The 239625-nt window shown below is 43.5% G+C and overlaps 2 protein-coding genes and 1 long non-coding RNA gene across 3 annotated transcripts; 2 read left to right on the forward strand and 1 right to left on the reverse strand.

Moving 5' to 3' along the window:
- Nucleotides 1-30170: 30170 nt before the first annotated feature.
- Nucleotides 30171-39700, forward strand: LOC133376076 (uncharacterized). The gene is made up of 3 exons (XR_009760399.1): nucleotides 30171-30255; nucleotides 36757-36803; nucleotides 38447-39700. It is a non-coding gene; the product is annotated as an uncharacterized LOC133376076 (long non-coding RNA).
- A 69033-nt stretch (nucleotides 39701-108733) lies between these two features.
- Nucleotides 108734-187463, forward strand: EFR3A (EFR3 homolog A). The gene is given in 28 exon segments (XM_061611837.1): nucleotides 108734-108764; nucleotides 114104-114157; nucleotides 114160-114179; nucleotides 119468-119595; nucleotides 123580-123696; nucleotides 123698-123728; nucleotides 127649-127710; nucleotides 127712-127762; nucleotides 133952-133989; nucleotides 133992-134061; nucleotides 140151-140288; nucleotides 142852-142930; nucleotides 145116-145251; nucleotides 149750-149827; nucleotides 149830-149910; nucleotides 155558-155662; nucleotides 155961-155970; nucleotides 162096-162147; nucleotides 163870-164042; nucleotides 164806-164838; nucleotides 164840-164879; nucleotides 167105-167190; nucleotides 167755-167816; nucleotides 171405-171493; nucleotides 173907-173955; nucleotides 178308-178411; nucleotides 179775-179824; nucleotides 187358-187463. Coding segments are annotated over 28 exon segments (2073 nt in total).
- A 3737-nt stretch (nucleotides 187464-191200) lies between these two features.
- Nucleotides 191201-231687, reverse strand: OC90 (otoconin 90). The gene is made up of 15 exons (XM_061611850.1): nucleotides 231678-231687; nucleotides 223748-223807; nucleotides 222089-222263; nucleotides 221506-221618; nucleotides 217356-217484; nucleotides 211253-211309; nucleotides 208197-208247; nucleotides 206803-206853; nucleotides 205755-205805; nucleotides 200722-200882; nucleotides 197716-197788; nucleotides 196384-196476; nucleotides 194657-194831; nucleotides 193046-193152; nucleotides 191201-191666 (listed from the first exon to the last, which is right to left on the reverse strand). Exons 1-15 carry the CDS (start codon nucleotides 231685-231687, stop codon nucleotides 191353-191355), a joined length of 1620 nt encoding a protein of 539 aa, XP_061467834.1. The 3' UTR covers nucleotides 191201-191352.
- Between the last annotated feature and the right edge of the window lie 7938 nt (nucleotides 231688-239625).

The raw sequence follows: 239625 nt of genomic DNA on the forward strand, positions 1-239625 counted from the left end.
ACTCCCCTTTTTATCCCAACAACAAGTCTGTGAGGTAGGTTAGGCTGAGAGACAGTGACTGGCCCAAGGTCACCCAGTGAGCTTCATGGCTGAGTGGAGATTCAAACCCTGGTCTCCTGGGTCATAGTCCAACACCTGAACCATTACACCACACTGGCTAGCCACACTTGAAAGCCTTGTTATTATCCCATTCACTCACTAGATCAAGAAGGCCTCATGGATTAGTCTGTGCTCTGGAAGATGACATCATTGCTCCTACTCTTTCTTAAAAAAAGAAAAGAAAAGAAACATGCCAGTGCAATGCTTCTCTCCCATTTCTGTTCCATTATATCACTGTGGTGTAGTGGTTAAGGTGTTGGAGTATGACCTGGGAGACCAGGGTTCGAATCCCCACATAGCCATGAAGTTCAGTGTGTGACCTTGTTATAAACAATACGCCCCAGTCCCTTTTAGGGATTCTGGTAGCTTGGATCCGCTCCCAATACTCACCCAATAGAGCTCAAGAACGAACGAATTTCATATAACTTTGCCACATTCATTGGTTTGGGAATGGCATGTTTAAGTCCATGTAAAATCATTCTTTTATATCTAGTAATCTCAGGGGCTCCTACTCCTGGAGTCTGAATCCACCTACGAGGGTCCACAGTTGGTAAAACATGTACCGGGGCTAAACCAGGTGCATTGCCACCTTGTCTCTGCTCCTCCAATGCAAGAGCCGTAGCTTGGGAAAGTACTAATGACTTTTCTTCTGTACTGAGAAGGGTATTCATCAATGTCTGAATATCAGCCCAAGTAGGGTGGTGGCTAGCAAAAATAGTCTCCCATAATTGGCAATGTTTATCTTGGTCTTCTCTCAGGCCTGGCGTCTGATTTTTCCAATTATATAAATCAGAGGTGGTAAAGGGCACATGTACATAAGCAACTTGTCCCTGGCCATCTAACATCTCTCGCATTGGTGCCATAAGTTGAGAGGCATCGGCCAAAATATCTTCTGGTGCAAGATTATTTCTGCCTGCATCTCTACTTATTGGAGTGGAACTATATGTGTGTCCACTCCGCAAGGTATGTCTATCCATTCCTTGATTTTCCCTCCTAACTTCCTCAATCATCTGGAGACGTGGGTCAATCATTTGGGGCGAGGCTCCTAAATTCTGGCTTTGTTGCACAGAATAAGCATAACGATCCAAAATATCATATTCTTGTCTTATCCGCCTTAAAGATTGACTCAAATCCTGGAACGTCACTGCAGTTCCAGATGAAGTCCCAGCAATAGGTGATTGACTTAAATCTTGTGCCATTGCTGCACTTCCAGAAGGGGTTCCAAAATTAGTGGATACGTTGGGGGCTGTACTTGAGCTAGTGGCACAGCCTGAACTGATGATTGAATCTGAGCTTGGATAGGTGGCACAATTTGGGCTGGTGGCAATTGGACTGCCTGTGGTGGCTGAATTCCCTATGGTGGCACTGGTAATACTGGTGGTGCTGGCAAAGGAATGGCCGGAGGTGGGGCCGTAGGCGAAACCAACCATTCTTCTTCTTCTGCCTGAAGAACTGGGGGTGTTATTTCCAATTTCTTTCCCTTATTAATTTGGCATTGAGCCAAAGCCATTTCCAGCGCACACTCTGACGGTGGGTCTAGGCAGATGATTCTCCACCCCCTAGCATACCACCACGATGTTAACTCATCTGGCAGCATGTCAAAAAGGGTGGCTTCCAACTGCCGAGCCTTTGTAATGTTAAACATTCCTCCCAGTGGCCAATCAATACCCAACTCCACCCATGCTTCATTACAAAACATTGACAACTGTTCTTCATTCGGGACCGGCCCTCCAGAAGAAACAACATTTTTCTTAAACTCAGAGAAATTTTGCAAAATACATTCAAGGGGGGTCATTTTCCAATCACCCTTTTTCTTGTGACTCTTTCTAAGCCCTTTCTTAACTTCCCTCTGTCCCGTCCTCTCTGCCTTTTCCTGTTTTGATGCACCCTGCCCCATGTTCCCGTCCAGTCCTATCTGCCCTTTGCAGATGACGTACGACTTTTTGGGGGTAGCCTCTCCGTCTAACCTGGGGGGTGTCTGAGACAAAACAACAGGCAGATGACTTACAACACACGCTTCCCTCTGTTCGTGGCTCAGCCTCTCGCGAGGATGTGAGAAACGCAGTAATTAGAGGCCCACACTCGCTTCAGGGTAAACCTCTGAGGATAAGCCCTGTCTCATGCACACACTTTCACACACCACTCTCTTCACACTTAGGCCCAGTGGGCTCTTACCCCTTTTGAAGAGACGTTGGAACGTTGAAACCCCCTGCTCTTCTCCAATCCTCTCCAACCTTGTTTCGATTTAAAAGGGAGTCATCATGGCAATACCTCGTCGCCCCAATCCGCTCCCACAGGCTTGGGCACGCTGAAGGTAGCCTGGAGCGCTCTTCCCAACCCCCTGTAGGGACCACGTCCAAGGCAAAGAGGAATGCCAACAAGATGAGTCCCGGCGGAGTCGCCAAATTGTTATAAACAATACGCCCCAGTCCCTTTTAGGGTCCTAGTAGCTGAGGATTCGCTCCCAAATACTCACCCAATAGAGTTCAAGAACGAATGAAACAAGATGGAGGATAGAGTATAATTATTTCTAACACGTGCACGTGGAGAAGGGCCAAGCCAGTTCTGACAAACTCTGCTGTGCTGGCCTTTTTTTAAGCTTTATTTTACTAATTATTCATGCATCAATTTCATCACATCTACATCATAACTACATCATTAACCCATGCCCATTTCCTCCTGGTAACCATATTAGGAGATTGTTTTTCACACTTGTTATGTTCATATTGACCTTGTACATGTGCAACATAGTTTGCAACATAGTCTGGGCACAGGTGCATTTGCAACTAAAAGCCTGTGAGAATACAATTATCTATTTTGCAGACACAGCTTTAAACAAACAATGATTCTACAATTCAGCAAATTAGCATTTCTCTTTACACACACACAAGTAAATTAACTGTCAGCATTATAGCACAAGCAATGTGACTCTCAATACATTTCTACTATGAATTCAAAACAGCAAAATAGGCCTAATACTTCTTTTTACTTTGACTATGCAAAGAAAGCTTAATTGAACAAAATATGTTATTAATTTAAACAGTCAAACAAACAGAATTTAGTGTCACAACCTTGGGCCAGTCACTGCCTCTCAGCCTCATGAAAACCCTATTCATAGGGTCACCATAAGTCGGAATCGACTTGAAGGCAGTACATTTACATTTTATATCACTGGAGCTAGGTGGTGGCACACAGGATGACTACCTACCAGTAACAGCTGGTGGCTCCATGTCAGTGGGGCAGTGGAATCCACTCCAGGGTTTAGTCTGAACTTTCAAGGAGTTATCCAAGGTGCTTCACCAATACCAATTTCCTTGCAATGCCATTTGCCCATAGCAACTTGACATCGTACACGGATACATTTGCACAAATCTAAAATATATGATATAGATGCACAATATTCTAGATTTTATTTATTTATTTATTTATTTGATTTATATCTCACCCTTCCTCCAGGCAGAAGCCCAGGGTGGCAAGATTTCAGATCATATGGTCCTGATCATTCTTTTTTTCCAGCTCATAGGGTAAATAATGCTTGTAATTTCTGATGGATTATCTGTTAGCAAACAAGCAATTGTTTACAAGGGATTCACTCATGGATAATCATGTGGATCAAGGGCTTCAGGAATTTTAAGTGGATTCTTTGCATTTAAAGAACATAAATGAGCAAGATCTGCTACATTTGACCCAAAAAATACACCAAATTTTGATGTTGAATAGTCACTGAGTATTCTCTGAATATTCACTCACTTTGTGATATCTGTAACTGATTATTGTATTTGATTTCTATATTTGATGGTGGACAGTATTTGATATCTGACATGCAATGGTGTGATGTACATTCCACAGCTGGCATGCAACTGTATTTGGAATGCTTCTCTAGAACTGCAATCCAGTGAAAATTCTTCAGCATTTTAGTTAAATTTTCTCCTAATATACACCTTTTTGTATGCAATTTTGCCTAATACACCCATTTTTCAAAGCCCCTTAACATAATACATTTTATGTTATTTTCACTAATATATACATTTTGTACATATTACTTAGATTGAGAACTTCATTGCAAAATTTGGAGAACTGTCACTTTTGAAGGGTGGCAGTGTTTTGGTTTATGCATTTTTTGGAATGTGTGAATGACGTAGATTCACCTTTAAATATGAAATTAACTGAATTTCTTTCCCTCAGTCCCTATCTGCAACTATGTGTTGAACTATTCTGCTTTTACAAAGGAATCTCAACTGCATCTGTGGTGGGGAAAGGGGTAGTTCTGAGTTCTTTCTGCTGGTAGAATAGTGCCACACCCACAGTGATGGCTGGATCCTGGAGGATTGCACCAGCTGCAGGGGTAAGTAAGTCCATCACTGAATTTCAAGATCTAGAGACCTAACCAGCAAATATATTAAGGTATTTCTGAGAAGTGAGCCATTGAAACTGGCAACAGCCAGTGTATGGGTTTAAAATTTACCTGCATCAATGTTGCATTTTTGTAAACAGAATTTTACAGCTGTTATTTCAGCCACAATAAATACACCACTTCATACTGACATTGATACCCTTCGTAGGAACCGAGTGAAATAAATCCATAGCAATTACAGCCAAATCTACCACCAAAGCTATTTTAGTTCAAGTAACTGAATCTGAGTGGACTGAATCTGAGTGGACTGACCCCAGTGACATGAGTGGGGCAAAAACTGGCTTAAATACAAATTCTTTGCCTTGATTCTTTCATGGATCAGGCTATCAGAAAACAAGAGTTTTAGATTTCCAAGCTCAATAAAATAAACATACAGAAACCAGCTTCTCCCCACTAAAAAGAAAAAAAGAGAGAAAGCAAACAAAATTCATGGGACTCCTTTATTTTATTATTTATTTGTTTGTTTGGGTATATTTGCATATCGCTTAATATTAAGGCTGTCTCTCAGTTTACAATGAAAGTGAAAAACTGTATGTAACAGAATACAAAGTGACAGCACAATGCAATACAAAACAATAAAATACCCCCCCCCAAAGCAAAGCTTAGCAGCACCCTTTGAAAACATCTTAAGAATCAGGGATCCCTTCCCTCTCACCAGAGCCCATCCTGACACACAACATATAGTGCTCGCCCCACTGACACATGTACATCACACCCAAGTTCTGTTTTATATCTACAGAAAGCATACAATACCTACTTCTCATTCAATATCGTCCATCCCATTCTACAACTACACTTCCACCAACACACAAACACACCATCTACCCAATCACTCCAACATCCCCCTCTCAATAGCCAAAATAACACCACCAATCGCTCCTTCCACTCTACTAATAATGTACTGCGACAACACCAGAAGACAAACCATTCACTGACAGAGCCATGCAAAAATATCAAAACAAATTGCCACCACATGAATGTGCTCTTTGTTCCTGATAGCAGTTGGCTCTCACACAGGTTGCTGTCTGCCACCCAAGAGTCTCATGCAAGGATGAGTGGAACTGCACACACAGCCCTTCTTGGCGTTCCTTCCTTTCACCAAGGAGTGCCCTCAGACAATTCAACCCACACAAGGGCACTACTCTCTCTCTCTCTCTCTCTCTCTCTCTCTCTCTCTCCCTCCCTCCCTCCCTCCCTCCCTCTCTCTCTCTCTCTCTCTCTCTCTCTCTCTCAGGGGCACCCTCGTGGCAACCTCAAGCCTCCTTTGGGGTTTCACCTCAGCAGTGCTGGTTTTGTAGTTCTCTGGCTGGGTGAAAGCAATTGCAACACAGACACAGACTGAGATAAGGTCTCTACTTAAAAGGCTTGTTGAAAGAGGAAGGTCTTCAGCAGGCACCAAAAAGGTAACAGAGATATAAGGGGTAAGATGATTTTCAGGTCCCAAGCTGTATAGGGCTTTGTATACCAAAACCAGAACCTTGAACTTGGCAAGGTAGCTAATGGGAAGCGAATGCCAAGAACAAACATTCACAAAACATCTGGAAGGCACCAGATTGGAAATGCTGAACAATAACAAACAAGGTACAAAATGATTGTGTTCATCCCATTCATACCTGTTCAATGCTCAATGCTCTGCTGCAGGAGTATGGCCCTCCAGATGTTGTTGGACTCCAATTCCCATCAGCCCCATCCACCATGGCCAATGGTTAGGGATTATAGGAGTTGTAATTAAGCAACCTCTGGAGGGTCACAGATTCCCCATTCCTGCTCTACAACATTTTCAATAATTCAGAAGGGAAATTCCTGTTAGTTTCTGATTCTCTTTAGAGTGGGAGGCGGAAAGAAATCTAAGTCCCTTTGTGGTTTTTAAAAGTGGACTGTGAGCTCACCTATTTATATCCTACCAATCTGAGGGGTACAAAATAATGCAGTGAAACTTGTAAATTTCCTTCAAACATCATAAATTGGATGAGATGGGAGAAGACTGATAAATTACTGGGAACTGTAATTCAATATTGGAGGTTCTAATGAGCTAATCAATCAATCAAGGTTTTGCCCCTTTGGTTCGTGACATCATCTCTACCCTTTCTATTGAATTATGGCTATGTTATAACTCTCCCCTTATAAATTACCTTTCAACTGAATATCCTCCCTTATTAGAGCTGTACCCGAATTGAGGGATTGTTCGTGTTTCCAGTAGAAATCCTCCTTTTTTTCATGGGATTTTAGTCCTTTTAAATGCAGGCTTGAACTATTACTCATTCAAGTGCAGAATGGAGACAATATTGGCACCTTTTCCTTGTATTTTCAAATTTGACTAACAGCGACTGCTCTGGTTGGTTTCACAAAGCTGTTGTGTCTGTGTCTGAAGATATATCTATATAGATACAGATATATAAAATCCACTGTCTAGGTCAGTCTTTAAATTACAGCTTCTCTTGTCAGCCCCAGCCAGCATGGCCAATGGTCAGGGATGATGCTTACCAGGTTGGGTAAGGCTGGGATAGTTTGTTGATCTTGAGCTGATTGGTGAACACTAACAAGAGAGTCACACAGCAATATATCATGTAGTAGTTCACCCAGTGACCCTGTTGCCATTGTCATTTTGGGAGTTATAGCATGAGATGTCCCCCTTTAGGATGCACACCTTAACGTGGTGAGGGGGTTTGAAGGTGTTGAAGAAGCTGAGAGCAATTCCGTCAGGAGTCTAGACCAAGAGGCTAGACTCCTAGCAGGAGTACCCAAGGTGGAATGGTCAAAGCTGAGACACCAGACTAAGAGGCATCCAGACTCAGAGGAAGGCAATGGTAAACCACCTCTGAATACCTCTTACCACGAAAACCCTATGAACAGAGTATCCAAAATGCAACACGAGATAGTGCTGGAAGATGAGACCCCCAAGGTCAGAAGGCACTCACCGAGTAACTGGGGAAGAACAACGGACAAGTACGAGTAGCACTGTGGCTAATGACGCAGCTGGGTCAAAGCTGAAAGGAAGCCCAGAGGCTGATATGCACAGATGCAAAAGGAGAGTCCGGAGTTGTACGACGTACACAATAGCAACATGGAATATGAGAAGCATGAACCAGGAAAAGTTAGAAACTGTCAAGCAAGAAATGGAACGTATCAACATTACAATACTTGGCGTGATTTAATATGGACGGGAATGGGACATTTTCAATCAGACAACTACAAAATATTTTATGCAGGAAATGAGAAATTAAGAAGAAACAGGGTTGCTTTAATAGTGAGAAGTGATGTAGCAAAAGCAATTAGGAGCTACAACGCAATGTCTGAGCAAGAGATATCAATGAGTTTAAATAGGAAACCTATTAACGTAACAATCATCCAAGTCTATGCTCCAACAGCAAATGCAGAAGAAGAGGCCTTGGAGAGATTTTACGCAGAAGTACAGGAAGAAATTAATCACACACCAAAACAAGATGTGCTGATAATCATGGGGGACTGGAATGCAAAAGTAGGGAACAGAGAAGAACTAGGAATTGTGGGAAGATGGGGCTTAGGAGACAGAAATGAATCAGGAGAAAGACTTACTGAATTCTGTGAAGCCAATCATTTGTTTCTTGCGAACACACTTTTTGAGCAACCAAAAAGATGACTGTACATGTGGACATCATCAAATGGTCAATATAGGAATCAAATTGATTATATAATTGGTAACAGAAGATGGAGAAGTCCCATACTTTCTGCGAAAACAAGACCAGGAGCAGATTCATGAACTGGTTGTATCAAAAATCATAATAAAGCTAAAGAAGAACAACAAAGCAATCATCATGCCCAAATACAATTTAAATAACATCCCAGAAGAATATAAAGATCAAATAAGGAACAGATTTGAGTCTTTAAACTTAGTTGACAGAGAGCCAGAAGAACTATGGACTGAAGTCAGGAACATTATCAGGGAAGAATGCAAAAAGACAATACCTCTAGTTAAAAAGAGAGAAAGACCTCAATGGATGACTGAAGAAAAAAGAGAGAAAGACCTCAATGGATGACTGAAGAAATGGGGACACACACACTGACTGAGATGAAATAAAAGGAAGATGGAAGCAATACACTGAAGAACTCTATAAAAGAGATTCCAGGATGACAGATTCATTCTTGGCAGAACCATATGATGAAGAACCAGAAATTTTAGAATGTGAAGTGAAAGCTGCTCTTAAAATACTTGGAAGAAACAAATCACCAGGAACAGAAGCATACCAACAGAGTTGCTAGAAGCTACTGAGACTGAATCTGTCCAAATTTTGACAAAAATTTCAAGAAATATGGAAAACTAAACAATGGCCCACAGACTGGAAGCATTCAATATACATCCCAATTACAAAGAACGGGGATCCCAGGGAATGCAGTAATTATCGAACTATTGCCTTAATATCCCATGTAAGTAAAGTAATGCTCAAGATTGTACAACAAAGGCTCTTACCATATATGGAGCGAGAAATGCCAGATGTCCAAGCTGGATTTAGAAAGGGAAGAGGCACCAGAAATCATATCGCAAACCTACGTTAGATAATGGAACGGAGCAAGGAATTTCAGAAGGAAATCACCCTATGCTTTATAGATTACAGCAAAGCCTTTGACTGTACAGATTGTGAAAAACTATGGAATGCTTTAAAAGAAATGGGGGTGCCACAGCATCTGATTGTCCTGATGCGCAACCTATACTGTGGATAAGAGGCTACTGTAAGGACAGAATATGGAGAAACCGATTGGTTCCCCATTGGAAAGGGTGTGAGACAGGGGTGTATTTTATCACCCTATTTATTTAATCTGTATGCAGAACATATCAGAAAGTGGGATTGGACCAAGATGAAGGAGGTGTGAAAATTGGAGGGTGAAATATCAATAATCTAAGGTATGCAGACGATACCATACTACTAGTAGAAATCAGTAATGATTTGGAACGAATGCTGATGAAAGTTAAAGAGGAAAGCACAAAAGCAGGACTACAGCTGAACGTCAAGAAAACTAAAGTAACGACAGCAGAAGATTTATGCAACTTTACAGTTGACAATGAGGACATTGAACTTGTCAAGGATTATCAATACCTTGGCACAGTCATTAACCAAAATGGAGACAATAGTCAAGAAATCAGAAGAAGACTAGGACTGGGGAGGGCAGCTGTGAGAGAACTTAGAAATCCTCAAATGCAAAGATGTATCACTGCACACTAAAGTCAGGATCATTCAGATCATGGTATTCCCAATCTCTGTGTATGGATGTGAAAGTTGGACAGTGAAAAAAGCAGATAAGAGAAAAATCAGCTCATTTGAAATGTGATGTTGGAGGAGAGCTTTGTGGATACCATGGACTGCGAAAAAGAGAAATAATTGGGTGTTAGAACAAATTAAACCAGAACTATCACTAGAAGCCAAAATGATGAAACTGAGGTTATCATACTTTGGACAAATCATGAGAAGACCTGATTCACTAGAAAAGACAATAATGCTGGGAAAAACAGAAGGGAGTAGAAAAAGAGGAAGGCCAAACAAGAGATGGATTGATTCCATAAAGGAAGCCACAGACCTGAACTTACAAGATCTGAACAGGGTGGTTTACAACAGATGCTCTTGGAGGTCACTGATTCATAAGGCCACCATAAGTCGTAATCGACTTGAAGGCACATAACAACAACAAGCATAAGATGTGTTTTAAGAAGAGGAGGGGCAACACAGGGGAAAGGGAGGAGGTGAAGAGAGATAGGGAGAGAAGATATATTGGGATACTTTAAAACAGAGGTCCACAACCTCTTTCAGCTCAATGGGCACATCTGGATTTTTGAGCAAGTGAAGTGGGCACCGCCCCCACTGCTCACTTCTCTGGATCAGCTCTCCTCTGAGAGACAGAAAGTTAGAAAGTTCTCAGAAGACATCTGAAACAGTATAACAAGTATGCCTACCTAATATTAATAGGAAGGGAATTCTGATCGCACATTTCATAGCAGCAAGCCCAGGTTTGGTGTAAAAATGGCCTCAAGAGAGACCTGAAACTTCCCAGCCCCCTGACAAACATGCCTTTAGACCCCTGAAACAGACTTTCACAAACATTTGCTGCCCTGGACTCCTGCTGGGAGGAAGGGCGGGATATAAATTAAATAATAAAGAAATAAAAGAAATAAACATGTATTTTTGCCTGCACACTGTATGTTTTATGGACAAGCTTAAAAAAATGAAATCTTGGGTATACACCTAGAATTGTAATGTGTGAATGGTGCTCATGTAAACTTGTGCTCTCATGCCACAAGTCCCCTTCTTGAAACCAGAAAGACCAAACGACCATAAGGAAAACATGATTGACAGAGTGAGGGGAAGCAACCTCCTGAGTAGATCCTCCGTGCCCAGGAAACTGTATCTGCCTTGCTTGTCTGTTGCAACAGAACAATACCATGAATTGTTTTCTTTGTGGGCTAGGGATGATTAATTAAACTTGTCTGAGAGAGTTTAATTCCTCTTGAGCTTTGCTTCTATTTTTAGCATCAGTAATTTTGGAACTGCCACTTATTCAGATTCAGCAAACACCTTCTGGTGAGGCTCCTTAGCTCCAAAATGAGAAGACGGATTTACAGCACACAGAGTCTGCAACCATGTTTTTGAGCAAAATAACTTAACCGACACATATAACTCCCACAGATGGCAAGATGGATGGAAAGATTAGCAATTAGCCACTAATCGTGATAGATCAGGGATGGGGAATCTGTGACCTTCTAGAGGTTGTTGGGTCCAACAACCTCTAGAAGGCCACAGACCCCCTGTCCTTTCTGTAGACGGAATGTTCATATCACTGGATACGGCATTGAACTGGACACCTTTCGGTGGAGACAATTCACACACATAAGAAGGGACCTGCTGCATCAGACCAAAGATCTGTCTAATCTGCCTCCTGCTCCCACCATGGTCAATGCCCCCAGGAGGTCCACAAGCAGACATGAAGGCAACAGACATCCCCTGCTATTGTCACCTAGTAGGGATGAGCTAAGCAGCTACCTCCATCCTGTTTCAGTCTCGCTGGCATACCATCATAGGTCCATTTCATCCTGTTTCATTCTATTTCATGGCCTGGCATCCCATTGCATGCATTTTTTGTGGACATCTTTTGTAGAAGAAAAATGCATTGCAAAATCTGGAGTAATGTGCAATCCAACTGGGGGCTGTGTCCCAATCTGCAAGCAAGTTTGGGAGTGAAAAGCAGATGGCATGAATTCCTTCCTTAACCTTACCCCCTAGTAACTGGCATTCAGGGGCATACCGCCTAGGATGATGGAGACACCATATAGGCTTCGTAGCAAACAGTCAATGTTAGACCTGTCCTACATGCATTTGCCCAATGCCAATGAATGTCATCAGCACATCTTATGGCAGCAGATTCCATAAATGGAGTATGTGCTACACAAAGAAGAACTTCCTTTGATCTGTCCTGAATCTATCTGTCTGTCCTGAATCTACTGCCAATCTACTTCATTGGATGTCCCTCAGCTCTAGTATTATTATGAGGGACAAAACATTTACCCACTTTGCAAGGCCTGAGTGCAACAGCTCTCTCTCCCCACATACTGCCTCTGACAGCAGAGGTCAGCATTCAGACATTCAGAAGATCACTTGCATGAACAGAAAGCCCTATACAGCTTGGGACCAGGGTACCTGAAAGATCATCTTACCCCTTATATACCCAGTCAATACCGCAATCTACAGGTGAGGGCCTCCTGCAGATACCATCTTATCAGGAGGTCCATTCTGCACAACATAGGAAGTGGAACTTTAGTGTGGCACCTGCCCTTTGGAATTCCCTCCCTTTAGATATTACACAGGCACCATCTCTTTTATCTTTTCGGCGCCTACTGAAGACCTTCCTCTTTCAACAAGCCTTTTAAGTAGAGACCTTATCCCAGTATGTGTCTGTGTTGGAACTGCTTTTTAATATGTTTTTAAACCTTTTTCAAAATGTTTTTAAAGCTTTTTTTAAAAAAAAATGTTTTTAAAGATGTTTTCTTTTAATATGTTTTTAAGGATGCTTGTTTTTAGTATATCTTAAAGTCTCTTTTTATGATGTTTTAAAGTGTTTTAGTGCTTTTGTTTGTGCCCTCAGCTCTACTGAGAGGAAGGGCAGGATATAAATCTAATAAATAAATAGTAAAATAAGAAAGACACACAGGGGTGATCTGTCCACCATTTCCCCCCATCCATTAAATGATTGCATTGGGAATGCTGGGTGGGGAACCTTCCTAGTGCTCCAGATTCAGCTAAAATCACTGTGTGTGACAGCAGTATTTCCCACCACCATCCAGTTGATGGCTGATCAGTGGAGACTGGTGGCTCTGATGTCAGTGGGGCAGTGAATCTGCTCTGCGTTTCAGACTGAAAGTATGGACAGTTCCTTGCATGTTCAGACTAAAACCTGGAGTGGATTCACTGCCCCACTGACATCAGCGCCACCAGCCTCTACTGTGGCTGATTAGCTGGGTGGCAGGGCAAGTGGGCAGGGCTTCTTGGGGTTTGGTGAGCTGCAAGGGAGAATGGCTGATTTCCAGAAGGCCATGGGTTGCCCATCATGAAAACCACACCATGATCTTCAGAAAGCAGAAACTGAAGCTTTTAATGGCATGGAGATGTCACCTACTAATTTTGGCTGACCAAGTTGCTGGCAACCCTGTGTTAAAAATAAAAACACGAATGTCTTCTGGTCCCACTTTGTAGCATACCTTTCTCTGGAATAAATGCTATATTTTAAAAAAACACCATAACATGTTTCATCATCGTCTCATCATTTTAAAAGGACCTACTTCCTTTGAGAGATGAATTATGATATGTTGTTCTGAGCAAAAGCTAACCCGTGCTGCCTATTGTAAATTAAGTCAGCATCGTCCTACTGATTTTCTAATTCACCCCTTAGGAAAAGCGACCAGGCATTTTAGTTACTGATTTTTAACAGCAGCTGCAGACTGAACTGAAACCTTCAGGGATTTGTCTGTAATGATCTGCAAATCTTTGTCCTGGCACATCTGCTTGATGGGTGGTTTCTTCACTCTGGCATACTCCCTCCCTCCCTTAATTTAGTGCTTCTGCAGTCATTCTGTGTTCATCTGCGCTTAAGTCTTTCTGGCATCTATTAGTGCTCTTTCATGGCAGACGTTTAAATCCTGCTGGGAAAGGCCATTGGTCTTCATCATAATTTGGCACCATCTAAATAAGAAGTCCAGGAGCACCTTTTCCCATCTGAGCATTCAAGTCTGAGATCATCAGGAGCAGGGGATGTCTCAAATCATTTTGTTGCCCTTGATGAAGATGCATATTTGTTACCATCACTATCACCTCCTTTTTAACAAGGCGGGGTGCTTTCCCTCCAGAATTGTTGTGATTGCACTCCCTTTCCCCCTGTTCCATAACAAATGAATGGACATTTATGCTATGGATCAACAGTTAGGAACCCATAGGAGATGCATGGGGTGTCGCTGATCACCAGACCTCCAGTAGGTCACGTCACTGCTGCTTACCGGGAGGGAGAGGGATGAGGCCAGTATGGTGCAAACATACTGGGGAAGCCAATCTGATGCTCCTGCTGGTACAATTTGCACCACATCAACCTCGCTGCCATCTTGTCCCTCCCACTGTACCTCTTGGCAAGCAGCAGTGATGCAATTGATCAGAGGTCAAGTGAGTGGCAACCCTCCACCATGCCATCTACTACGAATAGGAACTGAGAAAGCTACCTTACATCAAAGCATTGGTCCATGTAGATCAGTAATGTCTACACTGACTGGCAGTGGTTCTCCAGGATTTCAGACAGGAGACATTTCCAGCCCTACCTGGAGATACCAAGGATTAAATTTGGGACCTTCTGCATGCAAGGCAGTGAGCTACTGCCCTTCCCCTTGTAAGGGGGCTAGCTCAGGACACATGGTTACAAAGAACAAGATGGTGATTCCCTCACTGATTGTACAAAAGTCAACCAGACTGGCGGCTGAACCTTATTTTGATGTTGGCAATGGGACAGCAACCTTCATGGTACCTGAGGACAACAAGCTATCTTAGGGGGCACAGGGAAGGCCATGTAGCCCTATCCACACCTCACCCCATTAGGGCTGCCAGGTTCAGGGCCTGAGACTGATCCTGTATCTTTAGGAGAAGAGAAAGTCAGCCACGTGCAGGTGTTCTTGCAACCCTGTAATGGGAAAAACCACAAGGTGGAATTCTCCCTTCCCCCTGCACAACTTTTAAAGATAGAGAAGACGTCTTGGAGGCCGGGCCTGTATTAATCTGTAGTAGCACAACCCAGACATAGGCTTTTCCACCTCAGGCTTTTGTGTGTGGTTAAAGTGACAGTTACAAAAATGGAGGATGTATCAGAAGAGTTGTGCTCAAAATGTAATGGAATGCCATATTTGTTCCTTGTCTTTGTGATAGGAGGGTATGCACAGGAAGGCATGGATCATTCATGGGACAGAGCAGCCATTCCCAAACAAGAGCCCTGCAGATGTTTTGGACTCCAACTCCCATCATCTCTGACCATTCCCCATGATGGCTATTGCTGATGGGAGATGGAGTCCAGTGTCATCTTGTGAAGACCAGGTTGGGCAAAGCTGGGATAGGGATTCTCTCTCTCTCTCTCTCTCACACACACACACACACTCACACACACACACACACACACACACACTCTCACTCACACACTCACACTCACACACTCACACACACACACACACTCACTCACACACACACACACTCACTCTCTCACTCTCTCTCTCTCTCTCTCTCTCTCTCTCTCTCTCACACACACACACACACACACAGGATGAATATTCCCTTGTGTACCACAGTCTGGCTCCAAGTCCCAGCCAGATTCAAGTTATTTATAGAAAGGAGTTCTGACTCAGCAATTTACAGTTTTTGCCCAGGAGGCATGAGTCAGCAAACTTTGCCTCTTCAGTGTATGTGAATGAGAGGTTTCTCTTCCAAAGTTCTTCCAAGTAGTTTCAGCCTGACATCCTTAATCGTTTCTCTCTAAGTGATGGACCATGACTGTTACTTTGACCCAGAGGAAAACAGGGAGGATTTGCCTAAAATGCTTCTCAGTCTCCCTGCTGTGAGTGTAATCGCTCGATGAATTTTGCTGCAGCTCTGGCAACTCTGTAATAAACTGAACAGATATTTTTTTAAGGTTGGTTCATTCCAAACAAAAGATAAATTTGTGCTGAAGTGAATGTTATGCAACTAAAATTGGGTGAGATGTCGATGCCTGGTGAGGTGGAAAATCCACAAGACCATTGCTCCTTGAAATAAATTAATGTACTGCTGTCTGCAGCAAAATGTTCGATGTCATAAACCTGGTAATTCAAAGCCACTTATGTGACTATTGAAATCAATCAACATGAGATCATGTCCTCCATGGATCAGCTGAGAAGTGCTGAACCTCTTTTTTATTCTATATTATCAGGATTAGCAGTAGAGGGAAAAACTCAAAAACCTGACCCTTCCAGAAACAGTAGGTTCACCATTCCTCTCTTGGGATTATTGAATTCCTTGTGCCAAAATTAACTTTACCTGTCCTCACTCAGTGCTTTCCCTATCACTATCAGGTCCTGCCGCATCCTGGCTGTATATGAGTTCCACTGAGTACCTGATGTTCAACAGATCTTTGGATTCTTCTATAGTGTTGACAATGTGGAGAACCTGGCAAATTCCAGGAGCTTCTGCAATGAAGGTGGGTCTCTAGTGAGTGGTGTAGTTTATTGATTGGGAGCTAGTGAAAGCTAGGAAGTTTTTCTTCTTTTAAATTCAAATTTAAAAGGTTTAGGCAGCCAATTGTGTGCCAAATTTGTTTTCAGATACCAGATTCCTTATACACATATCCCATGGATATTTCTCAAGGTGTTTTCTTCATTTTATTTATCATGTATTAATTAAATTTATATCCCACCCTTCCTTCCAGAAGAAGTCCAGGGAGACAATGAAAGAATGCCTGTCCAATTTTTATCATATTTTTAAGGATGTCCTAACTTTCCTTATTGATTGTGCAATTTCTGGCTATCATGTGCCCCTGAAGCCAACACATTGCCAATACACTGGAGAAACCAAACAGGTACCTTCCAGTGCAGGACTAAGGAACTTGTGGCCTTCCAGATGTTCTTGGCCTGTAGCTCCTACCATCCCATGATGGCTGGGGCTGATCGGAGTTGGAGTCCAACAACATCTGGAGGGCCACAAGTTTTCCATATCTGACCTGTGCTAGACTATTAAACTAGGATTCCACCTTAAAGGAGAAGCCTTTACAGGAGCCTTCCCTAACCTGGCACACACACCCCAGATGTTTTTGGACTACAGCTCCAACCATCCCTGAACACTGTTCATGCTGGGTGGGGCTGGAGTTGAACAGCATCGGGAGACAGGGCGTGGCTGTTTTACAGCTTGAGCAAAAGGTCTGCCATTTTCCATGCTCCTTTATATACTTTCCTGCAATCAAGACCAGCACCTGCATGACCCTCACAGCAACCCAATTATCTTAGCTCCCAGAGATGGATTTTTATTGTAAGTTTCCTTCATAAGACAGGATTCTTGTGACCTTTTCAACTTCTAGAGACCTTCACATAACCCAAGATTCTAACAGTTATGAACCGTGATACATGTTATGACTGTGTAGCAGTTTTAAAGTTTGCAATATGCCACTTTGGTGTAATGGAACAGCACCAAGTCTTTGCTACATCTTTTTGGCAGGAAACAGAAGAAGAAGGAGATGCACAAGGCACTATCCCACTGAACACATAGTTGAACTAGAATCCCTCTTTGCTTCCAAGTGGGTCAAAAATACCACAGTGAAATTCCTTGTGATATTCTGCTGGTCCTTCTCTTCCTCTCCTCACCTCCTTCCTTCCCAACAGCTTACAGTGCAGCTAAATTTAGTTGCACTAAATTTCTTTCACCATCAAGACTTTCAACAGCTGGGCGAGAGAGAGGAGAGAGAGAGAGAGAGAGAGAGAGAGAGAAACCTCTCTTTGATTAGGAGGGTCAGAAATGAAGAGGAAGAGATAAGTATAGAGGATGTCTCAGTGGAGCTTATTCAATCATTTGTTAGTTAATGAACAAAAATTGTTAGAAGAAAAGAGCAATCAGAAACTCACAGAGAAAGTGGGGGAAGAGTAACTGGTGGGGTAGCCCAATGAAAGAAGTAAACATAAAAAAGAGAGAAAAGTCTAGCAAATACATTTAAGTTGTTGTCCTATTCACCAGCCTTCCCCATCTTAGTTGCTGCCAGATGTTTTGAACTACAACTCCCATCAGCCACTGCTGCTATACATGTTGGGGAAGGCTGCTATACACACCTACCTGGGAGTAAGCATCCTATAATTCAATGAAATTTGCTTCTGAGTAGACATAAATAAGATTGCACTGCTAGGGTTGAACCAACTTGTAAGGGCAACAGAACTGAAACACATCATCAAGGACACATCATTGCCACCTTGAGGACAGGATATAAATTCAACAAATAAATAATGAAAGTATTTCTAACCTGAGTTTTAGCTGCAAGCAGGGCCCTGTACCCTAGGGTTGCCAGGTTCAAGGCCTAAGACTGATCCTGTATCTTTAGGAGAAGAGAAAGTCAGCCAAGTGCAGGTGTTCTTGCAACCCTGTAATGGGAAAAACCACAAGGTGGAATTCTCCCTTCCCCCTGCACACCTTTTAAAGATACAGAAGACCTCTTGGTTGCCAGGGAAGGGAGAATTCCACCTTGTGGTTTTTCCCATTACAGGGTTGCAAGAACACCGGCACTTGGCTGACTTTCTCTTCTCCTAAAGATACAGGATCAGTCTCAGGCCATGGACCTGGCAACCCTAGTCTGAAATGAAACCAAGTTAGGTAAGCCTTGAATACAGACCGAGTGAGTGAGTGAGTGAGTGAGTGAGTGAGTGAGTGAGTGAGTGTGAGTGTGAGTGTGAGTGTGAGAGTGAGTGAGTGTGAGTGAGAGTGAGTGTGAGTGAGAGTGAGTGAGAGTGAGTGAGAGTGAGTGAGAGTGAGTGAGTGTGAGTGAGTGAGTGAGTGTGAGTGAGTGAGTGAGAGAGATTGCCAGGCTCAGCCGCCAAGAGGTCTTCTCTATCTTTAAAAGGTGTGCAGGGGGAAGGGAGAATTCCACCTTGTGGTTTTTCCCATTATAGGGTTGCAAGAACACTTGTACATGGCTGACTTTCTCTTCTCCTAAAGATATAGGATCAGTCTTAGGCCCTGAGCCTGGCAACCCTACTCTACCCACCCATCCAATGTCTCTAACAGTTTACATTCAGCCTAAAGCCACAGCTGAAAACAATATACAAAACCAAACACCACCAATAATTACTATTTAACAAAAAGAACATAAGACCAAAATAAGTCACAAATCAGAATGACTGAAATCACAGTTGCTAAATGGCATCCTTAAACAAACAGTCTTCAGCTGGTATCTGAAATAATACAAAGAAGGGATAGCTGAATTTCCAGTGGGGAGATATTTCATACCTTGGGTGCCATTATCAGAACTATCCTGTCCCTCTCAGTGGTGCAATTAAGTAATTTAAGGCTGCATAGTGTCATGAGCCCCATGGAACGGTCTTGGAGCGATAATGACAGTGAGGAGGAGACAGACTAGGACTTGGGGAAAGGCCCTAGTGACATGCATTCAGACGCAGTTGAGCTCAAAGGTTTCAGTGTCACTGGCACTGTCAGCTCTGCCCCCATAGATCCAGTTACCACTGATGAGATGCTGCCCAATCAGGAAGCTGCCTCTTCACCTTGCCTTTACCCCCTTCCTCGTTCACCCCACAGCTGCTACTGCGCACTCCTCCTCCTGAGGAGGAAGATCTTGCTGAAGTGTCTCCGCCACCCTCGCCTCAGACATGTAGGCTGTGGCGCTGGCAGGCTTAAAGGGTTCCCACTGTCCCACTGAGGAGGAGCGTGTGCATGCACCTTTTTCCCAATGTGCTTGTGCACCTTTCTCATGCAAGTAGAAGGAACCGCCCATCCTTACTTAAGGCTGGTACGGGGGTGTGCCTAACTGCTGTGACAATGTCTTAAAGCAGGGTAGTTGTGCCTAGCTATACCTAGTAGAGATGCTGAATCCTGTGTAATCTGTAAGCTGATTCATGAAGTGCTCTGACCTGAAATGTTCAATTAAACCTACTAAAGAAAGCCACACCTTCACACCTGCATCTGACTTCAACGGGTTTGGGCAGGACACATACACACCATATACTTAAGCTATATACCTCCCAAAAAATCCTGTGAACTATAGTTTACCCCTCACAGAGCTACCATTCCCAGCACCCTTAACAAACTACATTTCCCAGGATTCAAGGGGGGGACATGTTTTAAATGTGCTTTAAAGGTATGGCATGTACACAGCCTTAATGCTTTTACAGAGACCACGTCTTTAAACAGTCAAGTGTATAACTTCATTTATTTTAAAATGTGATAAACCAGCCCTAATGCATTTGGAGGCCCTTCTGCTGATTCTGCTGAGTGGGGCTCTGGACCTCTGCCCCAAAGTCCTGTTATTACAGCACCAATTGTTCTTCATCCCTGCCATCCACACCTTAAATCAGGGGAGGGAACCTTTTTTCAGCCTGAGGGTCACATTCCCTCTTGAGGCATGGGACATCCCTGTGTCTCTGGGATTACCACCTCCTGATTTCCAAGTGAATCAGGAAATCCCCAGGAAGTCTGCCTCAGCCTGGGTCAGATATGCCTTCTGAACCACAAGCCCTCTGAACCGCAAACAGGTTCAGAGGAGGGCAACAGGGATGATCAGGGGCCTGGAAACAAAGCCCAGTGAGGAGAGACTGAAAGGACTGGGCATGTTTATCCTTGAGAAGAGAAGACTGAGGGGAGATATGATAGCACTTTTCAAGTACTTTAAGGTTGTCACACAGAAAAGGGCCGGGATCTATTCTTGATCATCCCAGAGTGCAGGACACGGAATAATGGGCTCAAGTTTCAGGAAGCCAGCTTTTGACTGGGCATCAGGAAAAACTTCCTAACTGTTAGAGTCATACGACAATGGAACCAAGTACATAGAGAGTGGGCTGTCCGACACTGGAGGCCTTCAAGAGGCAGCTGGACAGCCATCTGTCGGGAATGATTTGATTCGGATTCCTGTACTGAGCAGGGGACTGGACTTGATGGCCTTATAGGCCCCTTCCAACTCTACTATTCTATGATTCTAAGCCCCACCACCTTTTCCCCACAGGCGACCACTAGCATAATCTGTCTGTAAAACTGATATAGGTATAGGTACAGAATAGGACCTCAGTATGGTAGCACTCTTAATCAAGCTGACCATGGGATATTGAATCAAACAAATGAACTTTATTACATACAAGATGTTAAATGTGATAGTAAATTAATAAGTTATTATTGTCCCTATCCTACCTACCTATCCTACCCAACTAATCCCAATGAAATCCTCCCCCCAAACCCACAGCCCTTCTAACTAGATATTCTCTTCTTGATCCCTAATACTATCTAACTCTGTCAAACCCAAATAGCTTTTCTCTTCAAAAGTTCCCTCGGAATTCTCACTCACAAATCACCTTCTACCTGTCAGTCATACCACATCTGCACCTAACATTTTATTAACACTTTCTTACTGGAACACAATTTCAGAACAGTTTTAAACATATAAATCTGATTTTGTTACAAGGCACCTTCCAAGGGTCACATGCTAATGATGAGCAGGGCAGAGGCACAAGCGGGCAGAGCAATGGATGTGTACAGGTGACTCTTATCTTTCCACAGTGGTCTACTTTCCAGCCATACAAAAGCCAGAGGTTTCCACATATACCCCTCTCTCTCCATCCTCTGTCCAGGTAAGCAAGCAGCAATATCACAGTTCAAGGACACATTCCAACCAGGTGAAAGCACTCAAGAATGGTGCACAGCAGCATCTGTGGGGTAGGTGGGGTGGGGAGAGGGAGTGGAAAGACAGCCCAGGGAGAGTCCTAAGGGCCATATAGAGAGGCCTGGAGGGCCACATTGGGCACCCATGTCTGAAGTTCCCTTAAATAGAAGCAATTGGAAATGGAAATGGACTGCCTTCAAGTCGATCCCAACTTATGGAGACCCTATGAATAGGGATTTCATGGTAAGCGGTATTCAGAGGGGGGTTACCATTGCCTCCCTCTGAGGCTAGTCCTCCCCAGCTGGCTAGGGCCTGCTCAGCTTGCCACAACTGCACAAGCCAGCCCCTTCCTTGTCCGCAACTGCCAGCTGGGGGGCAACTGGGCTCCTTGGGACTCTGCAGCTTGCCCATGGCTGCATAGGTGGCAGGGCACGTAACCCCTGAGCCACTCCCTGTGGGGGTGATCTTTAGCTGGCCCTTGACACCCAGGAGAGCCGAGTGGGGATTTGAACTCACAGATTCTAGACTCCCAGCCAAGTTCTCCTCCCCACTGTGCTGTAGAGGCCTTAAATAGAAGCAAAACACATAGCAGCATTACTCCAAGATAATGATAGAAGGATCTGTCCATTTCAGTTTTCCCAGTTTCTTATTCTTTGCCATCTTAAATTCAGTTCTTCACATTTCTGCAGCAATTTGTAACTTTAAAAAGAATTCTCATGAAAAGTCTTCAGCATTTCAGTGGAAAGTTCTCCTAATATATTTTTGCACGCTCTTTTGAGTAGTGTACATGAAATTTCTTCTAATGCATTTTTGTACATTATTTTCACTAATGTATTCATTTTTATGCACATTTCCCCCTAATAATGCATTTTTGTAAACATTGGTTGGAGAATTGCAACACAAAAAATGTACAAGTGCACATTTTGAAGAAGGGCTGTGTTTCGGTTCTCATATTGTTTGGAAAGTACAAAATAGATAGGTTCAGCTATAAATGCAGAGCTTGGAAAAGTTACTTTTTTGAACTACAACTCCCATCAGCCCAATTCAGTGGCCATGCTGGCTGGGGCTGATGGGAGTTGTAGTTCAAAAAAGTAACTTTTCCAAGCTCTGTAAAATGCGAAGTGAAACTAATTTCTCCCCCATCCCTATTCTGAGGAGGGGTGCAGGCATGTTCATAGGATCAGAAATGTCCATTCAAGTACCCTGGTCTAAAAGGGTTTAGGGCATTCAAGACTAAAACTAGCAGTTTGAACTGGGAGCAAATATAGTTGATACAACAAAAGTGTCACATGATCACAAAAATGGGCTTCAGTCAATAGCCTGGTTGCTGCATTTTACACCAATTAAAGTTCCCCTTCCAATACAAGCTCAACATAGAGTGAGTTACAGTAGTCTAGCCCAGAGGTGATCTTGCATAATGTGGCAAGGCCCTCCTTTCTTAGGAAAGATGCACCAGTTGAAGCTCCTGTTCATGGCTGCCACCTGCCAAACAAAGTGAGAAAGAAGGATTTAGCAACTTTTTTGGAAAAAATAATGGATGGCTGTCCTTAATATAAATGTTAAATGTGCATTAGCAGCAGAAATTAAATTTAGGATTACTTTAAGTTGTATTTAGCTCGGCCATAGAGGGTGGTAAGGGTTGATTAGAACTTGCCCACTGCAATTAATGAGACATTTTAGAGAATTTAAATCAAGATATATGTGAAAGTTTCATCTACCTGAAGGACATGTTTTTAAGATGGAAGCTTACTATTAGTTGTAATTTATTCATGAGACAAATCCATAAGATTGATCTGCCTTAAAGTTGTTATAAGACAAAGCTCCCATCTTCCCTGATCATTGGCTGGGGCTGATGGGAGTTGCAGTCCAATAACATTTGGAGAGCATCATGCTGGCTATCCCTGCCCCAGAGGTGAGGAAGCATTTTTAGCTGGAGAGCTGAATCCTCCTGCCAGTCACCTGATATTGGGGCAACGCTTTTCAGGTTGATACAAGCCCAGTCACATTTAAATTTCAGTCATTCTGATTTGTTGCTTGTGTTGGTCTCTCTCTTCTCATTAGATAGTAATCTAACATTTGATACATCTCCAGAGCCTGGAAAAGTTACTTTTTTGAACTACAACTCCTATCAGCCCAATCCAATGGCCATGCTGGCTGGAGCTGATGGGAGTTGTAGTTCAAAAAAGCAACTTTTCCAAGCTCTGATCTAGCCTATGTTACCCTTACATTTGATATCTGTATCGTTACAAGAAAATGTTTAGGAAACACTCTTTCAATGGCTTTGATCCGTAATAATTGATAACATTTTTTAAAATAAGGCCAACTAATCTGCTGGAGATGAGGGGAGAGTGCGGCAAATTTCATGCAAAGCTGTTGTTTCTGATAAAAGATAAAGGCATACTGGGGGTGAGGGATTCAACCTCTGAAATGCATCACACGTTATGAGCTTTCTTATGACCCATTGCCCATCCTGATGTGTGTTTTGAAACCAAAGCTGGAAAATTACAATTCAGAGGAGTGGGGGTTGGTTATTAGATTCTCTCTTTTTTTGCATAACTCTAGCTGCTAATAAAAAAGGGCCTCTGCTACAGAAACAGAGAAATGGTGATTAGAATCTGAATATAGCAAAAATGGAGAAAATCAGCTAATAATATTCGAGAAAGAGGCGTCAAGTATAAGAGAGCTGGGGCTTTTCTGTACATTATTAGTATGATGTTCAATGATGGGGAAGGGCCACAGTTCAGTGGTAGAGCATCTTCCTGGCATGCAGAAGATGCCAGGTCCATCCCCTGGCATCTCCAGGGAGAATATTTGGGAGAGATCCCCCCCTGTCCGAAACCTTGGAGTGTCGCTGCCAGTCAAAGTAGACAATATTGAGCTCGATAAACCAGTGGGTCTGACTCAGTATAATTGCTTTTAAATATATTTTTAAAGATGTCTTGTTTTATTGTGTTTTAAAATCGTTTAATTTAAAATGTTTTGGAGTGCTTTTGGTGTTTTTGTTTGCTCCCCTAGGCTCCTTCTGGGAGGAAGGGTGGGATGTCCGAATAATTGGATGTTAGAACAAATTAAACCAGAACTGTCACTAGAAGCTAAAATGATGAAACTGAGGTTATCATACTTTGGACACATCATGGGAAGACATGATTCACTAGAAAAGACAATCATGCTGGGAAAAATAGAAAGGAGTAGAAAAAGAGGAAGGCCAAACAAGAGATGGGTTGATTCCATAAAGGAAGCCACAGATCTGAACTTACAAGATCTGAACAGGGTGGTTCATGACAGATGCTCTTGGAGGTCACTGATTCATAGGTCGCCATAAGTCATAATTGACATGAAGGCACACAACAACAACAAAAGTAAGTAAGTAAGGCAGGTTTCTATGTTCCTATAATATAACAGCTCGTTCCCCCAATTTAATATGATTTGAGATTTTCTGCTATTTCCTTTGCCATATGTCTCCACCCTCTTGAAGAAACTATGATCAGTTCATAGAAACGTAGGAACATTATACTGAATCAAACTGTTTGTCCACCTAGGTCAGTCTTGTCTACACTGACTGGCAGCAGTGACTCCCAGGGTTCAGACAGGGTTCTGTCCCAGCCCTACCTGAAAATGCCAAGGACTGAACCCGGGGTCTTCTGCATGCAGACCAGATGCTGCAACACTGAGCGATGGCTCTCCTCCTCCTGAGCAATACAAGCTGCATACATTCATATCCCAGCTCAGGGAATTATGACCTTTGGTGGCATCACTGCTTTTATGATGATCTATGCATATTCTTGGATAGAGAGATATAATTATGAAGGAATGTCAGAAAATATGGATGAATATTGCTGGCATATAAATGGAAAGGCAAGCTAGATTGGGAGGTGAGTCAGCCTCAGAAGGATTTGTGAACTAAGAAAAATGAGGAACCAAGAATAGCTCACTTGCAGACAAAACAGTTGAAAACCTGGGATGTAGCTACCTTGCCATGCTTTCCAAATATGAGGAGACATGTCAAACTTGAGGATGCTCCTAGAATAGATTCTGTCAGCTCTTGCAGCCTCCTAGAAAATTCCCCTCACAGAGTTACAGTTAGGGCCGGTTCTAAAGGGCAGCCAGGCTGGGCACTGGCCCGAGGGCCCTGGAGCTACATGAGCCCCTGAGGGCCCCCTGAGGGCCCCTCTGCTCCCCTTCCGCGATCCATGCCCCCCACTTAGCTGTCAGCCGGCTTTTTAGCATTGCCCTTAATGAAGATGGCGGCTGCAGCTTCCCTAAGGTACTGAAGCTGCTGTCACCATCTTAGTTGATGGCAGAGATGTGCGCGCGTCGCATGCACATGTGCCATCAACAAAGATGGCGGCGGAGCTTCATTCCCCTTAGGGAAACTGCAGCCACCATTTTCATTAAGGGCAATGGTAAAGACTAGACAGGTAGGGGGGCCATGGGGGTGCATGGGGGGCTGAGCGTATGCACGTGCACACACCCACACACCAGGGGGCCAGGGCAAGCTGATGCCTAAGGGCCCCCGCATGCCTGGAGCCAGCCCAGGTTACAGTCCCCAGAAGAGGGGCTGACTGTTAAACCACTCTGGCCGCTAGAGCTCTGTCAGGGGAATAGGAGTCTCCTGACAACTCTCAGCACCCTTCACAAACTACACTTCCGAGGATTCCTTGGGAGAAGCCGTGACTGTCTAAAGCAGCCTTTCCCAACCAGTGTGCCTCCAGATGTTGTTGGACCACAACTCCCATCAGCCTCAGCCAGCATTACCAATGGTCAGGAAGGTGGGAGTTGTGGTCCAACAACATCTGGAGGCACACTGGTTGGGAAAGGCTGGTCTAAAGTGAAATAAAGGTCTGGCATGGGTGTGGCCACCTGATTAGCCAAGCCAAACAGTTATGAGTCTGGCTTTTAGAACTCTGACAGTTGGTTCTTACTGAGCATGCCTGTGCTTATCATTGACTCCAGTGTTAAATTTCTTAAATTAATTAAAATCAGCCAGGTATTTTTTTTAACTTTTAAACTGCAGAAGATGAAGGTCAAAATATGGGGCAAGGTCAGTAACAGGATTACAAGTGTCTGTGAACATGGCTGATTTTTAATTAATTTCAACAAATTATGAGGCCACTGACAGAAAAAAGTCCAACAGAGGTCTGGATTTCTCCCCCTCGTTTTACACTTTGAACTCTCAGTTCTCTCTGAGTGTTTTGTGCATCGTCATGAAAACTTAAGAGAGTTGTTAAACAAGCATTTCTGAGTTCAGGACTATAAGTTTTATAAGGCTTTGTTTTGAAATGAGCTTATGGGAAGCAACAGAATGGCATGGGGGTATTTTCAATTAACAATGTGGAATGCAAAAAATCCATGCTGGCTATAGTATACAGCCACTCTCAGGGCTGTATAAAAAATAGGCATTGGGAATATTTTGCTGGGGGAAATGGAGATGTGAGAACAAGGCAGGACAGAATATGACAAGTCAGAGGCAGCACCAAGTAGTCCAGCTGAGTTTCTGACTCTAGAAAATGTATATCTCACCTGAGAACACCTGCAGAGGAGTATTTTTACCGGTGCTTCTAAAATGGGGTGGGTGGGAATGGAGAGAGCAAAACTTCACAGTAGGAACGTAACTGATGTGAGCAGTTATAGATTGGAGAAGGACTAAGAAAAAAGAGAAAAGGCCAATAAATATCCCCAGTTTCAAAAAAAAGGTAGGCTGTGATGAAATCAGTCCATATATTGTTTTTTAAAAGGTTTGAGGGGGAAATGGACACAGTCCTCCAGATTATGGAGCTGCAGGTGGATGAGAATTCACCAGGAAAAAAGGAAGATACATTGTATTTTTAAAAACATCCCAGTGTGATCTGTTGTATTGGACTGGCATCAAATTCGGCATTTAATACACTATCCATTATGAATAGGGAATGGCAGAACCCACTGATGAATGGAAACCATTGAAAGTTAAGTATCTGTTCCTACAAAGAGACTTTCCATCTGTTTGGTTTCCCTGCAGGTAGGATGCATAGATTTCCCTGAAGTAACCCAAAGGTAGAGATAGGCTGAACCACCAGGTCCAGAAACATTTTAATGGAGCCATAGTTTGCTCTGTTCTGCCATCATCCTACTGAAATGTCCAGCTTAATTTCTGGAGTCATGTGGATTCTGGAACTCTGTAGCAACTCTGCAGTCTGAAAGTAGACCCCAGGATGATAACTGGTTCTTGCCATGCATCCCCAGAAACCTCTCGAACACTAGAAGATAAATGGCATCACTGATCTGGAAGCATGCTGGAAGCTTTTTTGTACAGCTAGGAACATGCTGTTAACATGCCAACTGGGCACAGGAAATTCTGTGCAGGTATGCACATCAGTGTCTAGCAGCATTCTCAGGACTTGCTGGAAACTGCTGATGGATTCTAGTAAGCCCTCTTTCCATTGTCATTCCAGCCCCAGTTAGAACTCATAGATCTGGTGAAGGTTCTACTTGGAATAGAATTGGGTGATCCCAGCAGGCAGGGGCTGAGTTTGGTATTGTGTGGGAGTTGTCAAAAGAAAGAGTTAAGAGAAGGAGTCTAGAAAGCTTAGCATTTGATGGATTCTGGCTCCTGTACTGAGTCAACCTTGGCTAAGCTAAGCTAATGGCAGTGTCTTAACCACTGTCTCTCAGCTGGTACACTCAGTGGTAGAGCATCTGGTTTGCACACAGAAGGTGCCATGTTCAATCCCCAGCATCTCCAAGTAGGGCTGGGAGTGTCCCTGTCTGAAACCCTGGAGAGCTCTGTTAGGCCCCCACCCATGGTTACTACCTTGGCACGGTCCCACCTAAGGGTCCTGGTCTCTTAATGGTTCTGTCACCGGCTCTAGCAAAGATCTCTCACGATCCCCCTGCTAGGCAGCACCACCAGACACTCCCTGTAAACAATATTGCCTTGAGACTGTGCCTTGGTCTCCTCCTGGCTTATTGCTACTTTGTGTCTGGGTGCACTTACAGGCCTCAACCCCCCCTGTATCTTTGTGCCTATAAAGATTACAGCCCTGGGTTGCTCTGGATACCTGATGATGTTACACTATCTCTTCATCGCTGACACCATTGATACTGTTTCCCAACCTTGGTATATGCCCTGCCCACCCTTCTGGTCTGTGAAAGCCCAGCTAAGGATCAGGCGTTTTGGTAAACCAAGAAATATTTATTTATATACACAGGGAATAACAAGATTACTTAAAGATTTAGTCAACAAGCGTGTGGTTTCATAAGATGTGTTACTCTTTGTTTCTTAGTCATCAATATCCTGTCTCACTACCCGCCTAATCCAATCCACCCTACAACCCTCTCCAAAACCAACCAAATGAACCCACAGAACGAACCCCCTCTGTGCTGTCATCCTCTCATTTATACCTTCAGACCCTCAAACACTCAGCCAATCATCATACAACATTCTCCAACATTCCAACCCATGTACTCCCCCTCACTAAGTCTACTTACCACATATACTCTAATAAACCCGCACTTACCATATTCACAGTATTATATATACTAGGACATCACAAGCTGCTGCCAGTCAGTGTAGACAATACTGAGCTAGATGGACCCATGGTCTGATTCTGTATAAGACAGCTGTCTCTGCTCCTACACTTGAAAATCAGGTGATTTTTACAAATATTTCTTTAGTCCCTAATAGTATCTGCTCCAAAGGAAAAGACATCTCCAAAATATGTCCTCCTGACCTGCCCATCACTCAAGTCACTGAAAAAAATGAAGAAATGTTCATTCCAATGTCTTAATAAATCCATGCTTTGGTTCTTGAAAGAAAAGTGCTCCATGTTTGTTATCTGGCTACTCATATAACGTCCTCACAAAGAAATTAGTCCAAGCTTGGTATTAGTATATTCTAGTTTGCTGAAGATTTTGCCGTAGTTAAATATGATGCACACAACTTTGAGAAATTTCTGTGGTGTTATAAAACCTCTTTCTGGTTTCCCTCAAAATCCTACAAGCTTTTGTAGGAGAGACCTCCACAATTCCTATGTGTGAAATCCAGTGACTTCTTATCTTCCAGTGAAGCGTCTCATCAAAATGTTTTGGGATTCCCTTGAAGCACTTCAGATGTTTGCCTGAGGTGGGCAACATTTAGCTTCAGGCATTTTTCAAATGGCAACTCAATAGACTGAATCTCAAAAAGAGAACCAGCTTCTACTCCAAAACCTTTAGAGCTAACTCAAAGAAATACATCCAACTTAATGCAAAGTAAAAAAGCAAAGCCAGAAAGAACAAGAGATATGAAGCAAAGGGAACAAGCCAAATAAAAAGAAAAAGAAAATAAATCAGCTTCAAACATATCTGGTGGATTATATTTGAGAAATTCAGGCTTTGTTCCAGCAAATCTAAACACCCCTAAACAGGTTTTCTTCACTGAAAGACCCAGCTTTATCAATTTTCCACGGCAAGGTACAGCCACATAGAAGTATCGGGAAAAATAAATAAGGGGACACAAATGGGAAAAGCACATATGTGGGGGCTAGCTTTCTTCAACATGTTAAATTTCTTCTCACAAGTCTAAAAACAATAAATCTTCATAAAGATATAAAGATAGGAAATCTGTCTATCTGCCCCCCAGGGACTATCCCCATGCTGCAGCTGTATTGCTAAGGGGCAATGGTTGCCAGGCCCGGCCTCCAAGAGGTCTTCTGTATCTTTAAAAGTTGTGCAGGGGGGAGGGAGAATTCCACCTTGTGGTTTTTCTCATTACAATGTTGCAAGAACACCTGCATTTGGCTGATTTTCTCTTCTCCTAAAGATACAGGATCAGTCTCAGGCCATGAACCTGGCAACCCTACTAGAGACGGATGTGTGAGTGTGCGTGGAAATGTGCTTACTGTACAAAGGTAACATTTACAATAGATACTCCACTCGTTTTTGCTGATGGCCCCATCCTCCACTAGAACAGTGGCCTTGGAAGGTTGTCCAGAAGGGAATGTGGTCCTCAGGTTGAAAAAGGTTTCCTAAAACTGTTTAGGGGCTCTCTGGCAGATAGATAAGTGTGGAGTATGTTCTCTTAAGGCAGAAAGTGTGTTTTTAAAAACAACAACAGTGTATTATGTGGTCTGTGCCTACAGCAAAATTTGCATTTGAGAACAACAGGACTTGAGCAGTTATGTAGTCTGGAAGGTTTCCCAGTCTTTTAAGAATCTGGGAATTTAAATCAGTCTCGCTTGCTATTACTCTCAGAAAATAGGTTAGATTCCTTGCAGAACTCAATTTCCTAAGTTCTGCTTCAGTGCAAAACACTGTAGGTGGGTTCTTGTTAAATGAAGCCTCTGCATCACCTTTGCTTGAACCATCTTTATAACTAAGAGTGATGTTTTGCAGCGCTTGCAAAGGAAGTCATGCTTCACATATTATTGCTACTTGGGCTGTTAATAACACAGGAAGCTGCCCTATGTGGGAGTCAGAACACTGGTCCATCCAGTCCAATATTGCCTACTCTCTTAAGGTCACATCCACATCTCATATTTAAAGCACATGGCTTCCCTCAAAGAATCTTGGGAATTGTAGTTTACCCCTTGCAGAGTTACAGTTCCCAGGACCCTTAACAAAGGATAGGATCACATGGCTAGTCTCAGGCAGCCTTGGGCAGGGGTTCCTTTCTGTTTCCCAGAGTACCTGGTTTGAGACACATATACCTTGGTAACTTGCAGAGTTAAACAAGCTGTACAATTAGCTAAGCAATGTCCACTGTCTTGCTGAGCAATGTGTATAATTAGGGGGAAGGGGGATAAGGTTTGCATAATTTTGTCTTAACTTGCATAATAGGCCCCATTAGCATCACATAGGATTTGAAGTTTCTTGGCAGAGAATTAGGGCTTTCGTTGTCACGAAGTACCAAGGGTGTCAGATGCGACATTTAAAAAACTGATAGAGTTTATACATATGCTGGGCAGAAGCCCAGACTAATGTGCAATTTCCCATTGAAATTGCTCCCCCTCCCCATAACAACAACAAAATGAACATTAACCCCCCCACACATTTGCTGATCTTTTGACTCCAGGGGGAGACAACAGATAGTAGGCTGCCTGAACAGTTGACAAAAGATGGCTTCAGGAAACAATGGAAGTGGACAATTTTGCTTGCCAAAGCATACAGAGAATGTGTTTAACAGTTAAACTCCTTTGTTTTTAATTTAGGCACAAAATAACTCTCAACAGTGCAGTAATCTGAAGTTGGCATTGGCATCAGACTACAGCCTGCTGAGCTGTTCTGCCAGCAGTCCTTCTCCAGAAATGGAAGGTTTCTGCCATAGCAACTCATCCAGCAATCAGGCATATCAGGGCTAAGCTCTGACCTCTCGGCTTTCACCTTTGTGAAATCTCAGTCAACTTCAACCACATGTAAAGACAGCCAGTGGCGGGGAAGGAAGAGGGGCTGCTCATTCTCAACTAGGGATGAGCAAACCAGCCATATCCACCCTGCCATCCTCTGTCCAGTTCCAAAACAGTGTTGGACAGACCAGAATACTTTCCCAGATATCCAGACCAAGAGGGCAGTCCTGTACTCACTTTTCTGCGATATATATAAAGTATATAAACCCCAATTCTCCAATCTGGACAGAAGCTTTTAGGGTAGTTTTCATCAACCTGGTGCTGTCCAGATGTTTTGGCCATGCTGGCTGGAGCTGATGGGAATTGTAGCCCAAAACATCTGGACATCACCAGGTTGGTGAAGGATTATCTAGAGACTAGAGCATAGGTGAGCAACCTGTGGCTCTGGAGCCACTAGGAATGTCAGAAATCATCAGTTTCCATTGCAACCTGTGTTCATCGCATGCAGCACTGTTTCTGTTCTGCTGTGGTTTGGCTTCCAACAAAAACTCTGTTTAGTGCAAATAGGGACAGAGTCATCAACTGCATATCATTTCCAAAGTGAAAACAACAACAGTGAATAGCAATCATTTTCTCTGGATTGATTTCCATTTGGACATGGGATGAATAAGCAAGCACTGGCAATTTCTACTCCTGTTTCTGTTTTCATTGGAATTCTCTGACATGGGCTCCATTACCTCCTGAACTTGCCACAGTCTTCCATCCCATCATAAGTCCGTCCTTTCTGTTCATGTAATTATCTCTCTCTCTCTCTCTCTGTCACATAGAAATTGCCAGATTAGCACAGAAGCCTTCAGCATGGCTAGTAGCTATGATGAATTAATGAAGGGCTTAGCCAGTCACCTCTGGGAATCCTCTCTGTCCATACAGATCTGGACATGGGATGCAAAAGACTGTATGCATAATTATATTTCACTAATGAGGAAGCATGTGTGTATTCTTGAACTTATTAACATGACAATGCTGTATTTTTCTTTTCATTTTCTTCACAAGATATTTTTTCCTCTTGCCTGTTGATGCACATATATGTTGTCTCACCCTTTCAAAACTTGTATTTCACGGTGTATTTTCTTTCAAAGAAAGGAAGCATCAAATTATCCTTCAGTTTGATGGAGCTTATGATGTTCTTTGAAGCAGAGGCCAGCAACCCAAGGCCCACAGGCCACAAGTGGCCTATATCCTCCCCCTGTGTGATCTACTGTCAGAGTCAATATGCCTCTGAATACCACTTACTGGGAATCACAAGTGGGAAGAATAATGTTGTGCTCAGGTCCTGCTTGTAGGCTTCTCATAGGTTTGTGGTCAGCCACTCTGAGAATACAACGCTGGACTAGATGGGTCTTTGGCCTGATCCAGCAGGGCTCTTCTTCCTTTTTTATTATTTTTTATTAAACAAAGACATTTCTGCATCATTCAAAAATACAAGCAGACGTTAAACAATATAAAAACATGCCAATTAATATCAATTAATTCATCAGTTCACATAACAGTCTATAATTATCCCAGATAAATATATAATTCCTTATTATAATGACAGTGTCACTGACTAATATTTTAATGAATTAATAAGCTTAATTATACTTGGAGGTCGCTGATTCATAGGGTCGCCATAAGTCATAATTGACTTGAAGGTACATAACAACAACATACTTTATAAATTATACACATAATCCATGTTTATAATTTATAGCAGCAGATACTTTAAACCTAAGTATCTTATGCCTCCTTTTAATATATGCTATGATAGGTACCCATTTTTCCATTTCTTCCTTAATAAGTTTGTAAAGTCACAGCAGTGCAGTCAGTTTTATAGCCTCAAATGATCCCAAATTTTCCTTATTAAATGTACTTTATTTGGGCCTCTCTCTCTCATTTCCATGTTTCTGCAAACAGTATCCTAGCAATCATCATTATATATATAATCTGAGACTGATGTTCACTAATACGCCAAAAAAGAAACCTTGCGGTTTAAAAACGTGCCTATAGCCAACCGATATTTCTATCAAACTTTAAAAAGCAGGGAAATTGGGCAGCTATAGTGAATGCATCAGGAGAGCAAGAGACCTGAACTCCTCTCTGAGATATTGTACTGCCCTACAAATGTGTCAAAATGCAAAGTCAATTTGGATTGGTCTTTCACAATCCAATCCACTTCCAGTGTAGCTTGGAAGAATTTGGTAACATGTGCCTCTGAACATACGGTGAGTGGTAGCAACAGCTGCTATCTCCAAAGACGGAGAATTATATTTTTGCATGTTTGTTGGTATTCTTCTTACTTCGATTCTTTCCTATGTTACTACTGTTTCTACAGAGAATCTAACCTAGAAAATTATATTTCTCTCATTATTCATCCTAGAAATCTTATTTTTATTAATTTCAAAGCCTTTTCATTGGTCAATGCCATATGATGGTGAAGACAGCCTTTTGTGTTTCAAACTGGAGGCTATGTTCTATTTCTATTCTGGGTGCACTAACAGTTGAATCTGAAAATGCAGTGTGATGTAAAATCAGACTGATTACAATATGTTACTACTTAAGCACTAAATCTAACTGTTAGAAAAAATAAACTTGGCCTGCCCAAGATGCATGTTTTCCGCCTGCTATGCTTAAACTACTCCACTTAAGGAAAGGTGGGCATGGTCACATAGAGCACACCTAGAATTTTGCTAGAATATATTTCACCTCCCACTGTTTTATCTTGTGCAAACTGAGACACTCCTCATGTCCATTGGAAACAATTATGCACAATAGTCAGTGCCATTATTCCTCAATTGTTTTTGGAGGTTTTTTTAGTATTGCAAAGTGTTGCTGTACTTCACATATTCACAGAAACAGAAGCAAAAGAAAATTTACTATAGGAAACTTCACAAACATTTCAAAGTAAATCAAACATATTTAAAATGACTATCTGAACTAGTCTTAATATGGTTCCTCCCTGCTAAAACAAGATCAGCACAGCACATGTCTTCTTTCTATTACAGTATTTGGGCTAATTGCAGGTGTTGCCACCACTCACCATATGCTCAGAGGCACATTACCCAATTCTTCCAAGCTACACAGGAAGTGGATTGGACTGTGAAAGACCAACCCAGATTGTGGAAGGAGGTGCAGGTGGAAGAAGGGGATTGGAAAGGGAGTGGGAGGGGCAAAGGAAGAGGAGGGAAGGGGCAAAAAGGATGTGATGGGAGGGAGGAGGAGGAGGAGGAGGGGGGAGGGCAGGTTTGATCATTTGTATGCTTTTGAGTTCAATGGGATTTACTCCTGTGCAATCATGTTTAAGATAAGTAAAATTGACCATGGTGGAAGAGGAGGGGGAGGGAGGGGTAAAGAAGGGGAGGGAAGGTGAAAGAGGGAGGGGATAGAAGGGAGGAGGAGGAGGGGAGGGCAGGTTTGATTATTTGCATGCTTTTTGAGTTCAGTTGGATTTACTATTGTGCAATCATAATTAAGATAGGTGAAACTGACTTGAGGGAGGGGCAGGAAGGGGAGGAAGGGGGAGGGGAAGATGTTGGGTGGGTGGGCACTGGGCAGAGGGAAAGCTCATTTCCTTTCCAAAAGGAAAACATTGTGAACAGTATCATTGTTTTTCAGGGTTTCCCCCACCTTTTTATTCTACAGCAGGCACATATAGCCTCCCACCCAAATTTAAACCAAAGCTGTCCCTGGCCGCATCCACACCAGACCTTTATTTCACTTTAGTCAGGTCTAAATAAAGGTCTGGTGTGGATGTGGCCCCCTGATTAGGCAAGCCCAGCAGCTGTAAGTCTGGTTTTTAGAACACTGACAGCTGGTTCTTACTGAGCATGCCCAGGCTTACCATTGACTTCAATGCTAAATTTCTTAAATTAATTAAAAATCAGCTAGATATTTTTAACTTTTAAAGTGCAGAGGTTGAAGGTCAGAGTATGGGGCAAGGTCAGTAATAGGATTACAGGTACTCTATGAATATGGCTGATTTTTAATTAATTTCCACAAATTAGGAGAACAAAAAAGTCCACAAGGGGTCTGTTTTTTCTTTCTCTCTTTACACTTTGAACTCTCGATTCTCTCTGACTTTTGTGTATCACCATGAAAACATAGAAGGTTGTTAAGCAAGCATTTCTGAGTTCAGGACTATAAGGTTTGTAAGGTTTTGTTTTGAAATGAGCTTATGGGAAGCATCAGAATGGCATGGGGGGTATTTTCAATTTAACATTGCGGAATGCGAAAAATCCATGCTGGCTATACTATACAGCCACTCTCATGGCTGTATAATTTTCTAGCACTTTCTTTTCCTTTGCACATAATTTAGGAGGAACAACAAATGGTCTGCAACTATGTGGATGTTAAACATGACTTCTATCATTCTTCAAAAACTCCATGCTTTACTACAGTCTCACTACATATGCAAAAACTCTCCTTTGGACCCCTGACATACCCAACACTTCCTGTCTCCTGTTTTTCTTATCAGTTTGCTTTTCCAGGGGGCCCATTACTACTTGGTTATCATCTTTATGCTGTTTGCTTTACGTAACATTGAAATTGAGAAGTTGGACCCTTTTTGAAATATAAGCTGCCACACATCTTCAGGAATCTTCATATTCAACTGTTTGTTCCTTTTTAGTATATATTGATGTGGTTTTTTATCATTGGGTACAATTTTGATAAAAGTCTGGGGTGTCCCAGTTTCTAATAGTCTTTCAAATTCAGACTTTTCTCTGCAAATCTCTTGATCTTTAATCAGTTGATGAAGAAATGTTCTTATCTGAGTCAGCTGAAAAGCAGGTAGAGCTCTTTTTAATTTGGTTCTTACCAGAGCTTGGAAAAGTTACTTTTTTGAACTACAACTCCCATCAGCCGAATCCAGTGGCCATGCAGGCTGGGGCTAATGGGAGTTGTAGTTTAAAAAAGTAACTTTTCCAAGCTCTGGTTCTTACATGTTCTACTGTTTGCATCTCTTGCCAAATCTAGAAAGATTTCAAAATTCATATCCTTCCAGATCTTAACATTTCTTAACTTGCCTTTCAGATTAAACCTTTCATTGTCAATTAACGAGGCCAGAGGGGAAGCTTAAGGTGAGAGTGGCTGTTTGTAGCAATCTCATGTTTCCAGATAGATATCTATTATGTATAAACAAAATTCTTTTACTTCTTACTTATCCACAATAGATTTCTAATCTTAGTTTTAACTGAATATTCTTCCATTTGTCTATTGTGGCTCTTCCTCATATTATTCCACTGCACCAGCAGGGCTCCCTGTGTCCTAATGTACTTTGCTGCCGGTAGAGAAAGAAGAGTATTAGAGAGAAAAAGCACTGTCACCACAAACAGCGAAGAGCTGGCAGGCAGGTGTCTGTGTGTCCCCAGACGCCCAGCCAACCCCACCACTGTAAAAAAACAAGACAAGCAGTCATTGGGGCTGATGGGTGCTACAGTCCAACAACTTCTGGAGAATGCAAGGTTGGGGAAGGCTGCTGTACAGTTTCTGAATCCATCAAAAAATATAGAGAGAGAAAACCAGTGAAGTTTCACAATTATTTTCACAGAATGGAGAAGGGTGTCCAATAGTTCTTTCATTTGAGCAACAGTCCAGAACCTCAAAACAGCTGCAAGGTCTGGCAGCCTTTTGATGAAGGGAAAATGTAACTGACCATCAGTTGTGCAATAGCAAGTTGGCCAGCTCTTTGAAAGGGGAATGGGTGTGTATTCGTCTTAGGATGCTAACTTACATGTACACTAATTATTTAGAAAACCCTCTCCTTGTAGTAATAGCAGTAATAAAATATCCGTCTTTGGAGATAAACCTCCTGTACATGAAGAGTCACTTTTTGGTAGAGGTAAAAATATCCACTGAAAGAATAGGGAAGGCCTCACTCCTCCCTCACAGCTGTCCCTAACATCCCTCTTGAAAGACCCCCATTTTACATCTCATTGTGTTGCTCCATATAAAGCAGCCTTTCCTTTAATGTACTTTGCCAAGGAATCTGAGCAAAGGAATAATGAATCACCTATGCCAAAATGGCAATGTGTCCTGCTCTGGGTGAAGTGATAGCAATGCTGTCACCATTATTCACATGTGTCAAAGTGCTAAGCAACATTTCTTGCACGTCCCACTATTTATAGTCCTTTGTTCACACGTTTTGCCTCCAAGAGCCCAAGGTGGCAGCGGCTGCATTTTCTAAAAGCTGCTAATAAATGAGATGCATCCCCTTGTGGTTTTTGTTTTACTGAGTGCATCAGCAAATCCCTTTATTACCCTGCTATAGTTCAGGAGGGGCTGTTTGAAATACATTGATTATCACCATGCTGCATCCCTGAATAATTTGAACAAATATAGTGGTGTGAGTTTGGGCAGCTTCATCACTGTGAGTGAGTGGGCACAGACAGAAGAGCAAGTACCATTTCCTGGAAACTGCAGGAGGGGAGAGCGCTCATGCTCAGGCCCTCTTTGTGGGCTTCCCATAGGCATCTGATTGGCCACTGGGAGAACAGGATGCCGGATTAGATGGGCCATTGGCCTGATTTAGCAGACTCTTCTTATGTTCTGTGGATGGTTTACTGAATGGGCAATTCACCTGCAAGAGTGTGAATGTGATGAAGGGTACATGAGAGAGGGAAAGGGGCTACTCTTGAGTCTAGACAGTGACAAGTGGGACCCACAACAAAGTTATGTTCACCTTCAAACAGGTGTGTTCAGTTCCAGTTCTGTTCTATTTCAGGATACACTGTCTCATCCCCGTTAGTCTTCCATTGTTCTTTTCCAACTGACATTCGACATTCCTTGGCTACTCAACATTCATTCTTTATTAGACTGTTGGTTTGGCGATCTTGGTCTCTGTGATTCTGGGGCCAGAGATCCTTAGCTAAGTAGCATATCTGGATGCAGGTATGGCCATCCACAGCTGAGTCTGATCTGGCCTTTACACTGACTCTGAGGGGCAAAGCTAGAATCACATTTGGTGCCGCAGAAAAGAGAGGAGCCAGTAGCAGGAAGTGTTGGAGGATTGGGATGAAAAGCATGGGAAGTGCATAAGCAATGCTATTTAATGACTCAAACACCATCTCAAGGTGAAGACCTGCTAACCCTGTGGAACAACAGCTATGTGTTACCCAAGGCTTCCAAGGCAAGACTTCAGCACCACAAACAGCTTCTTTGCTAAGCTTCTCTACATTCTCTAGATGCTTTAACAGAAAGATAATTAGTAGTTAAGATGAACAACCAACAGATGTTTTAATAAAAGTCTAATTACTTGTTATGACTGATTACAGAGTCCAGCATGCAAATGAGTTGTGCTAATCTCTTTTTATTATCACCGCCACGGATTTTCATCTATAACACCTGTGCATAATTTACAGGGAGCTCTCTATAACCCCCAAGTTTCATTTCAGTGTTATCTGTGTATTATTTATAACTCCTTTAGGAGGAACATGTACAACAACAACATCAGTAACAACAGCTCTGAAGTGTGGCTTATATTTGTTTGAAATCAGAATGAGAAAGCAAAAGAACTGGGGTGTGAATTATCAATATGGGATGTTACCCATCACAGGATCAAAGTCACCATGGGTGTCATGGCCGTGATGTCTCTCCAGAATCACTAACTATTAGGGCTCCCGATTTATATGCAATCCTCATCAGAGGCCCTTCCCCATGGGCCTCCTCCAAAGGAAGTATGGAAAGTAGCAACACCAGAATGGGCTTTTTCAGTGGTGGTTCTCCACTTGTGTGCCAGGCTAAGGCATCCCTGCTTGCCCAAGCTTTTGGTTGCTAATTGGAATCATACCCTACTATAATTCTGGCATCTTTATGGTGCTCATCCTTCAGTTGGGTGGGGTAGGATTTGTCCTCTTTTATCGTATTTCTGAGTGAGCGTTTAGGAATGTATTTAGGAATGCTGTTTATTGCATTCTGTTGTCTGCATTTGGTTTCTAACTGTTTTTTATGTGGTTTTGTAGTTTGTGGACTGGTAAGTTGAGAGATCTTTTTGTAAAAAGCGGCAAATAAATGTCACAAGTAAGTAAATAATATGCAAATACAGCATCTCTGAGCGTCAGCCCCATCACTCTCAGGCACCATGGAGCTTACACTGGGAATACTGGGAGTCAGGCACTATCTCCAATCAGGAACTGATTGGAGTGAAAGACTACAAGACTTCAAGCACCAGGCAGGAACTCTGAGCAGAACATTTCCAGCTAAGTAGCCAAATGATCAGGAAAAGCCAATAATCTCCCACTTGTTTCTTTAGGTGTTTAATACTGACCATCCCATCTTTACATTCCATGTACATTATATACCAGAGTACCTGGAAAGAAAAGATTCCACAGTTCAGGGTTGGCATCAGTGCTTGGCACCCGTGGACCATTGTTGAGGCACCATTGTCCAATAGTATCCACCCCTGACCCCATACCTGATGCTGACCATGGAATACTCGGTTCCAGGGAGAATGGCAAAATAGATAGGCAAGGTGCCTCTTTTTCAGTTAAATATGAATCCACCCATATGCATCCCTGAATAATGGAAATGTCTGCAGATGCAATAATTAAAATTACTTCCAGGAGGGAAAATATAGATTTCTACATACTGAAGATGAAAATGAGCTTCAGATTATCATATTCAGCTAATTGTACTCGGACCAAAGGATTGGAGCTTATTCCATTATGAAAATGCATCAAGGAGCAACACTTAAAAGAAATCGGCTAACTACAGAAAGCAAATGTCGGGTGAATGGATAGAAAGGGTGTTTGGTTTCTCTGCAGTTTTAGTGTAAAATTAATCCCCTTTCCTGCATGGAACTGAGGCAGGGGTGTCAAACGTAAGGGCCATTGACCCTTAGGCACCTTCAGATGTCTCTGGTTTGCAGCACTTTATGGAGGAGACTTAGACATCCAGCCATGTGGAACCATACAAGCTCTGTAAGTCCTTATGTGCTTCTGTCCTACTGGGTGCACCTCTGTTGATTTTGCAGCGAGAGAGCCTCACGTGGATAAGAAATCCACACTGAGCACTGTCTGTTTCTTCCAGGAACAGCACCGCTTAGAAGCACACTAATCTGCTTCTTGATGTATTGACTAAGATCAACATTCTGTAGAGTCAGAATCCATTTGTGCAGGGCTGGTGCAAGGCATTTTGCTGCCTGATGCACAGGCCAAGATGGTGCCTTCCCTCAAATCCTACATGCGAAAGCTGACCAGACTGGTAGCCGAATCTTACTTCAACCCTTGCAATAGGGCATTGTCTTCCACTGCACCCAAGGGCAGCAGGAACATGGAAAGCTGCCTTATGTTAAGTCAGACCCCTGGTCCATTGAAGTCAGTGTTGTCTACACTGGCTGTCCACTGTCAGAAGCAGTATACCTCTGAATACCACTTGCTGGGATCAGCAAATGGGGAGAATGCTGTTGCACTCTGGTTCTGCTTGCGGGATTCCCATGGGCATTCTCTTGGTCACTATGAGGACAGAATGCTGGACTACATGGGCCATCTAGCAAGACTCTTCTTATGATCGTGTGCCCTTATGACTGCCATCAATATTCCAGGATTTCAGGGAAGAGTCTCTCCCAGACCTACCTGGAGATGCCGGGGATTGAATTTGCATGCAAAATAGTTGCTCTACCACTGAACTACAGCCCTTCCCCCAAAGCTTAGAGGGCACAGAGCACACAGGTCTGTCCTCTGGCACCTTGCTGCTTCTACACACACGCACACACACACACAGAGCTTTACTGCCTAAAGCAACTGCCTTATGGTAGTGTTGGCCCTACATTTTTGTTTGTTTCCAGCTGTTATCTGTTATCACACTGGAGCTTTGTAGATTCAATGATGTGATGCTAAAAGAAGAGCCACCACACTAAAAAAGAAAACCTTTGCAGCAAGAGAAGGTTAAAGGCTCCCCCTCAGTGTTCCAGGAACTGCAGTTTAATGTCTCTATTTATGTTTCAGATCATCTCTCTCTCCCCTCCCCAGGTATAAGCTTCTCAGCAAATATTCGATTTGGCTGTAATTTAGAAAAGAGAGGTATCTGTTGGCCTCATGAGAGAGGGAAAAAGAAAGATCAGCTGGTGAAGAGACAAAGAAGCCACTGAGAGTGCTAAACCACAGCAATCCAGCCCTGAAAATAAGATGTCCTGCAGGGCTCAGGGTATTTAGATCCAGAACAACACAGGAAACTGAGCAGTAAACTGAGAAACCGGCTATACAATTGATGCCAGACAGTTCTATACATACCCATCTGATTATCCCAGGCACAGGAGAAATTTTGGAGTTGTTCAGAAGGCACTTAGATATTACCTTGACCAGGAGGCGGGGTCCATACATTAAGGCAGCCCTCGCAATTCTGATGCCTTACTGGTGTTGTTGGACTACAACTCCCATCATCCCTGATGCTTGGCCTTGCTGGCTGGGGTGGATGGGAGTTGTAGTCCAACAACACCTGGAGGTCGCTGCATTGGGAAAGGCTTCACTTCAGCAAAGCATGTTGCAATGAGCGGAAAAAAGATCCCGCATTGCTAAGGCAATGCTTCTCCTTCCTCTTCCTAGGCTATGAAGCCAGAGTGGTGCTTAAAAGGGTGGTCAAGAATAAAGACAGAGGAAACATTCAGTTGAGGATGCACGTAAAGGCAAACTTACGAATCTGCACTTTTTGAAACACAGCCGTCCTTGATTTTGCAGTGCGGTTCTCTAGGCAGGTAATGTGTCCCAAAATGCATATACTAAAGTGTGCACAGAAATGCATATATTCGTGAAAATAACATAGAAAATGTGTTTTATTGGGGAAAAGTGCTTTGCAAAAAAATATGTAAATTAGGCAAAATTGCATAGAATAATGTGCCCATGAGGAGAAATTGATGAATTTTCATGAGGACTTCAAAAAAATAAATAAATCACAAACTGATGTGGACATGTGGAGGAATGAATACAAGATTGGGGGAAAATGAGAGGATCCAAAATTGACAGATTCACCCATCATAGGAACATACTGTAGGAAGCTGCATTATACTCAGCCAGACCGTTGGTCCATCCAGCTCAGTACTGTCTACACTGACTCTTCAAGTACATGAAAGGTTGTCACATAGAGGAGGGCTGGGATCTCAGTCGTCCCAGAGTGCAGGACACAGAATAATGGGCTCAAGTTTCAGGAAGCCAGATTTCGACTGGACATCAGGAAAACCTTCCTAACTGTTAGAGCCATATGACAATGGAACCAATGACCTAGAGAGGTAGTGGGCTCTCCGACACTGGAGGCATTCAAGACACAGCTGGACAGCCATCTGTCGGGAAAGCCATCATTAAGAGCCTAGCAAGGGGAGCCAGCTCCACAATCCAGAGGGAGCCCCAGCTGAGAAACCATTTCTGTCCCAGTGATAAAGTGTCAAGGCTAGTTATTTATTATATTATATTATTTATTTATTTATTTATTAAATTTATATCCTACCCTTCATAGAATCATAGAATTGTAGAGTTGGAAGGAGCCTATAAGGCCATCAAGTCCACTCCCCTGCTCAATGCAGGCATCCAAATCAAAGCATTCCCGACAGATGGCTGTCCAGCGGCCTCTTGAATGCCTCCAGTGTCGGACAGCCCACTACCTCCCTAGGTAATTGGTTCCATTGTCGTATGGCTCTAACGGTTAGGAAGTTTTTCCTGATGTTCAAGGAGAAATCTGGCTACATGTGACTTGAGCCCATTATTCCGTGTCCTGCTTTCTGGGACGATCAAGAAGAGATCCTGGTTCTCCTCTGCATGGCAATTTTTCAAGTACTTGAAGAGTGCTGTCATATCTCCCCACAGTCTTCTCTTCTCCAGGCTAACCTTGCCCAGTTCTTTCAGTCTCTCCTCACAGGGCTTTGTTTCCAGTCCTCTGATCATCCTCATTGCCTTCCTTTGACCTCGTTCCAGTTTGTCTGCATCCTTCTTAAAGTGTGGTGTCCAGAACTGGACACACTACTCAAGATGAGGCCTAACCAGTGCCAAATACAAGGGAACCAATACTTCACGCAATTTGGAAACTATACTTCTGTTAATGCAGCCTAAAATAGCATTTGCCTTTTTTGCAACCACATCACACTGTTGAGTCCCAGAGCTTGGAAAAGTTACTTTTTTGAACTACATCTCCCATCAGCCCCAGCCAGCACCATGTTGGCTGGGGCTGATGGGAGTTGTAGTTCAAAAAAGTAACTTTTCCAAGCTCTGCAGTGTTGACTCATATTCAGCTTGTGATCAACAACAATCCCAAGATCCTTCTCACATGTCGTATTGCTGAGCCAAGTATCCCCCATCTTATAACTGTGCCTTTGGCTATTTTTCCTAGATGTAGAACTTTGCACTTATCCGTGTTAAATTTCATTCTGTTGTTTTCAGTCCAATGCTCCAGTCTATCAAGATCCCTTTGAATTTTGTTTCTGTCTTCCAAGGTATTAGCTATCCCTCCCAATTTTGTATCATCTACAAATTTGGTAAGCATCCACTGTACCTCCTCATCCAAGTCATAAATAAAAATGTTGAAGAGCACTGGGTCCAGGACCAAGCCTGTAGTACCCCACTCGTTATCTTCCCCCAGTTTGAGAAGAAACTATTAATAAGCAATCTTAGAGTACAATTCTGTAGCCAACTGTGGATCCACCTGATAGTTGTTCCATCCAGCCCACATTTAGCTAGCTTGATAATCAGAATATCATGGGGCACTTTGTCAAAAGCTTTGCTGAAGCTGTCCACAGTATTCCCACAGTATGCCAGGGAGGTTACCCAATCAAAAAATGAGATAAAATTAGTCTGGCAGGATTTGTTCTTGATAAATTCATGTTGGCTTCTAGTAATCACTACATTGTTTTCAATTTGCTTACAGACTGACCGCTTTATAATCTGCTCCAGAAATTTCCCAGGGATCAATGTCTGGCTGGCTGGTTTGTAGTTCCCAGGTTCCTCCTTTTTGCCCTTTTTGAAGATAGGGACAATATTAGCCCTCATCCAGTCATCCGGCACTTCACCTTCTCCACAGTTTTGCAAAGGTAATAGACAGCGGTTCTGAGAGTTCTTCAGCCAGTTCCTTCGATACTCTAGGATGCAGTTTATTGGGCCCTGCCAATTTGAACTCATTCAAAGCGATTAGGTTTCCTTGACCGTTTGTCTATCAATCTCAAGCTCCAATCCTGCCCCTTCAACTTCAGGTTTCTTAGGACAGTCATAGACCCTCTTTTGACTGAGCCAAAGTAGGAATTGAGCACTTCTGCCATTTCTTTGTCATCTGTTAACATTTTGCCATCCTCACTGAGTAGCTGTACCACCATTTCTTTTCTCTGTCTTTTACTGTGGACATACCTGAAGAATTTTTTTTGTTGCTTTGGGCATCTCTCGCTAAGCTCAGTTAATTCTCAACTTTAGCCTTACTAATGCCATCCCTGCAATTCCATGCTACCTGTCTGTACTCTTCCTTTGTGGTCTGGCCTTCTTTCCACTTCCTGTATGTGCCCTTTTTTGTTTTCAGGTCATCTCTAAACTTTTTGGGAAACCACATTGGTTTCTTCTGCTGTCTTCCCCCTTTTTTCCTTGATGTAATTGTTTCCATTGTGCCTTTAGAATTTCCTCTTTTAGAAACTCCCACCCATCTTGGACTCCTTTTCTCATTAGGGTCACTCACCATGGAACTTTACTTACCATTGTTCTGAGTTTATTAAAATCAACTTTCCTGAAGTCCAGGGTACGCGGACAGCTACTCTCAGCCTTTGCTTCCTTTAAAATCAAGAACTCTAGTATAGTGTGGTCGCTTTCCCCCAGAGTTCCTGTAACTGTCATTGCATCCACCAAGTCATATATTTTGGTTATAAAAGTCAAAGATAGGTGATCCTCTAGTTGCTTCCTCCACTTTCTGGAGAGAAAGTTATCTCCAACACAAGTCAGAAATTTCTTGGCGGGGCCGTGTTTGGCAGAATTTGTCTCCCAACAGATATTAGGTTAATTGAAGTCCCCTATTACTATTACCTCATGCGTCCTCGAAACATTGGCAATTTGCTTTGCAAAAGTTTCAACCTCGTCTTCTCCTTGATTGGGTGGTCAATAGTAGACTCAAACTACCATGTTCCTTTTATTCCTTGCCCCTTTAATTTTAATCCAGATACTCTCGGTGGAGCTAGCAAGCGCATCTTCCTGTATTTCTGTGCAGGGATATATATTTTTTAACATATAGTGCAACTCTGCCTCCCTTTCTATTCCTTCTGCTCTTTTTTAACAAGTTATATCCTTCAGTCACTGCATTCCAGTCATGGGAGTCATCCTACCAAGTTTCACTTAAACCTATCAAATAGTATTTACTCTCTTGTATTAAGAATTCAAGTTCATCCTGTTTGTTTCCCATACACTGGACATTTGTATACAGACATTGAAGACCATGTGATTTACAGCCTGGCTTCCTTCCTACATTTTTATGAAGACTGTTACTGGGCCCAATTAGAATCATTCCCTCCATTCCTCTTACTGTGCAGAAGCCTTTGTTATTCGTTATTGCCAAGTCTACATCTCCCACCCCTTTAGGATTCAGTTTAAAGCTCTCCTGATGAATTTCTCAATGCTGTGGCCAAACACATTCTTCCCAGTCCTTGTGAGATGCAACCCATCACTTGCCAGCAGACCATCTTCCAGGAAGTGTAGCCCGTGGTCCCAGAATCCAAATATCTGATGTCAGCATCACCTTCATAGCCAGTCATTCACTCGGAGTGAATTTTTCTTTCCCTTTCTACTCCTCTTCTAAGTACTGGAAGGATGGATGAGAAAACTATCTGGGTCCCCAAGTCCTTGAGTTTCCTTCCCAGAGCTTCAAATTCTGCCATGATTTCTTCGTAGCTCTGCTGGGCAGTATCATTTGTTCCCACATGGATAAGAAGAAAGGAATATCTGTCAGTGGGCTGGGGCTGATGGGAGCTGTGGTTTAAAAAAGTAACTTTTTCAAGCTCTGGGGCTTTATGAGTGATGGCAACCCTTCCATCACATCTCTAATCTATCCTCCAGGGAGGCAGCATACCTGGCAAGTCCATGGATCTTCCCTGCATACTTGGGTTTCAGTCCCATGCAGTAGGAGTCTCCTACCACTACTACTCTTCTCTTCTTGTCGTGGAGCGCAGTTTCATTGCCTCTGCTTGACTGAGCTTCAACCTCTCGCTCACTGTCATGTGGGGTCTCCTGTAATTCTTCCCCTGCACACTGTCCTCTAGTCTCATCCTCAAGAAGTTCCATAATTCCACTGCTGAAGGGTGTCGTCTTTTCGCTCTATTGCTCCTGTCACCCTTTCCCACAGTTTCCTCTACTTCATTGTTGATCCCCACAAGTCTCCTCTTCTGCTTCAACATGCTGTTCTTCTTCCACCTCCCGTAGTTCTCTTTGCTGTTGTTGTTCCAGCATTCTATCTAAGAACTCTTCATTTTCTCTTATACACTTCAAGGTGGCCACCTGCCGTTCCAGGCCCCTCACTTTTTCTTCCAACAGTGCCACCAGCTTGCACTTGTTGCACATGTACAGCATATTGATCTCAGGCAAGAAAGCAAGCATTGCACACACCTTGCGGGTCGCCACCACTGGAGTGTCCTTCCCATCTGTAGTCTCTACTGCCTTTTGGTTCTTTCCTTCTACTTGTGTTGGAATGCCCTGTGCTTTGTCCTGTCCTCCTTCAGGGTAAATAGGAGAGTCCCACTGGTATGTGGTGCATCATACAAGGACACAGTTGTTTTAGGGGCCTCCCCCTTGACCTCCCCCATCAAACTCCTCTGCCAAACTCCTGTTAGTTCTCCCTGTTCGCTCACTCTCTGAGAACTTGTATATCCTCTGGACCAGCTGAAACAGCTCTCTCTGGTCTGCTCAGTTAGGAGTCAGGAAATAGAATGAAAAGTCCCAGCACACACAGCTGCTCCTAGTTGCACTCAGCAGCTATCAGGCCACACCCTTCAGGCAGCAGCTATCAGGCCATGCCCCTTCCAATCAAGCTGCTATGGAGTCCTTCAGAGCACACAATCAGAGCACATGGCTTCAGATCCCTCTTTGTCTTTGTCTGTCTCTTTCACCCTACACCTCCTCTACCAAACTCCTGTTCGCTCACTCTGTTCGCTCGCTCTTTGAGAGCTGGCTCGCTTGTATCTCCTCTGGACCCGCTGACACAGCTCCCTCTGGTCTGCTCAGTTAGGAGTCAGGAAACAGAATGAAGGAGCCCAGGGCAGCAAACAATAACACTAATACCATTCTAAAACATCTTAAAAGCAAAAGGCTTTAAAACATATTAAAACAAAGCATCTTTAAAAACTCATTAAAACAAAGCATCTTTAAAAACATCTTTTTTTAAAAAAAAAGCTTTAAAAATATCAAAAGAAGGTAATTCCAACACAGATGCAGTCTGGATAAGGTCTCCACTTAAAAGGCTTGTTGAAAGAGGAAGGTTAAGAAGCCAAAAGATCAGAGGATAGCAACATCCATTTATTTAATTAAAACATCAGCGCAGACTGATAAGAGCCACAGTCAGGACACTATGTGCTAGCTAGGAGCCAAATGCTGTAACTTAGAAGACAGATTCTAGGGAGTGGTAAGCCTGTAGAAACCTCGTTTTCCACTGTAGCTGTGGAGCTTGAGAGCCACGCAAACAAGAAAAACTAGACTTATTCCTAGACATTGGCAAAAGAACAATATGACAGTGCATCTTAGAGGATACAGAGTGGGTGGTGTGGAACATAGCTGCACTTCCCCCCCAAATATCAACTGCTGCTCTCCACTTCCCTGTATCTGCTTCCTGAAGGGGACACCTCACTCTGCCTAATAGTGGGGCCAGCTTTACCTCTCATTACTGCTTGCATTCATTTCATAATGAACGGAAATTTCACCAAATGGGCCACATTTTGTTGAATGTTCCTTTTTCTTTTTCACAAAATGAATGTACCCTCTCAGACTCGGGGAGGCCTCTTACCTATCCCACCCACCCTAAGCTGGTCCGGATAAGAGACTTGGAATGGAAGGATCTGTCCATTTTGGCTGTCTCCTTTTTTCATTTTTCCAGTCTGAAATTCTGTTTTCCACATTTCTGCAGCAATTTGCAAAGAAATAAAATAAAATAAATAAAACCTCATGAAAACATTTCAGGATTTTAGCACAAATGTCTCATAGAAAACACATTTTTGTATGCAGTTTTCCCTAATATAATTAATGCTCTTTTCATTAATCTATTTATTTTTATGCACACTTTCCCCTGGTATATGCATTTTTGTAAACACTGATTGGAGAACAGCATTGCAAAATTCACATAATTGTGAATTTCACAGGATGGGTATGTTTTGGTTATCGTATTGTTTTGGAAAGTGTGGATTAGGTATGGCTGCATTCAGACATGGGATTTATTGCATTAGTTTTACTGATTATAACAGCAGCACTTCTATTCCGATTTCTAACATGCCTTTCACACTGCAGTACTTGTTGCCTTATGGAGCGGTAGCTGTGGGGCCAATATACCACGTCATGCTAAATTTCATTCACACCAATAGGCATGGTGTGACACAACAATGAATGTCATTGGACATAACGCTACTCCCCCACTCTTTCTGCACATGCATACTTCTGTTCCCCCATGAAAACGGCAGGAAAGACCTGTATGCTGGTATACCCAGAGCTTGGAAGTAGTTACAAGCAGAGCTTGGAAAAGTTACTTTTTTAAGCTACAACTCCTATCAGCCTCAGCCAGCATGGCCACTGGATTGGGCTGATGGGAGTTGTAGTTCAAAAAAGTAACTTCCCAAGCTCTGGTTACAAGTAATGTGTTACTTGTAATTCATTACTTTTTTGAGGAACGAGTGGACAATTCCTTTACATTTTGATTGTAATAGAACTAGGAGTAATTTTATTACTTTTGTGGAGTAATCGTAATGTTTCCAGCATTACTTTGGAGTATTACGTGTGTGGGGGAAGCAGGGGAAGTCTTCTGCTCCTCTGATTTGTGGATGAAAATCATGTGCCTCAAACTGGGCTTCTGTGCAGCGTCGCTCTTCCCTCATGCTCTGTGGGTGGGTAGGAGGCAATGAAGGAGGAGGTGGAGAGTGAGACAGGATGGAGTGGAGAAAACAATTGTTTAAAAAAATGGATGGTGGTGGTGAAGAATGGAGTGGAGGGAAAAATGAGCCAGAGGGCAAAAACATGGATAAAGGAGAAGGAGGCAGCAGCAGAATGGAGATAAAGAACTGTAGAGGTGAAAGATAATGATGATGATGATGAAGTGTGTGTGTGTGTGTGTGTGTGTGTGTGTGTGTGAATACTGTGTTTGCACTTGGCACACAACGTGGCCTCCACCACCCTCTCTGGCTACTGTGCTGCATTTGCAATATTTTAACTTTTTTGCTTCTCAGGGGAGAATGTTTGCTTGAGTGAGTGTCCCTTAGTCGGTGGCAGGGCAGGGTCCAGGAGGTGGTTAAGTGAAAGAGATTATGCTTGCTGGATGACTGGGGTGGTGGTGGTTGCACTTGATTTGATGTGCAAAGATCTGAGTAGTGGCCTCTGCTTCCCTCCCCACCTCCTTACCAGTGGAGATACCACTATTGCTATGTTATGGATAAAAAGAATTATTCTACTACCTCTGTATGTGTGTGTTTATTTTTAATGTTGTTTTAGACTACTTAGATGTGCAGCAGCCAAGGCCAGCACCTTGTAGGCGTTTTTTTTTAAAAAAATAACTGAAATGTAATTGTAGTGATTACTTCTGAGAAAAAGTAAAGTAATCAGTTACTTTCAGAGCAATTGTAATTGTAATGGTAATTACTACTTTTTGGGGCCATGTAATCTTCCAAGCTTTGGGTATACTGCCCCAAATTTTGTCACTTTATTCCCACAATTTTCTGGTTTAAGGGGGTTGCAAATGGATTTTTTTTCTGGAAACAACATGGAAATGAGCACTAAATGTCCACTATGTTCCACAAGATTTCCAGAAGTGGCTTTTATGCTGCGTGAAAGATCAAATAAAATGCGGAAATTATCAGGTGAGGAAATGCCAAGAAAATTGAATAAACTGCTATCTGAACGCAGTGAGAACTGAATCAAATTTCTCCCCATCCCTACAAGAGACAGAGGCTGGCAGAGCTCAAATACAGAAGACATCTCTTGGCACGGCATCTGGGGGAGGGGAGTCTAACATTGCCCCTTTCCCCTGACTTTCCGTTCCCCTTCATTACACACAGAACACTAGTTCTATCCTGGCTATATCATAACGACCATAACACAGCAGCGTGTGGGAAGGTCTTAACTCTGCTGTACCGAGCTAAGTAGTAAACCGTCTCCATTGGAAAAGAGAACACCATTAGCCTGATAAAATATTTAGCCTCCGATAAAAGGGCTCCATTAGCAGATCCCAACTTCCTTTGTTATGAGCTGCCTGGGAAGGCATGTGTGTGATTTATTTTGTGGGTTTCAGAGAGAGAGAGAGAGAGAGAGAGAGAGAGAGGTGGCTCTTGTCACATAACCTGCAGTGAGCTGTTTCCAAAGCCCACTTCTGTGTCAGATGAGAGCAGCTGAGAATCACTGACTCGTCTCGAGGACCGAGAAGTGTCTGGGAAGCCAATGCAGTCACTGGATGATGAGTTTTTTCAGTGGAGGGAAGCTTTGACAGAAACGCTAGGCGGGGCTCCCCCCTAGAGGCCATTGAAATGAATAGGAAGTGGCTTGCCAGCAATGTGTAGCGGACTGTGTCCTGATTTAAATGCAGGAAGTAAATGGAAGAACTTGGATGAAGCTGCCTTATACTGAGGCAGACCTGTAGTCCATCTGTGATGGCTGTCTAGCATGGCCTTCTCCAAACAGGCGCCCTCTAGACGTGTTGGACTACAACTCCCATCAGCCCCAGTCAACATGGCTGTAGTCCAAACCATCAGGGGGGCACTTTTAAGTTGAGACCTATCCCAGTCTACTTCTATGTTAGAATTGCTTTTAATATGTTTTCTTTAATATGATTTTAACCCTTTTCTTTTTTAAAAAAGATCTTTTTAAAGCTTTTTTTAAAATGTTTTTAATGTTGTTTTCTTTTAATGTATTTTAAGGTCCAAATGTGGTGTTGGAGAAGAGCTTTGCGGATTCCATGGACTGCGAAAAAGACAAATAACCAGAACTATCACTAGAAGCTAAAATGATGAAACTGAGGTTATCATACTTTGGATACATCATGAGAAGACATGATTCACTAGCAATAATGCTGGGAAAAACAGAAAGGAGTAGAAAAAGAGGAAGACCAAACAAGAGATGGATTGATTCCATAAAGGAAGCCACAGACCTGAACTTACAGGATCTGAACAGGGTGGTCCATGACAGATGCTCTTGGAGGTCACTGATTCACAGGATCGCCATAAGCCGTAGTCGACTTGAAGGCACATAACAACAACAATGATGTTTTAAAGTGTTTTTAGCATTTCTGTTTGCTGCCCTGGGCTCCTGCTGGGAGGAAGGGCGGGATAAATAAATAAAGGTGGGGGTGGCTGCTCTAGAAGGTCTTTTCCACCACTTCCCTCTGAGAGCCTTTTAATGATAGGTGCTGGGATCTGACCTGCATGGAAAGCAGGCACTCTACCCTGAGCTGTGCCCCCCTTTCCCATCATGAACATATAATCCTGAGTCAAACCATAGATCCAACTAGCCCATGATTGCCTACTCTTATCGGTAGCAGGTCTCTGAGGTCCCAGGAGTGAGTCTTTTGTAGCTCTGCTACGTGGCACCCTTCAGAGATGCCAGGGGTCCACCCTGGGAACTGATACAAGCCCCAGATACACCGTACCGCTCTGTTCTTGGCCTTCCCAAGACAGGTGCTGCATTCCTGAGGACCAGAACCCTGCGGGAAAATAATTAGCTCCTTATAGTGTAAATGATGATCCCCTTGTCTCGCCCCCATCTTCCTACCCCCACCTTCTTATTAACAGCCAGTGTTCTAGGGCAGTGTTTCCCAAAGTGTGGTACGTGTACCCCTGGTGGTACGCAAAAGGGTTTCAAGGGGTACGCGGCTGAATTTTTTTTGGTACTTTATCATTGGGTTTTAGTGGCAAAAAATGTGTGTGTGTGTTCTTTTAAGAGAAAATACAGTTCTTGTGATTTCTCCAGTTTCTCACACAATCATGTGAGGGAAGATCAATATAATAACAGTGGTTTATCCCGATGTTATTCAACGCGTAGTCTCTTTTGCTCTCAATGCATTCCTTGTCTTTTCGTGCACCCCTCCAGTTTCTCATAAGATTCAGACTCCTTTGCAATGACTTTGGCCACCAAAAAACACTTCTACAAACAGACAGATGGCGCCACAAAGATATTTATGCGTATGCTCGACTACAAAAATGTTCACACCGGGAAGCGGGGAAGTGGAGTTTTTTTTCTCTATCTTCAACCCTGCAGCGGCCATCTCGCCAGCCACTTCCCTCTTGGGGAATCTCCCGCTCTTCGGCTCCAGAGCGGTTTTTTAGTATATGAATTATTTCTATATTTTTGAATATATATTTTTGTTATGTAAATATTATTTCTATTATTAAAATGTTTATTACTTACTTTGTATAAATTTTTTTTACAAACATTTCATATAAAATTATAGGAATTACAAATGTGTTATAATACCTTACCCTCTCCCACTTATTTTTGTGAAAGTTGGGTACGCCGGTAAAATCAATGTCTCAAAAGGGGTACGCGCATGTTGAAAATTTGGGAAGCACTGTTCTAGGGAATAAGGCCTTATTCCCGCACATCTTCTTCCAGTCTCCTTGGCTCCGCTGCTCCTTAAGCGCACCTGCCTTGAGCTTCCTACCTTCAAAGGCCTTGAAACACAGAGTCCTCCTTCCTACCCCTGGCCTTGCACACAGTTTCTCTATGAGTTTCTGGGGTGGATGATATGTATAAACCCCCTCCATTATTAACAATCACTGCTTTTTCTTAATCCCAGCTGTATGTGTGTTTGCGTGTGCGCACGCATGCATGCATGCACACACCCATGAGATGCACACTGATATGTGAAAGCCCTTTGTTTAATGGCACTCTCTTTTTGATTATGACACACACAGCAAACTCTACTTTGGGCAGCAGGGCACAGCAGCACTACAGAGCTCCTGACTGAGAACTTCATAGTGCAGCTGATACCAGCAGGGTTTGCTGTCAGTACTGATCATCTTTAAGGCTCCTGGTTGTTCCTTTGCAGCTGTATCTTTACCTACCCCACATCTGACATCACATGTGCCATCAGGTGTGGGGCAGATGGGTGTGCTTGGGGCAAAATGGCCCCATGGTCTAATTTAGGACCCCTTCCAGGCATAGTTTAGGCTGTGGCCCAGATGTTCCATACTACTTGCCAGATCTTAAATTTCAAATACTCTTAATAAAATCCAATTAAAGAATTAGTGGCCCAGATCAAATGATGGGTAGCATGGAAACCAGTTTCACCTTTCTTGTGGCTTTGCTGACAGCAATACACCAGAAAATGGTTTACCTATTTTGTTTTTTATTTATGCAGCATAATGATTGGTGCCTTGCTTTGCAATCTGTGGATCTGCAAGGGAACTAACAAGAAAGGTTAAAACTGTAGTACACAAGACAAATTAAATCTCTACCAATACCAATAAAACACAGTTTTTTAAAAAATCAATAATCAATAGACGCATAGTGGAAATTTCTTAATAAAATCAATAGAGTAGGTCCCAATGGAAATGGACTGCCTTCAAGTCAATCCAGACCTATGGTGACCCTATGAATAGGGTCTTCATGGTAAGCGGTATTCAGAGGGGGTTTACCATTGCCTCCCTCTGAGGCTAGTCCTCCCCAGCTGACTAGGGCCTGCTCAGCTTGCCACAGCTGCACAGGCCAGCCCCTTCCTTGTCCGCAACTGCCGGCTGGGGGGCAACTGGGCTCCTTGGGATTATGCAGCTTGCCCACGGCTGCACAGGTGGCAGGGCACGTAACCCTGAGCCACTCACTGTGTGGGTGATCTTTAGCTGGCCCTTGACACCCAGGAGACACAAGCGGGGATTTGAACTCACAGACCCAAAAGCTGCACAAAAGGCAGCCACCATTATCAGGGGCCAAAAGTCCAATAAGAAAGGAAGAAGATGGCCTGGAAACTTTGGTCCCTTTCTCAAAAAGGCTTTGCTCCATGTCACATCCACCATACTTCAGATGTTGGGGGGCACATGGAACAGCGTCTGCGAGGAGGCCTCTTTCAGCTTTTTGCCTTAGATTCTTTTGCAGAACGATGTCCAGCTGGCGGTTTCATTCATAAAAGGGCTCCTCTGCAGTGGAAATACACTGTGATAATTTAATAAGCCTAAAGTGAAAATTGTCCAGCAATGCTAGCAGCTACCATGAACATCAAATAATAGACATATTGATGAATAAAAGGGGTAGAGGAGAAAGGGAAGGATCCAATTTGAAATGGAATCCCACAGAGTGTCTTCTGCGTACGAGGCAAGCCATCTCTGAGATTATATAATGGCTGCAAATTTAGCATGAACCCTATTCATGGTTGAGAGTCTATTGATGGGGGCAGAGTCTTTCACAATCCATCAGCTCTTGAGGACAGAGTGGTTCTGTTTATCTTCCGACTGCAGACACAAGCCCTCCGGCGCGATTACCGCTGTTAGCATTGTGTTGCAAACCATGGAAAAACTGAACTTGGTATCATGCTGTTAAAGGTGGACCTTTAACCTTTAGTCGCTGTAGCTTTCCATGCTCTATTTATTTTCCAGAAGTCTCCATGTGCAATCAGCTCAAATGTGCCATGCAGTAATAAATCCAGCAGTTTCGTTTTGACTTTGAGTGGGCTACTCAGAATTTCAGCTGTCATTACTGGCTTTCACATTTCCTGTAGCTGTCCCTGCCTTGAACTTTCCTAGAGATGATCACCTTGAATTATCAGGCACAGCAGGGCTTGAATAAGAACCCTGAAGTTCCCTGTTGCTCCCTGTGTCATTGTGGGCAATGCCCAAAGGAAAGAACTCTAGACAGTACAAGCCAGGGTGCAAACTATAGCAGACCTGGAGAAGAGATCCTGTTTCATGAAAACCTTCAGTGGTTTTATGCTGTGAAGCATACACTTGAATAATCATGGTCGGGATGCGGAAGGGAAAGGGAGGATTTCAAGAGGCCATCTTTGCACACTACCCTAACAAGTGATCAGCTCCTGAGGACTTGTCCTGGGTCCTGATAGCTCTTGCTCTTAGTGCCTTTGCCCATGGACTATATTCTTATCCAGCTTTGGGGCATTGTGTGTCCTCTTCTGCATTCATTATCTGGGGTCTAGATCACAGACTAGACTCTGCCTGCCCTGTTCATCTCATCACATATGTTTTAATCTTTTTAGTCTACTGCTGTTTTAACTATTTAAAAATATTTTAATTACTTGTTTTAACTGTTTTATTGATCATTTTAATGTTTTAAAGGTTATGTATAATCAAACACTATATTATTATTATTATTATTAACAACAACAACAACAGCAATAACTGTGCCTGCTTCCCATGGGCTCTTCTGCTTTTTCAGGACATGAAATATGCAGCAATTAGGATTGACTAGCCTTGCGCAGGTCATGAACATATAGAAAAGCAGAAATTTGACTGAAATGCTGCACAGCATATAGAAGATGATGGCTTGAGGAGGAAAGCAAATGATGCGGAAATGTTTCACTGGTGGGGAGGGGGGAATGACAAATGGTGCATTTATCATAACGATACTATTTACAACAGGTGGTGCAGTACCTGGTTCTCCTGTATATGTCCTTCCTATAATTCTTTCCAAGTACGGCAGCTGGAAAGAAGTCCTCTCTTGGAATGAAAAAGAAATTTCTGAATTTGTTCCTAAGACCTCGCCCTCTGTCCATACTAAAGTGTCCGAGAAGAGCCATCAAGTGAGAACGTTACAGACCAGAGTTGTCAGGAAGTGCCTGACAATTGACAGCCTGCCAACAGCTTCATGTTGTGAACCAATCCAGAGGTGCCATAGACAAGCTATTGCACAGTGACTGCACTGTGAACACATTCAGCTCTGGCCTAGAAAGACATTAGTGTTTTTCAAAGTCTGGGGAAGAGGAGAGAGGGAGAAAGAGTCCTGATTCAAATGCCCTCTTTCCTGCCAGGTTTCTCATTACAGTCTGAAGAAAACCTAAAGAACAAATTTTCACCAGAGAGTCCTCTCTGTGTTGTTTCCTTAAACCAGGAATAGGTAACCTTATGCAGCATTATACAAGCCACATTCCCTGGTGGGAAACCTTGTGGGGGCCAGGGGAGTGTGGTAAAAAATGGTTGTGGCCAGACACATGCTATTCTCCATCCTCCCTCACAGACTAAAAACAGAGGGCTCTGCCTATTAGATTCTCTCCTCCCATAAGAAGCAGTCCTGAACAAAAACAGTTTTAGAGCCTTCCTAAACACTGCCAAGGAGGGAACTAATGGGGTATCTCCAGAGAGGGAGATTCTTAGCAGTGGAGCCACTGCAAGAAAGGCCTTGTACCTTCCAGCCTGAGTTACCTTCCTGACGGCACAGGATGTTGTTGCTGAAGGCAAGCGAAGCTAATTGAGGATGAGGGAGCATGTACGTGCAATGCGCACAAAGAGAAGAACATTTTCACAACAAGCGCAAAGCCACTTCAACACAGGCATTTTTGACAGTAGTTAAAAAAACATTTTGGGGGGAGAACTGAATATTTTTGGCTCAGCCTAGTTGATCTGTCAGCATGTGACACAGCCAGATCACATTAGACACAGCTGGTTGTGTGCTTTGTGCATAGAGGGGCGGGCACAGATCAGACAATTGCCAATTGGCACCTCTGTTCCTGATCCTTATAGACAACCAATTTCATTATGCATATCAAGGCTTCTTTTCAGCATGTTTGACTGAGTCTATTTTTAGTCTGTGGTGTGATCTCAGATCAGATGTTTCATGCTTAATTCATCTTGGCTATCCATGGAGGAATCATGCTCCAAATCTTTTGGAAACTTAAATATAGTGTCTTGGAATAAAGAAAAAAAACATGGGTTTTATTTTGTCACACTTTACTGAGAACAGACATTAACATAATGCTTTTCTTCCACGTTTATTTCTGATTTCTGCTTACTATTTTTTAATCAGTTACCAATCCATAAGAGGACCCATCTTATCCCATGAAAGTTTGAGTTTATTCAGGAGCAATCAAGGGTTTTGCACCCATTGCCATGTGCCCACTTTATTCTAAATAGGAGGCCACATACCCCTACATTATACATCAGAGACCTGTAACTTTTGACCCTCCAGATGTTGTTGGATTACAACTCCTGTCATCACTGATCATTGGCCATGCTGCCCAGCGCTGATGGCGGTTGAAGTCAAATAACTGGTGGAGGGCACCACATCAGCTACCCAAAATTATAGGCCCTTGACTAGCAGCAGCTCTCCGGCAGAGACCTTTCAAAACACTTGGTACCTGACCTTTTCAAACTAGAGATGTCAGTGACAGATCCTGGGACCGCCAATCTCTGCAGACTAACATGAACAGATAATCCATGCAGAATGCAGTGAGAGGTCCTGAAAGTACAGAACACCACTATCCTAGGCTGCATACACATCACACATTTAAAGCACAATTAAAGCTCATGACTTCCCCCAAAGAATCTTGGGAATTGTAGTTTAAGGGTACTGGGAACTGTAGCTCTGTGAGGGGTAAACTAAAGTTCCTGAGATTCTTTAGGGGAATTCAAGTGGTTTAAATGTATGGTGTGTATGCAGCCGTAGCCATATCTACTCAGATGTAAGTCCTATTGATTTCAATGGAGCTTACTCCCAGGGAGGTGAGGCTAGGATTGCAGTCTACGTTTAGAAGAGGATAACAGGTTTGAAAATTTTGGGAAATGCCATTCTACACCTCACAAAGCATGTCATTCACACATTTACATCGATTTTGCTCTTCTCCATTAAAAGGTTTTATACCTTTTGTTTTTGCTTTTAAAAACTACACCTGAAGATGTTCATTTTCTTTTAAAAAAACACCATCAATAATTGTGCCTTATTATTTCCAGTTTGAGCTTGTTCACTGAAATCATTCTGCGGGGATTGTTTCTTTCTTTACCTTCCAAGCTGACTATCACACCTTGGAGAGTATTTCAAAAGGTAACTCTGTAAAAATGGTAGTGTTGAACTGATTTTTAAAAGTCATGTTAATATCAGTGCTGCCACCCTATTAGCAGTGATTTGCCCATGTGGCATTTTATCTCTCACTTTAGGGAATTTCAGAAATGATATAGGATAATGAGTCACCATCATGACTCAAAATTCAGACAGGGGAGGCTACGCATTCTCTGCAGGGCTAGGCCTAACTGGGGAAAATATCAAGCACACATTGCTCATTTCCTAATTTTGCAAACACCTCATTAATAAGAATTTTAAAAGAGCCATTTCAAAGTGGGTGCTTGCATCACACAAACAAATTCTCATGCCATCTTATTTTCACCCAATGTTCTGTTTAGGGTTGCCAGGTCAGAACCATCCAAAAACCTGAGAAAATGGGGGCAGACCCTAGTGACGTCAGGGGGCGGGCCCTAGTGACATCAGGGGCGGGCCCTAGTGACATCAGGGGGCGGGCCCTAGTGATATAATTAAACATGATACATTGTATCAACCACAGTTGCTTGGAGCATACCATTCAAAAAAAATTCTCTGGAGATTAAAATAGAAATCTTACCTAAAATAGGGTGTTCCTAGGTCCATCTGCAGTGACAAGGTCATTCTCACAAGCTTAGGGTGATGCAAAATGGAAATGGACTGCCTTCAAGTTGATCCCAGATAGGGTCTTCATGGTAAGCAGTACTCAGACAGAGGTGGTTTACTATTGCCTTCCTCTGAGTCTGAGAGGCAGTGACTGGCCCAAGGTCACCCAGGGAGCTTCATGGCTGTGTGGGGATTCAAACCCTGGTCTGCCAGGTCACAGTTCAACGCCTTTAGGGAACATTTAATCTAGCTTACTTGCTTCTGGGAAGAAGGGTTTACGTGCCCTCAGGCCAGGCCATTATTGGAAGAAAGGAGCTTAGTGTTGCAGAGACGTTAGATGGGAGCACAGATAGATGCCCCTGAAGGCAGCAACTGTAAGCATGCTTATTAAGGAACTAAGCCCCATAGAACTCAATAGGACTTACTTCTGTGTAGATATGGTTGCAGCCATGTTAAGGACAAGGGAGGGCATTCTAGGCAAAACAGACAAATAATTGGGTGTCAGAACAAATTAAACCAGAACTATCACTAGAAGCTAAAATGATGAAACTGAGGTTATCATACTTTGGACACATCATGAGAAGACATGATTCACTAGAAAATACAATAATGCTGCGAAAAACAGAAGGGAATAGAAAAAGAGGAAGGCCAAACAAGAGATGGATTGATTCCATACAGGAAGCCACACACCTGAACTTACAAGATCTGAACAGGGTGGTTCACGACAGATGCTCTTGGAGGTCACTGATTCATAGGGTCGCTATAAGTTATAATCGACTTGAAGGCACATAACAACAACAACAAACCTCCCTGATAGACTGTGGGAATGCTGTGGACACAATATATTTCAACTTTAGCAAAGCTTTTGACAAAATGCCACATGATATTCTGATTAGCAAGCTAGCTGAATGTGGACTGGATGGAACAGCTATTGGGTGGATCCACAGTTGGCTACACAATCATATTCAGAGTGCTAATCAATGGTTTCTTCTCAACCTGGGGGGGGGTAACTAGCGGGCTACTATAGGGCTTTGTCTTGGACCCAGTGCTCTTCAACATTTTTATTAATGACTTGGATGAGGAGGGGCAGGGAATGCTTATCAAACTTGTAGATGATGCAAAATTTGGAGGAATACCTAATTCCCTGGAAGACAGAAACAAAATTCAAAGGGATCTTAATAGGCTGGAGCATTGGGCTAAAAACAGCAGAATGAAATTTAACAGGGATAAGTGTAAAGTTCTACACCTAGGAAAAAGAAACCAAATGCAGTTATTAAGATGGGGGATACTTGGTTCAGCAATACTACATGCAAGAAGGATCTTGGGATTGTTGTTGATCACAAACTGAATATGAGCCAACAGTGTGATGTGGCTGCAAAAAAGGCAAATGCTATTTGAAGCTGCATTAACATTTGGAGGCAATATGCCTCTGAAGGCCAGTTGCGCTTATTTATTTTATTTATCTATTAAACTGATATCCCGCCCTTCCTCCCTGAAGGGTCCTGCTTGCAGGCTTCCTATTACGGTTGGGGTGAGGAACTAGATGTTCTTATGTCCTTAAGGGAACCTGAAAACTACTGAAAGATACCAGGAGAACAGATGGGCCCAACTCCTGCTGTGCAGCTCCCAGCACGGGCGAATGAAGCAGGGTGGCCAAGGCAAACTAAGACTCCGAGCCCTGGCCTGAGGCAGGATTGGACCAGATGCGAGGATCAGCTTCATTTACCCAGGAATGTTGGATGCAGACCCATGGGTGCTCTCTAGCCCAGTGCTGTCTGCACTGGCAGCGGCTCTCAGGGCTTCAGGCAGGGGTGTCTCTCAGCCCTACCTGGAGATGCCGCTGAGGACTGAACCTGGGCCCTTCTGCATGTGCAACAGTTTCCCTAAAAATAAAGTAAGATTCTAGTCCTTATGGTTCTGAATGAAGGGTGATTTAAACAGGGAGCTGCTTTATACTGAGTTAGGCCATTGGTCCATCTGGTTCAGCATCAGCACTGTCTACAGCGACTGGCAGCGACTGTCCATGTTCTCTACCACTGAGTTACGGCCATCTTCCCTTGATTTAAAAGGGGGGGACGGGCTCTGGCCTGCAGGTCCCCCAATATCACCTGCTCCACAGGCTCTTCTCAGGCGGGAGGGTGTTCAGCACTGGGCAGTCTCTGCTTGAGGAGAATTTTGAAAGTGCACATTGGGCAAGCTGGCAGCTGACCCAAGGCATCTCCTCAGTCCACTGACCCACAGACAAAGCCAGCTGGGGCCTCAGGTTGATTTGGCTGCTGGTGGTCAATGGCTCTTGACAGACAAAAAGAGGCTTCCTACTCTGCTGCGGGGGGCTTTGCACGCACACTGAGAGGTTTAACTTCCAGAGTCTTGAGTGGAGGCAACTCAATGCTGAAAAAAGACTAGAAACTTGTTAGCAGAGTTAGGTTTGGGATCAAGAGCAGACCCAGCGCTGATGTGTGTGTGTGTGTGTGTGTGTATGTGTGTGTGTGTGTGTGTGAGAGAGAGAGAGAGAGAGTGAGTGAGAGAGAGAGACTTTCCCTGTGAAGTAGCAGACTTTTACACTGCAGCAATAACTGAGGATTCAGACTTAGTAAAATAAGGAACAGCTTGCTTCATTGAAGGAAATACACAATAGATAGGAAAGGGATTCTAGTTCTAGTAAACTACCTGCATTGGAGGTTCATGGACCTGACAAGGCCTTTGCCCTCATGCTGCAGGTGAGAGAGACAAAGCAAAGACATCTCTTCTCTTCAAGAGACAGAGAAGAAGCAGGAAGGAGAGAGTTGGAAGGTGTGGTCGGCATTCCTAAGAGGTATCAGTTTTCAGGAAGGAAGATGAGCATATGACCAAAGGAAAGGCACAGCCTAGCAACCTGGAGGTCTCCTCTCTGTCTCCCTCCAGACATGGAAACACCCAAATCGAGTTGCATTTCCACAATTCCAACACAAGTGATGCTTAAAATGGAAACTGTGATTTATCAGGGACAGGGATTAGGAAACAGACATTGTTCCTGGGACACCTGGCCTGGTTTTCCCTGCCTTCCATCTGCAAGATTCTTTCTTTATTTTAAGACCCACTCTGCACCCACCTGTTCCCAGGGCTGCCAGCTTTCTTTGGGTGGCAGCCAGAAATTCCAGACGTAGAACTTTCATTGTCACAGAAATGAGGGGACGGGCCTGTTCACCTGCTGAAGTTCCATACACACACAAACCCAGCTGGAAAAATCACATGGCAACCTCATCCTGCTATACATTTTGCTTATTTAAACATTTGGTTTTCAACAATCCAAGGAGCAGTGGCAGACATGGAACCACCAGCTTTCCACAATCAGAAAAGGAAGAGGGGGGGCGCAGGGTGTGAGAGTGTGTGTGTGTGTGTGATGGAATTTCCTCCCCCAAGGTGTGGTGATGGCCAGAGACTGCTGAGCCCCATCTCTCAGCCCCCCCCCTCTCTCTCTCTCAGGCCTCTCTCTCTCTCTCTGGCCTCTCAGGCCTCTCTCTCTCTCTCAGGCCTCTCTTCTCTCAGGCCTCTCTTCTCTCAGGCCTCTCTCTCTCTCTCTCTCTCTCTCAGCCCCCCCTCTCTCAGGCCTCTCTCTCTCTCTCTCTCTCTCTCAGGCCTCTCTCTCTCTCTCTCTCTCTCTCTCTGCAATCAGCCGCAGTCCAACCTGCTCCAGCTCCTGCCACCCAGCAGCCTTCTGCTTCCAAACGAGATTCCAAACTGCTCTATCGGCCGCGATGCAAACCGCAGCCAGAAACGCCCATCACGGCCGCTCCTCCCACCCAGCAGCCATGCGTGTCAATCACGCATGCGTGCCTGAGGGGGACGTCCAAAAGCCGGAGATCAGCCTCTTCACACCAAATATGGCTGGAGGCCGGAGACGGCCCACTTTTGCTGGAGACTCCGGCAGAAAACCGGAGACCTGGCAACCATAGTTCTGTTGCAAAGTTGTATTTCATTCCAGTTTTTACTCAGGGCCCAAACAGATGGGAAGTTGAATTTGTGAATGCCTTTAATGTGTCTGTTTATGCCTCTAACAATGGCAGCCACAAGGAATGGGGAGAAGAAGCAGGATCAAAACGAGAGAATGCAAGGAGAGAGGGTTCATTCTTTACGTATGAACATAAGAAAGATTTTAAGAAAGATATAGACAAGTTAGAGCGGGTTCAGAAGAGGGCGACAAGGATGATAGCCGGTATGGAGAACAAGTCTTATGAGGAAAGGTTGAAGGAACTTGGCATGTTCAGTATGGTGAAGAGAAGGCTGAGGGGTGACATGATTGCACTCTTTAAGTACCTGAAGGGCTGTCACATAGAGGAGGGTACAGATTTGTTCTCTGCTGCCCCAGAGGGTAGGACTAGGTCTAATGGTTTTAAGTTGCAGGAGCGTAGATTCAGATTGGACATTAGAAGGAACTTCTTGACAGTAAGGGCAGTTCGGCAATGGAACCGACTGCCTAGGGAGGTGGTGGGATCCCCTTCGCTGGATGTCTTCAAGCGGAGGCTGGACAGCTATCTGCGTGAGATGCTCTAGCTGTGGATTTCCTGCTGTGAGCAGGGGGTTGGACTCGATGGCCTACAAGGCCCCTTCCAACTCTTATGATTCTATGATTCTAAGAACATAAGAGCCTGCTGGATCAGGCCAGTGGCCCATCTAGTCCAGCATCCTGTTCTCACAGTGGCCAACCAGGTGCCTGAGGGAAGCCCGCAAGCAGGACCTAAGTGCAAGAACACTCTCCCCCCCTGAGGCTTCCGGCAACTGGTTTTCAGAAGCATGCTGCCTCTGACTAGGGTGGCAGAGCACAGCCATCATAGCTAGTAGCCATTGATAGCCCTGTCCTCCATGAATTTGTCTGATCTTCTTTTAAAGCCGTCCAAGCTGGTGGCCATTACTGCGTCTTGTGGGAGCAAATTCCATAGTTTAACTATGCGCTGAGTAAAGAAGTACTTCCTTTTGTCTGTCTTGAATCTTCCAACATTCAGCTTCTTTGAATGTCCACGAGTTCTAGAATTGTGGGAGAGGAAGAAAAACTTTTCTCTATCCACTTTCTCAATGCCATGCATAATTTTATACACTTCTATCATGTCTCCTCTGACCCGCCTTTTCTCTAAACTAAAAAGCCCCCAATGCTGCAACCTTTCCTCATAAGGGAGTCGCTCCATCCCCTTGATCATTCTGGTTGCTCTCTTCTGAACCTTTTCCAACTCTATAATATCCTTTTTGAGATGAGGTGACCAGAATTGTATAGAGTATTCCAAATGCGGCCGCACCATAGATTTATACAACGGCATTATGATATCGGCTGTTTTATTTTCAATACCTTTCCTAATTATCCCTAGCATGGAATTTGCCTTTTTCACAGCTGCCGCACACTGGGTCGACATTTTCATCGTGCTGTCCACTACAACCCCGAGGTCTCCCTCCTGGTTGGTCACCGCCAGTTCAGACCCCATGAGCGTATATGTGAAATTCAGATGTTTTGCTCCAATATGCATAATTTTACACTTGTTTATATTGAATTGCATTTGCCATTTTTCTGCCCATTCACTCAGTTTGGAGAGATCTTTTTGGAGCTCTTCGCAATCCCTTTTTGTTTTAACAACCCTGAACAATTTAGTATCGTCAGCAAACTTGGCCACTTCACTGCTTTCATTTGCACCTGCAAAAATGTGAGTGTCAGACACAGTAGTGTAGTGGCAAATTCAGAAGTGCAGGGTTCTTCATGTTAGTCACAGCCACCCCTGACACACTTTTTTTTTTTGCTGCATGGTTGAGAATGAGATCCTTGTGAATGCCTTCTTCCACAATAATAGGCATCCCTAGGAGCCAATATGTATAAAAGAGCAGACTCACCACCTTTCACTCAGATTGGCTCCAATCTGCAGGAAAGGACAACATGTTAGAAGCCTCTTCTCAGTGTCCACCACACTCCCATTTCATGTTGATTGACTTGTTGGATGAGGGAGGCATAGAGACCCTTCTCCTAAAAAAGTAAAGGGTCTAAGACCTCCCAAGACTCCAGGCGACTACACCCCTGGTCGGAGATACTGAGCAGTATTCACTGCTAGTCCTACTCAGAGTAGACCTACTGAAGTTAATAGACATGATTATCTCAGGTTCATTAATTTTAGTGGGTCCACTCTGAATAGGCCTTAGCTGAATTCACCAATAGGCAAAAAACCCTGCAGTTGAAGAACGTACCTAGCCAACAGATATTTCTATTAAACTTGAAAAAGCAGGGAAATTGGGCAGCTATAGTGAATGCACCAGGGGAGCAGGAGACCTGACCTCCTCTCTGAGATATTGGATTGCCCTACAAATTTGTCAAAATGCAAAACACAATTTGGGTTAGTCTTTCACAGTCCAATCCACTTCCTGTGTAGCTTGGAAAAATTGGGTAACATGCTCCTCTGAGCATATGGTGAACATATAGGTATGTTCTTAAACCGCAAGCTGTGTTTTTTTTGCATATTAGTGAATTTCTCTGCTTTTTAATTAGGGAGGTAAGAAATGGGATCCTGTGCAAGTTTGCTGAGAATAGATTGAACATTTACATGTTTATTGAGTTCAGTGGGATTTATTCCCATGCAATCATGCTTAGGATAAGTAAACCTGACCATGAGGAGGGAGGAGAAGAGGGAGGGAAGGCTGGAGTGGGCAAGGGAGGAGGAAGAGGGGAGAGAAGGAGGAAGGGAGGAGGAAGGGAGAGGAGAGGGGAAGGAAGGGAAAGACAGGTCTGATCCTTTGCATGCTTATTGAGTTAAATGGGATTTATTCCCATGCACTCATGCTTAAGATAGGTAAAACTGACCATGGAGGAGGGGGAGGGGAGGGGATTGGAAGGCGGGGGAGAAGGGGATTGGAAGGGGATGGGGAAGAAGGGGCAAAGGAAGGGGGAGAGAAGGGGCAAAGGGGAGGTGATGGGAGGGAGTAGGGCAGCTTTGATCATTTGCATGCTTTTTGAGTTCAATGGGATTTATTCCTGTGTAATCATGCTTAGACTATCCTAACTGACCTGGCAAAAGGGCAGGGAGGGGGGGAGGAGGAGAGGAGATTGAGTGGGTGGGCACTGGGCAGAGGGGAGGCCCCTTTCCTTTCTGAAAGGAAAACACTAAACAGTATCATTCTTTTTCAGTGTTTTCCCCACCTTTTTATTCTACAGCAGGCACATTTATTCTCCCACCTAAATTTAAACCAAAGCTGTCACTGACCACATCCACAATAGACCTTTATTCCACTTTATACAGTCATGGCTTCCCCCAAAGAATCCTGGAAAGTCTAGTTTGTGAAGGGTCCTGAGAGTTGCTAGGAGACTCCCTATTATCCTCACAGAGCTACAATCCTCAGAAGAGGGGGTGAGTGTTAAACCAGTCTGGCCACTGAAACTCTGTCAGTGGAATAGGAGTCTCCTCTCAGCACCCTTCACAAACTACACTTCCCAGGATTTTTCAGGGGAAGCCATGACTGTCTCAAGTGAAATTAAGCTGCTATCAGCACTTCCTGAAAATGACTGAAAATATTTCTGCTCTGACAAGCTTTTCCAGCTGCCATGGGCATCACTTTATTGTTTCATCTTCATCTTCTTTTTTGTGTTGTTTTAAACTGTTTCTAAGCTGTTTTTATTATATTTTCACACCAACTTGGGAATATGTGGAATAAATAAATAATAATAATAATAATAATAATAATAATAATTACTCATCCTGGGTGCCCTCTCTAGCATTGTGGAGCCCTGTTTGTGCCTCGGTTCACCAGTGAATTAAGGGCAATGAAATAGGCTGGACGACAGCTAGCATGCAAGTGGTGAAAAACGTGCTGTGAGGCTCATCGGGCACAAGTAAAACATCATAACCGTGCCTACTGTGTGGTGGTGAGGGTGGCAAAGAAGGCCCACTTTTCTCCCTCCATTGCATCCCCAAGTAGCCTTCCAGTGGAGCTGTTCTGTACTGTCAGGGGTCTGTTGATATCAGCTCTAGAAAACAGACTTTTAGACTCTTCAGAGGCCCACTATGAATTGCTTGCAAGGCACTTCAGGGTAAAGTTGCTTGCCTCTGTAGCAATATTGATGCCCCATCCACATGTACTGTAGTCCCCAGTGAGCTGTCCAGTGCAATGTCTGCTGCAACTTTTGGGGATTGGTCTCAGTTGATGTGGCCTGATGACATAGACAAGGTGATTGCAATGATGCAGCCAGTAATGTACCCTCTCAACCCTTGCCCTTCTTGGTTTATTAAAGCTTGCCAAGGGGAATGAATGAGTGATCCAGGGTGTGGTCAACGCATCATTGTGGGAGGGAGTGGTTCCAGCCACCCTGAAAGAGGTGGTGATCCGACCACTCCTGAAAAAGCCCACCCTGGACCCATTGATTTGTGCAACTACCGCCTGGTCACAAATACCCCCTTTTTAGGGAAGGTGATTGAGAAGGTTGTGGTGCAGCAATTGCAAATACTCTTGGATGAAACAGATTATTTTGACCCATTCCAATCTGACCCACTCAGTGGTGGGCTGGATGAGGGCCAATAAACTGAGTCTGAATCCTAGCAAGACGGAGGCACTGTGTGTTGGTGGTTCCCAAGTTCGTATAATTGGTCAGTTGCCTGCTTTCAAAGGGGGTATTCTCCCTCTGAAAGAGCAGGTCTGTAGTCTGGGGGTGCTCCTGGATCCATCTTTGTTGCTAGATGCCCAGATGACCTCAGTGGATAGGAGTACCTTTTAACAGCTGCGGCTGGTAAGATAGCTACGCCCCTTTCTGGACCGGGATAGCCGGAACATTGTTGTTCATGTACTGTTTAGTTTTTTTAGTTTTAATTTATTTATACCCCGCCTTTCGGCCAAAGCTCCTCAAGGTGGCTTACAAAGAAAAATAAACACAAGTATAAAAATACAATAAAAACAATACAATTTACAAAAATTAAATTAAATAACAAATAACATTATCATTATAGGCACCGCCAGGAAAGAGGAGGTGGTATTAGCGGGAGCAGCAGCTCCCGAGAGGCATAAGGGCGACAGGCATTTGTTACAGTGAAGCTGTTTGCTGCTTCAACGTTGTCTTCCTCCCCATGTCCTCGGGCTCATTCAGCTGCTGCTCCCTCGGCTCCTGCTGCTGCTGCTGATAGTTTATGTCGGAGGGCGGCTGCGGGAGCTCGGGCTCGGGAACCTGGGCCTTGCCTGGAGCAGGAGGAGGAGAAGAACATGGCAGCGGCTGTTGTTGAGCAGGAGGCCCCACACTGGGAGGCCCCACGCAAGAGGCCCCAAGCCAGGCTGTTTTGGGGCAGGAGGCACCAGGCTGTTGTTGAGCAGGAGGCCCCGCGCCGAGAAGCAGCGACAAGGACCTGGGCCTTGCCTGGAGCAGGAGGAGGAGGAGGGCGCGGCGGCTGTTGTTGGAGGAGGAAGTGGTGGTGAGGAGCTCTCTTTCTCTCCCCCATACACCATATCCTTATTGTCACAATAATCATGAATGTCAGTTAATCTCTATCTTTTGCCTTTGGTCTCATGTCACCTGCTTAATTGACTCTAAAAGGAAGGCTGTGCATTCTCCTCTTTAATCAAGCAGGCCCAGGTAACTCAGTGGAGGTTTCCTTAAGAAAACTTGCCAGATACCCTTTCTTTCCAGAAGTCCTTCATTGGGGTTTTAGTAATTGTTTCTTATTGCAGAACAAAATATCCTCATAGCAGAGCTATTTATAAGACTGCCAGATCAAAGTTTGAAGGTTAACACCCATGATGCTGGAAGTTAATTCCCACTGACATCAATGGGTCTCATTTCCAAGACAGGATCAGACCCAAGAGGCACTTCATTACTTTTGAGCTGTAACTGCAACGCTTCCAGAGTTACTTTGGGGCATTACTTGGGGAGGGGGAGCAGGGGCTTCTGCCGCTGCTGCTGGTGACAGTTTATTTCAGGGGGCAGCTGCGGGAGCACTGCCACCTGGTTGGCCACTGTGAGAACAGGATGCTGGACTAGATGGGCCACTGGCCTGATCCAGCAGGCTCTTCTTATGTTCTTATGTTCTTATGAGCACTGGTGACCTCCAGGCTGGATGACTGTAATGCTGTAATTGAATCTGTTTCTTAGATATTTTAAAGTGCTTTTAGTGTTTTTGTTTGCCACCCTGAGCTCCTACTGGGAGGAAGGGCAGGATGTAAATAAATAAATAAAATGCCATCCTAAGAATTGCAAATATGATCAATTTCAATTTTTTTGTGGGTGGGGGGGAGGGGTGTAAGGATATGTCAATTTTGGTTCTCTCCGTTTCTCACTCTTCTAATCTTGTATGTGGTTCTCCACATTTGTGAAGCAATTTGCTATTTTTTAAAAAACAAAATCCTCATGAAAATTCTTCATCGTTTTAGTGTGAATTTCTCCTAATGAATACATTTCTATATGCAGTTTTGACTAATGTACACATTTTTGCAAGCAACTTTTCCAAAAAAAATGCATTTTTGTATGTTATTTTCACCAATATATTCATTTTGTGCACAGTTACCTCTAATATATGCCTTTTTGTAAACACTGCTGGGTTGGAGGACTGCATCGCAACATTCGGATATGTGTGAAGGTTGAAGGATGGCTGAGTTTCAGTTCTCATATTGTTTTGGAAAGTGCAAATCTGATAAATTTGGCTTTAAATGCCAACTGAATCAAATTCCTCCTCCATCCCTAGTGAGGGGAGAGGAGAAGAAATGCTTCAGCCAAAGATATCAAATGAGCAATTGCAGGAAATTATGAGTTAAATGAAGACATTTCAATAATTTCTCTGCACCAAGAAAACTCCAGAGAACCTTTGGAGCAGGCAGTGATCAAAGCTAAAAAGAGAGCGTTTTAAGAAAACTTTATAACAGATGGATAAAAGATGGTATGAAATGGTAATAGGTGCCATGAAATTATATAGAAGGGAACAGAAACACCAAGCCACATAGAATGTGTGTGGAGAATCTTACTGTACCGTGCATACATGGGTATGCAATTATCCTTTGGCCTCAAGCAGAACGGCAACTTCCTGGTAGCGGACAAAATCAGTCCTGAGAAAGGCCTTTGTAGTCACACTGAGGTTCCACCTGTATTACACATTTAAAGCAGCATCACGCCACTATAAACAGTAATGGCTTCCTCCAAAGGAATCCTGGGAGCTGTAGTTTGTTAAGGGGCTGAGAGGCAGTAATGTAGTGGCAAATTTAGATGTGCAGAGTCCCTTCAGGCTATACCCCCTCTCATCTCCTCTTACTATCTCTTTCTCTCTCACACACACACCATGGATTTGCTGGTGTTTGGGGGGAAACCATGACTCTTTAAAGTGGTATAATCCTGCTTTAAATGTATAGTGCAAATGAGGCCGAGTGTGTGCTGCTGCTCAGTGGTGACTGATACTTACTGGTCTGCTCACTGGTGGGGCGGAAGGCTGGGAGACCAACAGTGGATGAAGCCAGAGCCAATTACAGGTAAAGCCACCCGCTGTTTGGTTATAAGTAAGATGATAATCAGGTGAGGGCTGGCTAAGGGCATGTTGAGGTTGGTAGGGCTGTTCCCCATCACCCTTACATACCAGCCTCTGCTGGTGGTGGTCCTGTCAATATTCTTGGTAGTAGGTATGCAGCAAAGAGACAATATTTTCAAACGTTCAGGAGGACAAAATCACAAATAGAACCTATCCTTTCAACAGTAGTGGTCTCTCTTCAGGCCTCCTCCATACACAGGATAAATGACTGGGGAGTTGGCGTGCACTTCAGTGTCATGCATGCCTGTTGGCCCACCTCCTTAACCTGTGCATGTCCAGTGCACTGCAGCTCCTGCAATGGGGGGGAGTGATGCACCTATGTACATAAGCACCTTTCTGTAGACAATGTCTTCAGGGCCAGCTCCAAAGGGTGGCCAGGTCGAGGGCCCTGTGGCCCACAGGAGCTCCTGAAGGGCCCCTCGTTATGGTGGGGGAGTAGTGCTCCCCTTCTGCCGCAGATTGTAGAGAGGGAGCTGCCCACCTGCTCACCAGCCTGCCTGCTTGCTCACCCCCCTGCCCACAAGCCTGCTCGCTCACCCCCCTGTCTGCCCGCTCCCTTGCTCACCCTCCGCCCCCTCTGGCTCCCTCGCTTGCCCTTCCCACCACCAGCTCCCTCACTTGCCCTCCCCACTGCCGGCTCCCTCACTCACCTTCCCTGCCGCCCGCTCACCCTCCCCCCACTTGCTCACTTGCTCACCCTCTCCCTCCACTCCCTCGCTCTCCCCCTGCCCATCTGCTCACTCACTCACCATCCCACCCGCTTGCTCACTTGCCCGCCTGACCTCCCACTCTTCCACCCGCCTGGTAGGTATAGGTAGGTGGTGCGTGCGTGCAGGTGCCAGGGCCCAGGGCAGGCTGGTGCCCAAACGCCCTGGCATGCCTGCGACGGCCCTGAATGTGCTGAATGTCCATGTATCAAGGGCCGGGGGCTTTTCCCACACATTTGGCCTATGCACAGAAGAGGTCTGAAGGCTAGAACAGGAGTCTGAAGATTAGAAGACAGCCAATGTTGTTATGAACATGAAACTAGTCCAATCTGTGTTTTAATTGTGTGGGTGCGTTCCCCCCCCCTTTTGAACACTTTTTATAGTTTTGTTTTGTATTTTCATTGTTGTAATTGTTTGAGCTGTCCAGACAACCTGTATTATGGGGCAGGAAATACTACTTTGGACTGTGGATGAGGGAATCACATGACCTAACTGCTCCCTGCATGTAGAAAACTAGCATGAAAAGGAAATGGCAAGGCGAAAATCCTTCTCTCTGATATGCTATGCTGTGTTTCTTTGTTTATAGTATTTTATACCACTTTTTGACCATACTGTTCTCACAGTGCTTTCAAGAATAATAAAACAATGACAATCACAATTTTTAAAAACCCAGAAATTACTTTAAATTCTACAGTGAACAATCGCCCAAAGACACCACGACAGCAAATCGCAGATATCTGTTTGTTTGTTGTAAACACAATTTCAGCGCACTCCAAAATGGTTGGATAAGATCAAAACAGAAAAGGCACAGCACAATAGGTCTTTACTCTTCTCCAAAAGGGAAAGGGGGAATGGGCCAACCTGACTTCAAGGAGGCAGGAATTCCATAATGTGGACACCACCATAAAAAAAAACCTCCTGGAGGAATGGCTCAAGACATATTGCTGCCTGGGGTTCGGCAACAAATGATGCCCAAGTCAAGGTTGAGAGCCAGTGTGGTATACTGGTTAGAGTGTTGGACTAGGACATAAGCGTCCCGAGTTCAAATTGCCACTCAGCCATGAAGCTCACTGGGTGATCGTGGGCCATTCATGGTCTCTCAGCCTAACCTACCTCACAGGATTGTTTAGGGGACTAGATCGGGAGTGGGGAACCTCAAGCCTGAAAGCAGTCCTCCAGACCTCTCTGTGTGGCCCTTGTAACTCTCCCCAGGCTACATCCTTCACTGGCCCTGCTTTGCACCTTCAATAGTGTGTCTTTGACCTCTGATAATGCTTCTTGCTTGCATGGATGGAAGCCAGAGGTGGGGTGTATGAGCAAGTGTAGAAATTAGGCAGTTGCACAAAGGTAAAATGTGCTCTGTCTGCCTTTTTTCCTCTGGCCCTCCACACCACTCAGAAGCAGAGCTTGTCAAAGTTACTTTTTTGAACTACAACTCCCATCAGCCTAATCCAGTGGCCATGCTGGCTGGGGCTGATGGGAGTTGTAGTTCAAAAAAGTAACTTTGCCAAGCTGTGCTCAGAAGGTTGCCCAGAAGAGAATGAAGATCTTGGGTCTGAAGAAGGTTCCCCGCAGCTGGGCTAGATGACCTTTGAAGCCCCTTCTAGCTCTGTGCTTCTTTCATTCTTCCATGTCTAATTTGAATGGCTTTGTCTGGTTCAGGTCTCTAGTGCCTCCACGCTGAACACAATTGCTTGGGAACAAGCCCTGCCACTGATTTTCCTTCCTTCTCATATTTTTATGCTAGGTTCTTCTTCCCGCACCTGTGTCATTCAGCCTGCATTTCCACCCTCCCCCACCAAATGTCGTCTGTTATTTTCTACTCTTGTTGGAATGAGCGAGATGAAATTTGCACCTTTCAACATTACCAACTGTGTCAGACCATCTGTTTAGAAAATTAGAAGAGGAATGTTCTATCTCTCTTAATGGGCTGAAATGGCACTATTTTGCTTTGGGAGTTTTCTTTGCAGGCTCTGTTTTCCATTCTGCCCCGCTGATGACTCTCATGCTTTTTTTCCCTCTCTAGTGCAGCAATTTAAATGCCATTACCATCGGCGCATTGCTGAGCATCGCTCACTGGCTGCTTCATGTAGAGTGCTCTTCAAATGTGTTTGATACTTGGCTTTCTGCTTTTGACCACTTCCCAGTTTAAGCAATATCCCGAGCATGACGATTTTGGTGTTTAAGCTATCAATAAATTAGTAAAAATAAAGTGCTGCCACTTTTCCGGCGCAGGGAGGGGGATGTGCAGTGTTGATTATTTCTACAGTGCGATTAATGTATGTAGCTCAGTGGAAGTGCATAGGTTCAGTTCTCAGCATCTCAAGGTAGAGGTGGGAGAGAACTCCATGTGAAATCCAGTAGAGTTGCTGTCAGTCAGTGTAAACAATACTGAACCAGGTAGACCAATGGTTTGATTCAGTACAAGGCAGCTCTCTACATTCCTAACGTAAGGTATGGTATGGTATGGTATAGCTTCAGCTAGGGGGCAGTATATAAATGCAATAAATAAATATGGTCCTAGCTCTGCTGAGTTTCATGAGACAAAGGCCACATCTGCACTATACATTTAAAGTAGTATCACACCATAAACAGTGATTGTTTATCACTACAAATTGTAGTTTGTTAAGGGTGCTGAGAGTCAGGGCCGGCGCCAGACATGCTGGGGCCCTGGCACGCATGTGTGCACGCACACATACACATATGCGTGTGCCCAGGACTAACCCCAGACATGCTGGAGCCCTTGGGCAAAAGCCTGCCCCAGGCCCCAGCAATCCCCTTCCACAATTCGCGCACTGCGAGAACTTCGGGGCTCCGCCATTCACTTGCTTAACTTATCTTTTTCTAGAGTTGCGCACGCAGCGGTGCCCTTAAGAAAGATGGCGGCTGAGGGTTCCCCAAGAAGCTGAAGCCTCTGCCGCCATCTTGGTTCATGGCAGGAATGTGAGCGCGCAGCATGCATGTGTGCCATCAGTCAAGATGATGGCAGAGGCTTCAGCCCCTTAGGAAAACCTCAGCCACCATCTTTCTTAAGGGCACCGCTGCGTGTGCAACCGCAGAAAAAGGTAAGTTAAGCAAGGGAATGGCGGAGCCCTGAAGCTCTCGCCATGCGATCCATGGCAGCGATCCTGCCATGAATCGTGGAAGGGGAGCAGAGGGGGGCCCTCAGGGGCTCCTGTAGCCTCAGGGGCCTTCGGGCCAGTGCCCCACCTGGCCGCCCCTTGGATCCAGCCCTGCTGAGAGTTCTTAGGAGACCCCTATTCCCCTCACAGAGCTACAATTCCCAAAGTTCCCTGGGAAGAGGGACTGATTGTTAATCCATTCTAGACATTGTAGCTCTGTGAGGGGAATAGTGGTCTCCTCACAGCACCTCCATTCTTTGAGGGAAACCATGGTTATTCAAAGTGGTATAATAATGCTTTAAATGAAAGACGGTGATGTGCCCAAGGAAACAGGACCTTGCCCTCAAAAAGACTGCAGTATAATTGTGGGGGTAACATGGGTTAGGGATGCAGGAGCGACAGCGGCATGATGTGCATTATTGCAGAGCTTGGAAAAGTTACTTTTTTGAACTACAATTCCATGCTAGGGATAATTAGGAAAGGTATTGAAAATAAAACAGCCGATATCATAATGCCGTTGTATAAATCTATGGTGCGGCCGCATTTGGAATACTGTATACAATTCTGGTCGCCTCATCTCAAAAAGGATATTATAGAGTTGGAAAAGGTTCAGAAGAGGGCAACCAGAATGATCAAGGGGATGGAGTGACTCCCTTACGAGGAAAGGTTGCAGCATTTGGGGCTTTTTAGTTTAGAGAAAAGGCGGGTCAGAGGAGACATGATAGAAGTGTATAAAATTATCATGGCATTGAGAAGGTGGATAGAGAAAAGTTTTTCTCCCTCTCTCATAATACTAGAACTTGTGGACATTCAAAGAAGCTGAATGTTGGAAGATTCAGGACAGAGAAAAAGAAGTACTTCTTTCCTCAGCGCATAGTTAAACTATGGAATTTGCTCCCACAAGATGCAGTAATGGCCACCAGCTTGGATGGCTTTAAAAGAAGATTAGACAAATTCATGGAGGACAGGGCTATCAGTGGCTACTAGCCATGATGGCTGTGCTCTGCCACCCTAGTCAGAGGCAGCATGCTTCTGAAAACCAGTTGCCGGAAGCCTCAGGAGGGGAGAGTGTTCTTTCTTGCACTTGGGTCCTGCTTGTGGGCTTCCCCCAGGCACCTGGTTGGCCACTGTGAGAACAGGATGCTGGACTAGATGGGCCACTGGCCTGATCCAGCAGGCTCTTCTTATGTTCTTATGTTCTTTTCCTCTCACACAGGAATGCCATTTCTAAAATGTTGCTTGGTATGAGGAGGGCCGGGATCTCTTCTTGATCTTCCCAGAGTGCAGGACATGGAATAATGGGCCCAAGTTGCAGGAAGCCAGATTTTGATTGGACATCAGGAAAAACTTCCTAACTGTTAGAGCCATACGACAATGAAATCAATTACCTAGAGAAGTAGCGGGCTTTCCGACACTGGAGGCCTTCAAGAGGCAGCCGGGCAGCCATCTGTCAGGAATGCTTTGATCTGGATTCCTGCATTGAGCAAGGAGTTAGACTTGATGGCCTTATAGGCCCCTTCCAACTCTACTATTCTATAATTCTGGTAATGCATTCCCTCCTTATATTCTTACCACTACCCACCTCATAAGATCACAGCCTTAGTAGCAGACTGGAGTGGGTGAATATTTTCCCTCTCCGGAATGAATTATTAATGGTTGATATTAGCAAGCAGCACAGAAACTGAAGGTTATGTAAACCCAAATTTTTCACATCAGTCCTAAGCCCTGTTCCTAGAATGGCCTCATGCATATTAATTTACTGCATAACAGACCCAAAATGTTAAAATCAAATTAAGCACTGCGATCCTTAATAGCCTATAGACCATTTTCTTAATAAAAAAGGTCCCCATTTAAACAATGCATTCTTCTGAGTTGACAATTAGTACTATATGTTCACTCCAGACCACTGAAGTAATTTGAACCATAAATCAAACGAAGCTCCCCCTTACCGTAGAGCTGAGCTGCAAGAGCCAAAATAAGTTGCTCTTTTATGTTGCGTTTTGATGGAAACAGAATTCCTCTGCTATAATCTTAAAGAAAATTTCTATAAAATGATGTACCGTTGGTACATGACTCCAGAAAAGTTGTCAAAAATGTATAGTAATGTTTCTAATGTTTGTTGGAAATGTAAACAACAAGAAGGATCATTTTATCATATGTGGTGGCTGTGTAAAAAGGCAAAATCATTTTGGGCACAGATAGGTAGGATGATGCAAAAAATTCTAAAGATAAATATTCAGTCAAAACCAGAATTTTTTTTATTGGGTTTTATGGATAAACAAATAGAAAAGAAATATGGAAGAATAATATTATATATGATTACGGCAGCAAGATTATTATATGCACAAAAGTGGAAAATGGAATCAACACCAACAACGGAAGAATGGCTATTGAAATTAATGGACTTAGTAGAGATGGATAAATTGACATGTCTACTTAGAGAAAAATCAACAGACACATTTCTTAAGGAATGGAAGCCTCTCTTAGACTTTTTGTTGAAAGATCAAAATAAAATGATGATATTGGGATTTGACGATTAACTAAGATAGCCTATGGAGAAAAGTGATCCTGTATGTATATATTAAGGGACAGGTTTGATGTATATTATATACTTATAGCTGATCTGCGACAAATCGGAAGTCAACTATTTTATTTTTTTTATTTTTTTTATTTTGTTGTATTATTAGGTTTTTGTTGTTTGACTTTGTTTTGTTTGTTTTTTGAAAAATTTGAATAAAAATTATTTAAAAAAAAGAAAAGAAACAGAATTCCTCTGCTAATTTGTTTGCACAAAGGATGTGTTCTAATATGATATTTGTGTGGAAATGTGTGCACTGAAGAATTCCCAGGTCTACTTACACATAGTAGTGCCAGAATCACCAATGTGGTACCTGCGGGTGCCAGCGTGCCCACCTAGTATTTCCTAGGACGCCCTTGAAACATCTCAACAAATATCCTTACAAAAATCACAGTACAGGAAAGACATTTGTTCTTCCTGCTTAGTTCCTGTTTTTGCCAGATGCTAAAAGCTCTCCTGTTATTACAGGCTTTCTCATAATGCTGTAGGAACACGGGAAGCTGCCTTAGTCAGACTACCTCAATACTGTCTACACTGACAAGTCTCCAGGATTTCAGGCAGGGTTCTCTTCCAGCCCTACCTGTTCAATTTTAGAGATTGAACCAAGGACCATCTGCATGCAAAGCAGATGCTCTGCTACTGAGCCATGGCCCTTCCTCCTAGTGTTTATTTGAAGTCCTCTTTCTTGTACTTGGAACCTGTTGCTATGGGTGCTGCCTTCTGGAGCAACAGAGAGTGCTGCATTGCTCACGTTCTGCCTGGCAGCTTCCCATAGTTATCTGGCTGGCCGCTGTGAGAAGAGAATGCTGGAGTAGATAAACTTTGCCAACCTAGCACCTTTCCAATGTTATTGGACTACAACTCCCATCAGCCCCACCTAGCACAGTGCAGGTTGGTGAAGGCTGAGATGGGTGTTTTGTCTCACCCAGTAGGGCCCTTCTAACGTTCTTATAAATGGAAATGGACTGCCTTCAAGTCGATCCTGACTTATGGTGACCCTATGAATAGGGATTTCATGGCAACCGGTATTCAGAGGGGGTTTACCATTGCCTCTCTGAGGCTAGTCCTCCCCAGCTGGCTAGGGCCTGCTCAGCTTGCCACAGCTTCACAAGCCAGCCCCTTCCTTGTCCGCAACTGCCAGCTGGGGGGCAACTGGGCTCCTTGGGACTATGCAGCTTGCCCACGGCTCCACAGGTGGCAGGGCACGTAACCCCTGAGCCACTCACTGTGGGGTGATCTTTAGCTGGCCCTTGACACCCAGGAGACACGAGCTGGAATTTGAACTCACAGACCCAAAAGCTGCACAAAAGGCAGCCACCATTATCAGGGGCCAAAAGTCCAATAAGAAAGGAAGAAGATGGCCTGGAAACATTGGTCCCATTCTCAAAAAGGCTTGTCCCCACTGAAAATGGACATGGCCTGCCTTCAAGTCAATCCCGACTTATGGCAACTCTATGAATAGGGATTTCATTGTAAGCGATGTTCAGAGGGGGTTTCCCGTTGCCTCCCTCTGAGGCTAGTCCTCCCCAGCTGGCTAGGGCCTGCTCAGCTTGCCACAGCTGCAAAAGCCAGCCCCTTTCTTGTCCGCAACTGCCAGCAGGGGGGCAACTGGGCTCCTTGGGACTATGCAGCTTGCCCAAGGCTGCACAGGTGGCAGGGCATGTAACCCCTGAGCTACTCACTGTGGGGGTGATCTTTAGCTTGTCCTTTACACCCAGGAGACATGAGTGGGGATTTGACCTAACAGGCTCTGAACTCCCAGGCAGGCTCCTCACTGTGCTATAACCAGCTATGACGTTCTTATAACAGGATGCAAATGTCCATCATTGACATAGCTGCTTATGTTTGTTGTATATGGACAGTCAAGTTACCTGCCTTCTGAAATCACAACAGTACAGAGGAAACGCTCCCATTAGCAAAAAGCAATATTGTTGTTGTTGTTATGTGCCTTCAAGTCACTTATGACTTACGGTGACCCTATGAATCAGCGACCCACAATAGCATCTGTCATGAACCACCCTGTTCAGATCTTGTAAGTTCAAGTCTGTGGCTTCTTTTATGGAATCAACCCATCTCTTGTTTGCCCTTCCTCTTTTTCTACTCCCTTCCGTTTTTCCCAGCAGTATGGTATTTTCTAGTGAATCCTGTCTTCTCATTATGCATCCAAAGTACGATAACCTCAGTTTCATCATTTTAGCTTCTAGTGATAGTTGTGGTTTAATTTGTTCTAATGCCCAGTTATTTGTCTTTTTTGCGGTCCATGGTATCCACACACCACATTTCAAATGAGTTGATTTTTCTCTTGGTAAACCATCTCTGAATACCTCTTACCATGAAAACCATATGAACAGAGTATCCAAAATGCAAAAAGCAATACATTCATTATTTTCCGAGGATTTTAATCTGTTCTCACAGAACCTCAAGTTGAGACAGGAAATGGAAGAGAGAATAATTAGCTTCTATTTTGGGGCAGTTATTTTAATCAAGAAGTCTGACATTCTGTTTTCACTGACTGGAAGCCGAAAGGGATTGCTTCAGGTGGAGTTAAATTAAATACGCTGCAGTCTGACGACGCATGGCTCTGTAAAAAGAGAATTGGAAGCCTAAATATGCCAACATTTCTTATAGGGAGGTAAGGAAACAAAAGGGGGCCATAGGATTTGCTTCCTTTGCAGCACGGATGGGGAACCTGACGCCAAATACTGTTGGCCTCTGACTTGCATCAGCCCCAGCGGGCATGAATAACGGTCAGGGGATAGGGTGGAAGGATCTGTCAATTTCAGTTCTCTCACTTGCTCATTTTTCCAGTCTTAAATTCAGTTCTTCACACCTCTACAATAACTTCTGATTTAAAAAAAAAATCCTCATGAAAATTCTTCTGCATTTTAGTGCATACACTAAACATTTTAACATACACATTTTTTGCAAACAATTTCTCTGAATATAAAGCATTTTTGCATATTTCTTCCACTAGTATATTCATTTTTATGCTCACTTTCCCCAATATATGCATTTTTTGTAACCAGCGTTTGGCTGGAGAACTGCACTGCCAGTTTGGATGAGTGTGATTTTTGAAGATGGTTAGCAGTCTTCTTCCATCAGCTAGCAAAGATTGTTTTATTCTGCCCCTGGAGGGCAGATACTTTTTCACTGTTTTGTCCACCTTCATTGTATTTTGCTTGAGAATGTGATTTTATGATACTGTAATTTTAATTGTTTGAAGCCAGCCTGAGCGATGCATATGCAATTGAGAGGTTGGGCAGAAATTCTCAGACAGCAGGATCCCAAACCTTTTTTCCCCCTGTGGACCACTTTAAAATTGCTGAATTTCTTGGTGGACCAATTAATGGTTTTTCTGCCAGTTGTAGCAATTGTAATGTATTGTACTAAATGCTGTAAGATTTTTAATTGTATTTATATTGCTTCTTCTTTTTTCTTATATCTTATTGTATTAAGGCTGCATTCTATAGAATTTAAACTGTAATACAATAAAATACAATATAGGAAATAAAATATATTTCTATTTTAACTTTTAAGCACCTGCTGAAAACCTTTCTGTTCCACCAGGCTTATGCAGGCAATTAAGCAGAATTATTTCGCTTCTAATATTCTTTCGGAATGTGAGAGGTTTGAAAGACGTTGCTTTAAATGCAAACTGCATCAAATGTCTCCCCCAGTGAGGGATGATGGGGGTGATTGTGCAATAACACATAGCTGAGCGACAGGTTCCATATACCTGTTTTATGGTCAACATGGCAGATATTTTATGCTTAACTGGAGGAACACTGTTAGTTCCCCCCATCCAATGTCTCAGAAGCCTGACTGGCCTCAGCCTGAAGTTGGACATTTATTGGTGCCCATTCCATGCAATGGAATATTCTTCGAGCAGAGATTTGGCAGCCATCCTTGCTGCTAACCTTCAGATTTTTCTTATACCAACAGGCCTATTCAATTACTTATTTTTTTTTAAGGTGGGCCGGTCATTTTTGTTATTATTTTATATTGTTTATGGTATTATTATTAGTATTAGTACTGAATTTATACCCTGCCCTACCTTCCAAAGGAGCCCAGGGTAGCAAACACTTCAACAAAACAATTTTTTTTAAAAAAGCTTTCTAAAAAATGTTAAACATTCTAAAAACCAACCCTTTGGAATTCCCTCCTCTTCAATATTAGACAGGCGTCATCTCTGTTATCTTTCCAGTGCCTATTGAAGTCCTTCTTTCTTCCTGAGCTAGCCGGGGTGGTCTCAGGGCTGATGTTGGAGTCCCCTCGGCTTGTGGTGCTGGGGGACTTCAACATCCATGCCGAGGCCGCCCTGTCGGGAGTGGCTCAGAACTTCATGGCCTCCATGACAACCATGGGTCTGTCCCAAGTAGTATCTGGCCCCACTCATGTTGCAGGCCACACCCTGGACCTTGTTTTCTGTGTGGAGGGGGATGATGGTGATCTTGGTGTGGAGGTACTTTCTGTGGTTCCTTTGTCATGGACAGATCACTACCTGGTGGGGTTTAGACTCACTGGGACTCGAAACCTCTGCAGCGGTGGGGGACCGATTAGGATGGTCTGCCCCAGGAAGCTGATGTATCCGGATGGTTTCCTGATGGCTCTTGGGGATTTTCATGCCACCTCGGCAGGTGATTCTGTCAAAGCTGTGGTTGACCTCTGGAATGGGGAAATGGCCAGGGCAGTGGACACGATCGCTTCTGAGCATCCCCTCTCACAAAATGGAGCCAAACCAGCCCCTTGGTTTACCAAGGAGCTGGTGGTGAAGAAACGAATGAGACGGAGACTAGAGCGACGTTGGCAAAAGACTTGGAGCGAGTCTGACCGAACACGGGCTAGAGCCTATTTCAAGGCCTATTCCGTGGCAGTGAGGGCAGCAAAGAAATCATTCTTTTCTGCCACCATTGCATCTGTGGGGAGCCGTCAAGTGGAGCTGTTTCGAGTGGTCAGGGGTCTTTTACATTCTAGCCCCCGAGAGGGTAATATAGACCACTCAACAGCCCACTGTCAAGAGTTTGCACAGCACTTTGCAAATAAAGTCACTCAGATTCGTTTCGACTTAGACGCTGTAATTGATACAGTCTCAGGGGATGTAACTTTGGCTCCTGTCTGTCCAATAATGATGGATTCTTTTCCATTTGTACAGCCCGAGGATGTGGACAAGATCCTTGGAGAGGTGAGAGCCACCACATGTCTGCTAGACCCTTGCCCTTCCTGGCTTATAAAAAGTGCCAGAGAGGGACTGGCTGAGTGGGTGAAGGGAGTGGTTAATGCCTCCTTACACCAAGGCAGAGTCCCAGGTTGCCTAAAAGAGGCAGTTGTAGGGCCTTTGTTAAAAAAGCCCTCCCTTCATAATGGATAATTACCGGCCAGTGTCCAATATTCCATTTTTGGGTAAGGTAATAGAGTGTGTGGTGGCCTCCCAGCTCCAGGGATTCTTGGATGAAACAGATTATCTGGATCCATTTCAGTCTGGTTTCAGGCCTGGTTATGGGACAGAGACGGCTTTGGTCGCCTTGGTGGACGACCTATGCAGAGAACTGGACAGGGGGAGTGTGTCCCTGCTGGTTCTGCTGGACCTCTCAGCGGCTTTCGATACCATCGACCATGGTATTCTTCTGGGCCGCCTTGCTGAGATGGGACTTGGGGGCACTGTTTTGCAGTGGCTCCATTCCTTCCTGGAGGGATGAACCCAGAAAGTGGTGCTGGGGGATTCCTGTTCGATCCCTTGGCCGTTGGCCTGTGGGGTCCCTCAGGGCTCAGTTTTGTCCCCTATGCTATTTAACATCTACATGAAACCGCTGGGAGAGGTTGTCCAGGGGTTTGGACAACTGGGTTGTCCAGTATGCTGATGACATCCAACTCTATTTCTCCTTTCCACCTAATTCCAAGGAAGCTGTCTCAGTTTTAAACCAATGTCTGGCATCAGTGGTGGACTGGATGAGGGTGAACAAATGGAAGCTTAATCCAAACAAGACAGAGGTGCTCCTGGTCAGTCGTAAGGCGAATCAGGGAATAGGGATACAGCCTGTGCTGGATGGGGTTACACTCCCCCTGAAGTCACAGGTTCGCAGTTTGGGTGTGCTCCTGGACTCAGCATTAAATTTGGAGTCCCAGGTTTCTGCGGTGGCCAGGAGTGCTTTTGCACAGTTAAGATTAGTGTGCCAACTGCGCCCATTCCTTGAGCCGTCTGATCTGGCCACGGTGACACATGCCTTAGTTACATCCCATTTAGATTACTGTAATGCGCTCTACGTGGGGCTGCCTCTGAAGACTGTTCGGAAACTTCAGTTGGTACAACGTGCTGCAGCCAGAATGTTAACTGGGGCTGGTTACAGGGACCATACTACCCCCCTGTTAAAAAAGCTCCACTGGTTGCCAGTCTGTTTCCGGACACAATTCAAAGTGCTGGTGATGACCTATAAAGCCCTATATGGCTTAGGTCCAGGCTATTTATCAGACCGTATCTCCCTGTATGAGCCTGCCCGGGCCCTGAGATCCTCAGGAGAGGCCCTTCTCTCAATACCCACACTTCTCAAGTACGACTAGTGGGGACATGTGAGAGGGCCATCTCGGTGGCTGCCCCTAGGCTTTGGAATTCCCTTCCTAGGGAGGTAAGAATGACCCCCTCCTTGCAGTCCTTCCACCGACAAGCAAAGACCTTCCTATTCCAACAAGCCTTTGGAATTGAAGGCTAAGGATAGGGAGTGAAGGGTGCTGCATTGCTAATGTCTATTATATCATTTTTAAACTAGTTTGAACTTTTTTAGCTATATGTGTGTATGGTTTTAATATTGGAAATAGTTTAATCTTATTTTAATGTAGACTCTGTATGTTTTTAATTATATGTATTTTTTATCTGGAAGTCACCATGAGTTCCAGTTTTCAGGAAATGGTGGGGTATAAATAAAGACAACAACAACAATAATAAGCCTTTGAACTAGAGACTTTATCCCAGTCTGTGTCTGTGTTGGAATCCTTTTTTAATATGTTTTTAAAGCTTTTTATGTTTTTAGATATGTTTTGTTTTCATATGTTTTTAAGGGTGTTTTGTTGTTACGCATTTTAAAGTCTGTCTTTATGATGTTTTAGAGTGTTTTTAGTGGTTTTGTTTGCTGACCAGGGCTCCTATTGGGAGGGTGGGATATAAATAAATAAATAAAATAAAAACAGTTACAAACATTTTCATCCACTGATATCCAGGTTGCCAGAACAGTCTGCGTGAGCAGTCAAATATCTGGATAATGTTTATGTTGTGAGCTGCCTTGATGTTTTATGTGAGTGAGTGGCATACAATGGAGGCTGGTCCATTAGGGCAAGTAGGGTGCTGTCCCACCATAGAATCATAGAATAGTAGAGTTGGAAGGGGCCTATAAGGCCATCAAGTCCAACACTCTGCTCAATGCAGGAATCCAAATCAAAGCATTTCCGACAGATGGCTGTCCAGCTGCCTCTTGAACGCCTCCAGTGTTGGAGAGCCCACTACCTCCCTAGGTAATTGGTTCCATTGTCGTATGGCTCTAACAGTTAGGAGTTTTTCCTGATGTCCAGTCGAAATCTGGCTTCCTGCAACTTGAGCCCATTATTCCGTGTCCTGCACTGTGGGATGATTGAGAAGAGATCCCTTGGCAGCCTCCATCTGCCTGCTTTCTAACTTACAAACAGTCCTGGGGATGCACTGTCTGTCAACTTCCTCTTCCTCAGTCTCAGTTTGCCCCTTGAACTCAGCAGGGAAGGAGGATGGAAAGGAACCCAGAAGTAGTCAGCTCTGCTTGTCACTGGCTCTGGTTCCACCTAATGTTAGACTCCCGCCCTTCCTGTCCCAATGGGCACCAGCTATCACTGGTGGTATATAAATACTTCTATAACTAGAATAGAATAGAAATACTGCTCTACTGTCCAGTGCTGATCCTGTTCAAGATCATGAAGCTTCACTGTTGCAAAACCCCATAGTACAACAAACAATTCAACATTTCTATAGTGCAGGACCAAATAGTCTGCTTGCTAGGGCAGACAGAAGGCTGATCAAAATCTGCTGACAAAATTCTGGATGGTGTGCAGCACAACCATTCCAAATGTTTAACAAGAACAAGCAATAATACATTTCCTTCCTAAATTCAAAATGAAGAAAATCTGCAAGAGTATTTGTGTGTGCGTATGTGTGAAAGGATATAAGAAATATTAAAAAAAGCCTTGATGGATCACGCTAAAGGCCCATCCAGTCCACCATCCTGTTCTCACAGTGGCCAACCAGATGCTGATGGGAAGCCCACAAGCAGGACTTGAATGCAACTACGTTCTCTCCAACTGTGATTCCCAGGTACTGGTATTCAGAGAGGCATACTAGGTCATGTTCAGAGTGTCAGCATTTTACAGGAGGGATTCAAGTTCATATCATAAATTTAGGTTTGCATAGTTGAAGTACTCTGTAGCCCTGGCACACACAAAAAATCCACTTAAAAACAAAACAACAACAAAATGGTCTTTTGTGGTTAGGAAAGCAACGAGGAAATACACCGGAAAGTGTGGGGATAAATTAATGATTAATGTGAAAATGTGTAACCTTCACACAAGCAAATCAGGATGACTGTTCATTGTCATACAACCTCACCACAAACAAATTAGAATGGATGCTCAGTAAAGATCAGACATAGTCTAATCTCTAAATAAGCTTAGTTCAAGCAAATGAGGATAAATGCTCAATAAATAGGTTGTCTAGAGGAGCCCCTAGAGGTAGCCTATAGCCATCATAAGAATGTAAGAACATAAAAAGAACCTGCTGGACCAGGCTAGGGACCCATCTAGTTCAGTATTCTGTTCACACAGTGGCTAACCAGATGCCGATGGGAAGCTCATTAAGCAGGACCTGAATGCAAGAACACTCTCCCCTCCTGCAGTTTCCAGCATCTGGTATTCAGATGCATACTGCCTCCACCTATGGAGGCAGAAGAGAGCCATTATGACTAGTAGCCACTGTTAGCCTCACCCTCCATTAATTTGTCTAATCCTCTTTTAAAGCCATCCAAGTTGGTGGCCATCACTGCCTTTTGTGGGAGAGAATCCCATAGTTTAACTATACACTGTGTGAAGAAATACTTTGTTTTCTCTGTCCTGAATCTTCCAACATTCATCTGCATTGGATGTCCACGTGTTATGAGAAAGGGGAATTAGCTATGCCCCCCAATTTTGTATCATCTGCAAATCTGATAAGCATGCTCTGTACCTCCTCATCCAAGTCGTTAATAAAAATGTTGAAGAGCACTGGGCCCAGGACCGAGCCCTGTGGTACCCCACTCGTTACTTCCGCCCAGTTTGAAAAGGAACCATTGATAAGCACTCTTTGAGTATGATTCTGGAGCCAACTGTGGATCCTCCTGATAGTTGTTCCATCCAGCCCACATTTAGCTAGCTTGCTAATCAAAATGTCATGGGGCACTTTGTCAAAAGCTTTGCTAAAGTCAAGATATATTATGTCCACAGCATTCCCACAGTCTACAAGGGAGGTTACCCGATCAAAAAACAAGATAAGATTAGTTTGGCAGGATTTGTTCTTCATAAATCCATGTTGGCTCCTAGTAATCACTGCATTGTTTTCAAGGTGCTTACAGAATGACTGCTTTATAATCTGCTCCAGAGTTTTTCCAGGGATTGATGTTAGGTTGACTGGTCTGTAGTTCCCCGGTTCCTCCTTCTTGCCCTTTTTGAAGACAGGGACAACATTAGCTCTCCTCCAGTCATCCGGCACTTCACCAGTCCTCCATCATTTCACAAAGATTTTATACACTTCCTGGAAAGTATCATGAAGGAAGAGGCCACACAGAGGATCTAAACAATAACAAGAACTTTACTATAACTAATTATATACAGAGGACAAGGCCCACAGCATGGTGCTGCTTGTAAGGCAGCCCTGGAACTGAAACTGCCACAGCCTGAGGCTGACTCAGCAGTTCCTGGTATGCCAAGCCTGGAGGGCCAATACACTACACTTCCATCACAATACCTCTGACTTGTCTTTTCTCTAAACTAAAACCTCAAAATGCTGCAACCTTTCCTCATAGGAGAGTTGTTCCATCCCCTTGATCATTCTGGTTGCCCTTTTCTGAACCTTTTCCAGCTCTACAATATCCTTTTTGAGATGAGACGACTAGAACTGTACACAAATACAATCACACCATAGATTTGTATAATGGCATTACTATATCTGCAGTTCTAGATCTCATTCTTGGTCAGTTACAGCCAGTTCAGACCCCATGAGTGTATATGTGAAATTAAGATTTTTTGCTCCAATATGCATACAGTAACTTTACACTGAAGTGTACATTGTTTACATTGAATTTCATTTGCCTTTTTACTGCCCATTCACTCAGTTTAGAAAGGCCCTTTTGGAGCTTTCTTCAATCCCTTTTTGTTTTAAGAAGCTTGAACCATTTAGTATCATCAGCAAACTTGTCTACCTCACTGCTCACCGCTAACTCTAGATCATTTATGAACAAGTTAAAAAGCATAGGTCCCAATACCATTTGTTGGGGGACTCCACTTCGCTAGATCTTTGTGTTGTGGCATAGCTTATATGCATTCACACTAGTGATTGGCAAGAAATTAGATTTCACATTTCAAGCTGAATCTATCAAATCTATCAAATTTGCACTTTCCAAAACAAAACGAGAACCAAGCACAGCCACCCTTCAAAATTTGCATATATTTGAATTTTGCAATGCACTTCACCAACCAATGTTTACAAAAAGGCTTATGGTAGGGAAAACTGTGCATAAAAATAAATATATGAAGGAAAATAACATACAAAATACATTATATGACGAGAAATGGCTTGCAAAAATGTGTACATTAGTCAAAACTGCCTGCAAAAATGCTGGAGAATTTTCATGAGGATTTTTTTTTTAATCACAAATTGCTAAAGAAATATGAAGAACTGAATTTAAGATTGGGGAAATGAGAAACTGAGAGAACGGAAATTGACAGTTCTTCCCATCCCTAATTCAGACTTTAATACCAAGTCAACCTCTAGTGCTCCCTCATAAAACAGACTTATGTGCACTGCAGCACTAATAGTTTAGCTAGTGTTTAATGTCTTTGCATCCTGCAATTCTGGAAGCAACAACCTATGAAGATTTTAAAGAATAGCTAGCAACCCTGCTAATTAGGAATGAAGGGAATGCACTCTGCTTGTGCTCAGACTTACTTGAGTTACTGTGTTGTGACTGTTTCCTGGCGCAAATGGAGGCCTTCCAAACCTGAAGCTGAATGGTGGAAGATTCAGGAAAAACAGCAGTACTTCTTTACTTGCTCTTACAAGTTGGGAGCGGTGTTGGACATCAACTTGGATGGCTTTAAAAGGGAATTAGGCAGATTCATGAAAACAGTATGCTTCTGAATACCAGTTGGTGGTAACTGCAAGAGGCAAAAGCGCTCTTGTGCATAGGTTCTTCTTGCAGGCTTTCCATAGGCAGCTGGTTGGCCACTGTGGGAACAGGATGCTGGACTAGATGGGCCTGATCCAGCAGGGCTCTTCTTATGCTCTTCTTATGCATAGGCTTAGAGGGCCTTTTTAAAATTTCTAAATATGCGCTAAGACTGAACTAAGATTGTCAACCAGACAGAATTTTCCACAAAGACACCCATGTGTATTGTCATAAAGCATTCATGCACACTAGCATGTTACATATGAGAGAAGTGGTTGCATTTTTAGTGTGGCATTGAATCTTTTCACCAAAGCAGCAACCACCACCACCCTGTAAAGTAATTCAGCCCTGAAAGGTAATCTTAAGGTCATCCACATGATCTTTGTGCCTGAAAGGAAATTTGAACCCAGGACCTCCTGGTCGTAGCCTGATGCTGTAGTACCACTCCGCTTTCACAGAAGGGTAGAGCTTTTTGCTCAGAGAACAGCTGTGGCTTTCTCATTTTGTTTATTAAGCCCTGCACTGTCATAATTATCTCTCAGATTTTCTGGGGGTTTGCCTCTCCTTTCTGTGGTCTGGAGAGGAGAGCAGGGTGTCCACCAGAGATAGCATATCCAGGTGAAAAACAGGACAGGGCGCCTGCTGTAAACTGCCCAGAGAGCAGTTTACAAATAAATAAATAAATTTATTTAAATAAATAAATAGATTTATTTATAAATAAATAAATAACTGGGAATTTCAGCAGCTGTAGCTAGCTGAGCAAGTTACGCCTGCTGAATCCTCCTCTTGTGTACAGCTGTTAAAGGCACAAGAACCCTGTTCTCTTTTGCATCCAGCCACCCTGCTCAGAGCATATGCAGAGGACAGTCTCTTGAAATGTCCCCCCCTTCCCCACCAGAGCCAAGCTTCCTACAAGTGCAGTGTGTGTGTTTATAGTTTTCAGAAAGATTTGACAGCCCCCTGGTACTTCTCATTTTGCAACCTGCAGCTAGGAAGAAGGTGGGAAATCTTTGTCAATCAGCTTATAGCTGCTAATCTGTCATCCTTCCACATGGCATGCACACAACCTGTTTTCCCAGTTCTCTGCAGCGAAACAAAGCTCTCATCAATGCATCTGGAAGAGGAGTGGCAGAGCAGAAATGCATTGGGTGGCATGAACTTTCTTTGTTCTCCCTCTTCCCCTTTCCCCAGATCAGGAGCGCTGGAAGCTGCTTTGTACGAAGTCAGCCCATTGGTCCATCCATCTCAGTATTATCTACTCTAACTGGCAGCAGCTCTCCGGGGTTTCAGGCTGGACACTCCCAGGCCTACCTGGAGATGCTGGGGACTGAATCATGGACCTTCTGCATGCAAAGCAGGTGGCTCTGCCACGCAGCTGCATCCCTTTCCCATCAGTTATGTTCAATATTATGTATACTGACACACACACACACAAAAGGGAGGGTTGTACTCAGGTCCTGTTCGTGGGTTTTTCCATGGGCAACTGGTTGGTCACTGTGAGAACAGGATGTTGCACTAGATGGGCTATTGACCTGATCCAGCATCACCATTCTTATGTTGTATCCAACATCATGGCCAGCTTATATCCATTCATTCAAATGGGTCTGCTCTGAGTAGAACTTATTTGAATGCAACCCAATGTGGACAAACGTATGAGGCTGTTTTGATTTTTTGGAATGACGTATGCACACGTATACCATCAAATCTAGATTCCCAATTCCTCGAGTCAATTGCTCTTCCTGGGGAACTCTGGATCTTATAGCTCTGTGAGGGGAATAGAGGTCTCCCCACAACTCTGAGCACCCTTAACAACCTACAGTTCCCGGGGGAACTTTGGGGGAAGCCATGATGGTTTAAAGTGGTATGATGCTGCTTCATATGTATAGTGCAGATGGGGTCTAAGACTGTCACTGTTTTGGGGGTGGGATTCAGTCACATACTGAAAAAATTAGATTGTGTAGTTTATAGTTGATTGGGAGCTCTTATGGAACAAAAACACTACCTCAAGATATCACACATTTTATTTGCAATAGGAAAATGTACTGGAAAGTGTGCAATAGCACTTGCTTTGATGCAGTTTCATCTAACCTCCTTGCAAACAAAGTGGGATGAATGCTCATTGAATAGCCAAGATCATCTAACCTTCCTGCAAACAAATCGCTCAATAAACAGGTCATCTGGAAGCGCCCTAACCTAGTATGAAGAAATAAGCTATCAATAGTGCACTTATAAGTGCATGGATCTGACCCAGGTTTCCATCTAGCCCAGCCAGATGGCTCTCTTTAGTGGTTTGCCCCCTCCCCAGCAACTGATAGTCAGACATACTGCTCTGAAACATGGAACCTCCTTTTGGCTATCATGCCTTGGCCTCCATGATTTTGTTTAATCACCTTTTAAAAATCCATCTAAAGTTAGGATGAGGGACCTGTGGCCCTCCAGATGTTGCTTGACTACAACTCCCATCATCCTTTACCTTTGGCCATGCTGGCTGGGGGTGATGGTAGTTGGAATCCAACAATGTCTGGAGGGCACAGCGTTGCCTCCTTCTGATCTGTGCAATCAAAAATTTCCCATCCTGGCTGTAAACCCACTGTTACTCATTACATTGTGTGGCAGCACATACTGTAATTGCCCTTTTGTGTGATGATGGCTTGATTATTATCCTGAAACTACTGCCAATCAACTTTACTGTATTTCTAGTACCATGAAACAGAGATAAAAAAAATCACATGTCCCAGCTTCTGAATCTTTTAGCTGTTGTTGTTTTTTTAGCTGGGAAGATGCTTTTTCAACCCATTCATCCTTATTGCTGCGCTTTCCTGTGTCATTTCTAGCTGTATAATCTTTTTCAAGAAGATGTATACTGGCTTTATGAAGCACGGAAGCAGATACATTTTTAAAATTAATCAGAATTATAGTTTAACGATTAACTCTGTATGTTCCTGGCAGTTGTAGAGTTTGACAGCAGAAGATGCACTTTGTATATTAGGATGTAGTGTGTGTGAAATGGAATCGTGTCATGATTCTTTTCTATGATCATAATTTTGCCAAAGGATCTTCCAGGCGGGTTACTATTTTCAGGTGGGATTCAACCACATACTGGCAAATTCAGGTTGTGCAATTATAATTGATTGGGAAGTCTTATGCAACGAACCCACTTCCCTAGAAGATTGGACTTTTTGCAATAAGGAAAGTGACAGAGAAGTACATTGGAAAGTGTGGGATAATCTCTCTACAGACAAATCAGAGTGAACGCTCATTAAATATCCAGTGCTGTCTCATTTCCCTGGAAATGAATCAGTATGAATGCTCAATAAACAGGTAATCTCTAAGGACCCTAATTTCAGAGGGGGTTGACTCAGATTGCGAGTTGCTGTTTTTTAAAAGATTCAACCAAAACAAGACACATGGGAAGAAATAGAAAGTTATGTGTACATATAAATAAAACCCAATACAATATATTTTTAAATGTTTAGCATTTGCATAGTTTTGCAGGGGATGCAATCTGTTTCTGAGTTCATACACGTAGCCTCTATACCAACGTCCATGGAAAATATTATTGCGATATTGCACACCTGGAATAATGCTGTTGAGTGCAAGAGGCTCATGCTGAGATCAAAGGACAACCCCCACGCTGAACATACACTGTATTACATTATTCACCTCTCTAGCTTCTTATTGGATATTCTAGCAGTGGTTCTGCAAGGGGTCAGCCAGAGATCTTCCCCTGTTCTGCCGCCTTTACCTGGAATTGCCACGAGTTGAACCTGGGAGCACTTTAGGAAGGATGTAGACTAGGAATCGAAATGTGACCCTTCTGATGTTACTGGACTCCAGTTCCTGTAAGCCCCAGACAGCACCCCCCAATGCTCAGGGCGATGGGAGTGGTATTCAAATAATATCTGGAGTCCCACGGATTTCTCTATCCGTGATCTAGACAAATCTGAGTGAATTCGGAGGACGGCATCAAAGACAGTCACATGTAAGGACCACAACTCCTGTTGGAAAAGGTTGAAGAAACAAAGCTTGTTTAGCTAGCCTGGAAAAGAGAGGGCCAAAAATGCTGTCACATAGCACAGGGCAAAGATTTGTTCTCTGCTGCCCCGGATGGCAGTTCTAGGTCTAATGGATTTATGTTAAACAAACGTTAGAAATGTATATCATTATGCTTGTGGAAAAAAGGGACAGAGAGACGTTTTTCTCGCGCAGGACACTGGGACATCCAATGACGGTGAATGTTGGATGATTCAGGACAGATAAGAGAAAGTGCTTCTTCACACATAGTGCATAGTTAAACTATGAAATTTGCTCCCGCAAGACACAGTGCTGGTCACCAACCTGGATGGCTTTAAAAGAGGATTGAACAAATTCATGGAGGAGGGTAAGACTGTTGATGGCTATTAGCCACAATGGCTATGTTCTACTTCTATTGTCGGAGGCAGTATGCTTCTGAATGCCAGTTGCTGGAAACCACAGAAGGGGAGAGTGCTCTTGTGCTTGAGTCCTGTTGGGGGGCTTCCCATAGGCAACTGGCTGGTCAGCAGGGCTCTTATGTTCTTACGTTACAGGAGGGTAGATTTTGGTAGATTGTTAGGAGAACATTCTTAATAGCAAGAGCAGCTTGGAAATGGAACCAGTTATCTGAGGAAATGGGGTGAGCTCTCTACTGCTGGAGGTCTTCAAACAGAAGCTGGTAGTCATCCATCTGTTTGGGATGCCCTAGTTCTAGAACAAGCAGGGATTTGGACTGGATAGAACTACAATTCCCAGCATGGATTAACAATCAATCCCTCTTCCCAGGGAACTCTGGGAATTGTAGCTCTTTGACAGGAATAGGGGTCTCCTAACAACTCTCAGCACCCTTAACAGCCTGAAGTTCCCAGGATTCTTTCAGGGAAGCCATGTCTATTTAAATTGGTATCATACTGCTTTAAATGTATAGTGCGGATGTGGCCTTAGTCTAATTCTGAGCCATGAATGCCCTTTCATATTTTTCATCAAGAGAAGCACTACTACAAAGTTAGCTTAACTTCTGTCCCTGGAAAACTGGTAGAAAGTATTATTAAAGCTAGATTAACTAAGCACATAGAAGAACAAGCCTTGCTGAAGCAGAGCCAGCATGGCTTCTGCAAGGGAAAGTCCTGTCTCAGTAACCTATTAGAATTCTTTGAGAGTGTCAACAAGCATATAGATAGAGGTGATCCAGTGGACATAGTGTACTTAGACGTTGTATAAATCTATGGTGCGGCCGCATTTGGAATACTGTGTACAGTTCTGGTCGCCTCATCTCAAAAAGGATATTCTAGAGTTGGAAAAGGTTCAGAAGAGGGCAACCAGAATGATCAAGGGGATGGAGCAACTCCCTTACGAGGAAAGGTTGCACCATCTGGTGCTTTTTAGTTTAGAGAAAAGGCGGGTCAGAGGAGACATGATAGAAGTGTATAAAATTATGCATGGCATTGAGAAAGTGGATAGAGAAAAGTTCTTCTCCCTCTCTCATAATACTAGAACTCGTGGACATTCAAAGAAGCTGAATGTTGGAAGATTCAGGACAGACAAAAGGAAGTACTTCTTTACTCAGCGCATAGTTAAACTATGGAATTTGCTCCCACAAGATGCAGTAATGGCCACCAGCTTGGATGGCTTTAAAAGAAGATTAGACAAATTCATGGAGGACAGGGCTATCAATGGCTACTAGCTGTGATGGCAGTGCTCTGCCACCCTAGTCAGAGGCAGCATGCTTCTGAAAACCAGTTGCTGGAAGCCTCAGGAGGGGAGAGTGTTCTTGCACTCGGGTCCTGCTTGCGGGCTTCCCCCAGGCACCTGGTTGGCCACTGTGAGAACAGGATGCTGGACTAGATGGGCCACTGGCCTGATCCAGCAGGCTCTCCTTATGTTCTTATGCTGCTGTTTGAGCACCTGTGAGATGTGCAGAGTTTGTGCAAAGAAGTTACTGCGATGAAGATGAGTACTCAAACCCTTGGGAATGTGCCACTAAATGTTAATGTTGCATCCATGTGCTGACACCCCTCTAATGATTCTGCCCAAATGAGGAAAACAGTTGCTGTTCACTGAATGCTGTGGGTGGCTTTGAACTTGACATTTTCTATGAGGATATAAATACCCAAAGCACAAAATAGGCACCACATCAGTTGTGAAAGGCATGTGCAGGGAATGGTGACAATTCTCTGTCAATACACATAAGCAAGTGCCTGATTCCAGGTTGCCCCTTCTGCAGTAAAACATCTATTTATACACATACCCTCTATTCTCGCTTGATGAGAGTGTGTGTGTGTGTAGATAGACAGATAGACAGACAGACAGACAGACAGACAGATGATAGACAGACAGACAGACAGACAGACAGACAGACAGACAGACCAGATTTGGGTTTGTATACAAAGCAGTGCTAAGGCATTTGTTCCTTTACTGCAGGGATTTCTGCTTGTGCAACGGAACATCACTGTCCTATGCCCATGCACCCCCTAAATCTGTTCTGGGGTCCCCCCAACCCTCCAGAGCAGATCTGGGGAAGGTGTAGGTTGTGCCCAGGAATATATCTCTGCCCCAACTTAAAGGTACAGCTGCGTAGCTAACATTAACACCTAGTTTGGCGCTCTCTCTGACACACCCAACAGTCTCCTTGTAAGCTGGGCATTGCTCAGAAAGATGGTTAGCAGTGGGCAGGCTGCCTTGCAGACAAGCGTGTCTGCCATCATTGATAACCTCACTGAGGAATGCTTGGTAAGTTTCCAGCTGTTCCCGGAGTTCCTATGAACCAGCGCTAGCCTGCCAGATAAGTTTCCGCCTTCCTATGAAAAGTGTCTTTTCATGAAAGAAACTTAATTTCTCTCAGAGACGAGAGAGCTTTTACCAGTATTGCAACTATTTACCTGAAATAATTTGATGATGTGTAGGAAGAGTAAAGTCACAGGAGAAAGGCTGCAATTAAATAAAGACAGAGGCCACAATAGCTAGAACAAGCCATTTTGTTATTTCCAAAAATGTCTGGGAAACTTCTACAAAGTGCCCATTGGCAAACCTATCCAAAACGGTGAACCGCCTCTTCTTCTAAACACGATTGCTTAATTACTCTTGCTCGGGGAGGAGAAATGGATTGTGATGCAGGGTTCCTGCACAAGGAAGAAAAATATAAGCGAAGGGAGTTCCAACAAATAGAACTTTATAATTGCACCATCTTTTGAAAGCAGAAGAGTCAATGAATTCCTGCTGAGGGCCCCGCTGCCAAAGTTGGTGATGAAGACTTCCGCATGGCTGATTTCCCAGCTGTGCTGAACATGAAATCTTTGTCATGTAAACCTTTTTGAGAAACTAGCTTAGTTATTAACAAATAATGACCTCCTTCACCCATCTTTTAAATCAAGGTTGCCAACCTTTTTGGGTGACTGGGCACATTTGGAATTTTGAGAAAATGCCATGGGAAGATAGTGACAAATTAGCTGCTGTGGGGTGTGTGGGACAATATAAAATGGTTGCTATGAGGTGTGACAGAACACAAAATGGCTACTACAAGCATGTAGCATAACACAAACTGGCTGCCACACCTTAAACAGCAGAGAAAGAGACAGGACCACATAAAGTGTACACCTGCCTCCGCATCAGCAGCCCCATCAGTTGGGGGAAAGGCACCTACATCATCCACTGCTGTGCTCACAAGAGAGAAGCTGTTTGCACTTTCCCTCTGTTCATAGCAGGAGGAGGGTTGACACCCAGTCCTGGCATCCAATGGAATTTGGACATGTTTAAGTGGGCATGTTGAATGCAGGTGAGACTGAAACAGTGCAAACAGAAACTGAACAGGAAGAGCACAACAGTCTCTCGTGCATTGTGGATTTTTGAGGGGATATTTACCAAGACTTTTGTGCATGCTATAGTAAGCACACTGGTGCCTACGGACACCCCATCAGCAACCCCTGCCTTACACATTGGTAGCTCTCCAGGACACAGTTTGAAACTACTGCACAATAAAAAAGGGGATCTGACTCAGGATGAAAGGTGCAGGAAGGGGGATAACTCAGTGGTAGAACATCTGCTTTGCATGCAGATGTTCCAAGGTTCAGTTCCCAGCACCTCCAGGTCGGTCTGGGAGAGACTCCCTGTCTGAAACCCTGGAGAGCCATTGCCGGTCAATGTAGACAATACTAAGGTAAATGAAGCAGTAGGCTCAACTTAGTATACGGCAGCTTCCTACATTCCTAATGTTGCAACCCACTCACCCATTGGACCGAGGAAGTAGTCATATGAATCAAACAAGTTTTCAGAAACTCCATTACTGAGAATGCCTGTGAGAATTTGGTATAGCGAGGACAAAAAACCCGCTTCCTTCATTTTCTCCATAACATGTCCTCACAAAAATATTTAGGCATTCTGTGGATCAAACACAATGGCAGAGTAAAAGCATTAGATTATATATTTTTTAAAAAAGCATGTGACAAGCCTCAAAACATACTCCCAGTGTGTAATATTAATAGCAAGTGTTATGACACTGTCGCCATGACTACCAGTGCAAGTTTAGTTTTAGGATTTCATCATGAAATCTAAGCAGAAAAGGCCCGAAAAATAGGCACTTTGCTTATAAACAAATATTTAGCGATCATTCAGTAGTGCAATATGGTGAATGTTAACAAGTAAAACTTCAGCAGACAAAATTTGTTCTCAAAAAGGTCTCTTGTCTTAAAAGAAATGCCTCACAACTTCCCCTTCAGGTGTCTGGTGGGCCTGAAAAAACTCATCTCTCCCCCACCCCACTCCCTCCAGGACAGAAATAATAATGGGACAATCTCCACTACAAACTTGGCATCACTTTTATGCCTATTTAAGGCCTAGTGCATATTGAATGATTCCATGTTGAAAGAACTATAGCTAGAAAGTTGTTAGTGTTCACACAGGCCCGGGATGAGGAATATTTTTCAGCCTCAGGGCTGTATTCCCTTCTAGGCAATGTTCCGGGGGCCTCATTCCTGTGGTGAGCAGGGCCAAAGGCAAACGTTGGCAGGACAATGGGTACAATTATTGCCTAACTACAGTGGGCTACATTGCAGTCTCACAAAAGTCAATGGTTCTTCTATTCATGCACCTACGGTTGCCAGGTTCTTGGCCTGAGACTGATCCCGTATCTTTAGGAGAAGAGAAGGTCAGCCAAGTGCAGGTGTTCTTGCAACTCTGTAATGGGAAAAACCACAAGGTGGAATTCTCCCTTCCCCGGGCACAACTTTTAAAGATGCAGACTCTTGGTTGCCAGGCCCGGCCTCCAAGAGGTCTTTTGGGAGCTGTTAGCTATAGGGCGGTTTAGAAATGCAACTAAATAATAATAAATAAATTTGTCTGGCATCTCTCATGGCTATATAATAATATAAAACCTCCCTCTCGAAAAACAAATACATATTGGGTGATGTCCAACAATACCACCAAAAGGATCTTTCCCCCTCTCCTCTTCCCATGCACTACTGTGCCCCCCTAATTTGTTCTGATTGTTCAGACGGTATGGATTGTGTGGGGAGAGGAAAGGGAGGGGAAGTTCCACTGTGCAATCAGAAATGCTTACACTTATGAATCTATTTCGTTGGATACCTCACATTGTTTTCATAACCTTCTGATATAATGATTTCCGTGACTGGCTAATATTTCTTGGGCTACACCAAGCTTCCACCAAGAATAGTTACCTTTTCTGGATGGGGTTGAACTCCCTCTGAAGGAACAGGTATGCATTCTGGGAGTACTCTTTGACCCCTCGTTGTCACTGGTGGCTCAAGTGGCCTCATGGCTAGGAGTGCTTTTTACCAGCTTTGGGTCGTGAATCAGCTACAGCCATCCATGGACTGAGATAGCTTGGCTACAGTGGTCCATGCCTTGGTAACCTTGTGATTAGGTTATTTGAATGTGTTCTATAGGGGGCCGCCATTACGTTTGGTCCAGCACCTGCAGCTAGTGAAAAATGTGGTGACACAGCTTGTGGCCAGGGTTGCCGTCCTTCAAGATTCTTCAACACCTGTGCTGAGGGAACTGCACTGCCTGCCAAAATGCTACTGGATCAAATTTAAGGTTCTTTTGCGATTGATTGATTGATTGATTGATTGATTGATTGATTGATTGATTGATTGATTGATTGATTGATTGATTGATTGATTGATATCCTGCCCTTCCTCCCAGCAGGAGCCCAGGGCGGCAAGTTAGTGTATAAAGTTAGTGTTAGTATATAAAACCCTAAATGGCTTGGGACCAGGATATCACAGACCTTGCCCTTATGCTATATATCTGCCCGTTCATTGCAGTCATCTACAGGGGCACTCCATGCACCAGAGGTTTGTTTCATGGTGGCTCAAACTAGGTCCTTTGGTTCAGTGGGGCACCTGCTTTGTGGAACACAAAGCGCATTGAAGCTATACAGGTTCTGACATTGTGCACCTGTTGCCGGATGCTAAAAGCTTTCCCATTATTACAGTAAGCTGCCTTCTACCATTGATCAGACCATTGATCCATCTAGCTTAATACTAGCTACACTGACTGGCAGCAGCCCTCCAGGATTTCAGTCAGGAGTCTGCCTCGGCCCTGCCTGGAGATATTGACCCTGGGACCTTCTGCATGCAAAGCTGATGCTCTGTCGCTGAGCTACAACTCTTTCCCCAGATAAGTTCACCTGCAGGCAGTATTGGATTTCTGGTTTTATTTGTTGTATTTTCACTGTTATTGAATGCCACTATATTTTGTAATAGAGAGCCAGTGTGGTGGAGTGGTTAAGGTGCTGGACTATGACCTGGGAGACCAGGGTTTGAATCCCCACATAGCCATAGAATAGAATCATAGAATCATAGAGTTGGAAGGGGCCTTGTAGGCCATCGAGTCCAACCCCCTGCTCACAGCAGGAAATCCACAGCTAGAGCATCTCCCGCAGATAGCTGTCCAGCCTCTGCTTGAAGACATCCAGCGAAGGGGATCCCACCACCTCCCTAGGCAGTCGGTTCCATTGCCGAACTGCCCTTACTGTCAAGAAGTTCCTTCTAATGTCCAATCTGAATCTACGCTCCTGCAACTTAAAACCATTAGACCTAGTCCTACCCTCTGGGGCAGCAGAGAACAAATCTGTACCCTCCTCTATGTGACAGCCCTTCAGGTACTTAAAGAGTGCAATCATGTCGCCCCTCAGCCTTCTCTTCACCAGACTGAACATGCCAAGTTCCTTCAACCTTTCCTCATAAGACTTGTTCTCCATACCGGCTATCATCCTCATCGCCCTCTTCTGAACCCGCTCTAACTTGTCTATATCCTTCTTAAAATGAGGCGCCCAGAACTGAACGCAGTATTCCAGATAAAGCCTGACTAATGCAGAATATAGTGGGGCTATTAATTCCCTCGACCTGGAAACTAGAGCTCTGTTTATGCAGCCCAAAACCGCATTTGCCTTTTTTGCCGCAGCATCACATTGCTGGGTCATGTTCAACTTGCGATCCACTACAATTCCAAGGTACTGCTGAGCCGGGTATTTCCCATCCTGTACCCGTGCATTTTGTTTTTGTGGCCTAAATGCAGAATCTTGCATTTGTCTTTATTGAATTTCATTTTATTAATTTCAGCCCAATTTTCTAGTCTATCCAGGTCCCTTTGGATTTTATTCCTGTCTTCCATTGTGTTAGCTATCCCTCCCAGTTTTGTATCATTGGCAAACTTCATAAGGCTTCCCTCCACCCCATCATCTAAGTCATTGATAAAAATGTTGAAGAGTATCGGCCCCAGGACAGAACCCTGTGGCACTCCACTCAAAACCTCCAGTCCGTGAAGCTCACTGGGTGACCTTGGGGCCAGTCACTGCCTCTCAGCCTAAGAGGGAGGCAATGGTAAACCCCCTTTGAATACCACTTACCATGAAAACCCTATTCATAGGGTCGCCATAAGTCGGAATCGACTTGAAGGCAGTCCATTTCATTTCATATTTTGTAATATTTTAGCATTTGTTTTACATTTTCCATATAAATGAATAGCATTAGGCTCTTAAATCCAATTCTGGAAGGCTGAGCACCACATGGTGCTGGGTAAAGCCAAAAGAGAACCATGTTAGAGCTGGCAGCAAGTAGCAGTAGTTAGCAATGTCTCTGCACCAAGGGAGGGTTTTCTGATAAGTGTATTTCCAGGTAGCAGCTCATGATCAGGACCCTGGAGAGTTCCCATGGGTAGCAGAAATTGTTCCATCACTCGTTGAAGCCCACTGAGCATTTTTAAGAGGTGAAAGCAGTAGACAACCTTGACCCCATAGCTATTATGGGCTGGCCGAAGTCTTCATGGTTTCCACTCTGGATTTATTCTGTAGCTTTCATGTGTATGATCTAAACTTGGAGATTACAGAGATGAGGGGTTTTAGATGACTGGTGTGTTGGAATGGTCTGTTTAGACTTATTGCTTTAAATATGCAATAATATCAATATTTCATTTAAAATTATCAATCTTAATATAATTATTTTTTTTGAGAGGAAAAAATGGATCAGTAAAAGCAGCGGTTAGCAGACAAAAAATGAATTTGAATCAATACCAGCGTGTTAGGTTGACGGAATGCTTTCAAACCACCACCGGCCAGCACATCCTATCTATCTATCTATCTATCTATCTATCTATCTATCTATCTATCTATCTATCTATCTATCTATCTATCTATCTATCTATCTATCTATCTATCTATCTATCTATCTATCTATCTATCTATCTATCTATCTATTTATTGCATTTATATACCGTTCCATAGCCAAAGTTCTCTGGGCAGATTACAACAATTAAACCTATCCCTTGCTGCTAGCTACTTAAAAGAAATGGGTTGTACAGGGCCATAACAGAAATTTGCACAAAATTTCCATATGCTTACGCCAGGATTTTCTGGGCTCAGTATACTGTATGTATGGATTGGACCCTCTATAAGTTAATTGATGGGTGTCTGCAGTCTTGATGGCTTTTAACGTGCCCAGCTGACATCTAAGCAAAGGGGGGATTCGTGGTTTTTTTTAAAAGGGGGGAATAGGTAGGAGATCCAGGGGGCAGTGCAAAAGACCTGGAGCTCCCCCACTAGACCCCCCCCCAACAGCACCATTGGTTAGGTGACTCTCTACTTTGTTTGCTGTCTCTGTGGTTGGGCTGTGGGTAGGGGATACAAGTTCTCTGGGGCAAAGTCTGCCCAGGCTCCTATGTCACAGGAATAGGGTTTCAGGTTGGCAGCAGACTGGGTCACAGCACCTAACGGCTCTATACAAATAGGAAATGTCATGCCAATTTCTAAGGCAACATGACTGCCCAACCGGTGCTATTTTAGTTCAGTTTTTGTCTGTGTTTACACGTGTTGAAAAGGTTGCTCTTCTCAACTGTCTGGCCTTCCAATATAGCTTTAGATCTAAAAGTCAAACTGATACCACCTTAACCTGTGCATAATTGTTTTAAAGTGCTAAGAATAATCTTGCTGACCTCTTTCTTTTCCCTCTGCCTCCATGCGACCTACCATTAGCTACTGATTGTTAATGATAATGGTTACAGAGGAAAGAACCTACTTTTCAATGCTGATTTGAAAGAACTTGCTATTAGCAAAACTTTAATTCTGTGTGTGATCTAAGCAAACTTGTGACTGTCTCAGTTGTTCTCCTGCTAAACTGAGAGCTGTGCCAGGTGTAACTATCAGTGATGTGTAGGGTTGCCAGGTTCGTGGCCTGAGACTGATCCTGTATCTTTAGGAGAAGAGAAAGTCAGCCAAGTGCAGGTGTTCTTGCAACGCTGTAATGGGAAAAACCACAAGGTAGAATTCTCCCTTCCCCCTGCACAACTTTTAAAAATACAGAAGACCTCTTGGTTGCCAGGCCCGGCCTCCAAGAAGTCTTCTGTATCTTTAAAAGTTGTGCAGGGGGAAGGGAGAATTCCACCTTGTGGTTTTCCCCATTACCGGGTTGCAAGAACACCTGCACTTGGCTGACTTTCTCTTCTCCTAAAGATACAGGATCAGTCTCAGGCCATGAACCTGGCAACCCTAGTGATGTGGGTTTCCCATCTCTCTCTCTCTCTCTCTCTCTCTCCATATTAGATCATTTGCACAGGGCAATTTGCATGACAAATCATTTTCTGAGATTTATTTCATTTAACATGCTTACTTCTATATTTAATATGAAAAAAATGGAAATGGACTGCCTTCAAGTCCATCCCGACTTATGGCAACCCTATGAATAGGGCTTTCATGGTAAGCGCTATTCAGAGGTGGTTTACTGTTGCCTTGCTCTGAGGCTCTGTATTTAAGAATATAAGAAAAGCCTGCTAGATCAGGCCAGTGGCCCATCTAGTCCAGCATCCTGTTCACAGTGGCCAACCAGATGCCCATGGGAAGCCCACAAGCAGGACCTGAGTGCAACAGCACTCTCTCCTCTTATGGCTTCCAGCAACTGGTTTTTAGAAGCATACTGCCTCTAACTATCGAGACAGAGCACAGCCATCATGGCTAGTAGCCACTGATAACCTTATCCTCCATGCATTTGTCTAATCTTCTTTTTAAGCCATCCAAGTTGGTGGCCATCACTGCCTCTTGTGGGAGCAATTTCCATAGTTTAACTATACCACCACATGAAGAAGCCCCATAGCACTGGTAACTGTAAGGGGGTGGGGACAAGGGGGACATCTAAAGCACCTCCTATCAGGAATGAGATGAGCATTTTTGTTTTTCCTTGGACCCTCTGACATCTGGCTGGGATCATAGGATTCTGCCATATATGTACAGGGTGAAATTGGTGATGGCTTCAGATTGATCCATTCAGTGAATCATGTGAATCTGTCATTGTGGCATTCCAGCTCACAATGTTAGTTCTTGAGATGAGGAACGAAGCTTTGAATACCATATGTAAATTATATATTGTGGTGAGGCAGAGGTAGGCTTTTTCAGTGCTGGCAACAGTGTTATGGAATGCATTTCCTGCTGAATAAGAGAAGCCCTGTCCATATTGGCAGTCCGTTAGCTTTTGAAGATGCACCTGTTAAACAAGGCATTCCCTTGATGTCTTGACTTGAGCGTCCTGTTTTGATTGCTGTGTTGTTTTAAAGAGATTGTTTTATTGCATATTTTAATTCCTGATGTTTATATTTTAATGTTTTAATGGAGTTGTTTTATTGTGTATTTTAGTTCTGGATGATTGTATCTTAACGCTTGCGTAAGTAGAGGTTTTTTTACTTGCAAACCACTTAGAAGCCTATTTCAGCACCAATGGGAATATGAATATAAATAAATAATAATAATAAACTACTAACAAAAATTATCTGACAGCACAATCCTAAGCATGCCAACTCAAAAGAACGCCCTATTGAATTCAGTGGGCTTAGGATTGCATCCTAAGTGGTAGTATTGATTTATATTTATTTATTGCATTTATATCCCACATTTTTCTCCAAGGAGCTCAAGATGGCATACATGGTTCTCCCCATGCTTATTTAATCCCCACAAAAACCCTGTGAGGTAGGTTAGGCTAAGAGGCAGTGACTGACCCAAGGTCACCCAGTGAGCTTCTTGGCCGAGTGGGTATTTGAACTCTGGTCTCCCAGGTCCTAGCCCAACACTCTAACCACTGTACCATACTGGCTCTGTAGCCAAAATGACTGTAGCCTTATCTACACATAAGAGGGAGGCTAAGGGCAGGCTAAGGGAAACTCACAGCTCAGCAGGCTAAGGGAAACTCACGGCTTGCAGAGGTATAACAACATAAGTTGGTGGCCATCGCTATTTCCTGTGGGAGCACTTTGAATTGGGCTTGGAACCACACCAGAAACCTGTACTGTTGGTGAAACACTGGTGTAATATGCTCCTAACACTCGGTCTAGGTTGTGTCCCGCTTCCGGAGTCACACTCCCAGTTACAAAAAATGAGCACTGTATTTGCAGATTCCAGAGCACCAACTAGACTTTAACTATTTTTTTCTTGAACCCTTCTCTCTCCCTCCCTTTTTCATCTACTTTTTAACAGATAAGGCTTTGGATTTCTTGCCAATTAAGCTTCATGCATAGTATTTGCAGCTGGTCTCGAAGTCATGGTTCACAATGGTGAATGTGTTGGTCAGTTAATGCAGTGCATGTCTGATTTATAGAATGATAAAGTTAAGCTTGCTATTCACAAATATTTGCACTGACAGTTGTCAGTGGATGAAAGACTTTTTTAGTTGATTAAGCATCAGTTTCTTACCAATTCACTGATTGATTAATTGACTGATTGACTGTGTGTGAACCATCTTGCAAATTATCACAGTCTCAGTACAGGAATGGAGGAGTGTGAAAAGCTATCTCTCCATTAAAAAAAAAAAAGAGGAAGGAAATGCCATCCCTATTCTTTTCTTTTTCACTTGTCAAATGCATTGGAACTAAAAAGCCCTCAAAATATAAATTAGCTATTTACCTGGAGCCCAAGGATAAAAAATGGGCCTTGTCACCTTAAACAACCCAACCTTGATTAAATCAGTTAAACCATGGACAGGGTAGCCAACATGGTGCCTTCTGGTTATTTTTGAACTCTGTCTCCCATCATCATGGCCATTGGCTATACAGACTGGGGCTGATAGGAACAGCCAAGAACAACCAGAGAGTCATGTTGGCTACCTCGGAGTTAAAGCATGTAAGGCTGCCATTTTGTATCTGCATTCTGCTATGTAGTGTGCCCTATACAGAGGACAAGAAATGGACCAGTATAATAAACAGTTACCAGCGCAATCCTAGATTCGTCTTCCCAAAAGTAAGTCCCACTGAATTCAGTAGGACTTATTCCCAGGAAAATGTGTGTAGGATCACAATGAAGGTGTTTATGAATTAGCTGTGCATATCAAAGGCATAAAACCCCATGCTTAAAAAAGAAAAAGCACCCAGACCCAAAAAGACAAGCAGGGTTAGAAGCTATCCTGTGTGGATATAACTGTTCTGTGTGGAACTTGATTTAGGCTGCAATCCAGCGCACACTTACCTGTGAGTAAGTCCCACTGAATCTAATGGAGCTTACTTCTGAGTAGACATGTATTGGATTGCAGCCTTAATTATTTGCAACCAGCCATACAGGAGAAGACTGTCAGTGGCTACAAGTAATGATGGCTGTTAGTCTTACTGTGCTAACAATATTGTGTAGGACCGAGACTGGGGCCCTCCAGATGTTGCTGGACCCCAAACATCATCAGCCAAAGCCAAAATGGGCAAGAGCCGGGGATAATGGGTTGTGTAGTCCAACAACATCTGGAGGGCCACGCAGGTTCCTTATCCCTGGTGTAGCATTAGGTACGATGGTAGGTGTAAACAGTTACCCGGGATTAACAACACTGTGTTTATTTGAGGGACAATGAAAACCAATTCAGAGTAAACTGAAGTCTGCGATGAATGCAGTTAGGACTAATCTTCTCCTAAGCCTATTGTCACCATCAAATTCCCTCTACCCACATCTGTCTTCCAACTGTCACCCAGAAATGGCTTGCTGGATGGGGCAGAGCTGCTAAGCTACCTTCCCTGCAGGTAGGTCTCTGTTGCTTACCGGGAGGGAGAGAGATGCAGTGGCAGGGAGGTTGGCACAGTGGAAGCATTTCTAGTAAAATATTCTTTTTGTACTGCAATCGATCCCAGCCATCTTGCTTTAAGTATCAACACTGTATGTATGGCAGGTGGCCTTAGCTTGGGAGAAACTGCCTTGCAGACCAAATTGGAACATAGGAAGCTGCCTTACACTGAGCCAGACCATCAATCGATCTAGGACAGTGTTGTCTACACCAGACTTTCCTAACCTTTGGGTCCACAGATTTTGCTAGGCTACAACACCCATCAGCCCCAGTGAGCACAGCCAATGGTCAGGAATGTTAGGAACTGTAGTCCAGCAACATCTGGGGACTCAAAGTTTGGGAAAGGCTGGTCTACACCACTCTGCTTCAACCTTGGGTCCCCAGATGTTACTGGACTACTACTCCCATCATCTCTGTCCACTGGTTAAGCTGGCAGTGGATGATGGGAGTTGTAGTCTGTGACGTCCTTCCCCGGCACCACCTGTGAAGCTCTCACTTTGCGGCTACCAGCAGACAGGAACGTCAGGTTTATTCTTACCCTTTACAACCCTAGCACCGATCTCAAAAGATCCCACTGCTAGGCAGAACCACCCAACACTCTGTAACCCTTTTAGCCAATAGACTGTGCCTAGTCTGTGCCTGGCTATTCCGATACCTTGTGTCAATGGGTATAGGTAATCTGTAAACCCCCCTGCAGCCCCTTGACTCTGAAGCATACAGCCCTGGGTTTCTCTGTGGGACTGGATACACTTTCCTCCGATCCGCCGCTGCCACCATTTGATACAACTGTTCAGCCTTGGTTACTTGCCATCCCCCCTGGTTTGTGTTTCCCAGCTGAAGGAATCAGGCTTTTGTTTAACCAAGAAATATTTATTTAGTATTAGAAATAACAAGATTACTTAAGGAATGTTTCACAAGCATATGGTTTCATCTATATTCTGTTATGTACTTGACTTCTTACTAGTGCCTCAGAACTCCGACTCACTCTCAATAACAACACCAAACCTCCAACATCCACCTCTCTCCAACATCCACCTCACAATTCACCACCCAGATTCAACTGTCTTTCTTCCATTTATACTCCCAGCCATTCAAACGCTCAGCCAATTATCCAGCATTCTACTGCTCATGTACTCCCCCTCCTCTTTCACTCCACTTACCATATGTCTTCTATATAACCAGCTCTTACCATATTTACAATATAAGCAGGAACATCACATAGTCCAACAACATCTGGGGACCCAAGGTTGAAGCAGAGTGGTGTAGACCAGCCTTTCCCAAACTTTGAGTCCCCAGATGTTGCTGGATTACTACTCCCATCATCTCTGTCCACTGGTTAAGCTGGCAGTGGATGATGGGAGTTGTAGTCCAACAACATCTGGGGACCCACGGTTGAAAACACTTGCCTACACTGTCTGGCAGCAGCTCTCCAGGTCTCTCTGAGCCTTACCTGAAGATGCCAAGGATTGAACTTGAGACTTTCCGGATGCAAAGCAGATGCTCTACCACTGAGCTATGGCCCTTCCCCGAAATGCCTGCTGCTTTGCACTTTTATGGTGCAATATTATTCAGTTATGTTAGGAGCGCTAGTAGTTTTACTCTTAGATTTCTGAAATGCCATTCAAAACAGTGACAGAGGTAGAAGCAAGAGCAGGCATGGGCATTTTGGAGCGTACTGTCTTTAGCCTCTGGCAAAATTCAGCACAGAGATGCATGCTCTTCCAAACACAGCCTGCTTCTGTGGATGTTGCCACAATTGGAGCAGCCTGAGATTCCATATAGGAAACAGCATTTTTTTAAAAAGCAAGCAGACTGACTTTTGAGATAATGGACATATTACGCCAAACATGACATTAGTAAGTGTGACCTGCATTCTTATTCCATTAACCTCTGGAGGTGAGCTTAAATGCCTGTTAAATAAATCTTGATCAGACCTGCTATTCAGTTGGGTATAAATCCCAATAATGTTTGGCATGCCTTAAGTGCCACTGTAAGCAATTCAACTGGAGTTTTTAACTGTGCATATTACTAATAATTATGTAATGAATGAAATATTAAATTTGTACTTCTGTTGTGTTCGATCCTTTTTTCACATGAGAACAAAACAGAAATGCCAGTCAAAATATTCTTAGTCAAAATTTATACTTGCCTGAAAGCTTTACAATGCCAGAGTGTCATTTAAGTGTCCTTTATATGACTCCCCCCATTCCATATATGTGCTGTGACTTGGGGCTGAAATTGGTGATCTTTGCAAACTGTTGGTGAGTAGTTCTGTGGGATATGTGAGTTTAAGTGAAAAAGGTAGTTCTTCACACAGAGCACAGTTAAACTATGGAATTCGCTCCCACAGGAGACAGTGATTCCCACCAACTTGGATGGCTTTAAAAGAGGATTAGATAAATTCGTGGAGGAAAAGGCAATCGGTGGCTACTAGCCACGATGGCTGTGTTCTGCCTCATTGTTGGAGCCGGTATACCTCTGAATATCAGTGGGTGGGAAGAGAATGCCTTCAGGTTTTTATTTATGTATGTATGTATAAAATCAACTCATTTGAAATGTGGTGTTGGAGCTTTGCGGATACCATGGACTGCGAAAAAGACGTTACAACAAACTAAACCAGAACTGTCACTAGAAGCTAAAATGATGAAACTGAGGTTATCATACTTTGGACACACAATGAGAAGACATGATTCACTAGAAAAGACAATAATGCTGGGAAAAATAGAAGGGAGTAGAAAAAAAGGAAGGCCAAACAAGAGATGGATTGATTCCATAAAGTGAGCCACAGACCTGAACTTACAAGATCTGAACAGGGTGGTTCACGACAGATGGTATTGGTGGTCACTGATTCATAGGGTGGCTGTAAGTCGTAGTCGGCTTGAAGGCACATAACAACAACAACATTTGATTTATATCCCGTCCTTCCTCCCAGCAGGTTCTGCTTGTGGGCTTCTCATGGGTATCTAGTTGGCTAATGTGAGAACTGAGAGTTGGACTAGATGAGTCTTTGGCAAGGCTATTTTATGTTCTTAGGTGTTTGGTAGCACAGGCAGAGAAAATGTAATGTCTTTGGGTCCTATGTATTTGATGGAAGTACTCTCCCAATATGCACGTGCCAGTGGTGGGACCAGAACAGTGGACAGCTCCTTGAAAGTTCAGATTAAAACCTGGAGTAGATTCCACTGCCCTGCTGAAATAGAGGTACTAGCCACCCCTGGGCCAGAGGCAAAAATGGGAGGAACAAATCACTCAAGCACTCCCTCCCTCCCTCCCTCCCTCCCTCCCTCTCTCTCTCACACACACACACACCTCTCCACCAACCAGCCATACAAATAAGAGCTATTATCACAGGTCAAGGACACATTTCGGCTAGGCAAATGCACCTGAGGAGGATGTGGAACAGACGCAGTGAGAGGCATGTCCTGAGAAGGGACATGGCCTGGACAGAGTCAATGGCCATGGTAAAGAGGCCTGGGGGGTTGCCTTTGGCCCCAGAGTCTGAGTTTCCTCATCACTGGTCTAGTGGCGTCCGCACCACCCTGGCCTGTGCTCTGAGCTCTCCCTCTTTCCTCCTTTCCCACACTTTCTGCAAGTACGGGGAACAGGTTGCACGGCTTAGCTCACATTCTACCAATTTTGCTCTAAAGCACTATGCATATTGATGGCTCGGTTTAAATAATCATCCTCATCTTTAAGTCGAAGGATGGTCCAGAGAGTTCCCTCAAAAGCTCACTGTTCAAGAAACTACGAAATCTGGGATTTACTCCCGGTGTTCTTCTTGCTCTTGGATATGTAAAAGCAAAAACTACAGAAAATCTAGGATATAGAATTATAAAATCATTTGAGTCTAGCTGCTCTGCATCCCGAGTTCGGGGACAAAGGGAGAGCATTGGTGCCCATGTGTTCTTTGACAAATCTGAATATCCCTAAATTCAGAAGAGATTTCACTGCAGCTAGGTCCAGTGTTCTGTTGTCTGCCCTCCTGGATAGTAGGTATATTGGGGTACCCATCATGAATGGGTTTGCCCATGTGGAATGGGACAAATGGAAACTGTGGGTCATGTTTTATTGAAATGTTCTTTTTATAAGGATCTTCATTATTATTTTATTACTCCAGTTTTACAGCATTTTCTGGGTAAATCCAATGATATTTACTTAGCGCATTTATTGGCACATAAGAATCCATGGGTTACTGCAAAAGCGGCTAGTTTCTGTGCTGCTGCCACTGTGTGCCAGAAATCGATGACAAATGATATTATGTAGAAATACATCAAGGTATAATCTTGGAGTTGGGTTGGTTAAATACACAGATTCGTAGCTATGTATACTGATTGTATTCTTCTATTCAGTGCTGATTTCATGCATTTTATACAGTTTTGATTTTCATTAGTGATCTGTATGTGTTGGTCTGTGACCAAAATAAACTTTTACCTTACCTCCTTCTGGCTCGCTTCATTATGCGTTCATTTCCCACCACCCCCAGACCCAGATGGAAGGAAAACAGATTTTTTTCAAGCTTTTCCCAAGGAACTATGTAAAAATTAAATGCAAGGGTAACTCACCCTTAGCCCTCCTCCTCTCTCAAGCCAACACACCATTGCAAAGTGTCAAGGTGATGAATATTGGCATCAAGATGGGCTTGCTGGAAAGAGGAGAAGCTTTACTGGCCTGAATGCGCTCTACGTGGGGTTACCCTTGAAGACGGTCTGGAAACTCCAGCTGGTACAAAATGCGGCGGCACGCTTAATAAAGCAGACCCGTCGCCGGGACCATATTACCCCAGTGCTGATTGAGTTGCACTGGTTGCCAGTTGTATACCGGGCCCAATTCAAGGTGTTGGTATTAACCTTTAAAACCCTATACGGTTCTGGCCCAGTTTATCTGAAGGAATGCCTCCAGTATCACCAAATATGCCGCCGAACGAGATCAGCCTCACAAGACCTTCTCTCGGTCCCACTGGTGAAAACAGCTAGGCTGGTGCGGACCAGGGAGATGGCTTTTTCGATCATGGCCCCCACCCTCTGGAACTTGCTTCCCTTTGATCTTCGGCATGCCCCCTCCCTGATGACCTTTCGCCGCGCCTTAAAAACCTGGCTTTTCAGGCAGGCCTATGGGATCTCTGGGGTGGGTTAGATTTTATACTGTATCAGTGTAGGATGGTTTTTTAGATGATATGATATTAATACTGTGATTGTTATGAATATGTTGATATTGTATTTTATATTGTGTACGCCGCCCAGAGTGTCCGTTAAGTCGGACAGATGGGCGACTAATAAATAAAATTTTATTATTATTATTATTATTATTATGAACACTCTTGAGCATGCTCAGCAGCCCTGAATACTCCTGAGCATGCTCAGAAGCACCATGTCCTGCCAGAGTGCATGGGAGTTGTAGTTTCTGTGCCTCCTGGTTAAATGAACTGGCTTAAGATTCCTGTTAAAGAGACATGTTTTTGTAAGTGTATATTCCCTTTTGTGGGGAATGGGCCTCTCCCATGACTATTGCATTTTTGGTTTAAGGCAAGGGATCTTGTGACCTTCTAGTTGTTGTTGGACTGTTAACTCCCATCAGCCCCAGCCAGCAGGGCCAATGATCAAGGGTGATTTGAGTTGTAGTCCAACAACATATGGAGAGCCACAGGTTCCCTGTCTGTGGTCTAAGTGATATTTTGGAAAGGATGAAATGAAGCCATCTTGCAAGTTAGGAAGTGAGGGTTGAGCTTCTCAGATGGCTGACTGTGATATCATTTAAAACTGTTGTGTTGCCTTCCTTGTTTTATATATATCTTCATACTCCAAAGTAAATTCTTGCCTTTTCTTTCTAAATATACAAAGCATTTCTAGCTGAGTGAGTCATTTGGTCACAGGGAAGTGGGATGCTAATTACCACAATGATAAAAATAGATGATTTTTGAAATAAAATGAAATAAACATTACAGTAGTTAAAGAAGAAAGCATTCCATCTGTTAAATCTATGCATTTTCTCATGTTAATGCAGAATGAGTTTTTGCATCGAAGGATTCAGACATCATTATAGATGGCAGTGATTGCTATGCTTCCGCTCTAGGGCACGTTGAGATTTTTCTAGTGGATGGGCATTGCGGCAGCCCTTGTAATATTCTTCTGCTTGAGCTGGTCAGCTTGATATAACCTTGCTTAGAGCTCTGGCAGTCTTTATTAGACCATCATGTATAGCTTATGAAATCTCATTGTTTCATTAACTGCAGCGATGATCATTTTCTCTCAGTCTGAATTCTTTTCATTATCAGCTTAATCTAAGGCCAGCTGCTACATTTAAAAAGAAAGTCTCAGATTTGGGGGGTGGGGTGGATCAGTCAGGTATCCAGGATCAGGTGCTCTTTAGACATTCTCCAAGCTTCATTGGCAAGGGGGGGGGAGCAGCTCCTATGTGGCTGGGTGAGCATCTAAATGATCCAATCCTGTGAGTGGGTGGGGCTAGAACTGTAGCTGCACGGGACATCTGCACGTCTGGCCATCTCAGGGGTATTCTGTGCTCCTTTGGATTAATCATGGGTAGGGAGGGGGAGACTATCCAACAAAATTGTAGTGGATCCCTGCTGAATTTGTTAGTCCGCTATCCCTTTGGAGCTCCACCAATGTCTTGCAGTGGGCCACGGCTGTAATCGGCATAGATTTTGCAGCCGTTACTGCAATCGGCAATTTCCCCCCCGAAATCCTCCCCCTATTTTACAATTTTTTTCATAATTAAGATGTTGTGTCAACCATAGGATTTCCATTTGCCCATTATATATTACGGGAAAAATGTTATTATGCAATAAAATGCAAACAAAATTGGCTATATATGTCTTCAATGTTAATTGTCAAATCATCCTGCAATTCATTCACGGCAGCTACCTAAAAATTATGCAATGTTTTTCCCACCGCCAAAAAACCAGGTGGAACACTGTGATCATTCGCGTAAACAACCTAAAAATTACTCAATGGTTTTCTCTGCTGCCAAAAAACTACTTGGAATGCTGTCATTTACATAAGTATCTACAAAAACAATTACGTAATTTTTGCGACCCGAAAAAAACCAACCTGTGGATCAAATCACCCAAAAACACGCGCAGCAGCTTGAATCGGCAAGCGCCAGAGAAAGCAAAACCAAGAAAAGGACAGACCAGTAAAGAAAGGATGGACTATCAAAATGCATGTAGATTGGCACCATGCAGCGATCCCCATCCCTAATCATGGGGGAGAAATTAAATTAAGTTTGCATTTAAAGGGGAGCTTATATAATTCACACTTTCCAAAACAATACGCGAAACAAAACAGAGCCATCCTTCCGACTTTGCACTTCTCCAAAGTTTGCAATGCAGTTTTCCAGCTACGTATTGTGTACAAAAATGCATTTACTAGACTAGGGTAAAGTGTCTGTTAAAATGCGTATATTAGTGAAAATAAATGCATTGTACTAAGGAAGATTGCTTTGAAAAAGTGTGTTTATTAGGCAAAATTGCCTAATAAAACATGTATGTATTAGGAGAAATTTGCACAAAAATGCTGATGAATTTTCATGAGGACTTTTTAAAAAAATGCATACTGATGTGGAAGTGTAAATATGAATTTAAGAACAGAAAATGTGAAACTGAGAGAAACCAAACTTGACAGATTTGCCCATCGCTGCTCAGGAGTAGGACCAAGGGGGAAAAAATATTTTTTTTGGAAGGGACAGCATTTCATCACTTTTTAGTCCATACAAAATCCTTATGACTGCTTTCTGGTTCTTGCAAATTCATTTCTTTTCATTGCTCATCTGTCCTTTTGGATCATGTTTTTGCAGGCATTTGCTGCTGCTGTGCTGCTTTGCATCCTTCCTACAAACGTCTAGTGGATAACATTTCCCTGAAGACCCAACAGTAAATACAGGAACATCAAGCAGTGACGAGCAGCTCAGCAACTCACTGTTCAGAAGGTTGCTTGTTCTAGTACTGGTTCTGATTGGCTCCATTCAGATGTCATGCTGAGCCTATGATTTAGTAAGATGTGAACATGCCTGTCCTCCTCCTAGAGTTGCATGCCCCCCCTTCTCCTATGTGGCCGAGAGGAGATGTTTGGAAGCTTTTGCCTCTTCAACTGTGATTAACGTTAACTTTTAAACAAGCCAACTTCAAATCATGGTTTCTGGTGCAGGCTTGTTTGAACTAGCCATAGCTGATGTTAGCCATAAGTCTGGATTCAGACAATAAAGTCAGTTGTTCCTAAAACTTAAAAGGAGAAGTGAACATTTCTATAATTGTTCTTCTGGCCACGCAGATGGTGGAAAGAAGGGGCCCATGAACGCAAGAATAGGTTGGGTTCATTCAAGTCTCACTAAAACCTAATTTAGCACAAGCGATAGCCGGTATGGTGGCCTAGTTTAGTGTGATGTCTGAAAGCAGCTGATAGCTTCTTGATTCAAAGTTCTGATGTTCATGATGAGTTAGCTACATTTATTCACAGAAGTGCCAAGTGCTAGGCAGTGCAATCCTATACACGTCTACTCAAACATGAGTTCCATTGTGTTCAGTGGGACTTATTCCCATACTAGCTTGTAAAGCAGGGCTAGCTGGTACAGGGCCCACCTGATGCTGCTAGACTCCCTACTCTCCTCAATATCACCCAGCGTGGCCAACGGTTGGGCATGATAGGAGTTGTAGTACAAGGACATTGTGGGGGACGGGCACCATGTTGGCTACCTCTAGTATATAGGGTTACTGCTTTAATCACTTTATTTTATTAATTTAACAAAATATAGATACTACTTGATTGTAATAAAGTCTCTAAAAATTTAAATTATCAATAAAAACAAAACAGGTAATTAAAAACATTTCAACAATAATTAAAATTAACAGTGAGCTAAAAAGAGATTAAAACACATCAGCATCTACATGCCTGGATAGAATATTTTAAGCAGGCACTGAAAAGAGTACAGTGGCAATGCCTATCAGATGTCAAGTGGCAAAGAGTTCCTAAGTGTAGGTGCTGCCGCACTAAAAGGCTGGTTTTTTACAAGGGCAGAGTGAGTATTAAGTGGCACTTGTAACAGTGCCAAATCCGTAGACTGAAGCAGTTGAGTGGGCACATATGGGGTAAGGCAATTATTAAAATGTATATCCTGTCCTCCTCCCTACGGAGCCCAGGGCACCTTTACAGGAAGGGCATCAAAATGGTAGACCTCCAGTTTGTTCCTAGAGAATTGAATGAATACATGTGTTCATTATGGGCAACTGGACTTAAGACAATGAGTTTATTTCAGAGATCCAGAATTTTCTCAATCAGTTAAGTAAAAATCAAACACCTTTTGCTTGATTAAAACAGTGGCCCCCAATTCATCAGGCAATATATTTTGAAAAGATTTTTGTTATAGTTTTTATTGTTAATTTTATGAAATAAACAGGCATTACAAACAAGTATAGTATACAGAAACTGCAATTTAGAGTTGTCATAGAGACATCTCCTTTAAGTCAAAACATATCTCCAAAATGACTGTTACTCTGTATCTTTGCTCCCAGACTTACACATGACACAAAAGATTCTATATGACAGCCTTACATTATCATTAAACCTCTGGCCAACCTGCAATGGCAATTTAGGTGTTCTGAAAACACCAGTCGTCACAGCCTGGCAAACCAACAATTAATAGTTTATGTACTGAACAGAAGTTTAGTTTAGTTTTATTAAATTTCTTTAAAAGCCTATTTCTTTTTTAAAAAAAGGAATCAAGGCATCTTACAGCAGTCTAAACAAGACATCCTCTTCTGGTCACTGTAGCTCAGTGAGGGAAATGGGGTATCTCCTAACAACTCTCAGCACCCTTCACAAACTACACTTCCCAGGATTCTGTGGGGGATGCTATGACTGTCTAAAGTGAAATAAAGATCTGGTGTGGATGTGGCCAGGGACAGCTTTGGTTTAAATTTGGGTGGGAGGCTACATGTGCCAGCTGTAAGAATAAAAAAGTGGGGGAAACTCTGAAAAATGATGATACTGTTCACAGTGTTTTCCTTTTGGAAAGGAAAGGGGCTTCCCCTCTTCCCGGTGCCCACCTAACCAATATCCTCCTCTCCCTGCCCCCCTCCTTCCCCTCCCTGCTCCTTCTCCAAATCAGTTTCAATTATGCTAAGCATGATTGCATGGGAGTAAATCCTATTGAACTCAATTAAGCATGCAAATAATCAAACCTGCTTTTTCTCTCCCCTCCCTCTCCTCTCTCCCGCTCCCCTTCCTTTCCCTCCCCCTCTCCTGTTCCCCTCCCCCTCTTCTCTACCTCCTCCCCCACCATTCCCCCTTCCCTCCCCATCTCCCCCCTCCCTCCCTCTCCCTTCTCCTCCTCTGTCGTCAGTTTCACCTATCCTAAGCATAATTTCTGGGAAGTAAATCCCATTAAACTCAATAAGCATGCAAATGATCAATCCATTCTCAGCAAACTTGCACAGGATCCCATTTCTTACCTCCCGAATTAAAAAGCAGAGAAATTCACTAATAGGCAAAAAACCTTGCTGTTTAAGAACATACCTATAGGCAACAGATATTTCTATCAAATTTTAAAAAGCAGGCAAATTGAGCAGTTATAGCTGAACACACCAGGGAAGCAAGAGACCTGACCTCCTCTCTGAGATATTATACTGCCCTACAAATTTGTAAAAATGCATTTTTCTGTTTTTTTCCCTATTAGTGAATAATAAACTAAAATAGGCATAAAAGCAACCATTCTCTTTACCCTGGCCTTTGATACCTGAGATGTATATTTTTAGGACTCACCTTCTTTTGTGGCTTTAGGTTGTTTTAAATTTATTTTTAATGCTTTTTTTTTTGCATTTGTTGTAACCCACCGTGGAATCTTTGGGTAAGAGTGAGTAATAAATGATGATAATGATAATAATCCCATCCCATCACATGTCTGGGAATATAGGAGTGTCTTGACCTGATGCCCCAAAGATGAGTGCCAGGTGGGCCAGAAAGGGCTGTGGCTCAGTGATGAAGCACCTGCTTTGCAATGTGAACATCCCATGTTCAGTCCTAGGCATCTCCGGGTAGGGCTGGGGGAAAAACAACTCCTGAGAGACCCAGTGTGGTGTAGTGGTTAGAGTGTTGGACTACAACCTAGGAGATCAGAGTTCGAATCCCCACACAGCCATGAAGCTCACTGGGTGACCTTGGGCTAGTCACTGCCTCTCAGCCTTAGAGGAAGGCAATGGTAAAACCACCTCTGAATACCACTTACCATGAAAACCGTATTTGTAGGGTCTCCATAAGTCGGGATCAACTGGAAGGCAGTTCATTTCAATTTTTTTTGCCTGAAACCCTGAAGAGCCACTGCCAGCATTCACAATACTGAGTTAGATAGATCAGTAGTCTAGCTCACTATAAGGCAGCTTTCCACATTCCCATATCCCTTCCTCTGGTATAACATGCAGTTTGGCCTTTTCTGCCAAATCAGTGTTGTTCACAAAGCGTTTACCCATCCTAAGTTGTATCTGTTGTTGCAAATCCTATCTCAAGCTTTAATGGTGGGTGGGTGGGTGCCTTGAGATTACTGAAATATTCAGGGCAATACTGCCTTTGAACACAGAAGTCCCATTTGATTGTTATGGGTAATAGTCGATCCTGACTTATGGCGACCTTATGAACAGGGTGTTCATGGTAAGCGGTATTCAGAGGTGGGTTACCATTGCCTTCCTCTGAGGCTGAGAGGCAGTGACTGGCCCAAGGTCAGTGAGCTTCATCCAGCCCTACCTGGAGGTGTCAAGGATTGAACCTGGGACTTTCTGCATGCAAAGCAGTTGCTCTACCACTGAGCTATGGCAGCAGTTCCAAACAAGGTGCAGTCCTTCAAAGTGCGCAGCACTGCAAGTTATTATCCTCTGGAATTAAAATTTACAGCATTGTCTCCATCTAATGGATCAACGACCTTCTGGTGCATTTAAATTTAGTCCTGTGGGACACTGTAATTCTAATTACTTTTCTCCTTGTCTTCCCAATAGCTCATTCAATATATATATATATTTTAAAAATCATCTGAAAGTATGTTGATGATTTGCATACCTTGCCTTTGGCACAATTTTAATTTTGCCCTGTGGGAATTTCAAGGGTTTTTGTTTTGTTTTTAATTAGTACTTCATTTTACTTGAATTCTTAATTCTTGATTAAAGAATTCAAAATGCTCTGCTAAATGCATTTGCAAAAAAAAACCCCAAAAGAAAACAATTCAAAGATCAGATTCTTTGTAAAATACTTATTTATGTCCAAAAAGTTCAGGGTTGTGTGTACTTGCCCTGCTCTCACATTTTCCCTCAAAGCAACCCTGTGAGGTAGCTTATGTGGAAAGGTAGCAACTGCCCAAGGTCACCTAATAAGCTTCACGGTTGAGTGAGGTGTGTTCGTGCAATCTGAAGCTGGCTCTCCATACTGTTGGTCAGACACACTGGTTCTCTAGTAGATGTTTGGTGGAGTGAAGAAGAATAAGAGAGAGTCAGAGAATTTTCCAATCCACGGTCCTGTTTCTCTCCCCACCACCTTTCATACAATGTCTGAAATGAGCTCTAGAAAACAGGCATGCAGTTTATTTATTTATTTATTTGATTTATATCCTGCCCTTTCTCCCAGTAGGAGCCCAGGACGGCAAACAAAAGCACTAAAAGCACTGTAAAACATTGTAAAAACAGACTTCAAAATATATTAAAACACAACAACCATTAAAAACATATTAAAACAAAACATCTTTAAAAAACATTTCAAAAAAAGCTTTAAAAACATTTTTAAAAAAGAAGGCGTATAAATATATTAAAAAGCAATTCCAGCACAGATGCAGACTAAGATAAGGTCTCTACTTAAAAGGCTTGTTGAATGAGGAAGGTCTTCAGTTGCCATTGTCTATGGTATTTATTTATTTTCTTGCCTGATGTTGTATCCTGCTTTTCTTCCGTCACGGAGCATACTCATGGTTCACAGGAGGTCACCCATCCAGGTGCTGACCAGACCCAGACCTGCTAAGCTTCAGCAGAGTGGTGGCCTCACGTGCCCTCAGGCCATACTCCCTGGGACACTATTTCCACTATAATATTGGGCGATAGTAACAGAAGTGTACATCATGTGAGTAATGACTGTTAACGGGGGGTGGGGGGCATAGCGGGGCAACTTGACTGGTAATTCTTTATACAATTAGGATGGGCTCGTCAAAGCTGACATGGAGAAGCTGACTGTCTATGCTGTTTCTGCACCTGAAAAGTCAGATCGAATAGGTGCTTACTTAGCAGAGCTACTGAGCCGGGATGTTGTCAGACACCATTATGGGTAAGCTTTTTAAGTTGTTAATGCTGATGTTATCTCAGAACCAATGTTCTTCCATGGTGTTGTTTTTAAAAAAAAATCTGCAGAGCATAAAGGGGAGAACCTGTGATGTTTGACCACATTCACACCATACATTTATTCCACTTTTATTCCACTTTAAACCGTCATGGCTTCCCCTCGGAAGTGTAGTTTGTACAGGGTGTTGAGGGTTGGTCAGAGACTCCTCAGAGCTTGGAAAAGTTACTTTTTTGAACTACATCTCCCATCAGCCCCAGCCAGCGCCATGCTGGCTGGGGCTGATGGGAGTTGTAGTTCAAAAAAGTAACTTTTCCAAGCTCTGCTTCTGCTCACAGAGCTACAGTTCCTAGAATTTCCTGGGAAGAGAGATTGATTGTTAAATTGCAGTTCTGTGAGGAGAATAGGGGCTCGTTCACATGGCAACAGTGTGAGTTCGGTGCTATTCGCGTGCGTTAAATTCGCAGGGTTCACATGACGTTTTAGCCAAGGGGAAGGCAAATCGCTGCTTTCTCCTTTAAATCCAAATCAAACAAATCCAGTTTGAATGCGAAAAGGAAAGGAAAAACCGCCTCCACTTTGCTGCTCTCCTCCATGTTGGTGCTTTAGTTTGAATTTTTTGTAGTAGGCGGGCTCTGTTATGCCCACTCCGTCTCTCTTCTCCCCCCAAAAAAGTTGCTCTCTCCTTCTTACTTACTTACATGCACACAAACAGAGATTTCTCTCTGTAGCTGGCTGGAGAGAGCTCCTTCTCCTTAAAGAGACAGTTAAGGTTGAGGGATGTTAAGGTGGGGGGGGAAAGAAGGGTGGTAATGACTGGAGGGGTTTGGAGCAAGGTTGTCCTTTCTCAAGAGACCTGGTAAAGAACTGGGGAGGGGGGAAGAACTGCAACTGGCAAAGAAATTACTGAAAAAGGAGCCATGCCTGCTTTCCTGTCTTGCTGCTACCACATTTGCAAGGCAGCAGCACGGAGGTGGTGAAAGATGCAGAGGGGAAGCAACGGCAATTGCACGTTACTGTTTAAGTTTTGTAATCCTGCTCCAGGCATTCTCCTTATAGCCTGGGGAGGATAAAGTGGTAGACTGCAAACTGAAGGAAAATGACTTTAAATCAAGCTGAAATATAAATAAATGGCTTCAAACAGACTCTAATCAAGGCAAGAGATAACAGAGGGCTTGAAGTTGAAGCTTCAAGGAGCTGCGTAAGCAAACGGAAGATAAAGATGCCATCCAATACAGACTTACCTGGGAGTAAGTTCCATTGAACCAAATGGACTTACTTCTGAGTAGAGATGTTTTGGATTGCAGCTTTAGATATGAAAAGAAAAGAAAAAACCATGGAGAGAAAGAACATTTTTGAAGACACAGCCGGTGTGTATGTGTGAGCACGCATGCAGCAAGATCCCTCTTCCTTACGCAAGTAGCAATGGATGGGGGTAAATGGGGCAGTTGGGGGAAGGAGGTGAATTATGGGAGGGAGAGAGGGACCAGGTAGTCATTTGAGGCTCCAGCCTGTGCACGTATGCAGGGGACTAAATCCCACTGGACATGGCGGCAATGTAACAGAAGGCTCATGCATATGCACACACTCTCCCACTAAAACTTGGATTGCATAGGTACCTAATAAAAAGGGGGGTTGTTATAAATGTCAGGAGGAAATGAAAAGGACAAAAAAGTTTTTCCTGTCAATTGCACCCTCCCACGCTCTCCCGGCTTCTGCGTGCAATTGACAGGAAACAACCCCCCTCCCCTTCTCCATTAGCAATACTCGGGAGGGAGTAAACATGTAAATTTGGGGGCGGGGGCACAAGGAAAGAGCGATGCTAAACTTTTACAGAGGAACGCCAACTATGTGAATGGAAAACAGAGGGATTGAAGGGATTGGAAGGCAAGTAGTGTAAACCCTGCAAATCTATTGTGATGGAAAATGCTGCATCTTTAATCCGAAGTTCAGCTCCTGTGTGTACCAGGCCTAGGAGTCACCAAACAACTCTCAGTGCCCTGCACAAACTACCCTTCCCAGGATTCTTTGGGGGAAGGCATGACTGTGGAGTAATAGTAGAATAAATGTGTAGTGTGAATGTTGCCTTTGTTGGGGGAACAGCTGTTCGTGACTTAGGTTGAACATTAGCTAAAACTAGTGGAAACTAGCCACAAGAACTAACCTGATGTCCTAGGTCTTTTCTAGGAGGAACCATAAAATAAATAGTAGAACAATAAAATAATAATAAAATTGAATGTTATATTAATATGCCTGCTGGAAGAAGAAAATTGTAGTCATATGCCTAAAGTTCAACAAGAAGGTTGCTGGGTAATCTCAGTCGGGAGGGGGTTCCACAGGCTTGGGCCCACAATGCTGAATGCATGGCTTCTAGGTGTGACTAGTTGTGCATCTGAGCCATGGGGCAACGTCAACAGAGACTCCCCTTCCCCCAAGATCTCGGTGATCAATCCGGGATATAAGGGAACAGGCAGTCCTTAAAATATCCTGGACCCAAATTGTTAAGAGCCATGAAAATTGATACAAGAACCTTGAACATTTCAGATTGAATTTAGTTTGTTGTCCATTCGCTCTCTTTATAACCATGCAACAAGTTGCTCTGCTGGCGCATATGCACCACAATAACCTCACTGCCCCTCCCTCTCCCTACAATATGACCAAACGGAGGTCAGGTGAGCGGCAGCAACCCCCCCCATGCCATCTGCTCCTATCACTAGTTTTAGGGTAAGTTTTCTCTGATCCAGTTAATTATATTTTATATTATTTTTATTTATTAAATTTATATCTTGCCCTTCCTGCCAGAAAGAACCCAGGAACTCATTATTACAGGTGAGGATATAAAGAACATTGGGATCTACTGGTAGATCTCTGGATGATTTATAGTAGATTGGCAAGGATTTCTAACTCACAACTAACTTTAACGACAGTAACAACAAAATGACTCCTCTACCCACAAATACTTATTATTTATTTGATGAGCTTACATATATACAGAGAGCCAGTGTGGTGTAGTGGCTAACGTGCTGGACTACAACCTGGGAGACCAGGGTTCAAATCCCCACAGAGCCATGAAGCTCACTGGGTGACCTTGGGCCAGTCACTGCCTCTCAGCCTCATGAAAACCCTATTCAGAGGGTCGACATAAGTCGGAATCGACTTGACGGCAGTACACACACACATATATATATACCTCTGTTTGCCAAGAGTGACCTCAAAGTGGTTTACATAAAGATAAGTAAATCATATCATTACAAATCATAGAACAAATTAGAAAGCAAATCACAATTAATGTAATAAAATATCAACAATATCAATAAAATAAAACAATATACAAACTGTAATCAGAGCTTGGAAAAGTTACTTTTTTTGAACTACAACTCCCATCAGCCCCAGCCAGCATGGCCACTGGATTGGGTTGATGGGAGTTGTAGTTCAAAAAAGTAACTTTTCCAAGCTCTGACTGTAATACATCAGCAATATCAGTAATAAAAGCACAAAATCAGTGCTGTAAGCAAAACAAACACATAGCTTTACAGCCACCAAAAGCTAGGCAAATCAGGTAAATTTCCATCAGACTGTGAACTTCCAACAACAACATGGCCCCCCATGCCTCCAGTGGGAGGGTCTACCAAAGCTGAGGCACTACTACCATGCTAGAGCCATTTGGTTCCTTTCCTCTGCCTCCTCTCCATATTCATCCTGTCTACCTAGATTGGCATTCTATTAATGTCCTCTCTATCTTCTGTTCCAGTTGCTCACTGGAGTATGTACTTAATGCTACTACTACTGCTATTAGTAAATAACAATGTTTATATCTCACTTTTCCTCCAAGGAGGCTCTGGCTAGTTGGGTAAGAAATCCAAAGTAGATCCTGCAAGCCTGAAGTCTGCCCACCCCTGCAATATAGCATATTTGTTTTCCTGAGGGCACACTGGCTGACTTCTGTGGATCTTTGCTTGTCTGTTGTCTCAGATGTGTTTTAATTGCGATGGACGCTTTGGACCAGCTTCTGATGGCTTGCCATTCTCAGAGCATTAAACCATTTATTGAAAGTTTCCTTTACATGGTGGCTAAGCTGCTGGAGTCGGGAACCGAAGCTGCAAGTTCTAGGAACCAATTCAGTGAGTAAACCAACGTTCTGCTGAGTAGCTACTGCAGGAGTGGCATGACCATTTTCAGTTCCTCCTTGTATTACTCTAACAAAGGGGGAAGTCTCTCCACAATTTTGATACCCTTGTCAGTCAGGTGATCTTAAATACGACGACTGAACAAAGGCAAGAAAAGGTGGTGAGTATAACACTTGCATTATACATATCGTCGTATCTCCCAGTGGCAGCTGGTGGCTCCATGTCAGTGGGGCAGCTGAAGCACCTTGGGCAACTCCTTGAAAGTTCAGTTTAAAACCCGGAACTGACTCCACTGCCCCACTGACATGGAACCACAACTGCCACCGGTATCTCCCTCACTCTAGCAAGTTTTGAAAATGAATGTATTTTAAGTTTGATTTATGGTCTTCCTCATTCTCCTCGAGTGATGTGATGGTGTAATTTTAAAATCTTTACAAGTCTTTTCCATAGCAACCCAGGAGATTCTAAAGCCATGAAGTATAGGGTGGAAGGAAAGAGCTGTTCTGAGATACTTAAATTATTTTTTAAATCCTATCTTTTCAAGTGGATTAGTTTTCAAATTGGCCACACCTTTGATGCATTTTCTTTAATGCACCTTTGACTTCTGTAGAAGGATCATTCACTGGGAATAAAGTAGCAGATTTTGTATTTCTGAAAATCTGCGTAGAGATTATTTTCTTCCTGAGCGTAGAATCTTGCCCGATATTTATGGAAAGGCTGAATTTAACGTTGTGTTTCTCAAACCAAAGTTTTGGTGTCTTGCCTTCAAAGATTTTAGAGGGTAGATATAACAAAGTTCCTGAAAATAATAGATACCGCCCTTGTAATAAGAAAGAGGTGGAGCCACCATCACATGTTCTTTTTAAATGCAGTTTTTATAAACTTTATTATTGCACAGTCCTTCCCAGGATGATCTTCACAGTCTCTGTTGGAATCTCTAATTTTTTAATTACCAAGCTGCAAAAATGGTAAATGTTGCAATTTCCCCTTAACACATTGTATGATAGCTTTCTGGTTTCTTTTTTAACAATCTTATGTGTTTTACATTCTGTACCTTTTGTTTTATTTTTAGGCAGTGGATCATAAATAAATAATACTCATTTTCATATCTGCAAAACCAAGCAGCCGGGGGCTTGACATGCTCATCTGGCCTATATAAACATTCCTAATGTTTGTTAAAAGAAAAAGAAGAACATCAGAAGAGCCTGCTGGATGAGGCCAAAGGCCCATCTAGTCCAACATCCTGTTCTGACAATGGCCAGCCAAATGCCCATGGGAAGCCTGCAAGCAGGATCTGAGTGCAAAAGCACTCTCCCTGCCTGCGGCTTCCAGCAACTGGTATTCCGAAGCATACCGCCTCTGAAAATTAAAGGTAATTTTTAACACCTTGGACATGGGCATCCAAGGAAGCACCCATTTCCATATGTACATGCAAGATCTTCATGTGCATATGGAGATCTTGCATGTACACACGGGTACCCCCATCTTTTGAGGCGAGGTGGATATCTACAAAGGGCAAGATTTTCTCAGTGGTGACACCCAGTTTATGTTCACCAAGCATTCTCTGTCATTACTGACTTTCAGTCACCTGCCTGGAGGCAGTATGCTTCTGAAGACCAGTTGCTGGAAACTGCAGGAGGGGAGAGCTGCTCTTGCACTCAGGTCCTGCTTGTGGGCTTCCCATGGGCATCTGGTTGGCCACTGTGAGAACAGGATGCTGGAATAGACGAGCTATTGGCCTGAACCAGCAGGCTCTTTATGTTCTTATGCCTAAAAACCACTTTATTTTCTCTGATTTTTGACAACATATAAACCTGATTATATTCCATATAATGTTCACTGCAGTTTTGCTCTTTTTTTGTATGTGTTTCTGATTATTTGATGATGTTGCATCATAAAAACTAAACAACATTTTCTTTGACTTCTAACACTTTTTTTAAAAAAAAACACCCCACCCTTCCTCCAAAAACCTCAGTGTGGCATACATAGTCACCCCTTTTTATCCTTATAACAACCTTGTACGGCAGGTTAGGCTAAGTCAGAGTGACCAGCTCAAGGTCTCCTAGTTAGCTCTATGGCTGGGGGTGGGTGGGGCAGGACTTGAACGTGGGTCTTTGTCATCTAAGGGCCAAAGCAGATGTGTAGTTAAACATAGCAGGGAGCTACATGTTTTGATTTTCCTAAATTAACTTGAAGGCACAGGGAAGTTTATTTCTTCATTTAGTTGTGATTGCAATGAAACTTCCCCCCAACATGGGACTTGGGAGACTTAGGCAAAAGTCTCAAGTGGCATGTGGGTGGGTGTAGATGATCTGTGTTGCAATCACAGCGAGGAGTGAAGAAATAAGCCCTTCCCCTTTGCCTCCATAATAAGAGTCGAGCTCCCCCGTGCCTCTAATTAAGTTAGGAAAAACAAAGCTACCCATTTATTAGAGAGCCAGTGTGGTGTAGTGGTTAAGGTGCTGGACTATGACCTGGGAGACAAGGGTTCAAATCCCCACAGCTCACTGGGTGACCTTGGGCCAGTCACTGCCTCTCAGACTCAGAGGGAGGCAATGGTAAAACCACCTCTGAATACCACTTACCATGAAAACCCTATTCATAGGGTCACCACAAGTCGGGATCGACTTGAAGGCAGTCCATTTCCATTTCCACCAGCGTATTAAACACACATCTAATTTGTCCTCTGTCTGACAGTGTAGCTGCTTCTCAGTGTAAGTGGGCAAGGGAAGTACATTTTAAGCCAGGAAAGTAGACCTCCCAAGCTTTATAGGGCTGCATACACTAGTACAGTACTTTAAAGTTCAAAGTACTGGATTGTCTCATCTAAAAGATCATCTCACCCTTACTATACCCAAATGATTATTGTGCTCTGCAGGTGAGGGCCTCCTGCAGATACCGTCTCATCAGGAGGTCCATTCCACACAGCATGGAAAGAGGACCTTTAGTGTTGTGACACCTACCCTGTGGAATTACGTCCCCTTAAATATTAGAGAGGCTGTGTCATTGTTTTGGTGCCAAATGAAGACCTTTCTCTTTGAACAAGCCTGGGAGATCTTTCCCAGTCTGCATCTGCATTGGAATTGTTTTTAGATGTTTGTTTTTTGCTTATGTATTTGCTCCTTTGGGAGGAAGGGTAGGACACTATTATTATTATTTCTACACCCTGGTGACCTCTAAGCTAGATTACTGCCATGTATTGTACATGGGGCTGCCTTTGAAGACAGTTCAGAAACTGCAGCTGGTACAGGATTCAGCAGCCAGATTGTTCACTGGGTCAAGACAGTCTGAGCACATAACACCAATTCTGATGGAACTACACTGGCTACCAGTTAGTTTCTGGGCTCAATTCAAAGTGTTGGTTTTGACCTTTAAAGTCTTATACAGCTCAAGACCCCAATGCCTCAAGGACCGCCTCTCCCTATATGAACCAACCTGGACCCTGCGTTCAGAATCTTCGTGTGCCCCCTCCAAGGAATATGCAGATGGTGGTGACATGAGAGCAGGCGTTCTTGCTGGTGGCCCCCTGCTTATGGAATTCTCTCCCCAGGGAGGCATGCTTAGCACCATCATTATCTATTTTTAGGTGCCAGGCAAAAACATGTCTCTTCTCCGAGGCATTTGGCTCCTAATTTTGGAGAGCTTTTGGATGACTCTTGATGTTGTAGCCTCTTTTAGGGGGTGGGTTGTTCTACTGCCAATATATTTATATGTTTTTTTTACTTTTTGTTTAGTTTCGTTTTTTATACTGGTTTTAACTTTCTTATTGATTGTAAGTTGCTTTGGGTTCACTTTAGTGAAGAAAAGCGACTAACAAGTTGTGTGTATGTATATTATGTATATATAAGTCATGCATTGCCTCTGAACGTATGTCTGTATACCAATCTTGTGTTTTCCCCCTCCAATTTCCTTAGTTTGTTAAATTTGCAAACATGGAGGAAGATACACCTTCATACCACAGGCACTATGACTTTTGTGTTCAGTGCCATGTGTCATTCTTACTACAAGGATCCAGAAGTACAAAATGAGTAAGTGTGTATAGATTTCCTTCAAATCCTGTCCTTTGGGCTATGTCTGGCCTTTTGGCTTCTTCAGATACACACAGAGACACAGAGAGAGCTGAGGGAGCACTTTCCATCAGAAACATGGGAGGGGGAGGGAAGGTTTAAAAATTTCCTCTCACTGCAACCCCCTTGTGCTCCTCAGCTGACTGGGAAACAGGTGAGCATGGTGAAAAGGAGACTGAACTGCAGAAAAATGTTAATTGTTAATCTTGCTCTCTGCTGATCAGTGGGAGGGTATGTTGTGGGCCATGTAAGATTTAGATAGTGAGCATACCGAGTGGTGGTGCAGGTTGTACACTGACCGGAGAATGTGCATATTGCCTAGATAATAGGTCTGCTCATATTACACCCGTTCTGGCTCGTCTGCACTGGCTTCCTATTTGTTTCCGGGCTAAATTCAAAGTGCTGGTTTTGACCTATAAAGCCTTACATGGCATGGGATCGCAATACCTGGTGGAGCGCCTCTCCCAATATGAAACTACCCGTACACTGCGCTCAACATCTAAGGCCCTCCTCCAAGTACCATCCCATCGAGAAGCTCGGAGGGTGGTGACTAGAAATAGGGCCTTTTCGGTTGTGGCTCCCGAACTATGGAATGGTCTCCCCGATGAGGTGTGCCTGGCGCCGACACTGCTACCTTTTTATATTCCCAGGCATTTTAATGCGTATTATTATATGTATTGTTGTATTTTGCTACTGTTTGATTATTTTTGTTTACCTTTGTTGGTTTGATTCTATTGTATTATTGTATTTATATATTCCTGATTGCTTTATTTTATGTACACCGCCCAGAGAGCCCTTGGGCTTAGGGCGGTATATAAATTAAATTAAATAAATAAATAATAGACAAAATGCAGTTAAGATGTGTACGCTCCCCTCGGCCTGCTGGGGATTATGCATAAAAACCAGAGAATGTACAAAAGTCCAGGTGATACATGCACATTTCCTAAGGCCTGATGAAGATTATGTATATTGAATGGGAAATGGGCTCCTACTGGGAGGAAGGGCGGAATATAAACCTAATAAATAAATAATAAAATAAATATGCACAATTCCCTCTCCATGCAATGTTAATGTCCACATTCTTCATGAGGCCTGGAGAATGCACAGTGGCTAGTTATTATGCACCTTACCTGCTCAACTTGCACTCCTCTTAACGCATGCATGCACACACAGAGAGAGAGACACACACACGTGTGAGAGGTAGATAGTTATTTAAAATATTTATAAATCTTTCTACCTAAGACAGTTCTTTTATCACCAAGCTGATAAAAACTGCCCTCCTACTAAAGGCTTAAAGAAAATAATCCATGCAACCGTATTGCAGTCAGTAGCAGTCCTGTTTGTGATCTCCTGTTTGAGATTGCTTGGGCTACAGTGCAAAATCTTCTAGAAAGTTCTGACAGACTTCCACATGCTTTCCATCCTCCCTTCTCTTCAGCTGCAGGGGCCTAGGTCTTTTCACTCAATTTGTTTCTGATTCAGATTGCCTCCAGCATCAGCCTTCCATCTGAAACACTGTTTCTATTCATAAGCATTCATCTTATGGCAATCTCTTTTCCTAAAATAAACTGCTATGGGTCATGTGTCGGTGTTTTTAATCTCCGGAGCTGAAATTTTGAATGTAGATTCAGAAAGAAGGGGTTGTTAAGGGTATAGGCAGTTATAAAACATCTCAAATGTCTGTGCTGACTTATCATAGAGGAAATTCACAAATGAAAAACAAAATTATGTATGTTTTATCCTGGAGTCGTGTGTGTGCTCAAACCCTTTTAACTACTCACTTCTCATACATACATGTATGTGTGTGTGTGTGTGCAAATTATTGTATCTAAATGTTAAAATTGCTTATTGTGTGAGACAACAGAGTCTTGTGGCACCTTAAAGATTAGCGCATTTATGGCATAGGCTTTCGTCAAGTTGACCCTAGTCCGTGAAAGCTTAAGCCGTCATAAAAACCTGTTAGTCTTTATGCCACAAAACTCTTTGTTGTTTCTGCTGCAATTATCTCAGCTAAACTGAATGCATTACTTCCAGTCTTATGTACAGATACAGATGCTGATATTTTAAACTGTGAAAATGGTATTGCACAAATGGACTAATGTTAGGAGATGAAACTAGAACACTGCGTGTTTGCCTAAACAATGGATTTGTTACTTTAATAATATATCCTCTGGTCTTTAGCTCCCTCTAGTGAAAATATGTTTTTGTTGTGTGCGAAACCACATGGAAGAGTCATAAGAATGACCTTCGTGAGGGCTTAACATGTTTACCTCAGTTCAGTAGCTCTCATAAACTGTGGTGAGGGGGATTCATGCCACTGTCTGTTTCATATTACATTTCTATCCCATAACTCTTAGCTCAAAAGCTGTTAGGTTGATAAATGGTTGGGAAAGAGGTTACCTGAATGACTGCTTTTTCCTGCATATACATACTTGAACCTTGAGAGCTTCAGAGGCCATGCTTCAGGTGCCCCTGCCAAGCAAATTGAGGTGGGTGGCTGCTCAGGAAGGGGTCTTCTCAAGGGTGGTTCCCCGGCTGTGGGGCTAATGTCATCTGGCACCTTCCTTATTGCTTTTCCCAAGACCTTTCAACTTACTCAGGCCTTTTAAATAATTCATGATCTTTCAGTGGGGCTCTCAATGTCAATCAGATACAACAGTTGCAACACCAGCACCAAACACCATCAAAATCCTCCAAAACCACAATGCAAAGAATTAAAACACCTCATCGGGCAAAACATAGCAACCATGACAAATAGGGTGGCCAAGACTCAAATAATTAATATCAATAAAGGTGTTAAAATGATGTTAAACAACATTTAAAAGCCTGGGATGAAAAAAAAGTCTAGCACTGTAAAGACACTGTAAAGAATGCCTCTATAGTGACAGTGTTCAGCAACAGGGGGCAACCACCATGGAGGCCCTCTCCCTTGTTGCCGCCCTCCACATTTCAGCACTCAGAACAGAGCTAAGTGACCTTAGGGCTCAGGTACGCATGACACCAGGATAAAATATGTATGGCGGGAGTGGAGCACCTTTGGGCCTCCAGATGTTACTGAACTTCAACTCCCATCAGCCCTAGCAAGCGTGGCCAATGGCCAAGGGTGATGGAAATTGTAACTCAACAACATTCGGGGAGGGGGAGATTCCTCACACCTGATGATTGGGAAGATGTAGTGTATATGAAAGTATATGAAGCACTGTGAAAACTTGAAATGTGCCAAAAATGATGAGGGTTCCTTATGGAAACCTCTGCAGTAACGTCCCATCATAGGGGAGGGGGCATAGCTCAGTAGTAGAGTATATGCTTTGCCTGCAGAAGGTCCCAGGTTCAACTCTGGAAAAAGGAAATCAAGTAGCAGTAAGCTCTGCTTATGGACCCAAAGAGCTGCTGCCAATCAGCTAAACAGATTATTATTGTTGTTGCTGTTGTTGTTATTTCCATTTATAGACCACTTACTATCTAAAAGATCTCAAAGTGGTTTACAATAGAATACACAAGGTACAATAAAAAACGTATCAAATGAATGTACAAGGCAAAATACATAAACAATATCCATAGACATAGACATAGACATAAACACAGTATAAAAGTCAGAATTCACCAAGGGAAGACCATAAGTCGCCCTCCCCTCTCCATGAAAGTGTCAGAAAACTGATATTATGTTGACCATGGAGGAGGGCGACCAGCAGGTAAAAGGTTATGGCTCCCGGCTTGCTGCCATTTCTCAGTAGTCTGTATGACCCATGATCCAGGGACCTTGCAGAGCATGCCAGAGGAGTCTGGTGAGGATGATGTTCAGGCTACTCCTGGGGAGTGGGGAACACCAGTTACCTTATTCAGGATTCTTCCAGCTGGGAGATGAGCGCCCTTTAACTAGCCTAGTAGCTCATTCAGGGAGGCAGAACCTACCACATTCCAGGCCTGGTCAGCCCTTCCTGCAGAGACAACATATGAGGTAGCAGCCTTAGCAGGGTCTCATGGAGCTGTCCAAGGTCCTGTTTGCTTTATATTTGACACGGATTCTTGACTGGACACTGTCTGCAAACTTGGACAGTCTGACTCTGGTGTAAGGTAACTTCCTGTGTTCTTAATGTACTGTTGAGAGAAAGTTTATACTTAATGCTTTCTGCCTTGTGCAGAAGTGTAAAGATTTAGCTTACAGACGTAACACAAACAGATCCTAATGTAATGAATCCAGTAAAATGACAAAGCCACTAAATATGGAATACTTTAAAAAGTGGAGGGGGGTGGAGTATGCACATAGACTTAATTGCAAGGCAACTCATTGCAGAAGAGCAAATCATTACAATTATTTTCAGTTGTCCATAAAACTCTCCATGTGTAGTGTGCATTAAAAATCAACTCATTTGAAATGTGGTGTTGGAGGAGAGCTTTTGCGGATACCATGAACCGTGAAAAGGGCAAATAATCGGGTGTTAGGACAAATTAAACCAAAACTATCACTAGAAGCGAAAATGATGAAACTGAGGTTATCATACTTTGGGCACATAATGAGAAGACATGATTCACTAGAAAAGACAATAATGCTGGGAAAACCAGAAGGGAATAGAAAAAGAGGAAAGCCAAATAAGAGCTAGATTGATTCCATAAAGAAAGCCTGAACTTACAAGATCTGAACAGGGTGGTTTATAACAGATGCTATTGAAGGTCACTGACTCATAGGGTCACTATAAGTCACAATCGACTTAAAGGCACATAACAACAAAGCATTTGTAAAGTAAGGCTTGAAAAAGTCATTATGTCACTGTTTCTTCATGGAACTGGATTGCAACTGCCAAAAAGTTTACTTGGAGAATTTTAGCGAGGCACCTAGTTCCAACAACCGTTTGTTCACTTGCCCCTTAAATTACAGTTCAAACAGACATGAAAGATCTTCACTGACTGGTAATCCACCCCGCCTCCCCGAAGTCACTAGGAGTGCTTTTTATCAGCTTCAGCTAGTGAGACAGCTGCAGCCATTTCTGGACCGGGATAGCCTGACCACTGTTGTCCATGCACAGGTAATCGCCAGGCTGGATTACTGTAATGTGCTGTCTGTGGAGCTGCCCTTGAAGTTTGCCCAGAAGCTGCAGCTGGTGTAAATTGTGGCGACACAGCTGCTCACTGGGGGAGGATATCACCAATATGTTACCCCTTTGCTAAAAGAATTGTACTGGCTGCCCATTAGCTGCTAGGCCAAATTCGAGGTGCTGGCTTTGGTAAGGCCTTGGAAAGCTTGAGAATAGGATACCTGAAAGATCATATCACCCCTTACATACCCAACGAGGGCTTTCTGCAGATACCATGTCGTCAGGAAGTCTGTTCTGTACACCATAGGAAGAGGGCCTTTACTGTTTTGATACCTACCCTTTGGAATTTCCTCTCCTTACATACTAGATAGATGTTGTCTCTCTTGTCTTTTTGGTGCCTACTGAAGACCTTCCCCTTTCAATAAGCCTTTTAAATAGATACCTTATTGCACTCTGCATTTTTAAAGGTTTTTTTAAAGATGCTTTGTTTTTAAGATTTTTTTAGTGATTTATCATTTATTTACCACCCTAGGCTCCCTTTAATAAATAACGACAATGTTGCTCCCCTCCCCATGTTATCAGTGCTTGCATGCACACTGGCAGTAAAGTCTTTCTTTCTTTCTTTCTTTCTTTCTTTCTTTCTTTCTTTCTTTCTTTCTTTCTTTCTTTCTTTCTTTCTTTCTTTCTTTCTTTCTTTCTTTCTTTCTTTCTTTCTTTCTTTCTTTCTTTCTTTCTTTCTTTCTTTCTTTCTTTACTTTCAGACATATCCCACCCATCATCTCAAAGCTCCCCCCCTCCAGGCAGGTTACAGCAGATATAGTACAAATATTTTAAAAAACAACTTACAATAACAACATGGTCTATTAGTTGGCATTATAACTGCCAGAGAATGCAGTCTGAAACAGCCTGTACAAAAAAAAACACATATTCATCTGGTGCCTAAAATTGTACAATACTGGCACCAGCTTACATGTTATGTAATTAATGTGCACAGCATGTTATTGCACTTTCTTGGCCACATAATGCCACATGCTCTCCCCTTCTGTGCAGTGGATTACGTGATGAATGCAATTGATCACACTGCCCTTGTCTTCAACTTTGTTTTGTCTTCCTCCAGGATCCGAATTGCTGGAATTAGGGGTATCCAGGGAGTGGTCCGCCTCAGCACATGGACAATATAGTTCCCTCCCTGCTGTTTAATATGCAGAGACTTGAAGATGTTGACAGGTATGCATGTGCACACTCATTAAACATTACTTATTTGCAAAAATGTCTACACACCCCCAACATTAAGAAAAAAATATTGTGGTGGGGAACAGCATAAGATCAACATTAAAATCACATTCATAAAACAAATGCAAAATCTCTTCCTCCCCTGCCAAAAAAACCCCAGACTCTAGTATGTGTTCAGACACATGATATATTTATGATATATATTTTTTCATCTTAGCTGTTCTTTTCACCACTACTAGTGCTGATGCTATTTTCTAACCTATAGTATTGTGATCGCCAGGCTGGATCTATGGGCAGCTGTGCCCAAATCCTCACCTTGAGGCAAAGGGTCTGATTTGGAAGCCAGAGCCTGAAGGTGTAGCAAGCAGGAGATAGGTTAGCCAACCAGGTCCCCTTCTGCACTATACAATTAAAGCAGTATTATACCACTTTATAGACAGTTATGGCTTATCCTAAAGAGTCTTGGGAACTCTAGTTTATTAAGGGTTCTGAGAGTTGCTAGGAAACTCCTATTCCCTTCACAGAGCTACAACTCCTGGAGTTCCCTGGGAAGAGGGATTGTTTGCTATAAACCAGCCTTTCCCAACCTTTGTCTCCAGATGTTGCTGCACTATAATTCCCATCATTCCTGACCATTGGCCTTGCTGGCTGGGGCTGATGGGAGTTGTAGTCCAACAACATCTGGGGACCCAAAGATTGGGAAAGGTTGCTATAAACCACTCTGAGAATTTTAATATATAGTAATTTTAAAGTATACTGCTTAAAAAAAATTAGGTGCAAGAGACCAGTTTACTAATACTAGTCCTACTCAAAGCAGACCCATTGAAATGAATGAACCTAAGTTAGCCATGTCTATTAATTTCAGTGGATTTATTTTGAGTAGAGCTAGCATGGAATACCACCCTTAGAGGCTGCTCTTTCTTCCCAAGTATGATTTTATTCATATGCAAATATATGGAGATTTAATCAATTGGTTAATAAAATCCCAACAGTAAAGCAACTACGACTTTTAAGATCGACAATAAGAGAAATCAGTGTGTGAGTTAAGTCTTAATGCAACCACTTTGAAATCTTCGTTTGGACATTCAGAATACTGCACCCAAAAGACCAACACTTATCAAAATAGCACACAGCCTACTTGGACGCACACATGATAAAGAGCTTGAAAACAGTGTTTATAGATTGTTGAACTGTTGGCCTCATACAGTGCAGGCAATAAGTTTCTAATCTCATTTTCCTTTGGATATTGTGACTCTTTGCATATGGAGGCAGTGCTGAGAGAAGCATCTTGAAGAGTGGGAGGAATAAGCAGATGGTTCAGGCAGATGGCTCCGGGTAGGAGAAAACAGGATCTGCAACCCCATCGTGGAGGAATGAGAACACATTCTCCACTTAAAGGAGAAGGGAACTTTGTTGTTCTTTCTTTTAATAGCAATAGGATGCTATGTGTCTTCTTAAGAAACAACAACTCTGAATAGTACCCCAGTTTGATGAAGTATCTTAAGCCACACCTGTGCCAGACATTTATTCCACTTTAATTAGTCATGGCTTCCGCCAAAGAATCCTGGGAAGTGTAGTTTGTGAAGGGTGCTGAGAGTTGTTGGGAGACTCCTATTCCTCTGACAGAGCTCCAGTGGCCAGAGTGGTTGAACAGTCTGCCCCTCTTCTGGGGATTGTAGCTCTGTGAGGGGAACAATGGTCTCCTCTCAGCACCCTTCACAAACTACACTTCCCAGGATTCTTTGGGGGAAGCTATGACTGTTTAAAGTGGAATAAATGTCTGGCATGGAGTTGCATTAAGTCATAATCAGGGTTGTTGTTTTGTGACGGGACTCACTGATACAGAGTACCAGCACCTCTTTCCTCTTTTTTTGCTCCCCAAAGCAACCATTTTGTGCTGGCACCCATTTAGCAAAGTATGAGTACTGGCACCTCATTTATTATTATTATTATTTATTCATTTATTCATTCATTTATTTGTTTATTTATTTATTATTTGATTTATATCTCACCCTTCTTCCCAGCAGGAGCCCAGGGTGTTTTTCCCCCCAAAAGCATCCTAAATATAGTCGATAGATTACCATATAATGGAGATGTCTAGCATGAGAAATCGTTGAGGACATGGCTGTACATCAGGGTTAGGGTTGCCAGGTTCAGGGCCTGAGACTGATCCTGTATCTTTAGGAGAAGAGAAAGTCAACCAAGTGCAGGTGTCCTTGCAACGCTGTAATGGGAAAAACCACCAGGTGGAATTCTCCCTTTCCCCTGCACAACTTTTAAAGAGACAAAAGACCTCTTGGAGGAGCCTGGCAGCCCTAGTCAGGGTAGAGACTCCCAAGCCCACCATCACGGGAGCACTGGAAGGTGACTTCTACTGGACCATATAACTGATCCATCCAGCTCATCATAGCCTATACTGACAGCAGCACTCCAGGGTTTTAGACAGGAATTTCCCCCAAACCGACCAGAGGTAAATCGACCTTTCATTCCATGGTAGAGTATCTGCTTTGCATGCAGAAGGTCCCAGGTTCAATCCTTGGCACCTTCAGCTAGCCCTGGGGGAATAGCTTCTACCAGAAACCCTGAGGAGCCATTGTCAGTCAGTGCAGGCAATACTGGGCTAGATTGACCAATGGCCTGGCTCAAAATAAGATGGCTTCATTCACCATATTGAAAGCCAGGGGCCTTAGCTCAGTGGTAGAGCATCTGCCTTGTATGCAGAAGGTCCCAGGTTCAATCCCCCGGCATCTCTAGGTACGGCTGGGAGAGGCTCCTGCCTGAAACCATGGAGAGCCACTGCCAGTCAGTGTAGATAGTACTCAGCTAGATGGACCAAAGGGGTATGCAGGGGAAAGAGAGGGAGAGAACATTCCTTTGTGCAAGCAGAAATCCTTATGCTGATGGAGTGTTCACTTAGCACTACGTTGGATACAATCCTCTGAGTGGGAGAAATTGTCAGCAGGGAAAGAGTTAAGCATCCCTTCTATGGCTGATCCTCTACTGAAGATTACAGCCTTTGGAGGCTGTTTTTCATTAAAACAAAAAGGCCTGTTTGAAAAATATTACATGTACTGGTAATCTGTGTTTTAACATCTAGTTTGAGCCAGAACAAATAGTTTAACGCACAGTTTGGCTTTCCTTCAGCTGGAGATGAGAGCAAAGTGGCTAACCTATACCCCTACCCAAATTATATAAAGTGGAATTTCTGAATGATTGACCGCCTACAAGCTTTCTAAATAGTTGACCTTACTCGGAGACTCATGGATTTTGTGCTGTGATTTTGAGTAATAGCTTATGTGCTAAAAGCTTCTCCAGTTATTGGAAAGGCATAGCACTGTGATTTTACTTTTTCAGCATCAGAGGCTTGTAATTGTTGTTTGGAAAGTCACAAGTCCCAGAATGCTATAGGATATTCTGATCTGAATCACTGCAAAATGGACATTTAAAATCGGCATGTTTTAGAGTAGAACACTTGACCTTTCCATTTTGCACGAAAGATTTGGACCGTCTCAATTCCAAAGCTCTTGACATTCTTTACCTTGTATGCATATATTGTTGTTGTTGTTTATATCCCACCCTTTCTTCCAATAGGAGCCCAGGGTGGCAAACTAAAACACTAAAAAACCTCTAAAACATCTTAAAAACAGACTTTAAAATATGTTAAAACAAAACATCTTTAAAAATATATATTTTTTAAAAGCTTTAAAAACATGTTAAAAGCAATTCCAACACTGACACAGACTGGGATAAGGTCTCAACTTAAAAGGCTTGTTGAAAGAGGAAGGTCTTCAGTAGGTGCCGAAAAGATAACAGAGATGGTGCCTGTCTAATATTTAAGGGGAGGGAATTCCAAAGAGTAGGTGCCAAAGCACTAAAGGCCTATTTCCTATGTTGTGCAGAACAGACCTCCTGATAAGATGGTTTCTGCAGGAGGCCCTCACCTGCAGAGCACAGTGATCGACTGGGTATATAAGGGGTGAGATGATTTTTCAGGTATCCTGGTCCCAAGCTGCATAGGGCTTTGTACACCAAAACCAGAACCTTGAACTTGGCCCAGTAGCTAATGGGCAGCTAGTCCAAACCTTTCAGCAGCGGGGTGACATGTTGGCAATATCCTGCCCCAGTGAGCAGTTGCCCCACTGCATTTTGCACCAGCTGCAGCTTCCGGACCAACCTCAAGGGCAACCTCACGTAGAGTGCACTTGCCTGGAGGTTACCAGTGCATGAACAACAGTGGAGAGGCTATCCCAGTTCAGAAACAGCCACAGTTGTCTTACCAGCCAAAGATGGTAAAAGGCACTCCTAGCCACAGAGGTCACCTGGGCCTCTAGTGACAAAGATGGATTCAAGAGCACTCCCAGACTACAAACCTGCTCTCTCAGAAGGAGTATGACCCCATTCAAAGCAGGCAACTGATCAATTATCTGAACTCGGGAACCACCAACACACAGCGCCTCTGTCTTGCTAGGATGTTACTGAGAAATAGAGCTGGGTATCATCAGCTTACTGCTGACACTTCATCCCCCTGTCTCTCTCCCAACTGAGGTCATCATACAGGGCGACCAAGGCTATTTCCATGCCAAAACCAGGCCTGAAACCCGACTGAAATGGATCCAGATAATCTGTCTCATCCAAGAGTGTCTGGAGCTGGCCTGCCACCACTCATTCAAGGACCTTGCCCAGGAATGGAACATTTGCTACTGGCCTATAGTTATTAAGATTTTCTGGCTCCAGGGAGGGTTTCTTCAGGAGTGGTCTCAGTACCGCCTCTTTCAAGCAACCAGGGATCACCCCCTCTTGCAGAGAGGCATTAATCACTTCCCTGGCCCAGCCGGCTGTTCCATCCCTGCTAGCTTTTATTAGCCAAGAAGGGCAAGGATCCAGCACAGAAGTGGCTGCACGAACCTAAGCACCTTGTCAATGTCATCAAGCTGCACCAACTGAAACTCATCCAAGAAATCGGGACAAGTCTGTGCTCTGGATACCTCGCTTGATTCACCTGCTAGAACACTGGAGTCTGAGTCCTGGCAGATGCTAAAGATTATATCCTGGAAGTGCCTAGCGAATTCATTACAGTGGGCCTCAGATGGATCTACCATGTCCTTGGGGCCAGCGTGTAATAGTCCCTGGACAATTCTGAAGAGCTCCGCTGGGTGGCAGATTGATGATTTGACAGTGGCAGCAAAATATTGTTTTTTTGCTGCCCTCACTGCCCCTAAATACAGCTTACCATAGGCACTTAACAGTGTGTAATTGCATCCACCAGGAGTTTGTCTCCATCTGCACTCAAGCAGGATTTTAATGTGAACCTCCCTAATTTACACTTCCTGAAACAGTGGGAAATTTCCTCTTCTTTGACATTTGCACCCCTCTGTATTTGCTGATGCAGCTCTCCAGCCAAACAACATGTAAACAGATGTGTGTGTTATGGGGAGCTGTGTATTAAAATGCATGCCTGTATAAGTGAAATTTAAAAATGCATTATAATAGAGGACATTGCTAGCAAAAAAAATGTGTGTATTAGGCAAGTCTGCATACAAAAATATGTTTAACAAATGTACACTAGAATGCTATCAAATTTGTGTGAGGCCCACAATTGTGGAGAACTGAGCTTAAGTTTGGAAAACTGAGAAACCAAAACTGGCAAATTTGTCCATCTCAAGAGTGCTGCTGTTTTGGGGGCTTCAATAGTGACCTAATCCAAATGTACAAGGAACCTACATAAGGCAAAGAGACTCCCTGCTACTGACAGTCACCCTTCAATTTGTGGAGGCAGACAACTGAGAACACAATGGAGGTGACATGTCAGGATATTGTGTCTGGGTTGTATTCGACAAAATGGCCGCAGGAGCACAAGGACTGCTGCCTGTGCAATGGGACTTCCCTCATTCCCCCAAATCTTCCCTGGAGGGTTGGGGCAACCCCTTAGAACAACTTTGGGGGGGGCACAGGGGGTGTTTGGGAAGGGGAGAGGAAGTCCTGTTGCACTAGTGGAAGACCTTGCACTAACAGCATGACTTTGTTGTACACAACCCTGTACATGGGTACATTTCAAATAACCAGAGTGAATGGTTTTGTTTCAGTCGGATCTTCCCGCCTTCATCACCCTCAGGAGGAGAAAAAGAGGAAAACCCATCTGTGCTAGCTGAGAACCGTTTCAGAGGACTGCTGCGCTGAGCAACCTATGGCAACATGAACCATGCTGTCCGACCAGTTTTTGCGTGAGTAGAAGATCTGTTTGGGGGGGGGTTAAAAAAGGAAGAAAAAGAAATGGCCTCTGCAATCACACATTTGGAATCGCAATCACACATTTGGAATTGCAATCACACATTTGGAATTGCACTCAAAGGAGCTGCAGTACAGAATTGACCAGGTAGTCCCTGTTTTTGTGGGGGATGCTGAGGGTATATCACCTAAACGATTGGTTATCCTATTGAACCATTGTTAGAAGCTTACAACCAATCACATTCAGCTAGAATGGAGGAGGAATTCAGTTCAGTTTGCATTTAATGTGAATCTACTTAATTTGTACTTCCTGAAACAATCTGTGAACCAAAACTTAGCTATCCTTCAGAATGTATACTTCAGATAATGTGATGCAGTCATTTAGCCAAATAATTTGTCTGTCTGTCTAAAGTGCATGTAAAATAATAATAATAATAATAATAAAATTTTATTTAGCAGATGCCCATCTGTCCGACTGAACGGACACTCTGGGCGACTTACAATATAAAATACAATATAAAATACAATCTGCTCATATACATAATCATCACATTATTAATATCATAACATCTCATCTGAAGACCATCTTACATTAATACAGTGTAAAAGCTAACCCACCCCAGAGATCCCATAGGCCTGCCTGAAGAGCCAGGTCTTCAAGGCTCGGCGAAAAGTCAACAGGGAGGGGGCATGCCGAAGGTCAAAGGGAAGTAAGTTCCAGAGGGTGGGGGCCACGATCGCAAAAGCCATCTCCCTGGCCCGCACCAACCTAGCTGTCTTAGTCGGTGGGTCCGAGAGAAGGTCCTGTGAGGCTGATCTTGTTTGGCGGCATATTTGGTGATACTGGAGGCGCTCCTTCAGATAAACTGGGCCGGAACCGTATAGGGTTTTAAAGGTTAAAACCAACACCTTGAATTGGGCCCGGTATACAACTGGCAACCAGTGTAATTCAATCAACACTGGGGTGATATGATCGCGGCGGCGGGTCTGCTTTATTAAGCGTGCTGCCGCGTTTTGTACCAGCTGGAGTTTCCGGACCGTCTTCAAGGGTAACCCCACGTAGAGCGCATTACAGTAGTCTAATCGAGAGGAGATCAGGGCATGTATCACTCATGGGAGCAGATGTATGGGAAGATAGGGTCGCAGCCTCTGTACTAGATGAAGTTGGTACCAAGCTGCCCGGCTCACTGCAGAAACCTGAGCCTCCATAGACAGCTGGGAGTCCAAAATGACCCCGAGACTGCGGACCTGGTCCTTCAGGGGCAAACTCACCCCATTAAGTATCAGGTCAAAATCACCCAACCTTCCCTTGTCCCCCACTAGTAATACCTCAGTCTTATCGGGGTTCAGCCTCAGCCTGTTCTCTCCCATCCATCCACTTACGGACTCCAGGCACTTGGACAAGGTATCCACAGCCAACTCTGGTGAAGATTTAAATGAGAGATAGAGCTGCGTGTCATCCGCATATTGGTGACACTGCAGCCCAAAACTCCTGATGATGGCTCCCAGCGGTTTCATATAAATGTTAAATAGCATGGGAGAGAGGATAGAACCCTGTGGCACACCACAGTTGAGGGGCCAAGGGTCTGAAACCTCATCCCCCAACACTACCCGTTGATATCTACCAAGAGATAGGAACGGAACCACTGTAAAACAGTGCCTCCAATGAATACATGGGTGAAAATGCCAAACAAACATGAATTATAAAAGAAAATTGCTTGCTAAAATGGGTATATGAGCCAAAATTGCATGCAAAAAAATATGTATATTGGGAGAAAGATCGTCTTGCCCCTTATATACCCCATTGATCACTGTGCTGCGCAGGTGGGGGCCTCCTGCAGATACCATCTTATCAGGAGGTCTGCTCCACACAACATAGTAAGTAGACCATTAGTGACACCTACCCTTTGGAATTCCCTTTCCTTAAAACTTAGATAGGTGCCGTCTCTGTTATTTTTTTGGCACCTACTGAAGACCTTCCTCTTTCAATAAGCCTTTTAAGTAGAAACCTTATCCCAGTCTGTGTCTGTGTTGGAATTGCTTTTAAGATGTTTTTAAAGCTTTTTTAAAAAAAGATGTTTTTAAAGATGTTCTGTTTTATGTTTTAAAGTCTCTTGTTTTTAAGATGTTTTAGAGTGGTTTTTAGTGTTTTTGTTTGCCGCCCTGGATTCCTTCTGGGAGGAAGGGTGGGATATAAATGAACGGATGAACGGACAGACAGGCAAATGAATGGGCGGGCACTAGTTAATGGGCACTTTTTATGAGACCTTTTTTAAAAAAACAAAAATCACAAACTGATGCAAAAATGTGGAGAACTCTACTTAAGATTGCAAAAGTGAGGAAGTGAGAGAAACTACAATTGACAGATTTGGCTGTCCATAGTCCCAGTACAGTACAGTGGCTTGGATTGGATCATAAGACATGTTTCATTGCTGTCTTATTTTTGCTCACAGTTAGGAAAAAGTCCCCCTTGTTCTAATGTTCATAATGAAAAACAGCACTTGGGGTTGTGGTGGTTTGATTTAATTTATCTTATTATATTGTACTTTATTTCATTAGACATTTAGACCGTCACAGACTGTGGGATCCCAATGAATTTGCTGTCTCCATTTTCAAAATCATCATGTATTCTATACAGGTAGGTTTAGGTCTCAAATGTTGTGATTTAAAACAAAATCGAAGAAGGCAGATGTTCTTAGATACGTGCCTACTTCTCTTTATAATAATCACTCAGTGTTTAAGGGCGCAGTCCAAGTCACTTTTCCGCCGGGCTGGGGTGAGTTGGATGCTGTGGCGCGCCTGTTGTGCCGACGGACTCCTGACTGTGCCGGGCTCTGCCACCAGCAGCCCTCCTCCATGGTGGAGATGTGGCTCCACCAGGGGTCTGCCGTGGATGGCCAGCTTGGTGGAAAGAGGGCCTCCAGAAGCCTTGAAAATGTGGCTTACAGAGGTGTGGCAGGGGAGAAGCTGGGGGGGGGACTTATGCAAGATCCCCCTCATGTTTAGACCCCTCCCCTGGGTCCCAATTCCCCTTCAAATGCCACCAGCCAAAAGGCCATCAGAGTAAAATATGCCCCATTTGGCCTATGGGGAATGCTTACTCCCCCGGAGGTCTGTTTGCCAGAGCTGATGCTTTCCGGTCAGCTCATGCGTCTGGCTCCTGACAGAGCCCATGTTCAGCCAGGCTGGCAGCTCTTGAGTGGGAGGAGGATCCCATGGAGCTTTCCGCTGGCTCCTCCTCTGCCAGCCCCCTCCCCTCAAGCTTCTGTGCAGTAATAATAGAAGGTAGCTAAAGGCAACCAGGCCCCTTAACCTTATGAGAAAATATCAGATACTTACTTGCTCTGTAACCCAGAGAAAGTTGCTACACTCCTTTCCCCCCAATCTGGAACATTCGGCTCCTGAGGAAAGCAGCTTTCATTTGGCTGGAGTGGAATATTTTCTCTGCCTATGCAGTAAATTTTGTTTTAAGCAGATGCTTAACATCAGTGCTGATTAATCCCTTTTGGACTTGACTTTTTTCTCCAATCCAAATCCCAGCAGGGTAACTGTTGCAGGTAGTGCAGAATGTAGGGGCCAGACTGCTGATGGGGGCACATGGCCAACAACATACGACACCATTGTTCAGACATCTGCACTGGCTTCCCATCTGCAGCTCAGCCAGATTCAAGGTCCTTGTATTAATTTCAAAAGCCCTAAACAACTTAGGTCCAGGGTACATTAGGGGCCAGCCACCTGAACCCGTATATCCCAACTCAGCGACTAAGATCACCTGGGGAAGCATTACTGGTTGCCCCCAAACTGGTGAAGGTCATTTGACGTAGACACAAAACCAAGCATTGGTGTCATTGCCCTAGTCCTGTGGAATGCTCTTCCAGTGCCTTCTATCTTAATCTTTAAATATTTGCTGAAAACCTTTCTATGCCACCAGGCTTATGCAGGCAATTAAGAAAACAGTGTCTGAAGCAGTTAGCTGGTAAATTGTGATTTTAAATTTTTGTGTGGTTTTCATTGCGCATGTATCCGCGTGTGTGTTTGTGTATTTGTTGTAAATCATTTTGATATTTTTTGTGAAACTGCAGAACACAAGTACTTTTATAAATAAATAAAATGTCCGAGAGCAATTGTGGGAACTGCCCTTGAGAAGCCTACAGAAGCTGCGGTTGGTGCAAAATGTGACAGCCTGTCTCCTAACAGCTTGTCTCCCCGAGCACAACACCTATGTTTGAAAGACTGGCACTGGCTACCATTCAGGTTCTTGGCACAAACAAAATATTTTGATTTTTGTATTTAAAGCCCCAAGTGGCCTGAGTCCAGAATATAAACTGCCTCTGCCTGTATGATTCTCCACCGTCCCTTAGTATGTTAATACCACCTTTGGAAGAATATCAGAAAGTGCCTTGCACTGAGTCAGGCCATTAGGCAGCTCCACTGAACCATGGCTCTTCCCCAAGATCATGCTCTCGGTGCCAACTCCTCATGAATCCAATTGTGTCGAAGCCCATCATTTACACAATTAGGTATGTTCATCTTTTTCATCATTGATATTAATTCATATTAATTAATACAGAAAAAAGATAATTCATTCTGGTACGTAATACATAAGCCCTTAACCAGAGGATTTTTTTGGGGGGGGGGTGACAGAGAGGGAGAGAAATCTGTGCACATAGCAGGAAACATTTGCTCAACATCAGATAGGTATCTCCTCAGACAATTTTCAGGATCAAGAGAATGTGGAAAGAAGGAAAGAACAGTTGGAATTAAAGCTCATGGGGAGTAGCTTTTAATTTACAGTTGAAATTAACAAGTATTTTAATTTTTAGGCACAATACTCTCATCATGTGATACAGGAAATTCTGGCACACCTTCATTCTCACAGGAAAGATTTTGCCCGAGTCCAAGCAGGCATCATCCAGGCCCTTCTGCAAACTGTTGCCATTGCTGCAAAGGGTTCCACAGGTGAGTATCACACTGTTAAAGATTCTGAGCAGGAGCAGACAAGATGTCTCCCATAATCTGGCCTTTCATGTGGAGAGGAACAATTGACACCTGCTCACCTAATGTACATGTCCCACCTCTGACATCTCTGCATATTCGTGTGGAAATCAAATGTTTGAATACAGCCTGTGTGTTATGATGCCAATGGAATCCAGGTTAATTTTTTTCTGGGGAAATCAGCCACTTGATATTGGCCTACATTCATTGGATTTTACATGCATTGGTTGTCTTTGTATGATCCATCATCACTTGGGCATGAAGAAATGTTGGAGGTGGTTTGGGACACCAGATGAATGGAAAGGGTACTCACATACTTACTCCCTTCCATGTCATGGGGCAGGTCAGGAGGGGAATATCATCCATTTCTCTGAAATGTGGGGTTTATTTATTTATCAGATTTCTGCCCTGCCCTTCCTCCCAAATGAGTACAGGACTCCTTGGAACAAACACAAATGATTGCAGTGACCTCCATTTCTATTCCACAGGTGGTGTTTCCGTTTCAACCTGCATTGATAAATCTCTGTCTCCCTGTGAATGATTTTAAAATTGTTCTAAACTTTCTGCCATATTTAAAGTAAAGATGAAGTGGATATCCAGGGTAGCAGAGCATCTGGATATTGGAAAGTGGTCTGAAAAGTTATTAATTAAACGTTTCAGTTGCAGCTGAGCCCAGTTCCTCTCTCTCGCTTTCTTAATTGTGCAAAAACTAGAACTTATTCTCTGTGGCTGCAATCACACATAAGTCAGGCTAGCAACGTAGGAGACTGCCTTATAATGAGCTGGACCATTGGTCCATCTAGCTCAGTATTGTCTACACTGACTGGCAGTGGCTGTCCAGGATTTCAGGCAGGAATCTCTCTCATCCCTACCTGGAGATGCCAAGGATTGAACCTGGGACCTTCTGCAAGCAAAGCAGATGTTCTGCCACTCAGCTATGGTCCTTTCCCTGGCTTATTGTGGGGAACAAGTAGTCTCTTAGTGCGTACTTCTGTGCACTAGCTTCTGCTTCACTCCTCATCTGGCATAAGCAGCAGGAAGTCTTGGCTTTGCATTATGTCAAAATGTTACGCTAGGAATTGTGGTTTATTGTTTCCTAACAAGCCAAGGTAAGCAAGCCAATAATAATGCATGACTTAAGGGTGACTGTCTTAATCATGGCTTGTTAGGGAGAAGCAAGCTACAGTCTCTGGTTAGAATGCAACGAGCAGTCAAACCTTCCTCATGCAAGGAGAAGAGTGAAGTGGGAGCGATTGTGCAGCACACCTCGGTGCACTGCATGTTCACAGTAAACCACAACAGTCAGAAAGTCAGGCTTATCATTACATGTAAATGCGCCTGGTTTGGACATCGCATTAAGGTAAACCATGACTTAGCATGAATGTGTGGATGTGATTAATGTAAGGTAAGCCATGACTTGGCTTAGCATGTTATCCAAATCCAGACATGTGGTTCAGCTCTCCTAGACAAACCACAAGCTGTAAACCATTGGACAAACCTTGGTTAGAGCTCCTGGTTAGTCTGGAGAGAGCTAAGCCACGAGCCTGGACAACACGCTAAGCCGAGCAGCCATGGGTTAGCTCAGTGCAGCGCAACAACTGATCAATCAGAGAGGAGCAAAGTGGCTGCGATATCCTGTCCCGGAGCCCACACACACTCATGTTCACCAAGCCGCCATGTCTTAAAAGCTGCAAGACAAATACCTGCAAAATATTGGAAGGCACAGTTAAGATTTAAGGAAACTGTGGCTTTTAAAAAATTGGGAGATGATCAGTTTGGTAGAATGAACAGCATACCGGAGATTTAATGTTTTACCATGGAAACCTGGAGAGAGGTGGCTTGTTATATGGATGGATGAACCACACACATACATGCATGTGCAAATAGTCCCATGTGTTTAAGTCCATACTTTAATTACTTGAATTTATTATAATTATTTTGATAATATTAATGCTTGCTTTTGTATTTTCTCACTGGCTGTGTACTGTTAATAACAAAAAGAAAAACCCCTGAGATTCTGGACTCATTTGCCTATGTTAAACAATTGTTTGTTTTATTATTTTAATGTTTAGAAGAATGCGGTGGATAGCCATTATTTTCCAGTGCCAAAGAGAACATTGTATGTTTGCTCTTGCAGTTATATATACTGATTAAGCAACAGTTGTGAAAGTATTGCCATATTTGCAGGGAGTGGGAGTAAAAAAACCAGTGACTCATTTAAAAGTTAAGCCAATTATTGTGCAATTGAGCCAACTGCCTCGCCTGTGCATTTTCATTGGGAACATGCACAAATTGCTCCCAGTTGGAAGCAGTGACTGGCTAACAATGAACGTTAGTCTGGCACAATATGTGTATACTAGCTTGTCAGCATTTGGGGGAATGGTGAACATATCCACAAAAATTATTGTGAGCATGCAGTGCCACTGTTCACAAAGACATAAATGGCCACAGGGGCCTGAATGTTTTGAACATCCCCAATTGAGAGTTGCAGCAGAATGCTAATCTGGTCAACATTTCCAGAGCTGTTAGACTAGCCTTTCCCAACCAGTGTGCCTCCAGATGTTGTTGGACCACAACTCCCATCAGCCTCAGCCAGCATTGCCAATGGTCAGGAAAGATGGGAATTGTGGTCCAACAACGTCTGGTGGCCCACTAGTTGGGAAAGGCTGTGTTAGACTGTTTCAGTTTCATTTAAGTCTGGGAATTCTGGGGGTAGCCATGGGAGGACTGGATGATGGATAGCTTGTGATACGACAGGAAAGGGTTGGTAGGGGAAAAGGCAAGAGCTGTGTGTGCTTTTCAGAGACTGGCAGGAAAACTGTTTTCACTTCTGCTGTTCATCAGAAACTGCCTTTTAATTTTGGAGGTCCAAATGAAGTGGCAAATGGGTCTGCCATTAAGGGAAAAAGTTGATGGATGTCTCTCGGGCAAAAGACTAGGGCTTGCATTCAGTTGGGACCTGCTCAGATTAGATCCATTGAAATGAATGAACCTAAGTTAGTTATATTTATTCACTTCATTGAGTCTACTCTGAGTAGGACTAGTATTGAATACTGCCCTAGGGGTGGGGGAGAAATCAGAATCAGTTCACAGTTAAAGGCAAACCTGCCCAATTCGCACTGACCAAACCAGTATGAGAATCGAAACACAGCCATCCTTTGAAATCCTTTGAAAGTTGCACTGCAGCTCTCCCGACAATGTGATCAAAAATGCATATACTGGGGTAAAGTATTCATAAAATGCATACATTAATGCAAATACAGGCATACCCCGCTTAACGTTAACGATGCCTCACTATAACGTACATGCTCCATATGTCTGTATTTCTCCAGAAACGCAGCGCAGCAGCAGAGGCTTTAGCACGTGGGGGTGGAAATAGACGCAATTGCACCACCGCAAATCAGCCGGGAGGCGCAATCGCAATCAGTTGGGAGGCACGGCAGCGCAGCAGCAGAGGCTTTAGCGCGGGACTTCGAGTCTCCGCATGAAAGAGAGGCAAAAAAAGTTTTAAAAGGTAGTGCTTCACTTTAAGGACATTTTTGGTTTACGTACTCGCTCTGGTCCCATTGAGTACGTTAATGAGAGGTATTACTGTAACATACACACATGCATTATAGTAGGGGAAATTGTTCTGCTAAAAAAATGTATATTAGGCAAAACTGCATACAAACATGCATGTATTTGGGAGAAATTAACAAATTAACACTAAAATGTTGATGAATTTTCAAGAGGACTTTTTATTGCAAACTGATGTCAAAATGTGGAGAACTGAACATAAGAATGGAAAAATCAGAGATGGAGAAAGCCCAAAATTAACACTGATTTGCACATCCCTGCTGAAATCTATGGAGAGTTTTTTCAGATTTATTTTTTAAAGAAAACTAAAGAAATAAAATGCCACCGTTCTTGACAGTGGCAACTTGAAATAGACCACCATAAAGAGAATCAAATGTTTAACCACATAAGATCAGTCCAGAGGCCCATCTAGTCCAGGATCCTGTTCTCACAGTGACCAGCCATCTGCCCATGGGAAGCCCACAAGTAGGACCTGAGCGCAAGAGCAGCTCTCCCCTCCTGTGATTCCCGGTAACTTGTTATTCAGAGACATACTGCTCCAAATTGGGATCTCAGTGTCTGGATGAAAGAACCACCTTTTCCTTCCTGATGGACAAGTAATTCCAAGCCATGCTTCTCCTTCTTGCCTGGTGACTTTTGCATGAGAAAGATCTGTGTCTATTCCCCACCCACATCATTTCTGCACCTCAACATTATAGACCAGCATGGAATCTGATCACTAGGAAACAGCTCCCTTGCCACTCAAGTGAACATACAAATTGCAGGGGCATATGAATCATAGCATGTCCATGGTTAGAAAACTGACTCTTTTGTTGGCCATTTATATGAGATCCTCCTATCCTGGTTTACCCAAAAGTTAAAGCCATTGCTTTTGGTTACTCCATAGGCCCAACAGTCTTAGAGATGTTTAACCCCTTACTGAAGCATCTATGTTTCAGCTTTGATTTTGACGTGACAGGCGTAGATCGGTAAGTGGTGCCAGCTTCAGTGCAAGCACCAAGGAAAATGATGAGAAAATTGTCCAGAACGCAATTATTCAAACAATTGGTGAGTAATTTTTATTACCTTGAAGTAAAGAGGTTCATTGCTGTAGTTTAGAGGCTTCCCTAAAGATTCTGATGCCTCCCTCTTGTATGTGGATGTTGCCAATTTTGGCTGCATAAGAATTCACACTCAGAAGGGGAAGGGGGTAGCTCATTGGTGGAACAACTGCTTTTCATCAAAATGTCTCAGGTTCAGTCCTCAGCATCCCCAGGTAGGGCTGGAAATGTCCCCTGCCTGACACCGTAGAGAGCTGCTGCCAGTCAGTATAAACAATACTGAGCTAGATGGACCAATCGTCTGACTCAGTATAAGGAAACTTCTTACCTTCCTAGATAATAGCTTTACTAATAGTATATAGAATCTATGGAGAGCACCACCACCTGGGCACTGTGGATGCAGATATATTCCTCTCTTGGACTTGTAAACTTACAGTTAACATCACAGGTTGCATTGGTAAAACTGTAAACCATTCCATGATAAGAATATAAGGGGGTTTGCTTGTAGAATTGCAAATAGTAGTAATAGTAATAGTAATAGTAATAGTAATAGTAATACTAGTAGTAGTAGTGGTAGTAGTAGTAGTAGTAGTAGTAGTAGTAGTAGTAGTAGTAGTAGGTTGTCTCCCATGCTAGTTCTCTTTGGAGTAGACCCACTGAAATAAATGAACAGGGCTAGGTCCATTAATTTCAGTTAGTCTACTCTGAGTAAAACATAATGTGATACAACCCATTATTTTTGTTAGTTGTTTTTGTTATTTGTTAGTCATTTTATACAAAAAAAAGTCTCAAAGCAACTTTTGTTGTTGTTATGTGCTTTCAAGTCAGTTACGACTTATGGTGACCCTATGTCCAGTGACCTCCAGTTGCATCTGTCGTGATCCACCCTGTTAAGATCTTGTAAGTTCAGGTCTGTGGCTTCCTTTATGAAATCAATCCATCTCTTGTTTGGCCTTCCTCTTTTTCTACTCCCTTCTGGTTTTCCCAGCATTATTGTTTTTTCTAGTGAATTCTGTCTTCTCATGATGTGTCCAAAGTATGATAACCTCAGTTTCATCATTTTAGCTTCTAGTGATAGTTCTGGTTTAATTTGTTCTAACACCCAATTATTTGTTGTTTTTGCCGTCCATGGTATGCACAAAGCGCTCCTCCAGCACCACATTTCAAATGAGTTGATTCTTCTCTTATCCACTTTTTTCACTGTCCAACTTTCACATCCATACATAAAGATCGGGAATACCATGGTTGAATGATCCTGACTTTAGTGTTCAGTGATACATCTTTGCATCTGAGGACCTTTTCTAGTTCTCTCATAGCTGCCCTCCCCAGTCCTAGCTTCTGATTTCTTTACTACTGTCTCCATTTGGGTTAATGACTTTGCCGAGGTATTGATAATCCTTGACAAGTTCAATGTCCTCATTGTCAACTTTAAAGTTACATACATCTTCTGTTGTCATTACTTTAGTCTTCTTGACGTTCAGCTGTAGTCCTGCTTTTGTAATTTCCTCTTTAATTTTCATCAGCATTTGTTTCAAATCATTACTGGTTTCTGCTACAGTAGGGCCCCGCTTATATGGCGGGTTCCATTCCAGACCCCCGCCATAAAGCGGAAATTGCCGTAAAGCAGAACCCCATTGACTTTAATGGGGCACATTATGCAAAAATGCTGCAAAACCGGCTTTAAAAGAGGGGAGGAAAGCCGCCGCATTAGCGGAACGCCGGGAAGCGGTACACCGGGAAGCGGGGCCCTACTGTATTAGTAGAATTATTAGAATTTTATTGCATAGCCGTAGGCTGTTGCAATGCAGACAGACAAATAAACGGACAATCAGCACATTTTAAAATCTTGCAATAAAATACAACAAATAGTATAAACTTAAAGTCACTTAGTGAAAATACACTCCGCAGATGCTAGCGGTAATACAAAGAGAGGGTAGCCTACTCTTGGTGTGATTTCAACACCTCTCAGCAGGATAGCTGCGCTACAGTCTATTGTCCCGGCGACTCCATTATAACAAGATGATTAGCCCTTAATTTTTGTGCAGCTTGTGCAAAGTGGGCTACCCTATAAGTGACTGAATACTCCTTGTCGGCTAGAAGAAAAGAAATAACCTTTACATCATGGCTATCTCTCTGCTGTTTAATCATATCGCCTAAGAATTTATCCCTGGGGTGTGCATATAGAGGGCGGTGTAGAAGGTAATGGGGCAGATCTTCCACCACCGTGGCCCCACAGATGCATAAGCATTGCTCCCAGGGGATCTGTTGATAATGGCCCAACAGAACCGAGGTTGGCATCGTCTGCAGCCTAAGCGCTGTAAAGGCTTACCTCAACTGCACCGAGATGGGGTAAGTTAGATAGCTTGCCCTCTGCTGATCATATTTGTACAGGCCATACCATTTGGAAATCTAGAGTTGGCGATCACCAGTCTATCCATCCATTCACAGTGGTGGGTAATAGCTTCCCAATATTTAGTTCTACTCTGTGGGTGAGCGGTCTGGACCAGTATATGATATCTACTGAGGACAGACGAGAGTTTATTAAGCCAATCTCTATCAGACGAGGCAGACTTGAGACAGGCCTTCAGAATTACCTTAGCTGGAGCATTTGTTATAGCACCCCAGAATGTAAGCAAGGTGGTGTGAACACGGGCACTAATTGGAGGGAGGCCAGTCTCTGCACGGAGGAATGCTGCTGGGGTTCCACTGGGTAGCCTCAGGAGCTTTTTAAGGAAACTATTTTGGATGGACTCAATATTGGCTAAAAGAGACTCATCCCAACCCCGTACTGCCGCTCCGTAGAGGATCTGCGCCAGGACCTTACTTTGAAAGACTTTCAAAGCCGGGGCCACCAGGTTACCACCCACTGACCTATAAAATCTAAGGATCGCACCAGATGTTCGTGATGCTGTAGTTTTCAGGGAGACAAGCTGTTGTTTCCAGGAAAGAGTGTCCTGGAACTGAATGCCCAGATATTTAAAGGAACAGCATTGTTCAATCTGGTGCTCCCCTATGGACCATTTAAATTTTTGATGTCGTTTCCCGAAGACCATTATCTTCATTTTTACATAATTGATCTGTAGGTGTTCCTTTTTGCAGTATTCCCCTGAGTGGTTCAAGAGTCTCTTTAGGCCAATATGAGTAATTGAAAGCAGGATCATATCATCTGCATATAAAAGCAGAGTTTCCTATTTCCCACTGTATTAGTATGGTATCGTCTGCATATCTTAAATTATTAATATTTCTCCCTCCAATTAAAAAACATTCTTTTAAAGCATTCCATAGTTTTTCATGTTCTACACAATCAAAGGCTTTCCTGTAATCTATAAAGCACAGGGTGATTTCTTTCTGAAATTCCTGGGTCCGTTTCATCAGCCAACGTATGTGCGTTATGATCTCTGGTGTCTCTTCCCTTTCTAAATCCAGCTTGGGCATCTGGCATTTCTCGCTCCATATATGGTAAGAGCCTTTGTTGTAGAGTCTTGAGCATTACTTTACTTGCATGGGATATTAAGGCAATAGTTGGATAATTACTGCATTCCCTGGGATCCCCTTTCTTTGGAATTGGGATGTAAATTGAACTCTTCCAGTCTGTGGGCCATTGTTTAGTTTTCTACATTTGTTGACAATTTTTTGTCAAAATTTGGACAGATTTAGTCTCAGTAGCTTGTAGCAACTCTGTTGGTATGCCATCTGTTCCTGGTGATTTCTTTCTTCCAAGTATTTGAAGAGAAGCTTTCACCTCACATTCTAAAATGTCTGGTTCTTCATTGTACGAGTCCTCCATGAATGAACCTGTCATCCTTGCATCTCTTTTACAGAGTTCTTCAGTGTGTTGCTTCCATCTTCCTCTTATTTCATCTTGGTCAGTCAGTGTGTTTCCCTGTTGATTATTCAACATCCCTACTCTTGGTTTAAATTTCCCTTTCATTTCTCTAATCTTTTGGAATAGGGCTCTTGTTCTTCCCTTTTTGTTGTCCTATTTCTATACAATAACTATTGTAATAGTTCTCTTTGTCCCTATGTACTAGCCACTGTATAGTTGCATTTAGGGTTCTAACTGTGTTTCTGTCTTCTTTTGCTTTTGCTTTCCTTCTCTCTTTAACCATTTTAAGAGTTTCTTCAGTCATCCATTGAGGTCTTTCTCTCTTTTTAACTAGAGGTATTGTCTTTTTGCATTCTTCCCTGATAATGTTTCCGACTTCACTCCATAGTTCTTCTAAGTTTAAAGCCTCAAATCTGTTCCTTATTTGATCTTTATATTCTTCTGGGATGTTATTTAAATTGTATTTTGGCATTATGAGTGCTTTGTTGTTCTTCTTTAGCTTTACTCTGATTTTTGATATGTCCAGTTCATGATCTGTGCCACAGTCTGCTCCTGGTCTTGTTTTCATAGAAAGTATGGAACTTCTCCATCTTCTGCTACCAATTATATAATCGATTTGATTCCTATATTGACCACTTGGTGATGTCCACATGTACAGTCATCTTTTCGGTTGCCCAAAAAATGTGTTTGCAAGAAACAAATTATTAGTTTCACAGAATTCAATAAGTCTTTCTCCTGCTTCATTTTTATCTCCTAAGCCCCATTTTCCCACAATTCCTAGTTCTTCTCTATTCCCCACTTTTGCATTCCAGTCCCCCATGATTATCAGCACATCTTGCTTTGGTGTGTGATCAATTTCTTCCTATACTTCTGTGTAAAATCTGATGGTTATGTTAATAGGTTTCCCATTTAATCTCATTGATATAACTCACTCAGACTTTGTGTTATGGCTCCTATTGCTTTTGCTACATCACTTCTCACTATTAAAGCAACCCCGTTTCTTCTTAATTTCTCATTTCAGCATAAAATATTTTGTAGTTGCTTAATTGAAAATGTCCCATTCCCGTCCATTTTAATTCACTCACGCCAAGTATTGTAATGTTGATGCGTTCCATTTCTTGCTTGACAATTTCTAACTTTCCCTGGTTCATGCTTCTCACATTCCATGTTCCTATTGTGTACGTCGTACAACTCTGGACTCTTTTTTCGCATCTGTGCGCATCAGCCTCTGGGCTTCCTTTCGGCTTTTACCCAGTGGCATCTTTAGTCACAGCGCAGTGAGTGCCGTCCAACCTGGGGGTCTCATCTTCCAGCACTATCTCGTGTTGCATTTTGGATACTCTGTTCATAGGGTTTTCGTGGTAAGAGGTATTCAGAGGTGGTTCACCATTGCCTTCCTCTGAGTTTGGATGCCAGATAGGCGGCCTAGAAATAAAATTTATTATTATTATTATTATTATTATTATTATCTTAGTCTGGTGTCTCAGCTTTGACCATTCTGCCTTGGGTGCCCCTGCTAGGAGTTTAGCCTCTTGGTCTAGACTCCTGATAGCATTGCTCTCAGCTTCTTCAGCACTCTCAAACCCTCTCACCACATTAAGGTGTGCATCCTAGAGGGGGTAAAACAACGTACAATACAAAAATACCTAAAATGCTCATCCAATAACATCATAAGAATTATATTTTTTAAAGAATTTTAAAAAAAATCCATATAGATAGATATTTTTTGGTTTCTTGTACAAGGGGGGGGAGTTTGAGAAAATAATCCTTCATTGTATCTGAATATTAATTTCTTGTATTTTTTTAAAAAAAATCTGTTCATGCATAGGATTCTTTGGAAGCAATCTGCCAGACTATCATCGATCTCAGATTATGATGTTCATTATGGGGAAAGTACCTGTTGTGGGAGCAACTTCACATACACTGGACATCAGCTGATTTGCATTTGTTCAGATTACTCCATATTAGGGGCTTCCAGCTCTAAATTTGTTTCTCCTAAAATGGATAGCAAAAGAGATGATGGGTTTGGATCCTGATTGGAAGCACGTGGAAAGGGACTTTCCTATCCATTTTTCCCTGGTTGGCCACTGTGAGAACAGGATGCTGGACTAGATGGGCCACTGGCCTGATCCAGCAGGCTCTTCTTATGTTCTTATGTTCTTATGTTTAAGTTTCCTAACCCCCCTTTTCTGGAGGGCCAAGGAACCCTCCTGGATGGGATAGGGCAGAAGGCCTGCTAGGGTAAGGAGGAAACATCCAAAATTAACTAGAGGCGGCCTAGCATGAGCAGAATTCAACTCTTAAGATAGCCCCATTACCTTAATTCTAATTTCCATAGACCAAAGTGTATAGCTACATAAATCCTTAGGCTTTTACAAATCTAGTCTGTAAAGGAAATAACAGCTTGAGAGAAATGTATTATATATGTTCAGTTGCACTGCACGAAATGTAAGAACATAAGAAAAGCCCTGTTGGATCAGGCCAGTGGTCAGTCTAGACCAGTGATTCTCAAACGGTGCGCCCAGGCACACTGGTGCACCCTAAGAGGTGGCTAGGTGTGCCTCAAATATTATGAAAGTATATTTTAAAAATGAGAAGAAACCCATTTGTATAGGGTAAGCAATAGTTTTCTATAGTTTAAGTTATTTTTATTCATAGTTTAAAATATATTAATATATTCTTAATTTTGTACACGAAGTGTGCCAGAAAATGTTTATATGTTTTATACAGTACGCCGCAAACCAAAAAAGGTTGAGAACCACTGATCTAGACCAACATCCAGTTCTCATAGAGGCCAACCAGATGCCAGTGGGAGCCTGAAAGCAGGATCTAGGTGCAACAGCTCTTTCCCCACTTAAACGTCCCAGCAACTGATATTTAGAGGCATGCGGCTTCCAACAGTGAAGGAAGATCATTGCCATCATGGCTCGTAGGCCATTGATGGCCTTCTCCTCCATGAATTTGTCTAATCCTCTTCTACAACCATCTGAGTTGGTGGCCATCACTGCCTCTCGTGGGAGCAAAGTCCATAGTTTAACTATGCTCTGTGTCTGAAGAAACATTTTCTTATGGCTGTCCTCAGTCTTCCAACATTCAGCTTCATTGGATGTCCACAAGTTCTAGTATTATGAGAGAGGGAGGAAACCTTTTCCCACTTTCTCCACAGCATGCATAATTACATACACCTCTGTTGTGTCTACTCTGACTCGCCTTTTCTCTAAACCAAGAAGCCCAAAACAGGTTGTAAATAGCTACTTTTCTGGTCACCTACGGCTGGCACAAATCTGTATTATTATTTTTTTATTTCTGTGTCACAGTTTACTGACAGGTACAAATAGGCTGACAGGCTACTAAAAAGTTTCATGGCCTAAGAACTTGTGTAGATTTATTTTCAAGACTCTAAGAAACCATTGCTAGGGATGCCAGGTCTCCGGTTTTCTGCCGGAGTTTCAGGGAAAAGGGGGCCGTCTCCGGCCTCCAGCCATAATTCCTTTGAAGAGGCTAATCTCCGGCTTTTGAGCGTGCCGCTCAGCCACGCATGCGTGATTGACATACGCATGCGTGAAGGCTGTGGCTGGCCACCTTCCCGCCCTTTGTAATTGAGGGAGGGACTGGAGAGAGAGAGGAGGAGGAGGAGTTGAGTCACCGCCGCGCCCCCCCCACCCTGTGCAGCAGAGCCTAGCTGCTCCCACCGGCCACAGAAGTACAGGTGAGGGGGTGGTGAGTGGAGGCTGTAGCCGTGTGGCGCCGATGGGCGGGAGCGGCCGCGATGGGGCTGAGGAGTCTGTGCGTGCGGTTGTTCCGAACCTGGTTGGGGGAAGAAGGCCGCTGGTGGAAGGAGCCGGTTTGAGGCCGGGTCGTTTGTAGGCCATCGTGCAGAGGGGGAGAGAGAGAGGGGGAGAGAGAGAGAGAGAGAGAGAGAGATTTGTCTTGAGTCTGCTGTATTTAGTGAAGCTTGAGTCTGCTGTATTTAGTGAAGCGGCCGGCTGTCCTTTCCGGAGCAGGGGAACCGGCTGAGGCTGGCAGGCCGCTCACTAAATACAGCAGACTCAAGCTTCACTAAATACAGCAGACTCAAGCTTCACTAAATACAGCAGACTCAAGACAAATCTCTCTCTCCCTCTCTCTCTCTCCCTCTGCACGACGGCCTACAAACGACCCGGCCTCAAACCGGTCCTTCTTCCCCCAACCGGATTCGGAACGACCGCACGCACAGATTCCTCAGCCCCATCGCGGCCGCTCCTGCCCATCGGCGCCACGCTGCTCCTTTCCGGAGGTAAAAAACCAGAATGCTGAGAAGATATTTATTGTTCTGTACAAAGGTACTATTAAAAATATATTGGAAAAGTATTTACAGATAAGCCTGGCCACAGTAGGAGATGACAGTTTTTTTCATGCCCCTCGAAATCTCTTAATTCCTGTCATTTTTTCTGCCCTCCTACAAAATCTCATTCTTGCAGGGGAAAAGACTTCATGCTGTAACTTGCTTAGCAAGTTCAGTTAATATCCATGGCACTAAGAGAGTATTTGGATTAAAGGACTACAGCATACAGACGTTAGCAGAATTTTCCCACAGACTTAGGCTTTTAAATACCCCTTCCATCTCAGTATCTGTCCAAATTGATTAGGCTGTGGATTGAATCGTGGTATAGAATTAATGAATTTTTTTTTTGTAGTCTGTGGATCTTAATGCAAGATTCGGAGCTTACACTTCTGGATCTAATGATCTTCTGAAATGCAGATTACAAGTGAGAACACCCACCTGCCTTCTAAACAGCTAAAGGGATTATTGGAGACACCAATATGGGGACCAGTAACATGGGTGCAGCAGTGTGCAGTCCTGGTGTTGTAACTCTGCTGCATTATTTGTTTGTAGTAACTTAATGCTACTGTAAAATTGGCACATTGATGCCTTTTGTGTAGGCATCTGCCACTCAACAATAGCAATGAGCAACCTATTAATATAGTTGTCCCCTCCCAAGGCTGGAACTGATCTGGAATGTAGTGGGGGCACTTTCTAAGGTGGAGGCCTCCTGGACTATAGTGCTTTCATGGGAGTCTCTTATGGGCTAGCAGATTAAAGCATGTATGTAGCAGCAGACATGGTTTGAATTGTGCCTTTTATTTGGGATAGTTGGTGCCATAAAACAGCTCTCTCATCCCTACAAACGTTACTTTTAGATAGTGCAGGCAAGAAGGCGTTGTTATGTGCCTTCAAGTCGATTACGACTTACGGCGACCCTATGAATCAGTGACCTCCAAGAGCATCTGTCATGAACCACCCTGTTCAGATCTTGTAAGTTCAGGTCTGTGGCTTCCTTTATGGAATCAATCCGTCTCTTGTTTGGTCTTCCTCTTTTTCTACTCCCTTCTGTTTTTCCCAGCATTGTTGTCTTTTCTAGTGAATCACGTCTTCTCATGATGTGCCCAAAGTATGATAACCTCAGTTTCATCATTTTAGCTTCTAGTGATAGTTCTGGTTTAATTTGTTTAACACGGCTGCAACCATATCTACTCAGAAGTAAGTCCTATTGAGTTCTATGGGGCTTAGTTCCTTAATAAGCATGTTTACAGTTGCTGCCTTCAGGGGCATCCATCTGTGCTCCCATCTAACATCTCTGCAACACTAAACTCCTTTCTTCCAATAATGGCCTGGCCTGAGGGCACGTAAACCCTTCTTGCCAGAAGCAAGTAAGCAAGATTAAATGTTCCCTAAAGGTGTTGAACTGTGACCTGGCAGACCAGGGTTTGAATCTCCACACAGTCATGAAGCTCACTGGGTGACCTTGGGCCAGTCACTGCCTCTCAGACTCAGAGGAAGGCAATAGTAAACCACCTCTGTCTGAATACTGCTTACCATGAAGACCCTATTTGGGATCAACTTGAAGGCAGTCCATTTCCATTTTGCATCACCCTAAGCTTGTGAGAAAGAATGACCTTGTCACTTCAGATGGACCTAGGAACACTCTATTTTAGGTAAGATTTCTATTTTAATCTCCAATCAGATAATTTTTTTTTGAATGGTATGCTCCAAGCAACTGTGGTTGATACAATGTATCATGTTTAATGATGTCACTAGGGCCCGCCCCGTGATGTCACTAGGGCCCGCCCCGTGACGTCACTAGGGCCCGCCCCGTGACATCACTAGGGCCCGCCCCCATTTTCTCAGGTTTTTGAATGGTTCCGACCTGGCAACCCTATTGCTTACATCATCTGCATCTTTCCAGTCTGCTTGGTATTTGTAGTCAACTGTTAAAAAAAAGTCCCAAGGTGTCTTTTGAAGTACTTTTTTTTATTATGGAATGCCCTGTTTTTTACCACAGGATAAAAACAGTGTTTCTCTTGTTTTATAGTTAACCCTGTTGACCCACTAGGCCCCTTCCAGTCCTCTGTTCCTATGTTAGACCTTCCAAACACTCAACAAATTAATTTGCATCTACAGTAATTCATGAGGGGCTTCTCCATAATAGAATGGGGCCTGGCCATCTCCTGTGATTAACTGGAAGTCTCTTCGGCTTTCCGTAAAAATAAAAACTCCAGCCAGTGAAGCAGAAGTCTGTCTATTTTGGTCTTGATTGCTTCTTTAGGCTTCTGAGAAATGCCTCTTTCTAGAGGACAATAGCACTGAGAAATGTGTTTCTGATGAAACTCAATAATTCAGAATTGTTTGGCTTCATACCATTGCTCGTCGATTTTCAGGCTGAGAGACGCAGAGCAGCAAATTTCAGTCGCTTGGGATTGTTTCTGTTGTAAGGGTTTAAAATGAAGCCAGCATGAAACCATTACTGGAGGGGGTGGGGAGGAGAGGAGGGGATTTTATTCCTCTATGTATTCAAATTACCAATATTTTTGTTTTATTCATTGCTTTACTAAGGAATCCAGCAGAACCGTGTGGCTCTTTATTTTCAGGTTTAATTGGTCCAGTTATTTTCTGTGCTGTGTACACAGCAGTACACAGATCCTCTTGATCTGTTTGTCTTTGAATGAAGCTAACAGTGATGTATAATACTCCCATGTGCTTCTGAGAACTGTCCAGATGATGACAGCTGTTCCCCCCATAGATGGTTACATGCTACAGAGAGGGGGAAAAACCTAAGTGGTACAAAGCAGGCAGTGCACTGTTCTGCTCTGCTCTGCACTCCTTTCAATTCTGCAGTCCCATGCTGATTTTGCTGATCCATTTCATCAGCATGGGAATCATTGGAGTTGTCATCTTGCTTCAGGGTGTCCTGCAGTTTGGACTAATGTGACCCCCACCCCGAAATAATGCCCTCCATTTGGATGCACCCTTAATAGAACATCAGAAATCCCATTGGGCACTCTGAGCAGACGCAAAGGACATTTGGGGGTTTGAGCATTCAAAGGGCCATCCCAAAAGGCCCAAGTCCCTCCTCTGCTTTTTAAATCAGCCTTTGGGGAAGAGGATCATAGTAAGTGAGAGAGGGTTTCTTCAAAGCCAGGAAAAGTCTGCCACATGTCTCCTTCTTCCCAGTGGCTGGTCATAGTGGATACTGCCCACAGGGCTGGTCTTTTTTTCTCCCAAGGGATATGAAGCTTATCTCCCTGACTTTCTAGCTTTGTGTGTAATGGGAGAGAAAGGAAGCAGGATCGAGCCAATCAAAATTCAGGTTGCATCTTGGCAAAAAGCTATTTCCCTTTCATTATTTAGTGTGTGTGGAGAAGAACCTTTGTTATTTCCAAGCTCATCCTATTCAAGCTAGGGGTGGGGAGCTCACGCCTCCAAATATCTACTTATTTTTGTTCATTTGAGCGTAAGCCACTTTGCGCTTGTAGGAAAGCCGCACAAAACTGTTCTGATAAAATAAAAAACAATTAAAATGTTTTGCCTGGGTCATGATTTCAACACTGACATGGAGTTTCACACTGGTTGAAACAAAGGGTATATCTCCAGTGCAAACTTTCATCAGTTTGATACCACTGTTTAACCTTCCTGAAGGAATCCTAATTGGATGAGCAAACTGAAAATTCTCTATCTCAGCTTTTGCCAACCTGGTACCCTCCAGATGTGTTGAACTGCAACTCCCGTCAGCCCCAGTCAGTATGACCAAGGATTCCTTAGGAGAGGGGATGTATTTTAACTCAGTTTTGAAATGAGCATTTTCTGCCACCTTTAGTGGCACCTTGTATCACATTTGCTAGCAGGAATTTCAGCTCAGCATCCAACAGCCTTCTGTCCATTGAGTTACACAAGTCCTTCCAGCTTTTTCTTAAATTTTTGCTTACCCATTTTATATTGACAAAAAGAACTTGTTCTGTGCCCCCCAAAAAACTATACTTTTTTAAAAAAAAAAACATGAAAAATATTGCTTCAAACTAATTTTAGGTTTTTCCTCCTTTGTCTTTAGGGATTTGGGAACCAGGCGAATTCAGATTATGTTGCTGAGATCATTACTGATGGTAAGGCTTCTAAGTAATGAAGGAAGGTAATGCAAGGGCTTTTTTTTCCTAGTAAGAAACATACATTTTGCAATGTAGTCAGCAGACAGAATAGCCATTTCTTTAAACGTGAAGCAAAAGAAAAGGAGAATGGTGTTTTCCATAGGACTAGTCTAGGTTTGCAAATAGCTACTTGGCTGGTTATCTGTGACAATGAGAATTGGCTTACAGATGAGTAGGCAAGGAAGGTGTTGCAAATCAGAAGAGGTGGTTCTTTCTTGTGTCTGTTGATGTTCCACCAGTGATTACATTAGTATATGCTGTGCTAGTAAACAGTTTCTTTTAGCTTTTAATTTGTGCTCTTACACTTTTTGAAGTTGTAGTGTAGCAAATAAACAGCCCCAATCAACATGATGCCCTCCAAATTTGCTGGACTCCAGCTCCCATACAGCACCACTACTGGTTAGGGATGATGGGAGTTGTATTATTTATGTATGAATGTATATATATAGCACCATGAGATGCACGTGGCACTGTACATAAAATGAAACAATAAAAACAAGTCCCTGCCCCAAAAGGCGTACAATCTAAATAAATTAAAATGAGGACAACCAAGGAAGGACATTTGAGGACAAAGCGAGGACTTCAAATGTATGTACTCTAGGTATACAAATTATAGGAAATTAAAAAACCCAAGCTGAAATTCCAACAGCTTTGGAAAATGGAAGGTTTTAAAATAAGAATTAAAAGCTGAAATTGAAGGAGCAGCCCGCAAGTGCTCCAGGAGACAATTCCAGGAATACGGAGCAGCAAGAGAAAACAGACGAAGTTGAGCTAAAGAGCAAACAACCCTGAGACAGGTCAGAAGCCCAGAGTTTGAGGAGCGCAGACCCCCAGCGGGGCTATTATGAGAAATAAGAACTGAGAGACAAGGAGGAGCCAGATCACATAAAGCTTTAAAAGTTAAAACTAGAAGTTTGTCCTGGATCCTGAAATAAATGGGGAGCCAGTGAAGGGACTTGAAAAGCAGAGTAACATGGTCGAAACGATGGGCCTTAGCAGCCCATCGACATCTGGAGGGTTCCACATTTGTTACCCCTGCTCAGTAATTAGAGCAAGGATGTGAAATTTCAGGACTGGGGGCCAAGTGCATCCCTCCAAGCCTCTCTGCCTGGTCCCCAGGACTCTATCTAAGCCACGCCCCTCACCAGGTTGCACATCTCACACCCTCTTTGAGGGCTTAGCCTGGCTAGAGTGTGCCCTTGAATTGTGATGGTGGCTTTTACTTGCCTGGATGGAGAGATGTGCCCCTGGCCACCATTGGCATGTTTCCCCCAGAAGGGTCCTCATGAGCGAGCATGGCCCTTTTGCTAACCGAGGTTCCCCATCCCTGGATTAGACTGCTGGGCTAGGACTGGGGGAGATCCAGCTCCAAATCCCCACTTACCTGGGAAGCTCTCTTAGGTGGCTTTGGGTCAGCCGCCATCTCTCAACCTAATCTATTGCCCAAAACCCCGATGAGGATGAAATTTGCTGGGGGAGAATCATGTACCCAACCCCGACCCCCTTGGTGGAGGAACCTGATGAAAATCTAATAACAAACACTATATAGATTTTTGGTTGGTTTCTTTTGGGGCAGTTTGAATGTGCACGGCTAATTTGTGCACAGTTTTTAGGTTGTGTGATTTGGCTGAGGCACTTGCTTTGGTAATTTCTGTTGGCCTTCTCTTCGATCCTAACCAGGTGACTGCAGGATACAATGCCAAGACTATTGCTGCTGCTCTCCCTGCTCTTTTTCTGGATCCTTTGCTGTCTCCATCACTCATGGATGACTCGGAACTAAGACAGCTGGTCCTGGAAATACTGCATAACCTTATTGATTGCCATGACAACTGAGCAAAGCTCAGAGGGATAAGGTTAATGTCCTAGTCTGGACCTCAACTAAGGCCCAGTGCAACAGTAGTTCACACCAGGAATTCTGGGAACTGTAGTTTAAGGGTTAGCTGAGAGTTATTTGGAGACCCCTATAGTTTATTCACTGAGCTACAATTCCCAGAGCTCGCTGGCAAAAAGGACTGATTACTCATCTGCAATGGGGATGACGGTTTTCTAACAACTCCCAGCACCTTTAACAAACTGTAGTTTCCAGGATTCTCTTAGGGAAGCCATTATTTAAAGTTGTATGATACTGCTTTAAATATGTAGTGCAGATGAGACCTGACAGATGCTATCCACTTTGCATGCCTTTCTTCAATTTCCCATGTTCTATTTTTCAGTAAAGAAAGTAATACATAAGAACATTACAACTGAATATGCTGGATGCTTTTTTTTCCAGATATACTGCCCTGAATGTTAAGTACCTCTTCCAGATTGCTCCTGGTTTAATTAAGCTTGTGATTATATTTTCGTTTTGTATAAAAACAGGTTTGCACAAAACAGAATATTCCTGTACTGAGTCATAATTACTTATGATTCCCTACTTTTAACATGGAAAATCGATGGTCATTGCTAAATGTGGGTGTAATTATAATGGAGATTGCTTCAAAAATGTTTAGATTAGATTAGATATTTTTCACAGCGTGCTTCCAAATCTCCCCACCCTCCAAAGGTAGTTTGTTTACAAAATACAATTATTAATGCTGTTTTACGAAACTGACGTACTGCTTTCTCTCTGCATAGAATAATACCTGATGTTTCAGATGTAAAGATAAAATGAGAAAATTTCAAGGCAAGATGTAAATTTCTTCAAAAAGGTAAAAACATAATGTGTGGTAAAATACCATTAAAGGCCAAGCAGATTATTGGAAGAAAGGAATTAAGGCAAGAACTCTAAGGACCCACAGCTCTGTGGTAGAATCCATTATTTACATGTGGAAGGGATTGGGCATCTTCTCTAAAAACAAACTCTGGTAACAGGCCTGAACTGCTGCCAGTCAGAGTCGACAATAGTGCCCTACAATAGTCACTAGACCATAAATAATAGAATAGTAGAGTTGGAAGGGTCTATCAAGTCCAAGCCCCTGCTCAATGCAGGAAACATAAGAAGAGCCCTACTGAATCATGCCAAAGGCCCATCTAGTCCAACATCTTGTTCTCACAGTAGTCAGCCAGATGCCCATGAGAAGCTCACAAGCAGAACATAAATGCAGCAAGTGATATGCAGAGGCATACTCCCTCCGACCCCGGAGAAAGAACATAGCCATTGTGGCTAGTAGCCATTGAAAGCCTTGTCCTCCATTAATTTGTCCAATCCTCTTTTAAAACCACCCACGCTGGTGGCCATTGCTACATCATGTGGGAGCAAATACTCAAAACAGAGAAACAGTCTGTCTTCATACAAGGTAGCTTCATGTACTCACAGGGCAATTTCCTTGTGCTCCAAGTATCTCATAAGAACATAAGAAGAGCCTGCTGGATCAGGCCAGTGGCCCATCTAGTCCAGCATCCTGTTCTCACAGTGGCCAACCAGGTGCCTGAGGGAAGCCCACAAGCAGGACCCGAGTGCAAGAACACTCTCGCCTCCTGAGGCTTCTGGCAACTGGTTTTCAGAAACATACTGCCTCTGACTAGGGTGGCAGAGCACAGCCATCATGGCTAGTAGCCATTGATAGCCCTGTCCTCCATGAATTTGTCTAATCTTCTTTTAAAGCCATCCAAGCTGGTGGCCATTACTGCATCTTGTGGGAGCAAATTCCATAGTTTAACTATGCGCTGAGTAAAGAAGTACTTCCTTTTGTCTGTCCTGAATCTTCCAACATTCAGCTTCTTTGAATGTCCATGAGTTCTAGTATTATGAGAGAGGGAGAAAAACTTTTCTCTATCCACTTTCTCAATGCCATGCATAATTTTATACACTTCTATCATGTCTCCTCTGACCCGCCTTTTCTCTAAACTAAAAAGCCCCAAATGCTGTAACCTTTCTTCATAAGGGAGTCGCTCCATCTCCTTGATCATTCTGGTTGCCCTCTTCTGAACCTTTTCCAACTCTATAATATCCTTTTTGAGATGAGGCGACCAGAACTGTACACAGTATTCCAAATGCGGCCACACCATAGATTTATACAACGGCATTATGATATCGGCTGTTTTATTTTCAATACCTTTCCTAATTATCCCTAGCATGGAATTTGCCTTTTTCACAGCTGCCGCACACTGGGTCGACATTTTCATCGTGCTGTCCACTACAACCCCGAGGTCTCTCTCCTGGTCGGTGACTGCCAGTTCAGACCCCATGAGTGTATATGTGAAATTAAGATTGTTTGCTCCAATATGCATAGTTTTACACTTGTTTATATTGAATTGCATTTGCCTTTTTTTTTTTTTTTTGCCATGGTGGTAAGGTCAAGGGAGAGGAACCAGACAAAGAACAATCCAAGAAAGTCCTCAACGGGAGAACTGGCGGAGGATAACAATGTGTACGTTACAATGGCTGTGAAGGCGGATGAAGGCTGCAGCAGATAAAAGACTTCCAGTTGTCGTGGCACCCATGCCATTGGATCAAAGCCTTTTTCTGTCAAAATTGTGTGTTGATCATCGTGCGCCGATCTCCCCACATAAAACAAATTCATGTACAGGCGTCTTCCAAGCACCTTATCTTGAAAGACAATCTTACTCGGCCACGAGTGATCGCCAGTAACTAAGGTACTGTATTTCTTCTGGGGGAATGTATCTTGCATTGATGGAAAAACAGAGCCACCCTTCAGTTTTGCCTAAATCAGACCAGATGTGGGTTACAGATGGCACTATACATGGAGATAGAATGGAGTGAATAACTGCAGGCTTTCTACTGGAGCATGAGCGGAGCTTAAAGGAAAGTGGCTCTTCCCTCCCACCACCTCCCCGAGCAAGTTGCCCACACTTGCGATGTATCATATTTATTTGCAAATGCATACATTTTAACATAGAATCCTAATCGAGGAAATCGTCCATCTGCTTTATTACAAACAAACATTGTCTTTGTTTTCTGCTTCTGTTACAGGTCATTGAAACCCAAAATGTAGAAGCACCGTATTTTTTACCTGAAACCATTTTCCAAGAGAAGTGCAAGTATGCAACATTTAAACAGTGAGTAACACAGGAATCTGTAAATGTTGTTGACTTAATGGGTGGGAAAGACCATAGCATAGTGGTAGACCATAGCATAGCTTCAAACGCGGGCATCTCTAGCTAAAAGGAGAAGGTGATGGGGAAAGACCCTTTACCTTTGACCTAGGAGAGCCTTTGCAAGTCAGAGTGGACAGTCCTGGGCTGGGTGGACCAGTTGTCTCCCTGATATAGGTGGCAGGTTCCCCATGTTTTACTGCAATGCTGGGGAGCCTGTTTCAGCACATTTCCTTATAGGCAGCCTTCTGGGGGCCACATGCCAGTGGTGGGTGGGGCTAGAGACAAAAGTGGATGTGACTAGCTATTTCTGTTGATGGGAGGCCCTTCTGCACCTGGCAGACACTGGATCCAATAGCCCAACTCCTCCCAGGGAAGCTATCTAGGCTACTTGTGCTCAGAAAGAGAGCAGCCTATACCTGTATAGCCTTGGGGAGGAGCCCTGGGTTCCAGTGCAGGAAGCACAGAAGAGTCTCCCATTACAAGTGATGGTTGGTCACATTGAGATGTGTCTGGCACAACGTGCAGTGGGAGCAAAAGTCACTGGAAGAGGAGAGGCGGCAGCAGCAAAGAGCTCAGTAATGTTCTAGGTGAGCCCCCCTCCATTGAGTGCAGTTGTGCTCTGAAATGGTTCATCCCTTAACAACAGTGTAATTCTTGGTTTGACTGCTTGGAAACAACCGTATGGTCTGGTTCTGGGGCAGTGAACCTTTTTCAGACTGAGGGCCACATTCCCTTCTAAGTAACCTTTTGTGGGCCACATGGCAGTGGAGGGCAGAAAAGTACACAACGCAACGAATGCACGTTCTTCCTTTCTGCAGTACGTTAGTGTTTACACACATCCCTCTCTATCCTCCTTCCAGACAAGCAAGAGGCATGGTCAGGGTTCAAGGACCCATTCCAGGCAAAAAGACTCAGGGTGTGAAGCAGGGCCAGTGAGGGGGTGTGGCCTGGGGAGAGGGGGTGTGGCTTGGAGAGAAGTTCCATGGGCCAAATAGTGAGTCTTGCAGGACCACCCCATTCTACTTGGTATTAAATACTACATAAGAATCGGATTTAGGGCTTGCATAAAACGTGATAGCAATTTGTACCTTTGATTAATTCACTCATTCTGAAACATGCTGTTCTTTTCATTTGTTTTGGACACCCAACTCCCATCAGCCCAAGCCAGCACAATTGTTCAAAACCACCAGAAGGCACCAGGTTGGTGAAGGCTGACACAGAGTAACATGCTCCAGTGTGACTACAGCACTATCCTCTGTGAGATCAATGGGGCAAGCATTCTGTGTATCGTGCTTACCATGTCCTAACGTTTATATAATTAAAGGGTTTCCCCCCCCCTTCATTTTAGTAAGGGCTTCTGTGCAACCCTTTCCTGAATCAGGAAGGGGTTTGCACAAAACCCTGCCAACCTGAGCAGGATTTAACCCTCACTCATCAGCTGATGAGCAGGGGTTAAATCCTGCTCAGATTAGCTGTGCATGCTTGTTCCCAGCAGATCGTAAACTGATGAGTGGGGGATTAAATCCTGCTGCTTTGGCTCCACTCCTCTGTTCCCTGTTGGGAACAGGCCCACACAGCCAACACAAGATTTAACCCTGCCCTCCCACCCTTCAGATGCGTGTGATGTCAGCTGATGGGCAGGTGGGCGTGATTTGGGAGAAATGACCTCGTGGGCTCATTTGTACCCCCGTACCATGTTACTAAAATCTTTGAAGCCTGGTTAATATGTCAGGGCTGTGCTCCTTCAAACTGCAGATGAGGTCTCCTCTGGCCATTAAAGAAATCCTCATCATGTCCCATGGGTCCTGTCAAACAACACACGTTAACACAGGCTAATATTTGAAACCTGCTCTAAAACCTTCCACTACCAGTATAGCAATATCTGGAATGCCACAGCGTCCCCTTCCTTGGTATAGGGCAATCTCCTAGGGTCATAATATTATCTAAAGGAAAAGCACACAGACTCAGTGCTTATGTACGTTTCTAAAAGTATTTTATATTGCCTGTCCTGATTTGCATCCATTTACATGGATAGCGGAAGCCCTTTTGAAATGAATGAAGGCTATGTAGTGGCTTTCACTACTAGGGAATAACAAAGCCTTGCATCTACTTTTAAGCATGTCCAATGATCTTATTGATTATATGTCTTTATGTAGAGAGAGAGAGACATGTACATATTTGGCCTTGGAGAAAACAGACTCCTTCCCCACCCATTTACACACCACAAAATGCTGTCCATTTCAAATGCAGTTAAACGTGTTGCAAAGGAACTGAAATCCAGAGGCCCTCTTGGGTGATTCAGTTCTTTAAATCCTGACCAAAATGTTGACAACTTTGCTGCTGTTCCCATTTTCTAATTTCCTGTCTGGTACGACATCCGAAAGCTTTCGAATCCTCTGCATCTTTTGAAATTTAGTTCTATTTCCCTCTGGCAAAAAGTCTCATAAAAACAGGCGCAAGTCAAAAGGTAAATTTGAGCCATCACTGTTTGTCCTCCTTACAGCTTCATAGTGGTGTGAGGTAGGATCCATAGGCAGACAAAAAACTTCTTTATGCTCACAGACAAGAAGTGTCAGTGCTGTGCTGTTTTCTTTTGTTTTTCCTGCTCCTTGTAGCTGTGACTTCCACACCCATAGCAGTAGCCTATTCATATGCATTGTGCCAGTATTTAAATATAGTTATGTATTCCTTCATTTCTATCTCACCATTCCTCCAAAGAGTTCAAGGTGACATATGTGGTTTTCCCCCGCTCCATATTATCCTCACAACAACCCTGTGAGGTAGATTAGCCTTAGAGATAGTGACTGGCCCAAGGTCATCCACTGAGGTTCATGGCCGAGTGAGGACTGGAGCCCTGGTCTCCTATGTCACAGTCCAACACTCTAACCCCTATGCCACAATGACTCTTCACTGGCTTCCAGCGTGTTCCTGAGCACTGTTCAGTGGGCTGATTTTCTCTCACAAAGCCCTTGATGGTTCAAGATCAGGTATCTGAAGAAATGCCTATGAACTTGTCCACTTTCTAACACCTTCATGCCCTTCTGTGAGTGCCTCATCTTCTGGAATTAAGGAGATAGCAACTGGAGAGAGGGGCTTTTCAGTGATCACACAGACACATACACACATGGAACATTCTCCCCAGAGACATTAAGTTGGTGTCTACTTAGTTAGTTTTGGGATGCCAGATTTTTTTTTTAACACAATCATTTTCCAGACCTTTTCACCGATGATGCATGTATTGTTGTTGCTGTTGTTACTATTATTTAATTAATTAATTAATTAATTAATTTGTATCCCGTCCTTCCTCTCAGCAGGAGCCCAGGGCGGCAAACAAGGCACTAATAAATTTAATAATTTAATAAATAAATAATAATAATAATAATAATAATAAAAACACTTTAAAACATCATAAAAACAAATCTTAAAATACATTAAGGCAAAACAGCATTAAAAACATTTTAAAAACTTATTAAAAAGGGTTAAAAACATTATTAAAACATTATTGTTGCCTTTAATGTTTTCTTCTTTACTGTTGTTTCTACTTTTACTACTCTTCTACTGTAATTTTGTTTTGTGTATTAATGGAATGATGTGGTGGGCTATGTCATTGGCTTTGGCTCCAACCCATTGGTTTGTCGTTGGCTCCAACCAAATTTATCAACTGCTGACTAAGCACCTTTACTTCCTGCAATCTAAGTGAATTGCTACCATTTGCCCATTTGGAAAAATGAAAGGTGTTATACTTGGATGCTATTGTGATGGCCCCAACAGTAGGTAGCCCATCATTTACTCACAGGGATTACTAGGGGTGGGAGTGTCTATATTTCTGTTAAACAGCATACTTATTATTGATAAAATATATATCTTTCATGACCTTGAGAAGCAAATGGTGAACCCAAGTGTCTGTTGAAGTTCTTTGGGAAAAAATAGTCAAGATTATTCCATAGTGTCCTCATGCACTGGCAATCTATTGGAGAAAATCTTTAGTTACTGTTTTCTGGGAGCTGCTTTTAAAAACCACATATGTAGTAAGGACCATTATGTGTTTCTGATATGATGGAGATTAAACAACAGGCAAGGTACTGACATTTGACGGGGCTCACTTCAACTTTGAGCAAAGAAAATAGGAATATAAAATGATGTGTGATAAAGTCATCATCAATCTTTTTGTTCAGATGAAGATAGGCTGTTCAGGAGGAAGAGTATTATAGACACCTTGTTGATTCAGGTAGACATTCTGCCTGGCTGCAGCCTGGATGAAAAGGTATGTAACTTCTCCATCAATGAAAAGAATGATGTAACTTCTCCATAAATGTTCTTCAGTGGTTTCCGACCTGCGTACATTTGATGGAATATTTTCCACACCAAGGAATCCATTGAAGAACCTCTGTGGGCCTGCTGTGGAACTTTTTGCGCATTGTAGAGAATTCTGGGACATGTGGGCACCCAGCCACCTCTCGCAGTCTATTGGCCAGACCCATTTTTTCTCATTGGTGCCCATTGGTACTATGCATGAGCTAAGAGAGGGCATGATCCTGGAATACATTTCAAACACCTCTGCTGGAGAAGATTGATAGTGGTGGGCAAACTATCTTTTACAGATGCTCATCTATCACTTTAGGCCTTCTAAAGCTTCCAAAGAACACCAGCATTCTTTGGAACACAGCTTAATGATAGGAGCAGAGATGTGAAGGCCCTAGGACAAAAAAACCCAGAAAAATTTAGGGGGGGAAAGGGTTTTCCCCCATTTCCCTTTTTTTTCTGGGAGGAAAAAAGCAGAAAAATTTGAGAACAACAACAATGGGAAAGCAGTTTCCCCCCAAATTCTTTCCAGGCCTACACATCTATAGTTTGGAGTAACATATTTAAATGCCTTGATCCTAAACATTTATTCTGCCATATTTGTTTGCTGTGGCATCATATTGCCACTATGGTGCCAACACAATCCCATGCGTTGTTGTGCAAGTGTAGGCACAGCTTAATGGAAACCTTGCAGAAAAGCATGTTTGCTGACCTCCTTGCAATGCATTATATGTGGGTAAAGGGGCTTTAATGTGCCTATGAATCTGTTTCTCAGGCTTTCTACGGAGATCTGCCCCCAAAGCTGGTGGGGAGCAGATTTTTCCCACAGAACCGATGAGACTTGATTGTTTACACATCTCAGAGCCCTACACTGGGTAGTTATCAGTGGCTAGTCCTACTTAGCCTAGACCAGCCTTTCCCAACCAGTGTGCCTCCAGATGTTGTTGGACCACAACTCCCATCAGCCTCAGCCAGCATTGCCAATGGCTGAGACTGATGGGAGTTGTGGTCCGACAACATCTGGAAGCACACCGGTTGGGAAAGGCTGGCCTAGACCCATTGAGTTAATAGATATGGCTAACTGAAGTTCATTGATTTCAGTGAGTCTACTCACAGTAGGACTTGGTTGAATACAGTCCACAGGCTCTAACTTTGTATAGCCTACACACCTGGTCCCCATCCTTCCAGCCTAGTCATACCTCTTGTGATATATACACGAAATATGTTGCTTTTGCAGAATGATTTATAACTTTGTCTAAAGGCCATAAGTTAAAATAGCTTTTTATGCAGTGCTTTATAGAAATGTGCCTCTGTGTAAGATTTTAGAAGCTGCTAGAAAATTTCATAAGAACGCAGGGGATTTTTGCTTGAAGTAAGAAATTAGGTGGCAAGCTAAAATAAGACCAGCAGGTGCAGCTTAGACAGCTTGCGGTTAGGTTCTGCTTTGCTTGAATAACCTAGAAGGGTTTTAGCTTGAAGATAGTAGGTAACGAAACTAGAAGGCAAAGCTAAAATAGATATTTTGCTTGACAAACAAAGAAGGGGATTTTTCTTTGAAAGACATCAGTAGGGGAATACCAAGAGGGGAGGAAATATACCATATATGGTTTAAAATAAACATGAGGCTGGGGGAGGTAAAATGCTGGGAATGGGAGATGTAAACAGGGGCGGGACTTCATGTGACATGAATAGGCAACACGGATAGGCTGTAAACCCTGGAGTACCTGACCAATGGGGAAACAGGGGAGGGAACCAAAGCGTCGGGCTAGGGGATAAAAGATCTGTACCAATGTCATTTGGGTATGCCTACCTTGTGGTGGACACCCATTCTCGCAAGACCGTATAATAAACATGTTAATGCTGCTTCACTAAAAATCTTGGTGTGAATCTGTCTAGAACCGTTGTTTCTTACACTCTGGTTGTGCGTGAGAATTTATATAATTATTTATATAAAAATGCATGCCTTGCTTTTCCCCTCCAGGAGAGGAGTTGCTTAAAGCATCTTACAAAATATAAAATAAACCTACAAATAACAACTCATCACTGTATGTCCTCATGATAGGTAGAGGCCTATTACCTTTTTATGTGGCAATTCCAGTTAGCTACCATGGCTGTTAGCTAAACAGGCTTGTCCTCTGAGAATTTTAAGTATATAGGGTGTTGCTTGGACAAACAAGCAATGGTAGTCAGGACTGCAATCTGCATTTACAAATCTACCATACTGAATGACTATTTAAAAGTAAAAATCTCACCAGAAAAATCATTCAGGGGGCTGTTTTGGGGAGGAAAAATAATTTGAGCAGTGTGAGATGAATTGTGGCTGGGTTTTCTTTACTCTGGTTGTTGCAGCGTCTTCAACATTATTGTTTCTTTAGGGGAACAGTACTGAAGAGATCACCTTTGAGACTCTGAAGCAGGCAATAGGTGAGATGGATTGCACTCTGTGTTCTCTGAATTGCTCACAAATCTGGGTGTAATAGGAGCAACCGGCTAGAGAGTGAGAGAGAAGACTGATGATTTAGCATTCTGAAGGCCAAAATGTAGCTGTGATGGTGGGGGCATAACTCTGGGCCAGAATTAAGTGGCCGCCAATTCTCTAAAGTGAAATAAGGTGTTTGTTGTTTACAACGGGCAGGAGGGGATGCTGAACTTTTTGCCTGCCTGTGCTCCCTGCCCCTGGAGTCTTGGGGGGCGGGGACCATAGCTCAGAGGACATCCTTTGCCCTGACCCTCTCCGTTTGGACAATTAAGCTTTGAACCCTGGTCTCCCACATCCTAGTCTAATGCGTTAACCGATGCACCATTCTGCTTGTAAATGTTAGTTCTGCTTTCAATGTGGTTCACACACAGATGCCCATAATTTGATGTAGCCATCTCAGATGGAATAAAAGTATATTAGGACATTATTGACAAGTTTCTCACAATAATATTATAATAAAATTGTAACACCCTCATCACTTAAAACTTGGAGGATGCAAAGTGCTCTCTTTGCTAAAGGTTAACACCTTTGATCATCACTTGCAGGTTTCTAACGGGAGAAATAAAGGCGATATCTGTGGTACCCATTTGAAATCCTGGGAATTTTAGTTTGGTAGGAGTACTGACATTTACCACTTGGAAACCTCCAGCCTTTACTTTTGGTCGAATGATGGTACACCTCAGGATGGTGTGCAATAGATTATAATAGCACACACACACAAACCCACATGAAAATACAGCAGCCTGTAGTCCATAGATGGCTGTGTTCTACGTCCACTGTCAGAGGCAGTATATTTCTGAACACCAGTTGCTGGGAGTCAGAGCTGGGGAGAAGTGCTGTTGCACTCAGGTCCTGCTTGCGAGCTTCCAATGTGACAATGGACTTTATTTGTTTGAATTAAACAAATGTATTTTGCTTATTTGTTTGCTTAAAGTAAAAAGTGTTGGGCCTGTTTGAAATTGTAGCACAGTATGACCTGCTTGTGTGCTAAAATGCTGACAGTTAATTTACTTGTGTGTGTGTTAGAAGAAATGCTAATTTGCTAACTTGCATTTTCATTGTTTGTTTAAAGCTGCATTTGCAAAAATAAGGTCCCAGGCTTTTAGTTGCAATGTCCACCTGTACTGTAGAAAAGTATCAAATATTGTTGCAACATTCAAGGTGGAATAGTGTGAAAAACAAGTTCCATATATGGATATGGAAGCGAGGGGACGTTACCAGAAGAAGATGGGCAGGGATTAAAGTGATGTAATTATGATCATAATGATGCATGAATAATTAGTAAAACAAAGCTGATAAAAGACTTGGTTGTGCCTAGCTGAGTCAGAACTAGCTTGCTACTTCTCCATGTGCACGTGTTTAGAAATAAATATACTCCATCCTCCATTTTGTTTCATTCATTCTTGAGCTCTATTGAGTGAGTATTTTGAAGCGAACCCAAGCCACTAGACCTCAAAAAGGGGCTAGGGCGTTTTGTTTATAACACCAATAGGAGTCGTTTTGGCCACTGTGATAACAGGATGCTGGACTAGGTTAGCTCTCGTCCAGCAGTTAGGCTCTTTTTATGTTCTCTGGCTGATAGGTGGAGCCATAGCACAGCTCCCTTCAGTTCTGCAGCCCCAGGGCAAGTGGCAGATGGACCATTCTTGGGCAAGGTCATTGAGCGAGTGGTGGCCAATCAGTTGTCGACACACTTGGATGAAACGGATTACTTAGATCCATACCAATCGGGCTTCAGGACTGGTCACGGAACTGAAACAGCCTTGGTCACTCTGGTAGATGATATGAGGAGGGCATTAGATAGGGGAGAATTTACCTTCCTTGTCCTCCTCGATCTCTCAGCGGCTTTTGATACTGTCGACCACAGTATCCTTTTATATCGCCTAGAGGGATTGGGAATAGGAGGCACTGTATTACGGTGGTTCCGCTCCTTTCTCTCTGATAGGTACCAACAGGTGGCATTGGGGGAGGAGGTTTCAGACCCTTGGCCTCTCAATTGTGGTGTGCCACAGGGTTCTATCCTCTCTCCCATGCTATTTAACATCTATATGAAGCCGCTGGGAGCAATCATCAGGAGATTTGGGCTGCAGTGTCACCAATATGCGGATGACACTCAGCTCTATCTCTCATTTAAATCTTCACCAGAGTTGGCTGTGGAGACCGTGTCCAAGTGCCTGGAGTCCGTGAGTGGATGGATGGGAAGGAATAGGCTGAAACTGAACCCCGACAAGACCGAGGTACTGCTCGTGGGGGACAAGAGAAGGTTGGGAACCGTTGACCTGAAGTTCAATGGGGTGAGTTTACCCCTAAAGGACCAGGTCCGCAGCCTCGGGGTTGTACTTGATTCCAAGCTGTCCATGGAGGCTCAGATTTCGGCTGTGAGCCGGGCAGCTTGGTACCAACTACACCTTATACGTAGGCTGCAACCCTACCTTCCTGTTCATCAGCTCCCACTGGTAGTACATGCCCTGGTCACCTCTTGATTAGATTACTGTAATGCGCTCTACGTGGGGTTACCCTTGAAAACGGTCCGGAAACTACAACTTATTCAAAATGCGGTGGCTCGATTACTCACAAACAGTTGTCGCCGGGACCACATCATGCCAGTGTTGTTCGATCTACACTGGCTTCCAGTTGTTTTCTGGGCCCAATTCAAGGTGTTGGTTTTAACCTTTAAATCCCTACACGGTCTCGGCCCAGTTTATCTAAAGGAGCGCCTACAACGCCACCAATCATGCCGCTTGACAAAATCGGCCACACAAGGCCTTCTCTCAGTCCCGCCAACCAAAGCAGCTAGGTTGGCGGGCACTAGAGAGAAGGCCTTTTCAGTGGCAGCCCCCACCCTCTGGAACTCCCTCCCACAAGATCTTCGGCACATCTCTTCCCTGAATATGTTCCGCAAGGCCTTAAAGACCTGGCTTTTTCAGCAGGCTTTCGGGGCTTCTGGGGAGGCTTAATATTCTTCTGTTTTAAATGCCTCCTATTATGTATTGTTTGCTCTTATAATTTATATATTTCACTGTATTTTTATATTGTATTCTGCCATATTTATTGTATGTACGTCGCCTAGAGTGGCCATTGGCCAGATAGGCGACACATAAATTAAATTTATTATTATTATTATTATTAACATGTTTGTTTGTTTTAAGCTGGTACAGAATGATGATACAAGCTACCTCCTCCTCTGCTCAGGCTTGTCTCCCCCTTTCAGTTATGTTTGTTCTCGTCTTTGTGATTTTAAAGACTTATAATGCTTTTAAGTACTTGTGTGATCCTGTTCAGTCTTCGACATTTCTAAATAAAACAGTAGTGTCAGCGGAGGCTGGTCCATTTGGGTAAATGGGGCACTGCCCCATGAACCACTGGCTGGGAGTTCACACCATTCATTCATTCATTTATTCATTCATTCATTATTTGATTTATATCCTGCCCTTCCTCCCAACAGGACCTTTACATTTTAAGCACATGACTTCCTCCAAAGAATTGTGGGAACTGTGGTTTGTTAAGGGTGCTCGGAACTGTAGCTCTGTGAGGGGTAGGCTACGGTTGTCCAGAATCTTAGGGGAAGTCATTTGCTGCAAATGTACTTTGAATGTATGGTGTATACACAGCCTCAGTCTGTCCTCAGCCAGGCCCTGCTTGCCTGCCTGCCTTCTTGCATCCTGTCCAGGGGGTAGCATTGCGTGTCAGCTTACCCCTCCTTAGTCTCAGTGTTGCCCTTGTAGGACTCAGGAGAGAGGAGGATTGGGCCAAGGCCGGGGGACAAAAGTAGAATTAGTTGGCTTGCCTCTAATTCGCTCTGGCTCCATCTGCTGTTGGCCTCTTTGCCTTCTGCCCTAGCCCAGGTCTCACTGGGCATCATCTACCACTGAGTAGAGTACCTGACTTCAACATTCATTCCTACCTTCTCAAACAGCAAAATAACGTGTTCCCATATTAATCCCAGAGGAGAATTACTTCACTTCTGTTGGTGAAGGGCAATAAGGGTAGAGCGTCTGCTTTGCATGCAGGTTCAGTCCATGGCGTCTCCAGGTAGGGCTGGGAGAAACCTCTGTCTGAAACCCTGTAGAGCCACTGTTGGTCAGTGTAGGCAATATGGAGCTACATGGACCAAAGGTCTGACTCGGCTATAAGGCAGCTTCCTATGATGTCACACATTGCCACTTCATTGGATGAGCCACAGGATGAATTTATTACTGACATTTCCCTTTGCTTTGCTTCCATGTTTCTGGTTGTTGTGTCGATGCTATTAGCAGCTTTACGTACTTGACTTCAGTTTTTCTTAATCTTTCAAAAGACAACAATGGGCTTGAGGAACAAGAGAAGGAAAAGAGGCGCCTTGTGATTGAAAAATTGCAGAAGGCTCCTTTTGAAGAAATTGCCGCACAGTGTGAGACCAAAGTGAGTACGTGGACCATGATCCACAACCCACTTTCTCAAGTGCAGCCCTGTTACTTTTAAAAATACAGGGCATATATACGTCCAAGCAGGTTTGATCAACCCCATTGGTGACGAATGTGAGAGGAGGCAGTGCTAAGACTCTCCTGTCTCTAGACACACACACTCAAAAAGAAGCCCCCAGTATTTTTATTTTATTTCACTTTATTGTAAAGGTGTTGACTGTTCCTTTGAGTCCCCCACTGTGATACTGTGATGTCAAAAGGCTTTTTGTGGCCCATCCAGATTTGACCATTTTTATTTTTACTGACCACTCCTGTGGGTCTCACTGTGATTCTGTGATGCCAAGAGGTTTATGTGACACCCCCCACGAGATCCCCCCAAATTTGGCTTGCTTCCAAAGTAGCGCAAAGTCGCTCATTCCATAAGCACAAGAATTTACCAGTTGTGCAACAGAACCTTCCCTCTCTTCTCCCCCTGCACACCCCCTAAAACTGTTTTGGGTTTCCCCCTAACCCTCTGAAGTAGATTTGTTGAGGGTAGAGGGTACGTGCAGGGTAGAGGGTAGAGGAGAGGGGGAAGTTCCATTACGCAAACATAAATTCTTGTGCCTAATGGAAAGAGCGCTTTGGATGCTGCCCGTCATCTTTTTTTAAAAAAAAGTGGCCACATTCTTTTTGCGTCGGCCACTTTGGCATGCACCCCCTGAAGGGTTGACAATGGCTCCTTGGGGCCTTCGACCTGAAAAGGGTTATCCACCCCTGCCCTAGGAGCTTACTGTTTCAATGAATGACTTAACTGGCTTAGCCATTAATATTTGTGACTAACAGACTTACTTTTTGGTGTGGACAAGCTTCACTGAAATGATTATTCACATCATTTTTCCAAATGTATAATCCTGGGCTCATACCCATGTACATCCATTGTACGAAGGGGGCATCCTGCAATTGCTAGGAATAGGACTGCATTAGTGGGTCTGTCCCCTATGTCAGTCATACTGCTGGCCCCGCCCACAGACTTTCATGGGTAGGCACAGGCTGTCTGCCTAGGGAAACCCTGTGCATGAGAGCCTGCTCACACACAGCCTTCAGTGTGATTGGAAACCCCCCAGTTGTGCTGTGGCTCCAATCCCATGTGCAGCTGCGAACCGGTAGGCCTTTTCATCCAGGGGCCATGGCCAGCGACATGCCCAATCCCAGTATCTGCATGGTCCCCTGGTCGTGCAGTTCATGCCCTTGATGCCCTCGGATCCTGATAAGAAAGCAAGGCTAGCATTGCAAGCTCTTGGTTCTCCAGACCAATTTGTCAGAAGGGTGCATTGGTTATCCAGCATCTCCCTAAAATATCCAACCTCTTCTCTCTGCAGGCAAACTTACTCTATGACAGGCTGACACAGATACTGGAGTGCACTATTCGGTAAGACTTTCTGAAAGGAAGACGTATGTTTGCGTTTGTGAAAGAGGCACGACTATCAGACGGTTTCTGCTTTCCAAGAGTAACTTGTATTTCCATTTCCTTTTTTTTAATGAAGGTACTGTATTCTCCTGTGCATGTAAAAATGACCTCAGGTGGGTAGCTAGCTCCACCTAGCGGTTGAAGGAAGAAAGAGTGCTGTTCAATTTTGCAGGGACTTCCTGCTTCCTGTGGCTCCTTATCTCAGTTCTTTCTGCGTTCGCCAAAGACGGTTGACTTCTCTCTCTGCTATCTTGGTTCAGGCCTGTATATTTCTCTGTTTGTTTGTCTTTAGTTGTTTTTCCTCTTGGGTCAGTTTGATCCTTTCTCCCATTCCCATGGGAGATGGATAGATAGTTAGAGAGACAGACAGATAGATAGACAGACAGACAGACATATATGGATATATATCTCCATATATGTCTGTCTCTCTCTCTCTCTCTCTCTATATATATATATATAAAGAGGAGCGGGGGACAGCAACATTTAGTCTGCGAGGGAGGGAGACCCCCCAAACCAAACCAAATTCTTTATGCGCCGGCATGCGGACAGAAGAGGCTTGCCCACCTAAAATGCCAGGCATCTGCTTTCCTTTTCTCCCCCCCCCCCCACTTCAACCGAGGCCACAGCAAGCACACAGGAGCATCCCTCGACTGCCAACAGCTATCTGGCCACCTACCCCACGTCGCCTCCTCGCCACTGGAGCCATTCGCGGCCACCTAGCCGCTACATTGCCGCATCTGCCTTCCTCTCTCCCCCATCATCCATCCTTACAGTAGGCCCACTGATAGGCCGCAGTAGGCCCAACAAAGGCCGCCAAGCCGTTACATTGCTGCATCCACCTTCCTCCCCCACGTCATCCATCCTCACAGTAGGGCCACAAGTAGGCCACAATAGGCCTGACAAAGGCTGCTACAGGCCCAACAGAGCCATTTCCAGCTGCCAACCACTGCCTCCACCCCCCCATCACCCATCCTCGGCATAGGCCGCAGTAGGCCCAACGGAGCCTTTTGCAGCTGCAGACAGCCCACTTGCGATCAACGCAGGCCACGGCAGGCCTGACTCGGCCCGCATTCGGCCTCCTGCCTCCATACAGGCCCGTAATTTTAAGACTGCCCCCGTAAGCCCCACACCATACATTGCTCCCATGGGGAAGGCAACAACAGAATCAGCAGTTCCCACCAAGAAGGCCAAGCCACTCTTGCCAGTTACAGACCACCAGATGCCAGAGACAGCTGCTGTGTCAGCAGTAGCCCGCCCCTCCACCAGCAGGCAGGAGGTTGCTGAGGCATGTATCACAGGAATCTTCTTCGGAAGCGAATAGGCAGGATGGTGATGTATGCCAGGATGATCGCAATAGACGTACAGCACTTGCTCTGCACCGCTACTCAACATGGGACCTGCACAACTGCTGACTGCCCTTCGGAACCTCCCTTCGAACTACTCAGTAAAGTTTCTCCCCACCTACTGTCCTTCAGGGTGTTATTTCTTGTGGCCATTACCTCACCTCAGAGAGCGTCACAGCTAAATGCAATGTCTGTGGACAAGCATTACTGGGTGTTTTCATAAAGTTAGGGCTGTTCCCTGCACTGTCTCTTCCTTTCATCCTAAAGGGTTGTTTAACTTCCTCTGTCAACAAGAGCTTGTCTGAGTCTTTCACCCACTGTCATTAGGGAAGAAGGTTTCCACCTCAACACTTGCCAGGTGGATTAAGCATGCATTACACTGGTATATACATCCCTGAGGAGAATTCACCTCACCAAGGTAGTGGCCCACTCCACTAGGGTGGCAGCCACATCCACAGCATTTTCCCGCAGTGCTTCCCTCCTGGATATCTACAGAGCGGCTACATGGGCTGATCCTAACACATTGATCAAACTCTACAAAATAAATGATTATGCCTCTGCTGAGGTGACCTTTGGGAAGAGAGTGCTACAGCACATTCTCCCAGACCAATAATGTTGTTACAGCCCAGCTATATTCCTGCCCTACATGGGTCAGCTTTGGTATGTCCCACCTGAGGTCATCTTTACATGCACAGGAGAAAAGACGTTTGGTCTTACCGTGAAATGGTTTTCTCTGTGCATGTCAAAGATGACCTCAGGGCCACTCCCTATGAGGGCTGGGCTGCCATAGTTGTTTAAGTGAGCCTGTGTTTAGCAGAGAGTACATGAGTGCTGTTTGTTTTTCTTCAGTTGTGTTTTCTACAGGTTAAATCTATACTCGTCTAATTTGCTTGTCATAAAGAACTGAGATAAGGATCCACAGGAAGTCCTTACAAAATTGAACAGCACTCTTTCTGCCTTCAACTGCTAGGTGGAGCTAGCTACCCACCTGAGGTCATCTTTGACATGCACAGAGAAAACCGTTTCACAGTAAGACCAAATGTCTTTTTTGGGTACATTCCTGTCCACAGTAACTAATGTCCCATTAAACACATGAACCATTAAAATCCATAGCACTTGCTTTTAAGTATAAATGCTTTGGATGAGTGTTGGATAGGGGTGAGTGCACCTTCCACACAGGGCCTTCTCTCAGTCCCACAAACAAAAACAGCTAGGTTGGTGGGGACTAGAGAGAGGGCATTTTCAGTGGCGGCCCCCACTCTCTGGAACTCCCGTCTGATCTTCGCCATGCCCCTTCCCTGGATACATTTCGCAGAGCCTTAAAAACTTGGCTCAGGCCTTTGGGATCTCTGGGGTGGGCTAATTTTTCTGTGATTGTTTACTGTTTTTTGTGAAAATTGTTTATTGATTGTTTGCCCTACATAATTTTATGCCTGCATTATTGTTGACTGCATTGTATTTTATTTTGTAATTATAGTGTATTTTATTGAATTTTAATATGTACGTCGCCTAGAGTGGCTTCGGCCAGATAGGCGACACAAAAATTAAATTTATTATTATTATTATTATTATTGACCACGGTATCCTTCCGGATCGCCTGGAGGGGTTAGGCATAGGGGGCACTGTATTGCAGTGGTTCCATTCCTTCCTCTCTGATAGGCACCAAACAGTAGCATTGGGAGATGAGGTTTCGGACCCTTGGCCTCTCACTTGTGGGGTGCCACAGGGCTCCATCCTCTCCCCGATGCTATTTAACATCTATATAAAGCTGCTGGGGACTATCATCAGATTTGGGCTGCAGTGTCACCAATATGCGGATGACACGCAGCTCTATCTCTCATTTAAATCTTCACCGAGGTTGGCTGTAGAAACCCTATCCAAGTGCCTGGAATCAGTGAGTGGCTGGATGGGAAAGAATAAGCTGAAGCTAAACCCTGACAAAACCGAGGTACTGTTCGTGGGAGACAAGGGAAGGTTAGGGGATTTGGACCTGGTGCTCAATGGGGTACAATTGCCCCTAAAAGACCAGGTCTGTAGCCTCGGGGTCATTCTTGACTCCCAACTGTCCATGGAAGCTCAAGTTTCGACTGTGAGCCGGGCAGCGCTGTATCAACCCTCTGATATGGAGGCTACGCCCCTACCTTCCCAATCATCTGCTCCCATCGGTGGTACATGCCCTGGTCTCCTCTCACCTAGACTACTGTAATGCGCTCTATGTGGGGCTACCCTTGAAAACGGTCCAGAAGCTGCAACTGGTACAGAATGCGGCGGCACACCTGATTAAAGGCAGCCACCGGCGAGATCATATCACTCCAGTGCTAAAAGAGCTGCACTGGTTACCAGTTGCTTACCGGCCCAATTCAAGGTGTTGGTTTTGACCTTTAAAACTGTATACGGTTTTGGCCCAGTCTATCTAAAGGAGCGCCTCCAGCATCATCAGCTATGCTGCCCAACAAGATCAGCCTCAAAAGACCTTCTCTCCATCCCATCAGTCAAAACAGCCAAACTGGTGAGGACTAGAGAGAGGGCTTTTTCAATTGTGGCCCCCACCCTGTGGAACTCCCTCCCAAATGATCTCCGCCATGCCCCTTCTATGATGAGTTTCTGCCGGGCCTTGAAGACCCGGCTCCTCAGGCAGGCTTTTGGGGTGGGCTAGATTTTATCTTCATTGTTTTTAGATTTTCAATGTCTAGGTACTATATGCCTATGTTATACGTCACCCAGAGTGGCTGGACAGCCAGCCAGATGGGCGACTAATAAATTCTATAAATAAATAAATAAAATGATTAGAGTTTTAGTAACAGATATCAGTAGGTCTAAATAGTAGGTCTTACCCCTTATATATCCAGTCAATCACTGTGCTCTGCGGGTGAGAGCCTGTTGCAGATACCATCTTATCAGGAGGTCCATTTTGCACAATGTAGGAAGTGGACCTTTAGTGCTGTGGCACCGACACTTTGGAATTTCCTCCCCTTAAATATTAGACAGGTGCCATCTCTGTTATCTTTTTGGTGCCTAATGAAGACCTTCCTCTTTCAGTAAGCCTTTTAAATAGAGATCTTATCCCAGTCTGCATCTATGTTGGAATTGCTTTTTAAGGTATTTTTAAAGTTTTTTTTTTAAAGATACATTTAAAGATGTTTTTAATAGTTTTTAAAAATGTTTTGTTTTAATATATTTTAAAGTCTGGGTTTTTTTAGATGTTTTAGAGTGTTTTTAGTGTTTTTGTTTGCCTTCCTGGGCTCCTACTGGGAGGAAGGGTGGGATGTAAATTTAATTGATTGATTGATAATTACAACAACAAATTGCTTTTATCAAAAGGCATATCTACATGCTTTAGTAGTCATTCCCCTTCTCATGAGGGAACCCTGGGAATTGCAATTTTGTGTGGGGGGCAGTATCGACCTATAACAGAATTCTGACCACATTTCCCAAGATTCTTTGGGAGGAACCCATAATAGCTAAACTAGCATAAACCACTTGGAATCTGGTATATATATCCCCATGTATCCCTGCACTCCTCACAGATGGCACTGCTGAGACTGCCACATGCCCCAGAAATGAGCTTAGTTTGTACTAGAAAATGAGCTTTTACTGTTGCAGGCCAGCCCTCTGAAATTCATTACCAGTCAGAATTTGATAGGTGATCAGCATTATGATGTTTAGGCAATTGCTGAAGATGTTTTTGTTTAAGAAGGCTTTCCCTAAGGTGTGACCCAGTAATGTATGAAATATTAATTGTACATCTTTAGGAATGGCTTTACTGTTTTACGTGTTCATGGGAATTGTTTAAATTGTTTTTGGAATTGTTGTGGGGTTGTTGTTTTTTTGTATTTTATCTTGTACAGCATTTTGAAGCTGTTTATACATTTGTAAAATAAACAAATAAAACATGGTTTGGGCATAGATGACTACTTTAAAACTATGTCATCCTTGTTCCGAATTTCACTTGAAGAATTTATTTAGATTTGTTTTCACTTAGAGCAAGGATCAAGGGGATATGTTTTTTCTTGTTGCTGTATATTTTTATCAATGACTTAGATGATGGGGTGGAGGGAAGCCTTATGAAGTTTGCCAATGATACGAAACTGGGAGGGATAGCTAACACAATGGAAGACAGGAATAAAATCCAAAGGGACCTGGATAGACTAGAAAATTGGGCTGAAATTAATAAAATGACATTCAATAAAGACAAATGCAGGATTCTGCATTTAGGCCACAGAAACAAAATGCACGGGTACAGGATGGGAAATACCCGGCTCAGCAGTAGTGCGTATGAGAAGGACCTTGGAATTGTAGTGGATCACAAGTTGAACATGACCCAGTGTGATGCTGTGGCAAAAAAAGGCAAACGCGGTTTTGGGCTGCATAAACAGAGCTATAGTTTCCAGGTCGAGGGAAGTAATAGTCCCACTATATTCTGCATTAGTCAGGCCTCATCTGGAATACTGCGTTCAGTTCTGGGCGCCTCATTTTAAGAAAGATATAGACAAGTTAGAGCGGATTCAGAAGAGGGCGATGAGGATGATAGCCGGTATGGAGAACAAGTCTTATGAGGAAAGGTTGAAGGAACTTGGCATGTTCAGTCTGGTGAAGAGAAGGCTGAGGGGTGACATGATTGCACTCTTTAAGTACCGGAAGGGCTGTCACATACAGGAGGGTACAGATTTGTTCTCTGCTGCCCCAGAGGGTAGGACTAGGTCTAATGGTTTTAAGTTGCAGGAGCGTAGATTCAGATTGGACATTAGAAGGAACTTCTTGACAGTAAGGGCAGTTCAGCAATGGAACCGACTGCCTGGGGAGGTGGTGGGATCCCCTTCGCTGGATGTCTTCAAGCAGAGGCTGGACAGCTATCTGCGGGAGATGCTCTAGCTGTGGATTTCCTGCTGTGAGCAGGGGGTTGGACTCGATGGCCTACAAGGCCCCTTCCAACTCTATGATTCTATGATTCTATGATTATCATCTAGCTACAGTGTGGGCAATTGTTGATCTCTTGCATTGTCATACACTCCTGTAGAGGAGCTGCTACACACCTTCCTTGTTAGCAGTGTCACCATCATGCCCTCTAAAGGAAAGAGGGCCTTGCTTAATCTTGTAACGGTTAGGGATGGGCAAATCTGTCAAATTCGGTGTCTCTCCATTTCTAAGTTTTCTTTCCTTCAGTTCCCCGCATTTCCACAACTGGTTGCATTTGGTGATTAATTGGCATAGCAAGAAGAATAGTGTAAGCATCTCCAAAAAACAGTTACTTTCCCTAACGAACTAGCCAATTCCAATTACAGATGGAAGGATCTGTCCATTTTGGTTTTCTCTCTTTCTCATTTTTCCAGTCTTATTTATTTATATTTATTTTTAAAACTTATATACCGCCCGACTAGCAATAGCTCTCTGGGCGGTGAACATAGATACAATAAAATACAATATGGTACAAAAAAACCCATCACAGTCTAAAATCAAATATCACAGTCTAAAACAGCAAAGGCTCAGAATCAAGTTTCAGACATTACAGTACATTAACAAAAATTAAAATTAAAATGTCTGGGAATAAAAATGAGTTCTCCACATTTCTGTACCAATTTGCCATTTAAAAAAAATCCTTGTGAAAATTTATCAGCATTTGTATGAATTTTTCTGAATATACACATTTTTGTGATTTTGGATAATATACACATTTTTGCAAATCATTTCCCCTAATATTTATATTTTCCTAATATAATGCATTTTTGTATGTCAGTTTCATTAATACGTGCATTTTTATGCACTGTACCTAAGAATATACATTTTTGTACATATTTACTTGCCTGGAGAGCTGCATTGCACATTGGCTGTGTTTCAGTTCATATATTGTTTCAGAAAGTGCAGATTATCAATGTGAACTGAATCTAATTTCACTTCCATATCTAGTAGTGTCTCCCTCATCCCACCCCAGCTTACCAGGGTCAAGGCACAACATTTGGGTAGTTTTTTCTGTGCTTCCTTTATCACTACTCCCTATATCAGCTCTTGGGAGAAGAGTTCCCAAAGTAACCCGGATTGAACACAGTCTAAAATGAGTGCTGTAAGACAAACATTTAAAGGCACGATAAATAAAAATGTGAGCATCCGGTGCAGACTAAACCTGATACCTCAATTTGTTCTCCATCTTCTCAAGGCCACCTCCTAGCCCTTCTGGAACGATGGCGATCAATGCTGGACCTGCTCGTTACCACTCCATCCCAGTCTATGAGATGAAGTTTCCCGATCTTTGTGTGTATTGAGTGTCCTCTGAATTTCTCCAAATCAGATGATTGTTTCATCTAATTTAACAGAGTGTCTGCCCAAAGCAAATTACATTTTATTTTGAAAGAGGGGCCCTGAAGATTGGTTTTCCTTTTTGATGCAATAACAGTGAATTAGTGGTAGATTGGCACTGTGTGTAGCTATTTTTATATATATATTACCATAGAATACCCAAGAAACAGACTCTCTTCTTTACAGTGGCAGTATTCCATATAATGGCTTAGAACCTTAAACGTCTGTTATGGGAGAGGCTTATAAAATGTGTTGTTTGTCCTGCCAAAGTCAAAAGCTGTAAATGTCGAGTTCTGTACATGTGTGAGGCTCCCGTTGCTGACCATGCCATATGCAGCAGGCACTTTCTTCCACTCACTGCTTGGCAGTTGAGGGACTTGCCTCATGTTCATGGGGCTGCATCACTGGCTTGTGGCCAAGATATCTTGCTTGAAGGGTAAGGAGCTTTCTGTTTGGAGCTCTGAAATGTGCACACGAGAAAAGATGGGGGGAAAAGTTTGATGCAGCCCTGCATTGATTCCTTCCATCGGTATACGGGCAGTGGCATCATTTTGAGGAAGAGCATAAGGATGCCCCCTGGGCATCAAAAGATTGGTGCAAGGGCATCCCAGAAGCATCCCCAGAATGAATGGAACCAGTGGTCAATGTTTATCAAATGTTACGAAGTCTACAAAGGACAGGGAAAGGTGTACTGTGGGTGGTGTTGCTCTGTACATCAGAGAGACGATAGAGTCAAACAAAGTAGACATCTCAAAAAAAGCACTCCTCCAGTGAATCACTAGACAGAGCAATTCCAGGCCCCAAAAGTAATTAGAACCAGGCAGGGGTGTAGTCATCCAGGGTCTCAAGGGGTCTTAGACCACTTACTTTTTTGGGAGCAGGGTCCCAGCTGGGTCTCTATGTCTCCAGCATCCTGCGAGCCAATCAACATGAAAGTGGAGTGTGTTAGCCACTGAGAAGAATCTTCTCACATGCTTCCTAGTCTTTTCCTGCTGACTGGAGCCAATCAGAGTGAAAGGAAGTGAGCCAGCCATTGAGAAGACTGTTCTCAGTAGCTAACACTCTCCTCTTTCATGCTGATTGGCTCCTAGGGAAGCCTGTTGTTGTGGAAGAAGGCACACCTGGGAAGGACTGAGGAATGTGGATATGACGACAGAGAGCAAGCGAGCGAGTGAAGGGGCATCACTATCATGACGGGAACCTGCATTTCTGAATTTGCCACTACACTACTGGTACCAGAAGCCTACAATTAGACCCCAGCTCCTACCAAAAAGCTCAGGAAGGAGATAGAGAATGAAGTCAGGAGGCATCCAAAGGAAAAAGTGTTGTAATTGATGGGTGACTTCAGTTCGTCTAGGCATGGGGAACTTTTAGTTTTTCAGATATTGCTGAACTACAGCTCCCATTAGCCTTAGCAAAAAAGAGCCAATGGCCGGGGATGGTGAGAGTTCAGCAACATCTGGAGGATTAAAGGTTCCCCACACCTGAATTACCCTGACAGAAACTGGGTGAAAAGCATGTTCTAGTCATGACAAGGAGGTAACATTTCTAGATGCCCTAAAATGACTGCCTTGACTAGAGGGTGGCAAACCTCTAGCGGAAGGTGCAAGTGGAATTGAAACACTGACCACAGTGTTATCAACTGGCAAAGTAAGTTCAACATATTAGGGCTGTTTTCACACATGGGGCTGATTGCGTTCGTTTAACGGGTTAAAAAGGTAGCACTTCTGTCCTGATTTCAAAAATCTCTTTCACACTGCAGTACCTGTTGCGTTAAGGAACAGCAGCTTTTTCAGCCGATATACCAGCATTTCACACAACTGTCTTTCACACGGCTTGTTTTCATCCCTCACCCATGCACACTGTTCTCCACTGTGTAGGTCTAAGATCTTGTCCCGTTGGCATGCAAGCCCTCTCCCTTTAGGATCTGACTTTTTAAATTGTTTTAGTTGTATCAAGACAGGGGTATGTGGGAAATGCTGCTGCTAACTGTGATGATGCTGGAATACCGGTACAACATCCGTCAGCATGCTGGGATGCCTGTCATGTGAGCAGCTGCAGCTAGCAAAAAACTCCTGTGATCTTCCAGGTTCCCAGCCTTGCTAACGGATTATTTCTGGTATCATTTATCATGGAAATTAGTGCAAAACTTCCACTACATTCCACTAGAATTCTGGAGCTAGCTTGTGCGTTGTGTGAAAGATCAAATATAATGTGCAAATTACCAGATAAGAAATCATCAGAATAACGGAATAAAGTGCAGTGTGAAAGCAGCCTTTGTTTCCTGCTGAGTACTGATTTGGGATGTGGGAGAAATGCAAATGTATCAAATTTGCACTTTCTGTAACAATATGAGAACCGAAACCAACCAACCAATGTTTACAAAAATGCATATATTGTGAGGAAAAATGCATAAAATGAATATAACAGGGAAATTAACATACAAAAATGCCATGTATTGGGAGATATTGCTTGCAAAAATGTGTACATTAGTCAAAAATGTGTTTAGAAAGAGAAATTTGCATTAAAATGGTGAAGAATGTTTTTTTAAAAAAATGCTGCAGAAGTATGGATTGGAAAAATGGGAAACTAAGAACCAAGATTGACGGATCTTTCCATCCCTACTCCTGATTAGGTTTCCACTCTAAGCAGACACAGATGCAGAAATTCCCTCTATTTGCTTGTTTGCTCAGTATTCAGGAACAGAACTCCTTGAAGCAAATGTGGTCTGCTTTTTGCACAGGGCTGAAGGATTAAGTCCTCAGTATATATGTGATCAATGCAATTTTTTTTACATGTAGCTTTGTTTGACTTTTCCTACCAGTGTTAATAGAGGTTTAGAACCCTGCAGAGAGATGGCAAACTAATGAGACGTCAGCTGCTTCATTTACTTTGAAAGAGAACTTATGGCAAAGTGAATAACACAAGGTATTTGTTTTTGGCTGAGAGAGGGACAGCCAAGGTGTGAGTCATTGATGAATGCAGGTGCCTCTTTGCTTTTCTTATTTCTGAAACCTTGTTAGTTGCCAAAGGCAGCCCATATCTTTAAAACTGCAATCCGATATTTCCCCAGAAGTAAATCCCATTGAATTCAGTGAGGCTTACTCCTGGGTAAGTGGGGTTAAATTTTCGGCCTTAACCTGCTTCCTATTGTGAATTTTAAAATCTCTCATTATTGTTCATTTGTTAGGGAGAGAAGTGATCCAAGAGCAGAGAACCACCTGTCCATTTCTTACCATCCTAAATATGTATTTTAAAAGTAAAATTAAATTGAAAATTCCTTTCCTCCCCCCTGCCCAAAGTTTTCCTGACTTATAGCTAACCTATAATGCCTAAGTGGGGGAAACAGGATGGAATGACAACTTTATACTGAACTGTGAAATCAGCGTAGCGAGACTGCAGTTCCAATGCCAGTTATCTGGGAGTAAATCCCATTGAATTCAATGAGACTTACTTCTGAGCAGACATGGTTAGGTTTGCAGCCGTATATGGTTTGGTGATGGATCACTGGCCACTTCAATGTCTTTAAGGTGTCCCAAAGTTCTTTGTTGTTTTTGCTGGAAAAAACAGGACTACCTGTCAGGAAATCCATTAACTTTGAAAGCAAATGCAGCGCGGAAGGCAATTGATTTGTCAGTATAGTGTAACATGGCAGCATAGATCATGACAAAATGATGACGACAAATGCGTATAATGCTGCCATAGCAAACAGATAGCAATGTGTTGGGCAGAAACGGAACAGCAGCAGAACAGAATCGAGTCGCTTTATGACACACAAAGGACGGAGCAGGCATTACTAATCCTGTGCATCCCTACTCCTGATAAGTGTCCCAACTGGTGCAAGAGAATTGCAGGTTATCTTCTTTGCAGCTCTATAGCTCTGGAGTTTTCCCTGCCAAGGCCTGCTGCTCTCTTCCCTCTTCTCAAAAACCTCTTTCCCAGCTCGGCCTCCTCGCTGCTCCTGTCTTCCTCGCTGGAGGCGCTGGCACCAATCACAGTGCTGCTCAACGGCCTATCGTGCCCTCCCCTGCGGCAGAACAATTTCACCTCTGGGCAGGCTTGTCTGTTCGGAGCCATGAGGCTTTCGTTGAAAAAGGAAGCAGCCATACACTCAGCCGCTGCCTTGTCACAAGAACACTGCAGCTTTTCGCACATTGTCCATCCAATACCTAAGGAAAAAAAGATGGTTCATGTGAATTTGTTGAAGTGCAAGATTCAGACGGGATAACCATCAGGGTCGGCTCTACCATTAGGCATACTGAGGTGGCTGCCTTAAGTGGCAAATCATGGAGGAAAGTGGGAGGTGGCAGTGTTATTCCTTCTGAACACCTCCCCTTCAAATTCTAGCTATCTGTTGGAATGTCCCTACCCTTATTAACCTGCCCAAGCCTTGAGGTCAGCTGAGGGAGCCCCGTCTCATCCCACCAGCAATCACAGAATAGTAGCATTGGAAGGGGCCTAAAGGCCATCAAGTCCAACCTACTGCTCAGTGCAGGAATTCAACTCAAAGCATGCCCGACAGGTGGCTGTCCAATGTACAATGGTTTGCATTGTCTTGGGACTTGCGGGGGGGATCTCAGCAGTTGCCCCCCTACTGTGGAACTCCCTTTTCCATAATGAGCTTCCATTGCCTAGTCAAAATGAGTCCGTTCATCCTGATTTAGGGTGGATGAGGGTAAGCCGACCCTACATCATGTTGTATTATGCAATAGTACTGAAAATGCAGTATTGTTGCCATGTTAATTTTATTGTATTTGCTTTGTTTAAACATATTGTTTTAACTGGTTTTATTGATTTCACTGGAAACCCCTTTGTGGCAAAAAAAATGGTATATAAATGTTGGAAACAAAGAAATAAATATATTTATCATTCTCCTAGAGCAGGGATGGGGAACCGATAAACCTCCAGATGTTGTTGGACTCTAATCATCCTCTGTGGCCATAGGCCATGCTGGCTGGGGCTGATGGGGTTTGGGGTCCAACAACATCCGGAGGGTCACAGGGTTCTCCATGCTTGTGTTAGAACTGTATGTGCTGCCCTGTAACAGGAGATGTAATCTCATTGCCAGTGCCGAACTAAGATTTGACTAAGCTGGTTGAGTCTGGTACATGGTACCATCTTGTCCTCTGCCTCGGGCAGCTACATGTTGTGAGCCAGCCATGATAATAACACTAGGGTTGCTTGAAGTATGTGTTGTATGGATTCTTGAAAGTCTGAAAACTCTGACCCTATTCAGATGATGTTCTCATTTTATGGGAAAGGCCTGTGGTTCAATGGTAGACCATCTGCTTTGCACGCAGAAGATCCATGGTTCAATCACTAGGTAGAGCTAGGAATGCCTGCCTATCTGAAGCCCTGGAGAGCAGCTGCTGATCAGTGGAGACAATGCTGAGCTAGATGGACCCATGATCTGTCTCTATAAGGCAGCTTTCTATGTTCTGTGATCACTCTCCCACAAGCAGTTATTTAAACAAATAAAACACTATTTCTATTCTTAAAACTCATGATAGACAGATAGGTAGCTTTTCATCCTTCACCCCAAACTTACACTTTGGTGTTTGATCAAAACACACAACCTCAGACCTGGAATTTCTTTCTGGGTGGCATCCCAGTTTCTTAAGTTGCTCCAAACAGCAATGATGAGAGAAACAGCACCTGCAGTTAAGCAGAAAGGGCCAACATGTCACCTCTCTGAAAGACAGTGTTCTTTACATTGTTTTGAACGCCTAGCTTCCGTAAAATGTGTTATATGTTTTTTAGCTTGCTTTTGTCGGACTCCTTGGAATTATCCAAACACTGGCTGAGGTCAAAGCAAGGGATGTTTATGGGGCAACACAAGAGGTTTGGTTTTGATGCGATGGTTCCCACTGCTGAAGAGGCAACTTGAGGTTGAAAAGCAGCTTTTCAGCAGCAAGAACCACTGTTTCAAAATCAGAAAGCAAAGGTCTTGCTGATGGCTGCAGCTCAGCAACCAGTCAAGCATTGTTCTAGATTAGACAATGAGTGTAATGGTTTGCTAATTATAAATTGAATGCTGAAATGCAGCCTAATCCAGACCTGCTCTGCTGCATGCATGAAGCTCTAGTATGTATGATTCTAGTGGATAGATTACAGAGCTCCTATACAAGTTGGCATCACTATTCATGGAAGTGTTTGTGTGCTTATTTAGTTATTATTGCATTAATATCCCACCTTTCCCCCAAGGAGCTCAAGGTACATTGTTCTCCCCCTCCCCATTTTATCCTCACAACAACCCTGTTAAACTAAGTGACTGCAATTTGAACCTTGCTCTCCCAGATCCTCGTCTAACACCATAACCCCTTGCTCTTAAAAGTGTAGCTTGAAATTACATAAAGCTGCCCCCCATTATTAAAATGCTATATGTGCAATTTACAAAGCTTCTTATTATGTGGTTTACCTGCACATATTAATACAGAACAACTTGTCAGACATTTAAAATCAGTACAATGCAAAAAAAACAAACCCCAAGAATAATAGAAGTGTTCATCCATCAACAAAAATTAAAAGGACAAATCCTACTCCACTAAAACCAGGCTAAGAATGCAGGCTAAGTTCACTCTCTCAGGCTGCATATGCAACATATATTTAAAGCACACGACTTTCCCCAAAGAATCCTGGGAAGTTTAGCCCTCACAGAGCTACAATTCCCAGCACCCTTAACAAACTACAGTTTCCAGGATTCTCTGGGTGAAGCCATGTGCTCTAAACATATAATGCATATATAGCCTCTCTTTAAGTTTATTTCCATAATTTTCTGCGTTATTTCTTTTATTGATTTTTATTCAGTTGACAGTATGTTTATTACATTGTCATAGAATCATAGAATAGTAGAGTTGGAAGGGGCCTATAAGGCCATCCAGTCCAACCCCCTGCTCAATGCAGGAATCCAAATCAAAGCATTCCCGATAGATGGCTGTCCAGCTGCCTCTTGAATGCCTTCAGTGTCGGAGAGCCCACTACCTCTCTAGGTCATTGGTTCCATTGTCGTATGGTTCCATTGTGAGCCACCTTAGGCATCTTTAGGGCACGAATGGTCAGATATCAGTTTAATGTATTTTATTGCAGAAGTGTGTGTGGTGCAGGTGATGGGTTGTTTGCTTGTTGCCAATATGTGTTGAAAGTGTTTGGGGTAAGCAACCTGTCCAGATCATCCGTCGGGTGGCCTTTTCCTTCCTGCCCACAGTAGCAGCCATATAATTCAAAGTCCTCCGGGCATCGGTCAGTTAAGCAATAGAGCATCTCTCCTAATTGTGGCAGCACCCGCTTGACTCTTCCATTGTCTCTCAGCTGCAGGAAGGTAAACCGGTCACAAACTATAGAAAGAGGGAGAAATTTGAGTCATGCAATTTGATCCTGTGTGCAACTAGTTTTTTCTCCACCTTCCATTATGGAGCTTCATAGCATTCTTTAGATCAGGATGGGCAGAAAGGAGATTGGGATTGACTGATAGATCCCTGGGTGATTTGCAGGAGATCAGCAAGGATTTCTGACTCCCAACTGTCTGATAGTAGCAACAACTAAAAAGACTCCACTGCCACTTATAGGGGGTTCTAACTGTAGGCATCAAAAACGTGAGTGATTAACACAATTTCCCAAAATCTTGATGAGTACAGCTGACAATCTTTGGATAAAGGGACCCAACATCAGCCATCAAGGCCAAACAAGGGGAAACTAAACAAATTCAAAGCCCACTCAGCCTTCCAAACAGTATTGAAGGCTTGTGGGGAAAATAGCGGCCTATTTGACAGGAGCAAAAGGGAACATTTATTTGTTTATATTTTTTAGCACTTGTAGCCAGGGATTAGGAATTAGGGCTCAGGTGCCACAGGCTGTTCATAATTTACTGCAAGATCTGCCTGGCCGCAGCCAAAGAGGCAGGGGGAAAATTCAAGTGCAGATCCCAGTTCCTCCCCTGAAAAATCAAAGCAGAAGCAGCCTCTGGCTTCTTACTGACAGGTTCCACATAAACTGGGGGAGGGACTGCTGGAGGAGTTCAAAGGAGAAGAACCCACAGAATGGCTGCTTGAAGGAGATCTGTGGGATCTCCTCCGAAAGTGACTTGTAGATCCAAGTACCTCCTTATGTCTTCTGCACGTAGGAGATCTCCCCCAAGGGAGAATCCCCTTAATCTCATGGGGGTATATATAAAAGGGCTGTGTGTCTGTGTCTCTGTGTGTGTAAGGACTCCCATCACAAAGTCCTGAACTGAGCAGACATTGATGCTTAATTTTAATTCATGGCTGGTATCCAAGGAAGGAGTTCCATCAGCGCAAGGACATTTGGCTGCACAATGGAATGTCCCCTCCCCAGATTTGTGGAGGGTGCCAGGTATACATGGGGAGAGAGGGGAAATTCCATTGCGTAAACAGAAATCTTTGCGCTACCAAACATCTTCGTTGAATTACTGCCCTGTGGTTGTTCTCCCGTGTCACTATTTTGCATCTGGTAAAAAACAGAACAAAGTCGATCTTGTAAACCTGAAGTCTGCCCAGCTCTGCTTCATTCATTCATTCACAAACAGTATTTATATACTGCTGACTCATAAAATATCAAGGCAGTGTGCAACAATATATACATATGCAGTAAAACATAAGATACTTAAAAGCAATACATAGGCGCACACAAACAAGCCCTTAGAAATATTTAGAGATGGGTGGAGGGACTCTTCCTGAACTATTCCTAAACTGACTTCTGGCTTTTTAAAGGCCAGATTCTAACATGATGGTTTGATCTTTCTATTATTTTATTAGATGAAATCAAACAGATTTCTCACACCACATTACACATTTTCTAATCTTCAGAGGTTTCCTACTCTCTTTTCCAATCAAATTGCTGGATATCATAGCAGCAATAGCATGACCTCACCTTCTCCAAAGGTTTCATCGGGATCTGGTGTCTCTTCTGGAGACATCGTGGAAAAAGTTGTACCCTCCTCTCCTCCGATCCTGAAATGGTTCCCTATAGATCAAATAAACTGGTTATTTTTAGAGCGACAAGCTTTAAGTCTGTATTAACTAGAAACAAACAAAGAAGCACAAAGATTCTTGTGGCACTCTAAAAACCAAGGACCAGAGCCCATTTTGTCAGATACATCAAGTGGTCACTTAAAGGGTAAGTATGTACACCCTGAGTACTGGAGGTGGGGCAAGTTTATAACGAGGCCAACTAGTCAAGTAGTGCCAGAGAACATCGGCAATGTCCAGTTGGGAGTAGGTGTAATCCACTCCCAACTAGAAGCCATTGGTGATGAATTGGCATAGCAAAGTGAATAGTGTAAGCACCTAAATAAATAACCCTAATGAGCTAACCATTCCCAGTCCCCTAATGAGTAGGAATGGGATCTGCTTGTTGATGCCAGTTTGATCGCATTCCATCAAACTGGCAAGCAGTTCCATTCCATGTTCCTTTGTTTTCCACCTATCTTCTGCTTTCAACATTTCGGTAAAGTCAGTTCCGTGTTAGCAAAGCAAAGATGCAGGCGGGACAGTTTCACGATAGCAAAAACCCAGTAGTGGGAAAAGCCGTGGAGCTCCCAGCATTCAGGATTGGTCTGCAAAGTTAGCGAGTGTGTAACCTATCAGGAAGTCCAGTGACAAGTTCAGTTTTAGAGAAATTCTTGCCTATCCCTACTAATGAGCCCAACCCAATAACCTTCAGGGTGGGATCTCCCTTTAAGACATCTTTGCCAAGATATAAAGACATGGAAGTCCACTACAGAATGTCCTAGGGGATTGAAATGTCCCTGCTCTGGTTCCTGTTTTCAGTGGTCTAATGTTTGTTTATAGAATAAATGTGGCACTGGGAAACTTGGGAGTTGGTTCAGACATAACACCAAATCATAGTTTGCATGAAGAAAGAAGAACTCATAATGCACTAGGGGAGAAGGGGGGAGGGAGGCAGGTGAAGACAGTATGAGAACCATGCCTTCCCATGCTTGTAATACCAGACTATGGTTTGGTATAAAATCTTATACACTTCTTGGACTCAGTAAGGATGTCATGGCCCCATCAGAGGACTCATCAGACGAGGATGACTCGGGAGTAACAGCAGCAGACCCAGAAGCAGCAGACCCAGAAGGAGAAATGGAGGAAACTCCTGAGAACCCAGCTCCTTCTCCCCCTCAGCTGCAGAGCACCCCAGACACAGCTGAAGCCCTTCAGCCAGACACAGCCAGTGAACAGGATACTCCCCCCTCACCTGCAGAACGTAGACAACAGAAGGTCAGGCAGAAGAGGGGCAGGCCTGTCCACTTAAGGCCAAAACGCTGATGGCTCACACCTGCTGACAAACCTGCTTCTTAAAGGCAAACCTTGGCTTCAGCTTGTTGCTGACTACAACGTCAGGCGTGACCACTGTGTGTCTTCCTATCCCCTGAACCTTGACTTGGACTGATCTCTCGGCAAACGAGACCCGGACCTTCACTGACGTCTCTTCTGAATTTCTGGCTTGACACGTAAGGTTTGAACAGCCTCTGCCTTTATCTTGCTTCCTCCTTGCTAGCCTGGCAGATTTATAGCCAAGCTGCCAGCTGAGGACTTACGGCCTGGCAATTACCAAGGAATCTCCAGCCCTGCCTGCACCCCCACCGACACTGCTGTCTCAGTGAAGAGCTGACAAAGGACTCCAATTGGATCTTGTATTCATTTGATTCAGACAATTCAGTGCAGGACAGCAGGAGGTCATTACTCTGGATTTTTATAGAGCAACCAATGAACCCACACATTTTTCTCTTCCATCGTCAACCATGTGCCCTTTTTTCCCGGTGAAATCATGTGACACAAAACAAATAAATAGTATAAATAAATAAGTGAATGCCCCTGCCCCAAGTTGGGCTAGTTTTAGTCATATGAAAATAAAATGGGCACATAGTTATGAGGCTCCCAGGCTATGGGGCCCCCGGGACTAGGGGCCTCAAAATAAAATGGGAGTGCATTTTGAACAAGATGGGCCATTTCTATGAACCTCTGCACATGCCTTTACATTACTTTTTCATCAAACAGGTCCCACGGGAATTTGACTTCTACTTACCATTGTCTGTTGATCTCCCAAGAAAATATGAGGTTGGCACCAAGTCAGGCTCTGTTGGGTTAATACCAGGTGGAGCAGAAGTTGTTCTCTCTGGGATGACTGCTTTCTCTGACAGCCCTGAAAGCACATCCTTGATTAAATCCCCTGCCTGCTAAGCAGTAGATTCAATTTATTGAAGTCATTTATATCCTACCTTTTAAAAGTACCAATCTTTCTGAAGCTTTTCCTTTTTCCTATTATGTCAGGGTTTTTTGGCTTATTTTATGGCTTGCTGCCTTCAGATGGCTTTGCCTAGCAATTTTAGGTGATCTTTCCTTTGTTCTAGTTTGCTCTTCAATTGTTCAGATTTTAATGTGTTTTTCTCTTATATTTTGACCTGTTTATTCATTCACTTTGAATTCAGCTTATGTAGCATGTGAATTGAGTCTTTATTCACACTCTTGTACACTGCCCTGCAGTCTTTTGATGAAAGGTGGTTAACAAATATTAACCAATTAATAAAGATGGCCTAAAATGCATTAGAATGAACAAATGAATTAAGATTGTGGGTTGCATCCAACTAAGTTTTACTCAGAGTAAACCCACTGAAATAATTAAACGTATGTTAGTCATGTTCATTAATTTCAACAAGAGAGAAAGAGAAGCATTTTAGAATGAGATTGCAACTGCCAGTCTGACTTACCTACCTGTCTACAAGGGATCATGCACAGTGCAGGTCATCACAAGTTACTCTCAGCTGCACATATTCTTTTAAAAAATTATTTCCTGAGAAAGATAAGCACATAGAAGAGCCCTGATGGATCAGGCCAGTGGCCCATCTAGTCCAGCACCCTGTTCTCACAGTGACCAAACAGATGTTTGTGGGGGAAGCCCAAAGACAGGACCTGAGCACAAGAGAGCTCTTCCTTCAAGTGAACATCTGACTCTTATTGTCATGAAGGCAGAGCATAGCTATCATGACTAATAGCCAGAGCTTGGAAAAGTTACTTTTTTGAACTACAATTCCTATCAGCCCCAGCCAGCATGGCCACTTTTCCAAGTAATTTTTCCAAGCTCTGCTAGTAGCCGCTGATAGCCTTATCCTCCATTTATTTGTCTAATGCTCTTTTCACACTATCCAAGTTGGTGGCCGTCACTGCCTCTTGCGGGAGCAAATTCCATAGTTTAGCTACGCGCTGCTTGAAGGAGGACTTCCTTTTTGCTCTCTTCTGTTATATGCCATTATTCACTAAAAGGTCATACAGTGGTTTACAACATCAAACGACATAATAACCATACAATGCAAGAACTTAAAAGCAATCATTTCAATATAACTCAGAACAAAAGCGTCAGTGTCAAATGACTCATAAATGATTCCAGTAATTTGGTACACCCCATAAAGGCCCATAGCTTGGTGGCAGAGCATCTGCTTTGCATGCAGAAGGTCCCAGGTACAATCCCAGAATTTCCAGGCAGGGCTGGGGATGTCTCCTGTCCGAAACCCTGGAGAGCTACTGCCAGCCAGTGTAGACAGCAATGTGCCAGAGGGACCAAAAATCGGACATTCACACCATGCATGTATTCCACTATTAAACAGTCATGGCTTCCCCCAAAGAATCCTGGGAAGTGTAGTTTGTGAAGGGTGCTGAGAGTTGTTAGGAGGCCCCCATTCATCTCAGAGAGCTACAATTCCTTGAGCGGTTTAATGATGCATCCCTTTTCCCAGGGAACTCTGGGAACTGCAGGTCTGTGAGGGAAGTAGGGGGGCTCCTAACAACTCTCAGCAGCCTTCACCAACTACACTTCCCAGGTTTCTTTGAGGGAAGCCATGACTGTTCAAAGTGGAATAATAGTGGAATAAATGCACAGTGTGAATGCAGCTTAATTGTGTGATTCAGTTATAAGGCAGCTACCTCTGTTCCTAGAGCCACCATTCCCCTTGTCCAAAGGCATGTTGGGAGGGATATGTCTTCACTCATTTTCTGAGAGAAAACAACTATGTGGCTAGGCATCTCAGTGGAGAGAGTATTCTCAGGAACAAGCACAGGGATGTGGGAAGCTGCCTTATAACTGAATCACGCCATTGTTCATCTTCTTCAGTACTGTCTACACTGGAGTGAGGTCACCACAAGGTGGTTGGGCTGAGGCGCTTTTCTGCGTTTCTCTTCCTCGGAAGGGTCGCTTTGCCGACCTCACCTTCCCCTCTTCTCCTTGCAAGTCAGTCGCCTCCAGAAGCGCCATGTCTTGCTGCCTGCAGCCTCCCAACACTTTGCTCTTTGTGAGGAACGTGGTCGACGACAACAGACTTGCAATGTGAATTTGGTTGCTATGGTCTGATAGTTCATGTGTGTGTACCTCTGGATTTCCAAACCCGCAGTCCAAGAGGATTTGCTTATGTTCAGTTTGAAGATGTCCGTGATGCTGAAGATGCCCTTCATGATTTGGACCAGAAGTGGATTTGTGGCCACCAAGAAATCCAGTTTGCTCAATGAGATCGGAAAACACCAAACCAAATGAAAGCCAAGGAAGGAAGAAATGTGTACAGCTCCTCCCATTTATGATGACTATGACAGATACAGGCATTCTAGAAGCAGCAGTTATGAAAGAAGGAGGTCAAGAAGCCATTCTTTTGATTACTGTCTACACTGACTGGCAGCAGCTCTCCTGGATTTCAGGCAGGGTTCTCTCCCAGCCCTACCTACAGAAGCTGGGGATTGAACCTGCGACCTTCTGCATGCAAAGAGATGCTCTACCACTGAGCTATGGCCATGCCATAAACTTGGAGCTGCCACCAAAAAGTGCCTGCCCTGAAAAGAGCCAGGACAGAAAAGACCCCTTCTGGTTTAGTTAAAGTACTGAAGACCAAGGGTGCCTCTAGACCCCTACAGAGTGTTTTTTCTATATTTCTGATCCATTCTTTCAACAATTGGAAATTGTTGGGCTCCAGGTCACATTGGTTGTAAGCTATAGATTTATTTATCTGTTTGTTTGTTTGTTTGTTTGTTTGTTATTTGATTTATATCCTGCCCTTCCTCCTAGCTGGAGCCCAGGGTGGCAAACAAAAGCGCTAAAAACACATCAAAACATCATAAAAACAGACCTTAAAATACATTAAAACAAAACAACTTTAAAAACATCTTTTAAAAAGGGTTAAAAAACATATTGTTTTTTTAAAAAAAACATATTAAAAGCAATTCTAACATAGACGCAGACTGGGATAGGTCTCTACTTAAAAGGCTTGTTGAAAGAGGAAAGAGAAGGCGCCTGCCTAACATTCAAAGGGAGGGAATTCCACAGGGTAGGTGCCGCCACATTAAAGGTCCATTTCCTATGTTGTGCAGAACGGACCTCCTGATAAGATGGTATCTGCAGGACGCCCTCACCTGCAGAGCACACTGATCGACTGGGTATATAAGGGATAAGACAGTCTTTCAGGTATCCTGGTCCCAAGCTGTATAGGGCTTTGTACACCAAAACTAGAACCTTGAACTTGGCCCAGTAGCAAATGGGCAGCCAGTGCAATTCTTTCAGCAGCAGAGTGATACCCCACCCCAGTGAGCAGTCTCACCACCACATTTTGCACAAGCTGCAGCTTCTGGACCAACCTCAAGGGCAGCCCCACATAGAGCACATTACAGTAATCCAGCCTGGAGGTTACGATTGTGTGGACAACAGTGGTCAGGCTGTCCCGGTCCAGAAATGGCCACAGCTGTCTTGTCAGCCAAAGCTGGTAACTGGCACTCCTAGCCACTCCTAGCCAAAGCTGGCACTCCTAGCCACGGAGGTCACTTGGGCCTCTAGCAACAAAGATGGATCCAGGAATACCCCCAGACTACGAACCTGCTCTTTCAAAGGGAGTACGACCCCATCCAAAGTAGGCAACTGACCAATTATCTGAACTCAGGAAACACCAACCCACAGCACCTCCATCTTGATAGGATTCAGACTTAGTTTATTGGCTTTCATCCAGCCCACCACCAAGTCCAGGCAGCAGTCCAGGGCTTGCACGGCCTCTCCCGATTCAGATGTTATGGAGAAATAGAGCTGGGTATCATCAGCATACTGCTGACACCTTGCCCCAAAGCTCCTGATGACCACTCCCAAGGGCTTCATATAGATGTTAAACAGCATGGGGAACAAGATGGTACCCTGAGACACCACACAGCACAACTGCCAGGGGGCTGAAAGACAGCCACCCAATGCTATTCTCTGAGAGCGACCCTGGAGATAGGATTGGAACCACTGTAAAACAGTGCCTCCAATACCCATCTCACCAAGTCGGCCCAGAAGGATACCATGGTCAATGTTATCAAAAGCTGCTGAGAGATCAAGAATAACAGGGTCACACACACCCTGTCCTTCTCCTGATAAAGGTCATCCATCAGGGTGACCAAGGCCGATTCAGTCCCATAACCAGGCCTGAACCCAGACTGGGATGGGCCAAGATAATCTGTTTCATCCATGAGTAGTTGCAACTGCTGCGCCACAACCCTCTCAATCACCTTCCCTAAAAAGGGGGCATTTGCAACTGGTCGGGTTTTGTCACAAACCAATGGGTCCAGGGTGGGCTTTTTCAGGAGTGTTTGGATCACTGCCTCTTTCAAGGTGGCTAGAACCACTCCCTCTCGCAATGATGCATTGACCACACCCTGGATCCACTCAGTCAAACACCCCTGGCAAGCTTTAATAAGCCAAGAAGGGCAAGGGTCGAGAGGACAAGTTGCTGGCCACATCATCGCAAGCAACTTGTCCACGTCATCAGGCCGCATCAACTGAAACCGTTCTGAAGAAGTTGCAGCAGATGTTGCACTGGACACCTCACTGGGGACTACAGTACATGTAGAGGGTGCATCAAGACTGCTACAGAGGCGAGCAACTTTACCCTCAAAGTGCCTTGCAAACAATTCACAGTGGGCCTCCGAAGGGTCTAAAACTCCATTTCCTGGAGTTGATGTCAACAGACCCCTGACAATACAGAAAAGCTCCACTGGACGACTACTTGAGGATGTGATGGAGGCAGAGAAGTGGACCTTCTTTGCCGCCCTCACCACCACACAGTAGGCACGGTTATGATGTTTTACTCATGCCCAATCAGCCTCACAGTACTTCTTTTACCACTTGTGCTCTAGCCGCCATCCAGCCTGTTTCATTGCCCTTAGCTCACTAGTGTACCAAGGTGCAAACAGGACTCCATAATGTCAGAGAGGGTGCTCGGGGGCAACCATGTTGAGAGCCCAATGCGCCTCACCGTTCCACAGTGTGACAAGGGCTTCAACAGGGTCACCTGCTCTATCTACTGGGAACTCCCCCAGGGCATTCAGGAATCCTGTGGATTCCATTAGGCTCCGGGGGCGGACCATCTTAATCTGTCCACCAGTGGTGCTGACTTACCTCTTGGCATGGAATTTTCAAAAGCAGCACTTATGCCTTCCTGAGCTTTTGTCATAAATAAAGCAGAAAGTGTATGTTAGCAAACCAGACAGTGCTTTGTAAATGTATTATTTTAAGGTTTTCTAATTCAACAGCATTGCTACCACCCACCTCCAAAAATATCATTCAAATATCATTATTCCTCCCATCCATTTTGTGCATCAGGACAACAAAGACACAATGTCTAGATAAGATCTCCAGTGTAGTAGAATGAATTAGCTGGAAACAAGAATTTGAGCTTTCCTCTCCCTTTACCATGAAACTTTTATTGTCATGCAAGCAGCCTGGGGTTCAAAGATAACACAGAGAGGGCAGTGCCCCCCCAAGGGGGGAAGACACAAGATTTTGGACTAGTACTCAGAAATACCACATTTATTGTAACCTGTGATAATGACCAATGTGTTTTAGAAACTGAAACATTCTCCAAGAGAACTGCTTGTACTGACTATTGCTGTCAGATAAAGTAGATTAAGATTCCTTTCCCCTTGAATAAGACCAGCTTTGAAATACATAGGCCATTTAGGTAATGCCACATATGCTAGACTACTATTATATGCTTTGCATAGGGCTGCCTTTGATAGCAGTTTGAAAGCTGCAGCTGGTGGCCTGGGTTGTTTCTGGGAGGAGGGGTGGAATGGGCCTCTGGATGCATATTACCCCAGTGTGTTTGACCTGCTTTTGTATGGCTTGAGTTAGGGATGGAAAGATCTGTCCATTCTGTTTCTCCCCATTTCTCATTTTTCTAATCTTAAATTCGGTTCTCCACATCTGCAGCAATTTGCATTTTAAAAAAAGGAAAATCCCCATGAAAATTCTTCAGCATTTCAGTGTGAATTTCTCCTAAGAAATACATTTTTGTATGCAGTTTTGACTAATGTATGCATGTTTGCAAGCAATTTATCCTGATATATTGCGTTTTTGCATGTTGTTTTCACCAATATATTCATTTTGTGCACTTTCCCTTAATGCATGCAATTTTGTAAGCATTGCTTGGTTGGAGAACTTCATTGCAAAATTCGGGTGAGCATGAATTTCAAAGGGTGGCTGTGTTTCAGTTCTTATATTGTTTCAGAAAGTATGAACTGGATATGCTCAGCTTTAAATGCGAACTGCATCAAAGTTTTCTTCCATCCCTAGTCTGAGCACAACTCAGGGTGTTACTTTTCCTACTCATTTAGCGCTATCAGTATGCATGGCGTACAAGACAGGTCTCTGCCCTGCAGAGCTTACAATCTAAAATTCAGCACAAATGATGGGGAGGGAAATGGTGTGAAGCCATTTCAGTTGCATGTTCAGAGGCTTAGTTACAGACAGACATGTGCAGAGGCTTAGTTACAAACTGAGAAGCAGTGTAAGATAGCCACAACATGAAACGGGATTTGCAAGTGAGATAGAGAGGAAGGACCATCTTTTTGCCATGATGTAAAGTGAGAAGCAACATGACTACAGGCAGACTATGGGGAATAAAGGAGAGAACCAAAGGATATGTATTTATTCCCACAGGATTGATGGGAAACATTGTCAATACATAAGGAGAGAGGAGAACTTCAGAGGAAATATGTGAAGTTCAGTTGGGCATAATAGAAACACTGAAAAAATGATTAAACAGGTGGAAGGAGGACTAGCTAAACTCCACATCATGGAGAACTAAGACATGAAAGGAATTCAAGTTGGAGAGAGTGTTCTGCAGTATGAAAGGTGGTGGAAAGGTCAAGAAGGGTGAGGACTGAATAAAGGCCTTTGCAGTGAGGAAGTCATCAGTGATTTTTGTGAGGACAGTTTCAGCAGAGTGCACTCACCTCCTTCTCTGAGGATTTCAAGACCTCCACCACTCTCCATATCTGGAGTAACTGTTTAAACAGAAAAAGCATCCAGGGCAGAAATTATGCTTTGGTCAAACAAGTCATCCATTATTCTGCCCATATAAAGTCAAGCAAATGATTACTCACAGAAGGTTCACTGCAAAGGGTGTTCGTGTGACAAGTCCTCTCACCGCTGAAGGAAATTTTAGGATGTCATGGACCTCTGTCATAGGCCATGGTCTATCATGGGCTGAGGTCTATCAAGGACTTTCTATCATGAATGCATTCTCATCAGCCCTACCACTTTCCTGCTCTCTGCATCCACACATTTGGCCCCTTGGGCTACGAATACATGGGGAGCCAGTGTGGCAAAGTGATGGTCAGTGCTGGGCTGTGACCTGAGAGACCAGGGTTCAAATCCCTACTTGTCCATTAAGCTCAGTGGGTGATCACGGGCCAGTCACTGCCTCTCAGCCTAACCTACCTCACAGGGTTGTTGGGAGGATAAAATGGAGAGGGGGGAGAAACGTGTACTCCACCTTGAGCTTCTTGGGATATAAATGCAATAAATAAATAAATAAGTCAAATGAAGGTTGCACAGTTGTCCCACCATTTCTTCTCCTGATAAGAGGGACTGTAAATGGTATCATTAAAGTTTGCAAAATGTTTAGAAGCATCACTGTGGTGTAGTGGTTCAGGGATGGGAAGCCTGTGGCCCTCTAGGCGTTGCTAGACTACAACTCCCAAGATCCCTCACCATTGGCCATGCTGGCTTGGGGTTGATGGGAGTTAGAGTCCCGACAACATCTGGAGGGCCACAGGTTTCCCCCATCTGTGGTGTTAGAGTGTTGCAGTAAGCTTGAAGAGACCTGAGTTCAAATCCCCCACTCAGCCATACGACATTCACTGGGCAAATGTAACAAACAAAAAGTTCTGTTTAAAGATTATTCAACAATAATGTCTTTGCTTATTATGCTGCACTGTCAGAACAGGCTGAGAATGATAGGTGAGAAAACAGTGATATTAGCCTGCGAGATGTACTTACCTCCTTCTTCTGGGTTCCTCAGCAACAGATCACTAGACTCTGGAGGAATGTCTGTCAAATGGCAAAATTTAAAAAGCTCAACATTTTCTGACCGGAGCACTGCTCCGTAGCATATTCATCGAAATAGTTCATTCAAACCTTTTTAAATTCACAAGTTGACATGATCTATGTTTTTTAAAATGCGCTTAATTAGACTGCAGTCCTAAGATTGGGAGGGAAAGGCAACTGAATCTCCTTATTCTATGTCAGGACTGGGGAACCTTTGGCCTGCCAGATGTTGCTGAACTACAGCTCCCATCAGCCTCAGTAGGCATGGCCAATGGCTAGGGATGATGGGAGCAGTAGTTCAGCAACATCTGGAGGGTCAAAGGTTCCCCCGCACCTGTCCTGTGGTCTGCTGGGCTTAAGCAAATGGAATGGAAGTGAATGTGGATGAACACTGCAGTTCTCTGTCCATTTCTGGGCTGTTGGATTTTATTTTTTAAACATTTCCCCTTCATTCGGAAACAAAGGGGAGGGAAACATTTCATCACACTCCGAAGCATGTCTAAATTTCCTTTTCTGGGGGAACTGGGACAGATTTGGATCCTTTGGATCCAGGCTGCTTTTCCACATTCCCCTGGAACAACCCCCTTTTGCTCCTACTGATGTCAGAGCTCTGATATGAGTAGGACCCTCCCAACCATAGGACTGCAGGCTAACTAAGTACTTTTAAAAAAAAGAGCATTCCAGGAGCCAGCAGAGACTTCAACATCTCTCTCTCTCTCTCTCTCTCTCTCTCTCTCTGTGTGTGTGTGTGTGTGTGTGTGTGTGTGTGTGTGTGTGATGTTGGTACTCTGTCTCCAGTATCAGAAGGGTAGATCCAATCTATAGCCCCTGAGATACCGTCCTAGGGACTATAAGACTGCATCCTTACAGACTCAGACAGGACTCTATGTTCTTGCTCTAAAGAATCACCCTAAACTAACAGTTTATAGGTAGATAGTTAATTTGAAAGAAGTTTCCATAAATAATTTTTGCCAGTGGTTTTTCAGACTCTATATCATATTTTTATGCAATACAATGTTTAAAAGCACCTGAACATTGGAACTCCCTGCCTATTGACACTGAATATGCATCCTCACTATATTTTTTTACACACCTGCTGAAAACTTTCCTGTGTCAGTAAGCCTGTCCAGACACATGATTCAGTTACTTATATTTGTTTTAATGTTTTCTTGAATTGATCTTCATTTTCAGTGATTATTATTTGTTTTTAATTAGCTTATGGATTTAGCCATGTTTTATCTGGAGAAAAATTTGGAGTTGTTTTTTTAATCAAGCAGTTTATAAATTTTCTAAATAAGGTTTCTAAATAAGTAAAGTATTTTCACATGCCTAAAACCATCACTCACTTCCTTCTCTGTGGGTTTCACGGCCTCCATCGCTCTCCACACCAGAAGCAGCTGTTTAAAGAAAACATAAGGGAGTGATGCTTTTGTTAGGAAAATCAAGCATGAAAAGCAATAGAATAAATTAATCATATTAGTGAGACAAACAAAAAAATATGGGTATGAAGAAGGCCTTACGTTCCACTCCAGAACTCCTTGCAGCTGTTCCATCAGTGGGTTGTGGAATAACTGTAAGATAAAGAGCGGTCAAGGTATTCCTCTGACAGCATGCAAGCTTTATGACTGCATACCATATTTTGGAGTAACATACTTGCAAAAAATATCTGTTGTATTTTTGTTTTTTTTCCTACTGGTGCAAAACACTATAATTGGTGCTTGATCTTCTACAAGAAGGGATTGACCACTTACAGCCATATCTGAAAAACTAGGCCTAAATCCTCTCTTGGCTAAGTCATAGCATCATATTAACTGGAAGGGTCTTGTGGGCCATTTAGTCAAGCCCTCTGCTTGACACTCAGAACCAGAAAAATGGAAATGGGCTGCCTTCAAATCAATCCCGACTTATGGCGACCCTATGAATAGGGATTTCATGGTAAGCGGTATTCAGAGAGGATTTACCATTGCCTTCCCTCTGTCCTCCCCAGTCCTCCCCAGCTGGCTAGGGCCTGCCGAGCTTGCCACAGCTGCACAAGCCAGCCCCTTTCTTGTCCGCCACTGCCAGCTGGGGGGCAACTGGGCTCCTTGGGACTGTGCAGCTTGCCCACAGCTGCACAGGTGGCAGGGCATGTAACCCCTGAGCCACTCACTGTGGAGGTGATCTTTAGCTGGCCCTTGACGCCCAGGAGACATGAGCAAGGATTTGAACTCACAGACTCTGGACTCCCAGCCAGGTTCTCCACTGTGCTGTACCAGAGCATCCTTAAAAGATCTTCCCTGCACAGGCTACCTGGGGTGGGAGTGGGGGAGGAAGAAATGCCCCAGCAGTGAGTCTTGGCCCATTAGAGCAAATAGGGCACTGCCCCACTAACTTGTGCCTGAGGACCTCCACTGAGGGACAGCCAACCATCACCCTAAATAACTGGTTCCATTTGTGACCTATCCTTACTGTCATGAGGTTTCTCCAAATATCCCATAGCAATTGCCCTCTTGTAACTTATGCCCATCAGATTTAGTCCTGCTCTTTGGGACAGCAGAGCATAAGCCTATGTTGTCTGCGACATGACAGCCCTTTGGGTATTTGAAAAGTACTGCCATGCCCCCACTTAGTCTTCCCCAGGAAAAACAGACCCAGTCCCTTCCGTCTTTCCTCAGTGGTGGCTGGTGGCTCCATGTCAGTAGAATCTGCTCCAGGTTTTAGTCTGAACTTTCAAGGAGCTGTCCAAGGTACTGAAACTAATTCTACTAAGTTTCAGGACCTTGGACAGCTCCTTGAAAGCCGGGACTGAAACCTATAAGAACATAAGAAGAGCCTGCTGGATCAGGCCAGTGGCCCATCTAGTCCAGCATCCTGTTCTCACAGTGGCCAACCAGGTGCCTGGGGGAAGCCCGCAAGCAGGACCCGAGTGCAAGAACACTCTCCCCTCCTGAGGCTTCCGGCAACTGGTTTTCAGAAGCATGCTGCCTCTGACTAGGGTGGCAGAGCACAGCCATCATGGCTAGTAGCCATTGATAGCCCTGTCCTCCATGAATTTGTCTAATCTTCTTTTAAAGCCGTCCAAGCTGGTGGCCATTACTGCATCTTGTGGGAGCAAATTCCATAGTTTAACGATGCGCTGAGTAAAGAAGTACTTCCTTTTGTCTGTCCTGAATCTTCCAACATTCAGCTTCTTTGAATGTCCACGAGTTCTAGTATTATGAGGGAGAAGAACTTTTCTCTATCCACTTTCTCAATGCCATGCATAATTTTATACACTTCTATCATGTCTCCTCTGACCCGCCTTTTCTTTAAACTAAAAAGCACCAAATGGTGCAACCTTTCCTTGTAAGGGAGTCGCTCCATCCCCTTGATCATTCTGGTTGCCCTCTTCTGAACCTTTTCCAACTCTAGAATATCCTTTTTGAGATGAGGCGACCAGAACTGTACACAGTATTCCAAATGCGGCCGCACCATAGATTTATACAATGGCATTATGATATCGGCTGTTTTATTTTCAATACCTTTCCTAATTATCGCTAGCATGGAATTTGCCTTTTTCACAGCTGCCGCACACTGGGTCGACATTTTCATCGTGCTGTCCACTACAACCCCGAGGTCTCTCTCCTGGTTGGTCACCGCCAGTTCAGACCCCATGAGCGTATATGTGAAATTAAGATTTTTTGCTCCAATATGCATAATTTTACACTTGTTTATATTGAATTGCATTTGCCATTTTTCTGCCCATTCACTCAAAGTGGATTCCACTGCCCCACTGACATGGCGTCAACAGCTGCCACTGCTTTCCTCATAGGACTTGTTTAACATATCACTGACCCTGTGAACCCCTTCCATTTTGTCTCTGCATCTTCTCTGTAGAGGCTAACTGAGTGAGAGGAAATACTCCAGCAGTGAGTGTTGGTCCATTAGAGTAAATGAAGTCTGCCCTCTGCAAGTCCTCACCTGCCTACTTTCTTACTTAACACCTACCCAGGAAGTAATATTGCCTGCCAGCTTCCTCCTCCTCGGTGTTGTCCCTTTTAGGACTCGGCAGGGAGGAGAATGAGGACAAAAATGATAATCAGTTGGCTCTGCCTGTCATTGGCTCTGGCTCCACCTACGATTGGCCTCTCTGCCTTCCACCCCACCAGTCCCAATGGGCACCAGCCACCACTGGACCCCAGGAAAGAGAAGAGGAATGCAGCGTAGCAGCATGTGAAGATACAATGTGTGTCAGTGTTGCCCACTAGTATTTTATGGCGCGTTCATGCTCTGTCTTCAGTGCAAGTAGAAGAAATTATACAAAATATGTGCTCATGTCAGAATCACAGACCCGTCTGTTCCCTTTTTGCAAAATCTGGCCTACCATGTTGCAAAGGTTCAGTTCTTACCCCAGCTATAAGAACACTGGAACACAAGCACATACCTTCTGCCACTGATGTGTCTGTCAACTGAGTATCTTCAGGCCTCTGGTGCTGAATCTCTACAGAAAGAAAGAAAAAAGCTTCTTACTGGAGACAGACATATAGAATCTAGCCATGCTGGTGGGCCTGCTGGCTAGGATGTCTGGCAGATGTGCATTTAGCAACAGTATGGAAGAGGGTCTATGCATACCCAGATGCATGCACATCTCCATGCACACAGGAATCCTCATCAATCAGAGTTCATACTACAGTATCATCATTGTCACTATCATCAAATGTTTTATGCACCGTTCACCATAAGGTCCCAGAAATGGGGAAAATACAATACTAAAATCAGCTGTAACAATGTAGGGATAGGGAAGAAATTCAATTCAATTCTCATTAAAGATGCATCTACCTAATGTGCACTTTCTGGAGCAATATGAGAACCTCAACACAGCCATCCATTGAAATTCGCACTTCTCTAATTTTGCAGCGCAGTTGTCCCCTCGAGTAATGTGTACAAACATGCACACACTGCAGTAAAGCGTGCATAAAACGCACATATTCATGAATGCAACATGAAAAATGCATTATATTAGGGGAAATTGTTTCACAAAAATGTGTATGTTAGGCAAAATCACATACAACAATATGTATAATAGGAAGAATTTGCTGATAAATTTTCATGTGGCCTTTTTTAAAAAAAAAAACAACACAATCTGATGTGGAAATGTGGAGAACTGAATTCAAGATTGGAAAAATGAGAAACGGAAAGAAACTGGAATTGACACATTTGCCCATTCCTCTGTGAGTGTGTATGAGTGTGTGTGTATCTGCATAGCACTTTAATTTTTTTTAAAAAAAGATGCTTAATGAAAGCAAGCCACTGAGCAAAGGAAGGGAATTTCCTGCCAATCAAGGGGTCCATTTCCTATAAAGTGCCATATAAAACCACCCTGATCAACTCTCCCAAAGTGTCTGGTGTCAATTGGGTGTTTCATTTCCTCAACCATTTCTCATTTTTCCAGGAAAATATCCTGGCAGCAGATTGGTAGTGAAGGTGGCACGGAATTATTTGAGGGTGGGGGGGATCATTGTTATGCATCCCATCAGGCTGTAGAAGAGGGAATGAAGGGAAGCGGGGCCCACCATCACCTCCACTGAGAAGCCACCTCCGTCAGGCTCTGCTTTCCACATGGCAGCAGCCATTCCATCAGACTGCAGCAGAGGGAGGAAGAGATGCAGGACCACTCCATCAGTTTAGCTGAGAGATCAGCAACTTTTGGGTCCTCTCCTTGACCTCTCTTTTCAGTTGACCATTATAAGAACTTTGTAACTTAAAACTACTGCCTGGGTTTGTTTGTTTTTCCTCCTCTCTCTTAGTTCCTTTTTCGCTGGGATCATGTCTTTTAGGTTGCAAGCTTGAGGGACAGGGCCTGTCTGTTTAGGGATCTCCATAAGCTGCTCCGGGATGCTTTTTATTGGGGGGGGGGTAAAGTGCAAAGTAAAAACCCTTCATAAGAATGTAAGAAGACCCTACCTACTTCATTAGGCCAATCAGACACTAGGGACAGGGAGAGAAAATGAGTTTAAGTTTGCATTTTAATGTGAACCCATTTGCAGTTCCTGAAACGAGTGAACTGAAAAACAGCCATCCTTTTAAATTTGTTCTCTCACACAAAGGGGCTTCAGAAGACCCCTATGTGAGAAGGAACACTATGTGTGTATGCCAGTACTAGGAATGGGAAAGAAATTTTATTTTGGTTGCATTTCAGCAAGGAACTACCTAGTGCACGCTTCTCGTACCAAAGCGTCAACCAAAAAAGAGCTGTCTTTTGCAGTTCACACTTCTCCAAATTTTGCAGTGCAGTCCTCCAACCAAAAAAAAAGAACAAAATGCATATCTTGAGGGAAAGTGTGCATACAAATGCAGATATTACTGAAAATAATATAGAAAAGTGCATTATATTAGGGTAAATTAGGGTCATAGGAAGCTGCCTTATACAGAGTCAGACCTTTGGTCCATCTAATGCAGTATTGTCTACACAGATGGCAGAGGCTTTCCAGGGTTTCAGGCAAGAGTCTCCCCCAGCCTTACCTGGACTCCGGGGATTGAACTTGGGACCTTCTGCATGCAAGGCAGATGCTGTACTACTCAGCTACATATTTCTATCCATCAAATTTACTTACAAATATGTGCATACTGGGCAAAACTGCATGCAAAAATGTGCATATTAGGAGAAATGTGTGCTAAAATGTTTATGAAGACTTTTTTAAAAAGGAGTTGCAAACCGGTGTAGAAATGAACTTAAGGTTGCAAACAGAACTTTGCATTTGAAAAATGAGAGAAACCAACTTTGACAGATTCATCCATCCCTACTGGACACTAAAGTCTGAAGAAATTCAGCTGCAGGAAAAAGCAAACTGGTCATTGCCGACTTGGAGAGGAGAACTGTCAAGTCTGGGAAGGGGTGAACAAACTGGCATCGTCCCCAACTTTACCTATTCGCTAGGGAAAGTCTCTGTTCTCACTAGTGGCTCCTACTGGAAGGAGGGGTGGGATATAAATCTAATAAGTAAGTAAATAAATAAATAAATTGGTTTTAGGGGAAATAGTGTGTAGAGTGCAAAGCATACCTGCAGTAGGAAGTATTGTCTGACTTTTCTCGCTAGCTGTTTCTGAAAAGAAGACGGAACAGAAGTCCCATGACTTCCCATGAAATCTCCAGCATATGAAAAATGGACAGTGTACACGTTAAGAGACAAAAGATGGAAGATGTCAGGATGCAGAAGGCTACTGAATGAGGTGCCTGATGCATGGAATAGATTGATTTAAAACTCCAGGTGCAGAGCCCAGCGTACATTCTGATGCATTTACAAAGCTACAAAGTACTTCCTGAAGCTGCCCCATTCTTTCATCCCATCAGAGTTCCTTCCTTCCTGTTCATTTCCTTCAGATTTATCCCCCCTTCCCCCCCCCCCACAACCCCTTTCTATGCCGTTTCAGATTTTTTGGAAGGGGCAGTATTTTATTTGCTAACTTTTTCCTGGTTGAATTGTTTTGGGGAAAAGTTGTGCCCCCTCAGCTGTCTGAGAACAGATTCATGGGCTTCTGCTGTGTGGGTGTAGCACTCTAGAGACAGAAAGTAATGACTTTCACTTGCTTTCCAGAAGAGTTTTGGTGTGTTGTAATCAGTAGTGTAGTGGCAAATTAAGAAGTGCAGGGTCCCCTCATTTTAGTCACACCCTCCGTTATTTGCTGCTGGGTTGAGAATGAGATCCTTGTTAATGCCTTCTCCCACAACAATAGACATCCTAGGAGCTGATAAGCATGAAAGGGGAGGGTGTTAGCTACTGAAAAGAGTCTTCTCAGTGGCTGACTCACCTCCTTTAACTCTGTTTGGCTCCAGTCAGCAGGAAAGAAGAGTCTCAGTGGCTAACGCACTCCCCTTTCATGCTGATTGGCTTGTAGGATGCTGGAGACATAAGGACATAAGGGTGGCCAGGTCGAGCCCTGGCTAAAGGCCCCTGTGGTCCATAGGGGCCCCTGAAGGGCCCCTCCTTAGGGTGTGGGGGTAGTCGACTCCCAACCCTGCCACAGATTGCAGAGACAGAGCCCCCAGCTCCCCCATACAGACCTTGCAGGCCCGTGGCACCGGCCCACTCCACCTACCTCTTCTCTCTTTCTGTGAATGCCCCATGTGCTGGATGTGCAGGTCTCTGCCATCAACCAAGATGGCAACAGAGGCTTCTCTAAGGGGCTGATGTCCCTACTGCCATCTTGATTGATGGTAGACATGTGCATGCACGAAGCATAGCACACATGCATGCCAGCAGCAAAGATGGCGGTGGGAGGACCAGCCCCTTAGAGAAGCCTGTGCCGCCATCCTGGTTGATGGCAGCGACCTGTGCGCCCAGCACACAGGGCATTCACAGAAAGAGAGAAGAGGTAAGTGGAACGGTCCCGCACAATCTATAGGGGGGCTGGGAGCAGGGGGCCCAGGCCAGGCTGGTGCCCAAGGGCCCAGTCATGCCTGGCACCAGGCCTGCATAAGGACCCTGCTGGGACCTGGCTCCCAAAAAAGTAAGGGGTCTAAGACACACACCCTGAGACCCTGAATGACTACACCCCTGGTTGTATTAGGAAAAAACCTCCTAAATACTCTTTTGAGAGTGACCCTATCAAACCCAATGTACAGAGTAGACTTGCATAGAACTGGGGATTATAATCTGACATAGCTATGGTGAAAATTGAAGCAGGGAGGTCTTTATTATTCCAAATTTGTTAATGCAGAGCATTTTTGTCCCTGGCTCTGCCCGTCATCAGCTCCGGCCCTGCCCACTGCCAACATGCAGATCCCAACAGATGGCGGCCGAGAGGATGTAGCCCCATGTGGAAGAAAGGGAACCTACCCCTAAATTAAATGGAAGGGCCAGATTTACTTCCTCTTTCAAAATGAGAAAGAAATGCAGAAAGATGGCTTGTAACAAGTCAGGCTATTCGTTCCATCTAGCCCAGTATTGTCTACTCTGACCGGCAGCAGCTTTCCAGAGTCTCAGGTAAGAGACATTCTCATCACCTGTTAGTTGAACCTTTTTAATGAAAGTTCCAGGTAATGGACTTGAAACACAGGAATATAGGAAGCTGCCTTATACCGAGTCAAACCGTTGGTCCATCTAGCTCTGTATTGTCAACACTGACTGGCAGTGGCTTTCCAAGGTTCCAGGCAGGATTCTCTCCCAGCCCTTCCTGGAGATTCCAGGGACTGAGCTTGGGACTTTCTGCATCCAAGGCAGATGCTCTACCACTGAGCTATGGCCCTTCCCCACTTTCTTGTGCATAGAAAGCATGTACCCTGCATGGAGCAGGGATTAAACCCAATGGCCTTATAGGCCCCTTCCAACTCTATTATTCCGTGATTCTGTGATTCTGCTCTACTGTAGTAGTCTCCTTGGTGAATGATGAAACCATTGTGGTTGAAAGGAACTCTGTGAGAGTCCCCACGTTCAGAGCATGTTAGTCCCCTTGATGCGTTATCTCCACGATGAGTGCTCCATGTGATTACCAAGGGTTGGGGTTGTGCCACTGGCCCTGATCCCTCCACATCCATGTCACTGACAAGTCTGTGTGTCAGCAGCAGCAGCAGCTTGGATCTAGGCTTCCATGACCCCGTACAATAGGAAGTCCCAGTCGCATAGATGCCTAGGTGTCATGTGTAAACATCCTCACCAACGTGTGGACATTCTGGGGGTCAGGGCTGGGGAGGAGGTCCACTAGTACAGCCCTGGTATTTCTATAGAGTACCCACCATGCAATTAATGTGTGAAGTGGACTGTTGCTGGCACTGATTCTAAAGCCATCATTTATATCAGGGGTGGGGAACTTGTGACCCTCCAGATGTTATTGAACTACAGCTCCCATCAATCCTAGCCAGCATGGGTCAGGGATGATGGGAGCTGTAGTCTACAAAAATACCATGGCCACACTACTTGACCCCCTCCCTGGCCCTGACCCCCAGATGTCTGCTCCAAACAAGCCTATGCATGACCAGCTGCTCAATGAGGAGTCTTCGATAAGCCTAACCCCCTGGAAAGCAGTCTTAAAATCACTGGTTAGTGTCATTCATTCACTATGTCCCAGAACTAGACAAAATAAATGGCACAGTCACAGACTAGGGTTGCCAAGTTCATGGCCTGAGACTGATCCTGTATCTTTAGGAGAAGAGAAAGTCAGCCAAGTGCAGGTGTTTTTGCAACGCTGTAATGGGAAAAACTACAAGGTGGAATTCTCCCTTCCCCGGGCACAACTTTTAAAGATACAGAAGACCCCTTGGTTGCCAGGCCCAGCCTCCAAGAGGTCTGTATCTTTAGAAGTTGTGCAGGGGGAAAGGAGAATTCCACCTTGTGGTTTTTCCCATTACAGGGTTTCATTAACACCTGCGCTTGGCTGACTTTCTCTTCTCCTAAAGATACAGGATCATTCTCAGGCCAAGAACCTGACAACTGTACAGCAGACACATTTACTGTGCAAGGAAGCAATTCTTCCAAATTCAGATCAGGGAACAGGTACATCTACCAACGTAGAGGAAAGCAGATCTCAGACTTTCTCTTTTATATTCTCACCTGTAACCAGAGAGGGGCAGAATGAAACATCCAGGCCATTCAAGGAAGAGTTAATGTGTGAATGCAAGAAGCATTCAATAGCTGCCTTGTCACAGTTGCAGAGAAGGTGTTCACAGGGATCATTAGACTCTGGAGATGAAAGAAAACCAAAATTGAGAGAGAGAGGGAGAGAGAGATCAACATACAAAGTACTATTGAGATATCTGTTTCCACAATCTGCCTTCTGTCTGTAAGGTTTTGACCTGGAGAAGTACATTTCAGTTTGTAGCCAAGAGTGTATATCGTGCCCTGACCCTATTCAACCAGCATGGGATGAGTTTAAGACTGAGAGCTGTTCACGGCAAGAGGCGGTTCTAATCCACTGGAAAACTCAAGCTGATCTAAAATTATCTTCTTTCTAAGGGCTGATTTGGACAGGATTTTCTTCAGGGAATGACTGATGCAAGAATAAACTGCACTTCTAAAAGTATTATAATCTGCCAGTTTATAAAAGCACATGGGAATGAAGTAAGCAACATTCCAAAACGTAGAATCTAAGGCTGCATACACACCATACATTTAAAGCACATTTAAGGCACATCACTTCCCCCCAAAGGATCCAGGAAATTATACTTTGAGCTCTGTGGGGGATAAACTATAGTTCCCAGAATTCGTTGAGGGAAGCCATGTACTTTAAATAAGCTTTAAATGCATGGTGTGTGTACGCAACCTAAACCCAAAGGTGTGGTATAATGAAGATCCTAATACAAAGTGCATCAATGCAATATTTACATATGACCACAGGGATTTGATGCAATCAACCAGGAATATTTCAGTAATAGTGGTTGTTGCACCATATATATCAGGCCAAATTGAGACACCAAACATGCAGTTATAATTTTTTTTATCTGGCACCCCTGATTTACAGGGGGGTCAGAAAGGGGGGAGGGTCATCTAAAAACTGGCACTGCAAGGGCTTGTGTTATCTTTAATTTCTCTGCTTCTATCAATGATATCAACTTCAACCAAAAAAGGTTCACCGTAGTCTGGATGTCACAGAAAGCCTCATTCAGTGCATCAACACCAGTTTTCATCATGGTGTTTTGTCCAGTTTTTAAGTTTGTTTGTTTTTTCATTTTTGCCACATTTGCCATTGTGGCTGGTTTGTTGAAGTCGTTAACGTTACTGGGAAAAAATCTTAGCTTAGGTGCCTGAGGCTTTAATTTTGTGCTACATTGATAGAGGATGAATTTGTTTTAACAAGAAAGTACTTGACAATCAACTGTTATTTTCAGTAACTATGTTTCTTTATAGTACTGTAGCCTAGTAGCGTAGTGACAGATTCAGAAGTGCAGGGTCCCTTCATGATAGTCATGCCACGCCCCTCATAGCCACGTCCCCTCACTCTCTTGCTCTCCGTCGTCAGCTCCACACTCCTTTGTCTTTCCCATGTGCACCTTCTCCCAGAACAACAGATGTCCCTAGGAGCCAATCAGCATGCAAGGGGAGTGTGTTAGAGTGCGTTAGCTACTGAGAAGAGTCTTCTCGGTGGCTGACTCACCTTCTTTCACTCTGATTGGCTCCAATCAGCAGGAAAGGACAAAGAAACATGTAAGAAGATTCTCAGTGGCTAAAACACTCCTCTTTCATGCTGGTTGGCTCATAGGACGCTGGAGACATAGGGACCCTGCTCCCAAAAAAGTAAGTGGTCTAAGAACCCCCGAGAACCTTTTAGCCTCTAAATGTTTAAAGTGAAGATGCAGAATTTTACAAGCAACTTAGGCTTGTACAGTAATAGTAAGTGCTATAAATAGTCTAACTATAAACTTAAATTACTACTACTTACTTAATATTCAGTTTAAAAAATAATTGTCAAACCTGAAAGTGATACAAATACTAAGTACATAAACTAATTGGTCATAGCATTAGACTGAAAGTCTGTAGGCACATGGCGTTGAGAGTGTCCTGGGATCCTGGCACTGGTCTCTTCTTGTATGTTATGTACTCGTCCAATTGGTGTCGTTAGGGCTAGAATTTCAGAAGCCTTAGCAAAAACACACCATGAGAATCAGAGAAGTGTCCGGTATCCTGATGTGTAGACACCTACTGAAGACATTTTGTTTGAGAAGGCTTTCCCTGAGGTGTGACCATATCATTTATGAAACATTAATTTTGTATCTGTACACTGCTTTACTGCTTATGAAGCTTGCAGGAATGGTTTTATTGTCTGTATGGTTTGTAGAAACTGTTTTAACTGCTTTTAGATTTTTTATATATACACAGCTTTGGTGACCTTAGACTGTGACATGGTTTAAAAACTTGCAAAATATATGATAAATAAAGCTCTAAACAGCTTGGACCAGTGCAGTTAAAAGATCATCTTCTCCTATATGTATCGGTTGAAGGCAGGTGTGGGGAATATTTGACCCTCCAGATGTTGCTGAACTACAACCAGTGGTGTAGTGGCAAATTCAGAAGTGCAGGGTCCCTTCATGTTAGTCACAGCCATGTGCCCCCCATTTTTGCTGTAGGATTGAGAATGAGATCCTTGTGAATTCCTTCTCCCACTACAACAGACATCCCTAGAAGCCAATAAGCGTGAAAGAGGAGAGTGTTAGCTACTGAAAAGAGTATTCTTAGTGTCTGACTCACCTCCTTTCACACTCATTGGCTCCAATCAGCAGGAAAGAACAAGGAAGCATGTTAGAAAATTCTTCTCAGTGGCTAACGCACTCCTCTTTCACGCTGATTGGCTCGTAGGATGCTGGAGACAGAGGGACCCTGCTGTGACCCTACTTCTCAAAAAGTAAGGGGTCTAAGACACACACCCCTCCAAGATCCTGGACAACTACACTTCTGACCACAACTCTCATAAGCCACAGCAAGCATGACCAATGGCTTGGGATGACCAATGGCTCATCAAAATCCGGAAGGCCAAAGGTTGCCCATTCCCGGTTTAAGACCTTCTACAGAGGCTCTCCTGTGTGTCACACTTTGATCTGAGAAGGGTTAGTTAGGGATGCAAGAGACGTCCTCCTCCATGGTTCAGCCTAAGATCTTTCTTTCTTTCTTTCTTTCTTTCTTTCTTTCTTTCTTTCTTTTTCTTTCTTTCTTTCTTTCTTTCTTTCTTTCTTTTTCTTTCTTTCTTTTTCTTTCTTTCTTTCTTTCTTTCTTTCTTTTTCTTTCTTTCTTTCTTTCTTTCTTTCTTTTTCTTTCTTTCTTTCTTTCTTTCTTTCTTTCTTTCTTTCTTTTTCTTTCTTTCTTTCTTTCTTTCTTTCTTTTTCTTTCTTTCTTTCTTTCTTTTTCTTTCTTTCTTTCTTTCTTTCTTTTTCTTTCTTTCTTTCTTTTTCTTTCTTTCTTTCTTTCTTTTTCTTTCTTTCTTTCTTTCTTTTTCTTTCTTTCTTTCTTTCTTTCTTTCTTTCTTTTTCTTTCTTTCTTTCTTTCTTTCTTTCTTTCTTTCTTTTTCTTTCTTTCTTTCTTTCTTTTTCTTTCTTTCTTTCTTTCTTTCTTTCTTTCTTTCTTTCTTTTTCTTTCTTTCTTTCTTTCTTTCTTTCTTTCTTTCTTTTTCTTTCTTTCTTTCTTTCTTTCTTTCTCTTTCTTTCTTTCTTTCTTTCTTTTTCTTTCTTTCTTTCTTTCTTTCTTTCTTTTTCTTTCTTTCTTTCTTTCTTTCTTTCTTTTTCTTTCTTTCTTTCTTTCTTTCTTTCTTTTTCTTTCTTTCTTTCTTTCTTTCTTTCTTTCTTTCTTTCTTTCTTTCTTTCTTTCTTTCTTTCTTTCTTTGGGGATCTTTTGGTCAGGGGAAACTGGCCTTCTGGTCTGTTATGATCTGAACCTTCCAGGCATCTTTAACCTGAGCTATTTTATCTGCTTGATGCTCTTCTATATTTGTTATCAATTGTATTTTATTGTTCTTTTGATTCATTGTAAATCCCCTTGAGCATGTTAAATGGAAAGACAGGACTGGAATTTCAGAAAAACAAACATAAAATGAGGGTCATCCAAGATTAGATTCTGTATAGCAGCCTTCCCCAACCTGGTGCCCTCTAGATGTGGTTGGACTCCATTTCCCCCTGACCCCTGCCGACAAGGTCAATGGTCAGGGATGATGGGAGTTGTATTCCAGCAACATCAGGAGGGCAAGAGGTTCGTCAGCTGCCTTCTTCTACAGTCTTACCACAGGTGATGTTTTTGGTGAGACAGCTGACGTCCATAGTAATCTTGGCAGGGTCCCACACACATTCTTGCTCTGTTGCTTCTTCGTAACACTCACGGTGTTGGAAACAGCAGCTTATTGGGAGGGGGTACAATCAAATAATTAATGTAAGAGGCCATTTGGGACTGCATGTGTTTCTTGGCTTAGCCCCAGAAACTGTTCACTTCATGTGTTAAATACCTAATTCACGTTTTCCAAAATTCAAGAGCTGGTAACATTTCAAAATTCACAGTTCTCCACATTTTGCGATGAAGATCTCCAGCCCCTCCCCCCACAAAAGAGTGTGCAAAAATGCATGTTTGTTTGTCTTATAAATGTTTTACATTTATATCCCAACTGTCCTCCAAGGAGCTTAAGGTGCCACACATGGTCTCCTCCTCCCCATTTTATCCTCATAAAACCAACCCTATGAGTTGGTTCAGACTGAGAGACAATGATGGGCCCGAGGCTAGGTACTGCTGAGGTAGGCACCATGTACGTATCTCCTGTGATGGGTTTTCCCATCTACAAAATAGAAATGGCATCATTCATATCCCAAACTCACCCATCCACTTTGTCCACGGGGAGGCCCTCCATCTCGAATCGGCAGGCGCAACCATAGTCTTCGAAGTCTCTCGGGCAGATGCCAGTCACACACTTCATTTTACTCACAAAGTTGAGCAGTGCAGGGAAGCTGGTGAATATGGACTGCAGCCAGGTGAAGTGAGAACCCAAACAGTCTGCAGAAACATACACAATGTGAACACACAATCTGAGGTTAAACTGACATTTGAGATGGATCATCCAGATTCTGGGATCATCTCAAAAAATCATAATTTGGGAGCTTTCTCAAAGAATGCGCAGGAAAACAACCAAGGGCTTTTTCTGAGAAAGCTCAGGGGGATAAAACCATACCTCAGAAAGATAAGCCATGGCAGAACATCTGCTTTGCATGCAAAAGGTCCCAGGTTCAATCCCTGGAATCTCCTGGTAGGGCTGGAAATGTCCCATACCTGAAACTCTGGAGAGCTGCTATCAGTTAATGTAGACTACCGTTCTTCAGCCTTGGTTCACCAGATGTTGTTGGACTAGAGCTCCCATCATCCTTGGCCATTGGCTAAGATGGCTGGGGTTGATGGGAGTTGTAGTTTGACAACATCTGGGGACCCAAGGTTGAAGAACACTGATGTTGACAGTACTGAGCTAGATGGATCAATTTTCTGACTTAGCATAAGGCTATGTTCCTATAACCCTGGCCTCCTTGCTAGTCGTCTCACTTTTCAAGCAATGTTACCCATGTAAAGTGAGGAGGAATGGATAGGAGGGGGTAGATTGCTGCAGACTGCACAGGCCTTGTAGACCTCTGTCTTGCTGCTGAGATGCATGGAGTTTGCAATTTCCTCCTAACTCAACACCTCGAATCCCCCTGATTCACTGAAATGGACTGGGTGGCCCAGAAAACAATAAATCCCACATGCTACAGCAAGAAATGTTGCTCCTTAACATGCTCAGGAGCACACGGCCCCAAGTTCAGGCCTATACCAGGCTCTCTAGTTCCCAGCGGGCCCTCTCTACCATGAATTCTCTCCAAGTTTGCTTAGGAAAGAGGGGCTGGGCTGGGAGGAATGGCTTGCTGGTACCAATCACTGGACAAACTGGATCTCTCCTGATCTATGTGGGCCAATAGTCTGGTTCAGTGTAAGGCAGCTTCCTATATGAATATGTTCCTGGAGTAGGGTTGCCAGGCCCGGCCTCCAAGAGGTCTTCTGTATCTTTAAAAGTTGTGCAGGGGGAAGGGAGAATTCCACCTTGTGGTTTTTCCCATTACAGGGTTGCAAGAACACCTGCACTTGGCTGACTTTCTCTTCTCCTAAAGATACAGGATCAGTCTCAGGCCCTGAACCTGGCAACCCTATGGCGGGGGGGGGGACAAAAACAACCCAGTGGGAATTGAACATGCTCAGTGGGCATAAAAGATTGAGTGATTAGGGGAGGGGAGAGGAATGGAGGGCTGGAATCCTGAGCTGTAACATGTTGCTGTGGTTTCCTCCTGTGTCTTCCTGATACATAGCACTGCTTTCCATTCAGGATAGGCACACTGGTGCATTCAGTTTTGTCCACAATTCAAAGTAATGCACGCAAAACAAAATGCAGATATGCAGGGATTGCCCTCCCCTTAAAGCAAGTCCTATTCCGTTTCAAAAGAAAGGAAGAGTTCACTTACCAAAAAACAATGCAACGCTTTCCACGTTGGCAAAGACCCCATTGAAGAATGTAATGTTATCTGAATATAAAATAGTTTTAAAACATTAAAGGTATGCATGCCCTTCTCTCATTTATTTCATAGCATCTATAAAGATGTGGGATAATTGCAAAGAGAACTCGGTTGCCAACTTTCCATCCCACTCTCCCACCATTCTGTCACACTTTAGAGTGACCAAAAACAGAACTCAGAGGGCCGTGGCCATACAGATAGGGACTATCTTGGCTCTTAATGGTTGGGATCGCTAAAAACAGGAAAGTCATAAATTATTTATTATGACATAGCCAATTAACAGCTGATGAGCTTCTGGGAAACAATATTGCCACCCATCCAACTACGCCAGCCCACCCCAGTCTACGATTATTGTTCTCTCTTCATCACCACAAGCAAAACTCTCATCTGTTCTGTGGACATGTGACACGGATACAGCTTTAAGTGATGGATTTAACAGCCACCAATTGGAGGATGCTCAATTTTTTTGCTGTTGATCTTTGCGTCGGTCCCTGGGTCCACCCAGCCAATCTAGGGCCAATTTGCATGTGATATGTCATTTTCCTGGACTATACTTTACACAGCACTTTATACAGCCGGTGGGGAGAACACTGTTGTCATGAAAAAGAAACTCCCTACACATAGAAATCAAGAATGTCAGGGAGAAAAGTACCCTAGATCAGCCTTTCCCAATCTTTGGGTCCCCAGATTTTGTTGGGCTACAACTCCCATCAGCCCCAGCCAGCAGGGCCAATGGTCAGGAATGATGGCAACTGTAGTCCAGCAACATCTGGGGAGCCAAAGGATGGGAAAAGATAGCCTAGATAATGTCAGCATTCGATGTCCTCCATTACAGTATGAAATTGTAGGGTTTAGCAGGAGCTATACCATATAATTTTGCTACCTGCATAGGTTTTACCAAATTTCCATTACTTGGTAACTACTAAAGGCAATGCTTGCTGGGACAAACTAGCTTCCTGAATCCATTCTTAGCCTCTGCCCCTTTCACAGGAGGAGGAATGCTTAGTGACAGAGCACACACTTTGCATGCAGATGCTCCCAGATGTTCCATCTCTGGTATCACCAGTTAAGAGGATCCTAACAGGTAGCAGAGCTGGGGGAAACCTCTCCCTACAGTGGAGGCTGGTCCATTAGGGCAAATGAGGTACTGCCCCACCAATCTTAGCCAGCCTCCACTTGTCTGCCTTCTTACAGCCAGTCAACGGTGAGACACTGCCTGTCATTGGCTCTAGCTCCAGCTACTGGATTTATCAAGAACATATCCTGCCAGACTAATCTTATCTCATTTTTTGATTGTGTAAACTCCCTGGTAGACTGTGGGAATGCTGTGGACATAATATATCTCTACTTCAGTGAAGCTTGTGACAAAGTGCCCCTTGATATTCTGATTAGCAAGGTAGCTAAATGTGGGCTGGATGGAACAACTATCAGGTGGATCCACAGTTGGCTCCAGAATTGTACTCAAAGAGTGCTTATCAATGATTCCTTCTCAAACTGGGGGGGGGAGGTAATGAGCAGGGTGCTGCAGGGCTCAGGTCCTGGGCCCAGTGCTCTTCAACATTTCTACTAATGACTTGGATGAGGAGGTGCAGGGAACCAAATTTGCAAATGATACAAAATTGGGAGGGATAGCTAATACCCTGGAGGACAGAAACAAAATTCAAAGTGATCTTGATAGGCTGGAGCATTGGGCTGAAAACAGCAGAATGAAATTTAATAGGAATAAGTGCAAAGTTCTACACCTAGGAAAAAGAAACCAAATGCAGAGTTATAAGATGGGGGATACTTGGCTCAGCAATATGACATGCGAGAAGGACCTTGGGAGATTGTTGTTGATCATAAGCTGAATATGACCCAACAGTGCAATGTGGCTGCAAAAAAGGCAAATGCTATTTTAGGCTTCATTAACAGAAGTATAGTTTCCAAATTGCATGAAGTATTGGTTCCCCTCTATTTGTTACTGGTTAGGCCTCATCGTGAGTACTGTGTCCAGTTCTGGACACCACCCTTTAAGAAGAACGCAGACAAACTGGAATGGGTTCAGAGAAGGGCAATGAGGATGATCAGGGGACTGGAAACAAAGCTTTATGTGGAGAGACTGAAAGAATTGGGCATGTTTAGCCTGGAGAAGAGAAGATTTGAGGGGAGATATGATAGCACTGTTCAAGTACTTGAAAGGTTGTCACATAGAGGAGGGCCAGGATCTCTTCTCGCTCATCCCAGAGTGCAGGACATGGAATAATGGGCTCAAGTTGCAGGAAGCCAGATTTCTGCTGGACATTACGAAAAACTTTCTGTTAGAGTGGTACGGCAATGGAAGCAATGACCTAGGGAGGTGGTGGGCTCTCCAACACTGGAGGCCTTCAAGAGGCAGCTGGACAGCCACCTGTCGGGTATGCTTTAATTTTGATTCCTTCATTGAGCAGGGGGTTGGAATTGGTGGCCTTATAGGCCCCTTCCATCTGTATGATTCTACTGTTGGTCTCCTTGTCTTCTGCCCTACCCAGTGGGCATCAGCCACCATGGCCTGCCTGAGACCTTGAAGGTCTATTGCCAGCGTCTGCAGTAATATTGGGCAAGATAGACTGACAGACTGCAGCTTCATCTAGGCAGAGGAATTGTTCCTGCAGGACAGATTCAGAACAAGCACTTCTTACTTAGATCTCTTTCTGTTGCATGCGGAAGATCCATTGGAATTCCTGGTGTCTCTGATCCTTGACCGCCTGTCTCCCCAATTCAGGTTAGAAAAATCACAAAATAAAACAGGGAAAAAAAGTCAATAGAGTACATGAAGCATCTGTAGGCCATTTCACATATTACGCAGGACAAACCCAGGTTTATCACCAAGAATACACTTTGACAAGGAGCTACCGAGTCTTATCTTCCTGATGAGTGTGCCTTATCTACACAGTACAAATGTTTTTCAGGGTATACATTTTTAGACGAATAATTAAAAACATTTTAGGCATACACCTAACATGTAGTGTGCAAAATGGCTTTGGAGGATTACACATGCATCTTTGGAGTTCTGCTACATCTTGTTACAGGCTAACCATGAGATAAAATCTAAGAGCCAATCTGTATACAATCAGCAGAAACGTGCCTAGATTATATCACAAGTTTAGGCTTCTGATGAGCATTTATTTATTTATTTTATTTAATAAAAATTATATACTGCCTGAATGTAAAGATCTCAAAGCGGTTTACAGAAAGAAACATTAAAATTATCAATATACAATTAAAACAAGTAATTAAAAACTTATTTAAAACAATTAAAACAGCTACTAATTAAAAAAAAGAAAACAGATCAACATCTATGTGTCTGGATAGGCTAGTCTAAACAAAAAAGTTTTAAGGAGGTACCAAAAGGAATACAGTGAAGACGCGTACTTGATGTCAATGGGCAGGGAGTTCCAAAGAGTAGGTGCTGCCATGCTAAAAGAATGATTTCTTGCAAGTGTGGAACAAATATTATGTGGCACCTGTAACAGTGCCTGCTCCACAGATCAAAATGCTTGAGTAGGCACATATGGGGTAAGGTGATCTCCCAAGTAAATTGGTCCCGAGCTCTTAAGGGCTTTATATTCCAGTAGCAACACCTTGAACTTGATCTGGTAACAAATTGGCAACCAGTGCAGATCTCTGAGCAGAAGTGTTGTAAGCTGACAGGGTCTCACTCCCATCATCAATATGGCTGCAGCATTTTGCACTAAGTGCTGTTTCCTGGCCAAGCGCAAGAGAAGCCCCACATAGAGCTCACTGCAGTAATCCCATCTTGAAGTCACCAGTGCCTGAACTACTGTGGTCAAACTGTCCTGGTCCAGGAATGGTCATATTTGTCTCACTAGGTGCAGCTGACAAAAGGCACTTCTAGCCACTGAGACTATCTAGTGACAGAACTGGATCCAGAAGCACCCCCAGATCACATATCTGCTCCTTCAAGTGGAGTGCAACCCTGTCCAGGGCATGCAATTGACCAATTTCTCGGACATGGGAACTACTCACCCACAGTGCCTCCATCTTGCAAGGATTCAAGCTTAGCTTATTTTCCTTCACCCATCCCACCACTGCGTCCAGGCACTGGTCCAGGGCCCTCACAATCTCTTCTAATTTGAATGTTATGGAGAAGTAGAGCTGAATGTCATCAGCATACTGATGACACCTTGCCCCAAAACTCCTAATGACTGCTCTGAGCAGCTTCATATAGATATTATGGAATGCCCTCCCAGATGAGATACGCCTGGCGCCTTCTTTGTCATCCTTTCGGCGCCAGGTAAAAACCCACCTCTTTGCCCAGGCATTTTAAGCTATTTTAATTTTAATTTAATTGTAATTTGTAATTTTTATTTTATTTTTATTTTAGTTTGTTTTAAATAATTTTTTATTGTATGGCGCAATCCACACCTGCTCGTATTTTAAATATGTGGTTTTATCTTGTTGTACACCGCCCTGAGAGCTGTTGCTACAGGGCAGTTTAGAATGTAATTAATAAATAATAATAAATAAATAAATATTAAATAGCATTGGGGATAATATTGTACCCTATGGCACTTCATAGCAGCACTGCCAGGAGGCCGAAAAAACCATCAACCTATGCTACCCTCTGGACTCGATGCCCCCATTCCATTCCATGGGGCTGGTTCAGGAGGATACTGTGGTCAATGGTACTGAAAGCCGCAGAGAGATTGAGAAGTAGGAGCAAGGTTGCACTCCCCCTGTCCGCTGTCTATAGAGGTCAAGCATCAGGGCAACCAAGGCTGATTCAGTCTCATGGCCAGGCACGAACCCAGAGTGATGGTGGACAATATGGTCTCCATGTTTATTAATTATAAACCTATGGTTCCCCATAGGGCACTGTCAGGGGGGTTAAAAAAAAACAACCCAATGCTACTCTCTGGCCTCGATTCTGTAGGAAGGACTGGAACCACCATACCATGGTGCCCCCAATTCCCATTCCATGGAGCCGGTCCATATCATGGTGGATAGTATCAAAAGCCACAGAGAGATCAAAAAGCAGGAAGTCACACTCCCGCTGTCCCACTCTCTATAGAGGTCATCCATCAGGGCAACCAAGGCTGATTCAGTCCCATAGCCAGCCATGAACCCAGAGTGATGGTGATAGTGGACTCTATGGTGTCTATGTTTATAAATTATATAATGGGGGGGAGACACAAATCCTCAGAAAAAAATGTGATTTTTCTAGCATGTCAGGGAGAAAGCTAGTTTGAACCTTCCTCCATGATTCATGTCAGGGTGAGCATTCAAGGCCGCACATATGTGCACGCACGCAAACCTGCAGCCTTAAATGGCAGGTGGAAGGGGGAATTGATTTTGGTGACTACCTAAAAGTGGAAATCTTTGTATCTACTTGACACTTTGATTTGTGCAACCCCCTGACAACTCCACAAAATTCAAGAAAAGGACATGGGCTCCTGCTGGGAGGAAGGGCGGGATATAAATCAAATAATAAATTAATTAATTCAAGCATGCCTACTTTATCCTGGCAAAATCCATGCAATTTATTGAGGGTAGGGGAGAGGTTTTTTTTAATCTTCAAACCATGCTTCCCACCCCCCTAACTCACTTGGCCTCCAGTGCAATTTCCAATGTATATCTCTTGCTTGTTCTTCTCTCCTCTATATTTTGTTGACTTCATGTATTTCACCTTTGCTATTTATATATTAAATGTTCATTGAAAAAATGAGTAACAGAGTGCTATACATAGAAGGAGGTTGCATATAAGGATCTGTATGTCTACATGTCCAACAAATGATAATAATGCCAATTGTCTGTTGTGGAGGCTGAGACGGAATCAGGGTCTGGAATTAATCCCTACTAGGGATGGGTGAAAATTTCTGATTTAGTTTGCATTTCAAGCTGGATCTATCAAGTTTGCACTTTCCGAAACAATGTGAGAACCGAAACAAGCCATCCTTCGAAATTTTACACTTATCCAAATGTTGCAATGCATTTCACGTGACTGTGATCCAAGTAAGTCTTATTCAAACCTTAACGTAAACTGATAGTGTAAAATAAGGATATAATAATATAATAAATAATAATATAATATATTTTTATATATTTTTTATCATTCATATTATTCATACTTCATTATATTAAATTTGTATTGAAAATTTGCACTGCTACATCAACCTTAATTCCTTATTTTACGCAATGCATTTCACAACAATGCATATGTTAGGAGAATGTGTGCGTAAAAATGAATACATAACTGAAAATAACACGCAAAAATTAATTATGTGACGAGAAATGGCTTACAAAAATGTGCACTTTAGTTAAAATTGCCTACAAAAATGTGTTTATTAGGAGAAATTCGCATGAAAATGCTGGAGAATTTTCATGAGGTTTTTTTAAAAAAATCCACAAATTGCTGCAGGAATGTGGAGAACTGAACTTAAGATTGGAATAATGAGAAACTGAGAGAACTGAAATGGACAGATCTTTCCATTCCTAGTCGCTGCACATACTCACCACAGATGATTGCCGCTATCAGTGCTCTTCATCTGTGGGGTTAGGGTTGAGGACAGGCAGAGCTTTACATTTAACTCTGCATTGAATCAAGGTTTTTGGCATTGAATTTAACTTGGTCTCCAGGAGGATCTCTGTTCCTAAAATGAAGGGGGGGAAAGTCCACTGCTAGGTCTTATTAGGGCAGAGTCACATTATCTCTGTCCCATGTTCTCCTGAAACACTAGTGCAGGGGCAGAGGGCATTTTGCAAGGGATAATCAGCAGGCAGAAAGTAGGTGCTTAACCCTTCTTTGCCCACCAGTTCTTCCCTGCAAATGCCTCCCAGCCATTTCCCCCACCCTAGTTTTCCTCTTGAAGGATCACACAGGAAAGTGTGACTGGCATGGGAATGGGCTTTATCACCCCACTCACCTGCTCACAAAGCCCCTGCCTCCACTTCTGCAATGTGTTTGTCTTGAACACATGTTTTTAAGCACACATCTACCAGCTAAAGCAAATGCAGGGGTGATGGGGAATTGGCATGGGAGGGTCAGTGGTATAATCAAGGCTGGGGAACCTCAAGCCTGGGGGCCAAATTTAGCACTCCAGGCCTCTTGACCTGCCCTCAGGACTCTCCCCAGCCACACCCCTTATGCCAAGGCCATACCCTTTGCTGGCCCTGCTTTGCATCACCCTTAACTGTCTTTGACGGGCTAAAATGTATCCTTGAACTCTGAGTATGCATTTTTCTCATGTGGGTAAAGAACAAAGAGGGATGTGTGAGTGTGTGTAGAAACAAGCCAGCTACAAAGATTAAATTAACATTCATTGTTCCATCCACTTTGGCTTTCGGCCCCATCCATCACTGTCACCGAGTGACAGCAACATCCGGAGGGCCAAAGGTTCCCCATATCTGCTCTAGAGAATTGTTCGAAGCATATTATCCACATGAAATTATTAACAGAGCTAGAAAAACAGTAACATTTTTTTCCACTTACCACTACTATGCAATACCATCAACATATTCACCAGGAGAATTACCGCCATTATTTTGCAGGAATCTTGCCTGGTGAATTAAGTAAAATGTTAAACAGAGTGTGCATATTAAGGCAATCGAATATATAGTTGCCCCTTTATTATTTATTTATTTATTTATTTTATAGAGCTGGCAAAGATGATGCAACAGCCAGCTCACCTGAGGGAGTAACTGCTCACGCAATGACAGGCTAAAGGCATTTGGGGGGTTTCTATTGAGAAAAGTAAAGAAGTAACTATAAAAGTTTTGAAAATTGTGAACGGTGTTGAAAAAGGAGCAGAGAGGAAGGTAGCCAATGTGACGTCCTCCAGATATTGGACTCTCCAGATGTTGCTGGACTACACCTCCCACCATCATCGTAATCACCACTCACCCTTAGCCATACTGAATATGGTTACTGGAGGTTGGAGTCCAATGACATCTGGAGGACCACCACCACCCCTGCACTACAATTCCCCTCAGCCCTAGCCAGCATGGCCAAGGGTCAGGGCTGATAGGAGGTGTTGTCCAGCAACATCTCGTGGGCACCATGTCGACTACCCCTGTATTCAGAGTGACCTGGTGAAATTGATTGACAGTAGGTTCAGGACAGATAAAAAGTAGATACCACTTCATGCAGTGCAAAATCAGTTGATGGACCTTGCTGCCACAAGCTATGGTGATGGACACTAGCTTAGATCACGTTTATGCATTTTTTAAAGAATTAAATAAATTCAAGGAGGATAGACTCATCAATGGATGTAGTAGTCATGACCAACTTAATGGAGCCTTATCAAGGGATAAGGGATGTTCTCTGCATGACTTGGTACAATTTAAAGGAAGGGTGGGCAGATTTCAAACTTGCGGGACCTACTTTGGGTTTTTCACAGGTATATCTAGGTGTTTGGTGCTGACTCCTAGAAGTGTAACATTTCCAGAGCTTGGAAAAGTTACTTTTTTTGAACTACAACTCCCATCAGCCCAATCCAGTGGCCATGCTGGCTGGGGCTGATGGGAGTTGTAGTTCAAAAAAGTAACTTTTCTAAGCTCTGAACATTTCTAAGTATCAAACTTTTCTCCTCAGTCTAAAAATATGCCTGTGTCAGACAATTATTTGATTCGCCATTGTATCTTTGCAAGGGAGGAAGATAAAGATGAAAGCAGAGTAAGTCGACTCTGCCTCCAGTGACTCTTTCTCCCGTTAGTTGCCTTGCTCACTGTCCCACCAGCTCCAGTAGTTACCACCCACCACTTTCACACAAAAATCCATTCCTGGTCTCAACCCCAAGCTTTGTCTGTTTTATCAGTCTAATTTGCAGGGGACATTTCTGTTGTTAACCAATTGGGAGTTAGACCTGGTTGATCTACTGCAAATCACATAGTCAGTAATCCTGATCTATATTCAACCTACCCGTGATTTAAAACACTTATCCAAAAATGCAGCTGTTTAACTTTCACCCCTCCCCTCCCTGTAGCTTCCAAGAGAGTGGATGTATTGCAGAGACAATATGTTTGCATCTGTACAGTAAAGGTTTAGGGTGGTATTCAGTTGGTGTCCCTTCACGACAGAAGTCATCCATCAGTGGAACCTAGACAGAGGCAATTTTGAAGTATCTCCCGCTTGTGGGCTTCCCATAGGCATCTGGCAGGCCACTGTGAAAACAGGATGCTGGACTAGATGGGCCTTTGGCCTGTTCTGGCAGAACTCTTATGTTTGGTGATTCCTGCTTCTTCCCCCCCTCCCACTGCAGCCTTCTGTACCCCCCAAAATGATTCAGAGGATTGGGGGACCGTCCCACTGACCTATGCTTTCCATCCATGGAAAGACACCAGGTACCACCTTTAGCCTTTTGACAGCATTTTCAAAGGCTCAAAAATATAGCAGCCCTGTAAGGTCAGCTAATGTTATTATCTCCTGTTGCTGGTGGAAGTGGGGGAAGTTGAAAGTGCCTCATCCAGATCTCCTAGTGAGTTCATGGCAGAAGTGAGATTCAACTGGGGACCTTCTGATTGATTTACCCATCAATCTCTGGTCTATAGCTCCTGCATTGATAACCTCCAATTCTAAAACAGTTCCGTCACCATCTTGGTTCCTACACCAAGACCAAATCAACTTGCTTCCTCAACATCAATCCTTGCTTGGATCCCTGATCCTATAGCTTTTCCTTGTAAATAAGCAGAATGGTTAAACAGGTAAACAGGAAGTGGCCCTAGAAAGGGTGGGAGCTATTTCACCTGGGACCATTCCTGAGCTCACTGGGGGGGGGACAGCTGGCAGATGACACATGCAGAACTGGCACACTAGTCATTCCCCATCAGGCATGCAGCCAGGGGAACAACAAAAGAGGCTGAAATGCTTTGCATGCATACATGATACAGCTAAGAGTACTGAAACCTCACATCTAGTCACTTAAATTAGAACCGTCTGGTTGTACCTTAAGGCTTGTATTCCACTAAGACCGATTGGAATTAATTAACCTAAGTTAGTCATGTTCATTAACTTCAGTGGGTCTACTCTGAGTAGGACTAGCGTTGAATGCTACCCTAAGGCTGTAATCATCAACAGGGACTAAGACTGCAATCCTAGGTACACTTACTAGGGGTACTTCCAGTTAAACGAAGTGGAATTTGCTTCTGAGTAAACTTGATCAGGCGGTAAGTTCCACTGAGTCAGTGGGGCTCGCTTTTGAGCCAGCATCATGCATATGATTATATCACGCATGTGCTTAGAATCCCAGCTCAACCCTGAAATCTCAAAGTAAAGTACAATGCAATTAGGGATGGAGAAATTCGTTTCAACTCGCATTTAAAGCCAAATCTACCTAATTCGCAGTTTCCAAAACAATATGAAAACTGAAACACAGTCATCCTTTCAAATCTCCAAATTTTGCAGTGCAGTTCTCCAGCCAAACAACGTGTCAAAAACACAAAGGGGAAATGTCCATAAACCTGCATATATTAGTGAAAATGACCCATCTCGCAGGGTTGTTGAGAGTTTAAAATCAGGAGGGAGAGGAGAACTGTGTTTGTATGCCAGCTTGAGTTCCTTGGAAGAAAGGTGGGATATAAATCTAATAAATAAAATAAATAATAAACAAACATGCAAAAATGCATTATACTAGGGAAAGCTGTTTTGCAAAAATGTGTATATTAGACAAAATAGCATACAAAAATGTGTACGTTAGGAGACTTTCACACTACACTGCTACTGAATTTTCATGATGACTTTTTCTTTTTTAAATGCTAACTGATGTGGAAATGTGGAGAACTGAAGACTGGGAAAATGAAAAACTGTCAGAAATCAAAACTGGCAGATTCACCCATCTCTAAGTGCAATCTGACACATGTTTGTTTTGGAGTTCTCACTGGATTCAACTAAACTAACTCAAATCAGTATACTGAGAATTGCTGCCTTGTCCCATTATTGTCACTGCAGTTTATTCCCTTCAAAGCCAACAGCTTTAAGATTGGGATGCCAATTCATATCGGCTCATCATCGTGTAAGTTCCCCTTGCAAAAAAAAAAAAAAAAAGCACACAACTTACCTTGAGGGATATTGCTCAAAAGGAGATGGGAAGGAGGAAATTGGCTTTAAAGGAGGTTGGGGCTTAGTGATTTATACCCACTCGGATATGCCCCCTCCCGCTCATGTGACCACTTTCTTCGTCAACCCTATTTTAAGCTTTCTCAATCAGCCCTTTCATTAGATTTCTGCAGGTCACAATGCCCGCAGCGGCGAGGTTTAACATTATAGATCATTTATATACTTGAGACTATATTGAATGGGCCTTTTCTCCAGGGGACTGCAAGTTACCGAAATAATACAGGCCCTGTTGTAATTAAACAACAATTGTTCCTCTGTTATCCATCTCCTACTAAACCATGTGACCACTGCAGTAAGAACTTAATAAGGGACAACGTTCCATGTTGAGAGACAGGTGAAAGTCTAGACGACTGTGGAGTCCCCCGCTTCTCTGAGTGTTGAAAAGCTGAGTACTGAAAAAAACATTGAAGGGTCTTTACGTAGTGGGGGTCAGAGACAGGCAAGATATATAGGTATAGATACAGATGGAAAAAATTGCCCCAGTTTTCTTCAGAATAGGAACTCCAAGTGGATAAGAGCATTTTTAAAATAAAATAAAAAATACAAATTATAATCAACGTAACATTGTGCTACAAATGAAAGATTTCCTGAAGAGCCAGGTCTGCCTCAAATGCCAGCAGGTAGGGAAAAGTAGACCTTCCTAGAGAAGGTGTTCAAAGGCCCACAATCAAAAAGACCAAGTTCTTTATCTTCACTCGCCACACATCAGCAGTGATCAACTTTGAAGTGCAAGAGCTCATCCTGACAGCCCCCATTGCCACGCCCCTATGAAAAGGCTTTAGCCACATCCCCAAGGAGAGGCCAACATTACAAGCAGTTGTGTCAATCCATTATACAGTATATGTATAATTATACTATACACATACATACACTTCTGTATACACACACACATCGATAGCATAATGCCTAGCTAGGATTTGCCTCCTTGCAATCCTATGCATAGTTCCCTGGGAGTAAGCTTTGTTGAACTCAGTGGCGTTCACTCAGTGGTGCCACAAAGGTTCAACTTGTAAAGCACATTGAGCTTTAACAAAAGATATTGAGCCAACTGAAATGCAACTTTAAGCTTTTCATTAGATATGTAAACAATTGTCCACAGAAGCGTAACCATTTCAACTGTTAGTAGGAAGTAGGAAGATTATCATCAGTAGGAAGCTGCCCATTAGCAACTGGGCTAAGTTCAAGGTACTGTTTTTGGTTTATAAAGCCCTATGCAGCCTGGGACCAGGATACCTGAATGGCTGTCTTACTCCTTATATACCAGTTGATCACTGTGCTCTGCAGGTGAGGGCCTCCTGCAGATACCATCTTATCAGAAGCTCCATTCAGCACAACACAGGAAGTGGAACTTTAGCGTTGTGGCTCCTACTCTTCGGAATCCACTCCTCTTAAATATTGGACAGGTGCCATTTCTCTTATCTTTTCAGCACCTACCTCATCTAACAAGCCTTTTAAATAGAGACCTTATCCCAGTAGTAACTGTATTGGAATTTGTAAGATTTTAAAAAATATATTTTTAAATGTTTTTAAGATGTTCTTAAAGATGCTTTTAGTGCTTTGTCACTTGTTGCTCTTAAAAACAAAAAAAAGGTCTTGGAGCTGCATTCTCCCACGTTCCCCTTCCGCTACACTCCATCACAGAACATCGGTCAACATGGAGCAGGACCACAGATGCTGAACAAAGCACATGGAAGAGAACCTGAATGAGAAAGTGCTTGTTAAGGTACCGAAAGCTCCAAACCATTTAGGGCTTTACAGACAGCTGGATGTAGTTAGATAGTTTTGGGGGTTCAGTCAGGTATTATTATTGTTATTATTTTATTTATACCCCGCCCTTCCTTCCAGCAGGAGCCCAGGGCTGCAAACAGAAACACTAAAAACACTTTAAAACATCACAAAAAGACCTTAAAATACATTAAAACAAAATGTTAAAAACATTAAAAAAAACTTTAAAAACATCTTTTAAAAGAAAAGGGTTAAAACATATTAAAAGACATATTAAAAGCAATTCTAACACAGACGCAGACTGGGATAGGTCTCAACTTAAAAGGCTTGTTGGAAGAGGAAAGTCTTCAAAAGGCGCCAAAAAGATAGCAGAGATGGCGCCTGCCTAATATTTAAGGGGAGGGAATTCCACAGGGTAGGTGCCGCCACACTAAAGGTAGAAACTTGGAAAAACATATAAAGTCTGAGCCTTGTGCATTTTGTAGTTCTGCAATCACATCATTTAAGTACGATATAATTTATTAGTAATATACTGCCCTTCATTTATATTCTCAGGTATCAGATGCAAAATTTAGTATTTTTAAAAGCTCACCTTTCCTATCCCCTCTCCCGCTCCCCTGCACTGTGGAATTAACCATATAAAAAGAAGGGAGGCCTTTGTTGGAAGCCCTTTGTGGAAGGCTTCCTGTGCACCCAAGGTATGGCAAGGTGGTTATGTAGAGCAGGGTCTTTTCAGTTGTGGCACCAAAACTGTGGAACTCCCTCTGCAGGGAGGCTCTCTTTGCACCTTTCCTGCATGCTTCAGGCATTTTGCTAAAGCAGGAGTGGGGAACTTGCAGCCCTCCAGATGTTGCTGAACTACAGCTCCCATGATCCATTGGACATGCTGGCTGGGGCTGAAGGAAGTTGGTGAACCAGCAACATCGGGAGGGCCACATATTTCCCACCCACCCCCGGTAAGTCAATGCTATTTCAGTGAGACTGGGGAAATGTTCACTATTTATTTATTAATATCTGACTCGTCTTCTCACAAAGGACTTCTTAAATTGTTTTTCATTGTTTCATTCTAAGCAGGATATGCATTTTAAATAAACAAATAGAAGGGCAGCTAGGAGGCAGTAGGCAGGAAGACGTGACTGAACAGGGGCAGGGGAAGTAAAGTTCAGCTGTCCTCTCACCTAAACATGGAGTCTAAACTCTTTCTGAACATCCCATGAAGGAAGGATGGAAACTGAGCAGATAGTCTCTCCTCCTAAGAAAGCCAGTGTGGTGTAATGATTAGAGTGTTTCACTAGCCCTGGGAGACCCACATTCAAATTCCTAGTCAATCAAAGCACCGTTTCATGTGTTACTGACAAGCAAAGTTGGAGCGATCTATCAGTTTTGGTTATCTCAGTGTCTCCAATCTTAACTTCAGTTCTCCACATTTCTGCAGCAATTTGCTTTGTTTTAAAAAAAAATCCTCATGAAAATTCTCTAGCATTTTAATGTGAAATTCTACTAAACCCATTGTTGTCTGCAGTTTTGACTCATGTACACATTTCTGCAAGCGGTTTCTTATCATGTAATGCATTTTTGCATGTTATTTTCACTCATTTGTTCATTTTTATGCACACTTTCCCCTTAGAAATGCCTTTTTGCAAACATTTTTTGATTGGCGGGCTGCATGGCAAATTTCAAACAAAATGTGAATTTCAAATGATGGCTGCACTTCAGTTCTCATATTGTTTCAGAAAGTGAGGATTTGGTAAATTTGGCTTAAAATGTGAACTGAACTGAAATGGCCAGATCTTTCTATCCCTAACACTCTCTCACCTAAACTGCTTTGGAGGCTTGTTGGAGGGGGGATGGGGAATTGAAGATGAGAATTCTTTTGAAGAAGGGCGAGATATAAATGTAATAATAATCTTGGCTGAAATCTCCCAAGTCAGAGAGGGGTCTAAGCAGGGTTTCCAGAGATCAGGAGGGTTGCCTTTTGCCCTTCATTTAAGCAAAAGGAGAGTGAATAATTGGCTGTTGTTATGTGCCTTCAAGTCGACTACAACTTATGGCGACCCTATGAATCAGTGACCTCCAACAGCATCTGTCATGAACCACCCTGTTCAGATCTTGTAAGTTCAGGTCTGTGGCTTCCTTGGTGGAGTCAATCCATCTCTTGTTTGGCCTTCCTTTTTTTCTACTCCCTTCTGTTTTTCCCAGTATTATTGTCTTTTCAAGTGAATCTTATCTTCTTATTATGTGTCCAAAGTATGATGACCTCAGTTTCATCATTTTAGCTTCTAGTGACAGTTCTGGTTTAATTTGTTCTAACACCCAGTTATTTGTCTTTTTTGCAGTCCATGGTATGCGCAAAGCTCTCCTCCAACACCACATTTCAAATTGGCAGCTTGGCCTAGCAGCTGCCATTCCTTCAGTCACTCCAGACTTCCCATAAACAACAACAATCTGTTTCCTGGGCATGACAGTGGCTGAGGATGCCGGAGAAATTGGGTTCAGATCACATTTTAATGCTGCTGGCAGATGACAAAGGCTGAGTCTCTATTTTGGTTCTAGTGTGGGGCATGGAACGGAGAGCAGCCCCACAACTTTCAGACTGCTCTCCCTCCATTAGCTCATCAGCTAATGGCTGTCGAGAAAGCATAGTCAGGTAGCCTGCTTTTTCTTATGGAGCAGCACATGAAATGGCGCATTAGGGTTGAGCTGAACCAGCTGGGTCCTTAGTGTGCATGATTGAGATGTACAGTTCAAACATTAAATAAATTTGTTCAGAAAACAAGCTACGCCCAGTGCTAAATGAGAAGACACCCCCGAGTCAGCACACTCCTTCCCTCTCCAGTGTGGAGTTGGCAGAGCACTTTAAAGGAGGGGTGAAGTAAACGCCAGTCCCTTGCTCAGTTGCGCCCCCTTGTCCAGTGCCACCTAGAGGTCCATGGGTATATGGGTTAATGCCATACCTAGGCTCTCTATAGGATTTGATGTGCAATTGTGCATTCATACATTCAAGTCACAATTT

The sequence above is a fragment of the Rhineura floridana genome, chromosome 1 (assembly GCF_030035675.1).
Source record: "Rhineura floridana isolate rRhiFlo1 chromosome 1, rRhiFlo1.hap2, whole genome shotgun sequence".
Taxonomy (NCBI): Eukaryota; Metazoa; Chordata; class Lepidosauria; order Squamata; family Rhineuridae; genus Rhineura; species Rhineura floridana.

Excerpts from the sequence above, each read along its gene's own strand:
- OC90 (XM_061611850.1), bottom strand. Across the intron at positions 222,264-223,747 it reads AAGCGTTGCATTGTTTTTTG|ACTGTTTGGGTTCTCACTTC; the intron begins GTAAGTGAACTC and ends ATGTTTCTGCAG. Across the intron at positions 193,153-194,656 it reads CCGACGGATGATCTGGACAG|GTGCTGTTTCTCTCATCATT; the intron begins GTTGCTTACCCC and ends GCTTAACTGCAG.